We start from the raw sequence: 243,793 nt of genomic DNA on the forward strand, positions 1-243,793 counted from the left end.
GTTGCCCCCAACTGCCCCCCCATTGACCTGGTAGCCCCCAACTGCCCCCCCTGCCAGCCTGGTCACCTCACGGCCCGCCTGCCAGCCTGGTTGCCCCATGCAGCATGCTGTTCAGTCATTTGTCATCCCTCACTAACCCCCCTGCCGACCTGGTCACCCCACACAGCCTGCTTTTTCAGTCATTTTGTCGTCCCTTGGGCCATCCCTAGGCAGCTAGGAAGCCGACTTCTGAGGATTGCCTGTGCCTCGGGCTGGCCTTGGGCAGCTGGGAGGCTGAGGGGACTGGGGGACTCTGGAGGCCGGCGCACCGGCGGGGCTGAGGGGACTGGGCACTGCCATCTTTGTGAGGGCATGACGGTCAATTAGCATATTCCCTCTTTATTTGACAGGCTATTCAGTCTTAACATATTAATCATATTAATCCACTGTCTATTGCATTTACTGCAAGTATTTTAACAGTTTATTGCTTATTTTTTACCTTTGTGAGGCTTTTGTATATTATAGAAGTTTTCTAAAGTTAAAATTTCTTATCTGGTTAGAATTAAAGTTTAATTCTTTAAACTTTGGTCATCTCAACTTGTTTGCAATTTGAGAGTTTCTTTTTAATTTTTAAATTTATATACAGTAAATTCACTTGTGGTGATTTACTATTCTATGGGTAATGAAAAAATAAAGTAATCCCTATGATATCACCATAACTGTAGTAGAGAACAGTTCCATCATAACAAAGAATTCCCTCAAGCTCCCTCCTTATAATCAACCCCTACCCTTGAGCCCTCATTCTTGGCAACTACTAACCTGTTTTTCACCCATATCGTGATGCAAAATACTTTCACACCTTTTTTCCCCCATGCTACAGATCTATCCATGTGCCTCTTCCCCAGACTTCCTTCTCTCCAAGATTTCAATATTCCTCCTTTTCACCACCCTGGTTCCCATCCCAACCCTGGTCCAACCACCAATCCATTAGCTACAACTCAAGAGTCCGTGTAAATCTTAGCTCAGGCTGTTTCTCTCTCCACACAGTGGATGACCAAAGCTTTGCTCATTGGGAGAATTTCCCCTCACTACTATTTTTCAGGGTTATTCCAAGACGGGCAGCAGGGCAGCAATAATCCTTCTATAACTTTTCCCTATACTATATCAAGCCAACACATACATGAAATAAGCTCCACTTTTTTTCTTCATCTGTTGGCTTATTTTAAAGAACCCCCATGATGGTAAGCTGAATGAGAGGCTCTGGTGCAAAAATTTTAGGTGGTATGTGGGTATGGACCACCTACTCGTGCCTGACCATAGATTTGCCACAATAATGGATTACCATTTGCTGTCTGCCCAATACTCTGCTCTACCCTGTGTCACAAGGTAAGACATTCCACCTTCACTCTTCCCCAGTAGCAAGCCAAGAGCTGTTTTCCAACAGGTTTAGGCTGCAGATGCATTACAATACCTGCTGCATTACAATAATTTCAGATGGTATGGCCCTGTTTCAAAGCCATAGAGGCCTATGATTATTTTCATAATCCCCACCTGGCCATCTTTTCCCACCACAGATACTTTCATTACCAAAAGGTCTGCTGAATTGCAGGCCCAATTGGTAGGGCTTATCCTGCCCTGAGCCTCACTCAAAGTCATCTTCTGTGTCCGTTAGGAAATGAGTCAGAACAGTATGCCCAAGTATGGAATATGCTACCTCCAGAACCAAAGAGGCCACCGAGGCACTGTGCTTAATTCTTTCTTTTAATTCTTTATTGTTTAAAGTATTACATATAGTATTACTGACAGCAGTTTCCTTTGCATTGTAAGGGTGTCCTGTTCACCTCACTCATGTGCTGAGTCACTGAATTATCAGTTTATTTCTTATCATGTATCTTACCAAAGTCTCCAACATACTTGTTTGTCTACTCCAATTAACATGGAATCATCCATAGATCAATGTTATGTTTTATGGAACATCCAGGTGACCCCGATGCTGTTGGCCCATACTATGACAGAAGGTGGGGAGTTATTTGTGGCCCTGGGGTAAGGCCACAAATGTATATTGTTATTTATCTCATGTGGATGAGACATGTTTCTCGATCCTTCTTCTGAATAGGTACGGGAAATAATGCATTTTTCAGATCAGTATTGCATGCTTTATATCTGAGGTCCTTTATTAAAGCTGCTCCAGCAAAGATACAGAAGCTATAATTGGAATTACCCCTTGCTTGAATTTTTTATCCTTCCCTAGGATGCAATCAGGTTTTTAAACACAAGATGTGTTAAGGAGCTCTTCCTTTGTGTCTTTTGAATCTCCAATGGTGGTATTAATATCTATCACCCTCCCTCTACCCAAGATGGGTATTATTTTTGGTTCACTGTTTTGACAGTGAAGTGGAGGCCAATTTCAGAGGCTCCCACTAATTCTCTTACAGTAGACATTACAATAGAAATTACTCCATAGGCTCAAAACCCAATTTTTATATTCTGCCAACTACCAAGTATATCTATTCCAATTATATATTCAGGGACTGGGAAAATAATGGGGTGAGTCCCTATCTCTAGTGAATGCATATAGCTAGTTTTGGGCCCGGACTCTATCTCTTACCTGTCCTCATAGAGACCCATTCTGACAAGGGCACCGTGATGATGCTTCAGGTCTCTAGGTATCAATGTCAATGGGACCCTGTGTCCACTAGTCCTCAAAACGTCTGAGTATTACTTTTTCCAATGACAGTTACCTGAGTAAATATTCTAAATCTCTTTGGGGAGAGACTGAGGGAATTATTGCTATACTAGAGGCCCGGTGCACAAAATTTGTGCATGGGGGGTGTGTCCCTCAGTCCAGGCTGCACCCTCTCCAATCTGGGATCCCTCGAGGGATGTCCTACCGGGATCGGGCCTAAACAGGCAGTCGGACATCCCTCTCACAATCCAGGACTGCTGGCTCCCAACTGCTCGCCTTCCTGATTGCCCCTAACCACTTCTGCCTGCCAGCCTGATCACCCTCTAACTACTCCCCTGCCAGCCTGATTGATGCCTAACTGCTGCCAGCATGATTGCCCCTAACTGCCCTCCCCTGCAGGCCTGATCCCCTCCCCCCAACTGCTCTCCCCTGCAGGCCCGGTCACCCCCAACTTCCCTCCTCTGCCAGCCTGGTCACCCCTAACTGCCCTCTCCTGCAGGCTTGATCACCCCCAACTGCCCTCCCTTGCAGGCCTGGTCCCTCCCAACTTCCCTCCCCTGCTGGCCTGATCGCTCACAACTTCCCTCCCCTGCTGGCCTGATCCCTCCCAACTGCCCTCATCTGCTGGCCATCTTGTGGTGGCCATCTTGTGTCCACATGGGGGCAGCCATCTTTGACCACATGGGGGCAGCCATCTTGTGTGTTGGAGTGACAGTCAATTTGCATATTACTCTTTTATTAGATAGGCTACATTTACCATAGTATTGCAGGGTCCTTCCTTGTGAGTACCAAGCCTCTCCCTATGTCAGTGGATCCAGGAAACACAATTGTTGTTTGGCTATCTGCTTCAGCATGTTGACCATCCATTCTTGATTTATTTTGTTTGTGTAAATTAAGTAATATTCTTATTGGCTTCCCATCTATCCTGACCCTGGGAAACCTGAGTATTTTTAACCATTGCAGAGCCCTCTGCAGATCAGGTCCTCTGGCTGCTCGGCTGACCATGTTATTCATTATACTAATTGCACCCACCTTGCTTATCATGACTAAGTGTTACCACCTAGACTCTTTACCAGCCCAGCTTAAAGACAAAGATCTCAATTAGCTTATCAGCTATGCAGATGTACCTCTTACAAGAAAATTCCTCACCACTTTGCTAAATAACTGTTCTCCAGACCCTCCTGTGGAACACAGTTAGTTGGTGGGTAATCCCACTTTACTTAGATATCTACTCGAGGAAGCCCTGTTCTCTCAGACTTTTCTTTTTTTCTCTCAGACTTTTGATTCCTGCCTCCACTATCTGTCATGGGAATTCTGACATTTCTACTTAACTTACTGTGTTCCATCATTTCCCTCAAGCTTCCAAGAGCTGTCTTAGCAGCATATTAGCTCTATCTCCTGGGTTCTTGATAGGGTGTTAAATCCTATAGCCTGGAAGAGTGCTCTCATGTAAATAAAGACTCTATTTCCCAACTTGATGTTCTTTCTCCACCTTGATCCAGCACCCCCAAGAAAGATGGACACACACACACACACACACACACACACACACACACACACACAAACACACATCTTCCTGGCACCTGCCAATACAAATTAGCCTGGCCCAATAGTTCCTTGGACATGGAACCTCTTTGCTCCCTTAGTAGGCCTAGCACACCTTGGCTGGGTTATGTTATGCATAACCCTAGTTCTTGGTCTGGTTTCCAGGAGTGGAGGTGGAGATAGTTTCTGAAGGGAGTGTGTGTTGTCTCTCAAAACCTTGGTGTAATCTTCAAGCAATGGGGAAGGTGATGACTAACACTTAAGAGAGTTAAGTAGGCTACTTCTGTGGACCCAGAGTTTAAGGAAGTATGGGGATTCAAGATTTTTGAGGAAATAAATATATATGCCCAATTCCAAGTCACAACATCCTAATGCTTTCTAACTGGGGCCCTAATCTCCGTATAGTAAACTTGCTGGGGTTAAAAATTCAACCCTCTCTGGAGTTCCACTACCCTCATAATTAAGGCCTGTAATTGATCCTCAACTTGTTCTTTTTATAGTTGTAGGAGATAAAATTTTCTTTGTATACTGCCAAGAATGTTCCCTGGCTTGCACACTTTACCTTAATTTAATGATTAACCACCCTTAGCTTTTGTCTTTCTCCAATGCATTGCTTGCACACAGCAAAAGTCATCTGATTCTACTGGCCTTATAATTCTACTTCACCAGAACCTCTCAAATGCCTGAGATATTGCCCCTGCCAGGGATTCTCTTTCACTGTACCCTATCCCAGTTTACTACTTGTGGAAGTTAACAACTGCACCGCTACATCATGCCATGGGCTATCAGTGTCCCACCCACCACGAGGGATGGTGTTCTCATTTCCCTCGCAGCCAGCAGGTGATCCAGCGCCAAAATTCTATTGCAGAGTCTGGTTCCTCGGTCCACTCCAGGCACCAACTAGTATCTAAGTTGGGTTCCCCAGAAAACAGATTCTAATGCTGAACAACACCCATAAGGGAGAAAAGAATGAGCACTGGGCAGAGGGAGAAGCTGAACAGCAGTGCAGTTATGCCAGAGCCCTTACAAATCCTTCAAGATGCCCTACAGCTAGAATGGCTCTTCAGAGTTTTCTAGAATTGAGGCAAGGAGGCTGGGTCTTTGTACACCCATTTAGATCAATTATTTAACATGAGCTATCTCCACGGAGAGGGTATGACCTTTAGCAAGGCTGCACCATTTATTTTAGAGCAATTTCCAGAGAGATTCTCAGCAGCCAATACTCTCCTCAGATGTGTAAATGGGTGCCACACACTTGCAGGGGAATCTGCGTCAGATACCACAACAGCCACCACATACTTCCACAACAATAACAAGATAGTATTTGGGAAAGATGTTCATGAAAGTCAGCATAATGAACAGGTAGAAGAATAATTTATATTACAGTATCAGTGGAGAAATTAATATCACTCAGCCACTAGTAAATAAAAACAGGGAGGGACCAAACAAACTCTGGCCAAGAAGAAACCTTCTCATAGCACAAGATATGTTCTGTCAGCTGCACCACCTCCCCACCCCTGAATCTGTCTCCACCTTTAAGTTGGTGCACTGGCCTACACAGTTCTACCTGCCGCCCTTCCACACATCGCTCACTGTGTCCTGCCTCCAGGGCAGGGACAGTTCTCAGATTCCAAAATGGATATTGTTTCATGCAATTATACACCAACTACTATTCAATCAGCTCTCTGCTTTTGTTGGGAAAAACTAGAAAAGAGAAAAGATTTGGGGAGGGGGTTTGGTTTCTGGTTCCACATGTAAGAAGCTCAGAAGTCAGCATTAATCTTAACAAGTAAAAAGCCGAACAGCTGAAAAATCAACAACTCACCTTGGATCTGTAACAGGCAAGGGCACCAGGCAAACTGCTGCCTCCAAGATCAGAGAGACAGGTGAATACAGAGAGTTATGGCTTCCGGGGGCAGAGACTCACCTAGGGAACCGAGTGCAGGCAGGAAACATGAAACGGCAATTGACGAATTACTGAAGGCCCAGCAGGGACAGGTCTGACTATTAAAAACTCGGGCAATCCAGTCATAGGGGTACCCCACAATATTGTGAGATTTACCTCCAGGAGCTTGACCAGATTCCCTCAGAAATATTGGAGAAACATCACCTCCTCTTCTGGCAAAGGGAGAAGAACCATTCTGAAATATCCCAGAATACTCAGTTCTTCTTTAAAAGGTCTGCCCTCAGGAGAAGGTAATTAAGCTGAGCCTAACCTGCTGGGTATTACAGAGCCTAACTGACCTGGGGGACGGGAAAAACTTAACTCCAGTCAGCTCTAGCCATACTGTTCCACCTAAAGGGGGAGAAAAAACCTGAGAAACACTTGTGAAGTTCACAGTCCAAGGGCAGAGGCTCACTAAAAGACAGACCTAATAATAGGACTACAGGACACATTCTCCCTCCATACCTTGCCACCATATTACTAAAGGCCTATTCATAGCATTTCCTTTTGCCGGGTACATCATGTACAGCTATCAGGAAAACATTACAAGGCATACCAAAAAGGCAAGAAACAACTTGAAAAGACAGAACAACCATCGAAATCAGACATGGTAGGGATATTGGAATTTAAAACTGTTATTAATGTGCTAAGAGCTTTAATGGATAAAGTATACAGCATGCAAGAACAGATGGATATGAACACAGGGGTGCATATATTCTTTCTGATGAGTGTTTCAGGTTTCTTAACAAGTAAAAAGCTGAATAGCTGAAAAATCAACAACTCATCTTGTATTTGTAACAAGCAAGGATGCCGAGCAAACCGCTGCCCCCAAGATCAGAGAGACAGACGAGTGAATAAAGGGAGTGTATCTTAGGATATATTCCTAGAAGTGGGATCACTGGCTCAAATGGAAGTTCCATTTTTTAATTTTTTAAAGAAAACTCCATACTATGTTCATAGCAGCACAATTTATAATAGCTAAGATTTGGAAACAGCCTAAGTTCCCATCAGCAGATGAGTGGGGGGAAAAACAAAACAAAAAAACTGAGGTACATTTACACAATGGAATACTATGTGGCAATAAAAAATAAAGAATTCTTACCATTTGCAACAGCATGGATGGACCTGGAGAGTATTATGTTGAGTGAAATAAGGCAGTCAGAGAAAATAAGCATCACATGATCTCACTCATATGTGGAATCTAATGAACCAAATAAACTGATGATCAAAAATAGACCCAAAAACATAGAAGCATGAAGAGACTATTGAACCTCAGAGGGAAGGTAGGGGAGGATAGGAGGGAAGAGATCAACCAATGAACTAGTATGCATATATGCATAACCTGTGGACACAGACAAAGGAGTGGTGAGGGCCTGAGGGGCGGGGGAGGATGGGAGTGGGTTCAAAGAGGTTAATGGGGGGAAAAGGAGGACTTACCTATGTAATGCTTTCAACAATAAAGATTTTTTTTTAAAAGAAAGAAAGAAAAGCTTAGTTTTAGCTAAGAAAAGAAAGGAAGGAAGGAAGGAAGGAAGGAAGGAAGGAAGGAAGGAAGGAAGGAAGGAAGGAAGGAAGGAAGGAAGGGATGGGTATGTAAGCAGAGAGAAAGAAATCCTAAGTAAGAACCAAAAGGAAATGCTAGAGATCAAAAACTCTGTAACAGAAAGAAGAATGCTTTTGATGGGCTTATTAGTAGACTGAACATAGCTGAGGAAAGAATTTCTGGTTTGAGAATATATCAATAGAAATCTCCAAAGCTGTAAAGCAAAAAGAACAATGACTTTTAAAAACAGAATATCCAAGGACTCTGGGCAATTACAAAAAGCATAACATATTGTATGCGTAACCAGAAGGAAAAGAGAGGAAGGAACAGAAGAAATGTAAGAAAAAATAATGACTGAGAGTTCTTCAAAATTAATATCAGACATCAACCCACAGATCCAGGAAGCTCAGAGAACACCAAGCAGAATAAATACCAAAGAAAAGAGATTGAAATTACTTGAGTAGATTAATCAGCATAGGTTATTATAGGAAGGAACACTTCAAAAATTCTGCAGCCTAGGTGATTCTGACCAGTTTTCTTCATCCAATTTCATGAATAATCTACTCTAGTCAGAGACTCTGAGACCCACCAGTCTCACTTCTCCTGTTTGCCGTGCAATAAATAAATAAATAAATAAATAAAATTCTTAACCCCGCTAATGATAGGAACAGCATCATTTTAAATAGAGTCAAATGGTGGTTTCTGAACTTTAGTGAAGCCAGAGATAAAATATCTTTCTATACAAAAAGTATAGAAGTTATTATATTATAAATGTTTTACTAACCCACCCAAGGCCAACTTTCAACTCATGAGAACTGGCAATATGGACTTAGCTTAGTCTTTAGATTTAAATAAATCTAAGTTCAAGTCCTGGCTCTGCTACCTAATAGTTTTGTTTTTATGGGAAGATTATTTAACTTGCCTAGGATTCAGTTGCCTTTACATAAAATAGAGATATTAATGATAGCTACTTCATTGAGTTGCAATTACAGTATCTTGCAATAGCATAAGCAAATATCTTTGGATCTAGCACCACTGAGTAGGAAGTCCTTAATTAATGATGCCTGTACTAATCAAGGTTATATTATATAGCAATTATCATTATTTGCATTAATATTAGTCACTGTGTGAGCAATCTCCTTTCTCCGTGTTCTCGGGTTGTCAGAACACAGCCTAACAGAAGCAGAAGTCCGTGTTTTAGTGTTTTAAATTGTGGCCCTCCAGAGGACCTGCAACACAACTGTGCTTGTTTAATGTGGTTTGTTCTGCACCATATGTGTGTGGGCTTTTAATAAATGCTATTTGATGATGATGATGAGTTCCTGGAGACAGAGCTGTGTTCAGCAGAGTCACTACATTATGCTTGGCCTCACTTTCTGCTACTCAACTCCAGGAATGCTCTTGTGAGCAGTACAGAAACATCTGAAATTTCCATTTGAGGTGAAGTACCACTGCCAGCAAGCCTCACGGAGGGAGTCCTTAACCCTCACCCTTTTTTCTTGTGGCTTCTTCCAAACTAACCCCCAGAAGGGCTTCCTCAGCAGGCGTCCCTGGGCTTCTCCTCAGTCCTGCTCATTCCGCAGCAGCGCTATCTGCCATGCTTCCCTCAAAAGCAAGGGGCTAACAGCTGCTGAGCCCAGTGGGCCAACTCCCAAAGTCCAACGATGGAGAACAGTTTACTACAGCTCCACCAAGAGGAAAAACAAACCAGACCAAGGACTTCAGTCCCTAATAGATACAAAATGAGCTTCAGCTCCAGGGACCCAAACAGGGTTTTAACTTTTTTGAAATGTTTGCATTAAAAACAGTGATATATTAAGCACCAAGCCTGAAAACTAAGATCAAAAGAAAAGACTTTTTTCTTCCCATAACTTACTTGAAAGTGACTGGGAAGTGTCATCCCCTGGGATCAAGCCATTTCAAAGAGCACAAACTCTTTTTCACAGGTAGTTCGCTTTCCAATCCACGAGGGCCTTTGACTAAGTTTTGTGTTGGTAAGTCCTCCTCACTACTAGAAAACTACATCTACCAAATGGTATTTGAATTAAAAATGTCTTTTGTTTCAAATGTGCCCACTTGTTTTTAGAAAATAAAGAATTTCTTCTTGGGTGAAATGTCAACTTTCTTACCTATGAAATTTCTACCCTTCTGCCCAAGAGTTGTAGTTGCAAAGGGTCTAGTGACCCCTGGCACACCCTGTCCAAGGAAGATGCTTTGGACAGAGTGCTGTAAATGAACAATGCTTCCTTTCAGACAACCTGGGTTCTCCAAACACAGAGATGGCTGTGATGCTTTGCCAGATCAAGAGAGAGCCCTGGACAGTGGTGACCTGGACTTGCAGCAACGTTATGAGCTTTGCAGACAGTCTGCCTATGCAGGCTTAGACCTGGTTTCCAAGGTTCATTGAAACTATTGCCTGAAATAGCAGGGAAGAGTGAAAAGATATGTGGGAGAGCAGAAAGACATCTAATCACATCTGGGGGCAGAGACAACTGTGCCTGCCCTTGGAAAACAACAACAAGACTATGAGTTTAATATTGCAAAGGTCACAGAAATAAAAAATCTTGCCTTACTGTACCTAAGTTTAAGTGTTCCCTGTTATACTCCAAGCCACTCTTTTATCCTTAATCAAATTTTACAGCCACTTGATCAATCATTTCATCAAGTTTTTAAATTCATCCACAGAGACTTTGCAATAATATTCCAAATATTTTTTACTTTTTTTTTTTTTTTTTTTGCATTGTGGATAAGTCTGTTGTTACTGGCAATGTGTGTAGGAACCAGTCCTGGTGACCTCTCTGTGAACCCACCAAAAAGTCAAAATTTGCAATTTCTTGTTCAGTGTAAAGCTAAGCTTTGACCTTGGGGACTTTGTTGTGGTGGCTTTCCCCAGGAAATCAAAGAGACTGGTCATTTCCCAAGTCCCCAACAGCAATTCTGTTATAAAAATCTCTCAGGGGCCTTTGAGTAAGCATCTTTCAACTTAATGGTTCAAGTATAAGTTTTCATTGGTATACAAAGACTATAATCTCAATCTCACGTCGTTCCAGAGGTGACAGGAAGACAAAAGGAAACTAATTTCAGCAAAGAAGAGGTGGGTGAGATAATATAAAACCTAATAGGAGGTGGTCTGTTTGTACTGAATGACCATATCAGTCTTCCCATCTTTTTGGAATGTCTCATTTCTTTTGTTGGGTCCCTTCCATTGTTCTTGCTGGCTCTTCTCATATAGAGAGCAAATACTTTCTCTGCCAATTACAACTGAGTCTCTTACACCTCTGTGGGAACATTCTGTAGGTTGGACTTTATTTCAATTTACTTGGATGCCCTTCCTGTTGACCTTATTTTCCTCGTGTCTCACTTATCAGCCCTCCCTAAGAAGTTACGTACTGCTAATCTACACCTCACTCAGATGTTGACATAACTTTTGTCACCAGCAGTTCTACTTTTCAACAGCAGTTGTGTGTGCTATCAGATGTCCAGAGTTCAGTGGATTATCTTTATAATAAACTTCAGGGAGATGCTCAATTTGTAGATTTATTCATCTAAACCCTTCTCATCTTGTTTACTCAACCCAAGGGACCACTTCCTTCTTTTAGAACCACATGATTTTGTGAGGGCCAGGATTAGCCTGTACTTATTGAATGAACACTCATTATTTGCCAAAACTTTGTTAGAGAAACAAAATATAAATCATTAACAGAGCCAAAAAGGACCTTGCAGCTTTAGTCTAAAAAGGTCATGTCTCAAACAAAGAATTTGAGGTCCAGACAGGTAAAGTAATTTTTTCAAGTCATCCTACAATGATGTGGTGGTGGGACTAAAACAAGAAAACAATTCTTACCACAACTGCTGGGCTTTCATATGTTCTATGGGCTTCCAGTTTATTTGTGATGTCAACTTTAATTCCATAACATCATAACCCCAAAACATTTCCATATAAACTTACATGGTCCCCTCTAGTTAAAATATTTTATGCTGTTTGAAAAATGCTTATTGATGCCTCATCTTCCTAAGATTTTCCACAAAAACAAACTTTAAATAGAAAGCTAATAAATTATTTTATTCTTTTCATTGTTCAAATTCTCACTGACTTCATAGGTCCTGGGAAATCTTCCCTAGTAACAGTCCTACAAAAGTCATAAAGCAACACACAGACTGCAGTGACCTTAGTGAATTCAGAGCAGCATGTGACAGGAAGCCTGTGAGGAGTAAGCCTCAGAACCATATGTAAGAATTGAAAGATGGTAACTCTTATTTTGACAAGTAACAATTAGGGTAAATTAGGCTGAGTAAATCATGCAGCTTGTCCAGATCTTTCATCCAAACTAATCCATTCACTACTGAACACATGTGTCTCAAATCTGGTCCAGAGTTCCTCCAAAGTACATGTGTGTTTTATCCATACAACTTTCACTTAGTGGAATAACTACAGTGAGCAGAACAGAGGAACTTAGGGAAGAAATAAGAGGCACAGTCCCTTATAGAGTATTAGGAACACAGCCCTCAAACGCAACTGCCTTTATCCAGGTGTCTCATCTTTTGACTTGGACTAAATATATTCCAAGGTTGTTGGAAAGGTGTATATGAGGAGCATCACCTACTTCAATTTTTTTTTTTATCTCCATGCTTATTCCATGCTGAAGTACATTCTTGCTTCTGGCATGTGACCCCACTTCTTCAGATCTTTTGAGTCAGAACCTTAACCTCTTGTATTGGTAATCCAAGACCTTTAACTTAGAGAAACAAAATATTACCTGATCCTGACTGAGCCCTTCAGTCCTTAAAGGTCTTTTAATTTCCTTATCCGGGTTCCCTGTCCCTACAGCCTTCATTCTTATTGACTTTAACCCAAGACACATGCTCGTTCTCCCCTTGCTATGCCTCTGTATTTGACCTATGATGCTTTTGACATGGTCATTGCTAGCACCTTTCTGACTTTCCAGTATCTTCTATTCCTGATGTTTGAGAAAGAGATTCATGTTGACAAACAAGAGTACATGTGAGTGAGGTCTTAAAGAATATCAGGCTGGGGATAAAACCTCTGGAGCATGATCAAAAGTCATGCATTAAGATTTAGAATAGTTCTAAATTGAGCAGAACCTGCTTAACTCTGACTTTCAAACAATCCAAACATTTTTTAACATGCTCAACCTTTTGTCAGAAAGATTAAAAGTCATTAAAGCAAACTTATATAAGAAATGTGATCTAAAAAATTCCTAGATGTCTGCCCTGGGGTCAGTATACATACAAATTATTTCCTGCAGTCTATATATTCAATTCCAAAATATCACACCAATGATCCCAGAGCAATGATAGTATTTTATTCATGATTTAAGATTAAAATGGCCCTTGGCCTTGTGTAAACTAAAATATGAGCAGACACTGATATATGTTGAAATAATTTTCAATATGAAAAGTTTTATTTTTTAATTTCCAGCAAAAACTAATTAACTAGACATTAACTTCTAATATTTCAGTTTTAAAATAAATAATACAATGGAAATTCATTATAACTGATTTGTTAAATGACTTTTGTATACCTGAGAACTGTCAGTTCCCTAAAATATGCCTGTACAGAGATGTCATCACTTATCCTACATCTACCAGTAACTATACTTAATCAAGTAATTTGAAGTCTTTAAACCTTATGTGTAAAATAGAGTGTAAGATGTTCAACTAAATAACTTTTAAAGTCCCTTCCAGCCAAAACCGGTTTGGCTCAGTGGATAGAGCGTCAGCCTGCGGACTCAAGGGTCCCGGGTTCGATTCTGGTCAAGGGCACGTACCTTGGTTGCAGGCACATCCCCAGTGAGGGGTGTGCAGGAGGCGGCTGATCGATGTTTCTCTCTCATTGATGTTTCTGGCTCTCTATCCCTCTCTCTTCCTCTCTGTAAAAAATCAATAAAATATATATTTTTTAAAAAGTCCCTTCCAACTGTGAAGTAATTTGATTATGTGGATTCTATAATACTATTTGTGTGTCACCCCAATATTAATCCTGTCCTCTGATAATAACAGGAAAAAAAAAACCATAAGCACAAAATGAAGTCTCAGATGATGTCTCCAGTGTGCTCAAAGCCTGTGATTCTCATTGACTCTAAAAGGAGTTTTGCAGATGTGGAAGGAAGAACATAAATAGTGTGCCTCTGTGAAGTGAAACTGAGAGAACCAGCCAGCTGCACCCAGAGTGACTTCACTCGAACTATGCTTTGGTACCTAGTACTCAAACCAGCTGTGCCACAATCCCTGATCCAATTTTATTTGCAACAAGAAAGTGTTAGGAGACACAAGGGAAACTATTTAGCTGTGGGAGATTAGAGATTGAAAGATAACACAACTAACCTGCAAGTCATTGGTAATTATACGAAATTTCTCAAACAAATATTTGCTAGGCTTTTCTGTGTTTTGTGGTTTTGTTTTTTTACTTTATCTTGGAGCAATATTCAGTTGAGCATCTGCTGTGTGCCATATTCTGGAGGAATAGAAGGCATAGCTTTTGTCTTCAATTCTGTGGGAGAGATAAAACATACACAAATAGATACAGCATAATACTATATGGATTGACCCACATGTCACTGATACAACATTCTCTAACAACTCCAGATAGGTTTTTGGCTAATCACCATCAAGTCATTGTGACATAAATCACATAGATATAAATTATACACACACACACACACACACACACACACACACACACACACGCCAAGAAGTATGACCATTGCATATAAATATTTTAAAAAAGACATTAGTGAACTAGATAAACTTGGTGGTGAAAATTCAGTGAGTCATGTAATTATAACCCTAATGACCTTGCTTTATCTCATTAATAAAAGTCAGCATCGGTTGTTCTAGCAGAGATTAGTAAACCTAGATATTACATACCTGTCCCTCTATTAAATGAAATGTTTCTTGAAAACACTAAACTGAATGCAAAATGGATGACTTTACCCCAACATACTGCTCCTTGGAATTTCAAATAATCTTGTTTAAAACTTAAAGCATTACAATTCCTCATTGTCACTATATTTTTATCTAACTAGTTTTTAATGGAATATTTATTATTTTTAGTGGAAATAGTATATTTAATAGAAAACACAAAATAAACCTGAATTTCTATATACATACAATTTAAGCTTCCTTATAAAATTAACCACATAAGTATAACTCTGTTCCTCCCAAAATATGCTAAGATGTCAGAAGAAGAAGAAAAATATGCAGATCTTAGAAAGACAACAATAATGAGAAAGAAAACAACAGAGTATAAGAAATTTCAACAACTTTTTGGAAAGCTGATGGAGCAATTGCAACTAGAAACTGAAGGAGTAGTAACTAAATTAACTATAGGCACACCTTGGAAATTTGAAGGTTGAGTTCCAGATCACTATAATAAAATGAGTATCACTATAAAGTAAGTCATAACCATTTTTCTGGTAGAGGGTCTTACCTTCAATTTGTAAAAAACAAAACATCTGTGATGCACAATAAAGTAAGGTGTGCCTGTACAATCTGAAATGCTGGAAAAGGAGGGCCTTAAGTCAGGCTCCTTAGAAGCAAAGACCTAAATAGGGATTCCTGCATAAATGATTTATTAGGGAAATGCTCTCAGGAAAAACGTGTAAGAGCAATGAGGGAATCAGGCTACCGCAGAAGAAAAGGCTAAGCAAACATGATTTTGAAGGAAGTCTAGTTTCAGCCTGATCTCACAGAGGGATCTGGGGGATAATGTGCACCCCTATGTTCATAGCAGCACAATTTATAATAGCTAAGATCTGGAAACAGCCCAAGTGCCTACCAGTAGATGAGTGGATAAAAAAGATCTGGTACATTTGCACGATTAAATATTATGCAGCAGTAAAAAAGAAGGACCTCTTACCCTTTGAGACAGCACAGAGGGACCTGGAGAGCATTATGCTGAGCGAAATAATCCAGTCATAGAAAGACAAGTATCACATGATATCACTCATAAGTGAACAAAATGAACTGATGAACAAAATTGATCCAGAGACATAGATGGAACAGACTATCCAGGGAAGGTGGAGGGTGAGGGGATATCGGGGTGGGGCTGGGAAGAGATTAACCAAAGAACTTATATGCATATATACATAACCCATGGACACAGAGAATAGTGTGGTGAAGGACTGGGGGTGGAGGTCAATGGGGGGAAAAGTGGGACATCTGTAATACTTGCAACAATAAAGATAAAGTTAAAAGAAAGGTTATCACATTATCCCATTCAGACAGAAGGAGTCTGGGCTGTTATGCCCCTGAGTCAATTACTCCATGGCCAGGGGGCTACCTCAGGCAGAGGGAGAAAAATCTAATCTCTTATGTGTCTCTGGGCAAAGAGACTCCCCTCAGCCAAGGACCATCTTTCAAAAAAGTGTGTGGTGTATGCCATTAGCAGCCAGCATTAACAACAACTGGGGGCTGATGTACACCCTAGTAAAGGGAATCAGGGCAAAATACCATCAGCAACCTTCATGTCCTGGCAAGGATGAAGCAGAACAGTGTGAGATTTTATCACACTACTCAAAATGACGCACAATTTAAAACTTATGAATTGTTTGTTTCTAGGATTTTCCATTTAATATTTTCAGACCATGTCTGACCATGGGTGACTGAAATTGTGGAAAGAAAAACCATGGATAAGGGGGGACTACTGTATCTAATAAAGGACTTGTATCCAGAATATGGAAAGAACTCTGATGCAATTTAAAAAACAAACAATCCAATTTAAAAAATAGGCAAAATATTTGAAAAGACACTACACCAAGGAAATATATGGATGGCAAACAGGCACATAAAAATATGCTCACCATAAAAATCATTAGGGAAGTTGAAATAGCCACAATGAGATACTACTACACTCCTATTACATTTGGTTAAAATTGAGGGATTGTTTATACCAAGTATTGGTGAGGATGTATAGAAATTGCAACACCCATAAACTGGGGAGAATGTAAAATGGTATAATGACTTTAGAAAATAGTTTGATGGTTTCATACACATTCAAAATATACCATATTTAAACATCATACCATATGATACAGCCATCATACTCCTAGGTATTTATTTACCCAAGAGAAAAGAAAGCATATGTCCACACAAAGACCTATACATGAATATTTATAGCACCTTTATTTGTAGCAGCCATAAACTAGGAGCAACCCAAATCATCAATAGATGAATAAATAAATTGTGATATATCCTCAGCAATAATAACTAGTGACTTTAAAAAAAGAAATGAATTATTGATACATGCAATAATACAGCAACATGGATATATCTCAAAGTAATTATGCCAAGTGGAAAAAGCCATAAAAAAGAGTACACATTGTATGATTAATTGTATACAAAACTCCAGAAAATAAAATATAATTAATAGTGACAGAAAAATTAGTGGTTGCTTGGGGAGAAGGTATATGGACAGGCCCAGGAAAAAGGGATAACAAAGAAGCATGTGATGTATATGTTCACCATCTTGATTGTAATAATGATTTCATGGGTATATGGTCTAAACATAAAATTGTACACTCTAAATATGTGCAAATTATTGTAGTTAATTATAACTTGACAGAGCTCTCCAAAATCTATTCACGAAAAGGAAAAGTCTTTAAATAAATATAGGAATAAGTAATCCATATTATTCAGACATAGTCATTAACTAACTCATTCAAGAGTTACCATATGGCTCATATGTGCTATGTATTACACAAGATGCTGGGAACATAAATATTTGTAGACTATGACACCCATTCTCAAGGTCTTCAAAGGTTTGTGAAATAATAGACACCTACCATTTTGGAAAGGTAAGCTATGATATCTTTTTTTGAAGATGGTAATTAATGTTCCTTATGTTTCCTTTATATAAAAAATTGGATAAAAATAATAAATAATGTTAGCAATCCCTTTTACATAAAACCCCCTTTCATTCGTAGCTGTTTCTCTGTTATTCTCGCTCTGTTAACCATTGCTCCTTGGGTGGCAATAGTATCTTCCCTTTTTAATGCTAGTGTATTAACATTCCAAAATCAACATTACTCATTGACCATCACTAATAATGCGGCCAACTCTCAGTTTTGATAGTGGATTTTCCAGAAATCTGGCTTTGATCTTTGCACCCTCCTGCTACTTGCATTTGTGACATTTCATTTCTTGTTAACACCTCCATCAAGGGTCTTCAGTAAGAAAGAGAAGGTAAAACTCAAGCCTATCCAATATTCTTCTGAGAATCATAAAATTGGAAGTAATCTTCAAGGCTATCTATTCCAACTCCCACCCAGTGCTGGAATCTCTTCTAGCCTATCTTTAACAATTAGTCACCCAAGCCAGATTCTGCTTGAACATTTTGAATAAAGCAGAGCCAATGCTCAGATAACTCAAATAATAAATTTTATGGTCCCCTGGTTTAGCTCTTTCCATATTAGCAGTTCAAATAGAAGTTCTAAAAGGTGATTGAAAACAACTTTGGTTAGGGAATAGTAATACATATGTAATTCAGTTATTACACACACACACACACACACACACGTACACACACACACGTACACACACACACAGAGAATATTCTTCAGACAAAATAAATTCTTCAAATATATTATATTATAAAAACTTAAGCCCCAGCATTCCATATGAGTCGTGGAGGGAGGGGAGAAAGGAGGGAACTAAAAAATAAATCCATTCATACTATGAACTGAATTTACCCCCCCACACTACAAGTTCATATATTAAAGCTGTAACTCCCAATAGGACTGCATTTGAAGACAGAGTTATTAGGAGGTAAATGAGATAATAAGAAAGGGTTTTTAATCCAACAAGATTAATGCCTTTCCAGACTGCCAAGACTGAGAGGTGTAGCAGATTTACCTAATACATAGAAACAAACAGAGAGGCAGCCAAAATGAGGAGGCAAAGATGCATGTCCCAAATGAAAGACCTGGAGAAAACTCTAGAGAAAAGAACTAAACAAAATGGAGGCAAACAATCTACTAGATATAGATTTCAAAATACTGGTTATAAGGATGCTCAATAAACTTAGGAGAAGAATACATTAACTCAGTGAGAACTTCAACAAAGAGATATATAAAAAAGAATGTACAAGTCATAAAAAGGTACCAGTCAAAAATGAAGGATATAATAACTGCAATGAAGGATACACTAAAAAGAATTAATAACAGATTTGATAAAGCAAAGAATTGAATCAGTGATTTAGAAGACAGGGTAGCAGAAAATAACCAGTTAGAATAGCAAAAAGAAAATAGATAATTTAAGCAATCTATGGGACAATATCAAGCATAACAACATTCACATCATAGGTATACCAGAAAAGAAGATGGAGAACAAGAAATTGAAAACCTATTTGAAAAAAAAATAACTGAAAACTTCCCTTAACTGGTGAAAAAAACAGACACACAGTCAAGGAAGCACAGAGAGCACCAAACAAGATGAACCAAGAGGCCCACACAAAACTCATTATAATTAAAATGACAGAGGTTAACAATAAAGAGAGACTCTTAAAAGCAGCAAAAGAAAAGCACTTAGTTACCTTCAGGTAGCTCTCATAAGACTGCTGATTTCTCAATGGAATCTTTGCAGGTAAGAAGGGATTGGCACAAAATATCCAAAGTGATAAAAAGTAAGGACCTACAACCAAAACTATTCTACCCTGCAAGGCTATCATTTAGATCAGGGGTGGGGAACATCCGGCCCACAGGCAGTATAAAGCCGACAAAAGCATTGGTCTGGCCCTGCCAAGGCAATCACAGGACTTGAAATTCAAGAAATCTAGGAGCTTTTTTCATAGCAACATAAATTTACATTAAGGAAATCATAATAATAACATAAATTTTCAGGGACAAACAAGGAACATCCATTATGGGGTAAACAGGATACATATGAGTACCTGATGGGACAGACACATATGCTTCTTGTTGGCTGCCAGAAGCCTATCTGCCTGAATTGCAGTGACTCAGAGGAAAGTCAGTGCCAGCAGGTTGGAGTGTACGTGCTGCAAAAGCGTTAACACACTATAGCAAACTATGACAATCCAGTGATGATGAGACAAGATACGATGAGATGATTCCTCACAACACTGATGACCTTGCCTTTGATGATTGATGACGATGTTGTTGACTTCTTTGTTGACACAGATGATAACTTTAATACAACCTTTATCCACATATCATTATCAACAATCCTCAAAAAAACTGAATCTCTGATGAAGATTAAGGAAATTACGGAACATAGAAAAGACCTCAAGAGTCAATGATACAAATGTTGGATATGTTCCAAATCCAAGATGCAGGATTAGAACAGTGATCAAAGCAAAATATCTGTATCGGGGAAGACACACACACTGGATAGTTATTAAAACCTAAGTGGTGTGACATCCTACAAATGGCAACTACAAAGAAAAGAACAGCTGATACAGAGTGTCCATCTTTCCAAGAGAAATGGACAAATGATTATTTTTTTGTTGAAGTCAAAGGCATGCCTGTGTGACTAGTTTGTGGCGAGGCATTAGCAGTAATGAAAACAGCCAATCTGGCAAGGACCTAAATAGACACTTTTCAAAAGAGGACCTACAGAAGTCCAAGAGACATAAAAACACGCTCAAAGACACTAATAATCTGAAAGATGCAAGTCAAAATGGCAATGAGGTACTATCTCACAGCTGTCAGAATGGCTATCATCAACAAATCAACAAATGTCGAGAGATGGCAAGAAAGCAGAGAAAAATGAACCCTATTGCACTGCTGGTGGGAATGCAGACTGGTGCAGCCACTGTAGAAAAAAAAAATATGGACTTTCCTGAAAAAATTAAAAATGGAACTTCCATTTAACCCAGTAATCCCACTTCTAGGAATATATCCCAAGAAAACAGAAACACCAGTCAGGAAGGATATATGTTCATAGCAGCACATTTTATAATAGCTAAGATTTGGAAACAGCCTAAGTGCCCATCAGCAGATGAGTGAATTAGAAAACTGTGGTATATCTACACAATGGAATACTACGCTGATGTGAAAAAGAAGGAATTCTTACAATTTGCAGCAGCATGGATGGAACTGGAGAGCATTATGCTAAGCAAAATAAGCCAGTCAGACAAAGACAAATATCACATGATCTCACTCATTTGTAGAATATAATGAACAACATAAACTGATGAACAAAAATAGATCCAGAGACATAGAAGCATTAAACAGACTGTCCAACCTATGAGGGAAGGTGGGGGGTAAGGGGGTAAGAGATCAACCAAAGGACTTGTATATGAGCATAACCAATGGACACAGACAGTGGCGGGGTGGGGGTGGTGGGGGTGAGGGCATGTGCTGGTGGGTGGGAGCAGCCGGGGAGAGGTCAATGGGGGAAAATGAAGATTCATGTAATACTTTAAACAATAAAGAATTTAAATTAAAAATAAATAAATAAAAGGAAAAAGCCAATCTGGATTGTCATCACAGCTCAAAACACACTAAACTCAATGAATTCGGAAGTCAAATGCATCTGGATAAAATCAATGCTCTTCAGTGGAGTTTGGAATCACAACAAGCTGCTTTCACTAGGCCTCATTTTGACAGAGACAATGTTATTCAGATGAGTTGTGTAATGAGCTAAAAACCCTGAGGCCTCATGTAGAGGGAGAGTTTGTGAGAGAGTGCATGGTGGCTGTTGCAAAGTTGTTAGCACCAAAGTAAAATTGTTTCAGAGTGTTAGTTTGTCTCAGAGAACCATCTCATATTGGATTACTAATTTAGCACAAGATATTGAAAGAAAAAATGCGGAAGGATTCTGCAGGAAATTTCCAGTTTTTCTCTCTGGCTTGTGACGAGACAACGGATATAACAAATACCGTCCAACTGGCCATTATCGGTCGTGGGATAACTGCAGAGTTTGACATGTGAGAGGAGCTGCTGTCCCTGGAAGCCATGCATGGCACTACAAGAGGAGAGGACTTGTTTGAGAGATTTTATCAATGAAAAAAAAAATTGAGCTAACATTTGAAAAGTTAAGTGGCCTCACCACAGATGGAGCTCCAGCCATGGTTGGCTTGCAAAAAGGGTTAATAGCATTTGTCAAGAAAGAACTAAATCATCTCAGTCTTGATCCAAGTGATTTAATTATATGCCACTGCATCATACATCAAGAAGGTCTCTGTGCACAGTTGTTGCGGTTCAACGATGTAATGGCAATAGTAGTGTCATGTATAAGTTTTAGCAAAAGCAGAGGTTTTAACAGCTACCGGTTTAAGAAGTTACAGAGTGATCTTTACTCTGGTACTGTGATCTTGTTTCTCAACTGAAGTGCAGTGGCTGAGTTGTGGCAACAAGCTCATGAGTTTTAATGAACTGAGGATGAAGTCAAACAGTTCACCGAGAGGAAGGGAAAGCCTGTCAGGGAACTCAATGATAGCCACTGGCTGTATGATCTAGCATTCATGGTGGACATTACCAAGTTCCTCTCAGAGCTGAAGATCAAGTTGCAGGGCCCAAACCAGCTTCTCAGCTCCCTGCTTTCAATCATGAAATCACCTGATGCTAAATTAAGGCTGTGGAAAGTGCCACTTGAAAGGAATACGCCTTCTACAACACTTGAATATGCTGATGAATGTGCAAAACTAATTGAGGTATTAGTTTCAAGATTCAAACAAATGGATTGAACATCTTTGCTACACTGTTCAATGTGGAACCAGCTGATGTGCCTGATAACCAACACGAAATCATTCAGCTGCAAAGTGATAATGAGCTGAAAGCTAGGTACAACAACTTCCCATTCCTTGAGTTCTATAAATGTTACATAAGCAGTGATGAATTTCCCACTTTGAGGATATATGCATTGAAATATGCATCTGTGTTCAGAACAGCTTAATTGCTGTGAGTAGCTCTTTTCAAAACTTAACATCTCAAAAGTTGACTGGGCTCCAGACTGACCAAAACAAACGTGGAAAAGCAATTATGAGTAGCAACATCATCAGTACCAGCTAAGATCACACCCCTCACCAAAGAGAATCAGTTCCAACCATCACAATAGGGGTGAGTTAATTAAATGTTTGACCAAATATACCAGGTTAATTTTTAAGTTAATAACTTTGAATGGCCCGTGAATGATGTTAAAAATATCCAAATGGCCCTTGGCAGAAAAAAGGTTCCCCACCCCTGATTTAGATACAAAGAGGAGATAAAGAGACAGGAAAAGCTAAAAGAGTTCATCACCACTAAATCATTACAAGAAATGTTAAAGGAAGCTCTTAAAGAAGAAGGAAAGAAAAATATAAATATGAATAATAAAACTACAATAATTATGTACCTATCAATAATCACTTCAAGTGTAAACGTATTAAATGTTCCAATCAAACATCAGGTGGCTGAACGGATAAGAAAACAAGACCAAAGTATCCATTGATAGAAGATTGGATAAAGAAGATGTCGTACATATATAGAACAGAATATTACTCAACCATAAAAAAGAATGAAATGTTACCATTTGTGACAACATGGATGAACCTATAGGGTATTATGGTAACTGAAATAAATCATACAGAGAAAGGCAAATACCATATGATTTCACTTTATGTGAAGTCTAAAAATCAAAATAAATTAACAAACAAAATAGAAACAAACACATAGTTACACAAAACAAACTGATGGTTTTCAAATGGGAGGGAGACTTGGGGACTGGGTGAAAAAGTTAAAGGGATTAAGAAGTACAGAATAGCCGAAACCGGTTTGGCTCAGTGGATGGAGCATCAGCCTGCGGACTCAAGGGTCCCAGGTTCGATTCCGGTCCGGGGCATGTGCCTTGGTTGTGGGCACATCCCCGGTGGGGGGTGTGCAGGAGGCAGCTGATCGATGTTTCTCTCTCATCGATGTTTCTAACTCTCTATCCCTCTCTCTTCCTCTCTGTAAAAAATCAATAGAATATATTTTAAAAAAAAAAAAGAGGTACAGAATAGCAGTTAAAAACAGTCACAGGGATATAAAGTACAGCATAGGGAATATGGACAATAATCTATAATAATAAAAGCAAAGTATGCTAATTAGACTGGGCAGCTGAACGACCTTCCGGATGAAGCCAGGGTTGTGAGGGCCAAGCCCCTTGCACAATTTTTTGTGCATCAGGCCTCTAGTCTAATCTAATAATAGACAAATATGCAAATTGACCATACCTCCGACACACCCATAAGCCACGCCCACAAGCCATGCCCACCATCCAATCAGAGCGAGTATGCAAATTAACCCAAACCAAGATGGCTACAGCCACAGAGAGCAAGGTTTCCTAGGTAACAGAGGAAGCCAAGCTTTCTGCCAGCCATTGCAGGCCTAAGCCTCCACTCAAGCTACAAAGTTTCAATTATAGAAGGTAAACAAATTCAAACAAATGGCGGCAGAATGGAGCTTGAGAGAGCAGGCCAGGGTTGCCGCCGGCAACAGGGGAAGCAAAGCTTTCCACACACCCTGGCCGGGCCCACCCACTTAAGGCAACAAAGTTTCAATTATAACCCCAACACAAATGGCTGCAGGCCTCGGAGGGAACCCCAGGCTTGGCTCTGCTCCAGGCTACAAAGTTTCAATTGTAGAAGGAAAATAAATTCCAGATACCTGAGCCTCTGCTTGCATCGCCAGGGGGCGTGGCCCACCTGCAAACCACCACAGGCCCCTCGCTCAGGCCGCCCCACACCCCAAGGGAACCCACCCTGATCAGGGACACCCTTCAGGGCAAACCAGCTGGCCCCCATCCCTGTACCAGGCCTCTATCCTATCTAATAAAAGAGTACTATGCAGATTGATCATCACTGCAACACACAATATAGCTGCCCCATGTGGTCAAAGATCCTGCCCCCATGTGGACACAAGATGGCCACCACAAGATGGCCAGCAGGAGAGGGCAGTTGGGAGGCACCCGGCCTGCAAGGGAGGGCAGTTGGAGGTGATCAACCCTGCAGGAGAGGGCAGTTAGGGGTAACCAGGCCAGCAGAGGAGGGAAGTTGGGGGCAAACAGGCTGGCAGCAGAGTGGTTAGGGCGTGATCAGGCTGGCAGGCAGAAGCGGTTAGGGGCAATCAGGAAGGCAGGCAGGCAAACAGTTGGGAGCCAGCAGTCCTGGATTGTGAGAGGGATGTCCAAGGATCGGGCCTAAACGGGCAGTCGGACATCCCTTGAGGGGTCCCAGATTGGAGAGGGTACAGGCTGGGCTGAGGGACAACCCCCCTTCGTGCACGAATTTCGTGCACCGGGCCTCTAGTATTATAATAATTATGTATGGTGTCAGGAAGTTAGACTTATTGGGATGTTCACTTTATAAGTTATATAAATGTGTAATCACTATGCTGTACACCTGACACTAATATAACATTGAATGTCAACTGTAATAGAAAAATAAAAATATTTTAAATAAGTTTTAAAAGTATAGAAAAAAGGCATAGAGTAGCTGAATGAATAAGAAAAGAAGACTAATAAATAGGCCATTTAAAAGAGACCCATTTTTCCTCTGTTTATTATTTATTTATTTATTTATTTATTTATTTTATTAAATCTTTATTGTTGAAAGTATTGCATATATCCACTTTTATCCCCATTGACTCCTTCTAGCCTGTCCCTATTCCCCACCCCAGGCCTTGACCACCCTAACGTCTGTGTCCATGGGTTATGCATATATCCATGCAAGTTCTTTGGTTGATGTACACCCACCTGACAGTCTGCTCCATGTTTCTATGTCTCTGGGTCTATTTTGTTTATCAGTTTATTTTGTTCATTAGATTCCACATATGAGTGAAATCATGTGATACTTGTTTTTCTCTGACTGGCTTATTTCACTTAGCAGACTGATCTCTAGGTCCCTCCATGCTGTCTCAAAGGATAAGAGATCCTTCTTTTTTACAGCTGCATAGTATTCCATGGTATAAATGTAGCACAGCTTTTTTATGAACTTGGGCTGCTTCCAGATCTTAGCTATTGTAAATTGCACTGCTATGAACATAGGAGTGCATACATTCCTTCTGATTGGTGTTTTGGGTCTCTTAGGATAGATTCCTAGAATTGGGGTCACTGGGTCAAATGCCAGTTTCATATTTAATTTTTTGAGGAAACACCATACTGTTTTTAAAAGAGAACCATTTAAGATCAAAAGACACACAGAGACTGAAAGTAAAAAAAAAAAAAAAAGGAAAATGTATTTCATACAAATAGAAACAAAAAAAATAAGCTGGGGTAACAATATTTATATCAAACAAAATAACTTTAAAACTAAGTGTATAATAAGAAACAGAGGACACTACATAATGATAAAGGGATCAATCCAGCAAGAGGATATAACCCTTATAAACATTTAAACACCCAACATAGCATCACCTAAATTTATAAAGCAAATGTGGGTGGATGTAAAAGAAGAGATTGACAGAAATACAGTAATTGTAGGGGACTATAACACTCCATTGATATCAATGGGTAGATCATCCACCCAGAAAATCAACAAGGAAATAGTGCCTTAAATGACACATTAGACCAGATGGATTTAATTGATATTTTGGTCATTTCATCCAAAAGTAGCAGAATTGATAGTCTTTTCAAATGCACATGAATTATTTTTCAGGAGATACCACATGTTAAGACACAAAATAAGTCTTAATAAATTTAAGAAGATTGAAATCATATCAAGCATTTTCTCCAATCACAATGGTATGAAACTAGAAATTAATTACAAGAAAAAAAACTGAAAACACACACACAAACTTCATGGAAACTAAATAACATGCTAGTAAACAATGAATAGGTTAATAACAAGATTAATGAAAGAAATAAAAAGATACCTTGAGACAAATGAAAAAGAAAACATAATGACCCCAAATCTGTAGAACATGGCAAAAGCCGTTCTAAAAGGGAAATGCATAGCAATACAGGCCTACCACAGGAAACAAGAGAAATCTCAAATAAACAACCTAACCTTATACCTGAAGGAACTAGAAAAAGAACAACAAAGTCCAAAGTCAGTATAAGGAAGGAAATAATTCAGGTCAGAGCAGAAATAAATGAAATAAAATCTAAAGAAAGAATACAAAAGATCAATGAAACCAAGAGCTGATTATTTTAAAAGATAAAAAATATATATTGCTAAAACTTTAGCCAGACTCATAAAAAAATAAAGAGGACACAAATAAAGAAAACCAGAAATGAAAGAGAAGTGACAAAATGGCACCACAGAAATACAGATTATTATAACAAAATACTATAAACAATTATATGCCAACAAATTGGGAAATCTGGAAGAAATGTATAATTCCTAGACATGTACAATCTTCCAAGACTGAATCAGGAAGAAACAGAAAATCTGAACAGACTGATTACAACCAATGAAAGTGAAGCAGTAATCAACAAACTCACCACAAATAAAAGTCTTGGATCTGATGACTTTACAGGTGAATTTTACCAAACATTCAAAGGAGAACTAACATCTATCCTCAAATTGTTGCGAAAAAATTCAAGAGAAGGGAAGACTCCCAAACTCATTTACAAGGCTAGCAGTATCCTGATTCCAAAACTTGACAAAGACACTACAATTAAAAAAAAAAAGTTATAGGCCAATATTCTTGATGAATATAGATGGAAAATCCTCAAGAAAATTCTAGCAAACTGAATTTAGCAAAGATCATACATCACGATCAAGTGGAATTTATTCCTGGGATGCAAGGTTGGTTCAATATCTACAAATAAATTAACATGAAACAGCACATCAACCAAATGTATAAAGATCATAGGATCATATCGATAGATGCAGAAAAAGCATTTGACAAAACCCAGCACCCATTTTGATAAAAACTATCAGCAAAGTGGGAATAGAAGAAACACATCTCAACATAATAAAGATAATATATGACAAACCCACAGCTAACATCATACTAAATGGCGAAAAGATAAAAACATTTTCCTTAAGGTCAGGAACAAGACAGGATGTCCACTTTCACTAATTTTATTCAACATAGTATTGGAAGTCCTAGTCATAGCAATCAGAGTTAAAAAAGAAATTAAAAGACATCTAAATTGGAAAGGAAGAAGTAAAACTCGTTATTTGGAGATGACATGATACTTTATAGAGAATCGTAAAAATTCCATACACACAAACACACAAAAAAACTATTACAATTGATCAATAAAGTTAGTAAAGTAGCAAGATACAAAATCAATATTCAGAAATCAGTTGCATTTTTATGCACCAATAACAAACTATCAAAAAAAGAAATTAAGAAAACAATCCCATTTACAATTGTATCAAAAAAACACCTAGGAATACATTTAACCAAGAAGGTAAAAGACCTGTACTCAAAAACTTATAAGACATTGAAGAACACACAAATAAATGGAAGCATGTACTGAGCTTATATCAGGGATAGAAAGAATTAACTTCATTGTTAATTCCATACTATGCAAAGCAATCTACAGATTCAGGGCAACAACTATCAAAATACCAAAGGCATTTTTCATAGAACTGTAGCAAATAATCCAAAAATGTATATGGAACTCAAAAGACCCTGAATAGCCACAGCAATTTTGAGAAAGAAGATCAAAATTGGAGGTATCGTACTACATAATATCAAACTATACTATCAGGCTGTAATAATGAAAATGACATAGTACTATCATAAAAACAAATACATAGATCAATGGAACAGAGTATAGATCCTAGAAATAAACCCACTCCACTCTGGTCAATTAATCTATGAGGAAGGAGGCAAGAATATACAATGGAGTAAAAACAGTCTATTCAATAGATTGTGTCAGGAAAACTGGACAGATACATGCAAAAAAATGAAACTAGACCACCTTCTTCACCATGTACAAGAATAAACTCAAAATTGATTAATAACTTAAATGTAAGGTGCAAAACCATAAAACTCCTAGGAAAACACAGGCAGTAAACTCTCTGATATTGCTCTTAATCATTTTTTATATAACTCCTTGGATAAGGAAACCAAAAGAAATATATATATACAAACTAAAGAGCTTTTGCACAGCAAAGGAAAACATCAACAAAATAAAAAGGCAAAATACGGGTTTGGGGAAGATATTCTCCAATGATACATCTGTTAAGAAGTTAATATCTAAATTTTATAAAGAACTCATACAACTCAACACGAAAAAATCCAATTACATCACATAAACAAATTGAGAGACAAAAATCACATAATCATATTAATTGATGTAGAAAAAGCAATGACAAAATCTATTACCCTTTCTTGATAAAAACTTTCAGCAAAGTGGGAATAGAGGAATCACACCTCAACATAATAAAAGCCTTATAAGACAAACCTACAGCCAACATCATACTCAATGGCCAAAAACTAAAACCATTTCACCTAAGAGCAGGAACAAGACAGGGATGCCCCTTCTCACCACTCCTGTTCAACATAGTACTGGAAGTACTAGTCATAGTGATCAGACAAGAAGAAATAAAAGGCATCCAAATTGGAAAAGAAGAGGTAAAACTGTCATTATTCATAGATAACATGATATTGTACATAGAAACCCTAAAGACTCCATCAAGAAACTATTAGACTTAATAAATTAATTTGGCAATGTAACAGGATATAAAATTAACACCTAGAAATCTGTGGCTTTTTTATACACCAACAATGAACTCACAGAAAGAGAAACTAAAAAACAATCCTATTTACCATTGCAACAAAAAAATTAACATACCTAGGAATAAACTTAACTAAGGAGGTAAAAGACCTGTACTCGGAAAATTACAGGTTGTTGAAAAAAGAGATAGAGGAAAACATAAACAAATGGAAGAATATATTGTGTTCATGGATTGGTAGAATCAACATCATTAAAATGTCCATACTACTCAAAGCAATCTGTACATTCAATGCAATCCCCATTAAAATACCAATGGCATATTTCACAGACCTAAAACAAACTCTTCAAAAATTCATCTGGAATAAAAAAAGAGACCCCAAATAGCCACAGCAATCCTGAGAAAGAAGAACAAAGTTGGAGAGATCACCAGATATCAAGCTGTATTACAAAGCCACTCTTCTCAAAACTGCCTGGTACTGGCATAAGAACAGGCATACAGACCAATGGAACAGAACAGAGAAACCAGAAATTGACCCAAGCCATTATGCTCAATTAATATTTGACAAAGGAGGCAAGAGCATACAATGGAGTCAAGACAGTCTCTTCAATAAATGGTGCCAATACCATTGGACAGATACATGCAAAAAAATGAAACTAGATCACCAACTTACATCATACACAAAAATAAAGTCAAAATGGAGAAAGGAGTTAAATGTAAGATGGGAAACCATAAAAATCTTAGAAGAATCCATAGGCAGCAAAATATCAGACATATCTCATAGCAATACCTTTAGGGATACAGCTCCTAGGACAATGGAAACTAAGAAGAAAATAAACAAATGGGGCTACATCAAAATAAAAAGCTTCTGCACAGCCAAGGAAACCATCAACAAAATAATAAGAGAGCCCACTGCATGGGAGAACATATTTGCCAATGTTATCTCCAATAAGGGTGTAATCTCCAAAATTTATAGGGAACTTATACAACTTTAAAAAAGGAAGATAAACAATCCAATCAAAAAATGAGCAAAGGACCTAAATAGACACTTTTTTTTACAAAAGAGGAAATACAGAAGGCCAAAGACATATGAAAACATGCTCAAATTCACTAATCATCTGAGAGATGCAAATCAAAATGACAATGAGGTACCATCTCACACCTGTCATCAACAAATCAACAAACAACAAGTGCTGGCGAGTATGCAGAGAAAATGTGCACTGCTGGTGGGAATGCAGACTGGTGCAGCCACTGTGGAAAACAGTATGTCATTTTCTCAAAAAAAATTAAAAATGGAACTCCCATGTGACCCAGTAATCCCACTTCTAGGAATATATCCCAAGAAAACAGAAACACCAATTAGAAAGAATATATGCACTCCTATGTTCATAGCAGCACAATTTCCAATAGCTAAGATTTGGAAACAGCCTAAGTGCCCATCAGCAAATGAGTGGAATAAAAACCTGTGGTACATCTACACAATGGAATACTACACTGCTGTGAAAAAGAAGGAACTCTTACCATTTGCAACAACATGGATGCACCTGGAGAGCATTAAGCCAAGTGAAATAAACCAGTCAGAGAAAGATAAATATCACATGATCTCACTGCTTGGTGGAATATAATGAACAACATAAACTGATGAACAAAAATAGATCCAGAAACATAGAAGCATCGAATAGACCGTTCAACATCAGAGGGAAGGCAGAAGGGGGTGGGGTAAGATATCAACCAAAGGACTTGTATGTATGCATGTAAGTAGAACCCATGGGCACAGACAGTAGGGTGGTGAGGGCATGTGCTGGGGGGGAGGGAGGGGAATGGCTGGAGAGAGGTCAATGGGGGGGAAAGGAGACATATGTAATACTTTAAACAATAAAGAATTTTTTTAAATAAAAAGAACTGGGAGGTATTCTATTAGTCAGTTTTTCTAATGAACTCAAACTTTAATAACTGTAGGGTTGAGCCTCCTGATCTGAAATATAATCTCACCATTTAATACAATAAAATGTATACACTGCAAGGTAACTATATCCTAGATTCAGAGATTTTTAATGTGGGAAGCCCCTTCAGCTGGACTCAGGGACAGCAAGCCACCTCCTTGGCATTTCCACAGTATTTGATTATCTTCCATGTGACGGCATCTTGTTATGTTGTAATATCCATTTAAATGTGTCTAGATATCAAGGGGCATTAAGCACAAAACCAAGCCTTATTTATCTGTTCCCCTAGACCTTGTGCTACATCTGATATAAAGTTAATACTCAATACTACAGCTCAGGAATTGAGAAAAATTAACCTGGTCAAATAGGTTGAGGAGGCTCAGGTTCACAGCTACTTGTCCATGATCTCACAGACAGGTGTGGCAAAGCCAAGGGTAGGCCCCAGATCACAGCCTCACAGTTCAGTGTTCCTACCTTCAATAACTTTCAGGAACTACTACCCTACTTAATCCCCCCTTCTGTGTCCATTTGGGAGTAATCAGAAAGTCTAGCAGTATAAAGAAAAAAGCAAAATTTAAAACAAGAAGAGATGGTGTAAAAAAGAAAGAAAACCAATTTAAATAGACATTTCTCCAAAGAAAATATACAAAAAGACAATAAGCACGTGAAAACATGTTCAATATCATTAGTCATCAAAGAAATGCAAATCAAAACTACAATGAAATATCACTTCACATTTAGTAGGATGGCTATAATCAGAAAGACTGACAAAAAGGTTATTGTTTTTAAAGAAAGACAGGCAATAACAAATGTTGACAAGGATTTCTAGAAATTGAAGCTTTTATACATTGCTCATGGGAATGTAAAATAGTACTGCCACTTTGGAAAACAGTGTGGTAATTCCTTAAGCAGTGAACATAAAGTTACCATACGATCTGAGAAACTCCACTCCTAGGATCCAAAAGAAATAAAATCATGTGACTGTGCAATATTTGTACATCAATGTTCATAGCAGCATTATTTATAAGTAGAGGCCCAGTGTATGAAATTTGTGCACAGGGAGGGGGGTCCCCTCAGGTCCAATCCCGGGGATCGGGCCTAAACCGGCAGTCAGACATTCCTCTCACAATCCGGGACTGCTGGCTACTAACTACTCACCTGCTTGCCTGCCTGATTGCCTCTAAATGCCCCCCCCCCCTCTGCCAGCCTGGTCACCCCTTACTGCCCCCCCTGCTGGCCTGGTCACCCTCAACTGCCCCCCCCATCTGGTGCCCCCAACTGCCCCCCCCCCGCCCCCGCCAGCCTGGTCGCCCCATGCAGCTTGCTGTTTGGTCATTACTGTTACTGTGATGGCGTCCCAGACAATTTTTTTTTAATTTCTTTATTGATTAAGGTGTCACATATTTGTTCTCATCCCCCCATTCCCATCCCACACCCCTCCCCACAGATGCCCCCACCCCCCTGTTGTCCTTAACCATTGGTTAGGCTCGTATGCATGCACACAAGTCCTTTGGTTGATCTCTCCCCCCTACCCCCACCCTCCCTTACCCTCCCTCTGAGGCCCGACAGTATGATCGATTCCTCCTTGTTTCTGGGTCTGTTCTTGTTCATCAGTCTATGTTGCTCATCATTTCCCCTAGATGAGTAAGATCATGTGTTACTAGAAATATACTTATAAGAACCGAATGTGAGACGAGCAATAATAGTTATGCTGACAGGCAAATGAATCAGTCTGTAGTGAGTTTCTTTCTGGACCAACGGTTCTTTTGAGACCCAATTTCAATGTCCACCAGTTCCTTATGTGTACATGCCGGCACTGACTTTTCAGTTCTGGATGGTGGACAAATGGTGGTAATGCAGGTCCGACTCCCTCTGGTTTGGTCTCGCCTGGACCCAGGGGCGTGGCCTCACCCAGACTCAGGGGCGTGCGGCCTCACCCGGACCCGGGACCCAGCCTCACCCAGACCCAGGGGCACGTGGCCTCACCTGAACCCAGGTGTGCATGGCCTCACCCGGACCCGGGATCCAGCCTCACCCGGACCCAGGGGCGCATGGCCTCACCCGAACCCAGGGGCACGTGGCCTCACCCAGACCTGGGGGCGCGCGGCCTCACCCGGTCCCAGGGGTGCGCAGCCTCCCCGTGACCAAGGGGCGCGCGGCCTCACCTGGACCCGGGGGCGTGCGGCCTCACCCGGGCCCGGGACCCAGCCTCACCCAGACACAGGGGTATGCAGCCTCACCCGGACCCGGGACTCAGTGGGGCTTCGTCTTCTTGATCTCAATTCCTGTCAGTCAATTCCCTCTCAGCAATTCCTTAGGCCATTTTCTCAAAGCTCCGGGGCAGCTGCTGCGGAACTCGCTGGGCGGCGGGCTCGGCGAAACTCCAGTGTGCCTGGTGCGAGGCGGCGGGCTGGTCTGAGGTCGCTGTGGCGGCACTCGGGTCTGCAGCAGCGACCAGTCGCCGGGCGAGCGCACCTGGATCCGGGACCCAGCGGGGCCTCGTCTTCCCGATCCCAACTCCCATCGGTCAATTCCTTCTCAGCAATTCCTCCGACCATTTTCTCAAAGCTCTGGGGTGGCTGCCACAGAACTTGCTGGGCGGCGGGCTTGGCGAGGCTCCGGTGCACCCGGTGCACGGCGGCGGGCTGGTCCGAGGTCGCTGCGATGGCTCTTGGGTCTGCAGCGGCGGCCGGTCGCTGGGCGTGCACACCTGGCTGCTTCCGGGGCGCAGAGATTCTCAAAGGACCAGAGGTCAGCAAGCGCGGAGTCTCCCACCCCATGTCCCCCAGGGGCTCGTCTGTCCATGCTCGGCAGCGAGTGGAGCCATCCCCTCAGCCGGAGACCGCCGGGGGAACCGCGCCGAGCACGTTCCAGGCCACCATTGTGTCGCCAGAGCTGTAGTTCTTCCCAGACAATTTTTATATTCCTCCATTATTAATATAGATGTCCAAATAATGGAAATAACCCAAATGGCCATCAACTGATGAATGAATAAACACAGATGTGGTATATCCATGCAATATTTTATTATTTGGCAATACTGATACATGCTACAACATGAATGAACCTTGAAAACATTATATTTAGTGAAAGAATACAGACAAAGAAGGCCACATATTGTATGATTTCATTTATATTAAATGGATCATTATAATAAAAGTAGATTAATGATTGCTAGGGCCTAGGAGAAGGACAGAATGGGGAATAACTGGATATGGAGTTGCTTTGGGGGTGATTTTATGTTATGGAAGTAAATAGTGGTGGTGCTTGCATAACTTTGTGAATATAATAACAATGACTGAACTGTACACTTTAAAAGCATGAATCTTATGGTATGTTAATTTGCAGGGATAAAAATACCCCAAAAAAGGAGAAAGAAAAGAAAGGAAACTATATAAACTGGTCAAACTTGGGCAAAGCAAATGTCTTTAAAAAACAATTTTTTTAATGGTGCCACGTAGAACCTAGCACAAAATGAAATGAAATATTTGCATCTATTGTTTCTCATGAAAGAGACTGAAGGAAACCAGTGTTTATTTAGAGCCTAGTGGTACCAAGTCCCAGAATAAGTGCTTTCTGTTTTCTCATTAATCTTTTGAGGAATCTATTAATCACTTTACAAATGAGGCAACCAAGTCTCAGAGAGGTTGAATAATTTTTCCAAGATTACACAGTAATTGTAGTACAGACCTATGTGCCTAATTCCAAAGCATATATTCTTTCCACTCTAGCACAGCACCTCCTTAGAAAGATTTCAAATTGCATAAGATTCACTTTCTTGCAAGTTCCTCCAGAACTTGTGAAGTAAACTAGAACAAACTTATCTTCAAAATCCTGTGCAAATATTGGACTAAACACTCCCTTATTTGTATCAACTGCCTTGCTGACCACCTCCTTTTTGACTGACTGCCAAAGTTGGTAGAGCAGTTTACCCCAGAGCCCCTCCTATACGTAGTGGACACTGTATCCTTATAGGATGTCTATCTAGTTCATCATCATAGTTCCCAAGCTCTCAACTGTATTTTGAATTTAATAGAAGATCAATGCATGATTATGGTGATTGAATGAAGGTAGATAACTGAGGTCAATAAAGGGAGGCCATTAGGCAGGAGATGCGAAGTCAAACAAGAAGTACAGCCTAAACCGGTTTGGCTCAGTGGATATAGCGTCGGCCTGCAGACTAAAGGGTCCCGGGTTCGATTCCGGTCAGGGGCATGTACCTGGGTTGCGGGCACATCCCCAGTGAGGGGTGTGCAGGAGGCAGCTGATCGATGTTTCTCTCTCATCGATGTTTCTAACTCTCTATTCCTCTCCCTTCCTCTCTGTAAAAAATCAATCTTATCTAATAATAGACAAATATGCAAATTGACCATACCTCCGACACGCCCACAAGCCACGCCCACAAGCCACGCCCACCACCCAATCAGAGCGAGTATGCAAATTAACCCAAACCAAGATGGCTACAGCCACAGAGAGTAAGGTTTCCTAGGTAACAGAGGAAGCCAAGCTTTCTGCCAGCCATTGCAGGCCTAAGCCTCCACTCAAGCTACAAAGTTTCAATTATAGAAGGTAAACAAATTCAAACAAATGGCGGCAGAATGGAGCTTGAGAGAGCAGGCCAGGGTTGCCGCCAGCAACAGGGGAAGCAAAGCTTTCCGCACACCCTGGCTGGGCTCACCCACTTAAGGCAACAAAGTTTCAATTATAACCCCAACACAAATGGCTTCGGGCCTCGGAGGGAGCCCCAGGCTTGGCTCTGCTCCAGGCTACAAAGTTTCAATTATAGAAGGAAAATAAATTCCAGATACCAGGGCCTCCGCTTGCATTGCCAGGGGGCGTGGCCGGCCTGCAAACCACCACAGGCCCCTCGCTCAGGCCGCCCCACACCCCAAGGGAACCCCTGCCTGATCCGGGATGCTCTTCAGGGCAAACCAGCTGGCCCCCACCCCTGTACCAGGCCTCTATCCTATCTAATAAAAGAGTACTATGCAGATTGATCATCACTGAAACACACAATATAGCTGCCCCATGTGGTCAAAGATCCTGCCCCCATGTGGACACAAGATGGCCACCACAAGATGGCTGGCAGGAGAGGGCAGTTGGGAGGCACCCGGCCTGCAAAGGAGGGCAGTTGAGAAGGACCAGGCCTGCAAGGAAGGGCAGTTGGAGTTGATAAACCCTGCAGGAGAGGGTAGTTAGGGGTAACCAGGCCGGCAGAGGAGGGAAGTTGGGGGCAAACAGGCTGGCAGCAGAGTGGTTAGGGGGTGATCAGGCTGGCAGGCAGAAGCAGTTAGGGGCAATCAGGAAGGCAGGCAGGCAAGCAGTTGGGAGCCAGCAGTCTTGGATTGTGAGAGGGATGTCCGACTGCCCGTTTAGGCCCGATCCCATCGGGCCTAAACGGGCAGTCGGACATCCCTTGAGGGGGTCCCAGATTGGAGAGGGTACAGGCTGGGCTGAGGGACAACCCCCCTCCGTGCACGAATTTTCGTGCACCGGGCCTCTAGTAAAATATATTTTTTAAAAAAAGAAGTACAAAGGCCCGTGACTGGGAAGGGAACTGTATTATTTTCCTATTGCTGCCATGTCAAATTACCACAAATATAATGGTTTAAAACAACACAAATTTAATATCTTACAAATATGTAAATCAAAAGTATAACCTGGATCTCACTGTCTAAAATCATGGTATCAGCAAGTCTGAATTGCTTTCTAGATCTAGAGGCTCTAGAGTGAAATCCATTTCCTTGCCTTTCCCGGCTTCTAGAGGCCTCCCACACTCCTTGGCACTTGGCCCCTTTCTGGCCCTTCTTCTTCTTTTTTTAAATGTATTTTTAGTGATTTCAGAGAGGAGGGGAGAGGGAGAGAGAAATAGAAGCATCAATGATAGAGAGAGAATGATTGACTGGCTACCTCCTGCGCGCCCCCTACTGGGAATCAAGCCCGAAACCAGGCATGTGCCCTTGACCAGAATTAAACCTGGGACCTTTCAGTCCACAGGCTGACACTCTATCAAACTGGTTGGGGCTCTGACCCTTCTTTTATCACATCTCTTTCTCTGAAAAGAGCTAGGAAAGGTCCTGCTTTTAAGAATTCAAGACTAGATTAGGCCCATCCATATAATCCAGGGTAACTCCAATCTCAATTTAACATAATCACATCTGCAAAGTCCCTGCTGCCACCTAAGGTAACATGTTCTCAGGATCTGGGAATTAGAACATGGGCATCTTTGGGAGGCCATTATTCTGCCTACCCACTAGTCAACTAGTAAGAATGAGGAAGAGTCAAGGTATCAAGAAACAGGATGTGGTACTGGATAGAAGAATGGCTCTTAAAGAACAAGTTTAATGGACTAAGTCAGTGGTCGGCAAACTCATTAGTCAACAGAGCCAAATATCAACAGTACAATGACTGAAATTTCTTTTGAGAGCCAAATTTTTTAAACTTAACTTCTTCTAACGCCACTTCTTCAAAATGCACTCGCCCAGGCCGTGGTATTTTTTGGAAGAGCCACACTCAAAGGGCCAAAGAGCCACATGTAGCTCGCGAGCCGCAGTTTGCCAACCATGGGACTAAGTAAATGAAAAGTGATTAGGGCTGTACTTTGCTAGTGATAAGGAATAGTGTGTTGCAGGCAGCTGTGCCCATGATGCACCGAGATTAACCATTTACATGTACAAAGTGGAGGTTCAATAAATACAGGCTGAATGAATAAATGGGTGAATGAAATGTTAACCGAGTAAACAAGACTTGACAACAGTCTGGATACAGAAGGCAAAGAGAGAGAAGGACAAAAAAATTGACAGTCAGTGAAGCAACTAGGAGAGATTTGAGGCTAGACATTGAGGAAAACATGGGAAAAGGGTCTTTTTTTAGTGGTGGTGCTTGCATAACTTTGACTGACATCATAAAATGTCTTCCTTATTATGCTCTGAAAATTTCATTGTTTTTTAGAATTTTGTTTCTTTTACAAATCTGGAGTGAACATACTGGCAAACAGGTGTAAGCTAAAGAAATGTATGAAATTATATTAATCATATAATTAGAAAAGGATTATTGGGAAAATGGTTTTCAGGAAAACAAAAACTGGACATACTCTTTGTGAAAAGAATTGGGGGAACAGCTAATTATGAAAGTAGGATCATTTTTAAGGGAGTTTTTATCTTTAAAGAAACCTAAAGAGATGGCACCATGTTTTAATTATGAAAGAATGTTTTTGAACATTTGTGACTTAGATCTCTGTAGTGGAGGTATGCTGTTGCATCTGGGTCCACTGACTCAGTAAGATGTAAAAAAAACCTGAAAACTATAATAAATCACAACCCCTGTGGGCAACACCCGATTAAATTTCTTTCTGGCTTTTGCACAATGGTGGCAGGGGCTGTAATCCAGAACATAAACAAAACCTCATATGGAAGCAACAAACACATTTTTAAAAAAATAAAACATATTATTCCCCAGTTTAAAGAACTTTTTGTCTAAGACTTCATCTGTGACTTATTTATATTACTGAGTAACTCTACCCAGTGAACATAAAGCATAGATGACTACAAAAAGACAGCATTTACATAGTCTAATGACTCCCATATATGGACGATAGATGTGCATGCCAAAAAGTTTGACGATTCCTTTTTGGAAATTGACTTAATAAGATGGTGACAAGTGAAGTGTGTACATGGTCAGTCCCATGATAACCCAGACATTTTTATCCTCATCTCTGGAAAATCATTCTCCATTAGCAATGTGCTTTAAAGTAACATGTAAATAGTGGGCAAACTAGCATAAAATGAATTTGCTAAAAATAACAAACAAACAAACAAACAAAAAAAGATGCCCTGGTATAAATATAAACAGAAACCAGAGCTTTAACCACTACTAATGCAATAAACTTGCTGATGAGAATGACACAAGTTTTAAACCTCCTCTTTTTTGAAGCTTACTCAAGGGACTTGACAAACTGATAAACAAGGACCAGAAAAAATCAATTTAGCCTGCCACTTGAATTATGGGTTCTTCCAGATATCCACATCAATTATCTTACTAATGTAGATTTTCTTTGGTTAAACCTTAAAAGTATGCTGACTTTCCCTGCCACCCAGTGCATTCTTGTTGACTGTGCATCTTTGTTAGAGAGCGCTGCTTACACAAGAGATGTAACAAGACTTGAAGTTCTCATTGAGTCTTTCTACTTCTTTATCAATATCTAAAGGGGCGGGTGTATAATTGGGGATTTTGTAAAGATAGTGAAGAACTGATCCTATACTGTGGAAAATTAACAAGTACATGCCAATATTTATAAGATTAACAATATTTATAAGATGCAAACATGAGAGTGTATATATGGAGTTTACCATCAATATGTCTAGCCTTTAATAAAGGTGTCTAGAGTCATACTCACAACATACTGTTTTTCTTCTGCATCTCTTTCCAACAGTTTTTATATAGACACAGCCTGGGTATGAGGTTTTGTCTCTTCATCCTGGATGCCCTCTTGGACTCAACACAACACCCTAATTTCCATCCTGCCTGTCCCCACCTGACTTGATACTTGATGCCCTTGACATTTTTATTCATCAATCCATATTTTTCTGTAATTATTGGCAATGACTCTCTGTTATCCTATCTTATAATAGACAAATATGCAAATTGACCATACCTCCGACACACCCACAAACTATGCCCACAAGCCACGCCCACCATCCAATCAGAGCGAGTATGCAAATTAACCCAAACCAAGATGGCTACAGCCACCACAGAGAGCAAGGTTTCCTAGGTAATAGAGGAAGCCAAGCTTTCTGCCAGCCATTGCAGGCCTAAGCCTCCACTCAAGCTACAAAGTTTCAATTATAGAAGGTAAACAAATTCAAACAAATGGCGGCAGAATGGAGCTTGAGAGAGCAGGCCAGGGTTGCCGGCGGCAACAGGGGAAGCAAAGCTTTCTGCACACCCTGGCCGGGCTCACCCGCTTAAGGCAACAAAGTTTCAATTATAACCCCAACACAAATGGCTGTGGGCCTCGAGGGAGCCCCAGGCTTGGCTCTGCTCCAGGCTACAAAGTTTCAATTGTAAAAGGAAAATAAATTCCAGATACCAGGGCCTCCGCTTGCATTGCCAGGCGGCGTGGCCAGCCTGCAAACCACCACAGGCCCCTCGCTCAGGCCGCCCCACGCCCCAAGGGAACCCCACCCTGATCAGGGACACCCTTCAGGGCAAACCAGCTGGCCCCCACCCCTGTACCAGGCCTCTATCCTATCTAATAAAAGAGTACTATGCAGATTGATCATCACTGCAACACACAATATAGCTGCCCCCATGTGGACACAAGATGGCCACCACAAGATGGCCAGCAGGAGAGGGCAGTTGGGAGGCACCCGGCCTGCAAGGGTGGGCAGTTGAGAAGGACCAGGCCTGCTAGGGAGGGCAGTTGGAGGTGATCAACCCTGCAGGAGAGGGCAGTTAGGAGTGACCAGGCTGGCAGAGGAGGGAAGTTGGGGGCAAACAGGCTGGCAGCAGAGTGGTTTAGGGGGTGATCAGGCTGGCAGGCAGAAGCGGTTAGGGGCAATCAGGAAGGCAGGCAGGCAAGCAGTTGGGAGCCAGCAGTCCTAGATTGTGAGAGGGATATCCGACTGCCAGTTTAGGCCCAATCCCAGGGATCGGGCCTAAACGGGCAGTCGGACATCCCTTGAGGGGTCCCAGATTGAAGAGGGTACAGGCTGGGCTGAGGGACAACCCCCCTCCGTGCACGAATTTTGTGCACTGGGCCTCTAGTAGGCATCATAATAGGCACTGAAAATGGACTGAAAAACAAGACAGATGTTTGACTTTCACCTTTCCTTAAGAGATCAAATTTTAGCCTGATCACCCCCCCACACACACACAACTATGCCTCCTCGATATTGAATAGTTAGTTCAGACTCCTTGGCCCACTACCCCGGCACTGATTATAGACAAGTATCCCACTCAAGATGACTCTGACCCACCCAGAGAAAGTAATTTCATGTCAGTGTCAAATAAGGAAAATAAAAAACAGAAGTGGAAATTTAGTGCAAACTACACACATTAAAAATACATGAATTTCCAAATACAAATTAGGGATAGAGGGAAGTTTCCAACCTATCCCAAATGAGTTGTCTAGGTTCAGAATGTCTAACCAATCTGTATAAAATTCTGTGCTATGAATGAGATGTTTTGTTTGGATTTCAACCCTTCCCCCAATTTCCTCTCAATTCTATTATGGTCTAATATTCAATCAATCTGTTTCACACAGACAAATTCACTTGGAACTTTGAGTCAAACTACCTGAAGTGTATCTCCCTCCACATGAGACAGTATCTGAAATAATGTGGGTGTCACCACACAAAGTAGAAAAGTTCCCTCTAAAAACAGGGGAAACTTTATTCTTTATAATTACAAGGATTCTCCAGATGTGGACCTGTGTTGTCTTTACTCCAATACAACTCAATAATTCTCTGACAAGTACGGCAGCAACTATTGGGATAATGTATCTCTTTTCTCATCTACTAGATTGAGAGGTAACACTTGTCTTACACTAATCACAGCTAATGAAAAGGACATGAGATAATACATGTGGGAATGCGTTGAAAAGCCTCAGTGCTATCTATACTTAAGAGGAAGTGGTGATGTTGGGATTAGTGGTGGTCCTAGTGGTGGGGGTGTGGCAATTTCTCTGATAGAATTTCTCAGTTTAGGGCCTGCAGAACACGAGTTCTGTAAAAAGTGACTTGGAGGAAGACTCAATGTGGTGTTGGTTCTGTAGTCAAATACCTTAGAAAACACTATGCATAATACATCTACCTTTTAGAATTTAAAAAGGCACATGAGCCGTTCAAAGTTTGTAATAAGCAAATCTGTCTAATTTTAATAATCCAGAATTTCTGAAACATAGATTAAAAGTATTTATTCTTCATAACACCCATTAATATTCCACTCCACAGAAGTTCTACCTAGTATTATTATTAATCAGAGAGAACAAAGAATTAGATATTTACATAATGCTCATTGTAATAGGCCAACTCCTTCCCTTCATGATATCCCAGACTCTTGCCTATACCAACATCATGAAAGATGGGATTCTCAATTTAAAACCAATGGTACTGAAACCCCTTCAAAAATTAGCAGCCAGGTTTGGCACCTAAAAAGTATGTCCCAAATACCTATCATTTACCAGTTTTTATACCTAGGCCTATAAATACTCTTGTCATAGAAAGATTACTCAGACAAAAATATATTGGTGGATTTTAAAGATAAGCAGTTTTGATAGTTTGAAAATAGAAATAAATAAACAAGTTTAATATTGCAGTTAGCCCTGTGCTAGTGCTTTAAGCAACACAGTTTCCTGCTTTCAAGGAGCACACAGTATTTCTGACTTCTCAATGTGAGAAATTAATAACCTAGAAGGCAAAAGTGAGGATAACACAAATTAAAATAACAAATAATATCCATTTGTGCAGATATAAACATGAGTTATGTTCAGAAATGTCACCATCAGTAGGATATCCTCTTGGTCTAGTCAGAGAGAAAATGGGAAATGGAAAAACCCATCTGATCCTGAACAGTGTTCTTCCTATGCCTCGTGGCCAGATGTGGTCCCAGTACCCACCTGAAACTCTATGATAATAAATCCAGCATTGAAGCATAATAAAAAAATGAAAGCTCCGGAAAGAGTGCAAAATACACAGAAGATGATGAAGAAATTAGAACATGACAGACACGAGAACAGGAAAAATAAGGTGAAACCAAGCTAGAGTGACATGGGCTCCTCTAAAAGCCAATGGGGCCAAAACGATAAGGAACAACTTACAAAAAAAATTTAAAGCATCTGGCCGCTGTTTCCATTTAGGTCTCACTTCTTAACAGGATACTTCTTTTCCCGTTCTTTTACTTAGTGACCGAAAGCCCCATTTAAACACATGTCAATAGCTTTGACGATTTTAAGGTTATCTTGCAAACAGACTTACCTGTTTCCTTTTTCATCAAGTTAAACTCCAAGAGTGTGACCCTCTCCACAGGAAAATAGGTGCGTTGCCAGAGAGGAAGATATCTGATATTGATACATTGAGGGTGCACAGGATCGTGTGGTGGGTCTAAGCAGAAATGAATGACAAGGGCCAACCATTTTATGTCCACATTTAGGAAATAAATCCACGAATAATATAGAAACCAAGGTCTGTGGGACTCGAAATTTTCCTTTTATTGTCATGGAAACTCTCTAAGAATAAATTGGACAATGTTTTCCCTTTCAAGGGAATAGACAGAAACTAAGCACCATGAGATAGTATCCAGCTATCACAGAGGGTTGAAAACTAAGTGGCTCCAGTTCTCCAGGGCTTTCAGCATTAGGTATAGCCTATTGTTCATTTATTTCCTCAGTCAAAACTCTTAGTGTGTGATGGTGTAGACCAGGAGAGTGTACAAGGGCCCTTTTTTTTTTTCCCAAAGCAATATTAAAACACATCTGCTCACATAATCCTTGTACCTCAACTGACTCACCAGGTAGGCTCAGCTTGCAGGCCAACATGCAGACTGACCCTCCTGATCTCCAACCAAAGCACATAAAACATATATCATTGTACTTTTCCCCAACAAGCACAGAGGACCAAGGTGTGGGTGCACGTGTGTGTGTGTATGTGTGTGTGTGTGTGTGTGTGTACGCGCACGCGTGCACGTGCGCACAGGCGTTTAATGTCATCCTCTAACTTACACCTCACATCTTGTGTAACCACCTCAAAGCTCCCTTGATGAGCAAGGACCTTTTCTGAGTTCCCATAGTTCCCAGTACTTACCTCAACCATAGAATTTACCATTTTGAATGAAAATTATCTACTTAACATTCTTTGTCCCCTAAATGTAAATTCCTTAAAAATTGGAACCAAGCTATATATAAACTGGTCTTTTGAACCCAGTTTCTGTGATCCTGCCAGAAACATACTAGCAACTGTAAATGTTGTGCGGTGGTAGTGGGGGGGGGGGTGTTGTTTGTTTGTTTTTTGCTTTTTGTTTTCTATCTGAATGAGGTAAAAGGGGCTAGAAATAAAGAAAAGTATGAGAGGATTTAATGATTTATTTTCAAAAAAATGTTTACAATCCACAAATACATACTGACCACCTACTCTATGGCAGGCCTAGTGCCAGGGAAAGGAATCGGGCCTTCAAGGACAGAGCAGTGAAGCTGAGAAGAAAAGAGGTGAATATACAGTGAAAAATGTCATGTGAGAAGCGCTAATTTCCCTGGGAGGTTCAGAAAGGTTAAAAAAAAAAAAAAACATTTCCTGAAGAAGGTGGCATTAAAGAACTAAAGGACCAAGCATGTGTCCATAATTAGACCTGGTAGGGGAGCTCCACATGGAAGATGAAAAGTCGAGAGTACAGACATTATGAAAACAAATTGTTTCCCCTGACTGAAGCATAAGGTAGGCAAATGAGATAAAATAAAAATAAAATAAAAACTGGGCCACAATCTTGGACAGAAGCCTTGAATGCCAGAATACCAATTCAGATTTTTCTATAAATAGTGTGGTGTCACCAAAGGTATCTAAACAAAAGTGTGGCATAATCATTGCTGTGTTTGGAGTGATTGCTCTGGGGGAACATGCCAGGTAATTTAGGGACAGGAAACATATACCTACAAATACATGCCAGTCTAAGACCAGAAAACCTGTTAGATATCTTGTTTCAGATAAACAATTTTACCTGTAAAGTTAAAGATTTTCATGAAAATCTTAAGTCGTATAAGCTATATTTCTGAGCAGGAAATATAGGACTTATTAAAATTGAACATGGGATTAATATTAATAAGAACATAGAAGAGTAAGCTACAATTAGAAAGAATGGAAAGTAGAAGATTAAGCAGAATTAAGAATTATTCAACAAGCGAAGTCTAGAATCAAGATAATTTCCATATTGATAAGGTCTAAGGTTCAGAGATTTCTGCCAAGTTCTGAGACTTAGAGAGACAATAGTGACAGTTAAGTGACAATGGTAGATGCTACCTTTTGAGATTCCGTATTTCTCTAGTGCCCTGGAAGATCTTCACTTTTCCACTTCTGAATAAGGAAAAAAACAAACAAAAAAAAAACCTGGTCTATATTTCTTCCTCTTCATTACACTGTCCCCATGAAATAATTCCTACAGTGAAAATTTTTAAGGTATAAAAAAAGAATGGAGTGGCTTTAGGCATTATTAGTATGGGAAGAGTGAGGGCTAGAAAAAGGTTCAGCGATCCAAGTGAAAGTCTAATAGTTTGGGAAACTAAAGAGTTATAGTAATTAAGTCTATATCAAAAAGACCAATTAAATTTTTCCTAATTAAAAAACAAAAAGGTGAGGTACTTGGGATATGGAAGAATTTATAGTGGACATAGAGAGCTTCTTAGGAAATCAATTAAACTAATTTGGACATTAAGTAAATCTGGCAAAAATAGAATTTTCAGAAACCAGGGATTTGGGTGGTGTGGTTCTATTTCCATCAATCAAAAGGAAAATTACTACTTGATTCAGAAGGGAGTTAACCTTTTGCACTCGGATGTCGAGTGTGACTCGACACGGTTAGCATCGGTAGCAGCTCGTATGTCGAGCCACACTCGACACGTAGTTTCACCGCGGGGGAAAGGGAGATTTTTGTCTATTTTTCCAGTATCTTTTCTTGTTTTCATTAGCATGAAAGGACAAGTAAAATGTAAATGCCATCTCAACTGATGCCACCACCTAAGCTTATCTTTTGCATAGGCAGCAATCTTGAGTAGGAGGGTCCAAGGCATGAGTCCTTGCATCATGCCTTTTTGAGCTTGCATCATCTTCCCTTGGTAAAGAACCTTCCTTATCTTTTCGTCTCCTAGGTTTGTTTAGGTTTCTATTAGCATATCACAGATGTTGTCATGACATAGGGTTTAGCTGGATGATTGGTTTGCCCCCTAGCAATCACACGTTCTGAGTGAATTTCCCCTCCTCAGGATGGATAAGTTTTCCAAAGACATAGAAAGCAGCGATGATGAATTTTACTTCGAAAACGAAGAAAAAAGTGAAAAATGTAATAGTGACGAAAGTGAGTTCTCCGAGGATGCGAGTGGAGATGATGAACAAATCGCTGGTCTTAGTGGAACTACAGAAAGGAAGAAGTCCCTTGCTTTGCCCAAAGATCTGGCTGAAAGTACTGACAGTGACAGTGACATTGAATTCATAAAGGCAAAACAAAGACACACAATTGTTTATTCGAGTGAGACTGATGGAGATATAGGTGATATCATTGAGAATTCGGGTATAAGACCCAGTGAAAGTTACGTTTCTAGGGGAAAACAGGAAAAAGAAAAGTGGACATCTGCATCTGTGAATGACAAAGAGCCTAGCAGAATCCCTTTCTCCACTGGTCAGTTACATGTTGGACCTCAAGTTCCTTCTGGATGTGCCACACCAATAGACTTTTTTCAGTTGTTTTTTACTGAGACGTTGATAAAAAATATAACGGATGAGACAAATGAGTATGCTAGGCATAAAATTAGACAGAAAGAACTATCCCAGCGATCCACTTGGAATAATTGGAAAGATGTGATGATAGAGGAAATGAAGGCTTTTCTTGGTGTAATACTAAATATGGGTGTATTGAATCACCCCAACTTGCAGAGTTATTGGTCCATGGATTTTGAGTCTCATATACCATTTTTTCTATCTGTTTTCAAAGGAGAAAGGTTCTTGCAAATATTTTGGATGTTACACTTGAAAAACGACCAAAAGTCAAGTAAAGATTTGAGAACAAGAACCGAGAAGGTAAACTGCTTCTTGTCATGCCTTGAAATGAAATTTAGGGAGAGATTCTGTCCTGGAAGAGAGATTGCTGTTGATGAGGCTGTTGTTGGTTTCAAGGGAAAGATACACTTCATCACATATAATCCTAAAAAGCCAACAAAAAGGGGTATTCGTTTATATGTCCTCTCAGATTCAAAATGTGGTTACGTACATTCATTTGTCCCTTATTATGGAGGAATAACATCTGAAACGTTGGTGAGACCTGATCTCCCTTTTACTAGCAGAATAGTTTTAGAGCTTCATGAAAGATTGAAAAACTCAGTACCTGGTTCTCAAGGTTATCATTTCTTCACTGACAGGTATTACACTAGTGTCATTCTTGCAAAGGAATTGTTCAAGGAAAAAACACACTTGACAGGGACAATAATGCCCAATAGGAAAGATAATCCACCTGTTATCAAACATCCAAAGCTAATGAAAGGAGAGATAGTGGCTTTCAGGGATGAAAATGTAATGCTTCTTGCGTGGAAAGACAAGAGGATAGTCACAATGCTCAGTACATGGGACACTTCAGAGACTGAGTCTGTGGAAAGGAGAGTGTGTGGTGGTGGGAAGGAAATAGTTCTCAAACCCAAGGTCGTGACCAACTATACAAAGTTTATGGGGGGTGTTGATATAGCTGATCACTACACAGGCACATACTGTTTTATGAGGAAGACTCTAAAATGGTGGTGTAAATTGTTTTTCTGGGGGCTTGAGGTCAGTGTTGTAAATTCCTATATATTGTACAAAGAATGGCAAAAAAGAAAAAATGAAAAACCGATAATGCATGTGAAATTTATTAGGAAACTAGTACATGATCTTGTTGGAGAATTCAGAGATGGTACATTAACTTCCAGGGGTAGATTATTATCCACTAACTTACAGCAATGTTTAGATGTAAAGCTCCATATAATCACACCTCACCTTAACAAAAAACACAAAGATTGTGTTGTTTGTTCTAACAGAAAAATCAAAGGAGGAAGAAGAGAGACAATTTATATTTGCGAAACATGTGAATGTAAACCAGCTCTTCATGTGGGTGAATGTTTCAAAAAATATCACACCATGAAAAATTATAGAGATCAAAATTACTCTTTGAATGTATCAATAATTTGAAATTTAAAAAATCCAAATAAGTAAGTTTGTATGAAAAGAAACTCCAGTTTTTTATTCTACTGCCGCGCTTTGTAAAATCTGGGGTATTTAAAAAATTAAATCCCCGAGTAGAATAAAGGAATCGAGAAAAAAGCAAGCGAGTACAAAGGGTTAAAAGGCTTCAAGGTTTAGAGGATGATAGATAAATCTAGGAGACTTCTGCCAAGTTCTGAGATTTAGAGAGACAATGGTGACTGTTAAGTGTCCTTGGTAGACCCTACCTTTTGAGATTCTGTATCCAGAATACAAGGTTTAATGTTGGGGTATAATCCTCTGGTAGCAAACACAGGACGAATGCAGCTATTGTCAACCGGTGTGCCACAAAAAAAAAAAAAAAAAAAAAAAAAATGTTTAAATGCACTCTCTGCCCCGCCAGCATAGTTCAGTGGTTAAGCATTGACCTATGAGCCAGGAGGTCAGAATTCAATTTCCAATTGGCACACATACCAGGGTGTGGGCTGAATCCCCAGTGTGGGGCTTACAGGAGGCAGCTGATGAATTATTTTCTCATCATTGCTGTTTCTATCTCTCTTTCCCTCTTTCTCTCTCTTCTTCTCTGATATCAATAAAAATATATAAAAAGAATAAATTAAACATGCATTATCTGACTACTTAGTCAAGGGCACTGACCAATTTTCCTTTAGATTGTCAAATTTAAAAAATGACAACAGCTAATACAACAATAGGTGTCAGTTGTAAATGAATAAAAATTATACCAATTTTTTGTCAGTTCAGCAAAAAAAAAAACCCAGAATATATATTTTTGGTGTGCCACAGAATTTTAGTAATTAGTTTATGTGTACCATAAGATTGTGAAAGAAAGGAGCCACACGCTAACCTGACAAGCTCAGGGGAGGCCTGCGTGGCCGTCTTGCAAACTCAGAGACCTGAAATAACCACAAAGGATGGTTTGAAAATTAAATATTTAACTACAAACAGGTTATAGTGGGCAGTCATGTCCTAGTCCGATATCTTCCCTGACAAAGATCAACTTAGATCTTCTTTCCTGAGCCCATTTGCCTTTTTGCCTCTAAGATAACATATCTGTGAGATGTCTGGGTAACTTGTAACTTCCTTTTTACCCCGGACCCCTCAGGGCACAACAAATGGCACCGGGACATTCCTTCATTGTTATTGTTATCAAGTTAATTGTCAACTGTTAATTACGTTAAAGTATCCTGTATCTATCTCTGTAAGAGAAGCACATGTCCATCATTTCACTTTTCACCCAATCCCAGAGGTTTCCCCGCTTTGCTTTGTCCCACCTCCCTAATCTGTCACCAATGGATTTCATGTAACTCTCCTACGTCCCTTTTCTTTGATTTCAAGGTATAAATATAGATGTAACCCTGCATTCTCCGGAGCATTATCTCAATTCATTGAGGTTCTGCTTCCCGGCATATGTCGACAATTTGGCTCAAATAAACTCACAAAATTCTTTACAGGTTTCATTGGGTTTTTTTTTCATTAACAAGATAAAAAAGGTTGAAAATCGCTGGACTAATGCACTAAGAGCTCTTCCTTTGATGCTACAACTGAGCACAAGTATCACTGAATGTGGGGTTGACTTCATGGGGATGCTGAGTGAGGGGAATACCCATTGATGAGCACACAGCAGGCATCTGAAAGGCGGAAAGAACGTTAGAGTGTTTGGTTAAGCCTCCTCATTTTACATACAGACGCTGAATCCAAAAAGCATAAAACACCTGCCCCAAGTTTTCATGGGTAGTTAGTGGCCAAGCTGGGACTAAACCCCAGATTTCCTGACTCTGCACCCAGTGCTCTTTATAAAGCCAGCGGGAGCTGTGAGGCAATCATCTGTAAGATCACCTGAGTCAGTCAGCTCTCTACCATCTGGACTCACAGGAAAACAGTGACTCACAGAATCCGACGTTCCTCTGGAATGCAGGAGAGGTGTGCCTTTCTTCTGTGCTGTGAGCCTTTTCAGCTTTTGTAAATAAAACCTTATTTTATTAAATGAAGTAGGAGAGTTGGCAATTGTAAGTGCCTTGCAGGCCAAGGTCATATTTGGTGATACTTAGCACCAGCTTAAGCTGACTGACTGATGGATGGAGAGAAAATTTCTGTACCTCGAACTTCAAATAGTCAGTGATTTTTTTTTTTCCTGTTTTTTTGCTTAGACCAAAAGCCATGTTCACTTGCATTCGGAAGAAATTAGGAGTGGCAGGAAGAATAGAAGGTTGAAATTTGCCAAGGGTAACACATATAAAATAGTTGAAAGCTGGCTGTTTGAAAACGTGAAGATTAATCTTTCAACCCCAGATTCCATTGTTTTCTAATCCAGTAACCCTTGAAAACTCAAGAATCTCATACATCAGACCTATTACCTGGGGACGGATACTTTTTTTGTTACCTTTAAAGCTATAACAGGAGCAAACAATAGCCTTCACATTAATTCCACCTGTCATCTGGCCGCACAGCGCTAGAATCCTGCCTTCTCCTCACAACCACGCAGTGCTCTATAGAAACACTCTGGGCTAAAGCCACCTTCATTTCTGTCAACTCACACAGGCTTCCAGGTCTGCAGGGCAAAAACACCTAGTTTTCTCTATTTCTAAGTATGCTAATGGCCCTAGACTAGTGGTCGGCAAACTCATTAGTCAACAGAGCCAAATATCAACAGCACAACGATTGAAATTTCTTTTTCTTTCTTTTTTTAAAACTTCTTTATTGATTATGGTACCACATAATTGTTCTCATCCCAAACCCCTCTCCACGTATGCCCCCATCCCCCTATTGTCCGTGACCACTGGTTATGCTTATATGCATGCATACAAGTCCTTTGGTTGATCTCTCCCCCTTGAAGTTTCTTTTGAGAGCCGAAAACCTATGTCTGCCCATGGGCCACGAAGTTTCAATCGCACTGTACATGTGCGCCCGCACGTGGTATTTTGTGGAAGAGCCACACTCAAGGGGCCAAAGAGCCGCATGTGGCTTGCGAGCCGCAGTTTGCCGACCACTGCCCTAGACGTACCAACAAGCATTTCTCTGCAAAACTGCTATAAAGACACTATTTTCTAAAAAAGTTAAATCTTAATAATATTCCATTTCCATCATGCTATTCTACTTTCTACTGTTCAAAAGTCTTCAATGACTCCTCGTTGCCTACAGGATACACTTTAGGCTACTGAGGTGACATTTAAGGCCTTCCACAGGCTGACCCCACCTCTCCTTTCCTGCTTCTTAGCTTCATTGTTCTGCTACATAGGCCCTTCCCTTCAGTCATGCTGGCCAAGTCACCACCTTTCAAATATTCATGTGTCTTTCCCAGTTGAACACATTCCCTCCCTTGCCCTACTGTTCATCGCCCATCTATGCGAATGCTACTTTCCATGGCTCAGCTCAAATGCCTCCTCTTCTCTGAAGTCTCTTTACTACCGAACTACCAGGATTTCATGCTTTTTTCCTCCATGAGAACAGATCTACATTCTTGTTTTCCTCTGCTTTAAATGCTCCACACTGTCTAGTGTCCACTCTTAGTAAATATTTATTAATTGATTAATTCTAATTAAGCCAAAAAAGTTTCCATTTCAAAGTTCTTTAAAATAAGGTAATCATTTATAGCTGATATGTCCACACAGTGGAAACTTCAGAGTATCTAGTATATTGTCATTGGATTCCTTTCTTTCCACAGAAGACCAAACTAGGTCATTTCAAAGAAGCATCAAACAGACTGTCAAACTACAGTGGGAAGGTAGGAGAGGGTTGGGGGGGGGGGGGGGGGCGTGGTAAGAGATCAACCGAAGGACTTGTATGCATGCATGTAAGCACAACCAACAGACTCAAAACACTGGGGGCGTGAGGGCAAGGGCAAGTGCCAGGGGGTAGGGGAGGCTGGGGGAGAGGTCAGTGCGGGGGGGGGGGGGGGGGGGAGACATATGTACTACCATTTGTAATACCTTAAACCAGGCTTCCTCAAACTACGGCCCACGGGCCACATGAAGGTGTTTTTGCCGTTTTGTTTTTTTACTTCAAAATAAGGTATGTGCAGTGTGCATAGGAATTTGTTCATAGTTTTTTTTAAACTATAGTCCGGCCCTCCAACGGTCTGAGGGACAGTGAACTGGCCCCCTGTTTAAAAAGTTTGAGGACCCCTGCCTTAAACAATAAAATAAGAAATTAAAAAAAAAAAGGTTAAAAAAAATAACCTCAGTCACCTTCAGAGAGATTCTAGAAGGGCAGGCTAAGAGTCAGCAAACAGATCACATTCCTGGATTCCTGACTTATTGTCCAGATCTGCTACTGAATCAGATTCAGGCCAGTGTGAACTGGAGAAATGAACTAATCATTAGCAACATCCCAACAGAAAGAAAGGAGCTCGTTTGTTACACTGGCTGGATATTCAGGTTTAAAAGGAGGGAGGAAGTAAAGGAGAAAAAAGTGGAAGAAAAATACAGCTGTCAATTGCCTTCCCTTCAAATGTGCTTTTCTTGCCTTTACTGTTTCTATTTCCCCCACTGTGTGATGGGACTGGAATGTTTGGAAGGCATTAAATCAGGATTGAAAAGATGATTGGCTGTAATCTGATGAGACTATCTACTAACATGTTTATCACCCAGACACTCCTCTAACTGGGTCCTGTTAAATTTGCCCAGAACACATTTCTTTGCTAAATTAAAAAGTGGCATCCTGCCTGTAAAATCACGTCTGATTTCAAGGGTCAGCCCCGGAATAGTCAATGCAGTCCTATTTCTAGGTCCAGTCACAGGGGTTATTCATTTCAAAGACTTAATGAATTTGGCCACATCCTCAAAAGACAAACAATTTGGAAAGAGGAAAGCTGAGGTATGGAGGATAAGAAGAGAGTAAAACCAAATAGCAAATGGGCAGGACAGCTAAGGTGAAAGTTGTAGCTTTCTGGGCATTCATTAATTCTTTTATTCATTCATTAAACTAATAAATACTGACCATTCTCTATGCGTCAGTGTTCCAATAATGTCATTTATTTAATCAAACTATATGTATCAATTGAGTATTTATTTTCTGTTAGCTAGTTAACCACTAGATATAACTTCTTCATAGCCCAAAAAGTTGCTGAGTATAATCTGAATAGAAAGCATAGAAATAAGAAATACTATAAATAAGAGAAAAAATCAATGTCAAAAATCATGAGTAATATTAGATAATTGTTCTAATTTATTTATGGTAAAGATATTACTGTTTTCCTCTCATATATCATTCATTTTCCTTCATACTTCAGGTACATGGGGTCTTACTTATTGATTCCCAGGTGTATCCAATTGAGAATAAATTTAGTTACAAAGGAAGCAATTGAGGTTTTGGTCTCTAGAGGCAGACAGATAGAAATGTGAATATGTAAAAAACTAAGTCCAGTGTAAACTTAGCACATATGGCAGCTAGTAGTATTATCATCCAAATGCCCTACTGGGTATTTACATAACAGATTTCTTTTAAATCCCCTTTTATACTTGTGGATCTCTTTAGATCAATGGTTCTTAAAGGGAAGAGGGAATTTTGACCCCCAGAGACATTTGGCTAAGTGTAGGGACATTTCGATTTTCACAACTTGGTGTGTGTGTGTGGCGGGGGAGGGGGGGGCGGGGGGGGGGGGGGCGGGGTGCTACTGGATTTAGTGGGTAGAAGCCAGAGATGCTGCTCAACATTCTGCAATGCACAGGAGAGATCCCCACAACAAAGAATCATCTGGCCCAGGATGTCCGTAGTACCCACTTGGAGAAACCCTGCTCTTGGCCCACATTTTTTATTCTCTCTAACTTGGGACCAGGCTAGGTGTTCTATATGGCCATCAGGTGCACAGAGTGCACTCGCTTTGCAAACTCACCAGCTGTGGCTCCCCCTCTTGTTAGTTTCGGCTAGTAGTTTAAGCCCTTTGAGATTCCTTTCTTTTTTACTAAAAAAATTTAATGTTGCCACCATTGCAGATGTCAATCTCCCACGCCTGCCTCCCCCTCCCTTGGTCTTCACCACATTATTGTCCTTGTCCATGGGGCATGCATATATGTCATTTAGCTAATCCCTCCACTTCTTTATCCAGTCACCCCTATACGATTTCTTTCTTAAAAAAAAAAAAAAAACTACACAAAAATGTATCATACTTACCTCATAAGGTTGTGATGAACACTGAGTCAAGTTCTATATAGTTTTATATAGAGTTATATATATATGCCGTAAAAGTTCCATTATTTTTCCCAGCCCACCCACCATCCCCCTGCCCCTCTCAAAATCCCCATCCCCAAGGTTCAAATTCTCTCTTTTAAAATGCTTTCATTCCTTTGGTGGCAAAAACCAAGCTCAGGCTGGGAAGTGAGTCACCACTCAGAAGCTAAAGGAGCTTGTTTTTCTTTCTCTGAATGCACTGGTTAAGAATTTCTGCCTGATCCTTCAGCCGCTTGTGGTCGAATCCTCTCTTAATGTTTAAGACACACAGAGAGAGCTATGGCACCAAGACGTTTTCCAATGGTTAGGAATGAGAGGTTTTTTAAATACCGAAAATAACCAGAGGGCAGAGAGCCCTGAAATCCTGTTACATAAGCAGATGTTGGAGGACGCAGGCTGGCTGTGAGGCTCCTTTCACCACAAGCCAGTCCTCCCCAACCTCTGCTGGATTTACCTTGATGCTGCAGAACCTCAAGAGGGGACTCGGGGTGCCGCACGCTGCGGGCGGCGGGACCGTCCTGTAAAATAAGCAGCGCCGGGGGTGGGCGGGGGCGGGGGGGCTGGGTGGTCCCCGGGCGGGCGGTGGGATGGCCGGGCTGGGGGCGCCGCGGCGGCCGGCTCCATCCCGCCGGCGGACGTCCCTGACCGCTCTGCGTCCGCCCAGCACTTGGGCTTTGCTCCTCCGGACGCCCAGCTTCCCCTCCTTTGCCTGGCTTAGGAGCCCTTCAGTTTTCCGGAACCGTTATATAGCTTTTCAAATTCACAGAAAACACCTTTAATGATAACAGTCACCCAGAAGCCCCCCCCCCCCTCCGCCCCAACCCCCGTCCCACCAAAAATGCCATACAAAACCGAAAAATAATGCAATTCTTCTTTCCTTCCAGATCTTGCGTGTTTGGGTGTCTCTCTATTTCCTATTCATTTTCTTCCCAACTTTTTCCCCACATGTGGTCCACATCCCTTTCTCTATTTCTCGTCATTCTTTTTTTTTTTTTCCTTCTCCTTCCTGCCTTTCCAGTCTGCACTCCTCCCTCAGCTCCTGCACCCCATCCCCCACCCCCGCCTCTCCTCCCTCCCAGGGGCTCGGGCTCTGCCCTCTCCGCCCCTCCCCATGCAAGAGTGTCCAGCTCCTCCCGGGGCTGCCCGCCCGCCGCTCCTTCCCTGCCCACCTACCACGAGGAGCGACTCCTCCCACCTGCCCATAAAAGCCAAGTGCATGTTACCAGCACCGGATCAGAGCACTTCCCCGGTCCTCTCCTGTGGGAGCCCCCAGCCTCTCTCCTGGATCTTACGTGCTCAAGGTAAGGTAACACTCCGCAGGATCTTACCTACTAGGGGTAGCTGCTGGGAATGTGTCCTCTGGTCAATGGGCTGTTTGGCTAGAGCTGCTTCTTAGGGATGCCAGATCAGCTGCTCCTTTAACTGGCAACTGGTTTGCAAACAAACTTCTGTTTGAACGGTAAAATAAAAGTTCATTCTGGGCAGAAACAGGAGCATAAGTATTGCAAAAACCTCTTCTCTTTTAAAATCACTTTCTCTGGTGCTGACTGTTGCTGAGGTTAAAATGTATCTGTTTAGGGTGTTTTACTGAAGGTTTTTTCATTGTAAATATCTCACATATCAGTGGGGGCAAGGAAAACTTGGTCCCATTATAAAAAAAAAAAAGTACTTTAAAAGAACACAATTAGTTTCCTAAAAATAGCACAGTCAAAAGGTCTGCTAACAATTTTGCTATGTTTTCCAAACCCCCAATACAGCTTCCGTGAGTCCTTTTAAAAAATATCTTTCCAGGTTGAAGTCCTTGGAAAAAATGATGATGTGAACGGGTGCCCTTTCCACAGAGACGGTAATCAGGTGGCTGGTAGATAGGAAAGAACAAATCCAAGTTTACAAACCATGGCAGAGTGTGCTCTCACAAAGCTATCTTTTTAAGCCTTCCTAAAAGGAGAATTGGATTGGAAGTAAGAAAGTGTATAAAAGGACTTCATGAATTTCTATTCACACACCTAAACATAAAGCATTTCAATATGTCTTACGGTAGAGAAAAACACAGGCCAGGTTATACAGTATTTCTATGTACACCAGATGGTTATAAAGGAAGATCAGCAGGAAGGCTTTGGAGGTTTGAACCCTGCTTGCCACCCTCTTTTCCCTCATCTAGTAAATGAAAATCAACCTGATTGGCACCCAATTCTCACAGAGATATCCAGTGGTTAAGCTAGCCACATTTTAAAAGACTGCTATCTTCTTATTTCTGAGGTCTGAAAATGAGCAGTGTGCACCTGTGGAAGGAAAAATATACTCCGCAGCGGCTTCTGTAAAACCAGACACTTGGTCCCTGAAGGTTGCCATCAAAATCTGTGGGCTGTGTGGGATGAAACACTCTCATGTGGGAGAAAAGCCCTTTTCCAGTGCTTCCTCTGGGGAATTGCTCAAGAGCGCTTAAAAATGCAAATCAAAGCTGGCAGTCAGGAAACCAAAACGCTATTTCAGTTCTTAAGGTTCGTAAAGTAAAAGAGGAAAAGTTTCACTTTTTTTTTTTTTTTTGGTTTGTTTATAGTTTTTAACTTGAAAAACTCACAAGAGCCATAAAAAAAAAAATGCTCCACTATTAAGGAAAGTGGAATCATTAGCAATTTAACTGAGAGTCTTCCAAACTTATTCTCCTTATGGTTTGCATATCAAAAGAAATAATAAAGATATTTTAAAATTCTGTTTGGCATGGAGGAGATTCAATGCTATTATTCAAATGAAAGAGTTATATGTAAAGCTTTCTGTCATGTGAAATTTTGTTTCATTGGAAAAAAGTATTGCAAGGAGTGCGGTTTCCTTTAAGAAAATGATATAAAATTACTATTGGCCAAGATATTATGTGACCTGGGCATATTAAAATAGCTTTTATCTCAAGCCACAGTGCGGGCAGCTTGCTTCATATCTGCTGTAAGTGGGTGATCAAGCATGACAAGAGCACAGGTATGGGACAAGGCCAAACCAAGTGTGTGGTATGTCCAAGTTCATTCTTCTTTTATGGTAGTGCCGGACTCACGCCCATCATCACAAGGGTGAAAATACACTGCTTCATTCAGCAGATCCCCTGGAGGGAAATTATCTTTTCTGGGAGAAAATAAAAGTGCTCCCAGTGTAAAAGAGCTCCCTGTTGCTCCTAAATTTGGAGATGTAAAGTGTTCTCCCAGGGTTTGCTTCTGCTTTTCCTGGCAGTTGACCCACCCCACCAGCTATGAGCCATTTAACAGTAACTGCCTTCCCCATGTGCCATCAAGTTCAACACCCTGAATAACTGGCTGAGATCATCCTAGATTGCTCATGATCTAACTTCCACAGGGGCCTTTACCAGACACTTGAAATGATTCTTTCTTCATGGGGTACACATCGGGCAAGATGACACGTAGAAAAATCAGTGGTGAGATTTCATGTAGTTCTCCACTGTCTCCCCCTTTGCAAAGGGTGTGGAGACAAAACATGAGTCTCCTCTTTGTGCCATTTTATGGCTGCCCCCAGATTGGGTTCATTGCCATTACTACGCAACATTATTTCAGCAGGTTCTGACTGACTCCTTTAATAAGTTTCTCAAAAAAGAAAAGGTGAGCAGTAGGAGGGTAATCTGGTAATTTTAAGGGCCTGCTACGCCTAGGGAAACACATGTTTTAGATTTTCACTGTTCCCACAGGTACAAACAATATTCTTTTCATCATCAGGAAGTATACCCCATTGTATTTCCATTTGTGAATCAAAATCAGGTAAAGGAGAATGGGAATAAGTAACACATTGAGAGAAGCTGGGAGGAATCACTCCTAAAAAGTGCTCCAAGAGAATAGAAAGATCAGAATCGCTGTTACAAACACAAATTTTTTTGCCCTTATTTTTGTGGAAATGAGGAGATGAAGAAGATCAAAACTCTATACCAGCTCTTGTTTTTCTTTCTTAAATCAATAAGAGTATTTTCTCTAATAAATTAAAATCTATCTCTATTGTGTCCTTCTCTAACAGGAGAGAAGTTCTAAAGACCAAAAGGATTGCAGGTCTGCCCCCACATTAAAACCCACATTATTTTTACCAGTTATAATTTTAAAAGCTATATCATGGGCATAAAAATCCTCAGAATGTATATTTAACTGATGGGTAATTTACATCAAGAAAACCAGCCCTAACTCTCCCAAAGGACCCAGTGCTGGGTAATGGTTTGAACGTTAGAAGCAGCAATGCACTCCTTCTTATCCGTGGTCATCCACTTTGGTATGACAATTTGCAGAGTAATTGAGATGCAGCCATATTTCTCAATCTTTGGTCCTCCAAGTAACCCTCTGAGAACTAGGTCTTTCTTCTTGCCTAAGCTTTCTCTTCCATCAACATTCATACGCATAATTTAAAGATGGTACAGACTAGAGTGCAATCTTCTCTTTGGAGAGGTGCACTGTTCCAGCTATTGAGAAAAAATATACAAAAGGAGAGAAGAAGAGAGGGTTAAGGGGAGAATAAATGCCCTTTGGAATTTAGAGACTCTTTCTCTTCAGCTTTGTGTGAAACGGACTTCTTACTAACCCGCTTTCTTAAAAGGAACAGCTCACAAATTGCTACCAAAAGGTGAGAATATAAGAGGGAAAAAAATTTCCAATGACCTGACAATGCTTGATAGCAGTTTATACCCCACAGTATAAAATTAGAGCTCTGCTAAACTTCCCCTTTCTAAAGAGATGAGGAGTAAAGAGTGATAAATTAAGCACATTTCAGCACCAACAGAGAGAAGGCACTAATCTGACATTCCACCATAGTTTTGGTAACTATGTTTGCTGTTTGAGGAAGGAGGTTTTAGTCTTTCCTCAAGCAAATACATTTGCAGGGAAGGGGTTAAGGGAGTCAAACAAGGTCAGAATGTCTATAATCTGGGGGCCCTGTGTGTGCAAATCCACAAAGCCATTCTAACTGAAGTGACTGGAACAAAAATGTTCCCAAAAACTGATCCTAGAGTAATCAGTTAAATAATTCTGAATTCTAACTTCTCAATGTAGCATAATATAAAATATTACAACACACCTGATGGTTCACCTTCAATTTCCTCCATTAATTTTGGGCTCACTTCCATTGTCCTTCCTGGAAAACAAAAGCTGTCCTTCTTCCCTTTAGCATAGGATTTTCAAATGCAGTCATGGCCTCTCTGTGCTATCCCTTTTTTCTTTCACTAGAAGAAATCTCTGCTCAGTTCTTATATATCAAATTTCTGGAGTACCACTCATACTTGTGGCTTTCCTCATTACCAAAAGTCTCATACTTTTCTTAAGCAGAATGTAAATTTTTACTCCAACAAATAAAAAGGCTTTACATTATCTAAACCTTAACTCATGTACCCAGAAGAAATGTAACTTAAAATTGCTACTTGCCTCCAATAGATTCTCTGAAATAAAGTTTCTAAGCAATTTCATTTATCTAGTCTCTATTCTAACTTGTTGGGGATTAAAAAACTTATTGAGAAAAATCACAGAATATAAATTTTGGAAGGATCCTTGGAGCTAATTTTAACTGAAGTTAATTTTACAGATGAGAAAAAGTCAGAGAGGTTAATGTCTTGCCCAAGGTCACCTAGACACACGTAGCAGAACCAGGGTTAGATGTCATGTAGCTGAACTCCCCAATCAGTGATCTGTCTTGAATAATTATAATGTGTGTTCCCCACACGGTGTGTATCTAAGATGTCTGACTGTACTGAGAATTCTGTTGGTATTAAATGTGTAGGGTTCTCAGAAACTATAACCTGGTAGAGATTTGGAAGCTGTAGCTGTACCTTTATTATAGACTGTCTAAAAACATTGATCCAAACCCTTGTGAAGAATGAAATCACTGATTATCATCATTAAAGGGACCTTGCAAGATTTTCTCCATTCCAGGACCTGGTATGTAGTATTTCCTTGGTAAATGTGTTGAGTGGAATAGTGAATGAATGGGGAAAAAGAAAAAGCTAAGTATAAAATATTTATTTTTCTTAACTCAGTCCATAAAGATCTTTTTAAAGAGTCTATAGGGACTCATAGATACTTGATTCTCAAATATATCAAATTTAAGATTCCCCCTTGCTTTAGGAAATGTAGGAGAGTTCTTCAGCCTTATTGATGGCCAACCCATTTTCCTGCCTGCTGTACTTCCACTAGTCCTCCCACAGTTATCTGAATACTAGACGTTATACTATTGTTTACAACCAAATATCTAGTTCTAATATTTATATGACAGAACAAATGTATTATTTTGAGATGAATTTACAACATAACCTTCTTCTTCTCCCACCCAATAAACACTTGCACCTTCCCAAGTCGTTAATGAAAAAAAGGGCAAAATACATAATGGACAGTCAGAGAAAACTTTGAGGGACACACTGGTTGAGGGATGTAGGCATGAGAATTGCTGTGACAAAGAGGAGGGGCCATCAAGGGACTGAGATACAGACACAGGATGGTGCAGCTGAGAGGGTTTATTCTCTGAAACAGAAGAGGGAGACCTATCAGAGAGAGTTTTGAGATCCTGGAGGAGGTATTTTTAATATGATTGTCTGAACCAAGACCCTCTCAAATGTTTTGGAGATGAGATCCTATTTGGGTCAGGCTTCTGTTGGTACAGCACCATTTGAGGACTGGCTCACATGGATGAAAGCTTTGTAAGCATTCATCAAAACTCTTCTTAACCCTTGACTGTGCTTCAGTTAGGGAAAGAGCCTCATTTGACCTCATTTAGACTTGAATCTTGCCCAGCATACTAAATCTATGTCATAATATGTTTTCTGCTAAGATTATAACACAATTTTTGGTAGTATATAAGGTTACTCCAATATAGAAAATGATGAAGGTAGAAAAGAATATTCGTGTAGCATTTCTGGAAACAATTTACCCTAAGTGAGTGGACAGATGTTACCCCAGATGTGTCTTCACTTTCCTCTAAAGCATGACTGACAATTGTTTGCATATCTTTGAAATAATAATTGTGTTTCTGAAATTGATTTATTGTATGTTAAAACTTACATAGTCTATGACTAAGCATCATTGTGAAAACATTCTTTTAAGTAACTTTTTCTTGAAGACTGCCTCTCTTAAGCTCTCTATTGATGTGTTTACATCACAAGATATTTAGACATTGGCATCATTTGATGTGCTGAAATAAAAAGACAATTAATCACTTCATGTGCTACTTTTCCAACTCTAACTGAATAGTGGGTGTGGGTGTCAGCTGTTGGCTTCTCCAGGGGGAAAAAATGGATCTAGCCTGTTGGGGAGCTTCTCCATTCCCCTCTGTTAGCTAGATAAAACAGCTGTTTTTCTGAAAGTCTGGGCCAATGGCCTCCATAATTAAGGCTTCATATATTAGGGCAACTATGGCTAGTTTATACAGAAATTGTGCTACCCAGAAGAATGGATGAGCCATAGCCTACTTCAGTTCAGTTCAACAGGAGGACAGTGAATCGTAAGAGCTATTTGAAGAGCATTGTCCTGGGGCAGCTGGGAGGCATTCTGGCAGCTATCATCCATCCCATGTAGTATGTTGTTCCAACTATTGCCATGCACACTCTAAAGATAAACCTAAACTTAGCTCATAAATTCAGAGTGATGACTATATATTGTTAGAGTTCTATACAAAACTTCTTAGCAACTGTCCATTCTTAAAGTCCAAGTCTCATGGTGTTCATCAGCACTATAAATTCAAACAAGAAGCCTCTTGTTAAAAGGTAGACACAAGACAAGGCCAAGAACTACATGAAAGGAGACACTAGGTGGAGCTAAAAATTTGTGGCTAAGATGGCCAAGATTGTTGAGGTTGGAAGAATGAGGGGAGAAAAGGGATCTGCAGCAAAAATATGCTATTGGATCCACAATTCCTAGTTAAACAACATGTCTAGGACCCCTTCCAGCTCCCAGATTATTCCAAACCCCTGCTGTTCAAATGAGTGGGGAGGGGAGTCCTTCACCAGTAGAGGGAACCAGGGGCCTGAGGATAGAAAACTGACTTATTCCCAGAGGGGTCTTTAGATTTGAATTTTTCTGATAAGAGGCAGAGTAAGGTGTCCTTTGCCACCAGTAGCTAAAATATCACATTGTTGGTTTCCATTAATTAAAAAAAAAAAGCCAATGTAAGCCTCTAGGAATAAATCACCTACATTTCAGCAATGCCAGAAATGTCCAGGCTTCTAGAAGTTTATTAGAAAGAAAACCAAAGCAATCTTAGAAAATGTTATTTCCAAGGCCACCACCAGACCACAATAAATGCTCAAGACTAAATGTTCAGTTCAGTAACAAACACACCCTGGCAGCTGGGTTTCAATGAGAGACAAACACAGAGAGATGAGGGCTCTCATGAGTTTAAAAGGGAAGTCAGTCATGAGGCCCTGCCAGGACTAGACCCTCCTGTCAACAGAAGAGGTTGGAAGGGAACTGGAAGAAAGCAGGAGGCATAAGGGGCCAAGCAGGATCTAGCTTATTAGGGAGCTTGGATCTCCAACCAAGATGGCCCAGAACCTGCACTCCTAGTTCTGGGTCTCTCCAGGGAACAGCCAGAGCCCTGCCTAGACCAAAGTGAACACTTTTCTGTTGAACATTTCCATTGCACAACTGTGTAGTGATGGCTTGTTAAGACCTGAGATACTTGCATAATTCAGAATCCTTTGGGGGATCGAGATCAGTTAGGACTGTAAAGAAAAAGATCCCTGGCACATCAGAGAAGGACTATTTGCTTTGTAAAAATTATGACATTCACAAAAGAACAGAGCAGTCCTCTTTCTAAGGCTATTTTTGATGTCAATAGAAATGACGCCAGGAAGTTGGTATGCATGTGGCCTGAAAATCCCTGTTCCAGAAAATCTTCAGTATTTTAATTTCAAAAACACCTTGACTCTTTCTGGAGCTTCAGGCAAGTCATTGATCATCTCTATGCCTTAATTTATTTATCTTACATAGAAGAATGGTTCTCAAATAACTACTCCCTTTACTATGTAGAGACACTTGAAGTTTTGCCAAGTATTTTACAGAATGATGCTACTTATGCATATGTGGTTACTGTTACTTAGTATAGTGAATGGATTATAGTTTCAGTACCATGGCTCATGGTATTTATACAGAACCAAGGCAAAAGGGAATAAAATTCCAAATAAGCACATAACCTTCCAAGATATAGCAAGAACATTTTTGTGTTTTAGAATCCAGAACAAATTCCACGTGTCTCAAAGGGTCAGACAAGGTCAAGAATAAGCAGAAAAGGGAAAAGAAATAAAATTATGGCTTGAGAGTCTCAAAAGGCCTATATGTTCACCTGTCCATATTTTTACACCAGTCAAAAGGTAATTCCTCACACACATAAAAAGGTTTTGTGATTTAAAATTTTTATTTTAACTGAAGAAAGATGAAATTTTAAGTAAAATCTCTGAGTGATACTTTTCAACATTTTCCAAAGTGTCTTTCAAAACAGTAACACCTGGGACAGAAAAAAGTTGTGCGGGCAAATAAATTTTAGAAATACTCAGTGAAGCAATATGATCAATTATACTCTCTGCAAAACTTTTAACCCTTTGCACTCGCTTGCTTTTTTCTCGATTCCTGCTACCGATGCTAACTGTGTCGAGTCACACTCGACATCTGAGTGCAAAAGGTTAAAATACCTTAATATGCTACATATATTTCCTTTTTTTAAATACACTTTATTGATTTTTTTACAGAGAGGAAGGGAGAGGGAGAGAGAGTTAGAAACATCGATGAGAGAGAAACATCGATCAGCTGCCTCCTGCACACCTCCTACTGGGGATGTGCCCGCAACCCAGCTACATGCCTTTGACCGGAATCGAACCTGGGACCTTTCAGTCCACAGGCCAACTCTCTATCCACTGAGCCAAACTGGTCAGGGCTATTTTCATTCTTTAAAAAAATTAGTTAATAGTGTGTCCTAAACTTAATCAATGACAAATCTTCCCAACCTGAGAACATCTCTTGGGACTGGTATTCTATGGAGCAGTTTTGGAACAGTTTAGAAATCACTGTCCTGCTTCATTACTTCAACATCTACTGGGACATGGTACTTTCAGTGTTTCTAAATATTATGTAATACACATTGACTGTCAGCATAGATTATGTGTTATGTCAACCAATAAAATACGAAAGAATTCTAGTGTGATTTCCAAACCCAGATGAAAAAGGAAGAAGCAGATGAACATCTTAGGTCCCCAACTCTGTTTTTTGTAGTAGTAGTAGTAGTAGTAGTAGTAGTAGTAGTAGTAGCAGCAGTAGTAGAAATGCCAGAATAATTTTAAGTATTTTACAAGTTCTTGATAGATGAGTGGGCGGATAGAAGGTTAGAAGGAAGAGAGGGAGGGTGGTCAAAGTCGAACAGATTGAAATGATTTCTGCCTTCCCTTTTCTTTTCCACTGTCTGGATATTGTGTTATAAATAGAGAAATGGCCAACAATGAGCAATAAATCCAGTAAATAAGGAGCCTAGATAATTCTGTGATTTAGCTCATCTATCTCTGGGCTGATAATTCTGTTTCACCTTAAATACCCTTAATCGAGATCATTAGCCAAGCATCTTCCTTGAGCATTAACTTCCTCATCATCAATGGGCAGCTATTTCCTATAATAGGAACTGGTATTTTAGGAATCTTTCTACATTGGAGATTATTTGGTTTATCTATGACTCAGACCTCCCAACCCCATCAAATTCCCTATTCTCTTAGAGCCCTACTCTGGGAATTCTCTTTACCCTTTGCAAAGAATTGCCTGTAGGCTAATATCTCAAAAGCAGCAAAGTGGAACCCTTTCCTTTGAGAAAAATAAGTAGCTCAGAGTCATCCAACAGAGAAACTCAAACTCACCATTACTAGTTATAATAAGAGATATTGCTTATTAAGTGTCAGTAGGACCAGGCACTGTGCTGATCTCATTATCTCTGTTTTTTATACTAACCCTACAAGGGTGTGATTATCGTTCCTAATTTAAAGATGAAAAAAATTGAGCCTCTACTTGGTCAAGCAACTTGCCCAGGATCACATAGCTAGAAGAATCAGAGACAGTATTCAAATCCAAGTCACACTCCAAACTCCATTGTCTCCCAGCTCCTCCATGCTGCTCTCACGATGTCTCATCCTATATAATAAAGAGTAATATGCAAAATTGACCATCACTCCAACACACAAGATGGCCACCCCCATGTGGTCAAAGATGGCCGCCCTCATGTGGACACAAGATGGCCACCACAAGATGGCCAGCAGGTGAGGGCAGTTGTGGGCGATCAGGCCAGCATGGGAGAGCAGTTGGGAGGGACCAGGCCTGCAAGGGAGGGCAGTTGAGGACAATCAGGCCTGCAGGGGAGGGCAGTTAGGGGTGACAGGGCCAGCAGAGGAGGGCAGTTGGGGGGGACCAGGCCTGCAGGGTAGAGCAGTTAGGGTAACCAGGCCAGCAGGGGAGGGCAGTTAGGAGCCATCAGGCCAGCAGGAGAGGGCAGTTGGGGGCAATTGGGCTGGCAGGGGAGCAGTTAGGTGTCGATCAGGCTGGCAGGGGAGTGGTTAGGGGGTGATCAGTCTAGCAGGCAGAAGCGGTTAGGGGCAATCAGGCAGGCAGGCAGGTTAGCAGTTGGGAGCCAGCAGTCCTGGATTGTGAGAGGGATATCCCAGATTGGAGAGGGTGCAAGATGGACTGAGGGACATCCCCCCCCCCTCATGCACAAGTTTCATGCACCGGGCCTCTAGTCCTATCATAAATGGGAGAAAAAACATTAACTCCCTATGACAATACCTCTGACTCATAAAGTGAGAGAATTCCAGTGGCTCTGTTCCTAGACACTGCCGACTGGCTCTGTTTCTTGTTTAATACTGTTTTTAATTTCTTTTTCTTTCTTGTATTTTTTCCTAAAAGCATGCTGTCATTTTAGAGCCAAAAAAGTAAGGGCTGTGTAACTAGAAAACACACACAACAACTATCATTTCTCCCTAGGGTAATTTGTAAGGGCTAAGGTTTCTCCAGAAATTCTCCCCAAGTTGCTTGGCATTGATCTGGTCAAGAGAATGACAACCTAGCCTGTCACTCCTAAGGCAGTAGAAATCCCCATGATTATACGAGAAACAGAGTAGAACAAGGTACTAGGCATGTTGAGGATACTTGAATCTGGCTCATCAGAACATTCTTTTTGGTGTTATGTTTATTACAATCCACAGCCAGATGGTGAGAGTCAAGACAACTTAAACAATTCCCCCAGGCCATGTGAGTCACCTAGACAAAAGTCTATGTTGTCTACACCTACTGCTTAACCTGCCATGAGGGTATACACAGCAATAAGTATACCTCGAGCCCTTTCTTCTTGCTATGCCGAAGACAAAAGAGGAAACAAGGTCTAGCACTTTCCATATGGTCACATTCTGCTAAACATTTTTGCTTTTGTATTTTACCTTCCCTCTCTGCAAGTAGTATTCCCTACTTAATCACTGAATTAATTTGCACCCCTCCTTCAAAATTCACATCAGGTGTCCTCTGAGAAGACACGCCTGCAGCCAGCCTGCACCAGAGTACACTGTGCACCTCCTCCACGCCCCCTAGCACTCTGTGCACAGCCCTGCTGTGGCCATGGTCACTCTGTAATGGCCTTAGCTTGTTTTAGGTACAAGACTGTGAGCTCCTTGCACAGGGATTTTTGTCTTATCTCTTCAACCTCAATACTTGGCACATAATAGGAGCTTAATAAATGTGAAAAAGAGGAAAGAAATAAAAGAATGGGGGGCTAAAATGCAGTGACGGTGAATAAGAAGGCTCTAAATATCCTTTTCTCTATCCCCATACGTTGTTCCAAGATACAGCTTGACCTAAGTGCATTCATGTGCCTGCACACACACACCACATTGAATGTTACTAGGCTCAACTCTGGAGCTAACAATGGGGCACAAGATGAATTCCCATTGGAATATTAAATATTGGCTTTCTGTATACCAAATTAAATAAGAAAAAAAATATTTGCTGGTGCCACTGTCCTAGAACTTTCAGTAGTACTCTACTCAAAAATATTAAGTGGATCCCTGGCCAGTGTGGTTCAATTGGTTGGAGTGTTGTCCCATATACCAAAAGACGGTGGGTTGGATTCCCAGACAGGGCACATACCCAGGTTGCAGGTTCAATCCCTGGTCGGGGGGCACTTACAGGAGGTAACTAATCGATATATCTCTCTCACATTGATGTTTCTCTCTCTCTCTCTCTCTCTCTCTCTCTCTCTCTCTCTCTCTCTCTCCAATAAATGGAAAACACATCCTCCAGTGAGTATTTTTTTAAAAAATTCAGTGGAATTCTGAAATATAGAACAAACAGCTTAGGTTGGTAGTTATGTTCCTCAACCTCCACCCCAATCCACCATTCCATCTGTATCCCTTTCCAGACTGTAACAGGAATTTAATCTAAGACAGGCTATTATTCCTGCAAATATTCCTTTTTATTTTCTCCGCTGAATATCCCTCATTGTCCTCTTCACCTGTCAAAATAACCATAAATTCAGGGTTCTATTAAAGTCTTCCAAAATATTGCAACTGCATTGATCTCTCCCTATTCTGAGCTGACCAGCAGTTACTATAAATGTCAGCTATGTGTTGCCTGTACAGTGTGCAGAAGACATCAGGGTATCTTCTAGAACTTCCTGCAGTGATAGAAATATTCCCAATCTGAACTGTCTGATATGGTAGCCACCAGCCACATATGGCTCCTGAGCACTGAAAATGTGGCTAATGTGACTGAGTTTTTAAATTGTATTTTACTATAATATCTTTATATTTAAAATTAAATAGCCATGTGTGGCTAATGGCTGCTGTATTGGCCAACACAGAATATTTAAATTTTCATGTGCTGTGCCTTGTATCCCTTGATGAAAATATAAACTACTGGGAAAGTTGAATAAGATGCTTTTGTGTATCCCCAGTAAGTGCCAAGAAGGACCACAATAGAGTTCATTATATGTTCTGTGCAATGCATTTCTTGACTATTGGGTCTGCCTCTAATTGCTGTATTATCTTAAATAAGTCTTCCCTACATAAATAATTAAATAGTACGGGTGGCTTTTGTTTTGTTTTGTTTTTATTTTAATGGCTTAAACCCACTTAGAATGGCATTGTACCACTACTTGGATCCTTAATGCTATACAAACAAAATGAGATGAAGAACAACTTGAAGTGAGTCTCTGAAAGAGAAAGTCCCATTATTTATTAAACCCCTTCTTTTCCATTTTGGAGGAAAGACATATTTTAAGTTCTGAGATATAGAATTGCTTCAATTTTTAATATGACCATTTCTACTGAGAAAGATTGTGCTCATGAATCCGAAACAGTCACTTTCTGAAGGAAGTTAACTCTTTAGCATAGATTTTCCCAGAGCAGTTTTGTCTCTATTTCTGGTGAACAACCTGAGGCACTTTGAAGAAGGCTAAATCCTCTACCAGCAGGTCAGGGGCGGTAGCATGTCCTTGGTATTTGACAATGATAAGGCCCTGGCACTTACTGGCTTCCCAAAGGCCCTTAGGAATTATCATGCCAACAGGCCAACTATGCCATAAAATCTAGTGCCTGGCAAAGCCAAAAGCACAGTGATCAAATGGTCTGGCTGCAGATTAGATTCTGACTTATTAATAAGCCTTTAGAAAATAAACCAGAGTGAGTCTCTAGCAGCAACAGTTTACAGGAGATGTTTAATGATTTCAGAGGTTGGTCACACCACATGCCTTCCTCCTGACTCAGTGAAGAATGGGACAAGGACACGGGAGACTCTCAAGGAGCCAGGGCAATCAGCTGTGTCTTCTCCATTCACAGCTAAGTTTATTTGGAGTGACTGAAATAACATTTAATGAAAACTTTTTTAAAAGAATAAAAGAATTTACCCTGTTATCATGAGCCAGACAACATTGAGAAATAATTATGGGTCTGTATTTTACCCTGCCTTGTAAAATATTTACAAATTGCAGCACAAACAAGCTCTAGAGTAAATGGTAAAGATAGCAATAGCATTTCACTTGTAAATTTTTTATATTTTGCCATAAAAGAATCACCATGTGTTTAAATCACATTGGAATACATATGAATAAAGTTCTCATCTGCAGACATGAGCCAGTGACTAAAGAAAGAACTCATGACTCCTTTTGTTTATATGAAATAAAATTTACTACCACCACATCAATGAAAGGGTATCTTACCTAATAATAGACAAACATATAAATTGACCATACCTCCACCACCACCCAATCAGGAGTGATATGCAAATTAACCCAACAAAGATGGCAGTTAATTTGCATACACAGGCACCAAGTGTTGGGGGGGGGGCGGGACATTTGCCTCATCGCCATGGCAATGACGCAGGCATTCTGCCCCACCCCCAGTCTCTCAGGGCCTCTGAGTAGCATGGGAAGGTGGGGCTGGAGCGGAAAGAGGTGGCTCCCAGAGCAGAAAGAGGTGGCTCTGGGGCCTGAGCGGAAAGGGGCTGGGCCAGAGTGGAAAGGCAGTGCCTGCGGCCAGGGAAAGGAAAGCCCATTCTAGCACGAATCTTCATCCATCGGGCTTCTAGTTAGTAAATATCTTAATTAGGGAACTTTTAAATGTGAAGACAATGATGATGACAATAAGTAACCTTTATAGAGAAATTTACAGTTTCTTACATGTATTTTCTATACATTGCTTTATTTGAATTACATAAGGAAGGATTTAATATACATTTCACATGTGAGGCAGTGGAGGCTTAGGAAGATTAAGTAAATTTTATAAACTCCTGAAGTCCTTTTTTTCCTATGAGTCCAAGATGAGCCTTGACGTATAATACCACATCCAAGAATGGTCCAGAGCATTCTGGCAGCATAAATGAGAAACTGCAGCAAAGGAAAACAGAATGACCTGTAAGGTTACTTAGTAAACCAGATTCAGTGACTGAAAATGTGCTTTTCAAGAAAATAGAACCCAAATTCTCAACAATAATAGCGGTTAATATTATTGTAGGTTTGCTCTGTGCCAAGCAGAATGCTGAAAGCTCTTTTTTACATTATAGCATTTTATTCTGCTCTTCTTATGAGACATGAAACTGTGTGATAGGTTAAGTAACTTCTGCAAAGTCAAATAGCTATAGTAACGGAACCAGAATAAGAAACCAATAGACCAGATTCCTGTGCTCTTTTTTAACTGCTATATCATTGACATTTTATCTCCAAAGAATCATCCACAACATCCTATTAATAATCTGTGGACAAACAGATTTGCACTGGTGGAAGGACCAGCAACATAAGAAACCCACTGATAATCAGCAGGAATAGTTTGTAGGTTGTCTTCCATATAGTTTATGATTTTAAAGGACACACAAGCAACAGCATGGATGGAACTAGAGAGCATTATGCTAAGTGAAATAAGCCAGTCAGAGAAAGATAAATATCACATGATCTCACTCACTTATGGAATATAATGAACAACATAAACTGATGAACAAAAACAGATCCAGAGACAGAGAAACATCGGTCAGACCGTCAAACCTCAGAGGGAAGGTAGGGGAGGGTGGAGGTAAGGGGGAGAAATCAACCAAAGGACTTGTATGCATGCATATAAGCCTAACCAATGGACACAGACACCAGGGGGGTGAGGCCATGAGTGGGGAGGGTGGGGGGATAAGGAAAATAAAATAAAATAAAATAAAATAAAATAAAATAAAATAAAATAAAATAAAATAAAATAAAATAAAATGTTATAACTTGAAAAAAAATTAAAAATAAAATAAAAAGTAAGTGGTATTTTAAGATGTTACAAACTCAGTGGTGCTGGTGCCCTGTGTTTATGGCAGTTTTGCTTCATGTAACCATGCTGAGCTGAATACATTTGCTCTTCTAAAAATGGGAGAATCCAAGTTTAATTCAGTCCCTATGTTTAGACAGGTGAGAGTGTACCCTTTTACCTGCTACTTTAATGTAAATAATAACTTCTTATAAATTCAGTCAATAAATGTAAGAGAAAATAAATAAATAAATAAATAAATAAATAAATAAATAAATAAGATTAAATAAAAATAAAAATAGCCTGTATTGTTTAAAGGATATTTTATTTTATTTTAAAATTTATCTTTATTGTTGAAAGTATTACAGATATCCCCCTTTTTTCCCCATTGACCCCTTATAGCCCACTCCAACCCCACCCCAGGCCTTCACCATACTACTGTCTGTGTTCATGGGCTATGCACATATGCATATAAATTCCCCAGTTAATCTTTCCCCATCCACCCTCCATCCCCAGCTTCCCTCTGAGATTCAACAGTCTGTTCCATGCTTCTATGTCTCTGGATCTATTTTGTTCATCAGTTTATTTTGTTCATTAAATTCTGCATATGAGTGAGATCATGTGATACTTAAATTTCTCTGACTGGATCTCTTTTTTAATTAATGCCAACATGCATTTATGGAGAAAATATCAAAACATCTGAATGAAATCATCTATGAGAAGCCACTGTAGCGCTGTGAATAAAAGCACTTGAATTTAGCATAAGTCATGGGGTTTAGTCCCACTTCTGCCACCAGCAAATGCAGCCACACTGGCCAAAACAGGGGAAATCTTCCTTTCTTCTGCTCTAAAATAAGTCTACCACTCAGGTTTGTCATGAATGTTTTATATGACAGTATGTGAGAAAGTGTCTGGAACTCAGAAGGTGACCAGTAAATGTTATTTGATGGTAGTGACTACTAATTATTGAATGCTTACTTAAGTGCCAGCATAGTGGGCATTGGGGTGAGTAGAAGCTTCAAATGTGCCTTTCTACAGATTGCAGATGAGGGCACTAAGGATCCCTTTGCTTGTAGTTTATTTAATTAATTCAACTCCTATTCCAGGGGGCTGCTCTTAGCTTGTGATGGTGGTAATGTGGGCAACTTTGTACACTAATTTAGATTCCTGGTCTTTTAGAGTTTGGGTTTTATTTTTCTTAGTGGGAAGGAGGGCTTATTTATTTTTTTGTTTTGTTGTTGTTATTTGTTTGCTTGTTCTAAATGGCACTGATCAGGGATTGAACCCACAACCTACTTCGTTCTCCCCACAAGTTCCCCAAAGGAAGAAATTACCATGATTTGCATACTGCTTCCAGATCAAGGCCACCTTCCTCTCTTCACCATGGCATTACACATTTTATGGCAGCTGTGTCCTCATCAGGAAAAGATGGCTGTCCTGAGTGTCTCAACTAAGGTCTTGGTTCATCCCATGAGTTTTTAAAGTTTTATGCTGCTGTGCTCTACAGAACTCCCATTGAGCCTTCTGGCATCCCAAATGCATCCTGGCCCCTGCATTTTGATGCTGTAATATACCTTAAGTCATGTATGTACTCCCTACGGTATTTATTGTCAACACACCAGAATCCTACCTTACATAAATTTCATTTTTCAGTTTAAAAAAGTCCTAAACTTTTGCCCTGGCTGGTGTGGCTCAGTTGGTTGAGTATCATCCCATGCAGTGAAAGGTTCTCAGTGTGATTCCCAGTCAGGGCACACACACAGGTTGTGGGTTCAATCCCTGATCACGACAAGTACAGGAGGCAACCAATCAATGCTTCTCTCTCTTTTTCTCCCTCTCCCTTCCTCACTCTCTAAAATCAATAAAAATCTATAAAAATAAATAAATAAATAAGTTGTACCCATTTTATCACTATACTTTAATTATTAAGAAATCTTTCAACTCAGGCTTCCTAAAGAAAATGGCTCTAAGAAGCCCAATATTTGAATAAGGGAAATTATAAGCTACAGTGGATGCATTTTAGTTCATAAAGACAAAGGAAGAAAGAGAATAAGAGTTTAAAAGATTTTGCCCCTCAAGTTCAATTACCCTAGTTTTGTTTGTTTTCGATTCCAATCTTAACCTCACTTATTCATTCATTCATTCATTCATTCAACAAATAATTATTGGGGACCTACCATGTTTCAAGTTCTGTGTTAGATACCATCAAGGATTATTTCACCTGCACCTGTGGTTTACAGCTGAAAGATATAGAAACCAGTAAAAAGCCACTTGGAGCATAAATGTACAGGGAATGTAAGGACCCCTTTTCTTTTTTTCCTTTAAAGGGGAGACCACTTTTTGTACATTTTTTCATACCAATCAAGGTGTGGTGAGCCTTCCCTGGGGGCCGGTGTTTTCTCACATGTCCATCTGCACTAGCAAAAGGCTCTCACTCAATGACTGGTGAGGATAATATATTCAAGCTCTGGTCCACTCCCTAGGTGCCAGAAAAAGTAATCAGTCAGGACCGTATTAAACATACACTGAGTGGCCAGATTATTATGATCTCTGAACGCATAATAATCTGGCCACTCAGTGTATATTCCTATATAATAAAAGGCTAATATGCAAATTGTCCCCTCCACCAGGAGTTCGACCAGCAGGCAGGCCGGCCAACCGCCCATGTCCCCTCCCCCAGGCCAGGCTGGCTGGACCCCACCCATGCATGAATTCATGAACTGGGCCTCTAATATATATATATATATATACACACACAATGAGTGGCCAGATTATTATGCATTCAGAGATCATAATAATCTGGCCACTCAGTGTATTTTCAGACATTCAACATACTTATATAAAAACCTATGAAATAGGAAGCTATCTTTTACCTGGTATTCTTTCAGCTAAAATAGTTAGGAAATCTTAATTTTGTTGTCAAGTACAATGAGTACTGATGGTCCCAAGAATAACCTTGAGTCTTTGCTTTCAATAATTGCTTCTTAATCACTGGAAGAACATTAAATTATTCCAAGTTGAGTTTTAGAATTAAAATATATTTATCTTTTCATTTATCTAGAATTCCAATTTCTGAAAACTTTCACCCTATAGAACACAACTGAGAACAAAAGTAAGTCAAAATGACTCAGAATAAAAGACAGTGGTCATTAAGGTTCGTATTCATAAGCAATCACATGAAGTCCTCATTTCAAACCTGTTTACTTCTACTTTACAAATTATTCTAACAAACATGGTTCTCTGTGTACTAAGAACATTGCAGATTAGAATACTTAATTAGAAAAGGGAAAGGAGCTACAATAAGTAAATGTACTGACAGCAGAAAGAAGTATGGAAGCCTAGCAATAAAGGAATAGGAAAAGAAGCTTTAAAAAAGATAAGAATTTTAAAGGCATAAAGGCATTCATTGAGGAGACAAGTAGTCATATAGCCTTGGGAAGTTCCTGAGGGAGACACTGAATTGCAGTGGAATATAAATATTGACATAGTTAGTAGCATTTTTTGAGAATTAATAAAATTGTGTAATTTAAATATATCAGAGCAAAACATGCATATTTTGATCCTTATTCATGTAAAATTAATTGTCCAAAATGTCTCATTCCATAAAGACTAGGAATAGTTGAAAATAACTATTTTAATATATATGAGTGTGTATGTACACACACACACACACACACACACACACACAACACACACAAATATACACAGTTCAACCTTGAACAATCAGAATTAGAGGCACCAAGCCCCTGCACAGTATAAAACTTGACTCCCCCAAAGCTTAAATTGTCCCTTGGTGTATCCAGGACGCCCTGCAGATACCAAAATCCATAGATACTCAAGTCCCCTATATAAAATGGTATAGAACCATGCATGCAGTTGGCCCCCCGGATCACTCCCAATCACCGATCAAAAGAGTACAGGGGGGGAAATTCACATATAAGTGGACCTTCACAGTTCAAACTAGTGTTGTTCAACAGTCAATTTTATGTCTAAATTATATGATGTAGAATTTCTATTAAGCTAGAAAACCTCATCTCCCTAACTTCTGATCATTACCATTTTGATTGTCGGCTTCCAATAAAAACATGATCAAAGGGGGTACCTGGAATCCAAAACCTTAAGTTCATGTTTTCTTTTCATCTAATGCATCTGAGACCAGGGAAATTACCTCACTGTTCAGTGACTCAATTTATCTATTTGTATAATGAGAAAAACAAAAGCTTACCTCACAAGGGCATGGTGGACTTTGTTCCTGTTTCAAAACTTGGAAATACTTAATATAAATCTCAATAATAGCCTGCTTTGGGGTTATTATTTTTTAAGCAAACACCCCTCAAGGAAAAGATGCAAAGGAAGTTAGTCTTTCTTTCCCTGCTTTTCTTTCCTTACAATCTTTTCTTTCCAGAGAACACCACAAAGAAACAAAGAGCCAAACATACTGACTCACGTCTTTTTCTAATAGTGTTGTGGTCAATTTGCTCCCACAGAAAAAAGTAGTAGTGAAGCTTTGAACTATGGGTTTTGGAAGGCCAAGAGTGGAAAAACGTTTTGCAAAAAGAATGGCACATTCCAAATCTGTCCGGAGTTGTGCGTTTGTGAGGAAAGTCTGCTTGGGCAGGCAGTCCCCATGGAAGCCCTTCTCTGTTGTTAGAACTTTCTGATAAAAGAAGGAGCTGAACTTTGCCTCAATGAAATAGTGAGTTGGTTTCTTTTTTTTTTTTTTTCTTAAGATGGTTTCTCAGTTTAATCTTACTTTTCGTGCCAATAGGAAAATGGTGTAGCTCTGTGCCTCAAAAAGCTGGCTCCATCCTTCTTTGGGAGGAAAAGGTCTAACATGGTTCAGAAAGCCGAAGATGCCCTCAGAGTCTTCACTAAGAGATTTCTGATACTAAGGCCATTATTACATCCTAAGGTTGAGCAGATGTCATGCTTTTTGTTGTTTTAGATGTTGCTTTCTTGCAGTCTGTCACATCTAATATAGTCATACGACTTTATAGTGGACAAAGGGCTTTCACTCACTTTCATTTATTTGTAAGACCTAGTGTGTCCCTGACTTCTTAATGTTTTATAGTTGTTTTTTTTTTGTTTTAAATGTTAAAGACAGTCACAATCTGAAAAAAAAAAGTTTTTTTCTAAGTAACTAGTGTGATTCTTTGGCTGATAAGATTGAGTCCCTGCCTTATCCTACATATCACTCCAAGAATTTTTCTGAGTGAGAAACTCTCATTACCTGAAGTACTCTTAGCCATTTCAAGGGTCACTCTTTTCTCCCTGGCAGGAAATTTCTATAAAAACATCCTCAACTTACTGTCACCATGCACATCTTCCCTGCAGGCCATTCTATCCTTTGCTCCTTTTCCCCTGTTACAGTGGAAGAAGTATTTCTCTTCCTAAGTCTCTTCCCTCACATATTCTTTGGGTGCTTTTCATACCATCTCTCCTACCTACTGAACTTCACTCTGAATCACTTGCACCATCTGCCCATCGCAGCTGTAGCCTTCTTTCTCAGTGCAGGCTGGACTGTGACTCAACCATGTGTCTCAGTTGGTTCTCCCGGGGAACTGAAAGGTTACAGGTTCGATTCCCATTCAGGGCACATGCTCAGGTTTCGGGTTCGATTCCCTGGTCAAGGCGCATGGGGGAGGCCGTCAATCTATGTTTCTCTTTCACATCGATGTTTCTCTTTCTCTAAAATCAATAAAAACATGTCCTCAGTGAATATTTTTTAAATGCTTAAAATATTTCAGAGATATCTCATGGCTCTCAAACTTAAAGCCCGAACTCCATCAGCGGTGATGAGAAGGCTGAGTGTTCCCGTCTGAAAGACAGAGCCGTGTGAATGAAAGCCCCTAATGAGAAGAGAGACAGTTACCTTCAGAGAAAACTGTGATTATAGTGTAGAGTGGGGGTGGTGACACAAGGTGTAATGGCAAGGATTTACAAGGCCTGGTCTGGGCCTGTCCATCTCTTTCCAGATCCATTCCTTGCCATACCACCTGGACTGGATCACATTATCCCATATCCCTTTACAGCATCTAACACTGTCACTATAGCTGTTTTAATTAACTGACTGTCTCTCCTGCTGATCCCACAATGACCTGAATTACATCTATCTTACTAAACAATGTGTCCCCAGCACAGAGCCTGAAACCAAGTACAGGTTCTTAGTATTGGTTGAATGGAAGAAAGAATAAAGGATGTGCAAATGATCATCAGAGTAGCACAGATAACAGAGACCAAGTAACAGATTCAAGGATTGACCAGGGTTCTAGAAAAAGTGAATGGTCACAAGACTGGTCAAAGAAGTCCAAAATCAAGAAGTCTTTAGCCACCAACAGTGAAAGGCATGAAGGAAGGTCTAAGACAGGCCCTTAGCAATCATGCCAACAACAAAAAACTAATTCTCACAACACCCAGCCAGTCCCCTCACCCTCATCCTGGGCAGAGTTTCCCAGAGTGTGTCATAGTGTGGTCCAAGGACAAACTGCATTGTGATTCCCCATCCCCAACTAGTCCTAATGAAGTAGAATCTCACAGTTGAAATCTGGCCTAAAATCTGCACTTTCAACCAGCATCCCATGTGATACTTATGCACCTAAGGTCCTAGGCTGCAAATGGGGACAACCACAATATCTGGTTAAGTAGAAAGAAACAGTAGGAAGAAATATCCTTCCCTGGTGGTGGCTAGTTCAGCACTGTGAGGCCCCTGTTGCTGTATAAATGATGCATGACTCATGGATAATGCATAGCTGACTTGTGGTTGGCCCTTAGAAGTTCCCACCAGGGTCATGTGTACGGGAGTGTGGGGTGCAAGAGGGGGGATACTTTCATGGCACTTTAGTCTAAACTGTCACTTAACTTTTCACTGTGGCCTCCCTTCTCCTGCCAGGATAATCCATCTATGCATTCTGTATGGGCAGATGACTATTAACCAGCATTCAATAAAGCAATATTTTCTTGTCCAAGACCTGGACAAAAATGCTAATAATAATAACTAGGAAGAATTTGTTGTCAGCTATTACTTCTCTGAGGAAAGCAAAAATGTCCCCTTTAGGCCCCACTGAGCCTGTGGTTTTAAAGTCTTTCCAATTTTGCATTATTGTCAAAGAAAAATAATGAGATATGGCTGGCTGGAAAAAAATCTAGAAAGTTCTATCTGAGGAAAAGAGGTTCACCTCAAACCAACATTTCCTGTTTTGATCTTGTGTTCCAAGAAGTCTCATATTTTCCCATTGGGTTTCACATATAGTTTTGTCATTTATGGTCATGCCCATAATCTGTCATGCTCACAACGAGTCCAGAATAAACACCGATTTTTGTTACTCCTCTATTATTTATAGCTTAAGATTACTCTGCACCTTCCTCCCAGGACTCTGTTCTATCACTGGCCATTTGATATCAGTGCACACTGCATTGTAAGTCCCTAATAAACCAGAACATATGTGATGTGGGCAGGAAAAACAATACCTCTGACTTTCCCAAAGTCGTTCAAACCAAATGTTTTAAGTGTAATTGAAAACATATTTTTACAAGCAAATAGAGCCAATAAACCAAAAAAGGCCGTATGGAAGCACCAGGCCCCACTTCTCTGGTTTTTAATAAACTGCAATCGAGGATGTTAGGAAGAGTGAAACATGTGTGTTCCAACCCAGAATTACACAGAACAGTCAGTGCTCATCCAAAGCATGGTTCATCCTTCACAAGCGCTCTGTGCAGAAAGTCCCAGCAGGGAAAGAAGAGGAAATGTGTGAGGGCATGGTGGCTTTGCATGACCTCCCTAAACTTAGTGTGGGAACCTCATCTGCCTTTAACAGGTGGTATGATTTAAGGGTGAGAACTTCATTGCTTTTATCCCCTTCTGGTCCCAAGATCTAAAAAAAGTGATTATCTTCCTATAAATATTTTTAAAAATATAGCCACAATATATTCTCATGGGCCAGGTCCTTTTCTTGATTGCCATGACACAACTCCCACCAAATCTGTGGGACATCTTTGCCCATCGTTTCCCAATGTCAGATATTTCAGTTGCACTGCTTTTTAAGCCCAGCACAGAGGGGCTGGCAATGGGGAAAATTCTATGCTGAGAGACTGAATCCTTGGCATCGACTGGACATTCTGGCGTACTGGCTTCTCCTATAATTTCTCCAGCTATGAATTGGAGTGGATTTATTTACTCAATTTATAAAATGGCACCATTCATTAGAATAAATCACTTGAGGTAAAAGAACTAATTATAGAGCTTTTAGTAAAAAGAGTAAAAGCGTTTTACCCTAAGGCTGAGGGCAGAACCAATTTCTGAGTTATAGGTTTTTACTGTATGAATGTGTTAAAGGTCCAGGGAACATGATTTAACCAAAATTCATTTAATAGCTAACCATGATGTAACAGACTTTTACTGTTTGAAGAAAAGAATGGTGGTGTATAAAAATATCCTTTTCAATGTCTATGTCAATTTTTATAATATATCTCTTATGCAATGCTGACAAAGGAATGGAGATGGGAGAATGGTCATACACTATTAGTAAGAGTCCAAATTGGTACAACTTTTGGAAGTTTAACTAAGAATTCCACCCAGAGAATCTATCTTACAGAAATATATATATAAAAGCCTAATATGCAAATTGTTTGACTGGGAATTCAACCATGAGTTCTACTGCTTGCTATGACATGTGCTGACCACCAGGGGGCGGGGCAGAACATGTTGGGCATTGGCAACATGGTGCTGGCAGCAGGCAGCAGTGGAGGCACTGCTAACCCGATGGGCCCTGATGAGAGCGGGATCTTGGTGGGATGGTGGAGCAGGTGAGCAGGCATTGCCAGGCCAATACAGGTGTGAGCGGGGACCCGATCACTTCGCCAATTGACCCGCAGATGGCGACCAGTGGTGGTGGGGGGGGGGGGGGGGGGGGGCAGGGTCACCGCCCGGCTCCCAGGCACTGAGGGGTCGGGATGGTGGAACAGGTGAGGGGGCAGTGCCAGGTCACATGGAGTGCCAAGCAGGGCTCAGGGCTGTGAGGCTGGGGGCATGAGCTGGGGCTGCAAGCCTGAAGGTGCAAACTGAGGCCCAATCCCCGCAAGCCACCGTAAGGGACCCCACCCATGCACAAATTCGTGCACCTCTAGTACTCATATGTTTGTCTTAAGATATAAGAACATCCTTTAAGAACACAGTCAATAAAGTGAAAAGGCAACCTATGGAATTGGAGAAAATATTTGCAAAGCAGATATCTGATAAGGGGTTAATATCCAGAGAATTCCTACAGCTCAACAACAACAACAAAATAAACAACCTAATTTTTTAAATGGGCAAAGGACTTGAATAGACATTTCTCCAACAATATACAAATGGCCAACAAGTACATGAAAAGATGTGTAGCATCACCAATTATTAAGGAAAAGCAAGTAAAAACCACAATGATATATAGCCTCACACCCATTAGGATGATGACCATTTAAAACACACACACACACACAAAATGGTGAGATTATGGAGAAATTGGAACCCTGTGCACTGTTGGTAGGAATGTAAAATGACACACCCACTATGGGAAACAGTATGGCGGTTCCTCAAAAATTTAAAATAGAATTATCACGTGACCCAGAAATTCCACTTCTGAGTATATATCCAAAAGAATTAAAAGTATGGGCTCAAAAATATTTTTGTACACCTATGTTCAATAGCAGCACTATTCACAATAGCCAAAAGATAGAAGCAACTTAACTTTCCATTGATAGATGAATGAATGGATAAACAAAATATGGTCTACACATACATATAATGGGATATTATTCATCCTTTAAAACAAATACAATTGTGACACCTGTCAAAACATGGGTGAAACTTGAGGGCATTATACTAAGCAAGACAAGCCAGGCACAAAAGACAAATATTGTATGACTTCATTTATATGAGGTACCTAGAATAGTTAAATTCACAGAGACAGAAAGTACCATAGAATGGTGGTTGCCAGGAGCTGAGGGAAGGAGGGAATGGAAAGTTGTTTAATGGGTATAGAATGACAATTTTTCAAGATGAAAAGAATTCTGGAGATTGCACAACAATGTGAATGTACTTTACAGTACAAACTGTACACTTAAAAATGATTAAGATGGATTTGCAACAGCATGGATGGGCCTAGAGAGCATTATGCTAAGTGAAATAAGCCAGTCAGAGAAAGATAAGTATCACATGATCTCACTGATTTGTGGAATATAATGATCAACATAAACTGATGAACAAAAATAGATCCAGAGACAGAGAAGCATCCATCAGATCATCAAAGCTCAGAGGGAACGTAGGGGAGGGTGGGGGTAAGGGAGAGAGATCAACCAAAGGACTTGTATGTGTGCATATAAGCATAACCAATGGACACAGACACTAGGGAGGTGAGGGCATGTGCTGGGAGGTGGGAGTGGGATGGGAAAAGTCAAAGAGGAAAAAAGGTGAAATATGTAATACTTTCAAGAATAAAGAATTTTTTTAAAAATGGTTAAGATGGTACATTTTACATTATGTGTGTTTTACCACATTTTAAAAAAATAATGGTGCTAATTGCAGTAATAGTGAAAATATGCAAGTTTTTAAAATGGGAAATAGCCATTGAATAAGATTCCATGCAACAATTAAAAAATGTTGTATAAATGCATGTATTGACTTAGAAGGATGTATATTTTGAGTTTAAAAAGGCAATTTTCAGAACAACATCCTTATAATGACTATATTATTAGTTAGTTAGGGCTACCATAACAAAATACTACAAATTAGGTAACCTAGAACAATAGAAATTTATTGTTTCACAGTTCTGGCAGCCAAAAGACCAAGATGTCAGAAGAGGTAGTTCTTTTAGAGGGCTATGAGGAAGAATGTTTCATATCTCTCTACCAACTTCTGATGGTTTCCTGGCATTTTTTGTAATTCCTTGGCTTGTAGATGATGCATTACCCCAATCTCTCCCTGTATCTTCACATAATGTTCTCTATGTGCATGTTTATCTCTGTGTCTAAATTTCCCTTTTTATAAGGACACCTAATCATATTGGATTAGGAGTCCACCCTTCTTTAGTATGACTTCATCTTAATGAATTACATCTGCAGCAACCTTATCCAAATAAAGTCACATTCTAAGGTATTAAGGGTTAGGAGTTTAACATCTGAATGGGGTCAGGGGTGAACAATTCAACCCATAACAATTATCTCATTTTTTCTAATTAAAAAAGCTATATACATGTACATATGCATATATGTATATATGTGGGTATGTGCATCTATGAGTATGTAAAACACTGGTACACATAAAACTGTTAATTGGGATTACCCCTTGGGAAATGGTGGGGAGTGAGGAGGTTGAGTGGTTAGTACTTATGCTTTTTATCTCCAAACTTTCGAATTGATTGAAAAATGTTCTGGCCTGGCCCAGTGGCTGAATTGGTTAGAGCCATGGTCATCAAACTGCGGCTCGCAAGCCACATGCGGCTCTTTGGCCCCTTGAGTGTGGCTCTTCCACAAAATACCACGGCCTAGGCGAGTCTATTTTGAAGAAGTGGCGTTAGAAGAAGTTTAAGTTTAAAAAATTTGGCTCTCAAAAGAAATTTCAATCGTTGTACTGTTGATATTTGGCTCTGTTGACTAATGAGTTTGCCGACCACTGGGTTAGAGTATCATTCAGATATACCCAGGTTGTGGTTTGATCCTCGGTCAGGGCACATACAAGAATCAACCAATGAATGCATAAATGAGTGTAATGACAGATCAATGTTTCTCTCTCTCTCTCTCTCTCTCTCTCTCTCTCTCTCTCTCTCTCTCCCTTTTTCTCTCTCTCTAAACACGATGAATAAAAAATTTTTTAAAAATGTTCAACCAACATGTATAGCTAGTACAAATTTAAGAAAGCACCTGAAAAGTTTTTAAGGTGTCTTACAGGTGTCCATTAAAGTAGATAGTAGGCAGCATTGGAGAGAAGTGGGAACTACAACAATTAAGCAATCCAAATTGTTGGAATACTTTTCAGATATCAATATGCAAAACTGCAATATTTGATATGTCCCCTTCCCCCAGAAAAGGCCTTGGGAGTCATTGACAGAGTAGAAATGGTACTGTAGTTGGAGTCCAGAAAGCCTGATGGAGCTGCATTTCTGGCACTCGATGGCCATGTCAGCAGGTTCTTAACCACGCTGGCATTTGCATTGGTGTCTTTAAATAGTTCTGTAAATTTCAGATTTGCAGTCCCTCGGTCTATGTTTGATAATATCTGGCTTATAGATGTATGCCATGCATCACAACAAAATTTGAGTCTAAAACTAGCCAACCATCACCTTTCCTAGACCAAGATCTGGACACAGAGGCCATTGGCCTGAGCTGTATGCTTGAAGGACAGCATATAGGTGTTACATGATCAGACAGCCCGATTCTGCCTCTGCAAATTGTCTATGTCACCCTCCACTACTGCTATGGGAAAGACAGTTTCCACCACAGAACCATACAACAGACACAGCTGAACCCCACAAACCCGTCACTCTCCAGAGCTGTGTCACTTGTCCATTCAATTAGGAAATAATAAGTACCTACTATGAGTCAGGACTACAGCAGGCCCTGGGTCTCATTGATCAGCAAAGTAAACAAGGTCTCTATCCAGGTGAAGGAGGTCAAGAAAACTAGTAATTACAAGACAATGTGAAATATCACGTGAAAGAATCACAGTGTGCTCAGGGAAGCCCAGCTCTCTGAGTTAGGGCTCCCCTCACTCAGACATAAAGGTTTTCCAAAGACTTCTCTTCACAGAATGGCATCAACTCGGCTTTGAAATCCTGAGTTAGATCACTTTGACCGCTACCCTGTTGGCTTTCCAAAAAGTCTGTCTCTCACTTGCATCTGTGCCTGCTGGGGAGGGGCATAGCTTGGACAAGAAGTAACCAAGGCCCTATGGTTTAGCTACTCAAAGAAGAGAAATAATGGCATTTCTGATTGGGAGGCATTTTTCAAATTCCTGGATGGTGCCATGTTTTCACTCTAGGTAAAAGAATCCACTCTGTCCAGGCTAGGTGAAAAAGGGTTTCAACATTTGATCACAAGTGCTGAGAATAATGAGAAACACTTACCCATTCCTCACCAGAGTCAACATCTACCATAGCCCACTCATTGCTTTTATTGACCATTACATCAACCACAAAGTGTCCATTTGAAGTCTTCCAAGAGTATGTTTATTAGTTCCATTAAGCACAGCACAAGTAACAGGCCTCACATCCCTTTTCTGTTGTCTCTAAGTCCCCTCAGAATTCTGTTTCTTGTCCTCATTATGTTTCTTAATGTTGGCCTGCAGAGTTCAAGCAAACACAAGGTTGTTTTTATTTGCAAGGAATTCTAATCAAGGTGGTAGTGTTTTGGTTTGTCTTTTCACTGCAGAGAGCCATATAAACTTACCAGATCCCAATGTAAGCTGATATCTGACTTCTTTGACCTTTAAATCTTATTTTCCAGCAATGCCCACTGTAATTTTTTTCTCTTATGATTGACTTCTAAAATCATGACAAGTCTACACTAAAGGAAACAAGCTTGGTAAGAAAGGGATGGAGATGGTGAGATTATTTTTCCCCCAAAGAAAGGGACCCACCTTGATCTCTTATGAAAGCCAGGTTTCTTTGGAAGTTGTAAAAATCTAGGTTTTTTGGAAGTTGTAAAAATCTAAAATATTTTTTAGAATTTCCCCATACATCTAAGAAAAGACAATTAGTTTGAGTTTTTTTCCTAGTCCTGCTAATTCTATAAATCCTACAACAATTTTCTGCATACAATGGACATTTCATCAAAATATCACAATTCATTGATTTGGAGGTTCAAAAATCCTATCTAATAAAGAGGGAATATGCTAATTGACCCTTACGCCATTGCAAAGATGGCAGCACCCATAGCCAATAAGGAGGGAATATGCTAATTGACTGCCCTGCCCTCAAAGATGGCAGTGCCCACAGCCAATAGGGAGGGAATATGCTAATTGACTGCCACGCCCTCAAAGATGGTGGTGCCCACAGCCACAGGATGGTGGCGCCCAGTCCCCTCAGCCCCCCAGCCACCCAGGGCTGGCCAGAGGCACAGACAAGCCTTGGATGGTGGCTGCCCAGCCGCCCAGGGTCAGTCGAGGCTCAGATAACAAGGGCCAGCCGAGGCTTGTGCTGCTGGCAGTGGCAGCAGCAGAGGTGTGATGGGGGTGTCGCCTTCCCCTGATTGCCAGGTCGCCTCCCGCCCCTGAGGGCTCCCAGACTGTGAGAGGGGGCAGGCAGGGCTGAGGGACCCCCGCTTCAGTGCATGAATTTTCATGCACTAGGCCTCTAGTAAATAAATAAAATAAATAAAATCCTACTTAAAACAAACAACCAAATAAACAAAAGCCTACCCCTTGGTACCAAATACTCACTGAATATAGCAGCAACCTCAGAGTGGAGTCTATCCATGGGATCTAAGTAGAATCCTATTCCATTGAATGAATGTTATAAGTACATTCTCCACCATAGGAAGGCTATGATTATGTAGAATTCAGTGTGCAACCATGCTATTGTCTGTTTGTTGCCTTTCTCCCACTTGAATGTAAGCTCTAAAGAACAGGGACTTTATTTTGTTCCCTGTGTGCTGAATGTCCAAGGCCTGGAATAGTGCCAGCCACAATGTAGGCCTTCAACTACTATTTGTTGAACAAATGAATGAATGTAAAAACAAGGTTATTTTTCTCTAATGGCAACTTTCAGATTGGCTTGACTGAATCAGCTTTGGCTGTCCTTAATGACATCTTGAATAGATTCTGAATCTTCCTGGTCACTTTTCAGCAATTGAAAGCTCAATCCAGTTCAACCTCAAATCTCGTGTAAATCTTTTTCCTCTCCCTCCGCTGTTTGACTTCTCCTCCCAGCTCAGCACCCTGTTATGGATGCTGAGCTTGCCTTGGCTCTGGTTTTAACACCCTTTTTCTCACTTCCCCTCTGTGGAGGCCTGTTCTTCCAAGTGTTTGGGGTGGGAGGAGGGAGAAGAAATAGACAGCTGTGTTTGTTTTACTTAACCTGCTGTAGTTGAAGTGCTTTATCCATTGAGCGAAGCATCTTCACTGAGTGCTATTCGGTGGCCCCTCCCGCCCCCACCAACGCTCCTCAGTATTGCCATTTCTCAAATTGGAAAGTCAAGGAGCAGGTGCCAGGTTCCCCTTCTTGCAGGCACCCTTAACTTTTATAAGGGGTTCTTAGAGCCCCCTATCTTTCTGCCCTAAGCCAATAACTTGGCTTTGGGAAGTGGAAAGTAGCTACCATCTCCCTCCCCACAGGAAATACTTTTCACCAAAAGCACTGACTCCTCTACTCTCCCCATCTTCTTGTACTTTCTCAGATAGAGTAGGGTGGATGGGGTGGAGGAGGAAAAGAAACATTAAGTTTGGTTGCCACAGGTCTGCTACTTCTGGGGTCTCTTAGTAAAACCACATTTGATGTGTCAGGTACAATTGGTGAATCTTTTTAGGTTTACCACCTTTCTGAGACCCTACACATCTATTTCAGCGCAACAAGAAAAATCCCATTAACATCCTGTTATTTGTGCTACAGAAAAGATTGGCTGTCCTTTCTTTCTCTTTCTTCCTTCCTTCCTTTCTTTCTTTCTTCCTTCCTTTCTTTCTTTCTTTCTTTCTTTCTTTCTTTCTTTCTTTCTTTGATTGGAAAGTGCTTTCCTTTGAGTTTTATTTAACACATAAATATCCACTGTTAGACAACAGTGTTTCCTGATATTTCCTTTCATGAAGATTGGCTGCCCTTTGGATTCACATCTCTGTCAGGGCCTAGCATAGTGCCTTCTTCTGTAAGCAGTGATGGAAATATTCAATAAACACATTCTGGGTCCAGGATTAAGTACTTGAGAAGTTGACTAGAAATTCGAGATATCGAACTGAAACCTGCTTAAAGAAGTTTGTGAGTATCATGTCATTAACCTAGGATGAAATCATGGAGACTTCAGATCCATGCAGATGTTTCCAAACCCCACTCTGAAATTTCGCAGGGTTCAAAGTTGGGTTCTACAGTGCTCCAATCATAAGGGAAAAAATCTTCTATGTGAGAAAAGAACAAGGACAATATTTTAAAAATAAAATGCATGCTTAGGGGGCATTAAAAACAGAAATATTTGATAATGAAACAGTCTTTTATCTCTATTTGCTAAAAGCTCTTTGGGCATCAAAATGTCTCATGAGTTCCTAGAATCCCAAAATGGACAGAAATTTCCACAATTTACAGATGTTTTGGAGTTCTCTTCCTTGGGGTTCAATTCGTACAGTGGGCCTTATCACAGGGTTTTCACTCTGCCACAATTTAGATAAATGAGTGGGGCAGTCCCTGTGGTTTCACTTTCACACTCACAATTTCACCAGCTTTTTTTTGGATCTTAAATGAACACATTGGATATGTCCCTCTATAACATATGCATTCGGAGAACAAAAACTCAGATTAGTGTGAAAAGTTATTGTGGGGAGAGAGGGTTAATCTAATTTTATTGGTTTCAATTTTTCATTGAAACTTGAATCACATTCTTATTTAAACCAATTTCCCTCTCTGTACTTTTCTTGATCTCTTAGTAATAAGGGACAACATCTACTTTTCTCAGACAAATGCAATGTTATGGCAATTAAATGGGAAAATGGGGGTAAAACAAAACTTTATGGAAGAAATCCCCTTTGTTGCATCAAAAGTTCTATAACTCACTACATATCACTGTCAAGTCTTAACATCTAGTTTTCATTTTCCTCTTCTGTCAATTTAAGTTCAGGCTAATTTATTGTCTATTCTGCACCAGGTTGTATGGAGAGGATTTATCATATTTTATTTGTATTCATGATAACTCTGAATTTTGTAGAAGAAACAGATTCTGTAAGGTTAAGTAACTTGCACAGCATATGGTTTGGTCCTTCAATTATAGGACTTCAATCCAAACTTTCATTTATTTAGTACCAAAACCCTAGTTCTAATTGCTGCAGTATGCTATCACCTAAATGCGCTCTGAGCTTCCTCAACTATTCCTTTAGGTTCCATGTTCTGAGCCATGGAACTATTTCATTTTAATGCAAGAAGTATCATTGGGTCAAATATTATTGCTGGCTATATACATAGCAAGCATAGTATGCCTTGATATTCTTTAATTAAGTTTGTGCTGTTATGGTGGAGGAAAAAAAGAAAGAGCAGGAAGTTTCATCTTCTTTAACTTCTTCTATCAAAAGCATGCTACCTATATAAATGGTTTTCTTCTTAAAGATTCTCCCAAATAGAGATTACACAACCTCCCAAAGAAGACCATCTATTGTGTAATATTGGAAGATGTTTTTCCTCTATCTAATGTGGCTCCCTCCAATTCTAATTTATTGTTAGTACTTGAGAGTTAATATGATCATTGTTCCCTATCTTTCTTATGATGGGAAATAATAGGACAGGATGTGCTTAAGAGGAGATAGAAAAATATTGTAGTGAGAGACCACATGGAAAGTTAATTCTTTCTTGCAATCAATGTTTCAATGTCTGTACAGATTAAAAGTAGAAGGAAAGAAATGCCTATAGACAGACAGATGGGAAGCCCCAGTCTTACATAAAACAAAAGTGTTTAACATCCTCTCTTCTTTTAAACAACAAAAATTCAGTGTCAGCTGTGCCTGGGTTTTTTGGCCTTGAGAAATAACTCTTAAAAGGAAGAGGGTGGAGAGGAAGGAAAGGTAGCTCCAACTGATAGATAACTGATTTCATCAAGAATTATTCAATGTGCTTAATTAGAATTATTTTCTCCATATGTGCTGGCCCAGAAAATGAACAATGTCTTATCCATCAGTCTTTTGAGTGAATTATGCTTTGCCTATCAGCTAAACACTCAGTGAAAGGAAAAACATTTGAAAAGATAGTACAGAAATTTTTTTAAAAAATTAGAAATGAATGAGAATTTGTAGGCCTCTTTTTTTTCTTTCCACTTTGGCAAAACTATTATAAATAGCATTTTTTAAAAAACGTCTGGATAAAACAAAACAAATGTTTCCTGTCAGCATGGAAAAAGAAATTCCTGTCTAAAATTGTGTTATCTGGTTTTTAGTCCACTTAATTAAGAAAGCTGTTAAATGTCATGCTACATGTCATCAAATGTTCTTTTGAAAACTTATTTTAATTTTTTATAAATTTATTCCAGTTTTTGTGTTCTTAGTATTTAATCCTGTAGGATTTTTTAAAGTAGAGTCATCGTTTCTAAAATTTGAAGTCACACGATTTTGCCATAACTACTTTTTACACATCAGAGTTAAAAGATACCTGAACAGAGAAGTACATTGAAGATCAAGTCATCTAATAAAATATATTACACATACCATTAATATCATTAGTGTCTCCCATATCATTAATACTTTTAAAAAGAAAAACTGAGATATGAAAATTGCTTCAGGTGAGTTGAGCTATACTAATTAAATCTAAACCCTCTAAGTTTTCACATAAGAAAACTTGAGACTCAGAACTTAAATAAAACAAAGCTCATAAAGTTGGTGCCAGGAAGCTAGTGAACTTGCTTCACTCCCACACTGTTCAAACAATATTTATTAAGCAGCTACTATGTTCCACGCATAGTGTTAGGTTCTGATTATACAAAGGTGAATACAGGGTGTCCAGTCTGAAGTTTATAATTCAAAGGATGTGTAAAATAAATAAATTGATAAGTAGGTTTTTGTTTAACAAATGACTCACAAACTTAGCACCTTAAAAATATATACATTTATAATCTAACAACTTCATGGGTAAGGCATTGGGCATAATTTAGCTGGGACCTCTGCTTCAGGGTCTCTCACAAGGCTGCAGTCAAGGTGTCAGCCAGCCTTGAAGGCTCACCTGCAAGTCAACTGGAGAAGAATTCTCTTCCAAGCTCATGTGGTGGTTGGCCTATTAGGCTGTGGTCTTAAGTTTCCTGCTGGCTATTGGCTAAAGACCATCTTGTGCTCACCAAATACTTTTTAATTTCTGTCTCAAAAACATATGCAATTCATCATTTGTAGGACCCAAGATAAGAAATGGTTTATATTTCATATATTTATATCAGATTTATCTTTTTTGCCTTGGTGTGAAATATATACAATTTTATATTTCAGCTGAAGAGCTTATTTTTTTTAAGTGATGTGAAAACAACAAAACAAGAAAATATCACTCTGACATTGCAGTAATTACCTAAATGACACATATAGGAAATTTTCTGAACCAAAAATGAATTTGAATAATAATGGTAATCTCTTCTTGCATGTCAGGTATGGCTGTAGGAAATATATGAAATGAAAACTACACATTTATGATTCTTCCATTCATATAGTGTCAGATCTAACATTGGTCAAATTTAGTCATTCTGTTATCCTATGGTAATGGGTAAACCCAGCTGGAATCAGCTTTTGGAGAGAAAACAGTGGAGGGACTATTAGGGTCTATCAGTGAGGACATCCTCTTTCATTGCCTCTTGGGATGCTGGAGCATTGCCTTCTTTCCTTCCTCACAGAGGCATACCTATCTTTCCTGGTGTGTGTGGGGGGGGGTTGGGGGCAGGAGAAGTATATTCATTTCTATTAATTCTCTACAAATCTGCAACAGTACCAAAATCCTTGAGTAAAAAGATGTTTAAAGAATATGGAGCATGAACCACTGGGAAGGAAGATGTCAAAGAAATAGGAGTGCAATTATTTTTAAATATGAAAAAATAAAAGTAATAACTAAGATGTATGTGATAAAACATTGAAAGTTTTGCAGAAATGACAATTCTTCGAATGCTTTGAGATTCAGAAACATTTTTTTAAATTCTCTTGAGGAGGGGATGGTCTAAGGTAGAAAACTTAAAGCTCTTGATTATGTACACCAATTTTTGAGAGAAGTATTCAATTATCTAGACTAACTCTCCCAAAACTGCTATAAAGAGAAAAAAAAAGGGCCTTGGGGAACTTTAGTTATTCACTTGATTTGTCTTCATAGAACACTTTCTTAAACTCTATTTTTATTGTATTGATTTTAGAGAGGAAGGGAGAAGGAGAGAGAGATAGAAACATAAATGATGAGAATCATTGATTGGCTGCCTCCTGCGTGCCCCTCACTGAGGATTGAGACTGCAACCCAGGCATGTACCCTGACTGGGAATCAAACCGCAACCTCCTGGTTCACAGGTAGATGCTCAATCACTGAGCCACACCAGCTGGGCTTCAAGAACGCTTTTATTGAATTATACGAAGTGATCCACCTTAGAGCCAAAGAGCTTTGAAAGAGAAAAGACACAGTAATCTAACACTGGTGAAACCTGGGAGGCACCACAGCTCAGGCAGGTAAAATGCACATTTTCAGAAAAGCTATTGAAAAGAGAGGTAGAAAACATATTCTTTGTTTCAATATCTAAATTTTTTACATGTAGATGACATTGCTTCTTTTATGTAAAAAAAAATAACTATTACTGATTCATAAGGAATATTGCGATACTTCCATTGTATATGGGAACTATTCATCTCTATCTTTCATGTTTCCTTAACTTAGATTTTTCCATCTCTTTTTCTCTTTAAGTTACATTCTGAGTACTGTTCTTATGCTTCAGTCTATCTAATCCTATGTTTAGTTCATCTCAAGTTTTTTTTTATTAACAGTATATTTTCATTTTTATTTTTTAATATATTTTATTGGTTTTTTACACTTAAGAAGGGAGAGGGATAGAGAGTTAGAAACATCGATGAGAGAGAAACATCAATGAGCTGCCTCCTGCACACCCCCTACTGGGGATGTGCCTGCAACCAAGGTACATGCCCTTGACTGGAATCGAACCTGGAACCCTTCAGTCTATAGGCCGATGCTCTATCCACTGAGCCAAACTGGTTAGGGCAGTATATGTTCATTTTTAAAAAGAGAACCAAATATAAATTATAAAAATAAATATGTTCATTTTTAATGAACATATTTATTTCTATAATTTATATTTGGTTCTCTTTTTAAATATGCCCCATTTTTCAGTATTTCCTCCTTTTCCTTATAAATGTATTTACTCTGTTATCATTAACTATTCTTACTGTCCTTATTTTTAACTTTCTTTTAGATAATTCTCTATCAGTAGTTTAACTTATCTAATAGAATTCTCCCATTAGTTGAATCAATTATCTCTCTGTTAAGCAATGAGTTTTGCTGATCCTTTTCCGTTTTGGTCTGTGAGCTCATCTTCAAAGAGAGTTGCCTCCTACCTCTATACTGATTACAGCCTGGTGTGGAGATTCCTTTGGAGTAGTTCTTCATTGTCCTCTGCTGAGGATCTGCAAGTGTCACCAGTTCTAGACCAGATTACCTTAGACCTGGTTGTGTGTCTGTTCTGCTTGAGGTATTCAGATTCTAGTCCCACAAACAGCTTAGATTTAGACTTCCAGTTTCCATAAGTCTTTCCTCTCATGGCCCGGGGCAGGTGCCCTGTTTCAGGCTACATCCTCAGCAATATCCCAGGCCTGTCTCTGGACCAGATTGTTCTAGCTCCTTTTATGACCTGGACAGACCATTTCCAGATATATTTTTCCATTGTGCAAAGAGCTTTAGACATTAGCTTCTAAAGCATATATCTAATGCTACTAACCCTAGCCTGCTTGGCATCAACCACCACTCACTACAATGACAAATTCCCTCTATTTCCTGATACTTAGATATTTCTCTTTGGTTTGAAATCAGCTTTGTAGCTAATGTGTTAAAATTTCTATCATAGCTGACATTACAATGTATTTTCAGTTAAAAGATATGCTTCATACATCTGGTTTGTCAGCCAACCTTTCCAGAAATCAATTTTGTAGCTGAAAAAAATAGATTTGAGAACTCTTATAGCCAGATATCTTATTGAAGTAGTCTTTTACAAGTAATAAATAGACTCACTTCTTTGAATTAAACATTTATTTCTGTTGACTCTATTATTTGTGCACTTTACTTTAGCATTTAACAAACCCTTTTTAGTGAAAATGACACAAGGTCCTAGGTCCATAAAACTTACTACATATTGGAAAGAGGGCAACACATAATTTAGTGTCACTCACTTTGGCACCAAACCACGAGGAAGAAAGGCTTGGTTGCCTTTCCTGATTAAGGGTAAAAGTCCTTGAATTTTCTACCAAAAAGGAATTTGAGTGAATTTTCAGACTCAGATATTAAGGACATCCTCCTTCCCTTCAAAATCAATTATGAGATTACCAGCCACAGGTTTTCTACATTTCTTTTCAATAGATTTTCTGAAAATGTAAAGTTATTAATTCATTTTTCCTACTTTAAATCATTTTATATCTCTTCCTATATTAAAATGGTTGTTTCTACCTTTGGTGTAAATAACAGGAGTTTATTATTCACTGCATTGAACAGTTTATTAGTCCTTAACATTATATGAAAGTAAATTTTTAGAAACAGTATTTTGGGAGAAAATATTTTTTGCTGTTTATTATTTTTATTGTATTTTCCTGCCTTTATTTCACTTTGATTCTGAGACAATTGTTGGTTTGGGATATATTTTTTAAATCCTCACCCTAGGACATGCTTATTGATTTTAGAGAGGAAGGGAGAGAGAGAAAACACCATCAATGTGAGAGGGAAACATCTATCGGTTGCCTCCTATATGCACCCCGACTAGGGATCTAACACAAAACCCAGGTATGTACCCTGACTGGAAATTGAACTGGCAACTTTCGGTGCACGGACACACTTCAACCAACTGAGCCACATCGGCCAGGGCTGGGGTTTTGTTTTGTTTGCTTGTTTTGTTTTTAGTCTCATTTTATGTACCATTTGTAAAGAAGTAGCAGAGCATAGGTATTAAGATTTACACTTCTAAAGTCAGACTGCCTGGGTTTAAATTTAGCCTCTACCACTTGCTACTAATTGTGTGATCACTGGCAAGCTTTATAACCCCTGTGTACTTCAGTTTTTACATCTGAACAGTAGAGATGATGTGATGATAATAGTGCCTACCTCATAGGATTGTTATAAGGACTAAATTAATTAATATATATAAAGCAGTTAAAACAGACCTCAGTACATATTGCTTATAATTATATTTCACATTTCCATGAGGCTCTTCACATATGCATCTCTAAGTGTTCCTAATCATCACCAAGCCTAATGATTTCATAGTTTTATAGAAAAATCTCAAGGCATAATATCTTGAGGCACACACAAAGAAACAATGCTATGCTATCACATTTCATGATCTCTTCCTTTTTTTTTTTTTTTTCATGAATGGATGCCTTTCCAAATAACCCTTTTTTTAAAAAATCAGAACATTTTTTTGAGAATGTTTATAGGAAATCTCTACAAATGGTAGGAGTTAAGGCAAAAGAAGAACCCTTAGCTTTGTGGCCAGATTGGGCCCTCACAGCCCCTGCGGGTCCTGTGGGCCAAGATAAACATCCTTGGCAAGGAGTGCCTTGCTCACCCCACCCTGTCAATTCGGAGGTAAAGGATTTGGACTGTGGTATTTCTACTCCACCCAACTTCTGTTTCATTTTTAATATACCTTTGTGATAAAAGGTATTGTATCCATTTTTTAAAAAGTCGTGAAGGTGTGGCTGACAAGAAGGAAGGCAATATCCTGCCACTGCCTCAGACATGAAAGCGCCTCCAGCCACAGCTTCCGGTTCACCCTCCCTATTCTGGCTGCACAGCTCAGACCCCACATTTTGTTCAGCCAAAGCAACAACATTCACATACATCACCGCCTGGGAAAATGCCATAAATTGGTATATGATTAAGCTCACAGTGGCCAGTCACAGAAAGAATATTAGTGCACCTTGCTTTCCTCAATAAATGGGTTGCTGAAATTGCCTGAAAATCAGATATTTGAGCATTGAATCACTTCTTAAATGCATTGGGAACTTGTTGCTTAATGAATACTGCAGAGGGTAATTTATTGACTAATAAAATGTCTTTATAAGGTAATAATTACCCTTTTGTTAGTCAGTTTTTACATTTAGAATTTTGTAATCTGGTTTTCCTTAAAGCAAGACACACCTGTGACATTAGTTTCTTCACTATAGGTGCTACTTCATCTTTGGGTGCCAGTTTTGTTCGGGGAATATTAGGGCACCAGACTCAATGACCTCTGAATTCTTTTCCATCCAAAAATGTACCATCTTATTAAGGCAATCCAGGAACTGGAGAAAAGCCCTTTGTTTGAGTATTCTTTCTGATTTTATCACCATCCACAATCTGAAGTACTGTGCTTCTACTGTCATTTTCTCAAATGCCTCGATTTGAGACTTCACAATGGGGCTGGTCTGACTATCTTATGGACATGGTACTGAGAGCTAGCACTAAACTAACACTTTAAACTCCCTTTCTTTCTATGGCTACTTTCCTGCTTTACTTTTGATCCAGAAAGGAATCATAAAATCAGGAGTGCCTCTATCAAATTCACATGTTTGGACCTTCTTTCTGGATGTTCCCTGGACCATAGGGCACTACCTACAATATTTTTTATTTACTATAAGCACTAGAGCTGCACAAAGGGAAAATCATATTAACTCCACTTCATGTACTAGAAAAGAGTACTACAAATTAGTTAGGTTACTCAACCAAGTCACCTTAGCTGGTAGCTAATGAAGCAGAAGGTGCTCAATTTTGTAACAGATTTATAAGACTACCCTGCTTGAAGTTGAAATGTCTGACCAGGTGTATTTTAGTTAGTAACTTTAGTAATTTCCTTACTCCCAAATGAACACCAAAGTCTTCATCCAGGGAGTTCATATGTTCCCCAACTCATCCTAGGAATAATCTCAGGAACAAAAGGCAGTTGAAAAGTGATATTTCAAATATTAATGAGATATTGGTAGTGGACCTCAGTTCACTAAAGCCACAAACGTAACTAGTATTTTGACTCCTCCTGTGGCTGAAGAAGTACTTTTATGTTAATGTACACATTTGACATCACAGAAATCAAAAAGAGTGTGTGATTCGCATCAGTATTCGCTCATCTCACTTTTTTGGCATAAATAAATGTGCTAATTTGAAATGACCTGACAAAATTGAAAGAACAGATGATTAGCCCTAGCCAGTCTTGCTCAGTGGATAGAGTGTCGGCCTGAGGACTGAAGGGTCCCGGGTTTGATTCCAGTCAAGGGCACATACCTCATACCTCGGTTGCAGACTTGATTCCTGTCCCTGGTGGGTGTGGAAGGCAACCAATTGATGTTTCTCTCTCTCTGTCTCCCCTCCTTCCTTCAACTCTCTCTAATAATTAATGGAAAAAAATTCCTCAGGTGAGGATTAACAAAAAGAAAAAAGGAAAGAACAGATGATAATAATTGACATTATTACTGTGGGAATAGTAGCCAACATTAAAAAGGGCATTAGAAAATATTATGAAACAATTTATGCCAGTAAAGATGACAGTTTATATGAAATTATACCAAATTTACACAGAAAAAAATAGGGCTGAAAGGTTTGATAATATTAAAGAAACTAAGCCTATTTTTATAAAACTTCCCACAAAGAAAACTCCACATCCAGATAGCTTCACCAGTGAATTATTCCAAATTTAAATAATTATTCCAAATTTAAATAATAAATCTAACACAAACACTTACAGAGAATAGACAAAAAAGGGATAAGGGACAGTTTCCTATTATTTATCAGCCCAGCATAACCTGACAAAAATGTTACAAAAAAGAAAAATAGCAAATACATGGATGTGAAAATCATAAATATTATTAGCATAACCAAGTCAGTATTATTTTAGAAATGCAAGTGTGGAATATGATACAAAATCAGTCATTGTAATTCACCACATTAACAGAAAAAGAGAAAATCTATACTAACAAAAGGGTAATATGCTAATTAGACCAGATAGACCGGATATCTTCCAGACGTCATTCCGGACATCCTTCCTGACAAAGCCAGGGCCCGGGCAAAACCACCCAGGGTCCCAGTGCCTGTGGCCAGCCAGAGGGAGGGAAGCCTGGGACCCGGGTGCAGGGGCTGAGGCAGAGGCGGTTAGGGGTGATCAGGCAGGCAGGCGAGCAGTAAGGAGCATCAGACAGGCAGAGTGGTTAGGGGAGATCAGGCAGGAAGGCAGAGTGGTTAGGGGTGATCAGGCAGGCAGGCAGGTGAGCAGTTAGGAGCCAGCAGTTCCGGATTACAAGAGAGATGTCCAACTGCCAGTTTAGGCCCGATCCCGCAGGGGATCCCTGCAGGATCGGGCCTAAACCAGGAGTCGGACATCTCCCGAGGGGTCCTGGATTGCGAGGGGTGCTGGCTGGGCTGAGGGATCCTCCCATGCACGAATTTCGTGCACCAGGCCTCTAGTTACATAATAAATTCAATAGATTCAGAAAAAGCATTTGATAGAATTCAGCACCCATCAATGACAAAAGTGCCTAGCAAACCAAGGGAACTTCCTTCATCTAATAGCATACTTACAAAAGTTCTACAGCAAACATTACCCTTACCTGTGACTTTGGAACTAGACCAGGTTGCTCACTATTACCATTTTTGTTCAAAATTATACTGGAGGCCCTAGTCAGTGCAGTAAGGCAAGAAATAGAAATAAAAGGCATAAGAATTGAAAAGGAAAAACATACAATTTTGTCATTCATTATTGTAACTAATAAATGCATATACCAAATCCATTGGATTCAAAGTCTAATATTTAAGAGGCAATTAACTTCTACATACAAATATTAAACAAAGAGGAAATGAAACTTTTAAAAAGATAGCATTAAAAAAGCATTAAATACATCAGTTTAGTAGGTTTGAAAAAGAATAAATGACTTTAAAGAGTAATAATTTGAGTAATAATCTGTTTAAAAATAGATTAAAATCCATATAAATAAAACATTGTTAATAATCATTTTTAAAACCAATATACAAATCTTTCTTGCTTTTTCTCTTTTTTGTTAGTTGCTACAGTTCTTAAAAGCAAGATGTCATGGTTATTTGAAAATTCACCAGTGGTTCCCCAATATCATCAGAAAATAGAAATATGTTTCAAGAAATTTTCTGTGGAAGCCATGGTATTTGCTGGTTTTATATCTTAGAGGGAGAATACCAAAAGAAAATAAATTAATACATGATTGTCAGAGGTCTTTCTGGCTCTCTTAAAAGCATAATCCTCCATATGATCATATAACTTCTTCATGTGGAACACCTGAAGGTATCTCATATAAAAATATATGAGGGATCTAGAGAAGTGATTTTGAACTAAAAGAGAATTTCTGAATATAGTTGTCCCATAGTATCCAATGGGAGATTGGTTCCAGGACCTCTACGGATACCTTAACCCTCAGATGCTCAAGTCCCTTATATAAAATGGGTGGTAATTCCGTCTAACCTAGGCACATCCTCCCCTAAACTTTAAATCATCTCTAGATTACTTATAATATCTAATGCAATGTAAATGCTATGTAAATAGGTTCTATACTGTATTATTTAGGAAATAATGACAAGGAAAAAGGTCTGTACATGTTGAATACAGATGCAACCCTCATAGGCCTAACTACATAGTACACATGAGCAACACCATAGCATTTGTCTTCAAATATTTTCAATTACCAGTTGGTTGAATCTGTGAATGTGAAACCCATGGATATAGTTGGCCGACTGTACCATCTCAGGCAAGGTCTAGAGAATTTATATATTATATGACTTTATATGAATTTGATAGACATCAGGGCCAACCACAAATCTTCCTTTGTACTTTTCCATACAGTTTCTCACTCAGAATAGCTCCAGCTGTCCATGGGAAGGCTCTGCAAGACAAAGAGCTGGGATTTGGCCATTTACAGACAGACCACAAATGAATTACCCAGAGTGTGCTGGCAGAGGGACTTGAACTTAAGGACATGGGACAATTTGTACAGGTTGCCAATGGTTTGTGAGAGTTCTGAGAAAAGAAAAGGAAAATTTAAAAAAATCTTGCTGGCATAATTTACATTGGACAACATGAGCACATTCCAGTCAATCCACTTCGTAGACATGATCTCACTGGTCTCCCCAACATCCCTAGAAGGAAAGGAGGGGGACAAGTGTGACTCCACCCTTTAGGCCAAAGCCCCACCCTTTACTCCCACTTGTGGCTAGGAGTGGGTGGAACACATTTATCCTGGGGAACAAATTTCCACCTTCCTTGCTTTCTGATCCCTCAACACAGCACGTGGGTGAGCAAGTTTGCCTTTCCTGCTGGAGGCCATACAATTCCCAAAACAACTTGTCTGAAATGTTGAGCACTGAGTCACTGGCCAGTGCTAATCCTCAAGTAACCATTGGTTTGTTTCTCAACCATTGTTTGGCCATGCTGACTTGGACTCAATGCCTCATGTGACTAAGTGTCTGAGATGAAATGTTCTCATTGGTCGAGAGAGGTCTTTTAAGAAAGGAAAGACAGTGGTGAATATGGAAGGAGATGCATTTTACACTTTTGTACTAGAAGGATATGTTGCTGGCACTATGCTCATCTACAAGACAAGCTATGGAGAAGCAAGCACACGGGGCCCCAGAAGTCTTCCAGATGGTAAACTAGATCTCCATATTTAGGTCATTGTTTTTCTGCAACTGTATCACCTCTCAAGACTTGTTCACTTCTCCCTTGTATATGATTTAAAAATATATCTGTGGCAGAATTATTCAAATTCTCCATCGAAACAGTTACTAGTAATTATAATATTGAGGAGCAGTAGTTGGAAAAAAGAACATATATAATAAAAACTTATTGCAATAATACTGTCACATTAGATAATACCAGATAACTTATTCAAAAAACCAATTCCTTAGGACTCATGTTTTGTTCTCTTACACTTAAAGACATGTTTGATTTTTTTTTTCCCCTCCACTACAAATAAAAATGCCCCAAATACTGAAGGATTAAAAAAAGTAAATAATTGCCCTGGCTAGTGTGGCTCAGTTGGGTGAGCATTGTCCCAAGCACAGAGAGGTTGTGGGTTCAATTCCTGGTCAGAGCACATGCTCCAGTTGTGGGCTCGATCCCTGGTGGGAGGCATGCAGGAGGCAGCAGATCAATGTTTCTCTCTCATGGATGTTTCTCTCCCTCTCCCTTCCTCTCTCTCTAAAAAGAAAATCAATAAAAACATATTTAAAATATATATGTATATATATATATATATATTATATGTACAGAATATAATTCTTCATATAAATGTTGACACACATACTCTACCCACATATGGATATTTCTTACAGATATGGAACTCAGCAGCTTCTAGCAGTCAACTAAGATGAGCACCATATGTGACATAATAATGCATTATTTCACTAAAGCTTTCAGAGCTTAAGAAAATAGCCTGAGGAATAAGACTGCTCCTTTCAGAGCCAAGTTTGCAATCTTCTAAGTCCAAGGCGTGTTTGAAAACAGTCATTAAGTAATTGTAAAAGCCAAGGGAGGTCAGTTTAAGAATACGAAATAATATTACTACCAACTTCCCTTTTCTGTGTTGAATCCAGATGGAAGCTAGACATGTGGGAAGTGACATTTGTATAATAGCAAAGAAAATGAGAAAGAGGCAGCAACCTTCCCACTCATGTTCTTTTTGTAGGATTGTATTACTATTAGCTCTCTCTCATGCCCAGAAAATGGGGAAATTATAATCAACTCATTGCTAGACAATTTCATTTTATATATCAGTAGTAGTCTATTAGTTTGTTGAAACCAGCAACATGAAAGGCAGTTCTTGGTATCAAATAAAGAGCCTTGAAATGGAAATCAGAGTGCTGCACTCTCACTAACTTGGCGTATGATCTTGAGCAAGTCATTTAACCTCTCTAAGCCTTGCTTGTTCATCTGTCAAATGAGAGAGATAGGATCAACTATCTCCACAGATCTTTCCAGAATTTTCCTGTTCTTTTTTGCAAATTGCTTTATGTTTGTTGAAAAAGTTCAATATGTTTCTGGCATGACAATGGCCAAATCAGAATCTCTATTTGGGACAGTAAGAAAAATGGGCCAACACATTTACAAGATAAGTTACTGTGGCTAAAGATATATAAATATGTACTGGGGTGTATTTTTAATATCCAGAGAAAGTTTCATCTCTGAGTGACTTCATTAGCAACTGTTACTTCACCTATCCCTGGCTGAGATTTTCCTGTAGCATTAAGTCAGCAATTGTAGACTCTATTTTCTAAGAAAAATCTCTTGTATTTTTAATAAGCAAAATTTTCACACCAATGGCCTTGATTCATAAGGGTCCAAAGAAAAGTGGGAGATTAGAGGGAGAAAAGAAGGATTTATATAGAAAGAGTTTCTGACCAGGGAGTGTATTTAGTCTAGAAACAAAAAGTCTTAAGTGTGGCTGGCTTAGTAAAAGTCACCAAGAATATGAAAGGCCAGCTGGGATATATTTTCTCAGACTATAACTCAAGGAAACCACCTTTGATTACAGCAGAAGGTGATACTTTGGGTTAGACCTAAAGAATTTCCTGGTTGGGTCTTAGAAACAAGTAACTAAGAGAGATTTTCACCACCTCTAGAAACTTGGGACAGATATGACACTAATAATTCCTCACATGTATTAAGGTCTTCTATATTCAGACCCTGCACTAATTGCATTATATTTATTATCTCCTTTCATCAGCACCTTGTGAGAGAAATGTAATTGTTATTCTCATTTTATAGGGAAAAAAAAGACTAAGGTTTGTTAGTAGCTGACAAGCAAAGGAGCTGGGATTTGAACCCAGAGAGTTGGACTCCAGAGCCAACTGTTCTCACCATTGGACACTACTACTTCTATGCAGGGAATGTATTCTCACCTAGTTAATGCCAGCTTTATTTGAAATAGAAAGTGAAGCTACTGAATATGACTAACTGTAAGAAGACCTTTTATACAGAAAAATATTATCTGACATTCTTCATTGTCACTAAATCCAAAATCACTAGAAATGGCTTAAGTGCCTTGGAATTGTGTAAGGACCACAGAACATATCAGAATTACTAGCTTTGTGACCGCAGGCATGTCACTTAACCTCTCTGATGCTCAGTTTCCCCCTTTTACCTATTCAACACTATTTGTTCAGCACCTACACAGTCCATTAGAAATTCAATGGTGAATAAAATCTGGAAAATGAGAAAAATAATTACTACCTCATGGTGTTGTGTTTACCACTCAGTCAATGTGAGTCCCTTCCCACTTTCCCTTCCGCACAAGGGACTTACGTTCCAGAAGAAAGAATTTCTGACGTAAAGTGTTGTGAAATATGCTTCTAACTGCAGAAAGGAAGAATGGAGAATTGTTATCTTCTGAATGTAAGATGCTTTTTCCAGGAAAAGATCCAGAGAGAAAAAACACCAGCAGAGGTCTTATTTGCTTTTTTCTCCATTGTACTTTCATAGAATTTTTCATATCTCTATTACAGTGTTTATCATGTTTTTATTATTCTTTTACATGTCTTTCTCCCTTTATGAGACTCTGGATTCTAGAAGACAAAGTCTATCTTTTGCTCCTTTTCTGTTTTTACCAAAATCATATCAAGTCTTAGGCCTGGCACATTTTTGGCACTCATAAAGCATTGGTTAAATGAATGAATAAATGAGTAAATGATAAATGAATGAAGTCTCCTGGTTGGAAAAAGGAGGAAAAAAATAACAGGAGAGAAAATATAAATTGCAACTTATTTCACAGACATACTAAGATTGATAGACCATTCATTGGAAATGGAAATGGTTTGTTTTGTTTGTTTTTTGCTTTATTTAGATGTGAGAACTGCTATAACTAAGTGCAATATTTAAGGGTCTTTCACAATTATTTAAAACCTCCAGAGCTCCCTCCTCAGCAGCCCTTAAGGGACATGATAAATCCTAGTTTGTGAAAGGGAGTGGGTGGTCCTGCCAGGAAGCAGGTGGATGGGACCACATGATTTCTTCCAGCCTGAGCTTCAGTGACTCAGTGATTCCAAACGAACCCTCGGGAATCCTTCCAGTGAAATGATTCTTTCCACTTACCCTGACTGTACCTCGAACAAGCTCACATTATAAAAAAAGAGTCCAGATATTTAAGCCAATATTGTCATATTGCAAGCATTCTGTTTTTACAACAGCAGATTCTTTCAGCCAAGCTGAAGTGCTATGAATGTGGACTAGCAGAGACTCTTAACTTTACCTCTATAAGACCAAAACCATAGGCTAAAAACAATCAAACATTTCATGAAACCAGGTTTGGGGGCCAAGCTCTGAAATGAGCTAATTTTTTAAGTGAATTGACTAAATAAACTGTTCAGAACAGTCAAACACGTTCAGTCTCTGGGAACCTACCTTGTTGTCATCTGGTCTGAAATACAGTGTCCTGCATTCACTCAGGCCTTTCAGTAGCAGGTGACCCAGCCAACCGTGCCACCAGCAGCACACTTAGAGTATGGCTTTATATGAAGAGCTCTCTCCTCAAGTTTAATCACTGTGAACCTAGACCTCCTGGGTGCTTGGGACTGTATGGACATTTTATATACATTCTCTATAATCCTAAAAACAATCCTGGGAGGCAGAGGCTATTATTCCATTTAAAAAATATATTTTTAATTGATTTTGGAGAGAGAGGGAGAAAAAAAAAAACATTGACTCGAGAGAGAAACATCAATAGCTGCTTTCTGCACACTCCCTACTGGGGATCAAGCCCTCAACCCAGGCACGTGCCCTGACCTGAATCAAACCAGTGACCTTTTGGTGCATGGGACTATGCTTAACCAAGTGGGCCACACTGGCCATGGCCATTATTCTATTTTATATCTGTAGAAATGGGGCTTTAGAAAGTGTATCTAAATTACTCAAAGGTGCCTAGCTACTGTGTTAGAGTTAGGATTCAAACCCAAATGCATCTCTTTGCTTGCCTTCCTAAAGTGGGAGGGATAGCATACTGTTGGATCATTTATAAGCATTCGAGCCCAAAAGCTGTGAAAAGATAAATCAGCAGACATACAGCATTATTGAATGAGTAGCTACTATTCTTTATAGTATAAAGAGTTTGTCATTTGGTTCAAACTAGTCATACCTCATTTTCTTGCTGAAATGGAGTGTTGTCAAATCTCAATAACCTATTTCCCATTGCTATTTGTCAGTGCTATTTTCATGATAGAATCATTTCTTAAGGTAGTGTATTTTCTTCATAAAGTCTGAATTTGGCACCTCATAGAATAATTTTCTAAATGGGAATTGTGCTTCCATTACCTAATTGCAAAAAGTTGCCAAAATTTAAAAAAGCCCTGGGAAGGGGAGGCAGTGCAAGAATTCAAGTGGACCTCAAGTCTCGCTCTTAAAAGAAATGGAAATATTTTACACTGGATTGTCATCCTGCATGTTGGTGTAATACTTTTCTCCCCACATTTTCAGTTATAACTACAGATGAATAATGCTATTTATAAAAAATAGCTCTAAGTGTTTTTCAAAATTTGCCATCTTCTAAAAATTTTTAATATGCTAGTTTAATGCCTCACTCTAAGGAATAAATAAAATTATTCTTAATGTTATAAAGACTCTAAGGAAAAAATGATATCAATCAGCTAAAATAAAGCTCAGGCAGTGAAAACACAAATGTCAAATAATGCAAAATACAGCACTAAAAGCTGATGGTAAGGGATAATGCTTAACGCTGTCTTGCTATCATCAAAAGTGGTGAGAAAAAGGAATAAAAATTTGTACACCATTAGTGTCCCCAAAATATGAATATCTTCCAAATACCACACATTTAAATCTTTTATTTTGAATTATATTTTATATATATATCACCATGAAATAATATTAATTTAGTCACATTCTACTGGATAGTAACATTAGTATAGTATGCTATTCTTTTCATCCTTGCTAATCTGTCTTTTTCAGTTTCCTCGTGAACTTAAAAATTTGCCAAATAAAACGTGTCAATGTGAAGAAATAAGTCTCTCTTACCTGTATGGTCTATACCATACCCTATGTTGATATACATTTTTCTCCCCTACAATTTTAAATTTTTCCTCTTTATTTGTTCTCCTTCTGATTGATGGCTTCCCACACAGAGTAATTTCGCTTTCAGTCCAAACGTGTAGAATTTACTTCTGAGTATTTCAAGCCTATGGCCATGTCTTGTTGATTGTGTTTATTCAAGTCTATAATATGGTAGTTAATAGAATAACATTCTTTATAATAGTGCTAATTCATCCATCCATGCAGTTTTCTGTGATTAAAAAATATATATGGATACAATAGTCAGGCTACTTTACTCATGTGAGGTGTTCAGCTCAGAACTTGGTGACTAAAGCCAGAAGCCAGAAAAATACCTTCCTTTCCCAGCCAAAGGAGAAGAGTGAAGTCTCGGGAGCTCTCCCAAGGCCTAACAGCAGAGAAATAGTCTTATGAGCAGAACATTAGGGGCCAGATGACTGGGCGACATAGTGGGCCACTCCTGCTATAAATGCTCAATGTGATCACCAGCTTCTGTGTCTCTCTCTGAAAGTCCAAATGCAATGAGCCACCTCACAGCAGGCTGACCAGTAATTTCCAAGTCAGAGAAATAAACTTCAAGTCCCACCTGCTTCCACTACCTTATCAACATTAGATATTAGACTCTTTTAGTCCCCATTTTCTAACCTGTAAAATAGTGATAATAACAATGTGCTAAGAATTATAAGACAACTAGAGGCCCAATGCATGAAATCGGTGCAAGGGGCTCGGCCCTCACCGCCCCTCGCAGCCCCTTGCAGCCCTGGCTTCATCCAGAAGGTCATCCGGACAGTCGTTCTGCTGTTTGGTCTAATTAGCATATTAGCTCTTTATTATATAGGATGGTGGTAAAAAGCATTTGTGGGCTATCGGGCACTATGCAAATGTCAGTTACCCTTACCTGTTCACGTGTGTGTGTGGGCACACGATTTGTGGACCATATGATTATAAAACTTTTAAGTTTCACAAAAGGCAAGGGATACATGGAGGAATTGCATTCCATGTGATAAGTGGGTGTAGGGGCAGGAGGCTGCAGCCTTGCACAAAGGCACACCAGTGAATACATACCCGAGGTGTTGACAGTTACTACATGCTGTACTCTGGGTGCCATCTAATTACTTACAAACATACTTGATATGGACCATCTGTACTCAGGGTTCAATGGAAACGCAGCATTTCAGTGGGGCTTCTGTGAAAAATTTATAATATTCTTATAATAACAGCCAACTTAATATGGTTGTTGCAAAAAATAAATGAAACGATTTAAGTGAGAGCATAACAAATGTTTGTAATTTGGAGATTTCAACAAATAATCGTACAGCCACTGTCACAATAGTTCCTTGTATTCTGCATCTTTCAACACAGTTGATGAATTCTTTTACCCATAAATTGCCTATAAAAGAAGGCAGCACGGAGAAAGTTAGCTTATGTAAGATTCTATCAACCAGCTGTTAAAACCTCCCAGCACTTCACCAGCATGATCATGGATGTTTATGCAAAACCCCAAAATGCCTTTCATACCCTGAAAGAAAAAATGTTCCAGATAGCTATAGGTTTGACTGTATTTTGTGTGCTAAAATCTAGTTAAGCTATATGTGGAAATACATATCCATTCTCAAATTATGATAGTGTATTAGTTTCCTATTGTGCTGTAACAAATTACCACTTGGTTGCATAAAACAACACAAATTTAATATCTTACAATTTCGGAGGTCAGAAGTCCAAAGGAATTTTACAGGACAAAATCCATTTCCTAGCTTTTTCCATCTTCTAAGCTCCCTGCATCTTTTGGCTCATGGCCCCGTCCCCTGTTTTCAAAGCATGTCACTCCAACCTGTTTTCACATCACATCTTTTCTAACTCTGACTTTCCTGTCTTCCTCTTTATAAAGACTCTTGTGACTAGATTGGGCCCACCTGTATAATTCAGAAAAATATCCCCATATCGAGATCCTTAACTTAAGTACATCTGCAAAGTCCATTTTATCATATAAAATAATATATTCACAGGTTCAAAGGATTAGACATGGACATTTTGGGGAGTCTATTGTTCAGCATACCACAGATAAGTTACTGTATTATCATTACTTTTTGTCTGGAGAAAAATAAAATTAGAAGCATAGAGTTTTTGTTCACATATGCCCAATGATCCTATGTGATTGAACTCAGCAATCCTTATGTCTAATTCTTCCTTCCTAAGTCAGTCTCACACAAGGTTTCTCACCTTCAGCACCATTGGCATTTTGAGCCAGGTATTGCTTTGTTGTGAGGAACTGTCCTGTGCACTGTGGGAATTTGAGAAGCACCTTTGGCCTTTAGCCACTGCATGCCAATAGCACTGCTCCCATTGTGACAACCAAAAATGCGTCTTTACATTTTTGGGCGGAAGAAAAAAAACTATCCTAAGTGGAGAATCAATGATCTAACAGAAAGCAGCCAAATTATTGTAATGGTCCATTTAAAGGTCCTAATTTATAGAAGGCAAAAGATCTGGTGATATTAGTTGATGCTAACTTTAAAAAGGCAAATGTGTGTTATTTATCTCAGCATTGGAGCATAACTGTACTATTTTTCATTTGTACAAAATACAAGAAACTTGTATCTTATTCATTGGCACTAACTCATGTATGTGATATGTACAAGTGTGGGTTGTGTATGAGGCTTCCAATGTTGGGGGTATCAGACTGAGAGGGGTGCCTTAGGAAGTAACATCTTACAAAAGCAACATCTTGGCAGCAGGAACTGTGTCTCATTATCCTTGTTCTCACGACCAAAATCTCCTGAACATAAATCCAATCACCTTTCCATTATACTGTGATAGTTCTCAAACACAAGGGGGTGGTGTTTCTGAAAGGACACAGGTCAAGTCCCAGGACTCACTTCCTGACTAATTCCCCCGGCATTGATTCCCAAGCGATAGTCATTTGTACATCTCTTTCACAGTTTCTTTTTGCCATTATTTATATGCTTGCTATTTGTCTTTAAGTCAACTTATTTTTTCAAACATAAATACTACTTTAACATGAATATACATGATACCATATGTTTTAGAATGCTATTATAATTTTTCTAAACTACCTTAAATTAAATACATAGCTAGAAAATGTTTCATGTCTGTCCATGTGCCATTTAAACCTATCTCACCATTAGATGCATATATGATACTTAAAGAAATGTTGCTCTGGAGGTGAGCAACATCAGCAAAGCCTGACGTTTATTTTTAATTCTAAACATGTTTTTCCCATTTATTCTAGTTCCTCACAGATGAGGGAACATTAGATAATAAACCAAACTGCTCACAGAGAGATGCCGGGAGCTCTCACAACCAGAAGGAAAATCTCAACACACCCTTCCTAAAAATTTTCCTTTTGCTTTTAAAATATCCTCTCTCTATGTAAAACCCTAATATGCGAAGAGACTGAACAGAGGAACAACCGAGCAACTGGTCGCTATAACGTGCGCAGACCACCACAGGATGCACTCGGAACATGGTGGGCATTGGCTGCGGCAGGATGGTGGAGCAGGCGAGCAGGGGTGCCAGACCAAGGCAGGGCACCGGTAGCTATCATCGGGGCAAGCCTCTAGTGGTTACTGAAAATTCTTTGCTCCCGTGTGCCACGGTCCCACCCAGCGCTCACTCCTGCTGCCAGCGCCAGCCCTGCTCGCACCCATGGCTGGCACCATCAGTGGGTGTGAGTGGCGACTGCTGGCCCTGATCACCCCTCAGGGGCTACTCCACCTCCCCCTGCTCTTGAGGGGCGATCAGGGCCAGCAGCCACCTCTAGCACCCGCTGCCAGCAATAGCCTCACTTGCACCCGCTTCATGCCAGAGCTGCTGCTCACACCCGCAGCTGGTGTCCAGCGCCAGCCCTGATCACTTGGTGCCATCAGCAAGTCCGAGCAGCCACTGCCAGCCCCAATCGCCCCTGAGGGCTTCTCCACCTCCCCCTACTCCTGAGAGGTGATCAGGGCAGCAACTGCCACTCGCACCCACTGGCAGCCAATCACTCTGTGCCTTCGGCGGGTGCAAGCGGGGCCCACACTATCAGCACATGGGAGCAGCGGTGGCAGGATTGGGGCTGCCAGCATACAGGAGACCGGGAGCTGCGGCAGGAGGGGCCAGGTCGGGGCATGGAGGATGGGCCGAGACCCACCCCTGTGCCCATTGCAGCCTCCCAGCCCACAGTTCCTTTCAAGGTGCACCAATTCATGCACTGGGCCCCTAGTATATAATAAAAGCCTAATATGCAAATTGTCCCCTCAACCAGGAATCCGACCAAGAGTTCAACCAGGAGTTTGACCAGGGGGTGGGGCCAGCCCACCAACTGCCCACAGCCCCTCCCCCTGGCTGGCCCGGCCCAGTCAGCTCTGATTGGGATGGGCCGGCAGGACCTCACCTGTGCATGAATTCATGCACCAGGCCTCTAGTATATATAAAATAGTTAAAATGTATGCCCTTAAAATACATAATTACCAGGTAGCTTGTGCTGATATGTTTAACCTAAGACATTAGCCAGAAAACCACAGAAAAAGCATACTAAAAATTGGGGGAAATAATCCAGAGCAGCATTTCCCAAAGTATATCCCACAGAACAGGATCCTAATAGACATTTCATGAGAAAAATGGGGGCTTGGGGAAAATCTATGGTCAAATAATTTGGGAAATGCTATTAAACAAAATTAAAAGATATTTTTATTATAGGACTTCTCAGAGACTTTCATATTCTACTGTGCTTTGTAAAACTTAAGGGAAATATATATTAAGCCAGGAGTACTAAACTTATTTATTAACAAAACCCTTTTCTTTCTAAGAGCATCTCTTGGAACTACTGTTCTAAGGAACATGCTTTGGGAAATGCTAGTCTATCTACATTGGAGAATATTTTCTTTTCTCAGACTAAAGAGAACAAGCTCTAGGGTAATGGATATTTTTAAATGCATGGAGTCTCATTTTTTACAAAGTAGGTAGAGGTGAAACTGCCTTTTTGGATTAACTTTGTCCATCACTGCCTTGTACCCCCAGGAACTTAAATAATATTATTGAATATGAATGATAATTGAACATAAAAGACAATTTGGAAATTTTTTTACTGGCTATCACATGGTTTGTGCTGGCTATTTTTTTGCTTTGAGAAGTAATTAACTTCTTTTTATCTTAACTCCTAAAGCTCCACAGAATGTGGGCTCTGATATCAAAAACAGTCTTTGCTAAAGCTGATATCACCTGAAGAGCATTAGTGGGAAGCTGTTAAAATTCATGGAATTAGCAAATAGGATATTTTCCTTATTGGACTCTACTTCCTCTCCATACATAGTCCATCAACATGCACTGGTCATTCTAAATGGATATTGAGGCCATGAATTGAAGATTAGTTTGTTTGTCCATTTTAATTTTTCTAGTAACTACTGCATGTGGTTTGAGATGATATTGTGAAAGTGAGTGAGATAGTGTGGCCAAAACACTGAGCCCAGAGGGAATCCTAAGGAAGGTGAAGCCACAAAATATTATCAAACAAGGGTTTTGGCATCGGAGGGGATATCTGAGATGTAGAAAGTGATGTTGTCATCAAACTGATTGATGGTCATAATATCAGGAGTTTTTGTATGGGCTGCACTACTCAATTGTTGCGTGAGCTTGGGCAAATCATTTTGCCTTTTGAAGACCCACTTTAATCTATTGAATGAGAAGATTAGGGGGAGGGAGATCATCGCACCTTGCTAATCAAACTGTGGACCAATAGCACCAGCATCACTTGGGATCTTGTTAGGAATGTGGAAGCTGCATTGTAGCAAGATCCCCAGATGAGCTAATGCAACAGCTTTCTATCTCTGTTCTTAGCATCTCACACTGACCCTCTCTCACCACCATCCAACCATTCTTGTGGATGGGGAACCTAAGGGCAGAATTAGCAGTAAGAATTAAATCTTTTAAAAGTTTTGGTAATCCAAGCCCTTTCTTGTGACACATAAAGAAACTGAAGTCCAGAGAGCTAAAGCAGATTTCCTGAAACCACACAGCTAATTAGTACACAGATGTCATTATTAGTTTTCCTTGTGCAGTTTATTGTAATGTTTCACAAGAATGTTACCAACATGGTGGGATGAAATTGCCAAGTGTTAATGTTACAAGAAATGAATAGCAATTATTTTCTCCTTTTGGAAAAGACTTCTTTTTTAGTTTAAAAATGACTGCTGTTTAATGAAATTATGTTATTCCTGGAGGTGGTTAGAGAAGAATTGAGTTACAGGGTGTCTCATTCCTCTTCCAAGTGGTAGAAAAGCCTCCAATACTCAGGCCAGATGCTTACCTCCCCTTCCCTCCTTCTCTCACCACCGCCCGCCCCCCACGTCCCACCCTGCACACACACAGAGCACCACCACCACAGTGTGTGATTCAGTTATGAACAGTGACAGAAACCACATGAGTCCACCATCCAGGATGCTCACAAGTCCAGTTTTAATCAATAATTCCTTCAGCAACCAACATTTTTGCCTAAAGGGGCTGAAACCTTCTGTAGCTTGAAAACCAAACATACCTCAAATAGCCACAATGAAATGGATGGATATATAGGTTGAGAGAGTAATATTATGGTCACATTTGAACAAATTTTTCTAATTCAATATTGAATATATGTACAAAGGTATGTTCTCCCAGTGACAAGAGTCTCTTTTCACCTTGGGACAAAGTTTTTCTTTTCTGCTTTGTTCCCACTACTCTACTAATTGTTAAGGGTACACATGTTAAACTACAATAAATTAATCTAATAAATGAATTTTTATACCAAATTCTGTAGCAGTCTATTCAATAGGACTTAGAGACACATATGGAAATTGTAAATTTTCTTGCAGCCAAATTTAAAACAAAGTGAAACAGGTAAAATTTATTTTAGCAACATACTTTATTTAACATGATAAGTCTGAAATATCACTTCAACATGTAATCAAAGTAAAAATTACTAAAATTACTAATGAGGTATTTTACATTGGTCATTGTGGTCTCCTCATAGCATGTTAATCTTAAGAGATTAGGAAGAGAAAATAGAATTTAGACAACTTTTAAGCAATTGAAAAAGCCATTCTTGGTTATTAATCACATAAACCCTAAGATAATTGAATTGTAATGGCCTATTTTTTATCGATAAGTCTCTAAACTAAAGGTTTTTCATTATTAATTGCTATTCCATGAGTATTATTTACAGTTAATGGTCAAGTTTCTTTATAAAAAATTAAAAATAAAAGTAATTTTACATCATAACACCAATTGTATGTTCTCTCTCTCCCTCACTCTCCTTCTTCCTCTCTCTCTCTCTCTCTCTCTCTCACACACACACACACACACACACACACACACACGTATTTTTTCCCATCTCAGCACTACCAAAATTTGTAATTATTTCAGTTATTTGTTGGTCTCATTTTTTTCATGAGTATCCCATAGAACATAAGCTTCATGATGGTAAGAACCATAGGTCATGTACATCTTTGTATACAGAGTTCCTGACCTCCTGCATGGTACATGAGAATCATTCAATTTTTTTAAAGAATTAATAAACAAATTAAGGAACATCAGCTAGGTCTGTATAAAGGTTGAAGTCTTTTTTATTAATAACACATACTAGAATTCTAAAAATTGGTTATCCTGGCATTCGAATTGAACAAAGCAGAGAGAACAAACATATCAAAAGTTTCAACTTCAGTAGCACATTCCTGGATGTTTAATTATAATGTCTTCCTCCAAATATCAAGATTAATGAGATTTTTTTGTTGGCATATTTTTTCTTTATTGATTAAGGCATTACATACATGTCCTTATGCCCCGCATTGCCCCCCACCCCAACCCCGCTTATGCCCTCACCCCCCCTGGTGTCTGTGTCCATTGGTTAGGCTTATATGCATGCATACAAGTCCTTTGGTAGATCTCTCCCCCTTACCCCCACTCTCCCCTACCTTCCCTCTGAGGTTTGATGGTCTGATGGATGCTTCTCTGTCTCTGAATCTGTTTTTGTTCATCAGTTTATGTTGTTCATTATATTCCATAAATGAGTGAGACCATGTGATATTTATCTTTCTCCAACTGGCTTATTTCGATTAGCATAATGCTCTCCAGGTCCATCCCATGCTGTTGCAAATGGTAGGAGTTCCTTCCTTTTTACAGCAGCGTAGTATTCCATTGTGTAGATGTGCCATAGTTTTTTAATCCACTCATCTGCTGATGGGCACTTAGGCTGTTTCCAAATCTTAGCTATTGTAAATTGTGCTGCTATGAACACCAATCAGAAAAGATTAACGAGATTTAAGCTTGACTGAGTTTACGCTCAGGGCTAGGAAGGATCTGCTGGGAACACCTACCACAAGAAGCCTGGACCAAGGAGTAAGATTCTGAGACTTTGGATATTTTCACCCAGAGCAGCCAACAGCAGCTCAGTCAGGGAGAGACCTTGAAACAGCGTCAAAGAAGGGAACCAAATCAGGCTGATGAATATCCAAATACCCATTTGAACAGAGGGTATGGACCTGGAGGGGTCGGAGAACTGTTTGCATGTGGCCAACAGTTCACAGACTAGACCTGCCAGAGCCTCTCTGCACAGACACCCAGCAGCCTGTCTCCAGGCCCCAGGGTCACTTGGTTACTGCACCATCATAACAGAACCAGCCATGTTTATACCAGATTATGACTACCAGACCTTGATGTGGTAACCAAAGTAGAAATAGGGGTATTGATTTGGAATTCATATGATAGACTCAGGCATAACTGATTTGGATCTGTTTTGTTATACTTTCACCATCTTCCTCTCAAACCCACTTTTTCTTGAGGGTTTTTTTTTTTTTTTCATTTAAAAATTTATTGTGTAGTAATTTAGTCAGTTGGCTATAATTCCCACCTGAAATATACAAAAATGTAAAATCAACACAAAGACCCGAGTGCCTATCTGAGGTATGACACATTTCCTGTTAACTACATGAGACGAAAGGAGTAGCTGCTATAAAGAAACCTTGGGGATGATTAGATCTGCTAATAAACTTTACAGGTTTATGACTCAGAATTAAGTTGGTCAGATTAGGAAGTTAAAGAGAAAACAACCAAATTGTTTAAAATGCTGGCATTCCTGAGAAAGATCATGGAAGCTGAGATAAAAGCACGATGTAGGGAGTTAACTGAAAGTGCTTTGGCACTAGAGAGGTGATTTGAGAATCTTTCAACACCTAAGAGTGACTCTAGCTGAAAAATACACAGTTCCAACAATGACGGTTATAAATTCTCACCAACAACAGATAGTCAGAGGACACCTGAGATATACTTGAGTCATGCAGCTGCTTCCACCTGGAAGGCCAATTTCTTTGGGGAAATTTATGAATGCATGTCTTTTTATTTCTTCATCACTTCTAACATATAGCCCTCGTCATGCCACACACACACACACACACACACACACACACACACACACACACACACTGACAGCACTACTGCTACCTAGCCAGCTCACAATACAAATATTATGTAGGGGAAATGCCAGAATTGATGACAGAAAAGGTTTTAGAGTAAAGCATTCAACGGTCACTTATTTATTTAAAAAATTGTGATAAGATCTTACCCTGTCATCAATAGACCACTCTGTGTTATGAAGGTTGCCACAGTAACATAAGATTGGATCGCTGCCCTTTAGGAACTTACAGTCTAGTTAGAGAGAGAACACATAGGCAATTAGAAGCAAAAGCACTCCACTCAAACCCAGTACGATAGTAGTCCCCAGTCTCTAGCACGTCACTCTGTTTTATTTTTTCTGCACCACTGCCACTGTCTGGAATTGCTGTGTATGTTTATTTATTGTATATTTATTATGATGTATCTCTCCTACTAGAATGTATGCTCCGTTGAAAGAGGGACTAAGCCTGTGCCAAAGCCTAGAACTGAACATTAGTTTAATGATTATATTAATAATAAATTAAATCATTACGTGCCTGATGAGTGATATAGTTCAGAGGAGGAGTAGAGTGAGGTTGTATTGTCAAGAAAAGCTCCATCAAAGAGAAGGAAACCATCCAGGAGGAGTCAGATTTGAAGGAATGGAGAAGGACCATTGCCCACATGATGTAGAATGTGAAACTCAGAAACAAGTACTGCTGGTAGAATAGTTAGAGACTAGCTCCAGAATTTATCCATGTGATAAATGTCCAATATTAAAACCTCCCCTCACGGCACATCTCTCTTCACTAAAAATACCATTCTCTCCATCACATCTACTCACAAACTCCTGTCCTCCCTTCACTACTTCCCTATAGCCAAAGACTGTCCACGCTCTAAAGGCTCTACCTTAGCCATCCCTCTTTCATCTTTACCCTCCACTCACACTATCACTATCTTGACCAAGCTCTTATTAACATTTACTGGGACTATTGCAACAGCCTGTAAACTGGTCTTCAAAACCTCCAATCTCTCGTTCAAGACCTGATTCCTTGTCCCAGCTCTGCCTCTGTGTTTCCTGTGTGACTCTGGGAAGAGATCACAAATATCCCTATGCCTTGATCTTGTATCTGTGCCACGAGGAACCGGGATGGAGAAATCATCTCCACGGCACCTTCCCACTCTCACCTTAGGATCCTGCAATGTCTCTGTCCTCAGCAGAACCCAGCACTGTGCTTTGTACAGAGATGATACTCAAAGGTTATTTGAGTAATACTTTACAGATATAGTTGAGTAATACTTTACAGATAATACTACTGAGAAATTATCTGAGAGCTTCAAATCACAGACCTTTTAAAGGATTTCTTTCCTAGGCTTTACTTTACTTTCTCAAGTACATTTTCACTCTGAGCACAGGGCTTTCTCCATTCTAAGCAAATCTCTCTCTGTCTCTCTCTCACACACATATACACACACAGACATTCTTTCTTACTCTTTTTTAGTGTAGATTAACCAATCTAGTCATAATCAATATAGAGTCTTTCTTATAATGTGTTAAAGTTAATAATTGTTGATAAAATAGTTATATGAACAAAAAGGGATGTTAAAGTGATCGCTACCAAACATTAATATGCATATGATCCATCTGGCAGTGTCATGAAAAGACAGATTCTGAGCACTTAGTCTGGGGTGAGGCCCAAGACGGCATTTCTAATGGGCTCCCAAGTGATGTAGATGAGGCTGCTCCAAGAACCAAGGCACTGACAACAAGGTGGAGAGCACAGGAAACCTTAGGAACCATCATCTCAAACGTCCTCATTTCCACAGGTGAGGAAAGCTGAGGCCAGGGTTACTGAAATAGCATCCTCCGAGCCCCACAGTTAGTACTGGCAGAAGTGGGCAGGGCACAGATCTTCCCCCTCCCCTGGGCTGGCAGCCAGCCAACACCATGCAGCCCCAGCAGAGTGCAGCCACACACCTGACCCTCCCTGACCTGTGGGGCAATAGGTCACACTTTTGGAAGAGCAGGACATTTCTCACCATCTTCTACTGACGGAGGAAATAAGTTCTCAGACTCATCTTCACTTACTTGCCTTAACTTCTGACCCTAAAGACAATGAGGAGGGATAGTCTTAACTCTGCCAAATCAGCTTGGCTGCCTTTCTCCATTTTTACTACAGTTTTCTTTGACAGGACTATTTTCTAACTGTCTTCACCCAGCTGATTATGAAATCTGCGAAGCCCAGACTTAGACACACTTTCACTACCAGGGCACAGTTGTTGAGACACCCTTTGAGATGTGTTGTATGCACACGTACACACACACACACACCCCACCCCCTGGCAGTGTGTGTACTGGGCATCTGGACAATGTTTTGTTTACTTGGTACAAGTACCCATGTATAAACATGTAGGTTGTCTGGTTTACATTTAGAAAGTTCTAGTCGCTTCTCATGCATAGGCTTCTCCACCCTTCTCCCCATAGCTTCATGATTTTACATCAAGTTCCTAGACTCAGAAGAAACTTGTTTATAAGAACAAAGGCAAAACAAGGAATACTCAGCAATGGTATAGGTTTCTCTTCCTCTTCACTGGAGAGCATCTAAAACCATGGTGAGGCCCTGGCTGAGGGGACTGGCAAACTGCGCCCATTTTTAGTTTAGGGTACTAAGCAAAATACTAGCCTTGAATTCATTTGGTTTAAATTTACCTTTCATAAAACACATATATACTGAAAGATTTTGTGTTTGCATTTTCCTTTCTGCTTGCAAATTTCACCCCATTTAAAACATAAAAGGAGAAAAATAATGGTACTGACCAGAGCCAAACATAATATGGGTGGACACAGTACAAACTTTCCCTTAGAAGGTTTACCCCAGGACTTCGTGGGTGATATTTTTCCTTAACAAAAATGAGGAGCATATCCTTGGGCAGTAGAGTATCTTGCTGTCAATACGATACAACACATACTTGAGAGGATCTCCATTTTCCTTAACTTTTGGGAACCCACCCTTTGTGGTACAGAAAAGAAAATTAGACACATTGAGGAAGCAGAAGTTTATTGACATGAAACACATTACCCTCCTAATTTTGTCCTCTTTAAAGTAGAAGCTTAATGATAACTCTTAAATTGCCAAATCCTTTCTCAGTCTGCTTCTGAATCCCATGGCACTATAACCTAGGGCACTTATGCCCCTTCCTTTCCCCTCCTTAACGAGAAGTCTCAACTATCAACTGCCACTTAATTATGGAAATCTAGAAATCACAAATTTTAGATCTGGAAGATCATTAGCAATCATATCCCATGCAGGTGTGACTGAGACCCTTTTCAGTAACATTTTTTATAATTAGAGGCAGTTCCAGGACTTCTAACTCACAATTCCATGCTCTTTTCACTGCATCAGTTTTACATGAAAGCATTCATTGGAAAGAGCCCATTCGTGTCCTCTGCCCTCTCATACTTCTGTTGTTCAGAAGGAGTGAGCTTGTAAGTAAAGAATGAGATGATCTAAGCCAATAACTATCCATGGGTCAAAGAAGTCTTTCCCTTAATGTCATTTCAAGTGCAATGGAAAGACCGTCCCTGTCTGCTTCCCCAGCCCTGCCACATGTCAACAACTTTCATCATTAGGGATTTTGAGCTTCACGTTAAGCAATACTCTATCCCTAGTGTCCACTCTTAAAATTCAAACATTCTGAGAGAGATGATACTAAGTTACTAAGCACTAACTCTAAATTTGTTTATAAGACAACTTCTCTCCATGTTGGGAGACATATGGCCTTTATCTAACTTAACTTGTCATAAAACTCAAAAAAGAGAGAAAAGAACAGAAAGGAAAGATGAAGTGTGACCAACTTAATCTGCTTCAGTCTTGCTTAAGCCAGGCCTTTTCCATACTATACACATCATTGACATGCCATAACATATAATGAGCAAAATCCATGTAGAGTCTAGTTGCCTCTAGTAACTGTAGCTAAGGAATGACTAGTGCTCAAAGACAATATAAAGATCAGTATATAAAGATTACAATTGCATCAGGAATTTTTTTTGGCTACTAACATTACAAAGACAATCCAGAGAAGATTGTAATTCATGTGAGATAATAATAAAGATGATGATGTTGATGAAGACAACAATGATGGGTAGCATCAGATATGCAAGGTACTGTTCTAAGTGCATTCATTTGTTCACTTATTCAATAAATGATCATTTAGTACTATTTCATATTTGTAAGGCACTGTTCTAGATGCTGGGGATTCTGTAGTGAAGTGGTGAGAAAAAAATGCTCTCACCCTCAAGAAGCTTGCATTCTAGTGGGGAGGCAGATAGCAAGAAAACAACTAGATTCATAACATGTCAGATGATGTAAAGTGCTATGGAGAAAGGAAAGGAAAGAAATGGATGTTGTAAGGTGGATTTGCTTTTTTATAGATATGATCAGAGACGTCTGTCTCAGTGTAAAGGTCATTTTTGAGCAAAGACCTAAAAGAAATGGAGTGAGCTAGGGAAGATTTCTAGGGGAAAGTGTTTCAAGCACGGGGAACAACAGGTGCAAATGTCCTGAACAAGGAGTATGTTTGGTGTGTTTGAAGAACATCAAGAAAGCCAATGGGACTACAGTTTTATAAGCAAGGAGACTAATGGTAGAAGCCGAAGTCAGACAGGTCAATGCAGATCCATCACCTCGGCTCTCACATTAATGGAGATGGGGACTCTGGGAGTATTGAATTGAAGAGTGACAGGATCTGACTCATATTTTAAAAGAATCACTGCAGTTGCTCTGTTTAGATCAGACTTTTTAAGAGGCAAGGACAGATGCTGATATTAACTCACTTAAAAATCATGAGTTATGAGATTTGTACTCTTTCCCATTTGAACATGACAAAACTGAGACAGAGAAGTCACACAGGCCATAAATAGCAGAACCAGGATAACAACCTAGGCAACCTGGCTCCAGAGGTCATACTTTTAACCTCTACACTCTATCACTTCTCAAGAAAGATGTCAAAGTCAGAGGCAAGGAAAACTTATGCAAATTTCATTGGATGGAGACCACTAGGAACAGTCCTAATTGTGGGAAGAAGCATAATTTTCTTTCATTCCACTTCCATTATTTCATGGACTGTATTGCACTTGATAGACAATGAGTCAGAAATACCTGGCTTTGTCATTTAAAAAAAAAGTCTATTACAAGTCAGGAATATAAGAGTTATTATCAGAACCTAATAATAACTTTGTAGAGGTACCTAACTGTCAACTGCAATATTGGGAGGGTGCCTAGCACATTTCTTTGCCTACACAATCCAAAATTAAGGAGAACATGAAGGGGGCTGAGATTCCCTTTCAGTGATTGCTCTTTTGACATCATGTGTCGGTGATTCTCAACCCTCCCTCATTCCCTACCAAATTGAGTTTCTTCAGTAATTTAAAACTTGTAAAGGAATTCTTCACTAAATATGTATTATAATCATGTTGATTCTCCTTGCAATTGTTTTTTTTTATTAAAGTATAACTACATACATGTTATGTTAGTTTTGGCTGTACAACATATGATTTGACATTTATATACCTTACAGTGTGATCACTGTAAGTCTAATCCAGTACCCATCTGCCACTGTACAAAGTTATTATAATAATATATGACTCCATTTAAAAAAATTAAATGCCTGGTTGTCAAAAGTTTGAAGAGAATGTTATCATCATTATTTTCAACACCATCTTTGAACACAAAGAACCATAACTAAATTAGCTTCTTTTATGATGTACCAGAGTTTTAGAAATCTCAAAATTAGAATTTGGAATATTAATAAAGAGCCATAATTTACATAAATAATATATAAAATTGCATGATTAGGTAAAAATGAAGTGACATATACATAAATGATTATGTAATAAAACTTATAATTCAAGGATGGTGTTTTTCTCATTCAATTTTTAGAGATTTTTAAGTTCATTTAATGAATCCCACAAGATAACCAAAGTGCCTTAACACTTTACAGGAGGTACAAAGGAAGTACTAGACATAGGATTTTCCTACACTCAAGGAATTTACAACCTTGTCAAGGACAAGACTTGTATATCTTATATCAAAAAGGAGTGCAGGGGGAATGCAAAGATAGTGGTTTAATAACAGTGCTGAGTACACAGGGCATCTGCCCCTGCTTGGAAAGCAGTCTTGGGCTCAGATTCCTGGTAGCACTGGCTCTGCCTCAGTGTTCACTCCCTCCTGCCAGTCAAATTTCTTCCATTCTCTCTCCAAGCCCTTCAGACTCTGAACTGCCTGGATTATTTTACTCTATGTTATAACACTTCCACACTACCCATCTGAATCTTGTAAAGCACATAAATACACCTCTAGGAGTACAAAGGGGCTTCCCTTCTCTCACCAAGTGGGAGGGCCCTAATCTGATAGAGCAAGAGCTTTGATTGATTTGAAAGAAGAAAGGCTGAACCAGGCAATTTTGAACATGTATCCCATGAATTGGGTGACAGCGCAAGGCAAGATACCCAGTAGGCAGCTTGGAACATCAAGAAGGTCCTAGATGTCTGATAGTTTGGGAATGAAGATATTAAAAGGTGGGAGAATTGCCCAGCAGGGACTGTAGAATGGTGGTATCTTTCAGATTTGACAGACCAGACGTTATACCCAAGAAATAGATGACAACTTTATCTATGCTCTGCCTTTCTAGCCTACTTGTTATTCTGCTTCTGACCCCCACAGAATAAGCTAATCAAAGTTATTTGATTCCAAAACCTGTTTTCCCATTAGAATTTCCAAGTAGTTCTGATGTACTGACTCACAGTGAGAGTTTATTTACTCATTTAACAAATTTGTAGAGCCTCTGTTATGAATTAAGTGGTTGTCTGAAGACCAGCCGAGAGCCCAACCACTATCGTTTCTAGAGGCAACCTATGTTCTGAGTTTCTGACTACTGATTTATGTCATTGGGAGCTCTTCCCGGTAGTAAATAGTAGGTTCCTTGTGTTTTTTGTCTATAAGAATTTTCATGATGCCTTCCCTTAATTCAAGGACAGCATGAAAGCCCAGAAGAAGGGACTATACACCACTTGATTTTATTTATTTCTCTTTCTTTTGCTATATTTGAATCATTTGCATGCTGAGAAAAGCTCATGCAACAGCTCTGTTGCAAAGGTCTCACGGGAGATATCTATCACAGTAGTGGTTGAGAAAACTAATACAAGGCAGATTACTTGACATACACAACAGTCTGCACATAAAAAACAAGGTTTATGTTTCAAAAATTGGAAGAACTCAGAAGCTCACTTTTTTTTAAGAAGCAGGAGGACTTGATTTGATTTGGGTAATGAATAAATTCCTGCCCCACGGTATGATCCTTTAGGGGGCATAATGAACAAAGTAAAAAATCAATAACTATTTATTCAATTTACTCAATTTCAACATCTTCCCAGCATAGAAGCACATTATGATAAATAATAATATTTATATTAAAATGTCAATAATTTTTTCAACTCATGTTATGTTTTTGCATATCTTTCTATTCTATGTTTTCATAAACATCTTGGGCATTTTAGGAAAAAAGTCCAAATTTATGATCCTTAATCATAACTACAGTGAACTGAGTGACAGTTAAATATATTACTGTTAAGCCAGGAAATATGTGTAGCCTCTGAACACACTTCAGAAAAGTGAAGGACAATATAGTCTTGGCCTCCCCAAATCCCCCCTCTCTCCCCCAACCCCTGCCCAGAACCTTACAGGTTTGTGTTTGCACTTACCCTCCTCAGTATTGGAAAAGCAGTGACTGAGTGAATTCGCAATAGTAGGAAAGGATGTTAATCTCTACTTTAGGTCTTCTATTTTCTTAACATAATCTTATTTGAAAGAGCGGGAAATATTTTCTCAATGAAAACCAATTTTTTTCCAGAGTGATTTATTTTCTCTTCTTTTGTCTTCTTAGCTAGAACCCAGCTAAGGAGAGTTGGAAGTTCAGAGTCATTTTCTAAAACTGACTTAGTTCAGAAGGTGCTCAACTAATACCTGATATGGTCATTCTCCCAAGGGAAAATGGAGAAAAACTGCTGAAACTTGGATAGAATTTCAGGGTTAGAATTCCAAAATCCTAAACACATTTTCAGACTAATGGCCTTGTGTTCTTACCAAATGTCCTTTATACCATGATAAACAGTTCTGACTCCTTGGCTGGTTGGGACTGGTAAGTCTGGACTTTGTCAGCAGGCTTCTCTCTACAACACAAGTTACATTAATTGACTCACCTTAATGTGCATATTTTTATGTCATTCCCAAATAATTAATTCAGACATGACCTTTGCACTTCTGCAATGGTAGATTTAGTAACGGCTTGAGAAAGGTATGTAAACTTTGCTGTTCATGAGTAATATTGGGTTTTCTTGGAATCACTGCAAAGGGGACATTCTCATATACAGTATCAAGGAAGAGAGCTAATATAAGTCGGGGAGCTGCCAGGATCTGCACCAATCTTGTTGAATGATCAATGCCTTGGATTGATTTATACCATACCTGTTTTTTAAAGCTTTAACTTTCCTTGTTCCAAAGAGTTTGGGTCAGCTTATAATGATGCAGACAATGCAGCAAGATAAAATAGATTAAAAATAAGTGAAGAAGATGAGTCAAAGAGGAACTCAGGGTAGAAAAGTGAAACAAGGTATGGAGGAAAGGGGTACACGGAAGAGGCAACGTGTGTACGGTTGCCCAAGGCTGGCTACAGATAGGGCCCAGGCTTTCTAACAGGCCACATGAAAAGGAAACATGATCAGTTATAAACACACACACAGAATTAACCCCCTGCTCACAGGATCACACCAGACACCATGCTGGTCTGCAGTGAAGGGCCTCGAGCCCCGAGATGGAACCAAGTTCAATTTCACATCCATCTAGAGAGCGCTTCCTGCTTTATATTAGTAGTGAAACCAAAGAGTTTAAAACCTCAGCGAGCTGACCGTTATCCTCCTTGCTTCAGCCTGTAAGGATGCAAAGTATCTCCGGGAAGGCGAGTGCCTAGCTACCTCCCTATGAGGCTGGTGAGTGTGCTCAGGAAGAGATCCCCAGGCTGTCCCTTGCCCTCATTTTATTTTGCTCCTGACCCCTTAGGTAGGGCAGTAGGAAAGTAAGAGGATCTACATGATCAGACCCAGGCCCTGCCTAACTTAGGGCAGTCGCAGAAAGAAGATTGGAAAAAGTGCCACCAAGTAAGAAAAACATAAAATAAATAAAAACAAATAAACAATTTAAAAGCCTGCTAATTTAAATTCATGTGTATATCCAACAAAATAATAGCATATGCTAAGCACTTATGTGCAGATACTGCTTTAAGGACATTACATTTCATTCATTTAATACTCCCAACAAACCTGTGAGGTAGATACTATTGTATGTGTTGCAGATATAGAAACTGAGGAAAAGAAAGGTAGACCATCTCTCCAAATCACAAAGCTGGTGAGATTTGAACCCTAGCTCTGTCCAGTGTTGCTTAATGGTTAGAGTGTCTGCCCTTGGCCAGAGGGTCATGGGTTCAATTCCTGATCAAGGGAAGTACCTGGGCTGCAGGTTTCATCCCCAGCCTGGTTGGAGAGGCAGGGTGTGTTCAGGGGGCAAACAATTGATGTGTCTTTCTCACATAGATGTTTCTCTCTCTCTCTCTAACCCCCTCCCTTCCACTTTCTAAAAATCAATGGAAAAAATATTCTTGGGTGAGGATTAATTACAACAATAAAAAAAAATTTGAACCCTAAGGTTCTCAGTCCAGAGATGTACTCCCATTTATGAATTCCACTATCCTACCTCAGCCTTCAACCTTTAGAGCATTATGCTAAGTGAAATAAGTCAGGCAGAGAAAGATAAATATCACATGATCTCACTCATTTGTGGAATATAATGAACAACATAAACTGATGAACAAAAACAGATCCAGAGACAGAGAAACAGCAATCAGAAAGTCAAACCTCAGGGAAGGTAGGGGACGGTGGGGGTAAGGGGGAGAGATCAACCAAAGGACTTGTATGCATGCATATAAGCCTAATCAATGGACACAGACAACAGGGGGGTGGGGGCATGAGTGGAGGATGGGGGGCAATGGGGGAATAAGGACACATATGTAATACCTTAATCAATAAAGAAATAAAAAAACCTTTAAAATATATATATATTATATATTTTTTATATTAATATATATATATTTTTTTTTTTTTTTTTAACCCTCACCCGAGAATGTTTTTATTGATTTTTTTAGAGAGAGGGAGAAACATCAATGTAAAACAGAAACAATCAAGGGTTGCCTCCCATATGTGGCCCGGAGATCAAATCAGCAACCTAGTTATGTGCTCTGACCAGGAATGGAACCTGCAACCTTCATGGTGTTTTGCTGTACAAGACGATGCTCCAACCAACTGAGCCACCCGCTGGGCACCCTTCACCTTTTAACACGCATTCATAGGTCCACCATTTCGGACTTCTTTTCCCTTGGGGTTAGCCTGATTTCTGCCCCTCAAAGACACAACTGCCAGGGGAACATGGTGAGCAGGCATCTGAGGAAGCGCAGAGCAAATTCTATCCTAGAACTGGAAACTAAAGACAACGCCAGAGACCTCAAGACAGTCTGTGGTCAGACACATAACTCAGGAGTGGCTGCCCCTAATTCTTCATTTCTCTTTCACCACTGGGTCTTCATTCCTTTTTGTCCCACATCAAAAGCTCAGATATTCGCTTCTCTCACTTGGCCCATTGACTTGCTTTGCCAGAAAGTTACCAGCCTGAATTATTCTGATGGTAAAACCTTTCTGCCTGAGGCGAGAGCCCACTTCCTTCGCCCTTCTTTGATCTCTGCAGAATTTTTCTTTTTTGTAAAAACCGTACTGGCAAGCACACCCAACTCCTTCTACATACTTGAGCTTTTACAGTGGCTTTTTTGGAACTCCGCTGTGTTTTACATGTCAGTCGATCTCTGCTGGAGAGAGCCCCACAAAGACCTGTTGACACCTCACGGCAGAATTTCACAAAATGTTCTAGGAAGAGATAATTTTCTAATTATACCACCGAATTTTACTTATGAAGGCATTTTCCAACCACTCTGTCTCCAGTGGTGGGAATAGTCTGAGGGTGAAACTAGATCCGGGGTGCATACTTTCCTTTCCTTTCTTCCTGCCTAATTCTTTTCTTTTTTGTATTAGGCAGTATTGCCTGAAAAACTGGGCTTTGCTTTCCAAATGCTTACCTGAAAATGCAACCCTAATGAAATATTATTTTCATCAGAGTAACACCCAGAAGCAATGAAACTGAGATGCTTACCCTGGACCCTTTGAGTTTGGGGCTCCCAGAGAAAGGAAGTTCCTCATTATATGGTCCTTTTGCCCCATCTCCAAGACATTTCTTTCTGCTCTTATCTGTCCAGACAGCACTTCCACCAACCACCAGTCATAAAAGCAGCTCATTCTCATCCATTAGCCCTTGGTTGAGCTTCAGTTCTCAGGGCAGTCTTTCCTGACCAGTCCGTTCTTTAAAATAGTTATAATTGTATTATTTTTCTGTATTAAATTTTCTTATTGGTTTATTTGGACTTACGTCCAAATAAAAGGGACATTGCTAAACTGAGCTAAGCTTCCAGTGCTCCATAAACAAAATTTCAGAAACATTGAATGGACTGAAGCTAAGGAAATGCAAGCATAAAGGAAGAGGTTTTCACTGACCTTCCAATACTTTAAAACACTTGCTCAGCTACTGTCAGCCTTGTTAACTTTTAATAATAATTTTGTTCCAGGCACAGGTATTTTTACCAGTCACTGGTGTTACTATTATTACTCCTATTTTATAGGTGAAATGGTAGAATTAGAGACATTCAATAACTAGCCCCCAGTCACATAAATGGTACGTGATGAAGCGAATAAATGAGTGGTAAAGTCAACATCCTGGCTATATGAGTCCAGGGCCCCTGCTGCCTGCACTGTCAAGAATCTGGAAAGTTCTGCTGTTAAGTCATAATTTCTTGATGAATTGGGTGAAAGTGAATACTATATTTTCTTATGTAATTTCTGGCCCCACTCCAAGACCATACCTACAGGAGATGAAATTCACCATGTTGGAACTCTACCTAGGGAACAAAAGGCAAATGTGTCCTCAAACCATCAATGGTAGGGAGGAGGGTCCTCAGAATATTTGGCTACCCTGGGCCATTTATTATGACATTTCCAAGACTTTCCTAGACTTATTTTTTTCCAATTGCAAATCTTCACAGTGATCGGGCACTGCTTTTTCACTTCATTATTTCACATATGAAATCACTTCCTTTTCTGGTTTACAAGTAAAGAGGCAATTTGAAAGGTTTCTGATTTTGAGAAACAACAACAAAAAGAGAAAGCAAAGAAAAATTGTGATATTCGGTAGTTACATTAAAAATGTAGAGAAAGTGAGTCACTTTAATAGAAACAAGTATAAGAGTCAAAATATGATGAATTGTTTTGTTTTAATTTTTTATTTCTTTGTATTTATTTTAATTAAATAGATTGGGGTGACATTGGTTAATAAGATTTCTATGATACATGATCTGCATATTGCCTTGTGTGCCCACCACTCAAAGTCAAACATCTTCCTTCACTATATATTGGGCCCCCTTTTCCACCTCACATCCCCCTTCCCTCCGGTAACCACCATACTGTTGTCTGTGTCTATGAGTTTCAGTGTTATATCCCACATATGAGTGAAATATGTTTTTTAATTTTTTTGACTGACTTATTTTGCTTAGCATGATATCCTCAAGGTTCATCCATGTTGTCGCAGATGGTGCTATTTCATTTTTTATTATGACTGAGTAGTATTCCATTGTATACATGTACCACATCTTCTTTATCCAATTCTCTATGGAAGGGTGCTTCAGTTGTTTCCATATCTTGGCCACTGTGAATGGTGCTACAATGAACATGAGGGTGCATATTTCTTTGCAAATAAATGTTTTAAAAAATTTAAGGTAGATACCCAAAAGAGGGATTGCTGTGTCATATGGTAATTCTAATCTTAATATTTTGAGGAACCCCCATACTGTTTTTCATAGTGGCTGTACCAATTCACATTCCCACCAGCAGTAAATGAGAGTTCCTTTTTCTCCACAATCTCTCCAACACTTGCTATTACTTATCTTGTTGATACAGAGATTCTAACAGGTGTGAGATGGTATCTCACTTGATTTGCATTTTCCTAATAGCTAGTGAAGTTGAGCATATTTTCAAATATCTGTTGGCCATATGTCTTTTTGGTAGAGTGTCTGTTCAGGTCCTCTGCCCATCCTACCTAATAATAGACAAATATGCAAATTGACCACACCTTCGCTACACCCAAGCCACGCCCACCAACCAAGCCATGCCCACCAACCAACAGTATGCGTATGCAAATTACCCCAACCAAGATGGCGGCTAATTTGCATATCAAGACAGCAAAGAAAGAAGCCAAGAGTGCAGAAGGGAGCAAAGCTGCAAAGAAGCAAGCAAGCCAGGGGGAGAGGGGGAGGAGAAGGGAGGAGCGGAGGCGGGGCCGGGGGAGAAGGAAGGAGAGCAGGTGGGCTGGTGGAGAAGGGAGAAAAGCAGGTGGGCTGGCGGAGAGGCGGGGCGGGGGAGAAGGGAGGAGTGCAGGCAGGACCGGGGGAGAAGGGAGAAAAGCAGGCGGGCTGGTGGAGAAGGCAGGGAGGGGGAGAAGGGAGGAGAGCAGGTGGGGCAGGGTAGAGTGCAGCAGGAAATCCTATTGCAGGATTTTTCCTGCAACAGGAACGCTAGTTTTTTAATAGAATTGTTTGTTTGGTGTTGAGTTGTAGAAGTTCTTTATATTTTTTTTTATATTAACCCCTTGTCAGAGCTGTTGTTTGCAAATATCTTCTCCCATTTGGTTGGTTGCCTGTTTGTTTTGTTGGCAGTTTCTTTTGCTGTGAAGAAGCTTTTTAATTTGATATAGTTCCATTCATTTATTTTTGCCTTTACTTCCCTTGCTTTTGGAGTAAAATTCATAAAATGTTCTCTATGACCAACATCCAAAAGTTTAGTACCTATGTTTTCTTCTCTGTAATTTATTTCAGATCTTATATTTATGTCTTTGATCCATTTTTGAACTAAGTTTTGTACATAAAGACAAACTGTAATCTAGCTTTAATCTTTTTTTTCTTTATTGATTAAGGTATTACATATGTATCCTTATCCCCCCATTCCTCCCCCACGTCCCTCACTCATGCTGTCACCCCCCTGGTGTCTGTGTCCATTGGTTAGGCTTATATGCATGCATACAAGTCCTTTGGTTGATCTCTTTCCCTTACCCCCACCCTCCCCTATCTTCCCTCTGAGGTTTGACGGTCTAATCGATGCTTCTCTGTCTCTGCATCTGTTTTTGTTCATCAGTTTATGTTGTTCATTATATTCCACAAATGAGTGAGATCATGTGATATTTATCTTTCTCTGACTGCCTTATTTTGCTTAGCATAATTCTCCCCAGTTCCATCCGTGCTGTTGCAAATGGGTTCTTTTGCATATAGTATTCCAATTTTTCCAGCACCATTTATTGAAGAGCCTTTCTTTTCTCCATTGTATGTTTTGGCTCCTTTGTTTGAAAATTATTTGTCCATATACATGTGGGTTTATTTCTGGGCTCTCAATTCTGTTCCATTTGTCTGCATGTCTGTTTTTCTGCCAATACTATGCTGTTTTGATTATCATTGCTCTGCAGTATAATTTGAAGTCAGGTAGTGTGATACTTCCAGCTTTGTTCTTTTTTCTTGTGATTGTTTTGGCTATTTGGGGGTCTTCTGTGGTTCTGTACAAATCTGAGTTTTTGTTCTATTTCTTTAAAAAATGCCATTGGGATTTTGATGGGATTGCATCAAATCTAAATATTGCTTTAGGTAATATGCACATTTTAACTATGTTGATTCTTCCAGTTCATGAACATGGAATATCTTTCCATTTCATTGTATCTTTTTCAATCTCTTTTAATAATGCTTTCTAATTCTCAGTATATAGTGCCTTTGCATACTCTGTTTTTTCCTAGGTATTTTATATTTTTCGTTGCAATTGCAAAAGGAATTATTTTTTTCATTTCTTTTTCTGAAATGTCATTGTTAGTATATAGGAATGGAGTGGATTTTTGTACATTGATTTTGTATACTAATCTTTACTGTATTTGTTTCTAATAGTTTTTTGGTGAAGGCTTTAGGGTTTTCTATATAAAGAATCACATCATCTGTAAAAAGTGACACTTTTACTTTTTCCTTCCAAATTTAGATGCCTTTTATTTATTTCTTGTCTGATTGTTCTGGCTAGGACTTCCAATACTGTGTTGAATAAAAGTGGTGAGAGTCAACATCCTTGTCTTGCTTCTGATCTTAGAAGAAAAGCTGTTTTTCACCATTGAGTATGATATTAGCTGAGAGTTTGTTATATACGACCTTTATTATGTTGAGGTTCTTTCCATTTTATTGAGTTATTTAATCATAAATGAATGTTGTATCTTATCAAATGCTTTTTCTGCATCTATTGATAAGATTATATTATTTTTATCCTTTGTTTTCTTAACCTGTGTTATTACATTGATTAATTTTTGTATACTGAACCATCCTTATGCCCTGAAATGTACCACACTTGATCATGATGTATTATTATTTTTTAATCCTCACCTGAGGATATGTTTATTTATTTTAAAGAGAGGAAGAGAGCAAGAGAGCGAGAGAGCGAGAGCAAGAGCATGAGAGAGAGAGAGAGAGAGAGAGAGAGAGAGAGAGAGAGAGAGAAGAGAGACATTGATGTGAGAGAAACATCAATCATCTGCCTCTTGTATGTGCCCCAACTGGGAATAGAATGCACAACCTAGGTATGTGGCCTGATGGGGAATCAAACCCACAACATTCTTAGTATATTGAGCCACCGACTGGGGCATGATGTATTATTTGTTTAATAATATTTTATTCAATATGTATTTTGTTTAGGATTTTTGTGTGTATACTCATCACAGAAATTAGTCTGGGTTTTTTTGTTTGTTTGTGTGTGTTTTTTTTTGTGTGTGTGTGTGTGTGTGTGTGTGTGTGTGTGTAATCTTTGCCAGGTTTTGGTATCAGAGTTATGTTGGCTTCATAAAATGTATTAGGAATTATTGCCTCTTCTTCCAATTTTTGGAGGAGTTGGAGAAGGATAGGTATCAAGTCTTTGAATGTTTGGTAAAATTCACTAGTGAAGCAATTTAGGCTTGACCTTTTATTTTGGGTGAGAGTTTTGATGCTTATTTTAATTTACTCACTGTTGATTGGTCTATTTAGATTTTCTGGTTATTCTTGATTCAGTCTAGGAAGGTTATCTATTTCTAGGAATGTATCCATTTCTTCCAAGTTATTGAAGTTGGTGGCATATAGTCTTTCATAGTATTCTAGTATAATATTTTATATTTCTGTGATGTGTGTGGTAATTTCTTTTTCATTTCCGATTTTGTTTGAGTCTATTCTTTTTTTCCTTAGTAAGTCTAGCCAGGGGTTTATTAATTTTTACAAAGAACCAGTTCTTTGTTGTATTAACTTTTCATATAGTCTTTTTGTTCTCTGTTTCATTCTCTGGTCTGATATTATTATTTTCTTTCTTCTGCTGACTTTGGGCTCCTTTTGTTCTTCTTTCCCTGATTCTTTAGCATGTAATGTTAGGTTGTTCATTTGATATTTTTCTTGAGATAGGCCTGTAATGATATAAACTTCCCTCTTATTACTATTTTCACTGCATCCCAGAAGTTTTGATATGTCATTTACATTTGTCTCTATGGATCATTTGATCTCACTCTTTCTTTGACACACTCATTTTTTAATGATATGTTATTCAATCTCCACATATTTGTGAGGTTTTTTTTAACTTATTTTTTGCAACTGATTTCTAGTTTCAAAGCATTTTCATCAGAGAATACCTGCTTGGTATAATTTCAATCTTCTTAAATTTGTGAAGGCAGTTTTGTGTCCCAACATATGGTCTATACTTGAAAATGTTCTATGTGCACTGGAGAAGAATGTATAATATGATGTTCTGAGATGAAAGACTCTATAATGTCAAGTATGACCATTTTGTCTAATGTATCAGTTAAAGTTGATATTTATTGATTGATTTTCTGTTTGGATTATCTATCTAGAGCTGTCAATGAAGTATTTAAGTCCCCTACTATGATTGCGCTGTTGTCAGTTTCTCTCTTTAGTTCTATTAGTAGTTGCTTTATATATTTCAGTACTCCCTGATTGGGTGCATATATGTATTAAGAAGTATTATGTCTTCTTGATGTAGTATCCCCTTTATCATTATAATATGTCCATCTTTGGCTCTTGTTACCTCTGTTATCTTGAAATCTATTTTTGTCAGATATAAGTTTGGCTATACCTACTTTTCTATGGATGCTATTTGCTTAGAGAATCATTTTCCACCCTTTAATTTTGAGTCTGTCTTTGTCTTTGCAGCTTCAATGTGTCTCCTGAAGGGCACATATGGTTTTTGTTTTATGTTCCAATCTGCTACTTTGTGCCCCTTAATTGGTGAATTCAGTCCATTTACAGTTAAGGGCTATTATTGATGTATGAGGATTTCCTATAGCCATTTTGTATTTATTTTTCTGATAGTTCTATGCCTCCATTGGTTCTTTTCCTTTGTTTTTTGTTTGTTTGTTTGTTTGTATATTGTTTTTGTGTCATGGTATTCCATAATTTTCCCCTCTATTTTCTATTTTTTGTAAGTTACATTTCCAAGTTTGGGGTGGGGCGGCTTGTTGTGTGGTTATCATTAGGCTTATGAAAAGAACGTTTCGTATATACAAGTAGTCCTTTTTCTTTTGAATGCATCTGATCTCCATTCTTCTTTGCAAATTTAGACCTTTATCCCCTCCCCTTTGTTGTCATAAATTATCCCTATTTGTTCTGTGAGTTTGCTGGTGATATTACTTGTAGTTTTGTGACCTTTTGTTCCTTGTTTCATGTAGAATAACCTCCTTGAATATTTCCTGCAATGGTAGTTTTCTGGTGATAAATTCCCTTAGCTTTTGTATGTCTGGAAAAGTCTTTATTTCTCCTTCATATCTAAAATATAACTTTGCTGGATATATTATTCTTGGCTGATAATTTCTCTCCTTCAGTATATTTGAATATTTGGTTCACTCTCTTCTAGTTTATAGAGTTTCTGCTGAGAAGTCCAAAGGTAACTTAATAGGCTTTCCTTTGTGGGCTACTTTGTTTTTTTCCTCTAGCTTCCTTGACAATTCTTCTTTGTCATTAATTTTTTAACATTATTTATTGTTTAAAGTATTACATATGTCTCCTTTTTCCCCCATTGACCTCTCCCTGGTCACTCCCACCTCCCAACACATGCCCTCACCCCCTACTGTCTGTGTCCATTGGTTATGCTTATATGCATGCATACAATTCCTTTGGTTGATCTCTTATCCCCACCCCTTCACACTCTCCCCTGCCTTCCCTCTGAGGTTTGACAGTCTGTTTCATGCTTCTGTGTCTCTGGTCTATTTTTGTTCATCAGTTTATGTTGTTCATTATATTCCACAAATGAAATGAGATCATGTGATATTTATCTTTCTCCAACTGACTTATATTGCTTAGCATAATGCTCTCCAGGTCCATTAATGCAGTTGCAACTGGTAAGAGTTACTTCTTTTTTACATCAGTGTAGTATTCCACTGTGTAGATGTAGCACAGTTTTCTAATCCACTCATCTGCTAATGGGCACTTAGAATCTTTCCAAATCTTAGCTATTGTAAATTTTGCTGCTATGAACATAGGGGTGCATATATCCTATATAACTGGTGTTTCTGATTTCTTGGGATATATTCTTAGAAGTGGGATTACTGGGTCAAATGGGAGTTCCATTTTTAATTTGGGGGGGCAACTCCATACTGTTTTCCATAGTGGCTGTACCAGTCTGCATTCCCACCAGCAGTGCAAGAGGGTTCCTTTTTCTCCTCATCCTCACCAGCACTTGTTGTTTGTTGTTTTATTGATGATAGCCATTCTGATAGGTATGAGATGGTACCTCATTGTCATTTTGATTTGCATCTCTCGGGTGATTAGTGACTTTGAGCATGTTTTCATATGTCTATTGGCTTTCTGTATGTTCTCTTTCAAAAAGTGTCTATTTAGGTTCTTTGGCCATTTTTTGACTGGATTGTTTATCTTCCTTTTGTTAAGTTGTATGAGTTCCTTATAAATTTTGGAGATTAAACCCTTATCAGATATAACATTGGAAAATATGTTCTCCTTGTTATTAATTTTTGAAAGTTTTAATACAACTTGCCTTAGAGAAGATTTTTTTGACTGAGGTAATTAAGTGTTCTGTTTGCTTCTTGGATTTGAGTATCTAATGCTTTTCATAGGTTTGGAAAGGTCTCATCAACTATTTGTTTGAATAGGCCCTCTGTTCCTTTCTCCCTCTCTTCTTCTAGTATAGCTATTATTCTTATACTAGAGGCCCGGTGCATGAAATTCGTGCACCAGGGGGAGGGGGGTCTCCTCAGCCCAGCCTGCACTCTCTCCAATCTAGGACCCCTCAGGGGATGTTTGACTGCCGGTTTAGGCCTGATCCCCAGGGCCTAAACCAGCAGTCAGACATCCCTCACAATCTGGGAATGCTGGCTCCTAACTGCTCACCTGCCTGCCTGCCTGATCGCCCCTAACTGTCCCCCCTGTCAGCCTGGTTGCCCCTATCTGCCCCACCCCCACTGGCCTGGTTGCCCCTTACTGCCCCCCCTCCACTGGCCTGATTGCCCCTCATTTTCCCCCCTGCTGGCCTGGTCGCCACTTACTGCCCCCCGCTGCCAGCCTGGGTGCCCCCAACTGACCCTCTCTGCCAGCCTGGTTGCCCCTACCTGCCCCTCCCACCGGCCTGGTCACCCCCAACTGGCCCCTGCCAGCTTGGTCACCCCACGCAGCCTGCTGTTCAGTCGTTTGTTCGTCCCTCACTAACCCCCCTGCCGGCCTGGCCGCCCCACGCAGCCTGCTATTCAGTTGTTTGGTCATCCCTCACTAACCCCCGTGCCAGCCTTTTTGCCCCACCCAGCCTGCTGTTTGGTCGTCTGTCTGGTTGTTTCGGTCGTGATGGCCCCTGGCTTTTTATATATTAGGATTGCTCTTTCTGATGGAGTCAGATATTTCTCATAGAGTTATTTAAGTTTTCTTTTATGCTCAAGTCTTTCTATTCTTCCCTCTGTATCATTTCTAAATTTCTATTTTTGATATCACTAATTCTTTCATCAATCTGGTCAGCTCTCTTGCCTATGCTCAGTAGTTCACTCTTTATCTATTTTATTGAGTTCTTCATCTCCAGTATTTTTAATTGGTTCTTTTTTAAGGTTTCAATCTCTTTGGTATTCACTTTGTTTATTGATTTTGTTTCTGAGTTCATTAAACTGCCTATCTGTGTTTCCTTGCATCTGGTTGAGTGTTTTCAGAACTGCAATCTTGAATTCTTTTTCATTTAAATCACATATTTCACAATGTCAGTTCTAGTCTTTAAGTTTATATTATGGAGATTTTTCATTTTCTTTCTGAGTTGCCTCATTACTTTGGTTATTCATAGTATTTGATGTATTTTTCCTCTCTATCTAGGCATTTAGTTATGAGTGGCATTTCTTTAGTAGATTGATAAAAGAAGTCTTTCCATTGTTTTACAGTAGCTGGCACTGAGTCACAAGTTTGTTTGTTTGTTTGTTTGTTTGTTTGTAGCTCTCTTGCACTTCTCTGCCAAGTGGTGGCAAATTGCCTCCCCTGTGATCCAGTCACTTGGGTCCCAGGGGACCAACCCCACATGGGGTGATGGGGCTTCAAATCCATGAAATCCCAATGCTGTCCCCTACAGCCAGAAGCCCCTGGCAGTGCAGAAGCAATGTGTGGAGTTGGGGCAAGCTGGGGGAACCTGGCTGCCTCCTTTGTTGCTTTGCCTTCCTAGCCATGGTAACCAGAAGACCTCTATGGCATCCCCCCTGCACCCCCAACTGTTCCTGAGATTAGTTGCATGGTGTGCCCTTCACTCAGGGGAAAAGTATTGCTGCAGTACCAGCTTTCGGGTTTGCAGATAATGTGCTCTGCAACCTGACACGAAGGGTGAGAGCAGGTGAGATCTGGGAGGTTAATGGAAGTTGGCCAGGCTCTGTGGCTTTGTTTTTCTGTCTGGAATGCCAATTGCCAGACAACCATGGCCACACCTTTGTGCTTCATCCCTACCCAAGTCACTGGGCTCAGCTACAGCTAGTACTGCCTACTCCTACAGGAATGCTCACTAAATCTCTTTGCTCCCCCTGACCAAAAGCAGTGCCAGCCACAGCCTGATTCCTCCCCTCTCTGGGCTGAGCCCCACAATGAACTTGGGCTGCAGACCTATGTTAGTGGCTCAGTTTTTCTCTCTTCTTGCCTCCAGATTTGCTCCTACTTGTCCATCTTTAGATATTTTAATGTATGGATCTCTCAGATGTGTTTGTGTGTTGAACAGGGAATCCTTTGTTGAATTATAGCTGTTCAAATTGTTGAAACTTCAAGGGGAGAGACCAAGGGGATCTCTCACACTGCCATTCCTCTGATGTCACGCCCCTAATTGGTGTGTTGTTGTTTTTTTCAGACTTCTGAAAACACTTTCCCTTCTCTTCTCAAAACCTTTCCCTCTATTCTTTCCTTTATTCAAAACTCCTGGGATTTTTTTTTTTTTTTTTTTTTTTTTTTGCACATCTGCAAAACCAATGTCAGTTACAGGTTTCTATTCTGGTGTTGAACCAATCTGGCTTCCAATCTCAGAAAAGGAAGCCAATTCTGACCAGACAAACAAATGGAGGTGACCTAATACTTGAGGGAGGTGGGGGCGGGGGGGGAAGCTGATTGATAAATGACAAAGGATTTCAGGCCTCTCTGACAAACTGAACCATGTCAGAGCTTAGAGGCAATTGATGGGGTCATGGAAAACAGGTCAAGTTTGCTTTCAGAGTAGAGAAAGAGAATATGGGAGAAAGAGAAATATAATTAAGTATGATTCTTTTAAAAGAATTTTTAAGGAAAAAAATCAGCAAAGTAGGGATAATATTTTCTACTTATCAACCTCCTTAATTATGATTTTATGTCTCCAAACTAAGATTTTTTTTAAAAGTACATCATTTTAATGCTATCGATAAATAGAAGTGATGCTCTTTGCTCGTGACTTTTCTTTCCACTCATAAAAATACTTGAGCCTGTTAGGTTTTTGTTGAGCTCTATTAAATTCAGGTAAACTTGGAAGTGAGCAATACAGAAAATTTGTACTCTTTGGAAAGGGACAAAGATATACTTTGGAATGAGAACTTTTAAAAGGTTAAGGGAGAATGCACTTAGGGCCATTTGAGGCAAAAACCAAAATCAGATCTTACTATCCTCACTAAGAACCATGAAGAAAAACTGAGTTATTTGTGACTATTCAAATGGTACTTTCTTTTAGAAAAAGGTTCCAAACAATTCCTGGAAACTCTGCCTCTCTAAGAAGATGGCATTTTTGTGAATTGAGGGTAAAGGCCTGAGGAACATATGGAGTACATTTCCCTTTATAACACTGATCTGTTTAAAATTGAGGGGAAAACCACTCTGCAAGGTATACTGGCCACGCCAATGGCAAAAGTCATTTCCATTTATCCTGATTCCTTCCCATGGTCCACCTCCCAGCCTACCGGACATCCGGGCCCATGATTTATTTAGCTGCTTGAATTGAAAACCAAGCAGCTAAAGATACCTAGAGAACTCTGCTTTCTCTTGGCATGTGAAACACAAAACTGCCTTTTGCCCATGTCTACAGAGATGATGTAAGGGGAAAAAAATCTAAAGATTTTCCAGAAACAAGGTAGATTTCAAAGAGTGTTAGAGTGACTGTTTTTGAAGGGTTACCTAGCCTCAGGAAGACCTTACAGAAATGGGAATTAAGCATGAGACCTTTTCAGAGGTAGAGTGACTCTCCAGCCTGGTTTGCCCAGGTATCTCCTGGTTTTGGAACTAAAGGTCCAGAATCCCTGGCAACCCCTCAGTCCACATAAACTGAGACAGTTGATCACCGTAGTAGGAGATTTTGGATGACTTTGTGGCTCAAATATTGAAAAAGAAAAGTTCCTGCAACACTAAGAGCATCTTCTTCAACCTGAACAAGGGAAAAAGTTGAAAAGTTGAAATAAAAACTCAGGTGCTAGCATTCACAGAGTCCTCGTATTGTGCTAGGCCCCTCCTATGTGCTTTGCAAACATTATGTTCATCCTGATTATAGTTTTTGAGAGTTACTTCTTATTATTGTTCCTATTTTGCAGGTAAGGAAACAGAGAAATTAATGTAACTTGCCCAAGCTCATACAAACAGTAAGGACAGAGCCAGAATGAATATCATGAAGTACCTTGAACTTAACCAAGAATGATTCCTTCCACTTTCCACCAAAGTCTTCTCATACTTCATTTGCAACCTATTTAAGCTTTAAGATAAAATTAGAACAGGATATATTTCTTCTCTTTTTGCTTCCCCAGGAATTTGCTAGATGCCAGATGCTCCCTCATGAATAGACTAAGGAAGAGAGAAACCAGTAAAGCTAATGCTTGTTAAATGGCAATTGGTTTAGCACCTCCTAAAACAGAATCCACAGGCTTCTATGGAATAAAGCTTTAAACTCTCACAGCAAGGTTACTTGAATCCTGCCTCAGTTAAGACCTTTAGTGCTTTCTGTCTAAAGCATTCTTTCAGTCGTTGATCCTAGGCATTGGGCAACCTCTTGTGAGCTAAGCATGCTTCCAGAGAGCTTCCTGGAGCCCTGTTTAATCCCTCTCTCAATGAGCCAGAGTATTGTTTTAATAAAGTTGCCACTGTAATTGTTTGGCTTACTGTTTAAGAGTATTATAGGCTCTGGGAGTGGATTTGTGAAAAATACAATTAAAAGAAATGTTAACAGTGTCCTATTGAAATACAGAGTGTGTGGTTGCACAGAAGGAAAAAACTTGCTCAAGACTGGCCACTAAAGGATTTATCTTATGGAGAGAAGCTGTTTTACTTAACATGGTTTCCTGTATAAAAACAGAATGCAGGGAGCTTGTGGCTCTGATAAAAGGGGAGGAGAAAAAGTCAGTCTGGATGTATCTACAGGTTCACACTTAAAATCGAGCAAATGGAAAACACACCCAACTGGGAGTCTAATCATTGATACACTTGGATGACAAATTGGGACTTTCATATTTTAAATGACAGTCCCTGACATATCTCTCACTGGACACATCTAAAAACATATGTATTCATGACTAGTGGCCCAGAGACCACTACCACACAATTGTAGCTGTAATGCAAGTAGCTCTATGTGTTGCTGGTTTTTTTATCCAGACCATCTGTTTTTGACTTAGTGCTCTACTGGACTTGCTAAAAGCTGACCCACCTCAAAGTCATGACATTCAATTTTCCCCAAGGGCACCCTTCACTATGAAAGTAAACCATAAGCATTAGCACTAGCTGGCTAGAAGGAAACAGTTGCTAAAGCTAATCCCATAAAGTTTCCATATTCTTAAGGAAACATTCGTGGAGCTCTCAATGTAGGGTTCTAGTGCTTCCCAAAATTTCAACAGATATAATGATGAAATGGAATCTATCTGAGGAGCTGACCTTTGTTCTGGGGCTATTACAACTTAAATACACTTCTGCATCCTACTGACCACCTGTGAGCAGTTCCCTTTATGTTCATTGGCAGTAGTCCCTGGAATCTGTTTCCATTTATCTATCCATCATTCATCTTTCCATCTGTCCATCCATTAATTCATGCAACAAATATTTGAAGCATGCTTTTAGGCTCTTGGAGGATAGCAAAGAAAAGGACAGACAAAACTCTTTCTCTAAAGGAGCTCATAGGTTAGTGAAGAGACAGACATAAACAAGAAAACAAATAACCAAAATACTTTCAGATGACAAGTGCCATAAAGAATAAATATGGAATGCTATAGGAAATGACATGAGGGGAGTCACTTTCCATTGGAAAGACCCCTCTGAGTAAATGATATTTGGGCTCAGACTTGAAACATTTAAAAATTTGAAAGAAGAATGTTCCAGGCCAGAGGAATTGTAAGTAAAACCTTTAGGGATAGCAGTAAGCTTTGTGTGTTACAAGAAGAGCAATAATGTCATTGTGCTTATAGCAGTTGGTTATAAAAGATGGATTTGGAGGTTCCGCTAAGGCTTTTCAGACTAAGGGGAGTTTGTGCCTATTCTAAGTGCATCAAAAAGTCATTGGAAGGTTTGGGAGAGAAGGGTGATATGATTTGGTTTATAATTTTAATGGGTCCATATGACTGCTGGGTGTTGAATGAGATGACAGATGGGATAGGGATACAAGAATGGTTACAGGAAGAACATTTAAGAAACCGTTAAAATAAACAAATGAGAAATGGTGGTGGCTTGGACTAGTAGTAGAGACTAGTAATTTCTTGGGCTAGTAATATATTTTAAAGATAGACCTGACATGTCTTACAATGGTTTAGACATGGGAAATGGGGCAAGAGGAGTCTCAGGAATGACTCTGAAGTACTGGGCGTATGCCATTGGGTGGGTGAGAGTGCCATGTCCTGACACAGGCTCCCTATAAATAATCCTAGTCCAGGCAGGTCAAATTAGTTCTGTTAACTGTTTTCTTTTTACTTCATGTTTTCTTGTAATGTAAGTGGCATCTGTAATGACAGCCTGCCAGTGCCACCCTTATCTGCATGTATTCAGAACAAGCAAAAATTTGCTTGAATCAGAGGTACATAAACTGTCAGCAAAGACAAAATAATTCTCCTTAGAATTTGAGAAAATGGAAGAACAAACAAAGGCATGCATTCTGATTTTACAGTCTTCGTATTCTCCTTGAAAAACAACTAGAATTAGTCATTACTAGGGGAAAGGGGATGCTAACAGTAGAGTTAGGCTGGAGACCTGAAATGTCTACTCTCTAGACCAGCAATTTTCAACCTTTTTCCTCTCATGACACACATAAAGTAATTACTAAAATTCTACAACACACTAAAAAATGTATTTTTTTGCCCATCTGACAAAAAAAAAATAGGTTTAATTTTGATTCATTCATACTGAATGGCTATTGTTGTGTTGGCTGTTGTCATTTTTTATTTGACATTCCAAGGAAAAGGAAGTCAATACCCTGACTGAATAATCAGGTATTGCATGTTTTAGAAATTATTGTGGCACACTGGTTGAAAATCACTGCTCTGGACCAATATGCAAAGATTAGTGGACTCCTGGAGATTGCTTCTGTAAACAGTCTATTGTACTTCCACATTTCATGGAGTCTATGAGATATAATTAAAAGGTATTATGCATTCACTCTGGAGCATTTCTCAGATTGCCTTTATTAAAATAAGTACACTTTATACTGGTCTAACCCCTTTCATTAAAGGTGAAAGAGGTTGCAATTAGCAGACTGCTTGTGTCTAAATTAAATCCTGGTGTGCCACATCTCACTTTACCATACTCTGGCACACAGAGGTTGGTAATTTTAGGGCCAGACATAACCTGGCATAGGGCAGGGTAATACTTTTCTTACTAGACTTATTAACTATAACTGATTGCTGTATGAACATATGCAAACGACGTCTCTGAGTATTCTGATTCTCACGTTGGTTGGGAAATACCCTGTTTATCTGATTTCCATCAGCCTGTGAAAGTTTATCCATCATTCCGTGTCTTGAATAAGCACCAGGGAGTCGCACTGGAAAAAATTACTTCTAAGACAAACATTCCGTCAGAATGATTAGGACCAAAATGTAAATTCATTGACTTCCTAAAGATAATATATAGATCAATTTACTAATACTGACACTGGAATTTTTATAAGCACACTCTCAAATGTCCCATAGAAAGAAGGCTTATTAAAAATAAGAATTTCAATTGCCCTAACCAGTTTTGCTCCATGGATAGAGCGTCAGCCTGCAGACTGAAGGGTCCCTGGTTCAATTCTGGTCAAGGGCATGTACCTTGGTTGCGGGCACATCCCCAGTAGGGGGTGTGCAGGAGGCAGCTGATCAATGTTTCTCTCTCATAGATGTTTTTAACTCTCTATCCCTCTCCCTTCCTCTCTGTAAAAAAAAAAATCAATAAAATATATTTTAAAAAAAGAATTTCAATCAGCACACCTTGTCAACAATGCTGGGAAAAATAGAAACCCAGACAGAAATTATAGTAGGTGGGCCCCTCCTTAGAAGAAATCTTAATGGCACAAGCCACAGTTGCAGTAAATTCTCAACATTTCTTTGCTTGACATTTGAACTTGAGGGTGGGGGAGTATTTTGCTAACCTCTTGGTGCTGAATATTTGACCTTAAAACTTGCTGTTTGCTCCTTTTTGGTTTCAATCCTCATGGCTACAAATGCTATTATTAGTCATAAGATTGTTCAGTTCCTTTCAAATTCCATCCATGGTATTTGACTTTCTGGACTAAACATAATAGGGAATTCAAAATCCTAATTATTTCTAAAGGTAGTAAATCTTCCATCTTCCCTATGTGCTTCAAGTTTTCCTAGCTCCATATAGAAGAGGACCTATGTTAAGTTTTAGAAATGTTTGCCACTGAATCCTTTACTGAATAAGGATTTTCCCAGCAAAATAATTTAAAAGCATAGGTTTGTGTTTAGCCAGCCCTGGAAATAAATCTCAGCATTGCTCCTGGTGAGTTAGGTGACTTTGGGAAAGTTACTATAACTCTGTGTTTTGTTCAATAAATAGGAGACCATGTTTACATTAAGGGTTGTTATATAAATGATAAATATTACTGTAAAATATTTGATGCAAAATAAACATTTAGTAAATGGCATTTATTATTTACTAGAGGCCCAGTGCACAAAATTTGTGCACGGGGGAGTGTCCGTTGGCCCAGCCTGCACCCTCTCCAATCTGGGACCCCGACCCAGTGGGATTGGGCCTAAACGGGCAATCGGACATCTCTCTCACAATCCAGGACTGCTGGCTCCCAACCGCTTGCCTGCCTCCGCCAGATTGCCCCTAACCGCTTCTGCCTGCCAGCCTGGTCACCCTCTAACCACTCCCCTGCCAGCCTGATTGACACCTAACTGCTCCCCTGCCGGCCCGATTGCCCCTAACTTCTCTCCCCTGCAGGCCTGGGCCCCCCAACTGCCCTCCCCTGCAGGCCTGGTCCCCCCCAACTGCCCTCCCCTGCAGGCCTGGGTCCCCCCCAACTGCCCTCCCCTGCAGGCCTGGGTCCCCCCCAACTGCCCTCCTCTGCCAGCCTGGTCACCCCTAACTGGCCACAACTGCCCTCCCCCGCAGGGCATCTTGTGGTGGCCATCTTGTGTCCACATGGGGGCACCCATCTTTGACCACATGGGGGCGGCCATCTTGTGTCTTGGAGTGATGGTCAATTTGCATATTACTCTTTTATTAGATAGGATTATAATATACATCAATATCATTCCATTAACTGACTAAGCACTATTTTCAATTTCAGCCTATGGCTGGCAAAGCTTATTTTAGCCTAAAATCTTTTATCTTATGATTTGACTGTTTATGATCACATAAAGGTGTGATACACCCAATATACTACATAGAACAACCCATTTAAGAGAAATTCAGTCTTACCCTAGCCGATTTGGCTCAGTGGATAGAGCATTGGATCCCGGGTTCGATTCCAGTCAAGGGCATGTTGCAGGCTCCTCCCTGGCCCAGGCCCTGGTTGGGGCATGTACAGGAGGCAACCAATCTATGTGTTTCTCTCACATCAATATTTCTCTCTGTCTTTCCCTCTCTCTTCCACTCTCTCTGAAATCAATGGAAAAATATCCTTGGGTGAGGATTAAGGAAAAGAAAAAGAGAAATTCAGGCTTTTAGTTGAGTTTAGTGTGAAAATCCATCCAAATGTATCAATTATAAAAGATGACATGGGTGCAAAAATGAAAAAGTAATCATAAAGTCATAGCTCTTAGAGCTCATCAGAAATTTAGTGGTTAAACTCCTATTATTTACCGATGTGAACCTGAGGCCCAACTAAGATTAATAACTTTCACAAAGTTGTGCAACTTAGTGATGAGCTAACATCAGAAGAGGACCAAGTCCCAATTAGGTTTATAACTTAAAACCTATTCTACTCCAATGATGGTTCTGATACTTTTAAACTAATGGTGATCACCTTTCAAAGAGCTTGACTTGCCGTGTATTACAAACCAGTGACAAATTTGGAGCTAGATTATTTGTTGTGAATGAAATTGCCCAATTCAAATACTCTCTAAGGGCTCCTCTAACTCAGTTTTTTATTACTCTTCTGCTTATTATTCTAGAATATCCTTTGCTGCATGGACACATATTAGTCATCAGTTTCCAAAGTGTTTCTTCTCTTCTAGCCAGACCAGTGTCTTCACGATCTTACAAACATTTATTCCATTGCCGTACCTTTCCCCATATGCACAATAATCTCCCCTCTTCTCTTCATTTACCCAACCTCAATGCACTCTGCAAGACCCAGTTTCCCATCTCTTCTATGATATCTTCCCTTACTTCTCTGGCCCTCATAAATCACCTTTTCTTCTGAACTCCTACAGTCCACAAGGCTTGTACACACAACTGAGAGCACAATTATCTACTGTGTATGATGTTCTCTCCATTCCTTCTGTACATCTTATCTTCCCAGTTTGACTACTGGCCCCTTGAAGACAAGTACCAGGACTCAGGTTTATCTAATTTCAATGAAGCAGAACACTGTGATGAATGAGCTCATAGTAGATATTCAATTAATACTCAGTGGACTGGGTAGGGGGCAGAGAGGAGAACAAACATTTTCTTGTTTCTTTGACCATTCTTGATTTACTTCTGAGATTACATACAAAACTAATACAAAAACTTAAATATGGCAATTTTGGTTGAGGTTTTGTGCTAATTAGAACTAGTTAGGGATGGCAGGGAAGGACAGCAGATATGCTGCTTCTCATCCCATCTTACAATCTTTTCTTTAAAATGTAGAAAAAATTCACCTGGACCTACACAAGTGACTGACAGTTGTGTCTAAATGAGTTAAGAAAGATCATCAAGAGCAAAGATGTGTCATTAGAGACCAAGGCTAAGATCATCCACATCTTGTATTCCCAATTATTATGTATGGGTGAATAAATTAGACAATGAGGAAGACTAAGAGGAAAAAAATTCATTCATTTGAAATATGGTGTTGAGAAGAGTTCTTCGGATAGCCTGGACCGCCAGAAAGATGAGCAAGTGTGTCCTAAAGCAAATTAAGCCTGAAACATCGCTCGAGGCAAAAATGATAACACTGAAGCTGTTATACTTTGGGCACATCATGAGAAAGCAGGGTTCTTTGGAAAAGATAATAATACTGGCAAAAATAGAAGGCAGCAGAAAAAGAGGAAAGCCAAATATCAGGTGGGTTGACTTCATTAAAGAAAGCATAGGCGTGAGTCTACAAGAGCTGAGCAGGGCTGTTGAGGACAGGACTATGGACATCACTAAATCATAGGGTCACCAGGAGTCAAAGCTGACTCAATGGCATGTATTACACAATTTGTTAATTGTGTGGGCAAGTTACTTAACATTTCTCACACTTTCCTCACCTATTAAGTAGGAATAACAATAGTAGTAACTCAGAAATTTTATTTAAGGATTAAAATGAAATAATACATGAAAACACGATGTAGAGCACATAGTAAGTACTCAGTAAATTGCTATGTATCATTACTATTATTATTATTACAGTATGTCAGGCACTGTACTGAACGAGTTATTTATATTTTAGCAGATATCAACTTTGTAAAAACGTGTGAGTTTGTTTATTGATAGGTTTCAAACACTAAGAGGAGTTCCTAGCCTACAGTGAGCTCTGAGTAAATGATTACTGAATGGAAGAATGGTTTCATTAATTCCTCATAACAGCCTTACAATGTGGCAGGCACTTTGCATATAATAGTGATCAAGACAGTATCCTAATCTTCAGGTTTGAGGAGAAGGAAGGGGAACATGCAGGGAAGGCAGACAAGTCAACAGGCAATTCTTATACAGAGTGATTGCTCTGATAAGGTAGTACAGGGCATTTGGGAGAAGATATGAGGAACTAATAATCCAAACACAAGGGAACAGACAAGGAGGGAATGGCATTTAGGCTGAAAAAATGAAGGATATGTTAAACGGGCAAATTAGAAATAAGAGTATATGGCGTGTTCAAAGGCTAGAGAGTATGTTCACTTGCTTTAACAGTATGTAGTTCAGTATAGATGAAATGCGGGAGGAGAGAGGAAAAAAGAAGCTGCAGAAGTCAACAGGGCTCTGAGTGCAGTACCAGGGATGTGACTTGATCTTAATGGCAAGGGGGCCATTTACTAGTAAATGGGGTTTAGAGCTTCCTCAATCTCACGGGGTTGGCAGAGTTCTAACATTTGCTTCGGGCTAGATCAGATTTAGTATTTATGTGCCTATTTGCACATCTGTGAATCCACACTGCTAGAATTATAATTACTTACGGTTTCTGATCCAGGCCTATCTTGGACCATTTTTGTGACATTGGTCTCTAAGACCAAAGCTGTCTTGGATCTTATGGAACCAAAGTCTATGGATACACAGTTCTTATTGAGAGTAGATCCAATTGAATCTGTCACTTTTGTCATAAGACTTCTCGTTTGGCTGGATCCCCAATACTATATATAACCAGTTGATCTTTCCCTGCTAAGGTTATAGCACAAGAGGCAAGATAACTTTTTGTATGTGGCTGACCAAGACTCAGAATGAGTATACCTTATATTATTTTCTAATAATAAATGACAGGTGGATTTTCAGGAAAGAAATAAGTGGCAAGATGTGAAACATAAAAGCTCCAAAATCATATAGACCTTCCATTTGCCATGTTCTTGATGACAATTTTTACTGTGTATGTCTACTGTATTGTTCTGGATGACTTCCTACATGGTTCCCCAGCTAACCTGAAGTTTTCTTTCTCAGAATTCAACATGATAACATTACAAAATAATAACAATAATAACAATAAAGATCTTCAACAGGGGATTTCACAGGAATTCAATTCACCAAAAAACAACCTTTCATATAAATATATCATGTGGGTTAGCATAATACCTGAGAGAACCTAAATTAAAACAGTCTTTTCCATTATTGTGAGCCATGTGTGAATTGGTTTATCATTGCAGATAAATGATAAGAATGAGCTGCTTAGTGTATAGTGTAACAGGAAACTGTTACGCTGAAAGAACAAGCCATGTGTTCAAAACCCGGAGCCTCGTTCTGAACTATCAGCTAATTAAAAAACAAACAAACAAAAAACAAAAAAACATCTTTGTTTTTGGAATTAAACTGGAGGAAAAAATCATTTAAGTAGAGACCTTAGGAAGATGGTGAGGAGTTTCTGTTAATGAACTCAAATAGGGGGAAAGACCTTCATAATGATTTGCTTGGCCCCACTTTTCCTTTGAGGCTTTGTTTGTGATTTCAGTGTGGTGAAAGGAATGGAAGGAAAGAGGCAGGCAAATAAGGGGCAGGAGAGGAGTGGAGACCTAAAAGAAATGAAAGTGATGAAAAGGTGAAAGGTGTGGCAAAGAGCATTCTCTAAGCCACTCAGACTTTCGAAAATAGCACTAAAGATAGGGGAGTGCAAGCATGCCATGCTACCAACTCACACACCAAAGCCATGAGGCACACCTACTGTGCAAACGTTACTCAGGGACACAGCATATAGTGGAGCTATGAGGTGCAAGACGAAACAAAAATATGAGAAGAACCATTAGAAATGTTATCTGAATGCTAAGCAGACCAGTCAGCCAGCCAGTGCTTGCTTTGAGCTCAGATGGTACAAAAGCCTCCATCGCAGCCTGGATGGAAAGGACTAAGAGAGAGATGAAGAGAGGAGCATGGTGATGCCCAGAGGAGGGAAAAGGATATGGCTTAAAACCCAGGTAGATTGTTTATGGGGGGAACCAAATTTCTGACAACCTTGTAATAGAAGAAGAATGGCTCAAGTTTATACACTTACTCATCCCATTTTGCTATCTGGAATATGAATAAATTTGGACTTCCCTTGTTTAATTAGCCATTAGGTTTGATGAAGAACATTTTTCAAGTCGAGCAGAAAATGATTTAAAAGTAAGGTGTGTCTGCAAAAGAAGGCGCAAGAGCAAGGCAGGCTGATGGATGAAAGTAAAATAATATGAGAAAATATCTACCTTTATCATAAAGTCCCTGAGAATGTTTCAGACACTCAGCTTTTTAAGTTAAGGAGGTGATGTGGCTAACCGTGGTCTGCCTTGAGATACTTAATTCGAAGTTCAGCAAAAGTTTAAAAGGAAATGAAGTGGAAATTGATCACTCAATAATAGAATCACTGGAACGAGATCTATCCCAAAAATATTTCTGCCATGGAGTCTTTAAAATGTCCTACTTTTGAAAATTCTTTCAATACAGTAATTTTTAAAATTTCATATTTCTTAAGTATTTGAAATATAAGAATCATCTTTTAAAGGGAACTCTATGTCTCATCATATTTTTTGAAACACTCATTTTGTTAGTATGGGCTTTAAAAGATTCCAAGGCATGAAAGACAGGACACATATCCATGTGGATAGAGGAGATAGAGAATTATAGCTTCCTTTCCAGTGGACTAAAAACTATTTAAGAACAGCTATTTAATAAATGTGATATCAGTTGCCTTGCAAAAACATTCAGGTAATAATAAACTAACAAATGATTTAGCATATACTACAACACATACCCTTTGACATTAATGTATCATATGTAAGTTAAACCTCAATTTAAATTTTTAAGAAATAGAGTATAGAAGTCCTTGACTGAGAAATCAATAATAAGATGATACACATTGACCTTTCTGGGTAAAAAAAGCCTTAAAATTACTTTGTCCATTTTCTCATTTTATAGTTCCAAGAAACAAGACATTCCTCCCATTGTAATATCTAGAGGTAAATTGTTTGCCCAAGGTATTAAGAGGTAGGGAATTGTCATTAATATATTGAGACTATCTCATCCATTCCAAGAAAACATATAATATAAATTCCAGGAGGATCCAAGATGGCTGCCAAGGGGACAGCAGCCTACAAGATAGTGTGTGAGTGAGAGAATGAAAGGAGAGTGCAGTGATGTGCAGGGAGTGTCTATATTTGTGAGTGAGGCACAGCTATATTCCAAGGAATTGTTGGGGACTACTGGATGGGGCTCCCCTAGCCAGGCAGCCGCTACTGCTGCTGAAATCTCTGCTGGAGCAGACGTCTCTGCCACAGAGATCACGCCATCTTGAAGGGGAGAGTGGCGGTGATCTGAAGCCCAGACTTACCTTCAACCAGGGAGACCTCGGATACCTCCCAGGACCCTACAACCACAACACCCAGGGACAAGATGCCCCAACTGCAAACCCAGAAACACCAAGACTCCAGCCTCTCTGACCATGGACACCTACAAAGTCTGTCCAGAAGGAGACAAAGCAGCACAAATACAGGGACGAGCCCTGCACCTTCTCACAGAGCAGATAGAAGGAACAGCTGAATCAATTACATCCACCCAGAATTGGTGAATTAAACACAGCTGGTGAGGCAATCCATGGACGGAAAGGTCAGATATTGCCTAGGGAAAGTGAGGAGCGACCATGGAGAGACAAAGAAACAGTCTGCATATGAAAGAAAAGGAAGAATCACCAGAAAAAGAAGTAACCGAAAATGGAGGCAAAAAATAGGTCAGAGAAAGAATTCAGAGCAATGGTCATAAGGTTGCTGAAAAGGATGGAAAACAAATTCAACAACATGTGTAAGAACCAAGAGGAAATTAAGGACCAAGAAGAAATGAAAAATGACATCGCTGCAATAAAGAACTCAATAGAAAGCATCAACAGTAGACTAGAAGAAGTGGATGACTGCATCAGTTAGATAGAAGACAAGGTAGAAAAAAATACCCAAGCAGAGCAGCATCTAGAGAAAAAAAAAACTTAAAAAACAGGAGGAGAGCCTGAGGTAACTTTGGGACAACACAAAATGAAACAACATCCACATAATAGGGGTGCCAGAAGAAGAGGAAACTGAGCAAGGAATAGAAAACCTGTTTGAAGAAATAATGACAGAAAAGTTCCCTGATATAGGGAAGGAAAAACTCACACAAGTCCAAGAAGCTCACAGAGTCCCAAACAAGATGAACCCCAAAAGAACAACACCAAGACACATCATAATTAAATTGGCAAACACCAACAACAGAGTAAAAATCTTAAAGGCCGCCAGAGAGAGACAGAAAGTTACCTACAAAGGATCCCCCATCAGACTAGCGACTGATTTCTCAACAGAAACACATCAGGCCAGAAAGGAATGGAATGAAATATACAAAGTCATGCAAAGGAAGGGTCGGAATCCAAGAATACTGTACCCAGCAATGCTATCAATCAAAATTGAGGGTGAAATCAGGAGCTTCACAGACAAAAAAAGGATTAAGGGAATTTATTACCACCAAACCAACAATGCAAGAAATATTAAAGGGACTGCTGTAAAAAGAAGAAATAATAAGGGAAGAAGGAACACAGGCATAAAGAATAAAAATGGTGACAAACAAGTACCTATCAATAATAACTTTAAATATAAATTGATTAAATGCTGCAATCAAAAGATATAGGGTAGCTGACTGGATACTAAAACATGACCCATATATCTGCTGTCTATAGGAAACCCACCTCAGAACACAGGACTCACACAAACTGATGGTGAAGGAATGGAAAAAGGTTTTTCAGGTGAATGAAAGTGGGAAAAAAGCTGGGGTAGCAATACTTGCATCTGACAAATTAGACCTCAAAGTGAAGGCCATAACAAGAGATAAGGAAGGCCACTACATAATACTAAAGGGAGCAATTCAATAAGAAGATATAACTCTGGCAAACATATATGCACCCAATATAGGAGCACCCAAATACATAAAAAAACTTCTGGAGGACATCAAGGGAGAGATAGACAGAAATACAGTCATAGTAGGGGACTTTAGTACCCCACTAACACCACTGAACAAATCCTCTAAACAAAAAAATCAGTGAAGAAACATCAATCCTAAATGACTCACTAGATCAGATGGAATTAATTGACATCTTCAGAACATTTCACCCCAAAGCCACAGAATATACGTTCTTCTCAAGTACACATGGGTCATTTTTAAAGATAGACCACATATTGGGATGCAGGCAGTGTCTTCAAATTCAAGAAGATAGAAATCATATCAAGCATCTTCTCAAATCACAATGGCATAAAACTAGAAATCAACTACAATAAAAACAATTTAAAAAAATTAAACACCTGAAGGCTAAATAGCATGCTATTAAACAATGACTGAGTTACCAGAGAGATCAAAGAAGAAATAAAAAACATCATAGCAACAAACAACAATCCAAAATCTATGGGACACAGTGAAAGCAGTCTTGAGAGGGAAGTTCATAGCCCTACAGGCCTATCTCAAAAAAAAACAAGAAATAATGGTAATAAATTATCTAACCATACAACTCAAAGAGTTAGAAAGAGAGCAACAAGAAAAGCCCAGCATAAGCAAAAGGAAGGAAATAATAAAGATCAGAGCGGAGATAAATGACATAGAGACCAAAAAGACAATACAAAAGATCAACAAAACCAAGAGCTGGTTCTTTGAAAGGATAAAAAAGGTTGATGAACCTCTAGCCCGGCTCACCAAGAAGCAAAGAGAGAGGACCCAAATAAACAAAATCAGAAATGAAAGAGGTGAAGTAACAACCAATCCCACAGAAATACAAACAATTATGAAAAAATACTATGAACAACTCTATTCCAACAAAATGGATAACCTAGATGAAATGGACATATTCTTAGAAAATTACAATCTCCCAAAACTCAATCAGGAAGAATCAAAAAACCTGAATAGGCCAATAACTACCAATGAATTTGAAGCAGCGATCAAAAATCTTCCAGCAAACAAAAGCCCTGGTCTGGACGGCTTTACAGGGGAGTTCTACCAAGCATTCAAAGAAGAACTAAAACCTATCCTCCTCAGACTATTCCAAAAAATTCTAAAGGAAGGCACACTTCCAAGCTCTTTCTATGAAGCCAGCATTACCCTAATCCGGTGGTCAGCAAACCGTGGCTCGCGAGCCATATGCGGCTCTTTGGCCCCTTGAGTGTGGCTTTTCCACAAAATACCACAGCCTGGGGAGACTATTTTGAAGAAGTGGCATTAGAAGAAGTTTAAGTTTAAAAAATTTGGCTCTCAAAAGAAATTTCAATTGTTGTACTGTTGATATTTGGCTCTGTTAACTAATGAGTTTGCCGACCACTGCCCTAATCCCAAAACCAGATAAATACACCACAAAAAAAAGAGAACTACAGGCCAATATCCTTGATGAACTTAGATGCTAAAATCCTCAACAAAATTCTAGCAAATTGAAATCAGCATTACATTAGAAAGATCATACACCACGACCACGTGGGATTTATTCTGGGGATGCAAGGATGGTACAATATCTGCAAATCAATAAATGTGATACATCACATAAACAAACTGAGAAACAAAATCACATAATCATATTAATCGATGCGGAAAAAGCATTTGACAAAATGCAACACACTTTATTGATAAAAACTCTCAGCAAAGTGGGAATAGAGGGATCATACCTCAACAGAATAAAAGCCTTATATGACAAACCTACAGCCAACATCATACTCAATGGGCAAAAACTAAACTCATTTCCCCTAAGAACAAGAAGCAGACAGGGATGCCCACTTTCACCACTCCTGTTCGGTATAGTACTGGAAGTTCTAGCCATAGCGATCAGACAAGAAGAAAAATAAAAGGCATCCAAATTGGAAAAGAAAAAATAACACTGTCCTTATTCGCAGATGACATGATACTATACATAGAAAACCCCAAAGACTTCATCAAAAAACTACTAGACCTAATGAATGAATTTGGCAATATAGCAGGATACAAAATTAACACCCAAAAATCTATGGCCTTTTTATACACCAATAATGAACCCACAGAAAGAGAAACGAAAAAAACAATGCCATTTACCATTGCACCAAAAATATTAAGAAACCTAGGAATAAACTTAACTAAGTACGTAAAAGATCTGTACTGGGAAAACTTCATGACATTGAAAAAGGAAATAGAGGAAGACATAAACAAATGGAAAACCATACCATGTTCATGGATTGGTAGAATAAACATCATTACAATATCCATACTACCCAAAGCAATCTATAGATTTAATGCAATCCCCATTAAAATACCAATGGCATATTTCAAAGATCTAGAACAAACTCTCCAGAAATTCATCTGGAATAAAAAAAGATCCCAAATAGCCACAGCAATCCTGAGTAAGAAGAACAAAGTTGGAGAGATCACATTACCAGATATCAAGCTATATTACCAAGCCACGGTCCTCAAAACTGCCTGATACTGGCACAAGAACAGACATATAGACCAATGGGACAGAACAGAGAACCCAGAAATCGACCCAAGCCATTATGCTCAATTAATATTCGACAAAGGAGGCAAGAGCATACAATGGAGTCAAGACAGTCTCTTTAATAAATGGTGCTTGGAAATTTGGACAGATACATGCAAAAAAATGAAACCAGATACCAACTTACACCATACACAAAAACAAACTCAAAATGGCTAAAAGGACTGGAATGTAAGACGGGAAACCATAAAAATCCTACAAGACACCATTGGCAGCAAAATAGCAGACATATGTCGTAGCAATGTCTTTACAGACAGAGCTCCTAGGGCAATGGAGACTAAGGAGAAAATAAACAAATGGGACTACATCAAAATAAAAGGCTTCTACATCAACAAAACAACAAGAAAGCCCACTGCATGGGAGAACATATTTGCCAATGATATTTCAGATAAGGGTTTAATCTCCAAAATTGACAGAGAACTCATACAACTTAACAAAAGGAAGATAAATGATCCAATCAAAAAATGGTCAAAGGATCTAAATAGAAACTTTTGAAAGAAGACATACAGAAGGCCAGAGACATGAAAACATGCTCAGAGTCACTAATCATCCAAGAGATGAAAATCAAAACAATAATGAGATATTATCTCACACCTGTCAGAATGGCTATCATCAACAAATTAACAAAAGACAAGTGCTGGTGAAGATGTGGAGAAAAAGGAACGCTCTTGTACTGCTACTGGTGCAGCCACTGTGGAAGACAGTATCGAGTTTCCTCAAAAAGTTAAAAATGGAACTCCCATTTGACCCAGTGATCCCACTTCTAGGACTATATTCCAAGAAAACAGAAACACCAATCAGAAATGATATATGCACCCCTATGTTCATAGCAGCACAATTTACAATAGCTAAGATTTAGAAACAGCCTAAGTGCCCATCAGCAGATGAGTGGATTAAAAAACTGTGGTACATCTACACAACGGAATACTATGCTGCTATAAGAAAGATGGAACTTTTACCATTTGCAACAACATGGATGGAACTGGAGAGCGTTATGTTAAGTGAAATAAGCCAGTCAGAGAAAGATAAATATCACATGATCTCACTCATATGTGGGATATAATGATCAACATTATTTGATGAACAAGAATAGATCGATCTAGAGACAAATGGTAGGGGAGGGGGGTTAGAGAGCAACTAAAGGACTTGTATGCATGCATATTAGCATAACCAATGGACACAGACACTGGGGCAGTGGGGGCTTGCCAGGGGTGGGAATGGCTGGGGGGGGGTCAATTGGGAAAAAGGAGACATATGTAAAACTTTAGACAATAAAAAATAATATAAAAAACATAAATAAATAAATTCCAACATTCTTTTAGATTATTATGACCTAATAAATAAGATCTGGTTGGAACTAGAGAGATGGAACATATTGACATGTCAATGTTTATGGAATGAACCTCATGTAATCAATTGTAAAAACTCACAAGTTTAAGGGATCTTAGTAGATTATCTTAGGAAAAAGCCAGAATTCAAAGTAAAAAAAAAAAAAAAATTTTTTTAAATATATATATGGAGTCTGAACTAGAAGTCCTATGTGTCCAGGAAAGAAGGCTGAGGTGTGCTGAAGGTAGTACTCTCCTCTCTAATGAGGGAAGAAGAGGAAATTAATTTAAATTGCCACCAAAGGAATTTAAGTTAGATAAAAAGAGTTTATTGGCAGCAAAGGTTTTATAAACCCTGGAAAAGATTCCTGAGGCAGTCTTCAAATTCCCTATCTGGATATGTTTAAGAGAAGAGAGATACCTATCAGCCCAGAATGGTTGAGATAGAGATATGCCTGGCAAGAAATGGGGAAGGAAGGAAGGAAGGAAGGAAGGAAGGAAGGAAGGAAGGAAGGAAGGAAGGAAGGAAGGAAGGAAGGAAGGAAGAGAAGAAGGAGGAAGGAGGAGAGGGAGGGAGGGAGGGAGGGAGGGAGGGAGGGAGGGAGGGAGGGAGGGAGAGAGACTCACCCAAAGTAATCATTTCCTTGGAAAATCAAGTGTCATGTGCTAGTTGGTTATAAATGGAATGTACAATTATAATACATTCTGGTTTTCATTTTCTTTTTAGCCTGGTTTCCAGTGAAAAGAAGGCTTATGAAATCTCCCTGGCAGGCTATGCCCTGATTAATATATTTTTATTATTTCTTCTTTAAACTGGTTACAACTTAATCTCTTAGACGAACCTAAACTTTAGTAACAATACATGTGCCCTCAGAGGAGATATGTGAAAGTAGAAATGCTGTCCTCATTTCAAAGGAAAACTTTTCCCTCCTAATTTAAATAAGCAGGATGATTCCACCACTACTATCAATCTCTCCTTCCCTACCTTCACACAGATACCAGTAGGTTCTCTGCAACTTGCAGAATGTCCCCGCATTTACAGCACACAAACAACACTTGCACTCACAGTTTATACCAAAACTCTCTAATTTGTTGTACTTCTCTGTTTATACAGCTGTGCATCTCTTTGCTCCACTGTGTTCACCACATCTGTCTGGTTTTTATTGTGAGCTCCAGGGGGCGAAGAAGGGAGTCTGTTTAATATGCTATGCACAGTATTGTGCATGCCAACTCAGGTGGGCAACACATGACCATTCTTTTTTATTTTTTTAAGAAACAATAATTTTATTTTATTTATTTACTAGAAGCCCAGTGCATGAAAATTCATGCAATGGAGGGGGGTCCCTCAGCTCAGCCTGCCCCCTCTCACAGTCCAGGAGCCCTCAGGAGTGGAAGGCAACCCGGCGATCAGGGGAAGGTGACGCCCCCATCACATCTCTGCTGCTGCCACTGCCGGTAGCGCAAGCCTCAGCTGGACCTGGTTACCTGAGCCTCAGGCATCCCTGGGCAGCTGGGCAGCCGCCATCCGAGACTTGCCTGCACCTTGGGCCAGCCCTGGGTGGCTGGGCAGCCACCATCCGAGGCTTGCCTATGCCTCTGGCGTCAGCTGGGCAGCTGCCATCTGAGGCTTGCCTGTGCCTTGGGCTAGTCCTGGGTGGCTGGGGGACTGAGGGGACTGGGCGCCGCCGTCTTGTGGCTGTGAGCGCTGCCATCTTTGAAGGTGTGGCAGTCAATTAGTATATTCCCTCCTTATTGGCTGTGAGCACTGCCATCTTTGTGAGGGTGTGACAGCAATTAGCATATTCCCTCTTTATTAGATAGGATTTTTTGGTTTATCCTCACCCAAGGATATTTTTCCCATTGATATTTAGTTAGTTAGTTAGTTAGTTAGTTAGTTGGTTGGTTATTTTTAATTCCTTATTGTTGCAAGTTTTACATGTGTCTTCTTTTTCTCCATTGACCTTCCCCACTCACTCCCAACCCCAGCACATACGTATGTGTGTGTGATTAGTTAATTTAAAGTATTATTAAACCATTAAATGTAAGAAGATTGACTTATTGTAGGATTGTGGTGGAGATTAAATGATATCCTATATAATAAAAGCCTAATATGCTAAGTGTCCAGTTGTCTGGTCGGCCATTCAACTAATCAAAGTGTAATATGCTAATGATATGCTAAGGCCGCTCAACCACTCACTATGACATGCACTGACCACCAAGGGGCAGATAGTCGACTGGTTGACCCGTCGCTATGATGTGCACTGACCACCAGGGGGCAGACGCTCGACCAGTAGGTTAGCTTGCTTCTGGGGTCTGGCTGATCAGGACTGAGTGAGATGGGCTGGACATGACCTGGAGCCCTCCCATAGTCCCTACCCAGCTGGCCAACCTCTCATGTCCCTCCCCGGCCTTTATTGTGCACGGGTGGGGTCCCTCAGCTTGGCCTGTGCCCTCTTGCAATCCAGGACCCCTCAGGGGATGTCAGAGAGCTGGTTTCAGCCCCATGGTGGAATGACTGGTTGCTATGACATGCACTGATCACCAGGGTGCAGATGCTCAATGCAGGAGCTGCCCCTGATGGTCAGTGCGCTCTGACAGGGTTCACGGCTGGCGAGCACAGCGGCACTTGAAGGAGCCTCTCCCACCTCCACAGCAGTGCTAAGGACGTCAGACTGCTGGCTTAGGCCCGCTCTCCCCATGGTGTGGGCCTAAACCATCAGTTGGACATCCCTCAAAGGCTCCCAGACTGCGAGAGGGCACAGGCTGGGCTGAGGGAACCCCCCCCAAGTGCACAAATTTCATGCACTGGGCCTCTAGTAATATATATTATTTAATATACTAAGCACAGAGCCTGCCATGTAAGATATCCCCAATAACTATGGCTTAATTTAGAACAATATTTTTTTTGAGAGGGCTTTCTCTGGAAATCAAATTTGACCTTGAATTACGGGCAGTATAGTTTGTTATGGACATAGAAGGAACTATCACATTCAAGAAAAGAAAAAAGCTATCATCTAGAACATATTTTTCTAGCAAAAATGGAACTCAGCCTTGTCCTGTGTCCCAAGAGAGTCTGGTTCACATCCTGCTCTTCCTATGAAGGTTTTGAAGTGTTTCAGAACCTTGGTTATGTCCCAAACACACACAACACATTTTTTTTTTTCCTGCTTCTCCTACCATGGTCCTCACATTTGTTTCACAAGTGACTACAGCAATGCACTTGAAGTTTTATACGTTTATTTCAAAGGGGCATAAAATGATTATCTCCATGCTTCATTTTATTAGTTAGCTGTTACTGAGTCAGTATCATCAAAATTTAATCTACAGCAAGAATAAATGAACTTTTAACTAGAAGTAAAACTAAGTCAAATTTTACTCACCCAAAGCATTTTTTTAAAACTTGCTCAAAACAAATTGCTTCACAAGTCATCTTAGATAAGGTATAATGTTTAATTAATTAATTAATTAATTAATTAACTGTATGGATGACTATATGAATAGATTATAATGCAAAAGACAAGATTGAACAAGGATATCATAATATACTTACCTAAACAAAGAAATCCCTTACTTTGCACATTTTAGTTCAACTTAATCATGGCTCTATAATGCCAAATATCTAGATAACAGAAAGGAGACTTCATATTAGATTCTCCATGAATATTTGCCTTACAAAAGCATGGTCTTAGTCTATTTCCTAAATTCTATTATATAGAAGATCTCTGACCACACCTGGAATCACCATTAGATTCTCAATATTTTATCCTGTCTGAAGGTTCATCCAATGGTTTCATTTAAAAAGGATTATAATTTAACCTTCTATATTTTCTTAGCAAGGATAAGGGCCTTCTGGAAAACATTTGCTATATTTCTATCTATTGCAAACTAGCAGAAGGATGCACCTGAAATAAAAATCTCATAGACTATTTCCTGTCAAATATCACCACTTAAGTTGTATTGTAAGGGCCTAATTTTATATTCCAATCAGTAAAGCTATTGCTCTCCAGTTCTGTGAACTAAAGTCACTATTTCTCAAATTTATTCACATATTAAAGTGTTGATTAATTTCTTACTCCCACCTTTCTTATTCCAAACTAGTAGAATCCAAACATTTCAGATTTACTTTAAATATTCAGATATTTTCAGTCCTTTTACTACCAGATCCTTTAGACTTAGCTTCTCTGAACTTTGTGACCATTAAATATTATCATGAAACCAGAACATGGGTTTTATAAATAAAAGAAAATTAATGTTTATCTAACCAAAATGTACTGAAAAGAAGACCAATGACCCAGCAATCCAGACCTCCAGTGGTGGCTTAGTACAACCTTACATTTTTTCCTCCTTATTCTAATTTTTCAGGATTTAGTTGTTAGTTCAGAATTGATCCTGTTTTCATAGAACTGGAATTCTCCATCCTAGAATTTTATCTGAGACTCTGCAACCTTAAGTTTTTGTAAAGATCAGCTGAAGGATTCAGAAGTTCCTTTGGATGAGTGGAAAAGGGGAAATGGGCCCTCCCGGGCCCTCCCACCCCTTCCTCCAGCTCTCTGAACATTATTAAGCTGCAATGAAACCAAATCAGATACACTTCTCCAAAGGACAGTAAGAATTGTTTCCAGGAACCTCAAGGTGCCTCACCCAATTGTCTTTCCTAAGTCCTGGCATTTCTAAACAACCCAGATGCACAGATCCTATGGAAATCTTGTGCCAAATTTAATAGCATTGTTAATTAGTGAATACTTGTGCTCCAGACAATGTCCATGAATCAGTAAAGTAAACGATAGTGTCCCTTGAAATCCTGAGGATAATGTCAATGGGGTAAGAATAAGCAGTTCTTTTGTTTTTCAACCTTGTGTGAAGGAATGGAGTTTGTCTTCTCATTGCCTTAACTCATTTGTACATGGTTGTGAAAATTAGATGAGACTGCACAGATAACACACTTAGCAAGGAGACTGGTCCAAAGGATATCTTTTATAGATGTGTATTTCCTTACCCTTCAAGAATCAGAAGAGTGTGGCCAGCCTGTTTTGCAGAGAAAATTCAAAACTAGTGGGGCTAGACTATGTTGAAATACACATCAAAACTTGTGCCTGAGTGTCTGAATGTTATAAAATTTCTGAAATAGTATGGTATGTCTATAAATAGCAATTCAGATTTTTCTCATGGATTTTATAGAAATAGTTTTCATTACTGTAGAATCTTATGATCATACCAGGCCATTGAGGCCCAACCACTAAGGTTCCTGTATCTCAGAGTAAATGACACTAAAAGGAACAATTTTGTTTTGCTTCTCTCATATTTTTATTGAGATATAATTGACATATAACATTATACTAGTTTTAGGTATATAACATAATGAATCAATATTTGTGTATATGTATACAAAGTGATCACCACAATAAGTCCAGTTAACATACATCATTAAACATAGTTAAAAAAATTTTCTTGTGATGAGAACTTTTAAGATCTTGTAGCAACTTTCAAATATATAATACAGAATTATTAACTATAGTCACCATGCTATACATTACAAAGAGGAACTGTTTTAACTCCCATCCACCCAATAGGGTAATTAAGGAAACTCCTCATTCTAGAGGCTTTTATTAAGCCAGCCTCAAAAAATGAAACCCTGCTTTCAACACTTTCAGTGCTGAAAGGGGAGTCTAGTTTCTTATCCAGTAAATAAATCACATGTTTGACAGGAGTAAAAATATTGATGGGAGGTGCACATTCTTCATTTCAAAGAAAGGAGCCTGTTGAGTGGTAGTATAGTTTTAAAAGTATCTGATTTGACAGAGGAGCTCTCATCACACTTCTGAAATAATTTTATGCTGCTGTGATTTTGTTTGTGGATTTTTCATTATTCAAAATTGAAGCAACGTACTTATCTCGAATCAGAACCACCAAAGCTTTTCAAAATGCCCTTATAATTCATAGTTTCTGGTTTTTTAAATGATGTCAAATGCTGTCTTTTTCTGAACTGCTAAATTCTGTGTTTCAGAAGTACAAAAAGTATTTGCAAGGCATCCAGTAAATATTTACAGAACACCTACCATGAGCCAATCCTAGTTCTGGTTGTAAGGAATGTTCCAATAAACAAGACAAGTCCCCTGCTCTCAAGGAGGGATAGGGAGAGAGGAAGGGTTGGTGGAAGAAGACTATACTAATAAAAGGGTAATATGCTAATTAGACCAGATAGACCAGACATCTTCTGGACGTCCTTCCGGACAAAGCCACAGTGGCGGGGGCTGAGGCAGAGCAGTTAGAGGTGATCAGGCCTCCAGGGGAGGGCAGTTAGGGATGATCAGACAGGCAGGCAGAGGCAGTTAGGGGCGATCAGGCAGCCCACAGGGATCGGGCCTAAACCAGCAGTCAGACATCCCTTGAAGGGTCCCAGATTGAAGAGGGTGCAGGCCGAGCTGAGGGGGCCCCCCTCCGTGCACAAATTTCATACACTGGGCCTCTAGTAAATGAATAAAAGGTGTCATTAAATAAGAAAAATATAACTATGTCTATGGAATTAAAGATAATTAGAGATACATGAAAATGAGTAGTTGACTTTAGATTGGAGAGTCAAGAAAAACCTCTCTGAAGAAGTGACATTCAAGTTGAGATTTAAATGGTGAAGGGCCCAACAGTGTCTGGATGAAGAGAATTACAGGCAGAAGAATAACAAAGGCCTGAAAGTGGGGACCAGCATGATGTTTTTCATAAGGAGAAGGCCAGAATGGCTAGAGAATAGAGGGCAAGGGGAAAAGGGGACAAAATTGTAGGCAAAGTGGAATTATATGAGGCATGGAAGCCAAAAAAAAAAAAAAGTTTAGTTTTGTTATAAGTGCTATGGGGAGCTATTGGATGAGAAGAGTGGGGGCTGGGGGAATCTTAGGCATGAGAATGGCATGACTTGATTTACTTTTTCAAAGTTGACCACATCTGCAGATGGAAACTGGGGCAAGAGTAGATGCACTTTTTATTGCATTTAGAAGTATTGAAGAATTGTAAGCAAGAACTTGACTCACTTATTTTTGTTTTTAATATCTCTGACTATGGTGTGGAGACTCGACTGTGGTGTAAAGAGGTATATATAAAGAGCCAGAGTAGAAGAACCTTTAGTGAATTTGGCAAGGGTTGTAAATTTGAATATGGAGCTCAGATGGTATCCTTGGATAGTAAGAAAAGAGATAATACTTACTGATGAACTATTATGCTTTTTCATAAATATAACCTCATTTAATTATCACTACACCCAATGGAATAGGTGTTTAGCCCCATTTTCTTAAAACTGAAACTCAGAAAGATAAATCAAATTTGCAAATATCCAGCAAAAGTAAGTGGCAAACCCAGGAGTCAGAGCCTGGTCTGTGTGACCATGAAGTCCCAGTTTTTCTATGCTACTGTTGTGTAACTCAGGTCAGGATTAGCAAATAACACACCTTTAAATTTTTAATCTATAATAAAATAATATTCAGTAATGTAAAATACATAATTTATTTAACTTTTTTTAAATTCTCACTTGAGGATATTTTTCCATTGATTTTTAGATAGAGTGGAAGGGAGGGAGGGAGGAAGAGAGAGAGAGAGAGAGAGAGAGAGAGAGAGAGAGAGAGAGAGAGAGAGATTCATTGGTTGCCTCCTGTACATGCCCCGACCAGGGCCAGAGATCAAACCTACAACCCAGGTACGTGCCCTTGATTGAGAATCAAACCCTTGTCATTTCAGTGCATGGACTGATGCTCTAACCACTGAGTAATAACCAACCAGGGCTATTTAACTTTATTGATGGACATTTAGACTTCTATATTTTTGCTCCTGGAATTAGAACTGTAATAAACATTTTATATTTTCCCTCATTTCTGATTACTTCTTACCTAAAATCCTAAATTCCTAGCAAAGTCAAATATATATTTTAAAAGCTCTGGATGTACAAAAAGTTTGTGCCATTTATACTCTCACTTAATCCAAACCAACATTAAATATTATTTTTGTCTTTGCCAATTTGATAACCAAAATTTTAACCCCATTGTTTAATTCACATTTTCTTTACTTCCTAATGAGATTGAACTTTTTTTACATATTCACCTTTTGTTTTTCTTTTGTGAATTATATGTTCATTTAATTGCCAATTTTCCTATATAGTATTACTAGTTTGTTCTTGGTGTTTGTAGGATCTCTTTATATAGGAAGGATACGAAGACTTTCTTTGTCCATTTTGGCAAATGACCTCCCAGAGTGTCTTTTATATTCAATTTCTAAATTTTTTATTGTGAAAATATGCAACATACAAGAGGGTATGCTTCAGTTTTCTATTGCTGCATAGCAACTCACATCAATATTTAGTGGCTTAAAGCAACAAACATCTTATTTTATCTCATAGTTGTGTGGGTGTTGGCTGAGATTTTCCTGCTCTCACGGATTAGTCACCTGGCAGATTGGCTGATCTAAAGGGCCCCAAATGGCTTCACTCAAGTGTAGTGCCTGGCAGAGATAGAAGGAAGGCTGGCTCTTTGGCATCGCCAACGGGAGCACCTACATGGTGTCTGCACGATGGTCTCAGGGGATTCAGACCTCTTACCTGGAAGCTTGGGGCTCGAAAGGACAGTGTGCCAGCACATCAGGCAACACCTTTGTGGCCTTTTATGACCCAGCACCAGACGCTACATAGTACCCACCTCCACTGTGTTCTATTGGTCAAAGCTGTCACAAGGCCTCCCAGATTCCATGGGGGGAATATCGAGGAGGGTCAAAGAATTTGTGGGCATGTTTTAAAACCTCCATATGATATATATTTTTTAAAAGAATAAAGCAAACTCTCCTTCACCTTTTAACTTTATTTATAATATTTTATCTGCAATTGGTTCTAAATTATTTATATAAATAAATGTATTTCTTTTTCCCCTCTACCTTCTTCCATTGCTTTGTAGTTAGTTTTTTAAAATTATTTTCAAAGTGTCTGTCTAGAAAATTAGGGACATTATCAATTAATATATTTGGAGACAAGACTTAATGGCCTTTAAACACTTTAAGTACTATGTACTATTGTTTCATTAATTTAGTTTAATTTTTAATCCTTTTCCTCCTTAAATTTTCATCAGTGACACATTTGAAAATTCATCTAAAATGCAGATTGAATCATACATTTAATTGTGCATTTTTTCTGTGAAGAAAAAAAAGAAATTGGACTAAATAGTTCTTGCTCAGTATTTTGCCACATTCTGGCTCTTTCTTCCAACATGAACTGAAATACAATAAGCTACATATTTCCTGTATAGCTAATAGTTCCCTTCAGGTCTTGCAATGGTGCTTGAAAATTGAGTCATTTGATTCATTTCATGAGCGGTGATTGTAGCACTCTTTCTTACGATGTTTTGAATGGCAAAGTAAAAAAATGTGTCATCACATAACAGCAAGAAAAGTCTTTTAGTTGGTAATTATTTTAAAGGACATTCTTCTGGCTCATAGAGAGGAAAGAATCCCTTATAAAAATATGTGGTAAACACTCAAATGCTAAACAATGATGCTCATCCCATGTTCTAAAAATGGTAATTGGGGGTTTTTAGTCGTTTTCTCTGCTTCCAGTATTGCATTTCAGAAACTGCTTTCTTCATCTATCTGGGTGCGGAACTGTGAAAGCTGTGCAGAGAGAAGTAAATTGAGTAAAATGTGACACACGCCTAATAGTGATCCTCAGTGTTTCTATGTATCCTGTGTATCTTTCTCCTGCTTTATTTTCACCATATCCAAGGGAAAATAATAAATTTTGGAAGAAGAAGATATTGGAAAAATATTATTATCTAGTGCAATTAATCATCATCAGTCCAGGAGCTGTATCTATTTTCCCCCAATATTTTATCTCCAACACTAAGCATTGTGCCTTATACATAGTAGTCCTCAATAAATATTTATTGAAAAATTATTTGGAGAGAGGTGCCAAAGTATTTTTCAGCCTGGTCCTGCTATCCAGTCTGAATGTGGAATTTCTTTTTCATGGAGGCAGCTATGTTCATGAAGTATCTCTTTCATATCTGTCTCTATTACCTGGCAGTCATACCTTAGCAGAAGTGGGCTGGAAAAGTCAAGACCTTGAGTTCATTTAATGTCACTGAACTATAGTACTAGAGATAATTTGAGATCGCATGGCCTTCCAGAGGCAAAATGTTTTCAAATCACCTATGAGCAACACAACTTTATTTATACCTGAATATGCACAAGTTTAGCCAAAGTTCAGAACGCGGCTATTTCCACCCTTCAGGCTTGTGCACACGTTGTGAGGACTCCAATGAAAGGCCACATACCAGAGCCTGGACCTTGTGTTTTGGGGACACTCATGTCTTGTAGACATTCAGCAACTAAAATCACTCAAATATTTCCTTTTTTCATGTTGAATACCAAATACAGATAAACTCTTAGAACTACAATTTCCAATAAGGTAGCCACTAGCCACAGTGGGTGTTTCAATTCAAATTAATTAAAATTAAAAAGAACTAAAACTTCAGCTCCACATTTGTACTAGTCACATTTCAAGCGCTCAGTAGCCACATGTGACTAGTGCCTACCATGTTGAACAGTACAGATATAGAACATTTTCATTGTCACAGGAAGTTTTATTGGCTAGTACTGCTCTAGAATAGATCACTTATAACATATTGCAGAAATTCTAAGTTGGATACCCAATTCTGCAATTATTTCCTAATCAATCAATCTTAGTTTTCAAATATTTTTGTTTATCTGAATGTCTGAAGTTGTTCCTATTTAAATCCATTTTTAACAACAAATGTAAGTAATATTTCCTAAACACGTCTCTATGAACTGTAACAAAACAAAATGAAGTATGTATTATCCAAAACACAGAGTTAAATTTCTGAAACTCAGTTTAAGTGGGAATAAGTCCAATATGACTTGTAAAAAGTCTAAATTATAGATAATTCATAAAGTGTCGTCAACTAAATTACACAAAAAGCTCACACAAAAACCTATAAGTGTTGCCAAATTAAAGCCCTATCAGACCTGATTTGATAAATAACTAAGAATAATTTCTAGCTCAAATACTGTTGTATACAGACAGATGGAAAATGTGTTGCTGGAAAAGCTCACTTTTCTAAAATAAACCTAACTTTTCTCCCAGAGGTATAACTTCCTCAGAAATTTGTTTCCTCTTTAACAAATGCCCAAATCCTTTCTAAATTATCTCAAATCTGTATTAATGGGAGTTATTTTAGTGAGAACTTAGCACATAATATAACCATGAAAGGCAATAAAGATATACAATAAATCATTTATTTGGACAGAAACTATATATAGTATATGTGTAAAAATAAATAAGTATACATTTGCACATATTACAACAACAACAAAAAATTCTCTCTCCTAAACAGCAAATATCCCTAATATCTCCTACATGTGCTTTTAAATTTTGGCAAATAATAGCATTTTCTACTTCAATGTGTATTTATAAATTCCTATTATGTAATTTCTCCTATGATCCAAAAACAATACACTTTGATAATTCAGCTTCTTGTTGTCTTTCCAATTTAGTAAAAGCAGTGATTTTCAACCTTTTTCATCTCATAGCACATATAAACTAATTAATAAAATTCTGCAGCACACCAAAAAATATATTTTTTGCCCATCTGACACAAAAAAATAGACATAATTTTGATTCATTCACACCAGATGGCTATTGTTGTGTTGGCCGTTGTCATTTACTTATTTAACAATCTAAAGGAAAAGAGGTCAGTACTCTGACTAAATAGTCAGGTATTGCATGTTTTAAAAATTCTTGCAGGCACACTGGCTGGAAATCTCTGAGTAAAAGTATCCTGTTTTTCTATTTCAGACACTGTTCTGGAAGCAGAGCAGAAACCAGGCCCAGGCGTGCCACAGGAAGGCACAGGCAAGGACGCTGGTCCTGATTCCGCAGGCAGCCAAGTCTAAATGTAAGTGTGAGAAGCGATGGAAGGCATCTCAGTGGCCTGGCTGGTGGTGCACAGGGAAAGTTGCGGGGTGGGGAGAGGAGTTGGAAGACTCTTGGATATCCAGCCTGCCTGCCTGTCCTATCTCCTATCCCCATCTCCACTGCTGCAAAAGCCTTTAGACTATCTTTACTAATGCCAGGTTTTTAAATCCCTGACAGTAAAATACATGTGCAGAGTGTGATTCTAGCTGGTTTTATAAGTCCAGGCATGTTGAATAGAGTCTTAAAATAATCATTTCCATAGGCCCTGACTAGGTTATCCAAGTGTTCACCAGATGCTAGCAGCTAGATTTTGCAGATGAAAATTGCTAACTTGAGCTGCTTTTCATGATTCAGCAGAGGGTTTCAAGTCATAGAAGATCTGGAGATTTGTAAAATAAATAATTCCCCCGTGCAAATGGAAAAATTAAAATAATCTTATCATCTCCCAGTCATATCTATATGTGCTTTTTGGACAATTATCAAATTTCTCTTAATTGGCCCAATTTTTTTTCTGGCTGATATTTTATAGTTTTAAGTAATGAGTTGTAATGAAGAAATGATTCCTTTCAGATGACTGAAGTGGCATGTACTAAATTTTCCTAAGACAATCTAGCAAATATGAAACAGAACATGATATAGCATATGGTTTTATTCACATACTAGAGGCCCGGTGCATGAAATTCGTACATGGGGTGGGGGGGTCCCCTCAGCCCAGCCTTCACCCTCTCCAATCCGGGACCCCTCAGGGGATGTCTGACTGCCTGTTTAGGCTTGGGGATTGGGCCTAAACTGGCAGTCGGACATCCCTCTCACAATCCAGAACCGCTGGCTCCTAACTGCTCACCTGCTTGCCTGCCTGCCTGATCGCCCCTAACTGCCCCCCCCCCTGCCAGCATGATCACCCCTAACTGCCTCTGCCTGCTGGCCTTATTGCCCCCAACAGCCCCCCCCCACTGGCCTGGTTGCCCCTCCCGACCCCCCCTGCCGGCCTGGTCGCCCCCAACTGCCACCCCTGCTGGCCTAGTCACCCCTCACTGTCCCCCTCTGCTGGCCTGGTTGCCCCTCACTGCCCCCCCTGCTGGCCTGGTTGCCACCAACTTCCCCCCCAGCAGCCTGGTCACCCCTCAGTGCCCCCCTATGCTGGCCTGGTTGCCCCTCACTGCCCCCCCTGCCGACCTGGTCGCCCCATGCAGCCTGCTGTTCAGTCATTATTGTGAGGGCATCTGGACTGATTTGCATATTACCCTTTTATTAGTATAGATGATACTGAATATATTCAGTGAAAAGTGGTAACAGTATACCAGAATCTCTTTTGTCCCTACATTGATCTCTCAGAAGGAGCAATTAATATATGAAGTATATCATTAACGTTTTAAGTTTGATGGGGGAAAAATGCCATCCATATCTGACGAGTAGACATTATCTCATAGTATCCACAGCCATCTTATGTTTATTACTATTGCCTGGTGTTAAGTGTGACTTTTGGACATACAGCTCAATATTTCCGAATATTGAATAGTACAATGACTCTTTATAGTCTATTTAATTTTATTTAGTAATTTAAAGTGTGAGTAGTTAAGATTCCTCACATTTCTGTGTTCTTGCTGGAGGTGCCCTTGAACAAAAAGAAAAGCACAGCAAGAAGCTCTGCAGTTAATGCCACATGACCACATCTGGTCTAGAATGAATCAATCCTGAGTTTCTGGAGAAATTCAACTATGTTAATAACTCTCATAAGGTATCACATTTTTATTACAGATACCACTAATTATTGGCTGGATTTTATCAAGGCCAGATGTTAATCAAATGAAATATTTATAATGCAAAACCATTGAAATATATGTATATATAAAATATATGTGCTCATTTAAGCAACACATTATAGAACTCAAGCCTATCACATATTTGGAGACTCTGATGAAGGAATCAGGCCTCCCATTACAGTCAAAATGTCAGGGTAAGGCTCTGACCCCAATCCAGGGAAACTTCATAATTGTTGTAACCAATGGCAGGCTCAGCTTCTGAATTTCTTGTAACAAAATCTTGCTGCCAAAGGCATGAATGGGCTCACCCAGTAAAAAATTACAGTAATAATGTTAAACTAAATCATAAAGATGCAGAAGGTGGTTATTATAGAGCAGAGGAGATAAGTTGCTTGTAAAGTTATGGTGAAAATATAAAAAATACATTTATTAGACTTTTAAAAAATTAAGCCTTGTTTTTAAACTGGGGTGCAAAACAATAAAATGTAAAGGTTACTCAATAAACTATTTCATTCAATAGTCAACAGCAATGAAAGTAAAAATTTCATTGGTTCAACATGGTCATCAATTCAGGCAGGCCCAGAGCGTATAGTTGATAGTTTTCCAATAAAAATAACAAACTGAAAGTCATTTTTAAGAAAGAATAAGAATGAACTTTTAGAATGTATAGTTTTTGTCTCAGTGAAAATTAACTTGGCTTATGCTTAATTTACATAGTATAAAACTGTAAATATTTTATGTGATTTTCAAGTTCTGTGAAGAAATTCATTTGAAACAAATGTAAAAAATGCCCCCTCAAAATTAAATATGAAAACCATGATAGGATTACAATTAGGGAAAATGGAAATAGAGCATGATAACTGTGTGCCCTCACAAAAGTAAAGGACATGACTTTTTAAATTATTTTTTAATAACCTAGAATTTCCTTTCTGATCATCTTTTTACTTTCTGAAAATATGGATTTCTGAATCACATAACATACACATTTTGGTAGGTATATTCTGTATTTTTCTCAAGTTAAATTACATCTCTCTAAGTGGCAATTATCATAGTAACGAACTCCTTTTGCTCATGAAAATATCTAATGTGCCTTATACACAGTAAGCACAAATAAACATGTATTGAACTGAATTATTCTCACTTTCTGTTCAGAGACTCATGTGTCTCTTGGATTCTCACTGAGAAGTGGTGTCTCACACATGGGATTAATGAGCTACATCTGTAACCAAGAATAATCCATGGAAAACCTGCTGCATTGATCCATATCTGTTTTATTAATCAAACCAACTACGGAAGGACTTTCTTGTGGTTATACCATATTTTGGAGATAAATAGAGTGGGTAAACCACAGTTCAATTTAGAAGTTCTTTGAAACTTTGAAGAACATGGGGGTTTATATTATATGACAGTAGTAAAGTCCAATCCTTGATAGTTGTAATTCTGATGTATAGGTATATAAATATCCTGTATGTAGAATATTAAGACAGTGGCCAAGAAGATCCTAACTATTCAATATGGAATTTATTTCTTACTGTCACTCTCTTCCTCCCCCATTTTTTTAATAAAAAGCGTTTGGGGTTTTGGGGGAGGGTTTTTTGTTTGTTTGTTTTTGTTTTTGTTTTTTTAAAACCAGCTGGTATGAACAGCCTTTAGTTGAAGCAGATGGCTGGAAGTCAGAAGCCCCAGATTCTATGCTTGATTCTCCTACCCACTTGGAATGTGGCCTTGGGCAAGTCATGAGAGTAAATCTACAATAAAAGGGGTAATAATGCCTTACATGTGTATTGTGCTTTATGATCTAACAGAGCACTTTCCCATATAATCTCTTATTTAATCTTTTCCACAGCCTCCTATGAGGAGCATGGCAGTTATTAACAAGCTCCATTATAGAGAGTAGGAATTTGAGACCCAGAGAAACTAAATCAGTTGTTCACAGTCACATCAATAACAAATGTCAGAGCCAGGAACAGACAGGGGGTTACAAGTTAGTCTTTGTCTTTTTCCTCTACACCACACTGCTGCCCTCTGGTGCTGTCCTAGTGGGAATGACTAGAGCCATGCTGTCCAGTATGGTAGCCATGACTCACATGTGGTGATTGAGCCCTTGAAATGTGGCTAGCCGCTACTGAGATGTACTGCAAGTGTAAAATCCATGCAGGATTTCTAAGATTTTGAATGAAAAAGATGTAAGATATCTCATTAATACTTTTTATATTATTTGCATGTTAAAATATTACTTTTAGACATCTTGAGTTAGATAAAAATATATTATTAAAATCAATCTCAACTGTTTCTTTTAACTTTTTTAATGTGGCTACTAGAAAATATGAAGTCACACATGTGGCTCATATTGTTTGTATTGGACAGCACTGGACTGGTGGGTTCCATTGTTCAAAGCCCACAGTACGGATTTCACAGTACGGGACTTGCTTATGCACCTGTCTTGATGTGGTTGAGACAAATTTCCAAAGACTGTCAATCATAGAGCAGTGTGCATTAGCAGCAATGATTTGGTCATTCTCACACATCTTCCACAGGGAAAATGTCAGCCTTCATTAGTCAATGCCTCAAAATGCTCATTTATATAATACTTGCTGAGTGCTTGAAAGGCTTAGAGTAATAGCACCATGGAAAGAACTGTAAAGTATATTTATGACTCTGTAGCACACTTTACTTTAAATATGTTCCCATTAAACATTATGAATGAACTAGAAGCCCAGTGCACGAAATTCGTGCATGGCGGGGGGTTGTCTCTCAGCCCAGCCTGTACCCTCTCCAATCTGGGACTCCTGGAGGGATGTCCGACTGCCCGTTTAGGCCCTATCTTGGTGGGATCGGGCCTAAAAGGGCAGTCGGACATCCCTCTCACAATCCAGGACTGCTGGCTCCCAACTGCTTGCCTGCCTGCCTTCCTGATTGCCCCTAACCGCTTCTGCCTGCCAGGCTGATCACCCCCTAACCACTCTGCTGCCAGCCTGGTTGATGCTTAACTGCTCCCCTGCCAGCCTGTTTGCCCCCAACTTCCCTCCTCTGCCAGCCTGGTCACCCCTAACTGCCCTCTCCTGCAGGGTTGATCACCTCCAACTGCCCTCCCTTGCAAGCCTGGTCCCTCTCAACTGCCCTCCCTTGCAGGCCTGGTCCCTCCCAACTGTCCTCTCCTGCTGGCCATCTTGTGGTGGCCATCTTGTGTCCACATGGGGGCAGGATCTTTGACCACATGGGGGCAGCTATATTGTGTGTTGCAGTGATGATCAATCTGTATATTACTCTTTTATTAGATAGGATAGAGGCCTGGTGCACGGGTGGGGGCCAGCTGGTTTGCCCTGAAGGGTGTCCCGGATCAGGGTGGGGTTCCCTTGGGGCGTGGAGCGGCCTGAGCGAGGGGTCTGTGTGGTTTGCAGGCCGGCCACGCCCCCTGGCAACCCAAGCGGAGGCCCTGGTGTCTGGAATTTATTTTCCTTCTACAATTGAAACTTTGTAGCCTGGAGCGGAACCAAGCCTGCTGCTCCCTCCAGGACGGCAGCCATTTCTGTGGCAGTTAATTCACCTTCTACAATTGAAACTTTGTAGCCTTAAGCGGGTGAGCCCGGCCAGGGTGTGCGGAAAGCTTTGCTTCCCCTGTTGCCGGCGGCAACCCTGGCCTGCTCTCTCAAGCTCCATTCTGCCGCCATTTGTTTGAGTTTGTTTACCTTCTATAATTGAAACTTTGTAGCTTGAGTGGAGGCTTAGGCCTGCAACGGCTATGGAAAGCTTGGCTTGCTCTGTTACCTGGGAAACCTTGCTCTCTGTGGCTGCAGCCATCTTAGATGGGGTTAATTTGCATACTCGCCCTGATTGGCTGGCGGGCTTGGCTTGGCTGGTGGGCGTGGCATATGTAGCAGAGTGATGGTTAATTTGCATGTTACCATTTTATTAGAGAGGATGAGACATTAGACTATTAGGTGAGATAGCCAATGTAAAATAATCCTATCTAATAAAAGAGAAACATGCAAATTGACTGTACCTCTGCTACACCCACAAGTCACGCCCAACAGCCAATCAGGAGCAAGTATGCAAATTAACCCAACCAAGATGGTGGCGACCACAGAGCTGGAGCAAGCAGGAGGCTTGGGTTGCCCCTGGCGATGGAGGAAGCCAAGCTTCCTGCAGCCCTGGCCTGCCCTGGCCTCCACTCAAGGCTACAAAGTTTCAATTATAGAAGATAAATAAATCCCAGATACCTGCTTCCAGCCTATGCTTGGGTCGCCGGGGGGCATGGCTGGCCTGCAAACCACCACAGGCTCCTTGCCCGGGCCACCCCACGCCCCAAGGGAACCCCACCCTGATCCAGGACACCCTTCAGGGCAAACCAGCCAGCCCCACCTGTGCACCAGGCCTCTGTGCTATCTAATTCTATCTAATAAAAGAATAATGTGCAAATTGACCATCACTCCAACACACAAGATGGCTGCCCCCATGTGGTCAAAGATGGCTGTCCCATGTGGACACAAGATGGCTGCCACAAGATGGCCAGCAGAGGAGGGTAGTTGGGAGGGACCAGGCCTGCATGGGAGGGCAGTTGTGGGTGACCAGGCCATCAGGGGAGGGCAGTTGGGAGGGACCAGGCCTGCAAGGGAGGGCAGTTGGGGGCAATCAAGCCTGCAGGGAAGGGCAGTTGGGGGGGACCCAGGCCTGCAGGGGAGAGCAGTTGGGGGGGACCAGGCCTGCAGGGGAGGGCAGTTTGGGGGGACCCAGGCCTGCAGGGGAGGGCAGTTGGGGGAGTACCAGACCAGCAGGAGAAAGCAGTTAGGGGCAATGAGGCTGGAAGGGGAGGGCAGTTAGGGGTGACCAGGTCAGCAGGGGAGAGCAGTTGAGGGGAGACCAGGCCTGCAGGGGAGGGCAGTTAGGGGTGACCAGGCTGGCAGGGGAGGGCAGTTAGGGGTGACCAGTTCAGCAGGGGAGGGCAGTTAGGGGCAACTAGGCCTGCAGGGGAGGGCAGTTAGGGGCAATCAGGCCGGCAATGGAGCAGTTAGGCATTGATCAGGCTGACCAGGGAGTGGTTAGGGGATGATCAGGCTGGCAGGCAGAAGCGGTTAGGGGCAATCAAGCAGGCAGGCAGGTGAGCGGTTGGGAGCCAGCAGTCCTGGATTGTGAGAGGGATCCCAAATTGGAGAGGGTACAGGCTGGGCTGAGAGACAACACCCCCCACCCCCGTGCATGAATTTTGTGCACAGCATACTACATATAGTATATTTATGTAGTATGAATTTCAGAGATTTACCTTCCTCCATATATTATTCTTACTTGGTGGAAAATGGGCTGAAATTACCTTAAATGTTTTTTGAAAAAAGGAAAGATAAAGACAAACAAAAAGGGGACCTATATCAAAATGGCACAATCACAAAATAGTGAAAACAAAAGAGTTTTGTAACTTTTTGTACAACAATAATAATGTTATCTTTGAAGAGATTAAAATGTATGTATGTAAACCAATTATATATTGATTATTAAAAGAAGACTTCAAAATATAATGTATAACTTGTTGCAAATTTCTTAATATTCATGCTTGCCTAGAATGAAATAAAATGAATAATATTAACAATAGCCAACTCTGGATGGCAGAATTTTAGATATTTCTTTCATTATTTAACTTTTCTGTAATAATTCTAGAATAAACATGCATTGCTTTTATAATAAGTAAATTTAAAAAGTTATCCTAATCAACTCCAAAATTGACTGCAAATGAGAAAGATAAAAATTATCTGGGTGGGGTAAAATGCAAATTTTGTTCTCAGTCACAAAATTTTAAAATAATAATATATTTATAGGTTCTTCTTTTCCAGGAGTTATTGCCCTTCCTTTGATTCAAGATAAAGCAACCTGTGGACTATTCAAGTCCTCTAGACAAGAAAGGTGAAAATTGGATTGGTATTCCTAGTCTTTCTTGAGAAAGCAGTTTACCCTCAGCTGTGAACATGAATGTAAAGATCAAGGTTGTAGTATGAGCTCTTAAAACTCAAAGTTATGCCCGGCTGGTGGCTCAGTGGTTGAGTGTCCACCTATGAACCAAGAGGTCACTAGTGCGATTCCTGGTCAGGGCACATGCCCAGGTTGTGGGCTTGATGCCTAGTAGGGGGCGAGCAGCCAATTGATGTTTCTCTCTCATCGATGTTTCTATCTCTGCCCTTCTCCCTTTCTCTCACTCTAAAGTCAATAAAAACATGCATATAAGCACAACCAACAGACTCAAGACACTGGGGGTGGGGGGATGAGGGCAAGTGCCAAGAGGTAAGGGAGGCCAGGGGGAGGTCAATGGGGAGAAAAAAGAAGAGAGACATATGTACTACTATTTGTAATACCTTAAACAATAAAATTAAAAATAAAATAAAAAGTAAATCAATAAAAACATATCTTTAAAAAAAAAAAAAAGTTATAACAGCAGCAATGAGGAAAGCAGAGCATTATGTAAAGTGCACCTCTTCTACCTTAAGACAAACCTGGTCATTATTCATATCAAATGGCATCTACTTAAAACTGGCCTTAGTCTTAGCCTCTGAGATGCATAAAATTTCATGGGGAACTCTATATATATAAAAGGCTAAGCGACCGTCCAACCATCCAACTGGTAGCTATGATGCGCACTGACCACCAGGGGCAGACACTCAACACAGGAGCTGCTGAGCTGTGGTGACTTGGCAGTGGCACTTCTCAGGTGATGCACCCTGGAACCAGAGAGGAAGGAGCCCAATTCCGGGGTGCGTCACCCGAGAACCGCCCTCTCACAATCCAGTACCCCTTGGGGGATGTCGGAGAGCCAGTTTCGGCCCAATCCCCGCAGGCCAGTCCGAGGGACCTCACCTGCCGGAGGGATCTCACTCACTCCGCAGATGCCTTTCTAGCTGTGGCACCGCCCCAGGTGCATCCAGCCAGCGAGGGGTCATGGGAGGTTGGCTCCAGGGCGGGACTGGTGAGACGGGCTACCTTCTAATTAATTTCTTTTCAATGTACACAAATTCATGCACCAGGGCACTAGTATATCATATAATCACATCTTCAAGCTGGATAGGGTCTTAGTGATCCTAAAAAGTAAAATACAGAACTGTTTTAGGCATCCCATTTAAAAAATCATGGGAAAATATTTGGTCTGATAACTTCTTTTATGGAAAAAACACTAAAATTTTACTACAAAGACAGCTCAGAAATGAGTTATTCGTGCTATTTAGTCATTAAATCGTAAATCCACAGACTGTTAGAGATGAAAGGGGCCTTCAAGATTATCTCATCCAATACCAATATTTTTCAGATGAGAAAAGTAAGGAACAGAAAAGTTATTTTCTCAGGAAAAAGTGAAATCACTGAAAAATATCCCAAAGAATCCAGGAATTTCTGGAAGCTTATCTAGGAAGGGCCAGGTATTTCAAATCCTACCAGAACTTTATAATTTAAATTTTAATTTGGTTGTCAGTATTCCTGTGCAATGAAAAAATATGCTAGCTACTATTGACTAATATTCATATAATATACAAAAAGCACATTTACAGTGAATGTGTATAAAATAAAAATAAAAATGTATAACAATGCCAATGATTTCAGACCAGATCACTCACTCATTACTCAGCTTCCTTTCTTCAGTGAACCAAATAATTGAAAGGAATATTCTTTGCCACTTATAGACATAATCATCTATTATCATAAGAAATTGGCTACTTCCACAGTTGCTGATAGACCAAAGAATAATGGGATATTCATCCCTTGAATTAAAAAAGAAACAATATTTAAAAGCCTCCTGATCTTATGCATTAATGAAAAATATGCTTATAATAAAATTATATGTATTAAAAACATATTCCTCATCCCCCCAAAATACATACTTACTACCCATTATAGATATTGTCCTGGAACAAGTCACTATTAAGGCTCTTTTCCTAAGTTCAGTGTCTAAGACATGCAAATAGTAACATTTGATTTAAGGAAAATAGAACAGTACATGAATTTCTATTGTCATCTATGAAATAGGAATAAGAGCAGTTTAAAAGTTGTTTAAACCCTGGCCAGTGGTTCCATGGTTAGAGCACCAGCCCACTCACCGAAGGGTCATGGGTTTGATTCCTGTTCAAGGGCACATACCTGGGTTGCAGGTTCGATCCCCAGTTGGGGCACGTACAAGAGGCACCTGATCAATGTTTGTCTCACATGAATGCTTCTCTCTCTCTTTTTTTTACCCTCCTTACCTCCATTCCAATATCTTTAAAAATCAATGAAAAAGATCCTCAGGTGAGGATTAACAACAACAAAAGGAGTTGTTTAAAGATTAAATAAACTAATAACAGATGCAAAATGCTTAGTACAGTGCTTGGCACATGGTTAACATTCAGTAAGTGTCAGATATTAATAGTAGTAATATTGTTATTATTTATAACATTATAACTCCTCCACATACGCCCTTCCCCTCAGTCAAACCAAACTCGCAATTGCCCACACTGCTTCATGGTCCCACACCCTTGTACTTGCTGATCTCTCTTTCCAAATGTCCTTTCCTGGTGAGCTCCTGCCCATCACTGAGAGTTCAGCTCTGAAGTGTCCTCCTCTTACCTGTCTTCCCTATGCCTGACTTAGTTGTATTCGCCCATTTCCCAGAAGACCTTGTACATATGCTTCTCATAGCAATTGAGAACATGACATTTTTAACTTGATTCCCCTCACTTCCAACATGCGCACACACACACACACACACACACACACACACAATGGAAAATGCAACACTCAATGCATCACACACACATTTTTATATATCTTGTAGAAATCTCTATTGACATGAATGAATCAACTCCTACGTATAGGTAAGTGGTGTTTTTTAAAAAACATATTTTTATTGATTTCAGAGAGAAAGGGAGAGGGAGAAAGATAGAAACATCAAAGATGAGAGAGAATCATGGATAGACAGCCTCCTGCACGCCCCCCACTGGGGATCGAGCCTGCAACCTGGGCATGAGCCCTGACCTGAACCTCCTGGTTCATAGGTCGACACTCAACCACTGAGGCATGCCTGCCGGGTGAGTTTTTTTCTTTATGTGTAAGTATAAGGCTAGTATGTGTGTACCAGGTAGCCTCTGTTTTGAAGGAGGAAAGGTGTGCAGGGTGTGGTGGGGAAAGCTAGGGGATACAACCTAGCAGTCTGGGTCCTGGCTCTACCAAAAGCCTAACCCTGTGTCTTCAGTGAGTTCTTTAACTTCTCTGGAGTCAGTTTCCTGCTCAGCAAAAATGAGCAGGTTAGGCAGAATATTCTCTGAGGACCCGCCCAGCACCAACATTTATGTGATGCTAAATGTTGGTCCATCTCAGTGATTCTCAAACTTTAGCAGGCCACACAATCATCAGGAGGGCTTGTTACACACTGATTCCTGGTTAACAGATTGAGAAGGGTCCCAGGAATTACATTTTTAACAAGATCCTGCATATGCTGAGGTGGATGGGAGGAACCACACTTTGAGAACCGTGGGATTGTAACAGCCTTCTTGTCACCGGACAACAGCACTCCTGATATCAGGATATGACAGATTCACAATGGGATGTAGGCAGGTAAAACTCAGGCTCCTGCTGGACTGCCATAAGGAGAATTGGGTGCATGTGGGTAAGTCACAAAAGCATACAATTTTGTTAGAAGCCCACCTTGTGGGGATGAGACAACTTGAGTTCACAACGCTCTCCTAAAATTGAAGTCAAAATGGATCACAATTGCCATCTAGTGACAGCTTTGAGTTACTACATCTAGGGAATACAGAATGAAATGATGCTTACTTTTTTTTTTACAAAACTATGTTCAAGATGAGAAATCTTGAGACAAGCTCCAACGTACTTTAGTCGTATGTATATTTGTATCTAAGTACTATAAAAATAAACAAGTATATATCACTTCCTATGTGCGAGGCACTGTTTTAATACGTTATATATGTTTGGTTATTCACAGCAACCAAATGAGATAGATACAATTATTTTCCCTATTTTACAGACATGAAATATAACTACAGATGTACTAAGAAACATACCTGAGGTTGCCCAGAAAGTAAACTGGTAGTACTGGGATTGAACCCAGATAGCTCCTGGAGAGATTTTACTCCAACCAGCCTTTTTCATATCAGCAACCTAAAATAGTTACCAAAACAATTGGCACCTGTAACCAGTCATCAGTTCCCAGAATACAAACTGAAGCAATTAATTTTGTATGATCCTTCCAAATGAAATCAGCCCATGTGCAATAACTAAAGAGATGCTTCTACTTACACAAAGACAATTATGGATCAAATAGAACGCCAACTTGGAATCACCTTCCAACTTGCTCTGCAATCTTGGACAAGTTGCCTAACCTCTCTGGGCTTTACTTTCTTCACCTATAAAGTAGAAAAAATAAAAATGTAGTTTACATGGTTTTGGAGTTCATTAAAGTAAGATCAAATTTTAGAGTAGAGTTCAACTTATCCAGTGAATGTGGTCACAAATAAGGAGACAAAGGGCAGTAACAGTATTGCTTTTTCTCAAATTATCCTGCAATGTGGGAAGGAAGATAGGACAGCAGATTTTTTTCTACTTTATTTTTTATTTTTAAATATTTTTTTTATTTTTTAAGTACAATTGACATACAATATTATATTAGTTTCAGGTGTACACCCCAGTGATTAGACATTATATAACTTACTAAGTGACCCTCCCAATAAATTCCCATCTGACACCATACATAGTTATTAGAATATTATTGACTCTGTTCCTTATGCTATATTTTACATCCTCATGACTATGCTGTAAAAACCAGTCTGTACTTCTTTATCCCTTCACCTTTTTCACCCACCTCCTCCCCAAACCCCTTCCAACTGGCAATGGTCAAAATGTTCTCTGTATCTATGAGTCTGTTTCTGTTCTGCTTGTTTGTTTACTTTCTTTTCTAGATTCAATTGTTGGTATGTATGTAGTTATTGCCATTTTATTGTTCATATTTTTTCTCTTTTTTTCTTCATTTTCTTAAAGAAGATCCTTTAACATTTCTTGTAATAATGGTTTGGTGGTGATAATGAACTCCTTTAGCTTTTTCTTATCTGTGAAGCTCTTTATCTGACCTTCAATTCTAAATAATACCTTTAGTGGGTAGATTAATTTTGTTTGTAGGTCCTTGCTTTTCATCAGTTTGAATATTTCTTGCCACTCCCTTCTGACCTGCAAAGTTTCTGTTGAGAAATCAGTTGACAGTCTTGTGGGAGCTCCCTTGTAGGTCACTAATGGCTTTTCTCTTGATGCTTTTAAGATTCTCTCTTTGTCTTTAAACCTTTTGCATTTTAATTATGATTTATCTTGGTATAGGCCTCTTTTGGTTCCTCTTGTTTGGAAACTCTCTGCACTTCCTGGACTTGTAAGTCTATTCCCTTCACCAGGTGAGGAAAGTTTTCTGTCATTGTTTTTCCAAATAGGTTTTCAATTTCTGGCTCTCCCTCTTCTTCCAGCACTCCATTGATGCAGATGTTGGTACGCTTGAAGTTGTCCCAGAGGCTCCTTACACTATCTTTATATTTTTTGGAATTCTTTTCTCTTTTTGCTGTTCTAATTGGGTGTTTTCTGCTTCCTTATCCTCCAAATCACTGATTTGATCCTCCACTTCATCTACTCTACTATTGATTCCCTGTAATATATTCTTCATCTCAGTTAATACATTCCTCATTTCTGATTGGTTCTTTTTATGTTTTATAGTTCTGCTTTTATATTTCCTATCTCTCAGTTGAAGTTCACACTGAGAACATTGAGCATCCTTATAACCAGTGTTTTGAACTCTGCATCTGGTAGATTGCTTGTCTCCATTTTGTCGTCGTCTTCTTCTTCTCCTTTTTCTTTTTTGGAGTTTTGTTCTTTTCATTCATTTGGAACATGTTTCTTTGTCTCCTCATTTGGGCAGCCTCTTTGTATTTGTTTCTATATATTAGGTAGAGCTGGTATGTCTCCCAGACTTATTGAGTGGCCTTATGTAGTAGGTGTTCTATAGGGTCCAGTGGCACCCTGGGTACTCTAGGTATGATCTCATGTGGGCTGTGTGCACCCTCCTCTTGTAGTTGAGCCTTGATTGCTGTTGGCATTTCAGTGGGAGAGATTCACCCCCAAGGACTGGCTGTGGAGAATCAGCTGTGCAGGGGCCCACCCCATAGAGCAGGACTTACTTCTGCGGGGCTCTGGTGCCCACTGAGTTAGTCCCTCGAGTGTGCCAATTGTGGAGGTGGTTGGGCGGTGCTTCAACATAGTCTGAAGCTGTCCACTGGGTGTGCTGGCTCTGGAGCCTCCCAGAAGGTGCAGGCCAAGGTCAGCCACCACCTGTGTTCTTCCCAGGGTCAGCCAGCATGAGCTACAGAGTGATTTTCAAATGACTGCTATTTGTGCTGGGCTTGGAGGTGCCCAGGTGAGGCCAAGTTGTGAACCAAGGCTGGCTGCTGCTAGTGCTGGGTCTGAGGGCACATAGTGAGAGCTACTGGGCACATTGAGGCTAGATGCTGCTTGTTTGAGAGATTTTAGGAAAGTTGGAAGCATGAGCAAAGACAGGCCATTTGTATGGAAAAGCCACTGGAAACAGTTTGAGTGGGCCCTCAAGTTGGGTGGGATGGGGTCTCAGTGAATGATCAGGGTGAGGTGAACAGTGTGAGCCAGGTTGATGGGGATTTAGATATGGCACCCAACTGCTGTTGGGGGCATCTCAGAAGTCCCCCAGCTCTCACCTTGATGCAAACAAATTCAGTTCCTCCCCTTATGTCTCTGTTGCCTTTCAAGCTGCTTCCCCAGCACTAGAGCTCAAAGGAAGTGAGTCCAAGTAAGTCCACACGCAGGCACTCTGGGACTCCAGAAGCCCTCTGTCTCACTCAGCCAAAATCCCCACTGGTTTTTATAGCCGAAAGTTATGGGGACTTCTCTTCCTAACACTGAAACCCAGGATTGGGGGGGCCTGGCATGAGGCTGGGACTCCTCAATTCTCAGGGGGGGAGACCTCCAAAGCCAAGATATTTCTCCCAATTTTTATCCACCACACATGGGTGTGAGACCAGCCACCAGCCCATTCCACGTCTCTATATTTTCTACCAGTCTCGATGTGGCTTCTTCTTTAAATCCCTAGTTGTAGGACTTTCATTTAGCTAGATTTCAGGTGGTTCTAAATGATGGTTGTTCTGTAGTTTATTTGTAATTTTGATGTGGTTGTGGAAGGATGCGAGTACCGCATTTAGTTATGCCTCCATCTTGACTGAAAGTAGGACAACAGATTTTATCTCCTGGTCTATTGTTCAGAAGTGCTAGTAGTAAAAAACACTCATGGAGTTTGCAGAGAAGTGAAGACCTCACCCAGGGAGGTCTATGTTTCACATCTCTTCCTAGATGCTGCACTTGGCCTGTGCACCTGAGCTCTGCATGCCTACCTGTCCTATACCCCAGGGGTCTTCAACAAAGGACTCCTGAAGAAAAGTCACATCTTTGCTGGTGGATTGAGGTCCAAACTTCTTAATTCCAGACATTCCTTGTGAATGACTGAGGGTACACATATCCTAATTACTGGTATTAGGCCTATGCTTGCCCCACAATTATAGTTTATTTTAACAATAAAATCCTGATCTCAGATTACTCTCTTCTGATAATTGAGTTAGAAAGAAGTTTCTTATACAAAATGACATGATTAAAAAATTAATTCAACCTTGAGGATAGCAAAAACTCTTTACTGATCACTCAATAAACATGTGTTGAGAATCTACTATGTACCTGGCACTGTTTTAGGTTTGGGAAATTTAACAGTGAATGAAGCCAAAAATTACATTCCACCTTCAGAGCTTACATCCTATCTAGTTGGAGATAATTCAATAAAAAGGAAAACAAATAAATATGCAATACAGTGTCTAGTAATAAAGAAAACCTAAGTAAGATAAAGGAATAGAGAATGTTGTGGATGGGGGATTGAGGGCGCTGCTTTAAACTGGATGATCAGGGCAGGTCTCTCTGCAAAGGTGACATTGGCCAGAGGTCTGACCAAGGCTGGGTGTTACAAAGGTCTGAAAGTCAATTTAAGCAGAAGGAGCAGATAGTGGAAAGTCCCAGGATTGGAAGCCAGATGTGTTTGTTCCAGAAGAATAAGGAGACCACTAGCCAGAGCACAATGACTACTAAGAAGATGTAAGGAAGAGGGTAGAGCCAGATCATGCAGACCTTGCAGGTTGTGTTAGGAGCTATACAAACTGGGGTAGGGAGGGCCAGAAGGATTTTGAATAGGAGAGTAACAAGGCCTGGTCTATATCTTTACTCTTCTGGTTTCTCTGGGGAGGTTAGCCTGAGGCAAGAATGAAGGCAGTGACTCCAGTTAAAAGGCTATTACAGTGGTCTAGGCAAAATACGATGGTGCCTTAGTAATAGTGGCTCAGGATAAGTTTCTATGGAGAGATTCTGAAACTTGCTGATGGATTAGATATGTGAGAAAAATAGATATCAAGAAAATCTTCTAGGTATGTAAAATAGACTCCTAGAAGCAGAAATAGAATGGTGGTCACCAAGGGTTGTGGGGAGGGAGAAGTGGGGAATTGCTGTTCAATGGGTGTGTCAGGTATACAAGATGAATAAGTTCCAGAGGTCTACTGTTAAGACATCATGCTTATTGTTAATATTACTGTTTTATACCCTTAAATATGTAAGAGAGTAGATATCATCTTATCTGTTCTTATCACAATAGGAAAAAAAGAATTTTGCTGTCCAAGTAAGATCAAACTTTAAAAACTGTGGTAATTTTGAGAAACTATATTTTAGGGAAATAGGATTCGTTTTCAATATTATTTATTGTGATCATGCAATGTCATTTTTTTTAAAAATAATTTTTATTGATCTCAGAGAGAAAAGGACAGGGAGAGATAAATAGAAACATCAATGATGAGAGAGAATCATCAGTCGGCTGCCTCTTGCATATCCCCTACTGGGGATTGACCCCGCAACCCGGGCACATGCCCTGACCGGGAATCAAACCATGACCTCCTCGTTCATAGGTGAATGCTCAACCACTGAGCCACACCACTTGGGCCATGCAATGTCATTTAACCATAGTTTTTCTCAAAACTTAAATTTAAAGAATTATTATGCATTTATCAAAATAAATATTAACTTTAACCCTTTGCACTTGGATGTCGAGTGTGACTCGACACGGTTAGCAGTAGAATAAAGGAATCGAAAAAAGCAAGTGAGTGCAAAGGGTTAAGATAGGATTACTCTCAGAATTTTGATGCAAAATTTTTTTTTAAAGAACATCTCTTAGACTTTGAACCCAAGCAACTGAATAAATATTAATATCATTTTCCAAAATACAGAAGTCTGGGGTAAAATTATTATTTTTAGATTTAGTAGAAATGTATAACCCTCTAAATGTACTAGTTATTATTATTTCAGAATTAATTTTTTAAGTGAAAAGAATTTCTAAGTCAAGAATCTTTAGGATATATCATGACCTTTTTAGGATGAGCCATGCATAGCAATAATACTATTCAGCCACCACATGGAATCCCACTCTGATATAGAATCCTGAACCAGATAATCAGCCAATCCGGTATGATGTTTCTAAATGTTCTTTTGTAAAATAGTTTTAAAGACCCATTGACCATCAAACCTCAGAGCGAAGGTAGTGGAGAGTGGGGGTAAGGGGGAGAGATCAACCAAAGGACTTGTATGCATGCATATAAGCCTAACCAATAGACACAGACAACAGGGGGGTGAGGGCATGAATGACGGGGGTGGGGGTTAATGGGGGAATAAGGACACATATGTAACACCTTAATCAATAAAGAATTTTTTTAAAAGACCCATTGACCAGAGAATTATAAAATCATGTCTTCTGTTTAAGACATGTTTATAAATATGAATAATGGAAGCTTAACTCTTCACTCTTTAATATGTACAAGGTAAAAGTTCATGGTTAAGTTTAAAGGAATGTTAATTATCAGCATGAGATTTAAACTCTTGAGAAAGAAATATTACAGTGGAAATGGGGAAGAAATGTGTTGGATTAGTGAGCCAGTGGCTGTTTTATGGGAACCAGAGTCTTGAATTTACAGGCAGCTCTATTGTACTGAGATTGGCCTCAAAGCTTTGGGGATGGTGCCATCACATCACGTATGCATAATCAATAATAAGGAGAATACACTTTGGGGTACAAAGACATAGCCAAAATCACCAGTTAATTCAGGATAGAGCCAAAACTAAGTAAACAGTAGTGTACAATACACACAGAAATTATTTGACTCATATACAGAGAAAACTGAAAGGACACCATATTCCAAGGAAATGTGGTTCCTTTGCCAGGCCTCCACTGTTACAGAGGATGGGTCCTTTTCAACAGTAACTTGTCTGATGGATACTAATTAGTTATGATCATTTTCCTGGGTTTCATCAGTTTTAATGTGGTCTACATTTCTTACCCATTCTTCATATTGTTTTTTGAGGGGGCATTATTAACCTGAGTTAAAAACAAAGAAACAAACAAATAATACTCGCCCGGCCAATGTTGCTCAGTGATTGAGCACTGACCCATGAACCAAAAGGTCCCTGGTTTGATTTCCTATCAGGGTACATGCCCAAGTTCTGGCTCGATCCCCTGTAGGGGGCATAGAGGAGGCAGCTGATCAATGATGTTTCTCTCTCATCCACGTTTCTATCTCTCTATCCTTCTCTCTTCTTCTCTCTCTAACATCAATAAAACATATTTGTTAAAAAAAAAAAAAAACACTGAATAATTGACAGGCTAGCAGCGCCAAAAGTTGACTTCTTTGGACCACCTACTCAATTCTAAGATTCTAAGATCAATGCCTAAGATCCAATTTACCTTAAATTTACATTAGTCCATTTAGCCTTACCAGTTGTGACCTCATGCTCAGATGCAGTCTCTTTTTCATTGCCATCATGCTATCTGGTCATAGCTATTTAGTAGCTATGGATGGAAACTTGTAAAGAGAAAGAAAAATGAAAAAGGCATTGGATGGTAAACATTTTGTAGGAAAGTATTTGATGGGAAAACAGAAGCCTCACCCTTCAGCATAGGCTGGCCTGTAATCCAGTCTGGATTTTAGAGGCTGTCATCGTTCAGTCTAGGATAGATCAGCATGAGTAGGTTCTTGTATCCAATGCCTTTGAGATCCTTGAATCTTTTAGAAATGTTAATAAGTTATTCTAAAGTGAGAAAATTAATAGGATGCATTCTAGTAGAAAGCCAAGGGGAAGAATATATTTTCTTGTCCCTCTTTTTGGTGACATTGCACTTTAAAAATAGGTATGGGGAGGAGTCCACAGGAGGAATTTCAGTTAGGCCAATCTACTTACAAATAGAATTTCTTTCAGAATACAAGAGACTTTGGCAAACATTGGTTGGCACATTCTTTCTAAAAGGTAAAAGCCTTTTATTCTTTGGCAGGTTTTAAGAGTGTCAGGCAAACCTTCCAAACCATGGCCAAGAGCAGGTTAATCCAAAACACACAACACCTGCAGCCAGCTCAAGATTAACAAGAAAATTAGACCTAAGGATTATAGGATGTTAATTATGAAACATAATTCCATGATATTTATGGCTCCATAAACTGGGCAATGCTACTCTTGAGCATTCTGAAGTACTCTTTGCAGTGGGGTAGTTGCTTATACAGTTGTCCTTTGAACAACATGGGTTTGAACTGCACTGGTCCACTTCCATATACAGGTGTGTGTGTGTGTGTGTGTGTGTGTGTGTGTGTGTGTGTGTGTTTTCAATAAATATGCAATTGGCCCTCCACATCCCGGGGTTTTGCATCCACAGATTCACCAACCGTAGATTGAAAACAGTATTTTCTATTTGTGGTTGGGAATCTGTGGCTGTGGAGGGCCAAATGTATGCATTGTTCTATGTCACTTTATATAAAATTCTTGAGCATCCATGGATTTTTGGTATCTGGGGGGGTTCCTGGAACCAATCCCCTGTGGATACTTGAGGGACAATTTAAATTTGGGGAGAGTCAAAATTTATGTGGGAGTTTTTGACTTTGCAAAGATTGGTGTCACTAACCTCCGTATTGTTCAGGGTCAACTGCACTTAATGCTGTAACATTTACTGTATAGAAGGGAACTATAGGTTAGTTACAATCTATCCACTGGGATCATGGTTCTCAATCTTTAGTGGGCCTAAGAATCAGCTGAAACAAGCTTATAGAAAATAGGGATTTCTGGTCCCTCCCCAAGTCTATCTAGTCAGACTCCTTCGGGCAGGAGACTGGGAACATGTAAGACCAATGAGTAAGATGAAAATGGTCTGTATACTACATATTGAGAATTACTGCACTGGAGTCTGCAGTGAGTTCTCTGAAGTTAGGACTCTCCACATATCTCATGCACTGATACTGGAACCGGTGGATAATCTGAATAAATTAATGAATGAAAAGCTATCAGCATTTATGGATGCCAGGCACTTTTCTAAGTGCTCTACATATCTTAACTCATTTAATCCTCAAATAAATTACTATTATTAACCTTGACACTTGCTGGGTGCTCTGCCTGCATAGTCACAGAGCCATATGACTGGCTTCTTTGTTACACGTATTCAGTTGCCACCTCCTCAGGAAGACCCTCCCCAACTGCCTATCTAAAGTAGCATCACTCTCACTCCCATCTTATCACAAGATACTTTTTCTCTAAAGCCCTTGCCTCTATCTAAAATGATCTGGTTTGGTTTATTATCTAGCTCTCTAAAATATAAGTTCCATGAGAAACCTGAATCTTACAGGTCTTATTTGTCACGGTATCTCCAGTTCCTGACACACAGTAGACACCAAAGAAATATTTTTAAATGAATGCATTTAACAAATGCATAGTAAATGCAAAATAAAAACTTGTTTGTTATATAATTTTTTTCTCTCCGAGCTTCTAAAAATTTTTTGTAACTTTAAATAAGTAGAAAGAAAGACTTCTAACCCAGAATTATTTCCAATCTACTCTGTCCCAAATCATTGCATAGACAGGGAAAAGAACTAAGTAAGGGTTAAAATGGAAAGTCTGGGTATAGTTTTTGCTATATGGCTTCAATATTTTCTTTGAAATGAACTCTTAGGATATCAGACACACCCATGTTCAAACATAAGTAAGAAACACATTCCAAGATCACTTGTACATGATTTTTAGATTAGCCAATGTTTTTATTAGCCGCAGAAGGACTGCTTTCCTAGTTCAGAAAGATGTATCTACCCGACACCAAAAGAGCTAGTTAAATCAGTGAACATCAAGCCAATTGTTTCAATAGTAAAAAGAACAGATAGACCAATTTATTCAAAATGGCGATTGTGTCAGAACCATTGATCATTTTACCCTGTGCCAACAAAATCAAAATTAGGAGCTGACTGTAGACTCAGAAGAGAGAAAGAAACTCATTTTTAAATGGGATATAGTGTAGCTCAAACCAAGGAAAGAGACCCCTGAGCTAGTTGACATCACATCAATGCTAACCCAACCCCTGCAGAATTCTGACTGTGGACAATTGATCTCCTCCTCTTTGTTTGCAGTGAAACCTAGCTCAGGTAAGCCTAGAGCTGAGGAACTGCTGCTGAATGAAGCTTTTTGTTCCAAGTTGTTTTTACCACTTCCACTAAAATGCCAGACAGTGAATGTTGTCAGTGATGTTGTTGGACGGAACATACTCAAAATCAACTAGAGACTTTTTTTTTTTAATGTTTTCCTTGTCTTATTTTGAGAATATCTTTCCGCTGTGATCATGCAGGGAGTTAGCCAGACCTGGGTTGGCTTCTCAGAGAATGTGGATAGATCATGGGAAAAATCTTTCCATTTTTGAGGAATTGCTGATCCCCCATCATATTCATTTGTCAGTTATTGAGACTTAGTAAAAAACTTGGAAGTTTCAAAGTAGATGTGGGAAGTGGGTGGAGAAAGGAATGCACCAATAGTGAGGTCTGTTCTTACTACAGGAAGGCAAGAAAGAGCCTTTGCAAAGACCTTCACATAGTAAAAAATTTTCTGCCACCCCCACCCCCACACCACACACACACACACAACACACACACACACACACACACACACACACACACATTATGAATGATTAAATCAGAATATTTTAAGATAGAAAGGAATTTCCAAGTGCAATCCAGTTAAGAACAAAGATAATGTCTATGTTCACTATCCAAGCCCTCGAAACCATCTGGGTTAACTCAAAGCCAGGTTTAGCACATTTTGTTTTCCATTTTGTGAGCAAAACATGATGTGGATTACAAATTTCTCTGAGGTTCCATGCATGGAGATGAGAGACTCTGTCATTTCCTTATCAGAAGCAACAGGAGAAATTCCAAATATGAAGAATCACAGAGATTTATTGCTTCAATTCCCAGCCTGTCAGTTGGCTCAGCACAGAGGGTAAGCAGCCAAAAAGAAGTCCTTTCCTTAGGTATGAAAGGAGCTGGCTGCTGCTGAAGTCCAGACTTGGGAGTGACATAGCTGGGGGTTTGGGCTTTTACACAGCCAGCAAAACACAGTCTGTTTGAAGTCGGATCAATTGATTTCTTGAACATTTCAAATAAGCAAAACTCCGCAGGAAATGGGAGCCAGATGCATTTTTAACTCAGGAGTTCCTTGGAAGACAGGCAGAAAATAATCAAACAACATCCTCTAGTTTCATTTTGGCCCTCCTTCCAGACTCGCTCTCCAGAACTATACCTCTGACATGTATGCAGAGACAATGACTGAATGAACTTGGGGAAGGGTGCAGGTAGGAAACAACAATTTAAATGTATTTAATCATTTAAATGTAACGAATAACTTAAATGCATTTACATAATAATTATAAATTTATTTAAGTCATTTTATTTAAATAGAAAAAGAAACTGTGCATCTGATATAAATGTATACCAATTTTGAAATATTATACTATTTGGAAGAGACTCCAAAACATTCTGGAAGCATGTCATATATACCAGGTACTCTGTTGGCAATTTTCACAATAACTCTTTGAGATAGGTTGTTGTTGTTCTCATGGTACACCTAAAAAAACTGAGGCTCATTGAGATTCAGCCAGAGTCCACAGTGATTGTAGCTGGAGAGGCTGAGATTAATTTATCAAAGGAGTCCCCTGTTGGTCCTCAGGATTAAAATCCAAATGGAAAGAACCTGATTTCTAAGACTCTGTTTCTTCTGTACTAACTGTTGCTAGTTCTCACCTCCTCACACGTGATACAGAAACAGGTTGGCAGCGTGTGTTGAAGCTGAAATTACGAGGTCAGGCGTAGTTGGCAGTTGCATACATGCCAGGAACACCACCACACCAAGCAAGTACATGCAACTCCCCAGGAGCTCTAAGGAGAGAAGGAAGGGGTACTTCCCTCTCTCCAATAAGCTGTGGCTTCAGACATTTAGAGAAAAATGTAAGAAATGTGGAAAGAGGAAAACAGACACCCTGCTACACCTACCTGTTACCTTGTTAACACTATTATTTGTTGTTGTGACTTTCACAGAAGATTAAATATTTCCTTTCCTCTTAACTTCTCATATGCTGCCCAGAAGCCCCCAATTTTCCTTGAATTTTTGTTTAGAATTCCAGATATTTCAACAATTTTCAGACACCAAGCTTGGCTGACAGAGAACAGATACATATCCTGTTTGGTACAACTGACGTCTGGGGATTTTTCCCTCTGCTTTCTTCTGCTTTTCCTTCCAATGAAATTGTCCCATTCTTGGTTTTGATTTATTAATTGTGATCATGTTTCCCATTCCAGAAATCTCATTTGCAAGGTAAAGAAAGAATAAAAATGGTAATGGATAGTCATCCCTGGTATTTTTCATTTTTCCTCGGCTCTTGCTTTTGAACTGTCTCTGTTTTTTGTGCACTTCTGTGTCGGCAAAGAAAATCAAAGACAATTTAGAATGGATTTTTTTTTTAATGTGTATCTATGTTAATCAGGCCCACTCCTAACATTCATGATGTTTTGGGCAAAAGTACAAATGGAGGCCCATGTACCCTACATTTAAGTATTTAGAAGTTGTGAATCAAGCTAACAAACTGTCAAATCATTTATGTTTCATCCTTCTGGCTTGGCAAATATACATTCATAACATCTTGAAAGGCCACCTCAAACTGAGAATTCTCAGACGTCTTGAAGTGCTTGTACCAGACTGCAGAGGCTGGGGAAGATAAGCCTACCCCATGTTCATTTGTTTCCAAGTCCAACTCAGCAATGAACCACAGTAGGTTTTATAACCATAAATGTGAACACAGCCAACTCCATATGCACAGCCAACTCCATCCACAACCCCTGACAAACAGCTGTTCCCTAGTCCCACATAGGACCCAGAGATGCAGGCCTGAAGGGAACAGTTCACCTCATGAAGCTAAACCTTGACAAAAAGCCTGTGTAGTCACCAGAAAGAGCTCAACTTCATCTGGGTTGAGAACTATAGGGTCTTGCATGTCCAGAGCATGGTCTAGAAGAGTGTGGCCCTGGACAGCACAATCCCTTGACTCCTCACCCATGATGGCAGTTAGAGGACATGCAGCTACAGGAAGGCCAGAATAGAGGGCCTTGGAGTTAGTGTCCCCTTTGTCATAATGGCTAAGTGAGAATTAACTTTACTTCCTTGACACTCCATCCAAAGCCTCCAAGTAGCAATGAAAAGTAACTCAGAAGATTTGGAACTAGGGGTTCAAGATTCATTGTTTCACATAGGCAAGGCACCAGCACATCAGTATCACTGAGGATTATGCAATTTTCTCTTTGAGTTGCAATTGTGGTCATCTTATTTCCTGCTCTGGTTTCCATGGTCCAAAGCCAAAGAAGAAACAGGATCTGTTAAATATTCGAAAGGAGACATCATTAACAATGAATTATTATCTAATATGGAAATAACTCTAATTAAAAGAGGGAGTAGGAGCACAAGCATGTACTTCATTGTCATAAATCTTTTCAGAAGATGAAACAACCAGGAGGCAGAGAAATCTCTTCTCGGAGATGGGAGGGAGGAATGGGTTCCTTGGGTTTACATTTGTTCCAACTGAAGTAGGCTGTGCTTCTCCTGCCATGGACTCACTCCTGCCTCTCTCAATGATGATAACAATAACAGCTAATACTAGACCTCATTCTAAGGACTTTACCTACATTTACTTTTATCTTCATAAAAGCCCTATAAGGTAGGTACTATTATTATTATCCTCATTTTATAGAGGAGGAAAATGAGGCATAAAAAGAGTTTTGGAAACATTCAAACTTTATCAAAGACAATAAGTTTCAGAGCTAGGATGTGACCCCAGACCATGTGGCACTAGAGTCTGTGCACTCAGCAGCATGGCTACTGCTCCTACCACCCAGGGACCAGCCGGCTCAGTCTTGGCCACCCTCCACTCTGTCATGCATTCACCTCTAGTACTAGTTGGTGGTTTGACCTGAAAGAGTGGTTGTCTCTTTGGCGGACCTGGAACTTCTGTTTTCTGCAGGATGAGTACAGCCTCTCCTTTCTCAGGCCTGATGGCCATCACTCACCAGAAGCCAAGGAAACCATAACTGCCCCAAATTCTCTCAGCACCTAACTGGACTTTTTTAAAAAGGAGCTTTGTGTATGACAACGTATTCTCTTGTCTTTAAGGTTACAAAAGATTAAGAATTGTGTCTTATTTTTCTCTATTTCCAATTCTTGTTTGTGTTCTTTACATACAAGAGGTATTTAGAATTTTGTAAATAAATGGTTTTGCTATAGTCTTCAATAACCCTGAGTTTTAATCTGGCAGCTCAATGACTATGAAAAGTAAAACAGCATTTGTTAAAAAAAAATCCAAATTCAATCATTGTGGGTGGGCATGAATATGGAAAGTGTGGAAAGTGTATGTGCCAGACTATTCAATATGCAAAGTTCCTACTCAATGAGGTGATACGGTATAATAACAGTCTCTCTGAGTTCCCATTCCAGTCCTGCTACTTACTGGCCGTGGGACTTTTAACACATATTTAAATTCTCTGGGCCTCGTAGGTAAATAGGAACGATTATGATAATAGCTTCCATTTTGAAGGGATTTTTCTGAGGATTCATTGAGTTAATCGACATATGGTAGTTAAATAAAATAATCAATATAAAGTGCTGTCAGCACTGCCTGGCAAAGAGTAAGTACTCCATGAATGTTAGCTGTCATGCTGAACCATCCCATAATTCAAGCATAATATTGTATCTTTCAGCACATAAAATATTTGTATTTTTAAAGGAATTGATAAAGTAGTTAATCTTATTTTCTCTTTATGGTTATTAAGAGAACAGATATTATTAATAATAATATTTAACAGGATACAACCAAGAATGACAATATATACCTGCTGCCCTAGCCATCAAGTATAGGCAATATAATAACATGCCATGAAAATACGGCTTACAGAGACAGGGTCCTGACTACCATGGAAACAGCTGGCTCACTCTCCTCGTCTCTCCTCTGAGCAGGCCTCACCCTTCTGAGAATATAAGGAGCAGGGAGATCAATTGTAGCTCCAGTCTGCTACTCAAACTCACACCAATAAACAGCTAGGGAATAAACTCCTCTGTTCCCAGACCAACATCCCATCCATTCAGCAAAGGGTATCTGATGAGACAGGCAATGCAACAAGCATGTATTTCTTGGTTTACACTCTCCACAATCAAGTCAGAGGGGATCACATCAGGGTTGCAATATTCAAATGTTCCAAAACATACACACCAGTTTAAAATCTTTCTTGGAGACCAAATTCCGTACTTCATGATCTTTACCTTTGCTTATAAACCCTTTCCAAACTCCTCCCCAGGCCACTCTTCAAGGAGCAATCATTGTACTAAACCTAGTTACTGTTTACCTCATTGGCATGTGGTTTTCTCAATTTAATATCATTAACATAAGGCAAAGGTTCCTGCTGGCAAAGTAACCAGAGAAATGCTTAGTTGGTCCTTTAATTCTTTTTGGTCATATCCATGTTCTTGGCTTCCTGTCTAAGAATGTTACATTTATTCCTAAATTTATTAACATCTCATTTTATTTCTACTGGGTATCCTCATTACCTATCTTCTTCAACACAATAGATTTCTCTTTGGATGCCCACACAATACATCAAAACTACATTTTTAATTCAGGAAAGTGTTTCAATCATCATTCAATGCAAGCATTTTTATATCAGCTGCTAGCTCAACAAACCCAGGACATATTCTCTCTCTCTCTCTCTCTCTCTCTCTCTCTCTCTCTCTCTCTCTCTCTCTCTCTAATAAGTATGATGTTGTTGTTTTTAAAATATATTTTTAATTGATTTCATAGAGAGGGAGAGAGAGATAGAAACATCAATGATGAGAGAGAATCATGGATCATCTGCCTCCTGCATGCCCCCTATTGGGGATCAAGCCCACAACTCGGGCATGTGTTCTGACCAGGAATCAAACTGTGACCTCCTGGTTCACTGAACCACACTGGCAGGGCCAGGACAGAGAACCTCTTTTAAGGATGGTTTTGTGCATGGATGTGCCTAAGGTAACAGAATTGGTTGATGAAAGGTATATTAATATTATATTGAATTCTGGAACTGCAGTAATAGCAAGAATGCAAATCTATATAATATTTACAATAATAGCTACCCTTTATTGAGTTTCTGCTAGTTGCCAGGTTGGTATCAGATATTTGTTATCAAATATGATCCCAATAAGGATTATCATTTCCATTTCCTGGGCTAAGAAATGGAAATTCCTACGATTACACAGCTGGTAAGTGGCAGGGCGGGGATCCAAATCCAGGTGGCTCAGACTCCCAGCCCACAGGCTCTCTCTCTTTGGCAGGCTGCCTCTCAGCTCATTGTGCCCAATCACTGCAATACATTTGGGAAGGAATAAATGAAACTCAAACAACTCAGCCAATCCATGCATTCAAGTTTGGGAAGCAAATTATCACTAGAATTAACTGGGAAATGAAAACTAAATTTATGTCCCTGGTTTATTGTATAGTCCTTCGATAATACTTCATTTTCTCCTAGTGTTTTACTTGAGGGAAAATGTGGTGCTACTAAAAATAATATTCACTATAATAACTGAACTCAACATTTGGATGCGATTGCTGCTGAGAGTTGAAGATGACATTCTCTGGGGAAGGGAGGCTCTCTCATGACGTCACATTGCACATTTGTGCAAAGCATTAACTCCTTTGGCTCTTCCAACATTTGTTTGTGTACTCGCTCAACAATAGTAGGTGTAGTGGTGTGTGGCCTTCAAAGAGATGGAACCTCCTGCAAGCATTAAGTAAGCCATGGTTCATCTTTTCCCTGTGGGTTTTATCCCACAGCACAGAAGCCGACACCATGTACAATACCACCCCATTCGTTCCCTTTAGAGAACTCTTTCTCTGATGAATTGGGATCTTACCCACTTCACCACAATTTATTAATCCTGGAGCTCCTCAGACATGAGGTTTTCATTTAATATTTAACTTTGGCACAGAGGCATTTTTAAGTTTCTCCAGCCCAAAGCTTGGAAGCGAGCTAAAGAAAGGTAGCCAGGAGAACTCTGCAACAATATTTTTTAAACCTTCTTCTGTCCAGATTTGAAAATGCATACATTTATTTTTTCTTTAGGAAGAGCAATAACTCTGAGCTGACACGATTTTAAAAGTGCTCTTGGTAACAGCTGGTGAATCCAAAATGTTTTTTTTTGGGGGGGGGGGGGGAATAAAAGAAAAAAAGAAATCTCAAATACCTCCCACTTACCCATGATAACCTGGCTCAGTCCTGGAGAGGATCAGGAGCGTTTCTTTCATAAAGTCACATTTCATTAGGGTGAACAGTTTGTTCCAACTCAAATATATTGTAGCCCATCATCACCATTTCAGTTGATTATCAAAAAGTGGATCAACATAAAATGCATCTTGCCACTGGGCCTCATGCAGACAAGAGTAGAAGTGCACAATACTACAAAAGGCAAAGCAGATGTCCCACAATTAAGGAGTAAGAAGTAAAGATATGACTGATAATAATAAGACATATTTCTCAGAATGAGTTAGCATGAGAAACCAACACTAGAAGAATGATTTCAAATCCCCTGTGAAAGGCTCTGTGAAAGGAGTGTTGTGCCATCCTTCTTTGAATTGTGACAAAGATTATTATAAATTATAAATACAGTGGAAACTCATGTACACAAAGCTAAAATTTAATCGAGATGAACTATTATTAACTATTTCAAAAAGATGAAAATTTTACTTTTTTCAAACTAAAAAAGTAATTGGTGACATTGGGTAAATTAGTAGCAAAGTTATAAGAGCAAAATTAAAGTTCCTTTTAGCCAAAAACATTTTATCTTCCTCGATGCCACAACCCAAACTCCAGAGCAGTGATTTTCAACCTTTTTCTTCTCATGGCTCACATACACTAATTACTAAAATTCTGATATCTGACCAAAAATAGGTATAATTTTTATTCATTCACATTCAATGGCTATTATTGTGTTGGTTGTTGTCATTTTTTAATTTGACAATATAAGGGAAAAGAGCTCAGTGCCCCTGACTAAATAGTCGGGTATTGCATGTTTTAAAGATTCTTGCTGCACACCAGTTGAAAATCGCAGCTCTAGAGAGCTAAACTCCAAGAAAGACTTTTTTTTTTACCCCCCTGAAATTGTTCCCATAATCAAGTACCAAATCTCCTGGTCTGGTTCTACATGTACTAAAATGACCACATGAAACTCACAGCTTATTATCAGCTGTTGGCAGAATGGAACCTTCTGGTGATATGGGCAGTGACACATCAAGGGCTGACATTTCTGAATCACTGGCTATCAGGCTGTTCAGAGCACTCTGTATGGGAAAAATGTCACTTACTCCTCACAACACCCCAGTGTCACATGTAGTTATGTCATATTACTAGTTATCACCATTTCTTTTTTTTTTTTTTTTAATATTTTTATTGAGGTATTATATGTGTACATATCTTACTATTACCCCCCACCCCACACCCACACATGCCCTCCCCCCCCCAGAGTTTTGCGTCCATTGTTTATGCTTATATGCATGCATACAAGTCCTTCGTTTGATTTCATAACTCCCCCACCTTTCCCAAACTTTCCCCCTGTACTTTGAAAGTCTGTTTGATGCTTTACTGTCTCTGTATCTATCTTTTTGTTCACCACTTTATAATGTTCTTTACTATCCCTAAATGAGTGAGATCATGTGGTATTTTTCTTTCATTGACTGGCTTATTTCACTTAGCATAATGTTCTCCAATTCCATCCAGGTTGCTGCAAATGATGAGAATTCCTTCTTTTTTATGGCAGCATAGTATTCCATTGTGTAGATGTACCACAGTTTTCCGATCCAGTCATCTGCTGATGGGCACCTAGGCTGTTTCCAAATCTTAGCTATTGTAAATTGTGCTGCTATGAACATAGTGGTGCATATATCCTTTCTGATTGGTGTTTCTAGTTTCTTCGGATATATTCCCAGGAGTGGGATTACTGGGTCAAATGGGAGTTCCATTTTCAGTTTTTTGAGGAAACTCCATACTGTTCTCCACAGTGGCTGCACCAGTCTGCATTCCCACCAGCAGTGCACGAGGGTTCCTTTTTCTCCGCATCCTCGCCAACACTTGTTGTTTGTTGATTTGTTGATGATAGCCATTCTGACAGGTGTGAGATGGTACCTCATTGTTGTTTTGATTTGCATCTCTCGGATAATAAGTGACTTTGAACATGTTTTCATGTGTCTCTTGGCCTTCCTTCTGTCTTCTTTTGAAAATATTCTGTTTAGGTCTGTTGCCCATTTTTTTATTGGATCATTTATCTTCCTCTTATTAAGTTGCATAAGCTGCCTGTAGATGTTGGAGATTAAGCCTTTATCAGTGATAGCATTTGCAAATATGTTTTCCCATGCGGTGGGCTTTCTTGTTGTTTTGTTGATGGTTTCTTTTGCTGTAAAAAAGCTTTTTATTTTGATGTAGTCCCATTTGTTAATTTTCTCTTTAGCTTCCATTGCCCTAGGGGCAGTGTCAGTGAAGAAGTTCTTGTGGCATATGTCTGAGATTTTGTTGCCTGTGGAGTCCTCTAGTATTTTTATGGTTTCCCGTCTTATGTTTAAGTCCTGTATCCATTTTGAGTTTATTTTTGTGTATGGTGTAAGTTGGTGATCTAGTTTCATTTTTTTGCATGTATCTGTCCAGTTTACCCAACACCATTTATTGAAGAGACTGTCTTGACTCCATTGTATGTTCATGCCTCCTTTGTCAAATATCAATTGAGCATAGTGGTTTGGGTCGATATCTGGGTTCTCTATTCTGTTCCATTGATCAATATGTCTGTTCTTGTGCCAGTACCAGGCTGTTTTGAGAACAGTGGCTTTGTAATACAGCTTGAAATCTGGTATTGAGATCCCACCTACTTTATTCTTCTTTCTGAGGATTGCTGAGGCTAGTCGGGGTCTTTTTTTATTCCAGATGAATTTTTGGAGAGTTCTTTCTAGGTCTGTGAAATATGCTGTTGGTATTTTGATGGGGAGTGCATTGAATCTGTAGATTGCTTTGGGTAGTATGGACATTTTAATGATGTTGATTCTACCAATCCAGGAACATGGTATGTTCTTCCATCTGTTTACGTCTTCCTCTATCTCTTTTTTCAGTGTCCTGTAGTTTTCTGCGTATAGGTCTTTTACCTCCTTAGTTAAGTTTATTCCTAGGTATCTTAATTTTTTTGGTGCGATGGTAAATGGGATTGCTTTTTTAGTCTCTCTTTCTGTAAGTTCATTATTGGTGTATAGAAAAGCCATAGATTTCTTGGCGTTAATTTTGTATCCCGCTACATTGCCGAATTCATTTATTAAGTCTATTAGTTTTTTGATGGAATCTTTTGGGTTTTTTATGTACAATATCATGTCATCTGCAAATAAGGACAGCTTCACTTCTTCTTTTCCAATTTGGATGCCTCTTATTTCTTCTTCTTGCCTAATTGCGATAGCTAATACTTCCAGTACTATGTCAAACAGGAGTGGTGAGAGTGGGCATCCCTGTCTTGTTCCTGTTCTTAGGGGAAATGGTTTTAGTTTTTGCCCATTGAGTATGATGTTTGCTGTGGGTTTATCATAAATAGCTTTTATTATGTTGAGGTATGAGCCTTCTATTCCCACCTTGTTGAGAGTTTTTATCAAGAAAGGGTGTTGGATTTTGTCAAATGCTTTTTCTGCATCTATTGATATGACTATGTGATTTTTATCTCTCAATTTGTTTATGTGATGTATCACGTTTATTGATTTGCAGATATTGTACCATCCTTGCATTCCTGGGATAAATCCTACTTGGTCATGGTGTATGATCTTTCTGATGTACTGCTGGAGCCGATTTGCTAGAATTTTGTTGAGGATTTTGGCATCAATGTTCATGAGGGATATTGGCCTGTAATTCTCTTTCATTGAGTTGTCTTTATCTGGTTTTGGTATTAGGGTGATGCTGGCTTCATAGAAGGAGCCTGGAAGTGTTCCTTCCTCTTGAATTTTTTTGAATAGTCTGAGGAGGATAGGTTTTAGTTCTTCCTTGAAAGTTTGATAAAACTCTCCTGTGAAGCCATCTGGCCCCGGGCTTTTGTTTGCCGGAAGCTTTTTGATGACTGCTTCAATTTCTTCCATAGTTACTGGCATGTTGAGCTGTTTAGAATCTTCCTGATTGAGTTTTGGAAGGTTGTATTTTTCTAGGAATATGTCGATTTCCTCTAGGTTGTCCAGTTTGTTGGAATAGAGTTGTTCGTAGTATTTTGTAACAATCCTTTGTATCTCAGCGGGATCTGTTGTTATTTCACCTCTTTCATTTCTGATTTTGTTTATTTGGGTCCTCTCTCTTTGCTTCTTGGTGAGCCTGGCTAGAGGTCCATCAATCTTGTTTATCCTTTCAAAGAACCAGCTCTTGGTTTTGTTGATCTTTTGTATTGTTTCTTTGGTCTCTATGTCGTTTATCTCCGCTCTGATCTTTATTATTTCTTTCCTTCTGCTTACACTGGGCTTATCTTGTTGCTCTCTCTCTAACTCTTTGAGTTGTTGGGTTAGGTAATTTATTACCATTGTTTCTTGTTTTTTGAAGTAGGCTTGTAGAGCTATGAACTTCCCTCTCAGGACTGCTTTCATTGTGTCCCATAGATTTTGGATTGTTGTGTTTTCATTGTCGTTTGTTGCCATGATGTTTTTTATTTCTTCCTTGATGTCTTTGGTAACCCAGTCATGGTTTAATAACATGCTGTTTAGTCTCCAAGTGTTTGATTTCTTTGGGTTGTTTTTATTGTAGTTGATTTCCAGTTTTATGCCACTGTGATCTGAGAAGATACTTGATATTATTTCTATCTTCTTGAATTTGTAGAGACTTTGCCTATGTCCTAACATATGGTCTATCTTTGAAAATGACCCATGTGCACTTGAGAAGAATGTATATTCTGTGGCTTTGGGGTGAAATGTTCTGAAGATGTCGATTAATTCCATCTGTTCTAGTGCGTCATTTAGGATTGATGTTTCTTTGCTGATTTTTTGTTTAGAGGATTTGTCCAATGGTGATAGTGGGGTATTGAAGTCTCCTACTATGATTGTATTACTGTCAATCTCTCCTTTGATATCTTCCAGGAGTTTTTTAATGTATCTTGGTGCTCCTGTATTGGGTGCATATATGTTTACCAGAGTTATTTCTTCTTGTTGGATTTCTCCCTTTAGTATTATGAAGTGGCCTTCATTATCTCTTGTTATGTCCTTCACTTTGAGATCTAATTTGTCAGATATAAGTATTGCAACCCCAGCTTTTTTTTCATTTCCATTTGCCTGGAAAACCTTTTTCCATCCCTTTACTCTCAGTCTGTATGCATCCTTTTTTTTGAGGTGGGTTTCCTGTAGACAGCAGATATCTGGGTTTTGTTTTCTTATCCAGTCTGTTACCCTGTGTCTTTTGATTGGGGCATTCAATCCATTTACATTTAAAGTTATTATTGATAGGTACTTATTTGACGCCATTTTTATTCTATACCCCTGTGTACCTTCTTTGCTTCCTATTTCTTTCTTTTTTTTTTTTTTTTTTACAGCAGACCCTTTAGCATTTCTTTCATTGCTGGTTTGGTGGTGATAAACTCCCTTAGTCCTTTTTTGTCTGTGAAGCTCCTGATTTCACCTTCAATTTTGATTGATAGCCTTGCTGGGTACAGTATTCTTGGATTTAGACCCTTCCTTTGCATGACTTGGTATATTTCATTCCATTCCCTTCTGGCCTGATGAGTTTCTGTTGAGAAATCAGTTGCTAGTCTGATGGGGGTTCCTTTGTATGTAACTGTCTGTCTCTCTCTGGCCGCTTGTAAGATTCTTACTTTGTCGTTGGTGTTTGCCAACTTAACTATAATGTGCCTTGGTGTCGGTCTTTTGGGGTTCATTTTGCTTGGAACTCTGTGAGCTTCTTGGATTTGTGTGGGGTTTTTCTTCCCTATATCAGGGAAGTTTTCTGTTATTATTTCTTCAAACAGGTTTTCTATTCCTTGCTCAGTTTCCTTTCCTTCTGGCACCCCTATTATCCTGATGTTGTTTTGTTTTGTATTGTCCCGAAGTTCCCTTATGCTCTCCTCAATCTTTCTAATTTTTGTTTCTAGAAGCTGTTGTATTTGGGTATTTTTTTCCATCTTGTCTTCTAGCTCACTTATGCGGTCCTCTGCTTCATCTAGTCTACTCTTGATGCTTTCTATTGAGTTCTTTACAGCAGCGATGTCATTTTTCATTTCTTCTTGGTTCTTCTTCATTTCTTCTTGGTTCTTACTCATATTGTCGAATTTGTCTTCCATCCTTTTCAGCCACTTTATGACCATTTCTCTGAATTCTTTCTCTGATAGGTTGTTTGCCTCTAAATCGTTTACTTCCTTTTCTGGTGATGCCTGCTTCTCTTTCCTGTTGGGGCTGTTTCTTTGTCTCCCCATGGTCTCTCTTCTCCGGATGTCTGGTTATATAGATTTCTCTCTCTGGCGTTGATTTAAAGGTATAAAATACAACACAACCAGGCACAACAGACAAGGCACTGAACAGAATTGTATTCACGATATTAATAACCTCCAATAAAGGTAACCACCAGAGAAAGACAAATTAGGGAATAGGAGTGGAAGAGGGAGAGTAAAAAGAAAGAACAACAACGAAAAAACAAAACAAAAAAAAACAAAAACAACGAGTGTGAATCTGAACTTGGGAAAAGAGCAGAAAGAAAGAAAAGAAAAAGAAATAACAGAAAAGAAAAAGAAAAGAAAAAAAAAGTAAGAGAGACAAGAATGATACTAAGAGAGAAAAGGGGAACAAACTATATATATGGGGAGTAAACTCCACTAGAACAACCACTATTCCCAGCAAATTCCAGCAACACGAGCCTGGAGATTAATACAAACTGCAACAGCAACTAATATCAAGTGTGGCAAGGGAAAACAAAAGTAAAAAACAAACAAAAACAAAGCAAACAAAAGAACCAACCAAACCAACAAAAAGAATAATCAAAACAATCTCATAAAAAAGCATAAAAATTCAATCTAATCAACATTCAAGCAAACAACAACAAAAGGCCCGAGAGAAAAATAATTTTTTTAAGGTAGCGTAGAGAGAGGTTTGTGTGGGTTTGGAGCAGGGGGTTGGGAATTAGATATATAAGTAGGGTGAAGTTTTAGCAGGGAGTAAACTGAAAAAGTAGGGAAAATCTAAAGCCAGAAAGGGTTAAGATAAACTGGGGACCAAAATGGGAAAGGTTAGGAGGAGAGTGATGGCATAATGTTAGCTTTGAGATAGGGTAAAGCGATTGTAAGGGAAAGATGCAAATCGAATGTAGGACACTAATCCAAAAAAAAAAGAAAGAGAAAATCAAATGACATTAAAAAAAAAAAAAGTAAAATAATAGAAATAATAGTGCTGATTGAAAATAAAAATGTAATAATTAAAAAGGTGAAAATCGAGTGAGGAAAAAGAAAAAAAATTAGTTTCTTAAGTAAAAGATGCAAAAAATGAAAATAAAAAAATATGAGAATAAAAAATTTTAAAAATTGAAAAAAGAATTGAAAATTAAAAAATAGGAAGACTAAAATGTGCAGTAGTGGCTGTCATTCACTTCCTCTATTATTCTGTTTGGTACGCCTTTTTCCCAGTCTGGGCGGTATTTCAGTTCAGCTTCATTCCAGGGCTCCTCAGTGTTGGAAGCCAGTCCTGCTTTTTAAGCCAGCCGTGTCTTAATTTCTCGTATTTATTTTTGATTACACCAGAGACAATTAGCGTTTCAGCCCCTGGGTGGCAGTGTTTCTGAATTGACTTCCGGGCCTCTCTAGCTCTTTTTTCTTTTCTTTTTTTCCCCTCTATGGCACTCACTACCGGTTTGTGGAGGTGTGCGCCTCAGAGCTGCCTCTCTGATGGTCACACGCAGCTCTGGTCCCCAGGTTCCGAAAAAACACCTTCCCCCTGCAGTCTTTCAGGGTTTCCACCTGGGTTTTTCTATGTGTTGGGCTTAGCAATCAGAGTCGGAAAGAGCCCAGGTGTGCGGACCGTGGGTCTGTGCCCCAGACTAAGGAGCCTGCACTCCTTTGAAAATTCTTAGTCTGACCCTCCTCGTCAGATTAAAATGAGTTGCTTTCAAGAGGTCACTTCTGTTAGCAGCTCAGAAGACCCCCCTCCTCATTCACGGATCACGGCAGTTCCAACTGCCGCCGACTTTTCTAGGCACAGACCTCCCGGCTCCTGCCGGTCCTGCGGCTGCCGCGCTTCCCTCACCCAGCGCTTCCCTCACCCACCGAGGGGATTAGAAACCGCACCTTATTTCAGGCGAAATCTGACCTTTCCGTGGTGCAGTGAAGAGTTTCTTTGAATCCGAATGTTTGCGCTGATAGGGGACCGGTGGTCTGGTGCTCCCAGCAGTTCAGTGTTTGCAGTTGTCTCGGAAAGTCAGGTTTCCACTAAAATCCTCCTTTCCTTGCAAGATGGCGAGGCGCCCGGCGAGCCCGCAGCTCCAGGAGGGGACCTAGCCCCTGTGGGTGCTGCGCGGTCAGAGGAACACTGCCCAGCACTCCCCTGCCTTCTCCTGGAGTTTAGCTGTCCCTTGGCTTGCCCACATACACTCCCTCTGCGAGCCTCTGCTGCTCCGACTCTCCGCCCCAGGAACAGACTCCAAACCCGACTCTATTCCATCGCCATTTTCTCTCCTCTCCACCATTTCTTTAATAGGTGAAAAGTGTGAGGTGCGGAAAGGTAAGCCATTCGCTTAGATCACACAGGCTGTGAGTGGCAGAGGCAGAATTTAAACCTAAGCATCTGGTTTAGGGCCCAACCTGTAACCACTCTACTGTGCTGTATCTCACACGTACCATCTTCCAGGCAGCCTACCCATCAGGCTTCTGAACAGATAAAAAATGATGGCATAGCCCCAGTGGTTACAGTCCTCAGACCACTGCCCTTACTCTTCTTGGTGCCCTGAGCCTTTACCCTTTCTCCTTTCTGCGGTGTCACACCCTCAGAAACTCTATCTGCCCAGCCTTCCATTCCAGCTTGTACCTTCTCATGAGATAATGACCTCCATTAGAGAATAGGTAAAAGTTAATCTTATCAAAATTATTAACACTAATGTGTGAATGAGTTAGTAGGATAGAATATTTGTATTTCAGAAGAGGGTTTTATTAATCCAAATGAATTACAACCGGAGGGGATTTTGTTATTATTTGGCTCTTTTTTTGGTGCTTGTGGTATATAGAACACAGCATTTGGAGTCAGAGAGAAGTTGAGATCTAGTTCTGCCAATATCAGCTAGTACAGTTGGGCAAGTCACTCAGTATTCTGAATCTCAGGTTCCTCATCTATTTTTTAAAAGGCAATAACTTCATAGTAGAGTTATTGCAATTAAATAAGATAATATATGTCTAGCACCTTAATACTGTCTAGAACATGATAGGCATTTCATTAATGTCAGTATTTATTCTATTCTTTCAGTACTTTCCAGAACAATGGGACCATGAGGCTAACCCCTGATATAGATTGCCATCATTTTACCAAGGAAACCAGATTGGCAAGGCCCTCGTTGCTAGTAAGGTCAGACAGTCTGCTTATCTGCCTTTTCGGCAGCCTGCCCTCTATTCCTGTGCCGCTGGAAAGGAGAATGAGTCAGTAGGGGCTTTGCAAGGCTGGTGAGACTACAGTTTCACCAGACACCCCTATTCATGATGTTAGCATCATGTAGAACTATATGCCAAAAGGGAACAGCCTGTTTTTTAAAAAGATTCATCAACACTGCCTACAAACATTAATTCACTCAACAGCATGGGTTTACCAACATCTATGTGCCAAATGTAAGCCCGAGGGAAGGCAAAAATAAAAGTAGCAAACATGCTACCTCACAGCAGAGGTAACAATAAAGAGAATAAATAAAAAAGAAGCCCTTCTCCCTAGGGGTGGGCACATGCACTCATAAGACAGAATCAAACTCAGAGAACAGTCATAAACATCTATGGTGATATCCACTTAATTATTCACTCTCCAAACTTTTATTGAGGACATACTATGTGTCAGCCACTAGGGAAACAGCACAGTGGATGAGACAGGCCAGGTCCTTCTCTCACAGAGTTTACAGACATAGCATGGGAAATAGACAATTAATAAATTAAATAAGCAAGATAGTTTCAGCTATTGAGAAAGGTTATAAATTAGGCAATATGATAGAGAATGACCATTTTGGGGCATTGTCTTGGCCAACGTGGTCAGAAAAGGCTTTTCTGAGAGGGTGGCATTTAGTTGCAACTTACATGACATGAAAAAGAGCCAGCTATGTGCAGAGCTGGGAAAAGAGTATTAGGGCAGAAAAAAACAGCATGTGCAAAGGCCCTGGGAGCAAATTGGTGAATTCAAAGAACAAAGAAAGTCAATGTGACTGGCCCTTAATCAACAGTGGAGGTGGAAGGGCTTGGCAGAGACCAATGAGATAGGGATCCCTAAACCATGAAGTGAAGAGCTTTCAGCAGAAAAGTATTGTTCTCTGATCTACATTTTTTTAATGATAAAGAATCTATATATATAAAAGGCTAATATGCTAAGTGTCCCACCATCTGACCAGTGGCTATGACATGCACTGACCATCAGGGGGCAGATGCTCAACACAGGAGCTGTTGTGACACGCACAGAGAAATGGCACCGCAGACATGATGCTCACAAAGCAACACTCGGCTTCTCCCAAGTGGGATACAGGCCCCACCACCACCCCAGAGCGGCAACCCACCAAATTGCAGCCAATGCTGCCAAGACCCCATGGCGTAAAATGTGGCCCACAGCCCAGCCCAGCCTGGAAACAGTTGCTGTGGGCATTGGGTAATGATGTCATGTAGCAACGCCAGGCTTCCTCTCCCTAGCAACGACTAGCCTCCTTGCAGTTTCTTCAGCCCAGGAACACAACTTGCTTTATAGCCAGGTACAAACATTTCACACTTTAACCAAATGTCTGTGAAGCATTATCCCGAGCCTCATCTCATTTGATCCTCACAGACAGTGGTAGGCAAACTCATTAGTCAACAGAGCCAAATATCAACAGTACAACGATTGAAATTTCTTTTGAGAGCCAAATTTTTTAAACTTAAACTTCTTCTAACACCACTTCTTCAAAATAGACTTGCCCAGGCCGTGGTATTTTGTGGAAGAGCCACACTCAAGGGACCAAAGAGCTGCATGTGGCTCGCAAGCCACAGTTTGCCAACCACGGCTCACAGAAGTCCTGGAGTAGGTAGATAGGAGACTCAGTTGAATCCTATTTTCTTTTCATTAGCCAAAAAACAGAGATTTAGAAAGCTTAGAAACTTGACCCGACTGAAAAGAAGTAAGAAATGGTGGACCTTGAAAATGACTTCAGGTTTTCTCACTGCGCAGAATATAGTCAAACACTGCTGCAATTAAATATTTTACCCTTTGTTCTCCCTGTGTGATCTATAATAATAATAATCTGCTTCGTGTTGATAGTTACTGCTGTGTTGCTGACAGTTACCTGAAAGATAAGTTGGGGTGCTTCACTGGGCTGGAAAAAGTTTAGCTAAATCAGAAAGCAGGTCTAATTAAGCAAGTTTATTCTATAGCTATAAAAGGCTAAGTTGACTCGTGCATGCACTATACATATAAAGCTCTTGCTGGCGCCAATCGCATGCATGTGTTTCAATCTATCATTGTCGATAGTGAATTTGGTTGACACTTCTATTATAGAGAAAGAGTGAATAGCGAGATTAAAATATTTCTTCTAATTAATTTCCTTTCAATGTGCATGAATTCATGCACCGGACCACTAGTGTTTATATAATCACACTTTAACAAAGATAAATGGGTTCAGAGGAACAATTATTTTATTACATTATACATACAGTGACTATCAATTTTCAAATAATTATAACATAAAATATACTAATTCTAACTAGAAATATTAGTATATGCAGTTTCAGCATCAGTAGGTTAAATGTTAAGATTCAGAAGTCATTTGGGGACATTCAGTGACTCAGGTGTATTTCATTAAATTCTGACTGAAAAGATGCCAGGTAAAGTAAACTCTATTTGAAATTAATACTCTCCCAGCCTATTGTGCATTCTACAGAATGGACATGTTTGAGTTGGAACCTTTCCAGCTCATCAAGCCAGGTTTGTGATTTATGTGAATTCCGCACAGCTGAGAGTAAACCAGAGCTTCCTTGGTGGTTTCCATTCATGAAAATCCCAGCTTGCTAACTCTGAAGGTGCTCATGGACCCAAACTGTGGCACCTGAAAGGTGCTCCTGGAATCCCAGCTTACCCCCCTCTCACGATGAGATGGGCATCTGGTGAGATCTGAGAGTTATCAGAGGCCACCTTCCCCCAAAGATCCTCCTATTGATCCTCAAACTCCTGGGCGTCCTCATCACAAATTTCTCCTTGGGGAGATGGAAACTCCATTAAAAGACAAATGTTTTATCCTGGAGGAGTAACCCAGTGATACCGCTGTCAGTCATGAATACCTTCCAGTGGTTTCTTAAATTACCTGGTTGTTGCCTAGCAGAGTCCATTCACTTTTTTTTTTTTAAGTCAGGGGAGACATTTAGGAATTTCAAAATGTGCCTTTTAAAAGAGCAGGTTGATAAATAAACTGTGATACAAGCAGACAATGGACTTTTTTCAGCACTAGAAATAATTGAGCGAAGCAAGCCATGAAAAGACATGGAGGAACCGTAATGCATATTAGTAAATGAAAGAAGTCAATAGGCTACATACTGTATGATTCCAACTGTATGTATGACATTCTGGAAAAGGCAAGAAACCACTGAGACAGTAAAATGATCAATAGTTGCCAGAAAGAGGGAGGTCTGAACGGCAGGGCACAGTGGAGTTTTAGAGCAGTAAAACTATTCTGCAAGGTACTACAATGCTGGATACATGTAATTATACATTTGTCAAAACCCATAGTATGTAAATCACCAAGCTTGAACCTCAATGTAAACTATGGACTTAGATGACAGTGATGTGTCCATGTAGGTTCATCAGCTGTAACAAATGTACCACTCTGGTGTGGGATATTGATAGTGGGGAAGACTGTTTTATTCAGTTTTGCTGTAAACAAAAAATTTCTCTAAAAATAAAGTTTATTTTTTAAGTTACATAATGTAACTCCTAATAAATTAGAATTCAGTTTTTTAAGTGAAGGAGAAGGTTTATGTGGAAGGTGTCCATGAGCAATCCTCGGCAGCAGGATGGGGATGCCAAAAAGACCCGGGGTCACCAGAAAAGAGGGAACCATGAGCACACTCCCCATGATTTCTCATGGGCATTTGCTCTGCGAAGGTCAGGGCTTAGAGATGTGGGGAGCAGTGTGCCCAGCCTTCTTGGCAGTATTTGTACGGATGGGAACAAAGAACCCCAACATAACAATGATCTTGGGAGTACATTTTAACTTAGTTGGACTGCCTTCCTGAGGCATTGATGCCGTGGATTCTTCTAGCGGCTTTAATCCAGTGTAGTCCTAAAGAGCTAAGGCCTCTGGAGACAGACCATCAGATTCGAATCCTGCTATGCTACCTACTGGCTGTGTGAGGACTTGGAGCAAGTTATTTAACCACTTGGGGACCCCCTCATCCCAATTTCTTTAGCCCCCTCATTTCTACAAATGCAAAATCTCTTTCACTCGGGCTTTGGGGCTTTATTCCTTGTTCACACTCAGTTAATTAAAAGTGTTGCTGGCAGCTTGCTTCTGAACTCCATGTCCCTTCTGTATTCTAAGTTCACGATAATTGCCCCGTGGTTTCAATGTGATGCCATGGATGGGAGGGCAAATTTTAATTTGTGTTTCAAAACACTTTTGCTGTGTGTCCTTAATTGGGTTGAAAGCACTTTTTCCACACAGAGAAATATATTTTTAATTTGTGACACTCTTCTACAGGGCCTGCTATTTCTGGGTTTAATGTCTCCAACACTTAGACTCTAATGAAAACTGATTTTGATTTTGATTTTCAGTCCTTTAGCTTAAAATTTTTTTAAGTCTAAACTCTTTGGGCCCTCATTTTCTTGTTTGCAAAATAAACATAATAACATCATACACCCAGAATCGTTGGGATTGTATTAAATGAGATGATTTATGTAAAGCACCTAGCACAGAGTCTGGCACTTAGTAAATATTTATTCATGTTTGTTACTCCTAATATTATGAGAAGCACTTAAAACACTCTAAGCCCTCATGAAATGTGTGTTCAATGAATTAATAGTAACAGGACTTCAATAAACCCCTGGTGGTTCCACTGTCAGAGGCGATAGGCAGTGCTTGGCTTCCATGTCACAGTGAGCAGGTTAATCAAGATGTTAAGGGCAGTGGTGGCCAGGAGTCAGTCAAACTATCCTCCAAAAAGATTCCACTGCTCTTTAGTATATTTCTGCTCCGATTGTTATCTGCCCCTACATGTTTCATGAATCTGATGGCACACAAAATAAGTTAAAATTCAGGCTATTATAACTTCTATTCACATAAGATCTTTATTTTTTTACTTTAAAATAATTTTGTAGCAACTTGAGCTATTCGAAGGAAAAGCCTCATGTAAATTGTAATACATAATTACATTTTATGTGTTTACTCTCAAAGACCCTTTAACAGATGCTGGGTATACCCATTACTTTACCCAATCAGAACTCAGAATCAAGCAAACAGCCAACTTTTGTGCCTCTGTACCACTGTGCCCACAATGATAACTATAGGTAGATGGGGAGAGAAATGATAGATTGGAAATGGTTAGATGATACATATATAGGAAAAGGAATTTTCAGTTATCATTTGATTTTGGTAGAAGCTAGAACAAGTAGAGTTCAGCAGTAAGAACCTTATACGACTCCTCTAAAAAAAATCCAGAATATCATTGTATGCTAACAATATGTAAGTCTAATAATTCTTTTCCTGCCTCAGACGTCTCATGAATAACTCATTATTTTTAATGTGCTTCTGTATAAGGCCAGATGCTAATAGAGATAGTTCACTAGTTATTTATTTTTGCTATGCAACGTCTTCTGTTTGCATTCCTTGTGAACCTTGTTGAGACTGACATTAAAATAAGTTTGTTTTTTATGGATACACATCAAGGACTAGAAAGCAGAAGAAGCTTAATCACATGCTGGAATATGGAGGGAAGCCAGCTTGGGATTGTAAAAATTCTGGCAATTATCATCCAAGTAAGTTGGTCAGCCCAACACACATAAACAGGAATTGAATGTTTCCCTGTGACTAAGTTCACAGAGATGGAAAATGACGCAGGGAAGGAGTCTGAGTAGTCAGCACTAGCCAAGCCCTCTAGACTGTGAGTCATTCCAGGACAGGGACCTCACTCTCCACTTATTATTGTGTCTACAGCACCTGGCACTTGCTAAGTACTAAACACTCCTGAATAGATGGATCAATGAGTTAATTAATGGGTGAGAGCATGCCTCTGCATTATTTATATCTTAGAACTCCAATCCCAAGTAGAGCCCTGGAGTAGGATCTGGAGGTTGTTCTCCATACAAAGGCAAATGGCCAAGCAGTGATTTTTAGGGAAAATTTACAGGGAGAAAAGCAGTGGTTGGTGAGAATATACCCTGTTATCTTTTATACATTCCAACCTAGGGTCATGCACAAAGATCCAGCAGGCCCGGAAGTCAGAATCCAAGAGAGGGAGCTTGCCCCTTGGCCTGTGAAGCATTTAAACTTTTTGACTAAGGAAGCACCAGCCCTTCCCCAGTGCGGTCAATAGCCCAACCACATAACAGAACTTTGGCTTCTGCCCTCTTCTGGCCATTCAATCATGGCTAAAGCAGGTGCCATCCCCTCTCCTATCTGGGAGATGGGGTCTAAGCCTCACAAATGAACAGGACTTTCATCTTAAGCACAAATTTAGGGTGTGCCTTAGCCACTTTCCCCTGAAGATCTGCTGGAGCTCAACTCATTGCCTGAGAGTCCAACCTACTGGATCCTTCTAGAAGACATTAATTCTTGTTTCTCAGTGGTGACACAAATTAATCATGCCATCATGACCAGCTCTTCTCCCAGGAGCTGCTGGAGATGCTTCCTGGCAAGGCTTCCTAAGATACCTGTTACCTTGCACCTCCATGTTATTCTCTATCCATTCCCCACCCAGACCCCCTTCTTCTAAATGCCTTGAGTCCCAGTTCCTTAAGCCCTGTTCATTATATGTCAATCATCTGTCCAAAAAAAAATCTCTGGAATGAATGAGCTTTCCCAGATTCTGGAACTTTAACAACAATTGTAGGCACTCAGCAGACCTGCAGAGGTGGTGTTTTGGTCCTAGGTAGGGATGGGCACCTTTAATACCGCCCTAGTCAACCCCATGGACATTTCTTCCTTGCCTATGGGAAGTCTGCCCATGAGTCCAGAAGAGGGAAGATGATTTGGTTCACCCCCTCTCTGGCTTTTGAAGACATGAGTTTTTATTAGAGCTCAGGTTTCAAATGGGCTGCTGAGGTTGCAGACACCAAGTGGGAATCAGAAATCTAGAAATGAGCAAAGCAATTAGGGATGTAGTTGGAAAAGGACAAGGGAAAGAGAAGAAGCAGGTACAAGAGAAAAAGGGTCAACATAAAGGCAGGTCAAGAAAGGAAGCCGGACCAGTTTCCTTGTATTTTTTTCAGACATGTTTATCTTTGCCTTGGATTGCCATTGAGGCAGAAATGACACCTTAGTCATGCTTGACTTCTCAAATAGTTCCTAGGGTGGTGGTTCAAAACACGTTAGTTGAATGTGATAAATAAGAAAACTGAAGTGGTATGTGGTAATGAGCTGGGTGGAATGGGTCATGGTGACTATACTTGACTGTCATTGCATGCCATCTTGTTAACTTCACTTTAAGCAAACAAAAGAAGGAATAAATGAAAATAGTTAATTCTAATGGTAACTTGCATGACAGTAAGTGAAACCCCCTCTCTTGGGGGATTTTTTCTGCTCAATATCCAGATTCTATTATTCTTATAGCAGAGAAGCCAGAAGCTTAGAGGAGCTGAGCAGCTTCCCCAAGCCATACAGAGGTAAGTGTCACACTCAGGACAGACACTCTTATTTTCCAATACTCAAGGCTATGACTGTGAGAAGAGGAAATTGAACCTCATGGGATGTTCTATTTCAGAGTGGACACATATTAAATATAAGATTCAAATGAATTAATATGAAATGTGAGGCCCTAGCTGGTTTGGCTCAGGGAATAGAGTATAATCCTATGGACTGAAGGGTCCCAGGTTCAATTCCAGTCAAAGGCGCATACCTTCGTTGCAGGCTTGATCCCTGGCCCTGGTCGGGGCGCATGCAGGAAGCAACAAATTGATGTCTCTCTCTCTCTTCCTCTCTCTCTCTCTCTCTCTCCCTACCCCCTTCCTTCCACTCTGTCTAGAAATCAATGGAAAAATATCCTTAGGTGAGGATTAACTGTACTAGAGGCCCAGTGCATAAAAATTAATGCACTGGAGGGGGGTGGTCCTTCAGCCCGGCCTGCCCCCTCTCACAGTCCACGAGCCCTCAGGGGTGGGAGGCAACCCAGCAATCAGGGGAAGGCAACGCCCCATCATACCTCTGCTGCTGCCACTGCCAGCAGTGCAAGCCTCAGCTGGCCCTGGTTACCTGAGCCTCAGGCAGCCTTGGGCGGCTGAGCAGCCACCATCCAAGGCTTGCCTGTGCCTTGGGCCAGCCCTGGGTTGCTGAGGGTTGAGGGCACTGGGGGACTCTGGAGGCAGGCACCCTGGCAGGGCTGAAAGGACTGGGTGCTGCCATCTTGTGGCTGTGGACACCACCATCTTTGAGGGCAGGGCAGTCAATTAGCATATTTCCTCTTATTGGCTGTGGGTGCTGCCATCTTTGCAATGGCATGGGGGTCAATTAGCATATTCCCTCTTTATTAGATAGGAGATATACACTGAGTGGCCAGATTATTATGATCTCTGAACGCATAATAATCTGGCCATTCAGTGTATGTCCTATATAATAAAAGGCTAATATGCAAACTGTCCCCTCGGCCAGGAGTTCGACCAGCAGGCAGGCTGGCAACTGCCTATGTCCCCTCCCCCTGGCCAGGCTGGCTGGACCCCACCCATGCACGAATTCATGCACCAGGCCTCATATATACACACATATACATACATACACACACACACACACACATATACATACACTGAGTGGCCAGATTATTATGTGTTCAGAGATCATAATAATCTGGCCACTCAGTGTATATAGATATATATAGATAGATATAGATATAGATATAGATATAGATATAGATATAGATATAGATATAGATATAGATATAGATATAGATATAGATATAGATATAGATATAGATATAAATTGCAGACTATACAAAATTGAAATGGGATCATGAACAACCAATCCTTAATCTGTTTGCTATTAGGATGGAGAGCAAGTTCTTGTTCTGCTCTTCTGGAATTTAGATACACTTTCTATTTATTATTTATAAATTTAAATATTTAAAGGAATACAAGGCAAGTTCACACAGGCTGAACTGGGCCTCTTTATAATGTAAATACCTTCCCAATGGGGAAAAAATTACTGAAAGATGGTAAGTTTGTCTTCTGACAATATTTCCCAGACATTTTTTTCATTGTTAGCAAAGCTCTCTTGGAGTGTAACTAAGTTTTTGAGGAATGGTAAGTTTAAAGCAAAGGAAAGGAAAACTTCAATCAGAACCAAGCTGCCCCCACTCCTTTATTTTTAAACAGAACCATCAAAGGCCAGCAAACGGAAATATACTTAAGTGGCATTAATTCATCCCTAAGAGGCTCTCCAAGAGTTTTATTGCTACATAAGGGAAAACCATAAACCAGCGGGAGGAGAAAGCAAGGAAAATAAGTCTGGGGAGTCGCCTCATGTTAGAAAGTGAGCAGGTGGTCAATAATGTGTCCTTGGCTGGTTTCCACAGCGAGGAGACAGACATTCATGGCAAGTTTGCGGCCCACAAAACAGGCAATCACAAGGAAAAGAATCGTGTAACTTTGCAAAGTCCTGCTGAAGAGTTCACGAGTATGAAATAATAAAACGCTCATCTCTCCTCCTCTTCTCACCACCCATCCAATTTCATGTTAATGCCTCTACAACCTAAATTGAATATTAAGAATGGGGATTGAGAAGGGGGCTGGATGCAGGCAGTCAAATGAGGGAAAATAGAGACATCTGTAATAGGGTCAAAAATAAAAAATAAAATAAAAAAAGACTGGGAATTGAAAAAAAGATGTCTTCATGATCCTGTCATTCATCTAAGCCAAGCCTAAGTGAGACCTTACAGAGACTTAAAACATCCTGTGATGAATGAAAATTATCACCTCAAGATTATTTTCCTTTCAACCAACCCTTCCCTGTTTTTACAAGATTTTTTTAATAATAAAAAAAAAGAACACTTTGTATTAATCTTTAAGGAAGAATTGGCTATTATGTAGGATTTTCCATCCATGTGAGCTGGCAATAGACACCAGGACACAAAATCAGGAGAATGAGAATGAAAATAGACATAAGAGAAACACTGATTCAGTGTTCGGAAAAGATGATGCTCTCTCCCCTTTGCACCATCCAATATCTTATTTTAACATTTGAAAAATGGGGGAGGGGACAAGAGGAAAATATGATGGTGCCACTCGTGTATTTGTTTCACAGCATTTATGAAGCCTACCTTGAACACAGTTATGAACTAGGTGCAAAGAGAATTCCCAAAGATAAAAGTCTAGTCCTAGCTCTCATGACACTTGTGAAATTCTTCTATGGAGCTTCCCACCTCATAACCAGCTCTCAGAACTTATGATCAAAATTCTTTGTTCAAAATAAAATATATTACGTATTGTTTCATTTGGGGGAGGGGGGAAATTAATGTTTTCTATTTAAATATATACACTTGCAGCTAAATACGGTTGTATTTATGTGGTGTTTTGGATTTGAGGTTACTACTTTGCACTAACTACAAAAGCAGCACATATTGAATTGAGTCTGTGTTTTTGAATACAAAACTCAAGGTAGTTTTGAATTATGCAAGGGTCTATGGTAGGAGGGGATGTGAATCTTCCAGACATGCATCTTAGAACATGATAAACACTGAAGTGTTAGTTATAGCAATATTATTATTACTATTTAAGTCTCTAAAAATAGCACAGAAAGATCAAGCAGATAAAAGAAAGTGATTGTAAGCTGATTACTTTTTTTTAAATAAATCTTTATTGTTCACATTATTACAGGTGTTCCTCTTTCCCCTCCCCCACCATAGCTCCCCTCCACCTGATTCTCCCCCCCCCCCCCATGTCTTTACCCCCACCACTGTCTTCATCCATAGGTGTAAGATTTTTGTCCAATCTCTTCCTACACCCCTCGGACCGCCTTCCCCCTGATAATTGTCCGTCCCCTCCCTTTCTATGTCCCTGATTCTATTGTATTCACCAGTCTATTCTGTTCTTCAGATTTTTTATTCACTTGATTTTTAGATTCACTTGTTGGTAGGTATGTATTTTATGTCTTTTTGTTGTTCATAATTTTTACCTTTACCTTTTTTTTCTTCTTCCTCTTCTTCAAGAATACCCTTCAGCATTTCATGTAATCCTGGTTTGGTGGTGATGAACTCCTTTAGCTTTTTCTTGTCTGTGAAGCTCTTCGTCTGACCTTCAATTCTGAATGATAGCTTTGCTGGGTAGAGTAATCTTGGTTGTAGGTTCTTGCTGTTCATCACTTTGAATATTTCTTGCCACTCCCATCTGGCCTGCATAGTTTCTGTTGAGAAATCAGCTGACAGTCATATGGGTACTCCCTTGTAGGTAACTAACTGTTTTTCTCTTGCTGCTTTCAAGATTCTCTCTTTGTCTTTTGCCCTTGGCATTTTAATTATGATGTGTCTTGGTGTGGTCCTCTTTGGATTCCTCTTGTTTGGGCTTCTGTGTGCTTCCTGAACTTGTAAGTCTATTTCTTTCACCAGCTGGGGGAAGTTTTCTGTCATTATTTCTTCAAATAGGTTTTCAGTATCTTGCTCTCTCTCTTCTTCTGGCACCCCAAAAATTCGGATGTTGGTACGCTTAAAGCCATCCCAGAGGCTCCTTACGCTATCCTCACACTTTTGGATTCTTCTTTCTTTCCGCCTCTCTGGTTGGGTGTTTTTTGCTTCCTCATATTCCAGACCTTTGGTTTGACTCTTCGGGTACGGTGGTCTACAGTTGAGTTTCTGTATATTCTTTATTTCAGAGAGTGTATGCATAATTTCTAATTGGTCCTTTTCCATTTTTTTTGGTATTCTCATTAAGGTCCTTGAAGGTCTCTTCAAGTTTCTCAGCGGTTTTTAGAAGATTCTTGAGTAACCTTATAAATGTGGTTCTGAACACTGTGTCGTCCAGTAGTTTACTTTCCTCCATCTCTCCTATTCGTGACATACTTTGGTGTTTCCGCATTTTGGCTGCCTCTCTGTGTTGATGGAGTGGCTTTGTGTGGTCAGTAACCTATAGGGGCCGGTAGCTCAGCTTCCCCAATCACCGTAGGTGGTCGCTCTTGGTACACCCCTTTGTGGGCTGAGTGGAAAGTCTTAGTGTAGTTAAAAGCCTTGATTGCTCTTGGTACACTGGGAGGAATTGACCTCCAGGCCAGTTGGCTGTGAGGACCTGCTGTGTCTATAATGGAAGTGCTGCTGTGCTGGAGACACGCTTGTGGTACAGGGCTTGTTTGAGTGGGGCTTTGGTGCTCACTGAGTCCGCCTCCCGAATGTGTCACTTATGGATGTGAGGAGTTGAAATCTGGTATCTCACGCTGACCACTAGGTGCATTGGCTAGTTCATCTGCTGTCTGAGGCTACCCTGCAGGAGCTACAGTGAGAACTGCCATCCTCTCCTCCCTGCTTGGAGTTTGGAGGCCTTGGAGCTGTCTGTACCGGGTTGCAAGTTTACTAGTTTAAACTGCAATAGAGAAGGCCATTCATATGCAAAATCCGCTGCTAGGAGCTTGGGTCTGTTTGTAGATTGTGTGGGGCGGAGTCTCAAGGCATCACTAGGCTAGGGCGTGGCCAACAGCAATGGCTGGCAGTGAGCCGCCTCCAACCGCGTCCCCGCAGTCTCACGCCCCAGCGCAGCCAACAATTGTACCTCCATACAGCTCTGCTAGTAAGCCACCCTCACTCTCTGACCCGCTGTCAGACAGCCCAGTCTCTCCCCAGAAACTGGATTTCAGAGAGATTGGGGCCTTGTCTCTCTTCAGATTGAAGAAAGCAACACCCGCCTCCAGCTGGGCTCTGCCGCCAGTTCCTATCGCGAGCGCACTCCCCTGTACCTCAGTTTTTCAGCGTTTGAGCCCTGATTGCTCCCATCTCTTTCTGTCTAGTTGTAGAGGTTCCGCTCAGCCAGCTTTCCCGTAGTTCTGGGTGATAGACGTTCTGTCTTTTAGTTGTAGTTTTGGAAATTGTTGTGGGCGGCAGCAGCCCAGATGTTTATCTATGCCGCCATCTTGGCTCATCTCTAAGTTGATTACTTTTCTGACCTAAAAGTTCACAGCAGAAAATTTTAAATATTTAATTAAATTTAAATAGCCTAAGTTCTGTAACTATTCCTACAAGGCCAGCCTGCTACTATCACCTTCCAGAAACATCTTTGGTTCTCTGAATTCAAAGCCAAAGGCCTTTGCAGTCAATACAAAAACAGGCTACTGAGTGGCCAGTTCACTGAGAGAAGGGAAGGCAGGAGCTTGCATATGATAAGTAGGTAAACAGGCTGCACTGAGAGGCAGGAACACAGACAAAGTACTTGTTACCACTTACCTTACCTCACCTTTCTTTGGAATTTCAGCCGAAGGGACAATTGGCCAGCCTAATTTTCATAATAGGTCTGGAGCAGAGTGAAGACAAAAATCACCTTCAATTCTTCAAAAATAGGACTGCAATAAAGTAAAATGTTGCAGACTATGTGCTTATAATCCCCTCCACTACTACTTCCCCTCTTCCTCGTCATCTTCCTCTTCTTTGTCCTCCTCTTTTAAGTAATAGCTAACACAGAGTACTTACTATATCTAGACACTTTTCTAAGCGTTTCACTTGTATTAATTCCCTTAATCTCCTCAATGACTTCATAAGTCAGGTAATGTTATCATCATCTCCAATTTATCATAAGGAAATGGGAGCACAGAAAGGTTAAGTAATTTGCTTAAGATCACAGACCTAGCCTGGCCAGCATGACTCAGTGGTTGAGCATCAACCTATGAACCAGGAGGTCAACGTTCAATTCTCAGTCAGGGCACATGCCTGGGTTGTGGGCTCAATCCCCAGTGTGGGGTGTGCAGAAGGCAACCAGTCAATGGTTCTTTCTCATCATTGATGTTTCTGTCTCTTTATCCCTCTCCCTTCCTCTCTGAAATCAATGAAAATATTTTTTTTAATTGAGAGTAGGTACTTGTTTCACTTAGCTACTAACATAGTATTGCCTAAAAATTGAATATAAGATGTTGAATTTAGTCATTAAACTAACCAACTGACATGATGGAAAGAAACAATGCCAGGAGTTAGAAATTTAAGCAAATAAAGGTATGAACAAGAGAGAAGTTAGAAATCATCTAATACAAAGACACCCAGCAGCCTATAGCATAGATACTGCTCACAAAATTGATATTTAAAAAAAAAAAAAACACCTATCAGACAGTGTTGTTGTGTGTTTTTTTAAATGAACTAAAATTTCAAATGAAGATATTTCACAGCATATCCTGGCTTTATGACTTCTCTTGAAAAATTGGAAGACCTGCCCAAACAAAACATACAAATGAGTGGTTCAACATCTGTCCCACAGGATAGGGCAAATGCTCCTTGGTTCACCACAAACTCAGGCTGGTCAACTCTACTCACTCTCTCATCTCCCTGTTTCCTCCAGGTATTTGGGCTCCCTGTCTCCATCTAATTATTTCATTTTATAGGAAGAAAAGATTCTGAAAGGCACACAAGGGTATCATGACAGAGAAGTGACTACACCTAACTCTCTCATCTCCAGTTCAGTTTCCTAATCACACTCTAAATCCTAAGAAATAACCTTTGCGAAACATGTTGATCAGTGGAATTACATGTTTTTGTAAATTCTTTGTGCCTTGTGGTGAGTTGTGCTCATAAAAAGAAGAGTCTCTACACACTCCCAGCCTCCTTAACTTAGATATCCCCGAGAACTGGCATTTATTACATAATTCATTGTCTTTTCCTTTCTCCAACTTCCATTTTCTCTGAAAAATGTTCAGTAAATTAACTGTGAAAACCTTACGATTTTTCCTCCCAGACAGCACATCCATCTCTCTCTCCCTCAAAATAAATTCCACCCTTAAAGAAATGGAACTTCCAATACCAAGATAGCTGTGGTTTGGTTGCTTTCAATGCTTTGCCTGTGTTCAAAGGGCAGGCTGTTACCACGTGGGCTAATTATCTAGATGGAGCTGTGGTTGAAAAGTGATGGATTTAAGAGACTGCCCTCTTTGTGGCTGACAATTTATCACAAGTTGGTGTTTTAGGCTTAGCCTCAGCTTGAGAACTAACATTTTTTCATTTAAATTCATTTTTTGGGAACAGTCCTACAGAATGATCTTACTATTCTTGAACTGTGCAACAGAGACTGCACAAATTCACATTTTTACTCCCCAAGAAATTTTCAAGATTTTTAAAGTTCTTTTATAGTTCCAAAAGTATCAAGGCTAAATGTTGCAACTTTTTAGAATTGCTATTCTCACTGGAGATTAGTCTATGTATATTGGAGGAAGGGGGCAATTTTGAAAGAAATTTTTTGTTTTCAAGTACCATCGATTTGATTTAATGTTTTACCCATGTGTGATAGAAAGACTAGGGATTGATTTTTAATATCAAGTCATTCAAGGTTATGTGGCTCAAAGTAATCTTAACTAAATAAAACTTTAACCACTGAACCAAAAAGTAACCAGCTCAGAAATGGGGAGAAAATGTCAATAATTGCCTACCTCATGCCCTCTACCTCTCGCCTTTAAACCCACAAAGACACATATGCACCCACATAGAAATTTAATTAATAAACTATTTTAGTATTATGGAGAGATTAGAAAAGGCTAGGATTTTTTCCTTTGTTCAGAAAATTTTTGTTTGTTTCACAGTTTCCTATAAAAATACCAAAATGAACAGCCTACTGCCATAATAGTCTGCTAATAAAATGAGAATGCTAACACAGGAAGTCGGCTTGCTCCCTTAATGTTCTGAACATACTGATGGAGTTAGTACTAAGTGCCAAACAGAATGGAGCAGAGAAAAGAGACCTTTCATGTTTTCAGCCCTTCCTTGACATTATCCCAGGAAAGCTTTGGAGAAACATCTACGGTGGCAAAGAGCTCTCCCTCCAGGAAGTGCCCATGCTGGCTGAGGACTGAGCCCACTGCACTTGATATGTAACTTCCAAAACGTTTTTTCCATATAGTTGCTATGCTCTACATCACATCCCCCTGACTTTATATTGTAACTGGAAGATTGTACATTTTGACCCTCTTTACTTATTTTGCCCACCTCCCTATCCTACACCCCACCTCAGACAACCACCAATCTGGTGTCTGTATCTATGAACTTGGGTTGTTTTTGTATGTTTGTTTGTTTGTTTCATTGTGGGGGATTTTGTTTTGTTTTTTAGATTCCACATATAAGTCAGATCATATGGTATTTGTCTGTCTCAGTCTGACTTACTTCACTTAGCATAATGCCCTCAAGGTCCATCCATGTTGGCACACATGGTATGATCTCATACTTTTTAATATATTCTATTAATACTGGTATATATCACATTTTCCTTATCGTTTCATTCAGTGGTTGTTTCCATGTCTTGGCTATTGCAAATAATGCTGCAACGGACATGAGGGTACAGATATCTTTTAGAGTTGTTCTTTTCACTTTCTTCTGCTAAATACCCAGAAGAGGGATTTTTGGATCATATGGCAGTTCTATTTTTAATTTTTTTAGGAACCTTCATACTGTTTTCCATAATGGCACCAGTTTACACTTCCACATTCTTAATAGTAAGAATAGTAACTCACTTGAGTTTCACCTGGTCTCCCAACCTTTCTTGACTGCGATGCTGAACAATAATTAACCATCTAGAAGGCACACAAAATTACAGACAAGGAGAAAAGGCAATCGTTTCTCACATGACACTCTTCCTCAGTAAAAGATGGAGTTGATAAGCAAGTCATCTCCTTCTTTTCCCTCTTTCCCACGCCTAGAGACAGCCCTGAACCCCAATTCCTTTTGCCTAACTTGATTTAAACTTTGTAGTCTCTACTACCTTAAATATTTTGGGAATGAGCATAATTCTATCACTTAATTTTATTCCGTTCATTTATGTTATTTACAAAGGGCTGCTTCAGTAACCACCAAGTTTTAACTAAGCATTTGACAAAGACATTGCTGAATCCTGTTTGGTTGAAATTCACTTGCAATCCCATTGGTCTCAACAAGAGTATAGGCTGAGATAAAAGTGCTTGTGGTAAAGAAATGTGCCATGAAATTTATTTTTTACATAACACATTACAGTTGTGACATATATCTTATTATTGTTTGCTCTAAATAAATATTTTTTTCAATATCCAGTTCAATGGATTACATTCGATGAAATTTCCTCATACCTGTCTCTTCCTTGCAAAGACCTAGAAACATCTTTATTTTATATTGTGTTGCTTACACAATTGTACTTGTGTATAGAGGTGAAAAATGCTCATGTGAATGACAGAGTGTTCTCTAGTCCGTCTCAGGTCACACCAGGAAGGAATTTACCTTGCTACACATCTCCAGGCCTATGGAGTAGGGAGGACTTTGTTTGTTTATTTATTTATTTATTTATTTATTTATTTATTATAATTCTTTATTGTTGAAAGTATTACATATGTCTCCTTTTTTCCTCCATTGACCCCCAGTCACCCACCCCACCCCCATCCCAGGACCTTACTGCCCCATTGTCTGTGTCCATGGGCCATGCATATATGCATACAAGATCTTTGGTTGATTACCTCCCACCCGCCTACCCTCCCCCGCCTACCCTCCCCCACCTTCCCTCTGAGATTCCACACTCTATTCCATGCTTCCATGTCTCTGGATCCACTCCATTCATCAGTTTATTTTGTTACTTAGATTCCACATATGAGTGAGATCATGTGATACTTGTCTTTGACTGACTTATTTCACTTAACATGATACTCTCCAGGTCCCTCCATGCTGCCTCAAAGGGTAAGAGGTTATTCTTTTTTATGGCTGCACAGTATTCCATGGTATAAATGCACCACAGTTTTTTATCCACTTATCTACTGATGGGCACTTGGGCTGTTTCCAGATCTTAGCTATTGTAAATTGTGCTGCTATGCACATAGGGGTGCATACATTCTTTCTGATTGGTGTATCGGGTTTCTTAGGATATATTCCTAGAAGTGGGATCACTGGGTCAAATGGCAGTTCCATATTTAATTTTTTGAGGAAACTCCATGCTGTTTTCCATAGTGGTCGCACCAGTCTGCATTCCCACCAGCAGTGTACTAAGGTTCCCTTTTCTCCACATCCACGCCAGCATTTGTCATTTGTTGATGGTAGCCCTTCTGACAGATGTTAAGTGATATCTCATTGTCGTTTTAATTTGCATCTCTCTGATGATCAGTGACTTTGAACATCTTTTCATATTTCTCTTGGCCATCTGTATGACCTCTTTGGAGAAGTGTCTATTTAGGTCCTTTGCCCATTTTTTTTAATTGGATTGTTTATCTTCCTTTTGTTAAGTTGTATGGGTTCCTTATATATTTTGGATAGTAACACTTCATCAGATGTATCATTGCCAAATATGTTCTCCCATGCAGTGGGCTCTCTTTTCGTTTTGTTGATGGTTTCTTTTGCTGAGCAGACACTTTTTATTTTGATGTAGCCCCATTTGTTTATTTTCTCCTTAGTTTCCTTTGCCTTAAAAGATGTAGCTGTAAACATATGGCTACAAGTGATGTCTGAGATTTTGCTGTCTATGGTTTCTTCTAGGATTTTTATGCTTGCACAACTTACATTTAAGTCTTTTATCCATTTTGACTTTAATCTTGTGTACGATGTAAGTTGGTTGTCTAGTTTCAATTTTTTGCATGTGTCTGTCCAATTTTCCCAACACCATTTATTGAAGAGACTCTCTTGACTCCATTGTATGCTCTTGCCTCCTTTATCAAATATTAATTGAGTGTAATGGCTTGGGGCAATTTCTGGGTTCTCTCTTCTGTTCCATTGACCTACATGCCTGTTCATGTGCCAGTACCAGGCTGTTTTGATTACAGTAGCTTTATAGTATAACTTGAAATCTGGTATTGTGATTTCTCCAACTTCGTTTTTCTTTCTCAAGATCGCTGCAGCTATTCGGGGTCATTTTTATTTCATATAAATATTTGGAGTATTTGTTCTAAATCTGTGATATATGCCATTAGTATTTTAATAGGGGTTGCATTAAATCTGTAGATTGCCTTGGGTAGTATGGACATTTTAATAATGTTTATGCTACCAATCCATAAACACGGTATATTCTTCCACTTGTTTATATCTTCTATCTCTTTTTTCAACGTCCTGTAGTTTTCTGAGTACAGGTCTTTTGCCTCCTTGGTTAATTTTATTCCTAAGTATCTTAAATGTTTTTGTTGCAATGGTAAATGGGATTGTTTGTTTAGTTTTTCTTTCTGAGAATTCATTATTGGTATATAGAAACACCATCAATTTTAGGGTTTTTATTTTGTATCCTGCTACATTGCCAAATTCATTTAATAAATCTCGTAGTTTTTGGTGGTATATTTCAGGTTTTCTATGTACAATGTCATGTCATCTGTGAATAATGAGAGTTTTACTTCCTTAGGGAGGACTTTATTCTTGGGAATCCTCATCATCATCTACTATACTATATAGCTGCCTCTAGACATTGGGTCTTCAATTTTCATAACAGAATGAACATTATACCTCCTGAAACATGACTATGTCACACCTATTCACTGCCCACTTCCCTTTCCCAAGGTGCATCCTTTGTATTCACTTGTCATTCCTCTGACAGGAAGCATATATGAGTACTTGCTGAATGACTTCACTCTGGGGGAAGTTTTGAGCCTACACATTTTAGGACGTTTTTATCATCTGTAGATGTTTTTTAAAAATTTGTGAGTAAGCTTCAATTTTTATTCATTTTTTAAAAAAAATTATGAAATCACTTTTTTATTCCTAAACATTTTTTTTCTTATTTAGGTTCTTCCTTTGGTTTCTGGTCAAGGAAAGTGAAATACTGAAAAATAACTGAAAGTATGAGATTGATCTAACTTTATAATATCCAAAAGGCTTTAACATGTCCATTCATGAAATAATTTCTCTGTGAAGTATGGACATGTTATTTATGTTCACAGCTGCCACAAAATTTCAGAACTAGCCAATGTTTCTGTTGTGCAAATGAGAGAACTAATGTCCAGTTAGGGTAGATGACTTGATTAGGTCAGAACTAGAATTTAAATGCTTTCCACTCTGATAACAATGATGTTTTATGTTATGGAAAGAAAATAAATAAATAAATAAATAAATACAGAATTCCACTTTAGAACTTTCTCTTTTTTCTCTCAAGCGTTTTATAAATTATTTAGAAGCTGACCTGATTTCAGTTAGAGAAACAAAGAGAGTTAATTGCAGACTTCAAATATGTGAGCTATTATTTTAAGATAATATTTTCCAGATATTTCCCACCCCCTCTGAGAATGGAAAGGAGGAAATGAGCTTAAAGTTCAGCAAGAAAGACTGAGATTAGATATTAAGAAATATAGGTCTGTGAAATCCTGCAATTGGTTACTGGGGAATGTTGTCAAATCACCTCCTCTGGAGAACTTTGGGAATGTGGTGGGTGGCCCATTTCTAGAGCTGGGAGCACAATTTAATTTATATCTCAAGTTCTGTATCTCTCATGAGGTCATGCTCTGCCTATAGCTAGCAGGTGGGGTAGTTGTCTACTCTTAATTATAGCAAAATTCAAGACTCATCAGTGAAGCATGTAGTTTAAGTTCTATTTCATATTTATGTCAGTCCTGATAAGTGTAAATGGGAAGAATGACTAAAATTACTGAATGCTTATTGGATGGTCTTGCCATGGCCTTCATTGGATTGATTGACCAACATCTGAAAGATTTATTTCTTTGGATTCCATCTCAACATATTCTCCTTGCCAGCAGCCTTCTGATTTCATGAATACCTTCCAAGTTGTGATCCTGGTCTACAAAGCAAAAAATAAGGGGTCCATCCTATGTAAAAGAGAAATTCTTTATTTCAACTAACAAGACAGGCTTGATATTTGGAGGACAAAATGAAGAAGAGTGACAATATAGTTAGATAAATCTGTATCTTGTAAAACAAAGTAGGAAGAGTTGTTAGCTCATATATTGGGTAACAACTCCTAAAAGTCATCAAATAAGAATTCTAAATTTCTAACTTAACATGTAAGTCTTGAATTTCAGTAAAATAATCAATTATATAAATACAGGATGGGGAGATAATCATTTGAAAGAGTTTACCAGTAATGTGTAAAAATAGGCCTAATAAGAAATAATTATATAACTTATTTGAAGTACATTCATTATCTGGAATAAAGCTAGTCCTCAAAAACTTAGTTAATATCATTATAACTTTGATATTCACTGCCCCTTCTCCCCTAGCCCCTCACTCATTCTGCTTTTCTCATACACAATCACTAATTCTGTCCAATGCGAATCTGGAACAGAATTGATCATTCTTCTGCATACCCCCCAAAAATCTCTTCCCACAAACAGAATCATTTTTTATTTCAAAAGGATTGGGGTTTCTTTATCTCTGAGGAGATTAAGGAGGGAATTACAATAAAGATTCTATATAATAATAGACAAATATGCAAATTGACCATACCTCCGACACACCCACAAGCCACGCCCACAAGCCATGCCCACCATCCAATCAGAGCGAGCATGCAAATTAACCCAAACCAAGATGGCTACAGCCACAGAGAGCAAGGTTTCCTAGGTAACAGAGGAAGCCAAGCTTTCTGCCTGCCCTTGCCAGGCCTAAGCCTCCACTCAAGCTACAAAGTTTCAATTATAGAAGGTAAACAAATTCAAACAAATGGCGGCAGAATGGAGCTTGAGAGAGCAGGCCAGGGTTGCCGCCGGCAACAGGGGAAGCAAAGCTTTCTGCACACCCTGGCCGGGCCCACCCGCTTAAGGCAACAAAGTTTCAATTATAACCCCAACACAAATGGCTGCCGGCCTGCGGAAGGAGCCCCAGGCTTGGCTCTGCTCCAGGCTACAAAGTTTCAATTGTAGAAGGAAAATAAATTCCAGATACCAGGCCCCCGCTTGGGTTGCCAGGGGGCGTGGCCGGCCTGCAAACCACCATAGGCCCCTCGCTCAGGCCGCCCCACACCCCAGGGGAACCCCCACCTGATCCGGGATGTCCTTCAGGGCAAACCAGCTGGCCCCCATCCCTGTACCAGGCCTCTATCCTATCTAATAAAAGAGTAATCTGCAGATTGATCATCACTGCAACATACAATATCACTGCCCCCATGTGGTAAAGATCCTGCCCCCATGTGGACACAAGATGGCCACCACAAGAGGGCCAGCAGGAGAGGGCAGTTGGGAGGCACCCGGCCTGCAAGGGAGGGCAGTTGAGAGGGACCAAGCCTTCAAGGGAGGGCAGTTGGAGGTGATCAACCCTGCAGGAGAGGGCAGTTAGGGGTGACCAGGCCGGCAGAGGAGGGAAGTTGGGGGCAAACAGGCTGGCAGCAGAGTGGTTAGGGAGTGATCAGGCTGGCAGGCAGAAGCGGTTAGGGGCAATCAGGAAGGCAGGCAGGCAAGCAGTTGGGAGCCAGCAGTCCTGGATTGTGAGAGGGATGTCCGACTGCCCGTTTAGGTGGGATCGGGCCTAAACGGGCAGTCGGACATCCCTTGAGGGGTCCCAGATTGGAGAGGGTACAGGCTGGGCTGAGGGACAACCCCCCTCCGTGCACGAATTTCGTGCACTGGGCCTCTAGTTCTATAATAAACATAAAAGGCCCACCCGAATGAATTTTCCTTTTCTGACTGCCCCTCTACTGGAAATTTTTTCTCTGATTCTTCCCTATTCAGCAATCAACTCTGCTCACAACTGATCTCTTCCAGAAGCCCCCAGAAGGCCAAATTTCTCTGCCCTCTATTATTTAGAGTTGCTTCTATCTTCCTTTAAAACCAAAGAGCTACCCATCCAAGAACAGCTCATTGTCTACAGTAAAATGGATTTCAAAGGCACAGAATGTCAACAAATATTAATTGCCCAGCTCCTTCCCATCTCCTGCATTGTTTTTCTGCATTTCATTCAACCCATGGTATATTTAGGTTTTTGATAATTTTCGTGTCCCCGTCAAAGCATAATTCTCAAAATGTTAAAAACACAATTCTCACCCGTAAGTGAACACATCAAAGTTTTATTTAACATGATGATAAAGTTGATTTCAAGTAAAATATTAAAAACCTGGGATAAAAAAAAAAAGAATACTGAGATAATGCTAAGTTAGATAAACTAGTTAATATTCTAAAAGGCAATAAAACCATAACGTAAGGGGGTTAACATAGTTTTCCAAGTAGTTAATATCTGTAATCCTAATCAATTATGCAGCAAAGTTACACATCACCAGTCAAAGCACCTTAAGGTGAGCTTATTTGCATGACAATAAGAAGATAGGTGACCATCTATCTTTTGCCTGAGCCAATTTTGGGATACATATTTTAATGCCCCCTTGTCGACCCCCAACTAAATGTAAGCTACATGTGCACTGCCATCTATGAATCAAAGAAGGTGGGTCTCCCCTACAAACTGCTCAGATAATAAAAATAGCAACAAAATTTAGACAACAAGGTCATAGGTTGCCTTATGAATTTTTCCATCATTATTAATATTCAAAAGGAAATCTGAGGATTATCTGTCAGCATCTGTTGTAGGCAGGATTCTAAGTAGGTAGTGAGGCTGAATTAGATGTTTCCTAAAGTCTCTATCAACACTAAGAGTTCTCTATCCAACACTAAGTGTGGATCCATTAATAAATATTGAGAAAGTCAAGAGAATACCACACATTTTCTTTGTCCTCTGGAAGCTTAATCACGTTGCAGTCTAATGGACAAGAACAATAGAAAAAACATAAGGTTGATTGGAAATACAGTTAACTAGCTGCTAAATTTTCAGTAGGACTAGGAGAATGATGATGGTTGAGAAGGTAGGGAAGATTTTGCAGAAGAGGTGGGACTTAGTTGGTCTAGACAAAAAGTACATACAAATAGGCTGAGTTGTGTCCTCCAAAGTCATATGTTGAAGTCCTCACTCCCAGTATGTCAGAATGTGACTGTATTTGGAGACAGTCTTTAAAGAGGTAATTAAGTTAAAATGAATTCACCAGGGTGGGCCCTAATCTTACATGTCTGATGTTCTTATAAGAAGAGGAGATGAAAACACAGACTCACAGAGGAAAGACCATGTGAAGAGGCAAGGAGAAGGTGGCTATCTACCAGCCAAGGAGGTCTCAAAAGAAACACACTCTGCCAACACCTTAATCTCAGATTCTAGACCTCAGAATTGTATGATAATAAATTTCTGTTTAAGCCACCCAATCTGAAGTCATTTGTTATGGCAGCCTAGCAAACTAAACAGTAGGAATGAAATGTGAAGAGGGAAAAAGAAGAATCCCTTAGGAAAAAAGGAATATATAAATAAAGAGGTCAAAATGAGGATAGACATATTGAGGAAAAAGTTTTGAAACAGGGGTTTACATTAGTGAAAGGTACCCACAACTCCCATTCTAATAAATAAGACTCTTTTTATTTTCAGTATTGTGTCTTAAGAGAGATAAAACCTTTTAACCTTCAGATCTTCATTCAAAATGTACTTCCTCAGAGATGTTTTCCCTTTTCCAAAACGGTGTGTTCTACCCCAAGTCATTCTCAAGCCCTTTATTGTGCATTGTTTTCTTCACAGCACTCAAATATGAAATTAAAAACTTTTTATATTGGTTATTGCCTGTCTCACCACTGGAATGAAAGTTCAATAGGATCAGGAATTTCATCTCTCTAATTTACCACTCTACCTTCAGAACCCAGAACAGTCCCTAAATTTAAATATCTATATACATAAAAATGTAAATATAAATATCTATATAAATAAAAGTAAGAATATAAATATCAAATGATGAATTGTCCTAAGAAATACCATCAGGAGAGAATTTTCTTTGAGAGGCATGGAAAAGCCAAGAAGATACTTCTGGTGAGTGGAGGAGTCGGATTCTGCCTCTTTCCCTTGCCTCAGGAAACTACAGACCTTGTTCAAGGGGGCAAGGAGTGGGCACAGGGGAAGACTACCAGGAGCAGAAGGGAGAGGCTTGAGCACACCACATACAGCATGGATACACATGCACACACATGCACTTACACAGACACGCTGTGTTAGCCCCATGTGAAAGGGAAAGTTGGATTCAGGGCAAAGTCTGAAAGTTTAAATACTTAAGCATTCTTTTGGACAGCAAGCTAAAATTTCATGAGGATACATGTACAAATAAAATGTTGAGGAGCTTCTAAAATAATATATATCACATTATTCTGTTACAAACATTATAGGTCACATGAGGAAACTGAAACTCTCTGCAGCCCTGCCCAAATATAGGGAACCATTTAGGGTTGTTCAAGATTATTAGGATTGGCCACTCTGACACCAGAATGAATTATTGTCTTGGTTCCACTGATTTTTTTTGTGCCATTTTTAATATGTGCATTTTAATGGCCATTGTTTTTTATTCATGTCAAGTTTATCATTACTGCAGTTAACCTCACATTTACTTTGGCTAGTATCCTCCTTTGAAAAATCTTTGACATTTCAGTTGGTTTTGATTTGTCTTTTTGGTCACACTCCATTAAAAATAAATTTGAATAGTGCTTTTCAGCTCACAAAGAATTCATGTTATCATTTGCGCCCTTGAACAGCTCTCTGGGAGAGGCAGAGATTAGAATTTCTAATTTATAGGTAAGGCCACTGAAGCTGAAGATAATGGACTTGCCCAAGGTCATAGACATGGAGAATCACAGACTCAACTCCAGGTCTTTGGGCTTCTCTGGTGCTTTTCCTAAGTGACACCCATTACTAAGCCAGCTTGACTGGTCAAGAGCCAGTGTCCACACACATTATATATGTTTATGCATATTCACACATACACATTATCAAATAGAAATTTAAAAAATATAAAATAGAACTACAAATAGTATTGTGTTCTGCATCCTCAGAAAAAAAAGAGAGAGAGAGAGAGAGAGAGAGAGAGAGAGAGAGAGAGAGAGCAAAGAAAACCCACTCCCCCTGTTCCTTTCCAGCAGAATTGAGTCTCCTTCCCGCCAGGTGTTTTTATAGTGTTACATGAATCTGATGTTCTTCTCAGTGATTCAGGGAGAACCACCACACCACTTTGACCACCAAAAATATCCTCAGGGACAAGAGGGAAATTAGTAAGGATAAGTCAAGCGGTAAATTTTAACTAGGGCTCCTACATAAATATTCAAGTTAAACTGAACAAAGTTTACTTAAATAAAAAGTCAGAGCAATGTTTCAGATGGCAGACCGAAGGAGGTGGTTTTGAAGAGAGAAAGGCCAAGCCTGCAAGAGGAAATAATTGTGGTAAAGCAGGATCCCGCTGGGCCTTTGGTATTCAACTGGGGTTCTTCCAGGCATTTGCCTTCTTCCGGTTTTTCAGTGTTTCATTAGATTGTCCTGGTTTAAAGATTGTTGAGTATAATCCAACACATCCACTGAATTGATGGAAGGGTGAAGGGCCAAGCATGCTAGCTTATTAAATACAGCACCACAAGTTCAGGGTTTAATAATTAAATTAATTCATCCCCAAAGGTAGAATTACGTCCCAGCATATACATTACCAAGTATTACCAAGTATTATGGATTCATACCTTCACCTCTCCAGTGACTGCCTCACACACTGAATGTTAGAGCCAGATGAGACTTTACAGAACAATTGAGTCTTGTTTTCAACAAATGAAAGAGTTGAAAGGATTCTGTTCAGAGACACCAAACTAAGATGAGAACGTCTGAAGTTCTGGTCTTCTGAGTGGAAAAAAGTAAAGAATAGTGGTGTGTGTGGTATGCTGTAATTTATGTCTTAAAGGGGTATATATTATATGTGCATATTCATAAAATATATCTGGAAAAAAATGTGAAGAAAAATGAGGAAAGTTGTTGATTCAAAGGGAAGGGATTTTAGATACTAAAGAACAGAAGTGGAATGGAAATTTGCTTTTTTCTGGATATTCTTTGCTACTCATTAATAGTTTACACATCTGTCACTCCTACCATAACCTCCGTGAGGGCAGGGCCCACTGACCATATTATATTCCTCTTTGTAATCCCTAGGTGGGTCTAGCACTGTTTCTGGTAAGTACTCAATAAATTATTGCTAATACATACAAGCAAGTGTTCTTTTTTCACCTGAAATAAATGTGACTATTATTCAGTATAAATCAGAAATACTTTTGTGGCTTTATCCAAATGGTTTATGACAATTAATCATTCTTAGAAGGACAGAAAATAACAACTTTCTATCTTCTCCCACTTTATCAGTACATAAACTATTTAGAGAACACTTGAAATAAACAGTTCTTGAGACTATTATAATTTATGAAATGGAGAAAGTTTTATAAATCATTTTGCTGACAGATATTTTTTCATTTTTCCCCCTAGTTAGTATATTTACAAAAACTGTAAAGCAGTAAATTTTGTGGTAGGGATTCTTTAAATATTTTCTTAGGTGCTTTTTATTAAACAATTCTTCTGTAGCCTGTTCATACTCTTGGCATTACTTTTGAATAGGATATTGCAAAGTCAACGCACATTTTCTAAAAAGTGGAAAACTATGCTCCAGAGTTAAGTAAGGCAGCAGAAAAGAAAACAAACTCTCAGGAGAATGGAAATTAAATTATTTATAGACAGAAGTTTATTTAATTGTTTTCCAGAAGATACATTAAAAATCTCCACCCCCCCCCTCTCTCTCTCTCTCTCTCTCTCACACACACACACACACACACACACACACACACACACACATCTCTCCAGCATTATGATAGCTCCACTTAGGATTCAGATTTTAATTAAATCCCTTAATAAGGAGTGAGAGCAATGTAAGTATCTGGTGTTAACATTGGGGATGAATAACTGGACAGACTTCAATGTGTACCACACTTGCCCTCTAGTGGGTATTTGGGAACACTGCAGTTCCCTGGACTGTTGGGTCTTCAGCCCCTAGGCATTTCAAGAGAGCTTTTCAAGCTCATTTTTATAAACAAATACGTAAGCCCCATTTATATTTATTCTGTCAACTGTTAATTAGCAAAGGGTGTTACTAAAGAGATTAGAAACAGTTTATTCTTATGAGTACTTAAACATCTCTATCTTATTTATACAACTAATTTGCTTTGTAAACTCCTTTCTTTCATAACAGTACAAAGATAAATCTTAATGGACTTCAAATCCAATTAGCCAAATTCTACATGAATGACTTCACAGCATTTAAATAGAAGAAAGAATAAATAACATCACTGTATGTGCATAATTATGAGTGACTTTTGTAATGACATTTTCGGACTATCACATGAAGAACTTGCTTTACAAGTCAGACTTCTGCAGTTGTTGTTGTTGTTGTTGTTTGCTCTTTAACATTTATAGCTATTTGTGACCACACCGAAGCAGCCAAAGGAATCTCAGCCTCTGGCATCAAGCCTATAAATGATCAACTGTTTCCATTCAGAATATAATTTTGGCACTTACTAACAAAGCCTGACTTGCCGCCAAGTTCACCTCCTTTTGGAGAAATCACTCTATCTATTAAGATTAAATTTAGTGTAACTGTGACACCCAAAAGAATCATGTTTTAAAGAAGGTAGACCTTTGTTTCTCTCTTTAATAAACAAATTCCAAATTTAAGGATCAATAAGATGCCTCCATGTTCAACCAGGGCTGAGGTTTCTTCTACCATGGTGCTCCTCAGTGCGCATCTTTCACCTCACGGTCCAAGGTGTCTGATCTGTTTCTGGGCATTTTAGCCAGCAGGAAGGATGAAGAGGAAGAACATGCCCACTCATCTTTAGGATACTTCTTAGGAGCTGCACCTATTACAAACTACATCCAATTGGCCAGAACTTTGTCGGATGGCCACACCTGGCTGAGAGGTCTTTGTTCTAGGCTGCTCCGTTCCAGCTGAAAATCAGGGGTAACAATACTATGGAAGAAGGCAGAACTGATATTCAGGGACAACTCCCAGTCTCTCCTACAATCTATTGTCCTACCAACTGCCTTCACTTGACAGATCCTACTCTTTTCTGTTTTTTGTTTGATTTTTCTTTGTTGTCTATTAAAAGCTAATTTTTTTCCATTAGTCTTCTGCCCATGAAGTTCTGAGAAGAAATACTGTGTTTTCTTGTGTGTGTGTGTTTTTTTTTCTCTTTTTCTAACTATAGTCCAATCACGTGGCCTGCAGGTTTCACCATGCCAGTGCCTTCCTTCCTTCCCCACAGGTGATGGCTGTGCCACCTGCCCCTCTGCAGCTGCTGGGAGTGCTGCTTACCATTTCCCTGGGCTCCATCAGGCTCGCTCAGGCCGGTGCCTACTATGGGATCAAGCCACTGCCTCAAATTCCTCCTCAGATCCAACCACAAATTCCACAGTACCAGCCCCTGGGCCAGCAAGTACCTCACATGCCTTTGAGCAAAGATGGCCTTACCATGGGCAAGGAGCTTCCCCATATGCAGTATGGCAAAGAGTATCCACATCTGCCCCAATATATGAAGGAAATGCAGCCGATGCCAAGGATGGGCAAGGAAGCAGCTCCGAAGAAAGGCAAAGGTAACAACAAATCCTGTGCTGTTACAGAACTGCAGCCTTCCAAAACTCTAAACTATGAGTTTGGCTGGGGTGAGGGTGGGGGAGCTAAATTTTATAAATTTTTATTTTAGAATATATTATTAACATTCACTAAATGGGGGTGTTCTAAACTCTATCCTCAAAAAGTTCAAGTCTTGAAGATACAGGCAAAATTACCATTTTATGTTGTGCTTTATTTTAACAGCATCAAATGACAGAAAACACACTTAATAGTTTATTTTTTCATTCAGTACATATTTATCCAAGCATTTGGCAATTACTTAACAAATGTGTTTTTGTGCCACGCTCTGGACTATATGCTGGGGACAAAGTAGTGAAAAAAAACAGAAAGGTGACCACCAGCATTCTGAATTAGGAGAGCAGTGCTGTATGGACCTGTTGTTGTTAAAAAAAAAAAAAAAAATCTTATGAAAGCATTTTGTGAACTAGGTGCTAAATAAATGCAAGTGTCTCTAAGACTGCTCTAATTAAGTTACCATACATGTCAATCAATCGACAGGAGAATAAGGAGTATAGATTGTATCGAGAGATGATACCTGAAAATCTCTCCCATTACTTTCTAGGCATGCTTATTAGTTATTCGACACCTATAAACTGCCTATCACTTTCTCATAAATTCAATTGGTTTATCAGGAGTTCTAGGAAACCTAGCATTTGTAGAGAAGGAACTGCATCAGAGTAGCAACTCCCTTAATGGAAGTGGAGGCCATCTCGCCGGTCCATGAAGCAGAAGCTTTACTTCTGGGAACTACTGGATTTGGCACTAAGAGGCCTGGATGCTCAGAGGCCAGAAATGAGGGAGCCCTAGTCATTTAACCTCTCTGAAACTACTTTTCTTCATCTGCAAAGTAAGATTATTAAGAGAATCAATAACATAAGGTAAATAAAAGTACTAAGTTAATGCTAGAGCACCATAAGAACTTTGAGTTGCTAGAGCTGGTCACACAACAAACCCTAAGTAAGAGCAGGGTAAGTTCCAGGCACTGTGCTAGACACCAGGGATTCCTGATGAATAAGACGGACCTGCCTCAGATGCTCCCTTGATATAGTAGCTACATACTGCTTAGAAAAAAAAAAAAAAGGCCAAAACTGTACTTTCAGAGATCATTTCTATAGTTAGTTAGAAATAACATGACTTAATAGTACTCTAATAATACCTACTAGCATAATGGAGGAAGTATTCCCAATTTTCTTCTTTAGGAGCTGATATTCTGCTGCGGACATTATCTCGGTCATTTGTTTTCCTCCCTTTTTTTTTTTTTTTTTTAAGTATATTTTATTGATTTTTTTACAGAGAGGAAGGGAGAGGGATAGAGATTAGAAACATCGATGAGAGAGAAACATCCATCAGCTGCCTCCCGCACACCCCCCACCCCCACTGGGGACGTGCCTGCAACCAAGGTACATGCCCTTGACTGGAATCGAACCCGGGACCCTTGAGTCTTCAGGCCAACGCTCTATCCACTGAGCCAAACTGGTTAGGGCTGTTTTCCTCCCTTTCTTGAAGGGCCTGCCGGGATTTTGGCACTTCCTGCACTTACTCAGATGGGAACCAGATTTCAGTCAGGGAATCTGGAAAGAATGAGAGTTCTGTGGTTCTATTTTGTTCCCTGACAGTAGCTCAGTGAAAAATACAATGGTCAGAATTAAGATACAACTACTGGTTAAAATAAGACTTTGGGACCATAAATTTCACTTCTTTATGTTGTTCATTAATCCCAGGAGCATGGGGAAATCTAGAGTTATGTTTCTCTACAAGTCATAGCATAAGCATTTATAATAACGTATGCTTTGTATTTTGATAGCACCTTTCACATCCATTACCTAATCTTGTGTGGGAGTGTTATCACTCTCAGTGTGCAGATGGTGTAAGTAACCCAATGAAGATCTCATTTCAAGACCAGGAAGAAAAACTGAGCTTCCTGCTCCTAACCCCAATTCCATTCCTTATCCACACTGCTTGGCATCCTAAAATCATAAAGTTGCCGCAACCTTCACGGCAGGGTTCAGGATCTGAAGGAGGGGCCGAGGCATAAATGAAAATGCTATACAAGAAATATGAATTTAGAAGGCATTGGGGGCCAGGTGGAGCCTCTTTCTTGAAGAGACACACTGACTTCTGGGTCCCGTTTGCTTTTTATTCACTTGAATACACATTTTCTCTTTAGCAATGCATACAGACAGATCAAAAGTAAAGTTTGGTAAACAGTATAAGGATTATCAGGTTAGGAAATTGCCTTGAGCCATTGAGCCCACAGCAGGGCAATATTATGCTGATTTTCAGCCCTGCTGAATATCAAAGTCCATTGGTATTCCAATGTTTCTTTTTGCATTAATATGCCAATTACTGTTTGCTTTAGTCTCCAGCATAAAGTACTTTATTCCCTTCTCCTGTTTAAAGACCAAATTTGCAAGTGAGAAATAGCATATTATTGATTGAAAGTTTGAGTCTTAGGAAATCTGCAGTACATTGAAGAAATTAAGCAAATCTCTTTGACTCTAGAGGACAGATGTGAAAGATGTTATTAAACCACAAACAAAATAAAATGCTTCAGTTCTCCTGAGTCCACATAATTGCTTTCATCATCCACATCATACCTTATTTTTGCACAGGATAAAATATTTTTGCCATAAACGATTATGTAAAAACAAATTAAGGACATGGAAAAATACAATATAACAACAAGTACTAAAAAATTAGAAAACATAAAAATGAAGAATGACTCCAGCATTGTTTAAAATACACACACACAAATACCTAGAACACAAGATGGTAATATATATGAAAATGTCAAGTGATTATCAACTTTGATTTTTCTTTACCCTTTGTGAATTTTCTAGATTATCTACAGTGAACACACCATAATATCTCCAAGTTTTATACGTGGAAAAATGTTCATTACTTTTTGGCTTTTTCAATTAACCAATGCTGACAAAAGTAGCTAAAGATATCAGTTCTCAAAAATACTATCTCAAATATGTCAAAGACATTATCATCTTGATTATCCTTTGAGTACAGATAACTTACAGTCCTGGAAAATGAGTGCATTATTCTGTCTTTCAATAAGTAATAGGCAAGTATGCCAGAACTAAATAATCATTGTCATGACTCCCTTAAAGTGAAGGATAATCAATATTCTCTCTCCTTTCCTTCCCTCTCTCCCTCTTTGTCTCTCTCTTCCCTTTCCCAGTAGAAGCACCAGTAGCCAGTTTACGAGGGGAACAAGGTCCTCGTGGAGAGCCAGGCCCAAGAGGACCACCTGGGCCCCCCGGTTTACCGGGTCATGGGATTCCTGGAATCAAAGGAAAACCAGGGCCACAGGGATATCCAGGAATTGGAAAGCCAGGTATGCCTGGAATGCCAGGAAAGCCAGGAGCCATGGGAATGCCAGGGGCAAAAGGTGAAATTGGACCCAAAGGGGAGATGGGGCCCAAGGGGATCCCAGGACCACAAGGACCTCCAGGGCCTCACGGACTTCCTGGCATTGGCAAGCCAGGTGGACCTGGGTTACCGGGGCAACCAGGTCCAAAGGGTGAGAGAGGACTCAAAGGACCACCAGGACCTCCGGGCCTTCAGGGTCCAAAAGGAGAGAAGGGCTTCGGGATGCCAGGTCTGCCAGGCCTGAAGGGTCCTCCAGGGATGAATGGCCCTCCTGGCCCTGTCGGGCTTCCAGGAGTGGGCAAACCAGGAGTGACGGGCTTCCCTGGGCCCCAGGGCCCCCTGGGAAAGCCAGGTCCTCCAGGTGAACCTGGGCCACAAGGCCCTATTGGGATACCAGGGGTTCAAGGACCCCCTGGGATGCCTGGAATTGGAAAACCAGGTCAGGATGGGATCCCTGGCCAGCCAGGATTTCCAGGTGGCAAAGGGGAGCAAGGACTGCCAGGGCTGCCAGGACCCCCAGGCCTTCCAGGGATCGGGAAACCTGGCTTCCCAGGACCCAAAGGCGATAAGGGCATAGGGGGTGTCCCTGGGGCTCTTGGACCAAGAGGGGAGAAAGGACCAATAGGTGCCCCTGGAATGGGGGGTCCCCCAGGAGAGCCAGGCCTGCCTGGAATCCCAGGTCCTATGGGCCCTCCAGGTGCTATTGGTTTTCCCGGCCCCAAAGGAGAAGGTGGAGTTGTAGGGCCACAGGGGCCACCAGGTCCCAAGGGGGAGCCAGGGCTTCAAGGCTTCCCAGGAAAGCCAGGTTTCCTTGGTGAAGTGGGGCCCCCTGGCATAAGGGGTTTGCCAGGTCCCATAGGGCCCAAGGGGGAAGCTGGGCATAAAGGTTTGCCAGGGCTCCCTGGTGCTCCAGGTCTGCTTGGACCAAAGGGAGAACCAGGAATCCCAGGGGATCAGGGTTTACAGGGCCCCCCAGGCATCCCGGGTATTGCAGGCCCTAGCGGCCCCATTGGACCGCCTGGAATTCCAGGCCCCAAGGGGGAACCGGGCCTCCCAGGGCCCCCAGGGTTCCCTGGAGTAGGGAAGCCTGGAGTAGCAGGACTTCATGGCCCCCCGGGAAAGCCAGGTGCCCTGGGCCCTCAAGGCCAGCCTGGCCTTCCGGGGCCCCCAGGCCCTCCAGGGCCCCCAGGCCCCCCAGCTGCCATGCCCCCTACACCACCACCCCATGGAGAGTATCTGCCAGATATGGGGCCAGGAATTGATGGAGTGAAACCCCCCCATGCCTATGGGGCTAAGAAAGGCAAGAACGGAGGGCCAGCCTACGAGATGCCTGCATTTACTGCTGAGCTGACTGCACCTTTCCCACCCGTGGGGGCCCCAGTGAAGTTTGACAAACTGCTCTATAACGGCAGACAGAACTACAACCCGCAGACAGGCATCTTCACCTGCGAAGTCCCGGGCGTCTACTACTTTGCGTACCACGTTCACTGCAAGGGGGGCAACGTGTGGGTTGCTTTGTTCAAGAACAACGAGCCCATGATGTACACGTACGACGAGTACAAGAAGGGCTTCCTGGACCAGGCGTCGGGGAGCGCGGTGCTGCTGCTCAGGCCCGGAGACCGGGTGTTCCTCCAGATGCCCTCAGAACAGGCCGCGGGACTGTACGCCGGGCAGTACGTCCACTCCTCCTTTTCAGGATATTTATTGTATCCCATGTAAAAAAGAAAAGAAGTAGAGAGAGATTTAATAGAAGAAAAGAAAATGATGCGCCAAAAAAAAAAAAAATCCAAATGAAAACCGTAATTGCTTCAAAACATTTATATAGTTGGAAAGTTATATTTAAGTGAAATGTTGAACCATCCATCATGTACAAATAAAAGCTAAGATGCATGTTTAATGCTCTGCACAGCATCTTGTAATGGAAAATGATGGGACAGATTTATGTATCAAGTACTGACACTTGTGTTGTACCCACTGGAATCATATTAGCTGTATGTTATGTGCTTCCATGATAACCTGCTTATTCGGATCAGTCAAAATATTTCAGTATGAAAGACCATAGCTAATGAAAGTCACTCATGTTGTTTACGTCTAAATATTTATAAGTATGGCTTAAAGAAAGGTCAATGATAACAATTACATACCGTATTTACTTGCATGATTTCCTCTGTATTTGTGCAGAGATTTTGCCATGGAATGTGGGGTGGAGTTCTGCATCCTTACCTGCCCTGGTGGGAGGGGGTGGGGCCATGGTAGGGCTATAGTTGCAAGGGCTATTTGTCTCCTGTCAGAGGCTATGTCCTTTAGCCACAGGAGTCTTACTCATAATTGTGTGTCTAGTGTCCCTAGAAGAACCAATCAGCTGTTGTGTTTACTCAGTGTCCTCTGTGCCTAGCACTGGGTGAGACACTGCGGTGGGGCTTAAGACAGTGCCCCACAAGCAGCTAAGGACCAACTGGGAGACATGAGCAGTAGTTAACTCATTTATTCCTCGGGTTCCTTTTGTTTTTTTGTTTTTTTGCTTTTTTCTTCTTTCTTCCCTGTGTGTAATTTCCACTATGGCCCAACTAATACAAACACCTGGAAATCATAATAAAGAAAGAAAAAACCCTCTCCCCCCATAACTTCCCAGTTTTGTGGAACACTTATTATCAATAGTTATTAATTTTGTTTACATATTTTAAAAAACCCCTCCTGCCCTAGCCGGTTTGGCTCAGTGGATAGAGCGTCAGCCTGCGGACTCAAGGGTCCCAGGTTCGATTCCGGTCAAGGGCATGTACCTTGGTTGCAAGCACATACCCAATGTGGAGTGTGCAGGAGGAAGCCGATCAATGTTTCTCTCTCATTGATGTTTCTAACTCTCTATCCCTCTCCCTTCCTCTCTGTAAAAAAAAATCAATAAAATATATTTTTAAAAAATCCCCTCCTTTCCTACACACACAAATGAAGGGGATGTCCATATTTCTTAGGAGCTATTGGATTTCAAAGAAATTTCCCTGTGTAGTACACATGCAAATTGGTGTGCCATCTGAGATTCTAAAGTCAATTTCCAAAATCCAAGCCATCCTTTATTTTTTTTTTTGGGGGGGGGGGGGAATGTAGATTTTCCGAATTACATTTCTGAAAAAAAATAATTGCTGAAGATCTAAAAGTAAATGCATTATTTTCTGATGTAGTTTCTAAAATTATAGGAAAAGAACTGTTTCTTTAGAAGCAATTTGTGGAAAAGCTTTAATGCCAAAGGGCAATGATAGCCCATGCTTTTCATGTCATCCCATACTCAGCACAAGACAAGAGTTAATAAAAGTTTAAAGGGAGAAATAAATATTGTTCCAGATTTTCACTTAGGTACGTACTAACTCCTTCCAGCATTCAAATCTGTTCTCAAAACACAGACAAAGCATTTCCACTCAGCAATGAGTCTACTGCTGTCACTAAGCCACTGGGGAAATAATGTGGAGTTATAGTGGTGGTATCTTGTATCTTTTCCTCAAAGTTAAGAATGAGGAGTTACAGGGATAGTTACAGATGGGAAATGACACAAATAAATACGGTATAAACACACATGGAAATAAGTCTATGTCAAATCTGAATTGTTTTAACCATCAAGAAAATTCTCCTCAACCTAATATCTATCTCTTCCCTTATATGGTACATGAGCACCATTTTTTCTCAATTTCTTAAGAAAAAAGAAATGAGTTCATTACCACAGGGTTTCTTATCACTGTTACCTGTATGACAAAATTTTCCCATCGAAAAGATATCCCACCCAACCTTTATTTTCAAAGCAGACAGCATTTATGTGGCCAAATATCCTTTGGGTTGGTCTTGAGGATGCTGGTTTTGGGCTGATGACCATGGGGGCAATGTGGATCCATTGGGCTCCTTCTGCTGAACAGCTACATTGGAATGGCTTGGAAGCAAGTCAGATCAGCTGATTTGTAAAACTGTATTTATCTGTACATGTATGGGCTTTTTAGTTCCACCAAGAAAGAAAGTACCTATTTAGTTAAAACCAAATTTCACTTTTCAAAATACCTTCCAACTTATTTATTGGTTGTTACTCAATTGCCTGTGTGTGTGTGTGTGTGTGTGTGTATGTGTGTGTATATTATCAGGCATATGCTTCTAACTTTTAGATGGTGCAGGAGCAAAAGCCAGATACTGTATATTCTACAATGGTGCTAATCTCAGAGCAAATGAAATACTCCATTTAATTTAAAAAAGAGTTTTAAATAATTATCTATGTGTCTGTGTTTCTTTTTTGAGTGTTGCACATCATGTTAACACATTAGTGTAAAACCAGAAGAAACAACCAAGCATTCTAAAGTCTAGGGATAGTACTGCAATCCCTATTTAATTCAAAATTAACTAGAACTTTTCCATGTAATAAAGGACCCAACTGGCATTATTGTTATTTAAATACAGAGTTTTAAGCAGTATGACATCAAGAGGAAAGAATTGTTTGCAGTGGGTGACTGTTCTCAAATATTTTACAGAATACCATGAGCAGTGAACAGACTGGTAACTTTTTCGAGTTTCCATGATAGATTTGAGACTTGTCAACAGTAAATCATTTTTGTATTTAAATATTTGTACTGATTTTTTTAAAGTCTTATTAAATACCTTTAAAAGTATGTTTCTCATCTTGTTCATATCACTCAGCTGACACTGTTTGAGCTTTATAATGTTTTTATCCCCCAATGTATTAATTAGCTGATGAAACAGAGACTTAAAACAATCATTACTTAAATAGGACAATTATTTCTCATTGACATAACAGCTCTGAGCATAAGCAACCTAGGATTCAAGGTAGTAGCTCCAGTCAGGGCCCCAGTTTTCTCCTACAGTAGTCCCCCCTTATCCATAATTTCACTTTCCGTGTTTTCAGTTACCTGCGGTCAACTGTGGTCTGAAAATATTAAATGGAAAATTCCAGAAATAAACAATACATGAGTTTTAAATTGCATGCCATTCTGAGTAGCGTGATGAAATCTCACGCCATTCTGTTCTGTCCCACCTGGGATGTGAATCATCCCTTTGTCAAGAGTATCCACACTATGTACCATACCACTTAGTAGCCATCTTGGTTATCATATTAATTATCAGAGAGAAAGCCTACATTCACAACATTTTTATTACAGTATATTACTATAATTGCTCTATTTTATGAGTAATAGTTGTTGTTAAATTCTTACTGTGCCTGTAAAATTAAACTTTACCATAGGTTTGTATGAGTAGAAAAAAACATGGTATCTATAGGGTTCAGTACTATCTACAGTTTCAGGCATCCACTGTGGGTCTTGAATCACATCCCTGCAGATAAGGGGGGACTGCTGTATCTTGTTGTTCTTCCACTCCAAAGGTGTTGCCTTCATCTCCAAGGGCCAGACTAACTAACCATCACAGCCACATTCCAGCCAGTGGGAAGGTGAAAAAATTAGGAAGCAAGAGCATGTTCCCTTAATGGACTCAACCCAGCAGTTGCTTAGATCACTCCCTCCTATATCCCATTGCTTGATTTTAGTCACATTTCACAAGTTGTGAAGGAGTGTGGGAAATTGAATATTAATTGAGAGTAACCACATGCCCAACTAGAAATCAGGGGTTCTACTAATATAGAAGGAGGGAGAACAGATATTGGGGGAAATTAGCTGCTGCATCTGTCACATCTATAATAAAAGCGTAATATGTTAATTAGACCAGACAGCCGAAAGACCTTCCAGATGTCCTTCCGGATGATCTTCCAGACGAAGCCGGGGCTGTGAGGGCCAAGCCCCTTGCACAAATTTTGTGCATCAGACCTTTAGTCTACCATAAAAGAAAATACTGTCTCAGACCTCTCTTCCCCCACAATCTTCAAACACTCTTCTATTTCACATTGCCGCACCACAGCCAAATATTTTGAGGGGAGATGGTGGTGACTGGAGCTACGGAGCAGAAGCAGACCTGTTTCAAGAACCTAAGCATCTTAAATATCACTGATAAGGAAAGAATTATTTTGTGATGACTTGTTAAGCTCAGAATGCTCATAACTTATCATGTCCAGAATATTATAAAGGGATTCGTCAAATCATTCAACAAGCAAATATGTAGCTCCAATCTGTGGCTGGTTAACTCACTTGTTTAAACCATCAGTTTGGAAGCTCAAGACCACAGCTTCCATTTCCATAAAGCCCAATTAGTTCTATTTCATTCTAGAGTCAACGACTCTTTTATAATATGGACCAGTCATCTTGTGTGTACACAGTGTTGGTCACAGAAGTAAATGGAAGGATAGATACAGGAGACAGAGACAGGAAGAAATAAAAGGTTGGAATTTAGAATGCTGGACAAGACCCATCATTACAATGGGTCTACAGTAACCCATTATGTAAACACAAAGTAGCCCCTACTTGTGCTTGACATTACTAAGGCCATGTGAGGGATACAAATGCAACAGAAAACAGGGTCTTCCTCCTTTTAAAGTGATAGCTCCTGTTTGGAGGATATCAAGATGTTCGTTAAACAAGAAATGATCTCCAGGGGGTGTACAAACAAATGCAGGGTGGTTTGATGCCAACTGATGCATATGTGCTACAGAAATTCAGGAAGAGAAAGACCATTCTGTATGGCCTCCTTCCTGGGAATGCTTCCTCTGGCTGGTTTGCAGCATAATTCCTGCTCGCCCCTCAGGACACAGGGCAAGCATCACTCCTCTTCCCTACTGCTCAGATTTAGTCACTTTCTCCCCTGGGGCACGACCCTGCCTTGTACAGTCTTCTTTCCTGCTTAGAAATAAACTGTCTGGCTCCCCTATTAGAGTGAAAGCTTCTAGAGAACAGGCACCTTGTTTCATCTTTGCATCCACAGCCCATCACAGAGCACTGGTCCCATACCGGGTTTGAGGGAAGAAGGAATCTCTGAAGGCTGCTGTGGGAGGCAGTGCCAAACTCAATGTGAGGTGTGACTGAATCCAGCTGTGGGATTCTAGGATTACACAGAAAATTATATATCCCAAGATTATTTAGAAGATCACTGTGGGATAAAACCTAGTCTCAGTCATTTGGAGATGATTTTAATTTT

General features: G+C 39.7%; 1 protein-coding gene across 2 annotated transcripts; it reads left to right on the top strand.

The window, feature by feature from the left end:
* The first annotated feature begins 55,578 nt into the window (after positions 1–55,578).
* Positions 55,579–239,819, top strand: COL8A1 (collagen type VIII alpha 1 chain). Of its 2 annotated transcripts, none has more exons than XM_028134811.2 (4): positions 55,579–55,627; positions 166,046–166,145; positions 232,980–233,307; positions 236,538–239,819. In XM_028134811.2, the coding sequence occupies exons 3-4, from the start codon at positions 232,983–232,985 to the stop codon at positions 238,445–238,447; spliced, it is 2,235 nt and encodes a 744-aa protein (XP_027990612.2). In that variant the 5' UTR covers positions 55,579–55,627; positions 166,046–166,145; positions 232,980–232,982; the 3' UTR covers positions 238,448–239,819. The 2 variants fall into 2 exon arrangements, with proteins under 2 accessions (XP_027990612.2, XP_008156341.2); XM_008158119.3 differs by having other exon boundaries at positions 236,541–239,819.
* The last annotated feature ends 3,974 nt before the right edge of the window (positions 239,820–243,793 follow it).

This window comes from Eptesicus fuscus, chromosome 3 (genome assembly GCF_027574615.1).
Source record: "Eptesicus fuscus isolate TK198812 chromosome 3, DD_ASM_mEF_20220401, whole genome shotgun sequence".
Taxonomy (NCBI): Eukaryota; Metazoa; Chordata; class Mammalia; order Chiroptera; family Vespertilionidae; genus Eptesicus; species Eptesicus fuscus.

Coding starts and splice junctions, on each gene's coding strand:
- COL8A1 (XM_028134811.2), top strand. CDS start 232,983: ATGGCTGTGCCACCTGCCCCTCTGCAGCTGCTGGGAGTGCTGCTTACC. Junction 233,308..236,537: donor AGCTCCGAAGAAAGGCAAAG/GTAACAACAAAT, acceptor TCCCTTTCCCAG/TAGAAGCACCAGTAGCCAGT.